This window comes from Sorex araneus, chromosome 1 (genome assembly GCF_027595985.1).
Source record: "Sorex araneus isolate mSorAra2 chromosome 1, mSorAra2.pri, whole genome shotgun sequence".
Classification (NCBI taxonomy): domain Eukaryota; kingdom Metazoa; phylum Chordata; class Mammalia; order Eulipotyphla; family Soricidae; genus Sorex; species Sorex araneus.
The window spans coordinates 2,521,529-2,794,318 of NC_073302.1; the positions used below are offsets into that span (position 1 = coordinate 2,521,529).

The 272,790-nt window shown below is 63.2% G+C and overlaps 9 protein-coding genes and 2 non-coding genes across 36 annotated transcripts in view; 3 read left to right on the forward strand and 8 right to left on the reverse strand.

The window, feature by feature from the left end:
- Window positions 1-2,601: 2,601 nt before the first annotated feature.
- On the reverse strand, window positions 2,602-3,601 carry LOC101559071 (protein Mis18-beta-like). Its single transcript, XM_055124073.1, is given in 2 exon segments — window positions 2,602-3,388; window positions 3,390-3,601. Coding segments are annotated over 2 exon segments (714 nt in total). The 3' UTR covers window positions 2,602-2,886.
- A 14,544-nt stretch (window positions 3,602-18,145) lies between these two features.
- On the forward strand, window positions 18,146-75,688 carry RAPGEF1 (Rap guanine nucleotide exchange factor 1). 14 transcript variants are annotated; one of them, XM_055140189.1, is made up of 26 exons: window positions 18,146-18,280; window positions 49,118-49,257; window positions 49,472-49,570; window positions 52,107-52,285; window positions 53,928-54,084; window positions 60,066-60,154; window positions 60,444-60,599; window positions 60,770-60,893; window positions 61,259-61,442; window positions 62,426-62,863; window positions 63,306-63,505; window positions 64,418-64,564; window positions 67,856-68,125; window positions 70,050-70,138; window positions 70,217-70,328; window positions 71,062-71,137; window positions 71,605-71,689; window positions 72,458-72,550; window positions 72,638-72,823; window positions 72,936-73,020; window positions 73,115-73,209; window positions 73,904-73,982; window positions 74,068-74,169; window positions 74,259-74,356; window positions 74,442-74,570; window positions 74,659-75,688. In XM_055140189.1, exons 1-26 carry the CDS (start codon window positions 18,256-18,258, stop codon window positions 74,807-74,809), a joined length of 3,588 nt encoding a protein of 1,195 aa, XP_054996164.1. In that variant the 5' UTR covers window positions 18,146-18,255; the 3' UTR covers window positions 74,810-75,688. The 14 variants fall into 14 exon arrangements, with proteins under 14 accessions (XP_054996164.1, XP_054996138.1, XP_054996200.1 ...); XM_055140163.1 differs by lacking the exon at window positions 18,146-18,280 and adding an exon at window positions 29,937-30,130; XM_055140225.1 differs by lacking the exon at window positions 18,146-18,280 and adding an exon at window positions 29,937-30,130 and having other exon boundaries at window positions 68,051-68,125.
- A 5,002-nt stretch (window positions 75,689-80,690) lies between these two features.
- PRRT1B (proline rich transmembrane protein 1B) lies at window positions 80,691-92,659 on the reverse strand. The gene is made up of 5 exons (XM_055140318.1): window positions 92,214-92,659; window positions 88,856-88,956; window positions 85,322-85,704; window positions 84,754-84,876; window positions 80,691-84,137 (listed from the first exon to the last, which is right to left on the reverse strand). The coding sequence occupies exons 2-5, from the start codon at window positions 88,863-88,865 to the stop codon at window positions 83,988-83,990; spliced, it is 666 nt and encodes a 221-aa protein (XP_054996293.1). The 5' UTR covers window positions 88,866-88,956; window positions 92,214-92,659; the 3' UTR covers window positions 80,691-83,987.
- A 122-nt stretch (window positions 92,660-92,781) lies between these two features.
- Window positions 92,782-95,604, forward strand: UCK1 (uridine-cytidine kinase 1). 2 transcript variants are annotated; one of them, XM_055140278.1, is made up of 7 exons: window positions 92,784-92,992; window positions 93,413-93,572; window positions 94,071-94,167; window positions 94,247-94,389; window positions 94,463-94,557; window positions 95,012-95,060; window positions 95,183-95,604. In XM_055140278.1, exons 1-7 carry the CDS (start codon window positions 92,888-92,890, stop codon window positions 95,362-95,364), a joined length of 831 nt encoding a protein of 276 aa, XP_054996253.1. In that variant the 5' UTR covers window positions 92,784-92,887; the 3' UTR covers window positions 95,365-95,604. The 2 variants fall into 2 exon arrangements, with proteins under 2 accessions (XP_054996260.1, XP_054996253.1); XM_055140285.1 differs by lacking the exon at window positions 94,463-94,557 and having other exon boundaries at window positions 92,782-92,992.
- On the reverse strand, window positions 95,592-106,024 carry POMT1 (protein O-mannosyltransferase 1). 4 transcript variants are annotated; one of them, XM_055140272.1, is made up of 20 exons: window positions 105,780-106,024; window positions 105,171-105,309; window positions 103,151-103,257; window positions 102,983-103,033; window positions 102,235-102,381; window positions 101,745-101,856; window positions 101,331-101,396; window positions 101,171-101,264; window positions 100,946-101,101; window positions 100,524-100,654; window positions 100,302-100,397; window positions 99,039-99,131; window positions 98,473-98,569; window positions 98,071-98,163; window positions 97,862-97,982; window positions 97,496-97,593; window positions 97,169-97,282; window positions 96,660-96,786; window positions 96,328-96,505; window positions 95,592-96,207 (listed from the first exon to the last, which is right to left on the reverse strand). In XM_055140272.1, exons 2-20 carry the CDS (start codon window positions 105,290-105,292, stop codon window positions 96,033-96,035), a joined length of 2,178 nt encoding a protein of 725 aa, XP_054996247.1. In that variant the 5' UTR covers window positions 105,293-105,309; window positions 105,780-106,024; the 3' UTR covers window positions 95,592-96,032. The 4 variants fall into 4 exon arrangements, with proteins under 4 accessions (XP_054996247.1, XP_054996236.1, XP_054996243.1 ...); XM_055140261.1 differs by having other exon boundaries at window positions 100,946-101,264; XM_055140268.1 differs by lacking the exons at window positions 105,171-105,309; window positions 105,780-106,024 and adding an exon at window positions 104,706-104,723.
- A 1,317-nt stretch (window positions 106,025-107,341) lies between these two features.
- Window positions 107,342-175,976, reverse strand: PRRC2B (proline rich coiled-coil 2B). Of its 8 annotated transcripts, none has more exons than XM_055140111.1 (32): window positions 175,681-175,976; window positions 150,811-150,980; window positions 149,803-149,980; window positions 147,232-147,334; window positions 145,016-145,088; window positions 143,017-143,160; window positions 140,889-141,130; window positions 140,327-140,448; window positions 139,716-139,858; window positions 134,540-134,630; window positions 132,728-132,920; window positions 129,415-129,709; window positions 127,379-127,566; window positions 125,802-125,997; window positions 121,776-121,992; window positions 119,178-121,229; window positions 118,499-118,698; window positions 117,830-117,975; window positions 117,577-117,721; window positions 116,716-116,798; window positions 116,253-116,438; window positions 115,963-116,160; window positions 115,531-115,617; window positions 114,934-115,038; window positions 114,661-114,850; window positions 114,161-114,258; window positions 113,178-113,302; window positions 112,849-113,089; window positions 111,297-111,476; window positions 111,125-111,216; window positions 109,830-109,911; window positions 107,342-109,052 (listed from the first exon to the last, which is right to left on the reverse strand). In XM_055140111.1, exons 2-32 carry the CDS (start codon window positions 150,923-150,925, stop codon window positions 108,927-108,929), a joined length of 6,636 nt encoding a protein of 2,211 aa, XP_054996086.1. In that variant the 5' UTR covers window positions 150,926-150,980; window positions 175,681-175,976; the 3' UTR covers window positions 107,342-108,926. The 8 variants fall into 8 exon arrangements, with proteins under 8 accessions (XP_054996086.1, XP_054996081.1, XP_054996101.1 ...); XM_055140106.1 differs by having other exon boundaries at window positions 116,253-116,441; XM_055140126.1 differs by having other exon boundaries at window positions 111,297-111,473; window positions 175,681-175,975.
- Window positions 114,348-114,433, reverse strand: LOC129401519 (small nucleolar RNA SNORD62). The gene has a single exon (XR_008628401.1). It is a non-coding gene; the product is annotated as a small nucleolar RNA SNORD62 (small nucleolar RNA).
- Window positions 115,372-115,457, reverse strand: LOC129401520 (small nucleolar RNA SNORD62). The gene has a single exon (XR_008628402.1). It is a non-coding gene; the product is annotated as a small nucleolar RNA SNORD62 (small nucleolar RNA).
- A 10,181-nt stretch (window positions 175,977-186,157) lies between the features above and the next one.
- Window positions 186,158-214,942, reverse strand: PLPP7 (phospholipid phosphatase 7 (inactive)). 2 transcript variants are annotated; one of them, XM_055140297.1, is made up of 4 exons: window positions 214,457-214,942; window positions 207,719-208,079; window positions 188,861-188,937; window positions 186,158-186,428 (listed from the first exon to the last, which is right to left on the reverse strand). In XM_055140297.1, the coding sequence occupies exons 1-4, from the start codon at window positions 214,890-214,892 to the stop codon at window positions 186,406-186,408; spliced, it is 897 nt and encodes a 298-aa protein (XP_054996272.1). In that variant the 5' UTR covers window positions 214,893-214,942; the 3' UTR covers window positions 186,158-186,405. The 2 variants fall into 2 exon arrangements, with proteins under 2 accessions (XP_054996272.1, XP_054996277.1); XM_055140302.1 differs by lacking the exon at window positions 188,861-188,937 and having other exon boundaries at window positions 186,161-186,428.
- A 9,754-nt stretch (window positions 214,943-224,696) lies between these two features.
- On the forward strand, window positions 224,697-236,115 carry FAM78A (family with sequence similarity 78 member A). Its single transcript, XM_055140308.1, has 3 exons — window positions 224,697-225,015; window positions 225,830-226,344; window positions 234,064-236,115. The coding sequence occupies exons 2-3, from the start codon at window positions 226,022-226,024 to the stop codon at window positions 234,590-234,592; spliced, it is 852 nt and encodes a 283-aa protein (XP_054996283.1). The 5' UTR covers window positions 224,697-225,015; window positions 225,830-226,021; the 3' UTR covers window positions 234,593-236,115.
- Window positions 236,116-247,226: 11,111 nt separating this feature from the next.
- Window positions 247,227-272,790, reverse strand: part of NUP214 (nucleoporin 214) — an 88,595-nt gene continuing 63,031 nt past the window's right edge. The window contains exons 28-36 of the mRNA XM_055140152.1: window positions 270,797-270,858; window positions 266,625-268,388; window positions 264,407-264,486; window positions 255,415-255,577; window positions 253,226-253,378; window positions 249,258-249,429; window positions 247,904-248,046; window positions 247,566-247,590; window positions 247,227-247,442 (exon numbers count right to left, since the gene is read on the reverse strand). Coding sequence (XP_054996127.1) covers window positions 247,409-247,442; window positions 247,566-247,590; window positions 247,904-248,046; window positions 249,258-249,429; window positions 253,226-253,378; window positions 255,415-255,577; window positions 264,407-264,486; window positions 266,625-268,388; window positions 270,797-270,858 — 2,596 coding nt within the window. The 3' untranslated portion in view covers window positions 247,227-247,408. The remainder of the gene's footprint in view (window positions 247,443-247,565; window positions 247,591-247,903; window positions 248,047-249,257; window positions 249,430-253,225; window positions 253,379-255,414; window positions 255,578-264,406; window positions 264,487-266,624; window positions 268,389-270,796; window positions 270,859-272,790) is intronic.

Genomic DNA, 272,790 nt, shown 5'->3' on the forward strand with positions numbered 1-272,790 from the left:
CAGCTTCGTCTGTCTAGGAGCTCACAGGCTCTGCCTCGGTGCCAATGCAAACACAGCAGCCATCTGTCCATGCCGTCCTAGACAGGCACCCGCCTGAGTGAGGGACGTCCCCTCTGGGAGCGCTGGGACAGTTTGGGAGGCTCCGCGGCTCTGAGACCAGGCAGGGGCTGGCCGGCCTGAAGCCCCTCCAGCACCTCCCGGCCGGTTCTCGGAGCCCCCGGTCAGGCCTGAGGAGTCTGAGCTTCCTTCCCCGCCAGGAGGCAGGAGGACACGGCTTGTTTCTTCAGCACGGCAAGACTGAGGAGCCAAAGGGCCTCAAGAAGGCTCCAGGGGGGCTGGATCGATAGCACAGCGGGGAGGGCATTTGCCTTGCACATGGCTGACCCGGGTTCTAATCCCGGCATCCCATATGGTCCCCTGAGCCCCGCCAGGGGTAATTCCTGAGTGCAGAGCCAGGAGTAACCCCTGAGCATCGCCAGGTATGACCCAAAAACCAAAAAAAAAAGAAGGCTCCAGGGAGGCTGAGCGGTACAACAGAGAGGGCGTTTGCCTCGCACCCGGCCACCAGGGTTTGATCCCCCACATCCCACAAGGTCCCCAAGCAACGCCATTGTGATTCCTGAGTGCAGAGACAGAAGTAACCCCTGAGCATCGCTGGGTGTGACCCAAAACAGAACAAACAGGGAAGGCCCCTGGGGCGGTGATCAAAGGGCAGTGACAGGGTGACAGCGGACTGGAAGGGCTGGATCTGTCTGTCTCCAGGACCATCACAGCGCCCCGCCTTGGGGAGGGGGAGAGACGTGAGGGGAGAGGAGGAGGCTGTGGCGGGAAGTGTCCCTCGACACCGGCTCTCCAGGGAAAACACAGCCAGGTGCGGCCCGGGGCACACATCCAGCTCTCCTGACTCTGAAATGTCACTTCCAGCGAAGGAAGCACAGAAGGCTGCCGCGAGGATGAGGCTTGGAAAGCTGGAAGCTAGGACTGCGGTAAACTAACAACTTGGCATCACATCAGTGCGCGATGGCGCGACCACCCTGTGAAACGTGGCAGGGCTCCGAGAATGCACAACTAACAAGCGATTCCTTCCCAGGCTCACGGGAAACCTACTTTTAATTGTCAAAATACTTCCGTGGTTTTTTGTTTTTTTTTCAGTTGTTGGACCACACTTCATGGTGCTCAGGGCTTACTCCCGGCTCTGTGCTCAGGGATCACTCCTGGTGATGCCCAGGGATTCCCCGTGGGATGGCAGGGATCGAACCAAGGTTGGCCATGCGCAAGGCAAGAGCCCTCCCCGCTGTACTATTGCTTCACAACCCCCCTTTTATTTTTTTTTTTGGCTTTTTGGGTCATACCTGCTGTACTATTGTTGCAGACTCATGTTTCCAGTCCCTTTTGTGACTTGTTAATAAATATATTTTATTTGGAGACACTATAGATTCATTTTCAGTTGTAAGCAATAATACAGATTGCTTATATTATGTTGCAATAATTCAGGGTGCGTTCTACCCAGCCTGGTATCTCAGGAAACTATAGACAGTGAATGTCATCCCGTTACTTATCGATTTGCTTGAGCAGACACCAGTAACATCTCCATTGTGAGACTTGTTGTGACTGTTTTTGGCATATTGAATACGCCACGGGTAGCTTGCCAGGCTCTGCCGTGCGGGCGGGATACTCTCGGTAGCTTGCCCGGCTCTCCGAGAGGGGCGGAGGAATCAAACCCGGGTTGGCCGAGTGGAAGGCGAATGTCCTCCCCTGTGTACTGTAGCTCCAGCCCAACAGTGAATGTACCAATGTTAGTATCTGGGTTGAAGTGTTGAACTAGAGTTGATACATAGTTTTTTTTTTTTTTGCAGTTTTTCAATGTTTTAACATTTCTTACATTATAAAATTCAATTTACATGTGGAAACTATATTATCTATGTTACACAAGAAACTATAGATTACCCAGTTGGCTAACTTAGTGACCATTGCCTACAGACTATATGTGTACCAGTATTTTACATTTAAGTTTCTCAATATTTACATAATTGCTTCCCACAAGAAAGGCTGGTCAGTATTCAATCCAGCTCACTTTTAGATTCATTATGGATCTTTAGGTCAAAGTACTCAAGGGCCATTTCTCTCAATCCCCAAATTTGCAACTAGCTTTTTCAGAAGTATTATGAAACTGACAAGAAGCTAGAGATAATATAATAAACCACATTTCTTATTTTGAAGGGGATCCTCTAGAAGAATCCAGCAGCACTGGTTCACTGACAGCATGTTCCTTTTTCTTTTTAACAAAATAGTCCAGGAGTCCTCTTATTTCCAAACAAACACTTCTCCTGCCATGAGTTCCTAGGGAATGGGCTTCAGCAGCTCAGGCTCCTTCCCACTGGTTCTTACAAAATGTGCTTCTCTGAATGGAGCAAGCTGGCGCTTCAGTTGAACCCATGTCTCTTTGGCTTCCTTGTTTTTCTGACCATTTTCCTTCACCCATTTCAGAAAGTCGTCTCAACTCTTAGAGTGCTTAATAAAGCACAATATGAATATTAATTCTCTTGGCAAGAATCTTGTTCTTGACTTGTTTGTTAACGACAATGCCAACAGCATGCTAGGTAACACTGTAGACCCTTCTAGCTCTGCCCTGCTACATCTGTGGGGCATTCTTTTTTGGACAGTGCCCATTCCCTTTATGTCTACGATATCACCATCCTTATATATCTGCATGAACTTTGCCAAAGGAACTCCATGCTTTCTAAAAGATTTAGAGAACGTGTAGCAGGTGCCCCTCTTCTTTCCCTTTGTGTTGGTCATTTTCACGATTTACTGGAAGATAGTGGTTCCAGCCAAAAGGACAGACAGCAGTGTCCTGACCCTCATACTCAAGCTCTTGATCCTGGGTCAGTTTTCTGTCTTGGACTTAGCAGGAGCCTTGTCTTTTGGAATCTTCATCAGTGAACTTAAGTGGACATGAGTTAACATTATCTTCTCTTTCAGCTCCAACACCTTCTGTTCGAGAGGGACATTGTGAATCTCCATCTTGGACGCAGGCACTGTGGCTTTTGTTGACAAGAGATAGCACATCATTTTGTCACTGGAAAGGCAAAAGTGGCCTCTTAAGGCAGCCATGGCAGCATGGGTTGAATATAGATGAAAGCCAACTGGAACTTCACAGGAACAACAGAATAAAAGGTTGTAAGTGCTGCCTTTGAGCAAGCCATCGATGCCCACTAAAAAGGGCTCTTCCAAAACCACGTTGTTGGTGACTCTGGAGAAGACCACAGCGCCCAGGGTGGCAGTCAGATTCCAGGCGAGGTGCACCGAGTCGGCGAGCACCGCGTGGCAGCGCGCGCACTGGAACACCGCGCTCCGCTCGGGCTGCAGCCACCACGGCAGCCGCGCCGGACGGCGGCTCCTCGGGCCTCAGCCCCGAGGGGCCGAGCAGCGACCATCCTTTCACCACCTGGGTGTCCCATTCCATGGAAGTCGTGAAAGAGGGTTCCTCCACCGCCTTCTGAGCGCCGCCACTCGAGCCACCCCGCGGCGGCGGCGACGCGGTCCGGCGAGAGCGCAGCTGCCGGGACGGGACCGCCGTCTTCCTGCCTCCCCGATACATACTATTGTCTATATGCATATTACATAATACTAATGTTTAGGTCTCCATGGGTCTCCCCAGGGATAACAATGTTGCAAGATCCCAGTTGGAATATCCACTAGAGTTGAAACATAGTATTAGTTATAACTATATTATATAACATTGACAGTTCAGTGTTTATTCCCCCCCCCTTTTTGGGTCACACCCAGCGATGCTCAGGGGTTCCTCCTGGCTCTGCACTCAGGAATCACTCCTGGCGGTGCTTGGGGGACTCTATGGGATGCCGGGGATCGAACCCGGGTTGGCCATGTGCAAGGCAAAAGCCCTACCTGTTGTGCTATCACTTTGTGTTTACTTTGATGCAATCAAGATGCAGGTACCCAGATGGAAAAACTGGTGGGTACCTGCTGATTTGCCTTTAAGTTTTGGTGAGGGTTTTTTTTTTTTTTTGGGGGGGGGACTGGGACCCACACCTTGCAGTACTCAGGGTTTATTCCTGGTGGTGCTCAGGGTACCCAAGGGGGTGCTGGGACTGAACCAGGTCAGCCAAGGGCAAGGCAGGCAGCGGCCCAGCTGTACTGACCCGCGGGCCCGCCGTGTCCTTAGACATACTTCCCTTCGACTTTGTCTTTTTGTTTTGGTTTGGGTTTTGGGCCACATCCGGCGATGCTCAGGACTTACTCCAGTCTCTGTGGTCAGGGATCACTCCTGACAGTGCTCAGGGGATCGGGCGAGGTGCTGGGGATCAAACCAGGGCCGGCTGCATGCAAGGCAAGCACCGTGCCCCCGGCATCACGCTCCGCCTCTGTTTGGTCTTTAGCTGCTGGCAACCCCGTGCACCTCCATAATGATTTGATTCTACAGATGCCGGACCTGGAGACCCCACAATACACAATTTTGACTTTGTTCACACAACTCAGCCCCAAGAGAGCCAGCAGGATGCTCAGTGGGTCAGTGCTCCGAGGGACTGAAGCTGGGGATCAGGTCTGAAGGGCTCCCTGACACTCGTGGGGACAGTGGTGGTCCCAAAATAGTGGGCTTGGGGCTGAGCTGGCCCTTTTTGTCTCCTTTCTAGTTTCTGTCGGCTGCAAAAGCGTGAGAGAGCAAACAGGTGCCTTCGTATAAGCCAAACCAGGGGACAAAAAATCTCAGGGGAGGGGCTGGAGCGATAGCACAGCGGGGAGGGCGTTTGCCTTGCATGCGGCCGACCTGGGTTCGATCCCCAGCATCCCATATGCTCCCCTGAGCACTGCCAGGAGTGATTCCTGAGTGCAGAGCCAGGAGTAACCCCTGTGCATCGCCTGGTGTGACCCAAAAAGCAAAAAAAAAAAAAAAAAATCTCAGGGGAGGGGGGGGGATAGTACAGTGGGTGAGCCACTTGCCTTGCACACGGCTGACCCAGGTTGGGTTGCTGGCTGTTTGGACCCATATGGCTCCCTGAGCACTGCCAGAAATGATTCCTGAATGCAGAGTCGGGAGTAACCCCTGAGCATCGCCGGGTGCGAGCTCCCCTAAGCAGTCTCAGTGGGGCTGGAGTGATAGTACAGCAGGGAGGGCGTTTGCCTTGCACAGGGACGACCCAGATTTGATCCCTGGCATCCCATATGGTACCCTGAGCACGGCCAGGAGTAATTACTGAGTTCAAAGACAGGAGGAACCCCTGAGCATCTCCTGGTGTGACCCAAAAAGACAAAAACAAACAAACAAACAACTTGGGGGCTGGAGTAATAGCACAGCGGGTAGGGTGTTTGCTTTGCACGTAGATGACCCAGATTCAATTCCCAGCATCCCATATGGTCCCCTGAGCACCGCCAGGGGTAATTCCTGAGTGCAGAGCCAGGTGTGACCTCCCCCCCAAAAAAAAAATACTTGGCATTGGACAAGGGTCCCTGGGTGACAACCAGGCTGTGCACTCTCTGTCGGGTTCGTCGAGAGGACCCAGGGGGCCATTTGCGTGGACTGGGGGACAGGGCGACTGCGGGACAGAACGGAAAAGAGTTGGTCAGCTGTCCAGAGTAGGCAGCTGCACACCCGGCGGGCACGCAGTCCTCCGAAAGCGGGAGAGACGGAGTGTGGTGGAAAATAGGGTGGGCCTGTGGAAACCCCTCCAAAGGGAAGAATTAGCCCCAGGGTCCGGCAAGTTCACGCTGAAAGCGGGACGCAGGCGCACGGCAGCTGCACTATTCCCGGCAGCCAGCAGGTGGCAGCAGCCCCCAGTGACATCAGCGCGGAACAGGGCACAAAGCAGGGTGTGGACTAACGGGGACACTCGCTGAGCGACGCTTCGGGAAGTGCTTTTGTCCTTGCGTGAATGTCACAGAGCAAACTGCACAATCAACATGGTGCCGCCGGCTACGCACTTAGGGCTTGTGCGTCAGAGATACGGTTCATCACGGACCAGAACGTCTGAGGGTCCACTCAGAGCATCACACCATCTTTTGTGGTTGTTGTTTTGGGGGGTCACACTAGCTGTGCTCAAGACTTACTCCTGGCTCTGCCGGGGCTTGGGGGACCATCTGGGGTGCCGGGGATCGAACTTAGGTCAGCCTCGTGCCAGGCAAGTGCCCTCCCTCCCTGTGGTACTGTTGGTCCAGCCCCGCATCACGCAATATTAAGAAAAATAAAGCAGGAGGTTCTGGAGTGATGGTACTGTGTGTAGGTGCTTGTCTTGCACGCTGCCCACCCAGGTTTAATCCCCAGCACCCCATATGATCCCCTGAGCCCACCAACAGTGATCCCTGAGGGCAGAGCCAGGAGTCAGCCAAGTGTGGGACAAAAAGGAACAAAGGAAGGAAGGAGGGAAGGACAGTGGGAAGGAAGGAAGGGAGGGAGGAAGGAAGATAGTATGTTTTGTTTTGTTTTGGCCACACTTGACTGTGCTCACGGAAAGCACAGCTTTGGCAGTAAACAGGGGTGAGGTGGCCACCAGGCTTCCGACCGGGGCCACACGAGCCAAGTGGCGCTATTCCTGGTTGGAAATTTGTGAAAAGAGGGTTAGGGTACAAAGATGGGTTTGGACACCTGAGTGTGAACTGCCAACCAGATGGCCGAGGATCAGAGGAGGGCATGGCAGCTGGAGACAGGGCAGGCCAGCAGATGGGCTGGAGCCTTGCACACGGGGGTCAGGCTCCTGCACATGCTCCTCCAATCGGCTTTCCTTCCACGTGGTCCGCTGTAGACAGCTTGGCCGGCCGCCACCAAGAGGCACCAAACACATCTGCAGGAAACATGTGGCCGCACTTGTTCCCAGTGCCATGATTTCTCCTTGACACATCGGCAAGAACCCACAAATGCAAAGAGACACACTTGTGGAATTACTGAGAGCATATCAGAGCTGAGTCATGCACAAGTCACTGCTTTATTATCTATGCCCCTCCACAACACACACACACACACACACACACACAACACACAGGAGAAAGAGGCCAGGTCTTTTTCCTACCCTTTGAATCTGGACGTTGTCTGCTTTGACCAATAGAATACAGGAATGAAAGGTTTGCAGGGTGCAGAATGGACAGTTTGACCAATAGAATGGCAGCGACTGATTGGCCAATAGGATGCAGGGCCGGAACATTTGGCCAATAGCACAGCAGGGACGGAAGGTTTGACCAGCGATGCAGGAGATGCAGCGGTGGAATGTCTGACCAATAGAAAGCTGAGATAGGAGGGTTTTTTTATTTTTAAGTGGGGCAGGGGAGCAAACCCACCGATGGGTTTGCTCAGGGGTTACGCCTGGCTCTGCTCTCTGGGATCACTCCTTAAGATGCTCAGGGGGGGCTGGAGCAATAGCACAGCAGGTGGGGCGTTTGCCTTGCATGTGGCTGACCCGGGTTCGAGTCCCAGCATCCCATATGGTCCCCTGAGCACCGCCAGGAGTAATTCCTGAGTGCAGAGCCAGGAGTAACCCCTGTGCATCGCTGGGTGTGACCCAAAAAGCAAAAAAAAAAAAAAAAAAAGATGCTCAGGGGGCCATATGGGATGCCGAGCATCGAACCCGGGTCGGCTGCGTGCAAGGCAAACACTCCAACCCCGGGACATGGAAGTTTTGACCAACAGGGCGTCGTGATGGAAGTTTCTCAGTAGTTCCAGGGGTGGCTTTGACCGGCCCGGTCGTGCCCTGCCTCGCGGTGACCAGGTGCCATGCGCGAAGGTTTCTTGCCCGGTGCTCCCCGTGAGAGAGGGAGGGCACGTGGAGCGGTCTGGAGCCCTGGGGAGAGCTGTGAGCCCCCCGGCCACCAGATAAGCCGTCCTGGCCCGCAAAGGCTGCTCTGAGCCCAGCCAGTAAGGCCTGCGGTCAGTCGTTTTGCAGCAACACGGATGAGCAGGGAGACAGCAGCGCATGGCCGGAGCGAGCCCAGCTCCAAGTGCCCAGTGCGGGGAGAGGGGCGCTTCCAGGGCGCATCCTGATTCCACATGAACCGAGGGAGCGGGCCTGCCGCCCTAGCCTCTCTGCCCCTGCACCCGGGCGGCTGCAGGTGTTGGAGGAAGTGGGCACGGTAACCACGCCCTTGAGGCCGCTTCCTCCGAGCAGGCAGCCAGGATGCACTCTGTCCCGCCCCCCGCGGTGAGGCTTACACAGGAGCCCCCCCAGTTCCTCCCCTGGGGCGATAGCCGGTGTCCCCAACTCTCAAGTGCAGCTCCTGGATGGGGAGGGGGCTCCCAGCACGGTGACCCAGTGGGTTTCACCAGGACAGCTGTGAGGCCCCTCCCTCAGGGCCCCGCAGGGTCACGAGCCGCCCCACCTCACTCCCCACCGCGGAGACTCTTATTCTTGTTTTTTTTTTTTGGTTTTTTTTTTTTTTGCTTTTTGGGTCACACCCGGCGATGCACAGGGGTCACTCCTGGCTCTGCACTCAGGAATCACCCCTGGTGGTGCTCAGGGGACCTTATGGGATGCTGGGAATCGAACCCAGGTCGGCCGCGTGCAAGGCAAATGCCCTCCCCGCTGTGCTGTCGCTGCAGCCCCTATTCTTGTGTTTTTCTGTTGCTGCTGCTTCACAGGAAAGGGAAAAGGTGTGTCGTGTCGCTGCCACGGCCCTCGGGGCGCCCGAAGCCGCTCGTTTCGCTGCTTTTCTAAAACGCGGGGCCCTGGGCACCGTCAGCTGGTGGGCGGAGAGAGGAGTCGCGGGCTGAGCGCAGGCTTTGCACGCAGGGGCCCGGGTTCCAGCCCCAGCTCCGCACGGCCCCCTGAGCACTGCCAGAAGCGACCCTCCCTATTCCTAAGGTGGGAGCCCCCCGCCCCCAAAGGAGCGGGCAATGGGAATTCTCGGGCAACGCAGTGTGCAGCTGGTGGGCGCGTGCCCAGCCGGGCGGGCCAGGGTCCTTTCCGCGGCAGCAGACACAAAAGTACCAGGTCGGCGCACGCACGTGTGTGGCGGGGGCTGGCAAAGGCGGCGTCCGTCTGCGCGTGTGAAAACGAGCCAGATGCAGTTACACACGCCCAGATGCTGCGGCCCGGTGTGCACTGCGGCCAGAGCTACGGCCAGCGGGACCCCCGCCTGTCGCCGATGTGGCGTGTCCTTATGTGTGTGTGTCCTGGTGTGTCCCTCCAGGAGGGACGCCGGGCGCAGTGGAGCGGCAAGTGCAGGCCGCGGGCAGCAGGGGGCGGCAGAGGCCGGCGCCCAGCGAGCTCGGCTTCTCGCCCAGAGGCGGGGCTTGAGGCTCAGGCAGCCAATCAGGGCGCGGGCGTCCCACCCGCCTCCCGGGCCGGCGCAGGAAGGAAGCGGGGCCGAGCTGGGGCTGGGAGGCGCCGGGGGGCCGGCCTGGAGGTGGCGGTCGCGATCAGCTACATCCTGTGGCCTGGGACCCGCACAGAGCCGCCGCCGGGAGGGCGTCCGCCACTGGGCGCCCGGCCAGAGCGTTCTGCGCCCTCCAGCCGGGACTGTGCGCGCGGGCGGGCTCGTGGGGACGGGGACCCCCTGGCGCGTGCCCTCGTGCCCCTGCGCATGGGTGAAAGGGGACATCCTCTGTGCATCTGTGCTGTGTGTGCATGTGAGAGTGTGTGCGTGCATGCGTGTGTGTGCGTGCGTGTGTGTGTGTGTGCGTGTGTGCGTGCGTGCATGTGTGCGTGCGTGCATGTGTGCGTGTGTGTGAGATGGCATGTATTGTCTGTGCTTGACAATACATGTAAACCGAGGGGCCGGAGCGATAGTGCAGTGCGGAGGGTGCCTTCCATGGCCCACCTGGTTCGAGCCCCGGCACCCGCTCCGGTCGCCTGATCACAGAGCCAGGAGTGAGCCCTGAGCACTGCTGGGTGTGGCCCCAATATGCAGCCCCCCCAAAAAAAAATCTGTTAAACCATGGTACGCTACTTTACAAAACATAAAATAACAAGAAACAACAGGCGAGGCGAGAGAGCAAGTTCAGCGTGCTGAGATCGGGGTTCAGCCCCCACACGGTCAGGGGTGAGTGACCCCCCCAAGTAAACAGCCTCTGAGCACCGCTGCTTCCGGGAGCCCGGCCGGCCGTCACGCCCATGAGCTGCCTCCAGGCCCAATAAGCTCATTAACCGGCCGGGATCCAGAGACTCATGAATAAATCTCCGAAGAAAGGGCTGCAGAGAGGCTTCCGGACTCCAAGGCTCCATCCAGTAAAAAATTTAACCCCGGCTGTATCACCCCATCAAAATTTCAGAGTTCCTGGAGCGTGCATCCTCTAAACCACTGATAGGCCAGGCGTAGCAAACCACATCGGACGGGGTGTAAAGTAGAAGGCACCCCGTCTCTACTAAGAAAATATAAGCACACGAGGCTTAACCTGCAGCAACATGTCAGCACTCTCTCATACCAGGGCTAATGGCTCCAGGGTGAGACACAAAAATCTTCACACACTCTCTTCGTTTTTTTTTTTTTTTTTTGCTTTTTGGGTCACACCAGGCGATGCTCAGGGGTTATTCCTGGCTCTGCACTCAGGAATTACTCCTGGCGGTGCTCAGGGGAGCATATGGGATGCTGGGGATCGAACCCGGGTCAGTCGAGTGCAAGGCAAACGCCCTCCCCGCTGTGCTGTCGCTCCAGCTCCCCCCCCTTTTATTTGAACACTCTTCTAAGGAAATCTTTTTTGCTCATTTTTAGCTAAGTAATCATAACAAGCAATATATATCATTTCGGGTCTGCTATTGGGGCAGGCTTGGGCAGTGGTTGGGAAAATAAGAAATAATGGAGGTGGGAAAGTGTAATGGTGGTGGGATTGCTGTTAGAATACTGAATGTAATAAATCGCTGTGAACAATTGTATAATAATAAAATTAAATTTAAAAATAGTTAAAAAACAGGGGCTGGAGCAATAGCCCAGAGGGTAGGGCATTTGCCTTGCATGCGGCTGACCCGGGTTCAATTCCCAGCATCCCATATGGTCCCCCGAGCACAGCCAGGAGTAATTCCTTAGTGCAGAGCCAGGAGTAACCCCTGTGCATCGCCGGGTGTGACCCAAAACAACAACAAAAAAGATAAAAAAAAAATAAAAAAAAAATATTTAAAAAACAAAAAAAGATTAACGGGGCCGGGTGGGGGCTCCAAGGGCGGGGGTCCATGCTCTGAGTGGGGGGCCCAAGACTTGATTCCCAGCACGACACAGTTCCCTGAGCACTGCTTGGAGACACCTGGAGCACCGAGTGCTCCCAGACAAACAAAACAGTGGAGCGAATGGCTCTGAGAATTCTAAACATTCACTAGGAACAAGAGGGAGGCAAGTGCATATGCGTGCACATGAGTGTGCATGTGTGTGCACGTGTGTGCGTGCATGTGTGTGCATGCACACGCTCATTGCTCACCACTCTGCCACAATTCTCGCACCCACCGCCTCCTCACTCAACAGGCTGCCTGCACGTGACCGGCTGGTTCGAGGAAACGCCCGCAAGAGGACCCCCGAGGCCGTGGCCACATTCTGTGACTCTCCAACAGGCCTGGGTGCCCAGCTCTGTGCACGAGACCCAGACCCCTGGGCAGAGCAGACCACCGCTGGCGGCCCCCCCCCCCCCCCCGGCTGCTGGGGAAGGGCCACCTCGGCACCGTGGCCGGGTGGCCCAAACGCCCGCCCCTACCTGTCGCAGCTGCCTGCAGCCGGAGCCCCCCTTTCCCGGCACTGGCGCCAGCTCAGAGCCCCGCCCTTCCCTGTGGGTCCTGGGCAAGGAGAGGACGAGGCAGCCCCCCGCGCTCAGTAAGATCTCAGGAAAAGGAAGTCGTGATGCCACTTAGAGTCCCCCATCTCGGGGGCGGAGCGACAGCACAGCGGGGAGGGCGTGTGCCTTGCGCGTGGCCGACCCGGGTTCAATCCCGGGCATCACATATGCACACATCCCCAAGCACCGCGGGAGTAACTCCTGAGTGCAGAGCCAGGAGGAACCCCTGAGCATCCCTGGGTGTGTCGCAAAAGAAAAAGAAAAGTCCCCCATCTCCCTTGCTAGGCCTTGGGCGGGGCGCCAGTGAACGGAGAATTGGCACCTGAGCAGGATGGGCCCCTGCTGGCAGCTTCCTCCTCACGGCCCCTTGGGGGGCTTAGCTGGGGTCTGAGAGCCCCCAGCCCCCAAGCACTGCCTGGGGAGCACTCAGGGTCCTCTTCTGTTCCCTCCACACCCACACCCAAGTCCAGATCAAGTGGGGGCGGACTGTGGGGCCCGTCCGGGACCAGGCGAGGGGGCGCAGCTGTAGACCGTGGTGGGGTAGGCGAGGGCGAAGGTGGGCGGGTGAGGGGCTGCCCCGGGATCCGGCCAGCGCCGCACCTTCTCCGGAGCACTGCGGGGGCGTCCTGGGTAATCCCCGGCACCGCGGGCTCGGGCTGGGCGGGCTGAGCTCTGCCGGGAAGCCCCCAAACCAACCCTGTGGGCCCGGAGCCCGCTGGCCACTTCCTCTTGGGGAACCTGGGGCTGCGCACTCAGGGAGTGGCTGAGAAGGCGACGCACAGGTGCAACAGGCCCATCTGTGCACCTCCCCACGCCCCCTGCAGCTAGCGCAATCACACCGTCTCCCCTGGCCGTCCCTGGAGCTGGCCCAATCATATCATCTCTCCTGGGCGGTCCCTGGAGCTGGCCCAATCACATTGACTCTCCTGGGCGGTCCCTGGAGCTGGCCCAATCACATCGACTCTCCTGGGCGGTCCCTGCAGCTGGCCCAATCACATCCATCGACTCTCCTGGGCGGTCCCTGCAGCTGGCCCAATCACATCGATCCTCCTGGGCGGTCCCTGGAGCTGGCCCAATCACATCCACTCTCCTGGAGCTCAGGTTTGGTCCAGAATCTTAGCGGGCTGTTCTGTGGATGGAAGAAGTGGCCCAGGTCGGTGGACCTGGGGGGTCAGGCCGTGGGGCGTCGTGTCTAGGGGAGACCCCTGTGCTCTTCACTTCTTGCCAAGCTGTAATGGTAACCCGGGACCAAGCCGACCTGGATCGCGAGCCCCAGCCCCCAGGATGACGGAGACAAAGCGGCCGTGGAGCACAGGGAGCCGGACATGCCCCGTGCCCACGACATGTCCCTCACGAGATCACCTCCTCTCCCGCTCCCGGGCGGCCACCGAGGACTGACCCACGCTGCGCCGAGCCCGCGAGCCCCAGCCTCAGAGAATTCCTGGGGTTCAGTCTCTGGATGATGTCTATAAGAGCGGGGGGAGGGGGGCTTGCACTGGCACCTTTTTTTTTTTTTTTTTTTTTTGCTTTTTGGGTCACACCTGGCGATGCACAGGGGTTACTCCTGGCTCTGCACTCAGGAATTACTCCTGGCGGTGCTCAGGGGACCCTATGGGATGCTGGGATTTGGACCCGGGTCGGCCGCATGCAAGGCAAATGTCCTACCCGCTGTGCTATTGCTCCAGCCCTGGCACCCTTTCTTTTAATTTTTATTATTTATTTATTTTGTAAGCCTCTCCTTTTGGCTTTTTTTTTTGGGGGGGTCACACCCAACGATGCACAGGGGTCACTCCTGGCTCTGCACTCAGGAATTACCCCTGGTGATGCTCAGGGGACCATATGGGATGCTGGGAATCGAACCTGGGTCAGCCGGGTGCAAGGCAAATGCACTATCCGCTGTGCTATCACTCCAGCCCCAGCCTCTCCTTTTGGTACTCGGGTTTGCTTCTAGCTCTGTGCTCGGTAATCACTCCTGGTGAGGCTTGGGGGGGGGCTATGCAATGCTGGGCATGGAACTAGGACCAGCTGTGTCAAAGCTTAACCCCTGCACACCTCTCTGGCCCTGGGACCTTTCAGGAAAGAACCCCACATCAAGAAGGCTCCAGCCCCCTCAAATCCCTCCCACACCCCTGGGCCATGTGGTGTATTCGGAGAACTAGAAAGAGCCTCTCCTCCCTTGCACCCCAAGCTCCTATCACCCCGCCCGGGCCTCCCCAGTGCCCCCCACAGGGTGCTGTGCCATCCCCTTTGGGAGACATAGTGCCTCTGCAGCATTCTTTATTTTTCTGCATCTTAGGACATTTTGACATCTTAAAAGCCTTGTTGACCCAGAGGGGTACAGCCTGCCTTGCACACAGTCTGCATGTGTTCGACGCCCAGCGCCATGCGGTTCCCCGAGCCCCGCCAGGAGTGAGCCCTGAGCAGAGTCAGGAATAAACCCTGAGCTCGGCAGGGTGTGGCTCCAAAGCACAAACAAAGACGTCTTGTGGGTCCCAGAGAACTGGCTTCCCAGGCCCAGCCAGCCGCGACACTAGGCCAGGGCCCTTCCCAGGCGCAGAGCCCAGCACCCACCTTGGAGCTCGAGACCCTCCAGCCCTTCCCGGGCCCACCAACCTGACAGCGCGAGGGCCTGAGCCCAGAGCCCGCGGGCACCACCCGTACTTGGCCGTCCCAAGTGTTCGCCACCTGCTTCTCCCGGAGAAGCCTGGCAAAAGCAGGGGCCCTTTGGGGCTGGAGCGATAGCACAGCGGGGAGGGTGTTTGCCTCGCACGCGGCCGACCCGGGTTCGATCCCCAGCATCCCATATGGTCCCCTGAGCACCGCCAGGGGTAATTCCTGAGTGCAGAGCCAGGAGTAACCCCTGAGCATCACCGGGTGTGACCCAAAAAGGAAAAAAAAAAAGGGCAAGGGCTCTGAATTTCATCCCTGACGGCCCTGGCGAGGCCTGCCCCCCTTAGGGATGACAGAGACGCATCCATCAACCTCGGCGTGAACTCCTCGGGGGCCCGGTGGGAGGTGTGCAGGGCTGGGCTGTTGGAGGTGGCGCCTTCCTGAATGGATGGAGGCGCGTGGCACGAGGCAGAAAAGGGAAGGTCTCGGGCTCTCTGCTGTCTGCAGCCAAGAGGGTTGAGCAACAGCTCCTGGTTGCTGGGCCAATGGCCTTCAGTGTTCTAGAACATTCTTGCAATTGGCACAGTTCCCAGGCCCGGCCCCCTTGTCTGCAGCACTGGCCCAGAGATAGGCATGCGCCCCAGACTTGCTTCATCAGAGTCTGCCATGCATCTTTTGGAGCCGGGGGGTGGGGGGTGGTGAAGCTGGCAGGAGGCCCGTCTGCGTTCAAGAGAGACCACAGGGGTCTCGGGCACAGGGGGGCAGTGCCCCTGTTTCAGTAAGTCCCTGAGGGACCCTCGGTTGCTGTTCCAGTCTCCATCAAATTCCTCTTTTTTTTTTTTTTTTTTTTGCTTTTTGGATCACACCCGGCGATGCACAGGGGTTACTCCTGGCTCTGCACTCAGGAATTACCCCTGGCAGTGCTCAGGGGAACATATGGGATGCTGGGAATCGAACCCGGGTCAGCCGCGTGCGAGGCAAATGCCCTCCCCGCTGTGCTGTTGCTCCAGCCCCCATCAAATTCCTCTTTTGTGTCAACCACCACTGAGATGTTTCTTCTGCCCCGGCTTCTTTAGGGAGCTGGCTCCAGGGGGCTGTTGGGTCCCCCCGAGAAATGCCAGTCTAATGAGGAGGTGACAGGTGTCTAGGAATCAGCCAGGAAGAGGGATGCTCTCAGGGCTGGAGTGATAGTACAGCGGGGAGGGCGTTTGCCTCACACGTGGCCAACCCAGGTTTGATCCGCAGAATCCCATATGGTCCCCTAAGCACCGCCAGGAGTGATTCCTGAGTGCAGAGCCAGGAGGAACCCCTGTGCATTGCCGGGTGTGACCCAGAAAGAAAAAAAAATGGGAAAGAGGGATGCTCTCCAGAGAGATTTTCCAGATGGGAAGAGCAAAACTCCAAGACATCGTCCCACTCTCGTGAGCTGGTTTGGTGGTTCCTAATCCCTTCCATCAGACGAGCTCCCGGACCAGTCCTGTGGGTCAGGGGCTTCACTGTTGGAATCCCTCATCGTTTTTATCTCGGGATTTTTTCACTGCGTTGGGTCTGTTCCCGGAGCCCCTAGCGGGGCCTACCATTTGTCCAGCCAGCTCTTACTTTGCATCCAGCGTGTGGGTCCAAAATGCTGCCTTCTGGGGCCAGAGCGATAGTGCGGCGGGTAGGGCACTTGTCTTGCATGTGGCTGACCCGGGTTCCATCCCCAGCAGCCACCAGGAGTGACCCCTGGGCACAGAGCCGCAGGTGTAACCCAGACACCCCTGCACCCCCAGATTAAAAGTAAAAAGCACCGTCTTCCTGCAGAGGCCTGGAGGCTGGAGGCGGTTGTGTCAGTGCTGGGGACAGGGTTTGGGGCCACGGGCCAGTTTTTCCTGGTGATGCAGCTTCCGGGAGGGCTGGGCAGCACCACTGGGATTCAGAGCGACTGACCGTCAGGAAGGCATTGGTTAGCTGTGGCTTTGCCTTTTCTGCTTGCGGGGGCGGGGGTGGGCGACCCTGGAGCTTGGGGGCCAGTGGTCAGTTGCAGAGCCAGTGGAGTGATGCCCGTAGAACTCTCTGGCAGTGCCCCCTGCCTCTCCTCTGCCTGTCGCATCTCTGCTTCCCCGGCTTGTCCCAGCATCAGGTTATTCAGCTTCCCCAGTCCAAGGAGGGGGAGGGTAGTTCTGTTACCCCTTCGCCGTCCCTCTCAGGCCGAGAGCAGTGGGCTGGGGCCAGGAAAGGGCAGAACATATGACTGACAGTGTCGGTAATTTGCATTCTGATTTAACCTCAACTCCCGTCTTTGGTGGGAAGGATTGATCACACATGTTTTCGCCAGACTGACACCTCCTCCTGGTGCCTGTGGGACCTTTTCACTTTTGTTTGTTTTTGTTCTTTTGTTTTCCTCCTGGTGTCTGGGACCTTTAACTCTTCTTTTTTTTTTTTTTTTTTTGCTTTTTGGGTCACACCTGGCTCTGCACTCAGGAATCACTCCTGGCGGTGCTCAGGGGACCACATGGGTTGCTGGGATTTGAACCCGGGTCAGCTGCGTGCAAGGCAAACGCCCTACCCGCTGTGCTATCACTCCAGCCCCTGGGACCTTTAACTCTTGTCTGTTTTTTTTTTCTTTTTTGGGGTCACATCCAGCGATGCTCAGGGGTTCCTCCTGTCTCTGCGCTCAGGAATCACTCCTGGTGGTGCTGGGGATTGAATCTGGTCAGCCACGTGCAAGGCCAATGCCCTACCTGCTGTGCTATTGTTCAGGCTCCATTGCCTGCTTTTTCTTTTTTTGCGGGGGGGGGGGGGGGGGGGAGTGGGCGGGGCCACACCCAGTGATGCTCAGAGGTCACTCCTGGCTCTGCACTCAGGAATTACTCCTGATGGCGCTCAGGGGTCCATAGGTGTTGCCAGGATCAAACCCGGGTCAACAGGGCAAGCGCCCATCCACTGAACTGTCACCCCAGCCCCAGGACCTTTAGCTCTTACGTCTAGGACTTTGGGCAGTAACTGGCTCTGCTCAGGGATTACTCCTGGCAGGCATATGGGGTGTCAGGGATGGAACCTGGGTAGGCCTGTGTGCAAGGCAAGTGACTTACCCTCTGTACTATCCAGTCCCCAGCCTCTAGGACTTTGGGGCTGAGAGATGGCTTAAAGGACTGGGGTGCATGCTTTGCATGTTAGAGACCTGGGTTCAAATCCCCAGGGCGCCGCCAGGAGCGAGCCCTGAGCAGTGAGTGTAAGTAGCTCCACCCCCCCCGCCGGGGCTGGCCCCCCAAACAGGCACACAAAACCCACGACTGTCCCTGAACCCGGACCCGTGCCCGTGCTAGAAAGGCGCCCCTCCCCCTCGCCTCTGCCCTCACTCCGGGCTGGAGGACTGGATCCTCACGGGGTCACTGTGCTCTCGCGGGCAGGCTCAGACCTTGGCACGGAGCGCCTGGGCCTGCCTGCTGGGACCCGAGTCCCGGCCAGATGGGTCCCTGCCACCGGGGTGCTGAGTGTAGGCGGGGGAGGGGCGGGGTGGGGTGTGTGTGTGGGGGAGGCCCGGGGTCCTTCCTCGGCCGGCGCGTCCGCGAGGTCAGGCAGCGCCGGTTCCGGGTGGGTCCAGCCCCGCCTTGCCCTGGGCCGGCGCGGGCAGGGAGGCCGGGGTCTGGGGGCGGCCACCCCCTCCCTGCGCGGCGAGAGGCCGCGGGGCTCGGGGCGGGCAGGTGCGCGGGCGGGGCGGGGCGGGGGCGGGGGCGGGGCGGGGCGCGGCGGGCGGGGCGGCGCGGGGACTCCGGGCCGCCAGGGGGCGCCGCTCGCGGGCGCGGGCCGGCGGGGCGCGCGGGCGGGCGGGCCCGGCGGGGGGCGCTGTGGCGCGGCGGCGGCGGCGGCGGCGGCCGGGCGCGCGGCGGGCCATGGCGGCGCGGGCGTGAGCGCAGCAGGCCGGGGCGGGGGCGGGCGGCGGCCTCGGCCTCCGCGGCCCGGAGATGTCCGGCCGGCTGGAGAAAGCAGGTGAGCGGCGGGCGGGGCGCGTCTTTGTGCGCGGCGGGCGGGCGGGCGGGGGCGCCGGGACCCTCGGGGGGGGCGCCGGGCCGGGCCCGCGGGGGGCGCCGTGTCCGCGCCGGGCGGGGCGGGCCGGGGGGCGGCCGGGCCGGGGCGCAGGAAGCGGGCGCGGGCCCCGCGGGAGGGGTCGGCGCTTCCGGGCCGGGCCGGGCCGGGCCGGCGCCCCCGGGCCCCGCGCGCCGCCCCGCCGCGCCCGCACTCGGCCTCGGGCCCGGGCCCGGGAGGCGGAACCGGGCCGCCGGGAAACTTGGACCGCCGGGGAATAACGTCCGGGGCTGCGGACCGGCGCAACAGGCCGGTCACGTGCCCCGGCCTGCCTGGCGCGGCCCCCCGGACGCCACGGTGCCCCGGGCTCCGGCTGCTGCTCGGACCCGGACCCGGACCCGGACCGGGCGCGGCGCGCGGGGCGCGGGGCGCGGGAGCAGCCCCCAGCGCGGCCCCCGCCCCCGGCTCGGGAGGAGGGCACCTCTCCGCCGCCGTTCTTGACTACCCGGCGGCAGGAGGCCGGGGGTCTTCGTGCCAGCCTCGGCCCCGCTGCACCTGCTCCGGCGCCCCCCGCCCCGCCGTGCCCGGTGCAGAGCCCAGCACGTGTCGGCCCCGGAGAGCCAGGCCTGACCCCGGCCTGGACGTCCAGGCCCTGGCCGGGGCGCAGGTGGGGGGGAGTGTCGGGGTCCCTGGCCGTGGGGCCAGCAGGCGGGCAGGAGCAGAGGGACAGGGCATCTGGGAGTGACGGCCGGGGGACCCCCTGAGTGGGACCCGCCTTCCCCGGGCTGCTCTGTGCTGGATTTGCGCACCCCGGGGACGCGCTCCTTAGGTGAGCGCTTATCCGAGTGGACAGTGCGCCCGGCCCGCTGGCTGCGGGCCACGTGTCCTCTCCCGGCTCTCTGGAACTGGGGCCAGTGCTCTCTCTTCCCGCGGCCTGGGTCCCAGCTGCGGGGTGCTTGCAGGAGCAGGTCCCCGATCCTCTCCCCATGCTCCCCGGGGGGCTGCTCGCGTGCCCACCGCCTCTGTCTGCAGTCCCTGTGCCAAGGGTGATGGCGCTGAGCTGGTCCTGGAGCAGGTGGGAGCTGGGGGCCAGTGGGGCAGCTCTGGGGTCCAGGCTCGTCCTGGGGGGCCCAGCAGGACTGTGGGAACCCGCGTGGGCAAGGGTATCTCCCCGCCTGGGCCTGGGGAGCCAGCCTGGCTCTCTGCTTCTGCAGGGGCGTCTCGTCTGCCCCCGGGCTGTCCTGTCCACCTACCGAGTGGACCGAGGGGGTGCCGCAGCCCGGAAGTGGACAGCTGGGCCGTGTCCGCCCATGGGATGGTGTGTAGGAGCCTCACCCCCCTTCGGTCCGGGGGAGCATTGGGATCATCTGTGCAAGCAGGAGCTCACGCACAAATCTCTCGGGGGCCTCGGGACCCGAGTCCAGCGCCTCTGGGGCCGCTGTCCCCCCTGTACTCGCGTGAGCGTGCGGTCGACCCCCGCGCGCCCACTGTTCTCCGCTTCTCCCGTCCCTCTGAGGCGGCACCGGGGCCAGCGGGCAGCTTGCAGGTGTCCCAGCCCTGGCCAGGGCTCGGCTAGTGTGTGGGGCACTGGGATGGGGGGTGCACACGGGCGTGGTGGGCGGGCCAGGGGGGCCTGGGGGACCTGGGGGCGGCGAGGGGGCTCGTTGCACAGGCGCTGGACGGGGCGCCTCGTCGGCCAGCTGCCGGCTCGGCCTCCCGCGTGGCCTGCTGCCTGCGCCCGAGTTTACCCTGCAGTTGTCCCTGTCTGTCCACGCCACGCCCCTTGCACCCTGCGGACTGTGGAGAGTGGCCGCGCGGTGACTCCGCCTGAGCCCAGGGCCCTGGGGTTGGGGTTCTGGCGCTGTTAGGGGGAAGGAGCTGTGGACGTGCCCTGCAGGCGCAGGGCAGGGCCATGACTGGGCAGGCGACCTCACCTCCGCTCTGACCCCGGGTGACAGCCCTCCAGGCCAGCGCTGAGCCCCGCGGGGCGTCTCCCCGCCCCTGGGGTGTCGGTCCTGGTGACAGTCTCGCGCTGCCCTGCCGCTGGCCGCCGGAGTCGCAGTGCCTCCGTGTTGGCCAACACCGGGCAGCCCAGGGCGGGTCCCCTGGGTCAGAGTCCAGCGCGGACGACTGGGCGTCTCGGGCTTCAACATGTGCCGAGGGCAGCCGGGGCCAAGGGTGCAGGTGACCCGCGGGTCACTGCCCCGGGCTCTGCCCAGCCTGTGCTCCCGGCCGGGCCCGGCGCCTGTTCCCTTTAAGGCTGGGCGCCTCGGCGCAGCCTGCGCCCCGGTTCCTGCTTCTCCGTCTCCGTCTGACCCGGCAGAGAGGAACCGAGACGGTTTCGGAATGAGTGCCACCGCGGCTGTCACCTCCGCCAGGGGTGGCTGTGATGGCCACGCCAGGAGCCGCGCGCCGTGGCCGTGGTGTCCTGGTCGCGGGGGCCCTGGGAGGAGGCTGGAGGGGCCGGGCACCTGGGAGCGTGCGGAGAAATGACCCCAAGTACGCCACAGGGCCCGGCTGTCCCGTTGTCGTGGTCTCGGGATGGCGCAGGGCCGAGGGGGGCACCAGCGGCAGGGTCAGAGCCGGCGAGAGTTTCCGGGAATACCGGGGCACAGTTCGGAGCCCGCCGGGGCCCCTTTGCTGGACCTGCCCCCCCTCTGCCGTCTGCACCCGCTTCCTCCGCGGGCAGGGGGTCCCCGTGGGCCTGACCCGCACATGGGTTGGCTCAGAAGCCCGTTCTCGCTGCCCCCTGCCGCCGAGGAGTGGACAGTGTCCGGGGCCAGCGCCCAGACCCAGCTCCAGCTCACGGGCCCCGGCAGGACGAGGGTTTCTGACCACAGACACGGCGGCTGCTGGGCGCTCACGGTGTCCAGACAGTGTCCAGGCCTCTGCTGGGCCCTGAGGAGGGCCACGTGCCTGGGCCGGGCCCCCCTGCAGCGCCAGGCCCAGCCAGGCGTCCTGCGCGTGTGGAGGGGCCAGGCTGGGGGCTGCTGGGGGCCTTGGGTCCCTGTTCTGGCGAGTTCATCCCTTGCCCCTGGCGCCTCGGCTGAGCTGGGAGGGTGGGCACTGGGCCCTGAGGCCCCGGCCCTGCTGGGAGGGACGGCGTCCTGCCTTGGTGCCGGCAGCCCCACGCCCCTGGTTTCTTGGTGGGGTGAGTCCTGGGTCAGGAACCTGCCCTGTGTTGGCCGTGGAGCAGATCCTGGGCGCTGGCCCCGGGCGGCGGAGCCTTCACTGGCTGCGGAGGGCTGGCGGGGCGGGGGGCCGGGGCCAGGCGGGGGTGTCGGCTCTCACTCCAGGGCAGGGCTGTGTGAGAGACGGGCTGGGGTGGGCGCTGCAGGTGGCCCCGGGCATTCAGGCCCCGCTGTGAAGAATGGGCGCATTCACGACCCGCCGGGCGGTGAGTGGACGGCCGGTCGTGCACGGGCACGGCTGGCCTCTCCCCTCCGGGGACAGACGTGCGGTGGCCTCAGACCCGCGTGTGCTGGTGCCAGGCGCTGGCCTGCCCCCGGCACGTGGGCTCCGCGGCCATCTCCGGGCGGTCCCTGGCAGGGCTGGTGGGCCTGGCTGCCCTGACTGGGGGTATGTTGGTGTGCCCGCCAGGGGGCCCGAGTGTGGCGCCCTCTGCCCACGGTCTGGAGCCTGGGCTGCAGCGGCGCCTGGTCCGGTGGCCTTCGGGGCGTCGTCGGCGTCACGGTGGAACCTCCACGGTCCCCCAACGCTGATGGGAGCGTCCCGTTTCCTGCCGCGCTCCTGTCGCGCTCGGCGGGTTCCCGAGAGTGTTGGTGTGTCCCGGGCGTTCCTGGGCTCCACGGGCTGCTGGCCCGAGGAAAGTGACCCCCGGGCAGGGCAGCAGGGGGAGGTCGCGGGGGTGGGGCACAGGGTCGCTCTCGCCGCCTTCCCCCCTCCCCTCTCCACGTCTCGGCCCCGCGCTCGGCCGTGCCGGGGCTCGTGGTCCCCTGCTGGCCCGTCGGGAATCCCCCTGGGCCCCCCCAGCCTCTGCGGGCGCCCGTGGCCGGAGCTGGCCTGCAGATGGGCCAGCCGCTCCCGCTCCTCACGGAGAGCCGGTGGCCCGGCCGGGTCTCTGCTCCAGACGAGGGCTCGGGGGAGCCCTGAGCAGGTGCCGCCCGCCCTCCCCCGTCCATCTGCTGAGTCCACCCCCCACTCCCTCATCCCCCACCCACCCATCGCCTCCCCTGTCCCCTCCCCTGGTGCAGCCCTGACCCAGTGCTCGCCGGGTGCCGGGCCCCTTCCCGGGCTGGGGCTGCGGTCAGCGGTGCTGGGCCCTGGGGAGCCGCCGTCCATCCCGCCGACTGCCCGGCCCTGCCTGTGCTCCCGCCATGCCGGTCTGCCCTGCAGGGGAGAGGTGGCCCAGCCTCCAGTGGGCAGTACGGGAGCGCGGGCCCTGGATTTGGGCCTAGGACCCTGGGCCGGCCGAAGCCTCAGTTCCTCGTGTGTGTGATGGAGCGCGTCTGCCCGGCGGCCCCCAGCGAGCCCTGTCCCTCCGCCCCTGCTGCCCGCCCGCCCGCACCCTTGACGCTGACCAGCTCCTCCTCTCGAGAGCCGTGTTGCCGCACGCTCGTGCCGTGGACGAGCTGCCCAGAAGCAGGGGTCCTGGCGGACGCCCTTCCCTCGTGCATGGGGTTTCCCTCCAAGAAAGCCGAGTTCCAGGGGCCAGGCCGGTCCGGGTCGGCCCCCGGGAGCAGGTTCCCGGCAGGAGCCGACGGCGCCTCATTTCAGCTCCATGCCGCCGGCAGGAGCCGGGGCCGGGCCGGCCACGCCCAGAGGCCCTCGGCACTGTGCGGTGCTGGGTTGGGAGCTGGGCCCAGGGACTGTGCTGCACCCAGGCACCGTGTGCAGGGGGCCTGGGCCTGTGGGCGGGGACCGCCCCTCAGCGACTCCCCCGGCCTCCCTCAGGGCCCGCACAGGTGAAGCTGCGTCTGCCGGTGTCGTGTCACACGGCAGTGGCCGGGCCCGAGCCGGGTGGCGGGGAGGGCGCGCGCCTCACGGTCGCTGACCTGAGTGTGGTCCGGGCCGTCCCTGAGTGCAGGCCCAGGAGTCAGCCCTGAGCACTGCCGGGCGTGGCCCCGGCCACAGCGGCCACTTGGGGCTGGCCCAGGCCCCCTCCCGGGTGAGATGGACGCGCGTGCAGGGCTGCTGGCCATGGAGTCCCGAGCCTCCGCCCTCAGTCTCGCAGGTGAAGTCAGGGCTCAGATAAGGCGACTCAGAAATACTGTCCCAGTGACCTTGGGCTGGGCCCGCCCCCTTCCCCGGGGTGATGTGAGGGGGGGGCGCCCCCCCCCCCCCCCCGTCGGAGCCGCTGGCACGGGAGTCACCAGCCCCCCTTTTCACTTTCGTTCCTCGCCCCGCCCTGGAGCCGCAGGCCATTAGCATAACCGCACCAATTTGTCCTCCTGCCTCGGCTTGCCCGTGGCACCGGGCGCATACTCACGCCCTGAGCTCATCTCGCACAGCGCCTCTGCCCCCCGCAGAACCCCGGTCCCTGAGCCAGGCCCGTGGTCCCCACCGCGCTGCCCACAGCCCGGGCAGACCCTGTCCCGCTCAGGCCAAGGCCAGCATGTGGACGTGGGGGTGGAAGGAGCCGCCCGGGGCCGTATCTGGGTCCCTGTGGTTCTCTGACGTCACGGGCAGTGCCGCTCTCGCAGCTGTGGAGCCGTTGGGAGAATGGGACACATTGGTGGGGGGGTTATGAGCACCCCCCCATAAAGTAAAAGTGAAGGGGCTGGAGAGATAGAAGCGGTCGGGTGCTTGTCGGGCCCGTGGCCATCTGGGTTTGGTCCCCAGCACTGCAGGGGCCCCCTGAGTTCCTGCCGGGAGTGGCCCCCGGGCACTGCCGGTGTGGCCCCTAACAGAACAGGGCAGTAAGACAGCGCGGCCTCACTTCAGAAGCTCCGCGGCAAAGAGGAGCGCGTGTCAGCCAGGGGGGCCACGGAGCCTTGCTCTCGCTGGCAGCTGGGGTCCCGCACCCCGGCTGTCTGCAGTCTGGGGGGCGGGCGGGGGCATCATAAACCAGCCCAGACCCCCCATGAGCTTGGGGGTGGGGGCGGCATCCCCCAGTTGCCGGGAGTGGGGCCGGCGTGTGGTGGACGGCGGTCGGGGCAGGGAGGGCGTGTGGGTGGGGGAGTCGTCACGGGCGGTCAGACGGTCAGCACCGTCCACTGAGCCTGGCGGGGCCACCGTCGCTCCTCCAGGGCTGGTCTGAAGGGCGGACACCAGGGGGGCTCGGCTGAGCACTGCAGGAGTCCCTGCAGAAGCAGCTCGCGGAGCCGGCAGCGGGCTTGGCCAGGGCTGCCCTCTCGCCCGGGCTGGGCCGCGCGTCCACGGCGAGGCGAGCCCCGGAGCTGTGCCACCTCTGGCCTGCGTGCGGGGGACGTGGTGGCAGGACGGGCGGGCTGGGCTGGGCTGGCCGAGACCCCGTGCCCCGTTGCCGTAGGAAGGACTGAGGCTGCGAGGAGCCTGGCTCCATCCAGGTGGACGGCCCAGAGGCGGTGCCGGGACTGAGATCCTGTGTGCCGCACACTCTGGTCGGGCACCGCCAGGGCTCCCTGCGAGCACAGAGCCAGGAGTATGGGCACTGCGGGTGTGGCCCCAGCACCCCTGCCCCCCGCAGAAAGGTGGGAGGGACGGAGGCCGTACACCGTGAGGGGCGACCGCGTGGTGGACCTGGCTGGCCTGTGGGGAGTGGTCAGGGTCACGGTGGGGAGCGGGGTCACGGATAGGGGGCGGGGTCTCGGGGGACCGGGGTCACGGCTGCTGCCTGGTGCCCGTGATCCCAGAAACAGCGTGAACAACTTTACAAAAACGAAAAAAAAATCCTGTCTACAGAGACCAGTGGAAGGTTCTGTAACGATAGAAACAGACACGAAACAAAGTGACTCGGGGGGAGGGGGGAGGCGGGGCGGGAGGGGTGGGGGAGCAGCCCCCAGCCGGGGGGAGCCCGGGGCCACGCAGGGCTGCTGCCCCCTTACTCTCGCCACACAGACCCGGAAAGCAGCATCTGCGCTGGGACTCGGGTCCGTGCAAAACACCCAGCTGTGCTCAGCCGGACTCCTGACTCTGTGCTCAGGGATCATTACAGGCAGTGCTCGGGGACCAGGGGCCGACTGCGTGTAGGGCAGACTCCTCTGCCCTCCGCTCCCGCCCCTGACCTGGCACCCGAGCCCGCCTGCCCCGGCCTGAGACTCTGCGGAGGTGCCACTTGGCCCGTCCTCCCCACACGCCCTAGTTCCAGAGCACCTTTGAGCTGGGCACTGCGCCCCCTGCCCTCCTCCCCACACCCCTGCCTCAGTCCATGATCTGTACCCCACTTCCCTCCCTGAGTCTCCTGCTTGCCCCAGCCCTCCCTTCCCTGCCCTGCAGAGGAGAGGAGATGCCGAAGGGGAAGGGACCCCTGCTGTGAACGGGGCGGGGGGCCTCCCTCTGCCCGAGTCAGTTTTGTTGGCGACCCTCTCGGCGCCCCTGGCCCTGGTGAGTGCCTGCACGGTGTCCTGGCGGGGCGACGCCTCCCGTGGGCGGCTGCCCTGGGGCGGCCCGAGGTTCCCGAGGGGGGCAGGTTGGGGGGGGGAGGCCCAGGGCCGGTTCTCAGGCTGCCCTTTGTGTGCTCGAGCGCCGAACTCCCTCTGGAACCTTCTCCAGGGCCAGGCTTCCTCGTATTGTCTCTGCTCGGAGCGGAAGTGGCCACTTCGGGCCTTCCTCCCCGCGTCCCCCCACCCCTGCCGGCTCCCCACACCCGCCAGCGCCAAGTGTGGCCTGGGGACGCCGTGGCCGGGGATGGCCCAGCGCTGCCCTGGGCCCCGTGGGTGGGCTGAGGGGGGCGCTGGTGGCTGTGCCCGCGGGGTTCCTGCCTGCTCTCCTTCCCTGCGCTGTGGCCGCCTGGAGGGGGGTCCCACGGGCCGGCGGGGGGCTCACCTGGCCGGGGGGACAAAGCTCCCATACAGGGGGCAGGGGGGAGGCTGGCGCATGGGGGTCCTGCACCCCGCAAGGCCGCTCTGGCCTGTGTGCTGCAGAGGGCCGGTGGCCTGGGTGTGCCCATACGCGTCCAGGGCTCCCCGTTTTTCAGGGGTTCCCGGAGAAGGTGGGCTCCCCAGCCTGCCTGCAGGGGCGCAGGCGCTGGTGTCAGATACACCCTCTCCGGAGTGTCTGACACCAGCCCCCGTCCCAGCCTCTCGTGGTCAACCGCTGTCCACAGGCGTGACATACAGTGACGGTCGTGGGACAGACACGTGGACGTGGCTCTGTGCGTCTCTGCCCTGACACTGGGGTCTCTCGGCGGCAGTAGGGGATGTGCAGGGCACCCCCAAGTGGTGCGGCGGGGCTCGGTCCCCTCCCGCTGATTCTTGGCCACCCCAGTCACAGTTATGTGCTCTGCCCCAGGGACGTGGTGCTGCCGGGACCATCAGGACCACCTGGCTGTGCTCGCGTCTCTGGGCTGAACGTGGCAGTGCTCAGCATGCCCTGAGGCGCCGGGAACAAACCTGGTCTCTGCCCCACTTCTGCCGCATCATCTGTCATCATTGGTCTTTCGCTGGCCCTGATGTGCAGAACCACCCCGAGGCCCGTGCGCTTGTGGCCCGATATAGAATCCCCCCCGACACTCGTGGCCTGATGTAAGAATCCCCCCCAACACTCGTGGCCTGATGTAAGAATCCCCCCCAACACTCGTGGCCTGATGTAAGAATCCCCCCCGACACTCGTGGCCTGATGTAAGAATCCCCCCCGACACTCGTGGCCTGATGTAAGAATCCCCCCCGACACTCGTGGCCTGATGTAAGAATCCCCCCCGACACTCGTGGCCTGATGTAAGAATCCCCCTCGACACTCGTGGCCTGATGTAAGAATCCCCCCCGACACTCGTGGCCTGATGTATGATCCAACCCCAACGCTCATGGCTTGATGTATGAATCCACCCCGAGGCCTGTGAGCTCATGGCTGGTATATGAATCCACCCCGACACTCGTGGCCTGGTGTATGATCCAACCCCGACCTCATGGCCTGGTGTATGATCCAACCCCGACCCTCGTGGCCTGATGTATGATCCAACCCCGACCTCATGGCCTGGTGTATGATCCAACCCCGATCCTCGTGGCCTGATGTATGATCCAACCCCGACCCTCGTGGCCTGATGTATGATCCAACCCCGACCTCGTGGCCTGGTGTATGATCCAACCCCAACCCTCGTGGCCTGATGTATGAATCCACCCCGACCTCGTGGCCTGGTGTATGAATCCACCCCGAGGCCTGTGAGCTCATGGCTGGTGTGTGAATCCACCCCGACACTCGTGGCCTGGTGTATGATCCAACCCCGACCTCATGGCCTGGTGTATGATCCAACCCCGACCCTCGTGGCCTGATGTATGATCCAACCCCGACCTCATGGCCTGGTGTATGATCCAACCCCGATCCTCGTGGCCTGATGTATGATCCAACCCTGACCCTCGTGGCCTGATGTATGATCCAACCCCAACACTCGTGGCCTGATGTATGATCCAACCCCAACGCTCATGGCTTGATGTATGAATCCACCTCGAGGCCCGTGAGCTCATGGCTGGTGTGTGAATCCACCCCGACACCCGTGGCCTGATGTACAGACCCTGAGGCCCGCGCATGCTCGTTTGTGCCGAGGGTGAGGCACGTGGCATGGCCTTTGCTGCCCCTTCGGCTGTGCCGCTGGCAGCCCCTCCCCCAGGCTGGTCTCTGGGGCTCTCCGAGGAGGTGGGTCCGCTTCTCTAGGCTCCGAGCCCGTCCACACTGGCACCCTCCCGCGCGGCAGCGACTGAACGACTGACCTAGACCAAGGGCCTGGCTGGTGTGGGGCAGTCAGGTCTTGGGCACTGCACGTTGTCATGGGAACCCGTCGGGGTGCGTCGACCCTTAGGTAGGAGGTGGCTGTGCTGAGCCGGGCCAAGCCCACCTGCCTGCCGGGGGCCCTGACTCCGGCTCCGTGGGGGGGGTTGCAGCCTGGCGGGGGGCTGGCCTGCAGGAAGCTCATTCATGGCCCAGACCCTGTTCCCGACCCCGGGCCTGAGGGGCCGTGGCTTTGCGCCTGCCCTGCGTTTGCCTGTAACTGTCCCTCTAGCTTGCTGCCCCCCGGTTACACGGCGCCCCTGGGGGCAGGCTCTTGTGCCGGGCACTCCGCACCTGCCGCGTCTGGCCACCCGCTCGCCGCAGCGAGAGCTGCCTTAGGTGGGCGGAGCCAGTGAGGTGCAGCCATGGGGGTCTCTGCTCCTGGGGAGATGCTTCTCGTGGAAGGACGCGGTCCCAGCTCAGTCGCTCAGACGCTGACCCCGTGGGGGCAGCTGGGGGCTGGGCAAGGCGCTTACCTTGTGTGGTGGCCCGGGTGCCATGTCCAGTACCGCATTGGGTCCCCCCGAGCACCACCAGCAGTGCTCCCAGAGTGCAGAGCCAGGCGTGAGCCCCGACATCGCCGGGTGTGGCCCCCAAAGAGAAGTCCTGTCTAGATGGTCAGGTCAGAATCTGAGGCCCTGGGGTTGTGCCGATATCTGGGCTGCAGGCCCTGCCAGGCTGAGGTCTCTGGGGGGCGAGGGGCCGGCCTGGCACGCCTCACACTCACAGGCACGGCCGTGCACCAAACGCGCGGCTGTGTCCGGCTCTGAGGGCCTCCTGCTGGCGAGCTGCCTGCCATCGTGCTCGGGGGGTCCCGGGCCCCTGGACCCCACGACCAGAGTCCACTAAGACCGATGTCACCGTCGAAGATGACAAAAGTGTAACGGCTAAATCCGCACCAAGGTCCTGCCGGCGTCGGGCAGAGCCTGATCCCGCCCAGGCCCCTCTGCCGGGCTGGCAGAGGGTCCCCAGGTGGGCGGGAACACTGAGGCAGGAGCCCTGTTTGCAGGAGTGGCAGAAGGCGTCGGAGGGGAGCCAGCAGCTCTGCCCATCTCGGGGCTGTTTCCCCCGCGGGCTCCTGGCCCGGGCCGACCCCGTGCCCACCTCCTCTCCGAGAGACGCGGGGCTCAGTGCTCTGTGCAGAAGGTACTTTGTGGGGGCTGGAGGACGTTTGCCTTGCATGCGGCCGACCCGGGTTCGATTCCCAGCATCCCATAGGACCCCCTGAGCACCGCCAGGAGTGATTGCTGAGTGCAGAGCCAGGAGTGACCCCTGTGCATCGCCAGGTGTGACCCAAAAAGCTGAGAAAAAGGCACTTTGCAGCCTCAGTGAGGCGGGGCTTGGGGGGCTGTGGCCCCGAGGCTGCACCGGGCACCTCCATCCCGCACCCCCTTTCTCTCCCGGCACCCCTGAGTGCGTCCTTCCCCCTCCTCCCGACAGGACACGGGGCTGCAGGGGTGTTTTGATGCTGTTTCATTTGGGAACTCGGCGTCAGAGGAGTCGGTGGTTTGCTTGGACGAATTGGGTTCCCGTGACTCCCGGGGTCTGAGCAGGAGGGCCCTGAGAAAGGGTTTCCCGAGGGTCCCGGCCCGGCCCGGCTCTGCCCGTTCTTACCCGGCTTTTGTCCCTGGAGGCCCCGCCCGAGGAAGCAGTGTTCAGAGGCTCCGGCTTTCCCGTGCGTAAGAGCCCGGCCTCCTGCCCCCCCCCCCCCCCCGCAGGCGGGCAGGAAGCAGCGCGGCCCAGAGGCGGCCGTGGGGAGGAGAGCGGGTCTGCGGGGCTCCCGCGGGCGCCTGGGGATGTCCGCGAGATGACGCCCCTTCCAGCGGGGACGCGGCCCTCGGGTGCGGTTCCGAGAGGGCCCTGGGCCCCTGGGACGGGCCGGCCCTAGGATGGGCAATGCCGCCGAGGCCCAGACGCCCGCCAGGCAGAGCCCCGGCAGCCCCTGGAGGCAAGGTGAGGAGGGCCAGGGGCAGTGGGCCCGGGGGCAGGACGGGCTGTCCGGAACACGCCAGCCCTCCAGGCGGCCTGGGCCCAGGAGCTGGAGGCTTCCGGGACAGCTTGGGCTCGAGCTGCTGCCCCCGGGCAGGGAGTGGAAGCCAGCAGGGGCCGGGCCGGGCACGGGAAGCAGGTGCTCGTGGGCGAGGGTCTGCGGGCGGGGAGGCGGGGCCGAGACGCTGGGGCCCGGGGGCCAGGCTGGATGGCAGTGGACGGCGTGTAGGGCTGTGACCGTCCCCTGGCGGGGGCAGTGAGTGGCGGGGAAGCCCGTGTTGGTGTCACGCCGACCCCGAGGCTTGTGTGAGTGGACGTCCGCCAGCACCCGCCTGCCCGCGTCACGGAGCAGGAATAGGCTGATGTGCTGCTGCTTCTGTGGGGGGCAAACCCAGCGGTGCTCGGGGTTTATTCCCGGTCTGCGCGCAGGGGTCGGGCCTGGCGGGCCCTGGGGACCCCTTGGGGTGCAAGGGATCGAGCCTGGGTCAGCCTCTTTCCAGTCAGTGCTTTACCCTTGTCCTGTTCCTCCATCCCTGAGGATTTTTATTACTCAGTTTTTCTTCTTTCTGTCTCTTGAGCCACACCCGGCGGTGCTCGGGGGTCCCTCCGGCAGGCGTTAGGGGACGGTACGGGGCGCTGTGTGCGGGGCAGGCGCCCTCCCGCTGGACTGTCTCTCGGACCCCCACAGTGGGCAGGCTCAGAGCCCCTGGCTGCAGGGCGGAGTGTGAGCCGGTCACTCGGGCCCGCGTCCACTTCACCTGCTGACTGGAACATGAAAGTCCAGCTGCAGGTCACGACCCCCTGGACGGCCAGGACGCTCCCTGTCGGTGACACAGGTCAGGATCCAGCCCTTCCTCGGTGCCACTGCGGGGTCTCCGGCCCCCAGGGAGCCCCTGGCGCTGGTCAGCACCTCGGGCACCGCCTCGTGGGGAGAGGCAGTGCGTGTCCCCGTGGGGCGCCCAGCCCACCTTGGGAGGCGCGTGAGAGCAGGAGCCAGCAGAGCACACGTATGGGGGGGCGCAGCGGCGAGTCTGAGGGTCCCGACCAGGGTCCAGAGCGTGCCCGGGTCCTGCTCTCTGTGGAGCCGTGGCTGGTGACTCGGGGAGCTGCGGGGCCCCTGTCGGTGGTAGGAGTGTCGGGGCCGCAGTAAGTTGGGGGCGAAGAGCAGGGCCCTGGCTCCCAGCCCTGACCCCTCGAGGTCAGCAGCACTGTTGGCCCGTGGGGGCGGGGGGCTCCCCCCTTTGTCTCTCACGGTGGTTGAAGTTGGGGGACCTGGTTTTTTTTTTAAATTTAAATTAAATTTTTTAAGTTTTTATTTTATTGAATCACCGTGAAAAAAATTACAAAGCTTTCAGGTTTAAGTCTCAGTCATATACTGATTGAACCCCCATCCCTTCACCAGTGCACCTGTTCCCCCACCAAGAACCCCGATATACCCCCCACCTAAGTAGCTAATGATCTTCACTTTATTCTCTCTATACTTTGAATGCATTCAATATTTCAATAGAGAACTCACTATTATTGTTTGGAATTTTTCCCCCAACAGTCAGGCCTGCTGAAAGGCATCATTTACTAATTTCTCTTCATTGCTGAGAGTGAAGACTCTGAGTTTGCGTGGCCGCTGTTGCGGCCGCGTGGTTTTGGGTTTCTGATAGTTTAGCCCAGTTCACAGTCTGGGTGCATTTCTGCAAGAAGCCGCTCTGGGTGCCAAGATGGGTTAGAAGACCTCTCGGTCACAGTCTTTAGGGGCAGAGGGTCCGTTTGTCGCGCTGCAGCTCCGGATCTTACCTGGGCGGAAGGCGTGCCGGTAGCCCCCCCTCCCGGGACCACCTACAGGCTGCGTCACTAAAAAGTCCGACCTCTGGGTTTGGGGGACCTGGGCTTTAGAGGCGTGTTTGCGACGGGGTTTACCGACTCCTGCACGGGTGGTTCCACCGTCCACGTGGCAGCGAGGCACGCGGGTGTGGGCGGGGTTGGGGGAACCCGGTGAGTCTCTCGACGGTGGGCACTGACGAGGCCGGGAGGCCCGGACCCCCTGCGGGCAGGCGGAGACGGCGCCCTCCGTCCCGGGGATCGTGGCGTTTCTGCCTCGGGGCCGTGGCCGGTGCTCGCCCTGTTACTGCGTCTGGGCGCCTGCCCCCTTCCGTCTCAGACACGCGCCCTCCTGGGCCTGGGGGCGGTGTGGGGCGCCCTGGGCCCAGACCCCTCCTCCTGGCCCTGCTCAGGGCTCACTCCCGGGCCCGGAGCCTGCAGGGCAGCGCCCTCCCCGCTGTGCCTGCCCTTCTCACATTTTGGTTCCTTTTTGCCACCCTTAGACCCCAAACGGGGGAAACCCAGAGCTGCCCCGGGGCTCGAGGCCGGGCTCCTGCCAGCCGGTCAGTGTGGGGCGTTCATGGTGCCAGCGCGAGCGGGCGGAGGCGGCACCGCCCGGCCCTCAGCAACCTGCTCTCTGCCCTCGCGGCCTCGCGTGACTGTTGTTATCGTGGCATCTCCTTCCTTACGCCTCCCCGGCCTGTGTTTATTGATGTGTTTACTGCTGGGCCTGCCGGGACCCTGCGCCCTCCCTCCGCCTCCTGCAGGACCCGCCCCCGTGTGCCCTGTGCCCGCCGTGCAGGCCCAGGCGGGCTCTGGAGCCGAGTGGGCGCTCGGGCGCGGGGGGCTGGGGCTCTAGCAGGCTGGAACCCCAGGGTGTGCCCGCGCCCGAGCACCGAGCCTCGAGCACCTGCCAGGGTCTGGGCAGCCACCCAGGGAAGCCGGGTCCCGGACACTGGCTCCCGCGGCCCCCGCTGGCCCTGCCCTCCGGGTCTCCTGAGGGAGTCGAGGTCATTCCAGCCTGGACAGAAGTCTCCCGGGCAATAAGAACGGCCCCAGTCATGGCGTGTGGCCCTGTGACCCCTGGGAACTGCAGCCTGGGGCTGGGGTGTGCCCGCAGGCGTCTGGTCGGGGGCACCTCGAGGGCCGACTCCTGCGCCTGCTTCCGGCTCCAGGCGCTGTGGGAGACTCCGGGAAGGCTCCGGGCTTGGGCACACCGCACACGGCGGGGAGGGAGGCCTCGCTGAGGCCGGGCGGAGTTTCATGTTGATCGGAAGGTTGTTATGCTGGTGGGGGGGGGGGGTGTCGAGCATCTCCGTCCTCGGCCGCGCTGGCTGCTGGCTCCCTCAGGCCGCGCCTGCTCGCACTGGGCCTCTGCTCGCCTGTGTCGGCCCTTGGCCACGCCGGGCGTCCTCACGGCTGCTGGCCGCGGGGCCGGCCACGCTCTCTCTGCCGTGCGGGGCAGCATCGTTCCCTGGATGGCGACTGGGTGGGCGCCGCCAGCTTTGCGCATGGCTGTGGCTCTGCCGGGCGGTTTCCGGGGCCTGAGGCCCTGCCCGGGCCTTGCCCTGGCCGGCAGCTGTCACACTCAGGGGTGACGCACCCGCTCCCCGTGAGCGCGGCACAGCAGCCTGGAGTGTTTCCATTCTGGAATTGTTTCCCATAAAACTCCGGTTCTGTTTACTGGTGTCGTAGTGATGAGCTCGTGAGGGCGGAGGGCACGGGCAGGTGAGGCCGGGAGCCGCGCTGGGGACCCGTCTGTCTCCCGGGGGCGCGGCTCCCCTCCACGGCTCCTCTCAGGCCATCCGCTCCCCACCTGGGCGCTGGGCTCCCTCCGGGAGGGGGACGGGGCAGAGGGAGCAGGTGGGGGGACGCCAGCCCTGTCCGAGCACACCGTGCAGAGGCCGCGGGCAGCAGCGAGACCCCGCAGGCCAAGGGCTCAGCCAGCCCCAGCCCCTGGGCGCCCTCTCACTGCCAGAATGTTCCGGCGGCGTTTCCCGGGGTTGTGCCTGTGTGAGGCGCCAAGGTCGCTCTGCCGCGGGGGCTCGTGTCGCTTAGGAGCCAGACGCTCGGGAGAGCGAGAGCCACAACGGCGTCCGGCCGCGGCCATGGCCCCACAGCGCGGTTTCTGGCTCTGACTTGGCGTTGTTTGACGGTGGCTGCCAACCCCAAGGGCCACCAGGGGCCACGGACTAGCGCGTGGAGAGCGCCATGGAGTGCGGGCCCGGGAGGGGCCCCGGTGACGCCTCCTACGCCCTGCGAGGCAGCGGGTCGCCCGCGTCCCCCGCTCCCCTGAGCCGGGGTCTGTGCTCTGAGCGCTCAGATGTAGGAAGGGGAAGACCTAAGCGTAGAGGAATCTTTCTCACGAGAAGCGGAGGGCGTTGCTGTGGGTGTGGGCAAGAAAAGGGAAGGAAACTCTGCTTGGTCATCAGATATTTCCAAATTTAGAACAATATCTCGCCCAGCCTTTGGCTTTGGGGCACGTTTACCCTGGGAACATGCGGAAAACACATTTCCGTGTTGGCTGTCCCTCTCCCAGCTGCAGAAGGGTGTCGCCGTGGTCTCAGGCCCCGCAGCGTCCCGTGGCCACTCCGCAGCAGGGGCTGGCGGACGGACGCGCCAGCCGGAAGCCGCTTCCTGACGAAGTGTCCCGATTACCTTCTGGGGACGCCTGGGCCCTGCCGGCGCCTCCGTGCCAGGGTGGCCGGAGGGCAGAGGTCACGGGTTCGCAGGCTAGGGGCACAGCGAGGTCCAGTTGGCAGAGCCGTGTGGCATACGAGGTGACCTTGGCTGCGGGCCCCAGGGGAGCCGCCCGCACGGCCTTGCTCCCGGGCCGCCGTCCCCTGGGCGCTGGCGGCTCAGTGCCCCTGGGGTCCTTCCGCCTCACGCCCCCGGGGCTGGCTGAGCAGAGGGCAGGGGGGCTGAGCCACGCGGCCTCGTGCCTGAGACGGGGCTCCCACCCGCGCCCGTGTGCCCAGGTCTGCCGAAGGGTTGGGGCAGGGTGCCTGCGGGATGCCGGGTTCCGCTTCTGCCACCGCCGGGTCCCCGAGCACTGTAGGAGGGGCCCCTGAGCCCTGCCAGGCCCCCAAGCCAGGGGAGGTCAGACGCGCCCTCGGCCTGCGGGGGGACGGCTGCAGGAGGCTGGACACAGCTGGTGGGCACTCCCGGTCCTCCGCCCCGTGCAGTGGGCACGGCAGGAGAGTGAGCCCTGGCGGGGTGGCCGGGCCGGACGCTCCCCAGGGACCGGGGTGGCCTCAGGGGAGGGGCAGGCCGGCCCCCCTCTTGGGACGATGGTGCCGGCCACAGCCTCGAGGCTCATCTGGCCGCCCTGCCCAGAGTCCCACGGCGCTGCCCGGCTCGGGCCTTGCTCGAGAGCGGGGGCTGCTCTCGGGGGCGCTTGCTGCCACCCGCTTCAGGGAAGACGGAAGCTGCCCGGGGGACCCCTGGGCCTTTTTCCTGAACACAGGGTGGCAGGCCACGAAGTTTGGGAGCCTCTGGGGTGCACAGACCCCCCCCCGGGGGAGCCCGTGGCCAGAGGTGTGGACGGCCGCCGGCCTGACCCTCGCAGGGGCTCTGCTTGCCCGCACACGCCGCCCTGCTCCTGGGGAGGTACCAGACCTCCGTGTCCAGCCTGGGTGGCCGGGCAGGGCCCTGCCCGCTGCAGGTGTCCTGCTCCCTCAGGCCCTGGCAGCACGCTGGCGTGTCAGGCCGCTCGGTCAGGAGGTCACAGTGGGGTCAGCAGTGGGGGGCTCCTTAAACTGAACTGGGGGCCGAGCAGTAGCACAGTTGGAAGGTGCCTGCCCTGCACGCGGCCCACCCAGGGTCTGTCCCCAGCACCCCACATGGTCCCCGAGCACCAGGAGTCAGCCCTGAGCACAGTGCCGGGAGTCAGCCCTGAGCACCGCCGGGCATGGCCCTAGAGCCGTGTCCCGGGCTCCCCCCTAAGCCACCGGCCCAGCGCGGGGTGGCAAGGACGCCCGGGTCTCCTGAGCACCCCCCGCCCCAGACGAAGGGGGATGTGGACCATCCCGAGTCAGACTCTGGACTAAAGGGAAAATACCAGCAGGAGAGCGCCTGGCCGCTCGGCGAGACAAACAGCCCCATAAAACAGTACAGGTTGGCACGGAGGTTGGCGCAGCTGCGCCCGGAGGCCGTATGGGGCTCGCAGGCACGGGAGAGCCGGCGCCCCACGATTAGGGACGCGCAGATGAAAGCCCCGAGACAGGGCTCGCCTGCGGGTGTAGGTCACAGCGGGGAGCGTGGGGGAGGGGAGCGGCGGGGCAGGGGCAGGGCTGCTCTGGGACCCGCAGCCACGGGGACCTTCTGGGGGGCCTTTTTCCCATAAAGATACTTTATTTGGTCCCCAAGATACCAGGAGCGTCACCGGCTATCCAGGCTCCTGCATGAGAACGTGACAGCGGGGCCCGGGGAGGCCTCAGGGCGTCGGGCCGGGGCTTGCCCGGGGCCCCCCGGGACCCCCCAGCAGTGCCAGGAGTGATCCCCGTCCTCGAGCCAGGGGTCCGCCCTGAGCACCACCAGGGGACAGGCCGCCCCTGTTTCTGCGGCGTTACTCAGCCACGTGCCCTGGGCACCCTGCTGGACCCAGCCTTAGGGGACGGCGGGACATGGCCGCTTGCGCCAGATCGGCCAGTGCTCGGTGGATGGCGCAGGGCGGCGGCCGGACGGGGAGGGGACAGCTGCGGGCGGGTTCCTCACGAGTGTGGCCCAGACAGAGCCGAGGGGACGGACACGGACGGGCCGGCCGGCGGGGCCGGAGGTGGGCTGCGGGGGTGTGTGTTTGGGGTCACAGGAGCATGTGACGGGCTTCGGGCTGAGTCAGCCTGTTGGCCCCAAGTGTCCGTGCGCCCGTCCGGCTCAGGCCCGTGCGGGAGGCCCTGCCACTGGCCCAGGGCGCCGGGCCGTGAGTCTCCAGGACGAGGTGGGCTTCGGGCTGAGGAGGGCCCACCCCAGCCGCGCGCCTGTGCCTGGGTGAGCGGGGAGCACGTGGGAAGGTGCCAGTGCCCGGGGCTGCCGACTCCCAGGGAGGGGCAGGGAAGGCCCGACCTGGCCAGCGCCCGAGCCGGTGCCTCGATGGCGGCCGAGGAGGAGGAGGAGGAGGAGGAGGAAGAAGAGGAGGAAGCTCTCAGGGCTGGGGGGCAGGCCTGCGCCGTGGACAGGCCAGGACGGGGTGGGGGCGGCTAGAGCGAGTGAGAGGGGGGCTGGCTCTCGGGCCTCCCTCGCCGCCTGGGTCTGCGGGGCCGGCAGGGGTGGGTGGGGCGGGGGCTTTGCCCGGGGCCCCCACTCCCACGGGAGCTCTGTGCTCGGGGCAGGGCTGTGGCCCCCTTCAGTTGGGATCTCGGCGTTGGCCCTGGGGGTGCTCGGGGACCCCCCGGCCACACCGTGAGTCGCCGGCCCGCCGGTCACTCCTGACCGTCCCCGAGCGGCAGGGCTGGTGCTCCCCGTGGTGGCATCCACCCCGGTGGCCAGTCGCGCGGCCTCTGCGTGAAGAAGGGGGCCCGGGGGTCCGGGTGGGGTCAGGCCTGAGGTGGCGTCCCCGCCGGTGGTCCCTGTGCCCACCCTGCATCGGCCTCAGCCCCCGGCCCCCAGAGCCGCCCTCGTGCTGCTGGGGGGGCCATGCCGGCCGCAGGGGGAGACCCCAGGGAGTCTGTGGCCCGGGTCCCTCGTGGCTGCGCTGGGCGCCTGTGCCATGGGGTGGAGGAGCAGGGGCCGCTCTGCGGTGACCCGTCCGCCCCGCGGCCCAGAGCCCAGAGCTGGGGCTCGCTCAGGACCCCGCGCGGCCGTACGCGTCCTCAGGCAGCTGCTCTGAGCTCCCGGGCCCGCGTCTGCCCCGCGTCTGCCGCGCGTCACTCTGGGCGTCCTCGCGGAGGGCTGTGGTGGGCGCAGGCCGGGCCTGTGTGTCCCCCCGCCCCTCCCGCACCCAGGGCCGGGCTGAGCCGGGCGCCGGGCGGGGAGGGGCTCCCCTGCGTTCCCCTCCCTGCTCGGGGCGCTGCTCCAGGTGTCCCCCACGGGCCGGTGTGGCTGGGTGCTGCCCGCGCCCTGGAGGGGCCTCGCCCGTCAGCGCGTCTCAGCCCTTGTTTTGCTCCTGCGCTTCCTGTGTCCCTCCCGGACGTGTCACTTGTGTTTGTGCTGGGCAGGAAGACAGCAGGGAGGGAGCTGTGCTCCTCCGCCCCCCTCTGCGCGGCCTCTCCAGACGGGACGGGGAGCAGAGTGTGTGCGTGGGGCGTGGGGCGCGCGGGTCGGGACCGGGCGGCAGTGCCGGGCAGCGACTGGGCCCGCAGAGGCGGTTCCAGGTGCTGCAGGGCGGCCGCGGGGGAGGGTGGTTTGGGGGCGAGTGCGGGGTGACCGGGCTGCAGTGGCTCGGGGCTGGGGCCCACCTGTCCGCAGGAGCCCTGAGCGTCCGCCTGTCTCACCCCCTCTGGTTGCGGGGGGCCGGCGGCCTTCCGGGCCTGGCTTCCTCTTGCCGGCCCGCCCGAGCCGCTCTGGGGCTGTGTGTGAGATTGTGTGTACATGTGTTTGAGTGACTGTGAGTGTGAGTGTATGACTGTGTGACTTGTGACCGAGAGTGTGTGTGGCTGTGTAAAGTGTGAAAGTGTGACTGTGTGTGACTGAGTCTGTGTGTGTGGCTGTGGCTGTGAGTCTGTGACTGTGTGACTGTGATCGTGTCAGTGTGTGGCTGTGTGTGTGATTGTGACTGTGAGTGTGTGGTTGTGACTGTGGCTTAGTGTTGTGAGTGTGACTGTGTGGCTGTGTGTGTGGCTGTGGCTGTGAGTCTGTGTGTGACTGTGAGTAGGTGTGTGTGGCTGTGAGTCTGTGTGACTGTGTGAGTAGGTGTGTGTGGCTGTGAGTCTGTGTGACTGTGTGAGTAGGTGTGTGTGGCTGTGCCCGGGCCCTGGCTGGGGCTGGTTCTCTGCCTTCTGCTCCCCAGAGGCTCCCCGGGCCCCTCTCCCGCCCGGCCTGAGGGGCCCCCTGAGGAAGGCCAGAGTGAGCGGGTCAGAGGTGACGGCCCCACATCATTGCTCCTCTGCTCCTGTGTCTGGCTGAGCTCGGACGGGAGGTGTGGAGGGGCCCATTTTGAGGTGTCCTTCACGGGGGGGGGGGGGCGCCCCCTTCTGGCTCCCAGGTAGGGCCCTCGGACATGGGGATCCCCTTTAGCCCTAGCCCTGGGCCCTTGGCCCTGGTTTTCAGATGCCTCCTCCAGGCAGACCTCGGGCCCTGCCCGTGGTGGTCTCCGCCCCCCCCCCCCGCCCAGCCCCCTCCCCGCCTTCGGCAGCCCCTGCAGATTGCACCCCGCCCTTCCGGCTCAAGGAGGGGCCGTGGGCCACAGAGCCCGGGGTAGGCGGGCGGGATGGGGACCGGTGCTGGTGCCCGCTCTGCACACGGCACGCCGCAGGCCGGACGGCGCCAGGCCCCGGGCCATAGTGCCAGCGAGACGGGGGCAGCTGACCCTGCTGCCGGAGCTCCGGTTCCCGAGGCCGCGTGGCCGCCCGCCGCGTGTCCGTGACGCTGCCACGAGGGCCTGTGGTCACGGGCGGCCCGAGGCCCCTCTGCCCCGGCCCGCGCTCGGTCCCCCTCTGGCCCCGGCAGGCCACCCCAGCACGTCTCTTCCTTGAGCCGGGCCCGCTGCTGGGCCGCCAGCGGGGCTGTCTCGGCACCCGGCACGGCTCCTTCCTGTGTGCTCGCTCGCCGCGCGGTGGATGTGGCCTGCGGTCGGCTGCTTGGCTTCCCCGCCTCGGGTGGCCGCCCGAGCCGGGCCCTGTCCCGTCCCCGCCCCCCCTGCTTTCTCCCCTGCTGCCCCCCAGCCCTGAGCTGAGCGTCCTGGTTAGGTTTTGGTGTTGGGGGCCCACGGCCCAGTGCTCGTGGACACTCTCCGTGGGGTGCTCAGACCCGGGCCCGGCGTGCCCTCTGCCTTTTGGCCGCCCCCAGTGCCCGAACCCGGGGCCTTTGGATTCCGAGCGAGCCCACCCCACCCCCACGCAGGGCTGGGCACACCCAGGGCTGGGCCTCCCCCACGGCTTCCGGCGACGTCAGGGCCGCAGGGAACCTGCTGCGAGCACTGCAGGGCGGAGCGGAGCGGGTGGGTCTCTCCTGAGGGCGCGGCGGGTTCCGGAGAGTTCTGAGGAGCAGTGCGGAGGGGGCGGCAGGAATGTTGTTTGGCTCAGGCCCAGGCCCAGCACGGGGACGGCTCACTGCCGGGAACCGTCCCGACTGAGAGGCGACAGCGCACAGCAGGTTGGCAGCCTCTTGCTCCAGCTGTGTGTGCGTGTGTGTGCGTGTGTGTGCATGTGTGTGTGTTTGTGTGTGTGCGTGTGTGTGCGTGTGTGTGTGCGTGTTTGTGTGTTTGTGTGCGCGCGTGTGTGCGTGTGTGTGTTTGTGTGTGTGCATGTGTGTGTGTGCATACGTGTGTGCGCGCGTGTGTGTGTGTGTGCGTGTGTGTGTTGGGGCCGCGGGCTGCTGTCTGAGGCAGGCCCCCCAGACCACCTGCCGGTCTGTGGAGGGACGCGGCCGCGGGGGACCTGTCTGCCGGGGCCTGGTGCAGGTGGTGGGCGCCCGGGCAGCTGCAGCCTCACCCGCTGGCCAGACGCTGGCAGTGGGTGCGGGCGGTGTCCCGCTTGGCCACACCCCTGACCGCATGTGCCTTGGGGACGCCCGTCCCAGAGCTGCCCCCCGTGGGGTGCTGGGAGTGGTCTGCCCGGGAGACGCCAGTGCCCGCGTCCTCCTCCCCCCTGCCGGTGGGCAGGCCCCGGGTGCCCCTGTCCAGTGCTCAGCCCTGCTTGCAGGCCGGCCTGCCCAGCGTCCCCGTCCAGGCTGCGGGAACGCGGCTGTCCACTCCCAGGACAGACCTGACGGGGGAGTCTCGTGGCACCCAGCCAAGAGCAGGGAGCGGCCGTAGGCTGGGGTCCCTGCGCGGCGGCCGCCCACCTGTCCCGGCCGCCTTCCTGGTGACGGTGCTGGGGTGAGGGGCCTGAGGCGCCTGTCCACGGCCACCAGCCCTCCCTGCAGCTCCACCCAGGGGACAGGCCGGGCGGGACCCACTTCCTGTGTGGCTGGGAGGAGGGGCGGCCGCCCTCCCCACACGTGGGTCTCAGTCGGGCCAGCCCAGGCGGGTGGACAGAGAGGCCAAGGAGGCTGTTGCCCAGCTCTCCGGCCCGCCTTGAGAGACCGTCTTGTGTGCCGGGGCTGCTGGCAGCCACACCTGTGGGTGAGCAGCACCGAGTAGGTCTGCACCGGGGATGTGGGTGCCACATAGTAGGGCCCAAACTGGACATTGCCAAGTGACGCACTGGCCTCATCAGAGGACTGTGGGTGCCACATAGTAGGACCGCACTGGCCTTATCAGAGGGCTGTGGGTGCCAGCCTTGTAAGAGAGGGCTGCGCGACCTTGTAAGAGAGGTGTGAGCACCCAGTAGGGCTGCGTGGTCTGGTCTGTGGGGTGTGAGCACCCAGTAGGGCTGCGTGGTCTGGTCTGTGGGATGTGAGCGCCCAGTAGGGCTGCATAGTCTCGTCTGTGGGTTGTAAGCGCCCAGTAGGGCTGCGTGGTCTGGTCTGTGGGATGTGAGCGCCCAGTAGGGCTGCATAGTCTCGTCTGTGGGTTGTAAGCGCCCAGTAGGGCTGTGTAGTCTGGTCTGTGGGCTGTGAGCACCCAGTAGGGCTGCATGGTCTCGTCTGTGGGTGTGAGCTCCCAGTAGGGCTGTGTAGTCTCGTCAGTGGGTTGGCAGGAGCGGACGGAGGATCTTTGACTCGGAGAGGAGTGCTCCGCCAGGCTGCTTTCCGCCCGCCCGCGAGCCCAGGACTATTTTTAGCTCTCGCCTTATTAAGCGTTGGCAGAGCCTGGCCGTGTTATCAGATGGCAGTAACGCTGCCGCTAGCCAGCCTCGGCCTTGGCGACTCGCCTCACACGGGCAGCCGGGAGCGCCCCGCGCCTGCTCAGGAGCCTGGGCTGCCAGGGGGCCAGGGGGCCAGGGGGCCTGACCCCGCCGCTGCCCGTGCCCACAGCCCGGGCAGACGCCCCTGTGTTCACAGCGCCCTGGGGGCTCCCGGGTTCCCTTTCTGGGCTGGAGGGGTCCAGACGCCTGGGGGGCGGGAACGGCCGGCCCGGGTGTTCCTCTCGGTCCCCCGTTCGGGAGACTTTGGGCTGTTTGGCCTCCCCGGCCCGGGGCAGGATTCGGCCCTGACAGGAGCCGCGGCTAAGTTGGGCTCTAAGTTGGGCTCGCAGCTGCCGCCGGGGCGTGGGGGGCAGCTGGCCCGACAGTTGTCCTCGGCAGCAGAGGCGGTGGAGGCCCGGCGACGCGGGGCGGGGAGGGTGGGCCGGCTCTGGCGCGGCCTGCAGGGGTGCGACCCCCGGGACCGTCCCGCGTGGGTGGCCGGGGAAGCCACACGCGCCGCGGGCTCTCCTTGCCGTCCCGGCACAGGCACCGCAGCGGGTCCTGCCCCGGCTGCCGAGCCCACCGGCCACCGGGAAGCTCCCCAGAGCCCAGCAGGAGGCGCAGCTGAGGCAGGCCTGGGAGCGGCTCTGGTCTCCCTTGTCCCTGCGTGGGAGCTGGCCGGGGCCCCTCGGAAGTGGCCCTGGAGGGCTGGACAGCCGCGGGCGGCCCCTCAGTCATGTCCATAGCACGCAGCACGGTGAGGTCGCCACGGCCCAGGCCGACAGGACGGCAGGTGTTCTCAGGGGGCTGTGAAAGCAGAAAAGTGGCTCGCAGTGCAGTGCTCCCAGCTGGAGGGCCCTCCCGGGGGTGTCACAGATGAGGGGTTTCATGGCACTGAAACGGAAGCATTAGAGCCCTGCGCCCAGAGAACACCAGGCCCGCTCCTGCAGCAGAGCCCGGCGGGACCCTGTCGCATCCCCCCGGAGGAAACGCTGTCCTCGGACACCCAGAAGGAAAGGGGCGGCAGACAGCGCAGCCGTGGTCTCTGCGGGGAGAGAGGCTGACAGGCACCGGCGGGGCGGCAGGCTCCGTCTCTGCAGGGCCAGACCTGCGCAGCCGCAGCCGTGTAGGGCCGCGTCCTCCCGTCACGGTACACACACGCGCGGGGCCTCAGTCACACATGCGCGGGGCCTCAGTCACACACACGCGCGGGGCCTCAGTCACACACACTCTCAGGGCTTCAGTCACACACGCCCGGGGCCTCAGTCACACACACGCTCAGGGCCTCAGTCACACACGCGGGGCCTCAGTCACACACGCCTGGGGCCTCAGTCACACACGCCCGGGGCCTCAGTCACACACACGGGGCCTCAGTCACACACGCCAGGGGCCTCAGTCACACACACGCCCGGGGCCTCAGTCACACACACGCTCGGGGCCTCAGTCACACACGCGGGGCCTCAGTCACACACGCCCGGGGCCTCAGTCACACACACCCGGGGCCTCAGTCACACACGCCAGGGGCCTCAGTCACACACACGCTCGGGGCCTCAGTCACACACGCGGGGCCTCAGTCACACACACGCTCAGGGCCTCAATCGCACACGCGGGGCCTCAGTCACACACGCCTGGGGCCTCAGTCACAGACGCCTGGGGCCTCAGTCACACACGCCCGGGGCCTCAGTCACACACGCCTGGGGCCTCAGTCATACACACCCGGGGCCTCAGTCACACGTGGGGCCTCAGTCACACACATGCCCGGGGCCTCAGTCACACACACGCTCAGGGCCTCAGTCACACACGCAGGGCCTCAGTCACACACACGCTCAGGGCCTCAGTCACACACGCGGGGCCTCAGTCACACACGCACGGGGTGTCAGTCACACACACGCTCTGGCCTCAGACACACACGCCCGGGGCCTCAGTCACACACGCGCGGGGCCTCCGTCACACACGCCCGGGGCCTCAGTCACACACACGCTCAGGGCCTCAGACACACACGCCCGGGGCCTCAGTCACACACGCCCGGGGCCTCAGTCACACACGCGCGGGGCCTCAGTCACACACGCCCGGGGCCTCAGTCACACACGCCCGGGGCCTCAGTCACACACGCCCGGGGCCTCAGTCACACACGCCCGGGGCCTCAGTCACACACACCCGGGGCCTCAGTCACACACGCGCGGGGCCTCAGTCACACACACGCCCGGGGCCTCAGTCACACACGCCTGGGCCCTCAGTCACACACGCCCGGGGCCTCAGTCACACACACGCCCGGGGCCTCAGTCACACACACGCTCGGGGCCTCAGTCACACACGCGGGGCCTCAGTCACACACGCACGGGGCCTCAGTCACACACACCCGGGGCCTCAGTCACACGTGGGGCCTCAGTCACACACGCGCGGGGCCTCAGTCACACACACGCTCAGGGCCTCAGTCGCACACGCGGGGCCTCAGTCACACCCGCCTGGGGCCTCAGTCACACACGCCCGGGGCCTCAGTCACACACACCCGGGGCCTCAGTCACACGTGGTGCCTCAGTCACATACACACCCGGGGCCTCAGTCACACACGCGCGGTGCCTCAGTCACACATGCCCGGGGCCTCAGTCACACACGCCCGGGGCCTCAGTCACACACATGCTCAGGGCCTCAGTCACACACGCCCGGGGCGTCAGTCACACAACGCTCTGGCCTCAGACACACACGCCCGGGGCCTCAGTCACACACGCGCGGGGCCTCCGTCACACACGCCCGGGGCCTCAGTCACACACACGCTCAGGGCCTCAGACACACACGCCCGGGGCCTCAGTCACACACGCGCGGGGCCTCAGTCACACACGCCCGGGGCCTCAGTCACACACGCCCGGGGCCTCAGTCACACACTCAGCCGCACAGCACAGGTGGCTCCCAGGCTGGGTTGTGAGTGTCCCCTCCTGGCTGAAGGCTGTGTGTGGGGACTTGGTTGGCCTCAGCCTACGGAGGTTGCGTGTGGCCTCCCAGCCTCTCTGAATGCAGTTCTCGGGGTCTCTGCAAACAGGCGGGAGCACCGCCCTTCGAGAGGAAGGCAGGGGGCCTCACGCGCTGACACCAGCCCGCCGCAGCGCCTTCTGCGGCGGACGAGCGCGTGGGGGGGCGTTGTCTGAGTATCTTTAGGCGGTTAGACTCGGTCTATATATCTGTCTCATGGGGTGTGGTCTGTGGGGTGTGTGCGGTGTGTATTTTGTGTGCTTCATGTGTGTCTGCTTGGTGTTTGCGTGGAGTTTGTCTTGATGCATCTGTGTGAGTCTGTGGTGCATGCGTACATGTGCTGTACGCAGTGCATGTCTTTGTGTACAGTGTTTGTGGTACAGGTGTGTATTATGTGTGTTCTGTGTGTGGTATGTGTATCTGTGTTGTGTGTCTCTGTGGGTCTGTGTGTATCTGAGGTGTGTGTGTGAGGTGCAAGTCTGTGTGCGTGCATGTCTGTGTGTGCATGCATGTCTCTGTATGTGTTTGTCTCTGTGTGCGTGCATGTCTCTGTGTCTGTGTGTGCGTGCATGTGTCTGTGTGTGCGTGCATGTCTCTGTGTGTGTGTTTGTCTCTGTGTGTGCATGTCTCTGTGTGCGTGCATGTCTCTGTGTCTGTGTGTGCATGTCTGTGTGTTTGTCTCTGTGTGCGCATGTCTCTGTGTGTGTGCGTGCATGTGTCTGTGTGCGTGCATGTCTCTGTCTGTGTGTGTGTTTGTCTCTGTGTGTGCATGCATGTCTGTGTGTGTGTGTGCATGTCTCTGTGTGTGCGTGCATGTGTCTGGGCATGTGTGTGTGGTGCTGCCGACCCTCCTTGGTGCTTTGTCACTTCCTGGCCCTGCCCTGGCCCTCCCTGTCGTGTTCTCCCGCCCGTGTCCATAGTCCGTGTGACCTTGCAGGTCCGCTGAGCCGTGCTGCTCGGGCTTGTCTCTGGCTGGTGGTGTGTGACCCCGCACTCGGCTGTCCGGTCCGTGCCGTCGTGGCTTTCTGGAGTTGCTGTGCTTCCTCGTTTCTCGGCTGGGCTTATCTCCCAGCCTCTTCCTGCTCAGAGGAGGGAGTTTCAGTGGGGGCGAGGCGGGGGGGGGGGGGGCGGGGGGGTGGAGACTCTGGGCCCTGGACCGGGGGCTCCCGTCGACTGACCTGTGCATTTTGGAGGAGTGTTCACCGAGCACCTTCTCCGCGCACAGTCCAGGCGCCCGCGAGGGCCACTGCGGAGACCGAGCCCCGGCCCGCCCTCTCCCTGCCGGCCCTGTCCAGGCCTGCGAGCACTTGGTGGTGGCGCGGGATTTCCGAGTCGCCACGGGACAGTGCGTGGGGCGGCTGCTGGGGGCCATTCCAGGGGGCTTGGTCAGCACTGGGGTGTGAGGTGCAGGCTGAGTCCTGATGTGAGAGCGCTGCCCACCCCCGGCCCCTCCCCCCAGAAGCCTCTTCCTCCCGGCCCCCCCAGCCCCCCAGCCTCAGGCAGCCGCTGCTTGACTTTCAGCCCCGTAGTTTGCTTGTTCTGGACCTTTCACAGACAGAATTGTGCAATGTGGCCGCTAGCCGCCCGCGTCGCGCCTGTTTTCAAGGGTCACCCATGTGATTGCCCAGGGGATTTTTCCCTCCTCTCTCTTGCAAAATTATACTTCCTCCTCTGGCTGCGTGGGCCTGGCTGGGGCCCCTGCGGTGATGCGCCTGGTTGGGGGCCCTGCGGTGATGGGCCTGGTTCTCCTGGGCCCTGCCTGGGGCTGTCCCGAGCAGTGCTCCGTTTCTCCGTGCTTCCTGCGGGCCTCGCAGTGCTGCCCTCTGCCCCTTTCCGCTCGAGCACTGGCTGTGAGGTCGTGTCCAGACGGCGTCCGTCCCCTCCGCTCACCACTTCCCCTGCACCTGGGCCCCGCCTGCTTTGCTTGGGGTGGCCCCCCTGAGTGCCCTGGGACCCTGTGCCAAGGATGGCCCCTGCCTCCCTGCTCGAGCCCAGCGCGTGGCGCCCCCCTGTGGCCCTCTGGCCCTTGCTTAGCAGGTGATGTTTGGCTGCTGGAGTGCCAAGCGCTCAGTTTCGAAATTGAAATGCATCAATGCATCGTCCAACTCTTGTTCTCTCTCTCTCTCTCTCTCTCTCTCTCTCGGGTTTTGGGCCACACCTGGCGGTGCTCAAGGAACGCCAGGGATCGGAGCCCGGCTGACTGTGGCAAGACAGACGCCTTTGCCGCTGCCCCCCTGCTCTGGCCCCCCAGCCCCGTTCCTTCCGCACGCTGTTTTTCGGGGTCCCTTCCATTCCGGTTCTAACTGCAGGCTCTCGCCAGCCATTTTTGCATGCCGGCTTCTGGCCTTGGTGTGCAGGCACTTTCTCCCGCTCTCACTTCTCTTTTCACCGGCTCGAAGGTGTCGCTCTGGGGCACGGTGTGTTTATTTTGGAGGAAGTGCAGCTGAACGGGCCCCCTGGGAGTCACGTGGCCGTCCGAGCTGGGGCTGGAGAGCAGGCCCCGGGGCTGACCGCTGTGTTTTCGTCTCCAGCTTCACGGCTGTGACTCCTGCGCGTAGCCTGGGTCCGCCAGGGTTGGCCTGTGTGTCCGAGTGAGCCCAGAGGCGGCTTCGTGCCCTGGCGTCGGCCCGAGTGGTTCGAGAGTGCCCGGCCCGGCTCGCCCTCCCGGCACACGGCCCTCGCTTGTTTCTGCTCGGGAGAAGCCCCGGTTCCCCTCTCAGACATGCGTCTCGGTCTAAGTGTGTCTTAATAAATAAACTTCCTGGTTTCAGGGCCAGAGCGTTAGTCCGGAGGGGAGGGCGTTTGCCTTGCACGCCCTCGGACCCGCGTTTGATCGATCGCTGTGTCCGGTGCGGTTCCCCAATGCTGCAGGGGTTAATTCCTGAGTGTAGAGCCAGGGTGACCCCTGAGCACTGCTGGGTGTGGCCCAAAGCAAAATCAAAAATCCTTCTTGTTTCAGGGGGCTGGAGCGACAACACAGCGGGGAGGGAGTTTGCCTTGCACGCGGCCGACCCAGGTTCAAATCCCAGCATCCCATATGGTCCCTGAGCACCGCCAGGAGTGGTTCCTGAGCACAGAGCCAGGAGTAACCCCTGTGCATCGCCAGGTGTGACCCAAAAAGCAAAAAAAAAAAAAGAAAGAAAGAAAGAAAAAATCCTTCTTGTTTCACACGTGCAAAAAAAAAAAAAAAGTCCCAGCACACCTGGCCGTCCTGAATCAGCTGCTCCCGGGCGCTGGGTCCCGTGCCGGGTCCCGCTTCCGCCTTCTCCTCCTCAGGTGCTGCTGGGAGTTTTTTTTTTTTTCTTTTTGGGTCACTCCTGGCTCTGCACTCAGGAATTACCTCTGCCAGTGCTCAGGGGACCCTATAGGATGCTGGGAATCGAACCCAGGTCAGCCGCGTGCAAGGCAAATGCCCTCCCCGCTGTGCTGTCGCTCCAGCCCCTCCGCCGTGATTATTGGGGCTTAACTTTGTGGCCGGAAGTTCTGAAATTGAGAAGTATGTTCTTTAGCTTTGTTCTTTTCCCATCTCTTTGTAGGCATTTTGGGAGGGTCTCCTGTGTTTCTGGTCTAATTTTAGGATCTCATTCGCCATTTCTGCAAAAAAAAAAGTCAGTTGGGGGTCTCGGAGGTGTCGGGTGTCGCCTGCTTGAGGGGTGCGTCGTTTCAGCTGTCCTGAGTCTTCTCAGCCCTCGAGACGCCCTCTGTGGCCTGCTCAGGAGCACCCGGTGGCTCTGAGGAGAGTCGCCGTCCAGGTGTGGGTTGTGACGTCGCTTCATCCTTCCTGCCTTTGCAGCCGACGCCTCCTTCGGGCCCACTGCGGGTTGTTCATTTCCGCTTACGGAAATACGCTGACTTTGTGCTTACGCGTGTTTGGGGCCCAGCAGTGCTGACTCCTGGCTTGGGGATTTGGGGGGCCTGGGGGGCTTCTGGGTTGTACTTGGCTGCACTCGAGAGACCATTTGTGGCCGTGGGACCGTGAACCGAGCCCGGCAGGGCGCACGGTGAGCCCCTCGCCCCGTGGCCCCCTCCCTGGGTGCTGCTCGGGCGCAGACCCTGGGGCCGTGGGTCCCCGGCCCTCGTGGGAACACGTGGCCAAGTGGGGCAGGCGCCGGACTCGGCCGCGGCGGAAGGTCTCTCGGTGCATCGGGGCCAGGCGCCCGGGGTCCGGAGTGCTTGTGCCTTCGGGGCGGCCCCCAGAAGGCCTGGTGCGGTCCGGCACGCAGGCCCGGGGGCGCCCGGCTCGCTGCACCCCTCCCGCCCGACCTCACGGTGGCCCCTTTGCTTCCAGACTCCCAGCGTTCCCACCTCTCGTCCTTCACCATGAAGCTCATGGACAAGTTCCACTCGCCCAAGATCAAGCGGACGCCGTCCAAGAAGGGGAAGCCCGCCGAGGTGTCGGTGAAGATCCCCGACAAGCCGGTAAACAAAGTACGACGGGGTTCCGGCCCGCGGGGGCAGGCGGCCCACCGCCCCGCTCCCGGGGGGGAGTCCAGGGGTCCGGGGGGCGTCTTGGGCTTCTCAGGCAGCTTAGAGGGAGCCAGGGCCGTCCCGCTCGGGGTCCCACCGCTCAGCCCCTCCCCTGCGGCGTCCCTGAGGCCCGGCGACGCCAGCGCTGTAGGAATCCAGGTTTCCTCTCTTCCAGGAGGCGGCAGCCAGACCCCTCCCCGAGCGCTGCGCCCCCCCCCTGGACCTGGAGCCGCAGGCAGTAGAGTTTATGTCCGCCAGTGATCAGAGGCAGAAGGTCAGTGCCACGCCCAGAACCGCGGGGTTTCGCCTTCACGCGGCGCCAGAGCCCGGCCCCGGCCGGGCGGGGGGGCGGAAAATGCCCTTCGCAGGACCGCTGTGTGCAGCGGGCCCGGGGCAGGAGTAGGAGCCCCGCCCGTGCCGGGGCTGGTGGCCGCCGGGCAGCTCTTAGCTCAGCCGGTCCCAGTTGCTGAGAGGAGCTGGACACAGGAGGAGGAAGGGCCGTCAGTGTCAGCCGCGGTGATGCCCCAAGGCAGCCCCCAGCGAGCCCCCGGGCCAGTGCCAGGTGCTCTGCACCCTCCTGTCCTTCCCTGCAGCCCCCAGAAGGGGAGACTGAGGCACGGGGAGGCAGCCGCGTGCGCCCGTGTCCCCGATCTTGCAGCTTCTCTCCCCTCTGCTGCTCAGATAGAACCTTCCCCACTGCACCCCGCTACGCAGGCAAGCAAATGACGTCGGCTGCAGGTGACGGGCCCCACAGCCCCCGGCCCTCGGGGAGGCCACGCCGCAGCTGCACACCCGCCCTGCACCCGGCTCTGTTTCCGTGTCGACTCTGACATATCACAGAGAGAAAGCAAACCGCAGCCCTCGCCCTCTCGTCCAGTCTCGGTCCCGGGCACTCGGCCCGCGGTGCTCAGGGCTGCCTCCTGGCAGGGCCTTGGGGTCCCATCGGGGGTTCCGGGGCTTGAACCCCAGCCGGCCACATGCAAGGCAAACGCCCTCCTGCCGTACTGTCCCTCGGGCCCAAGACAGGTTTCATTGATGGAATTTACTTAGGTGTGACGGGACAGAGAGAGGAAGTACATGTTCCGGGGAGAGAGAGAGCAGGGGCTTCTCCAGAGCAGGGGGGAAGGGCAGAGAGAGGGAGAGAGGGAGTGGAAGGGCGGGAGGGGGCGGGGAGGTGTCCAGGGGTGTTGGCCGGCGGTTCCCCGGCCCCGTCTGTTGGGCCCTTGGCGCTTGGCTCCGGGGCGACAGGAGGGTGTCGTGACCCCGTCACTCCAGGCTGGTCTCGCCAGGACCCTTGCAGCCCCACGGCTCCGGAACTTTCCATCTCATCCCCCCCAGCCGCCGTGGGGGTGTCCTGGTGCTGGGCCCCCTCCCTCCGCCCGGCCCAGCCCGCAGGACGGCCCGGTGCTCTGTCGGAAGCCGACACCCGTGCGGGGGCCGGGGCCGGGAGGGAGGTGCCCCCACCCACGCCCCTTGCCGCCCCCGGAGCGTGCGCTCGCCCAGTGGGTGTGAGGGCTGTGAACTGGCGGGTCTCGACCCGGGGGCCTGCCGCCCCGTCCCCCCGTCCCGCTAGACGCGGCCTGTTCTGATGCTCCTCCCTGCAGCGAAGCCCCTCCCCTGCGCCCACCCACTGCACGTTCTCTGGCCTCTCTGGGTGCCCGCAGGCCTGCGCTTCCCGCACCCCGCCGGCGGTCTCTGTCCCGAGGGGCTGCGGGAGCAGCAGGAGTGCTCCTGGCTCTGTGCTCCGGCGGAGCTTGGGGACCACACGTGGTGCCAGGGACGGCCAGGCCGGGCTGCCGCGAGCAGGCGCGGGCCCCTCCACCGTCTCCCCAGCCCCCACTGCCGGGCTTTAGTTGGTCCGTTTGTTGTTCGGGGCTCCGCTTGGCGGTGCTTAGGGCTTACTCCCGGCTCTGTGCTCGGGGGTCTCTTCTGGCTGGTGACGGGGATGGCACCCAGGCTGGCACACGTGAGCGCCCTCTCCGCTGTCCGGCGCTCCAGCCCACTCGGGTATTTTATTTCGCTCCTGGCGCCCGTCCTCCGGGGCCCCGAGGAGCTGCAGCTGAGAGCCGTCACCCGCTTAGGAGTCATGTTTGCGTACCCGAGGACGTTTCTCGGCCGGCCGTGTCTAGAGAGCCTCCTCCTCGATGGCTGGCTTTGGACTGTTTCCTGCGTTCCCAGGAACCGGAAGGCGCTTCCCCCCCTCCCCCCCGCTCCCCCTGGGCTGGCCCTGGACTGAGGCCACTCGAGTAGATGGCCTAGTTCCGAATCTGCCCATGTTACAGGTCATTATTGATCTCCCTTCCTGGCCAGCCAGCTGGGCCCTGGGCTAAGGGGGCGGGGCCCCGCCGGGCCGCTGACCTGCCGCCCACATGGGTGTCCCCGAGGGCCGAGGGGCCCCGGCTGCGGCCAGCTGACCCACCTCACCAGGATGGTCAGCCCCTGCCACCTCCATGGCCTCCTGGTCTGTGCCCGCTGCTCCCCAGGCCTGAGGAGATGCAGGTCATTGTCCCGAGGTCGCCTGGGTGGGTCCACGAGAGGCGGGGACTGTGGGCCGGGGGCGCTGGTCCCTCCCCCCAGCCGCCAGCTCACGCAGCCTCACTGTGCCCGGGGGCTGGTGTCCAGTTGCTGTCCTGTGGGGGGACTCCGGGGACTTCCCTGGGCCCGAGTACACGTGGCGGTCTTGGCCCTGGGGAGATGGCCCCGGGCTCAGTTTCCACACGCCGAACCCTGAGCTGACGGACGGAGTCGGGTCTTACCGTCCTCCGAGCCGCGCCGTGTGATCTCGCCCTCACGCCTGGACTCCCTTTCAGAACCAGAGCTGGCTGGGAGAGAAGGAGAAGGAGGTGGTCAGTGCCTTGCGCTACTTTAAGACCATCGTGGACAAGATGGCCATCGACAAGAAGGTCCTGGAGATGCTGCCCGGCTCGGCCAGCAAGGTGCTGGAGGCCATCCTGCCCCTGGTGCAGACTGACCCCCGCATCCAGCACAGGTGAGGCCGCCCGCCCCAGACGCCCCTCGCTCGCGCCCCCCCCTGCCCCCCCATGCCACGGGGCCCGGGCACTGACCCCCAGAACCCGGCGCCACCCCAGAAGCCGCGCCAGGGCGGGGCGTTTCCTCCCCAGGCCTGTGTGCGAGGCCGGAAAGGAAAGCAGTGGCCGGGGGCCTGGCCAGCCCAGCCCAGCGGGGGCCTTGCTTGAGTCCCTCCGCGGCCCGCTGGCTCCCGCCCTCCCGGCTCCGGGGACAAACGTCTCTCTGTGCCACTGCAGCCAGGCCTTAGGAAGTGCCCCGGCTCTTGGCGGGGAAGCGCAGTTTGTTTATTCTGGGAGAGAGAGTAAACAGTGTTGATTTCCAGGAAGCTCGCGCCCCCACCCGGCCCCGCCAGCTGCCCCCGGCCAGAGCTCGGCCCAGTCATGGGCACCACCCAGGCTCCGTCTCAGGGCCGGCTCCCGGCCGGATCTTTTCCCCTCTGTGTCTGGGAGCAGCAAGTGGCCTGGCCGTAGGGCTCCGGGGCATCAGAGAAGGTCACCGTCCGGGGGCTGCACAGGGGGGAGGGCGTCTGCCCTGTACGCGGCTGACCAGGGTTCGATTCCTGGCATCCCATATGGTGCCTGAGCACCACCAGGAGTAATTCCTGAGCACAGAGCCAGGAGTAATTCCTGAGCACAGAGCCAGAGGGAGTCGCCGTCCTGTGCAGGTGGACACCGAGAGCAACATACAGACCCACACGCAGATCCTGGAGCTCGGAGTGTGGTTTGTGGGGTACCGTGGGGACCCGCACTGACGGTTCCCCCGCAGCAGCTGTGCCCCCGCGACCGGCCCAGCCCTCCAGGCCGCCTCTGGTTCTTGTGTGTCTGTTGTTGTTTTGGTGCCACACCTGGCAGTGCTCAGGGCCACTCCCGGCGGCGCCCTCGGGGCTCTGGGGTCTCCCGGAAGAGCCTGTCCTTCTTCCCTGCTTCCGAAATGCTCCCGCCCGGCATCCTGTGGCTCGGCGTTTTGCTCCAAAGGCGTAACTTCCAGCTCGGTTTCACCGTAGCTTACCGTGTTTGTCTTGAAACCGTGTCTTGCTGGGGCCGCTCAGAGCTGCTCGGGCCTCTCCTGCTGGTGCTCGAGGCCACCACCTGGGGAAATTACACCTTCGGGCTCCGTGCCCGCCACGTTCTCTCTCTCTGTCTCCAGCACGACACAGGGAATGACTCGGCACTGGGGAGACAGGACAGTGGGGAGGGCACTTACCCCACGGGACTGACCTGGACTCAGTCCCCTGCACCCCCCAGGAGTGACCCCTGAGCACAGAACCAGGAGTCAAACCCGAGCACTGCTGGGTGTTCCCTACCCCACCCCCACCCCACCCCTAAGAAAATCTTGATTAGAATGGGAGAGCGGCCCGAGCCATAGTCAGCGGGGCAGGGGGGGGGCATTTGCCTTGCACCCGGTCGGCTGGGTTCGAGCCCTGGCATCCCACAGGGTCCCCTGAGCACCGCCAGGAGTGAGTCTTGAGTGCAGAATCGGGAGTGACCCCTGAGTGTCACCACCCCCCTCGGAGCGGGGGGGGGCAGGCGGCTCCCTGGCTGTGGCCCCCGCGCTGACCCCCGCGCCCAGGCGTGCTCACGCGCCTCTCGCCTCTCCCGCAGCTCGGCCCTGTCCTCCTGCTACAGCCGCGTGTACCAGAGCCTCGCCAACCTCATCCGCTGGTCCGACCAGGTCATGCTGGAGGGCGTGGACTCGGACGACAAGGACATGGTGACCAGCGTGAAGGGGGTCATCAAGGCAGTGCTGGACGGAGTGAAGGTACGCTGGGCTTTTGCCCGTGCCTCGGTCTCCCGGGCAGGGCGGGCTGCGTCTGTGTGTGCGCCTTCCTCTGGCCTGGCGGGACCGCGGCGTCGTGGGGGGAGCGCCGGTGAGCGGGCGAGAGCTGGCGGGGGGGGTCACAGCGGCGGGCTGAGTCCACCGGCACGGACCAAACCGCCGGGTTCCGACCCCCTCGGTGGTTAGTGTGCCCAGGGTCCGGGTTGGGAGGCGCCTTGTTCCCGTGGGGCCCTGTCCCCCGTGAGCCCGAGGGCCCCTGTGCTGGACGCGTGTCCTGGGCTGGGCACTGCAGGAGCTCTGGGAGGGAGCCGGGACCCCGCAGGGTCAGTGTCCAGCGGAGGTCGAGGCGCGGCCCATGTGGCCACGTCGCTGCCGGACCAGCTGTCCTCAGCGGAGGCTGCGCGGCAGCCCCTGCCCTCTGGGGGCCCCGCTGCTCTGCCCAGCCCCCACGGCTGCGCTGACCCGGGCTGGGGCCTGACCGCACCCGCTGCCCTGCGTCCAGCAGCTCGTCAGGTCCAGGGGCCTCTCTGGTCTGTGCGAGGACCAGGGTCGCTGCCCTGCTCTCTGTGCCCAGGGCGCCCGCCCTGTGGCCAGCAGGGGTGGGGCCGGGCGGCACCCGTCCCCGGGAGCGTGGCGGGCGGGCCCTTCTCTGGTGGTCAGCGGCGTGACGGCAGGAGTGAGGCCTGGGCTGTGTGTGGACACGGAGGGCAGCGGGGGGCAGGGCCGGGGTGGGACACTCAGCCCCCACTCACGCCTCACGCCCTTACCCGTGCCGGCCACGGGCAGACGGGCCGGCTGGGCCCGGACCCCAGGCACCCCGTCCCCCCCACGGCTCCCGCCCCCCAGGGGCCCAGCGGGGTCGGGACATTGTTCAAGCCAGTGCGTGTGAGTGTGAGTGTGGGGAGGGAGTGTGGCGGTGTGTGTGTGTGTGTGTGTGTGTGTGTGTGTGTGTGTGTGTGTGTGTGACTATGTAACTGTGTAGGGGTGGGAGTACGTGTGAGGTAAATGTGGGCGTATGTGGGTGTGTGTGTGTGGGAGTGTGTGTGTGAATCTGTGTGGGAGTGTGATGCGTGTGGCGTGGTGTACGAGTGCGTGTGGCGTGTGTGTGTATGAGACTGGGGGTGTACGAGTGCGTGTGGCGTGTGTATGTATGAGACTGGGTGTGGTGAGAGTGTAATTCCGGGAGCCCCAGAGCCGGGGGGCAGGGCACGACCTGCCGGGCAGGTTGTCCAGCACCAGGCGCCCGATGTGACCCCAGCAGGGTCTGGGGCCTCTGCCCCGTTCCTCTGAGCCCACCGCAGCTCGGACCCGGCTGTGTGGCACACAGAGGCCGCGCTCTGCCTCCACGCCCACACCTCTGCCCTGCCTTCCTCCCGCTGCACACATGCTCAGACACACGTGTGCGTGCACACAGTCTCACACACACATGCGTTAGCCCTTTGACAGTCATACGCATGACATCACACACATACATATGCTCATGTATACACACATGCATTGCACATGGCATCATACATACATGCACACACGGCATTACACACATGCATACACACATACGTCACACACATGCACACGCACCCAACACTCCTGGGGCATCCACTGCCGACCTGGGGAGGCTCCGCTCTCGGTGCTCGCCGCCCACCGCCCACTCAGAAGGGCTCGTCTCACAGACTCGGCTGAGTCCAGGAGCCCCTGGCTGCCCTGACCCAGTGCTCAGAGCCTGGGGGTGACGCGTGGGCCCGTGTCTGCCACAGGGCCGGGAGGCCAGATTCTCCCTTTGCACACCGTCAGCCCGGGGCTGTCCTGCTAGGGACGGTCCTGATCAAGGGCCGGGGGTGGCCCCGGGGCTGTCCCAGGCATGTGGCAGTGACAGTTGTGTCCCTTGGGGCCCCGCCCCTGCTGAAAGACTGACCCGGAAGATCAGGCCAGAGGAACATCAGAGAGTTGCTGGAGGACAGCACAGCGGGGAGGGCCTTTGCCTTGCACGCGGCCGACCCGGGTTCTAGTCCCAGCCTCCCATAGGGTCCCCCGAGCACCAGGAGTGATTCCCGAGTGCAGAGCCAGGAGTAACCCCTGAGCATCGCCGGGCGACCCAAAAAGAAAAAAAAAATCAGAATAGGAAGTCTACTGCTTCGCTCTGGCCTGACCTGGGTTCGACCCCCAGCGCCTCACATAGTCAGCCCCCTGAGCACAGCCAGGTGTGGCCCAAACATGTTTTTAATAAAAGGAAAGAAATAATTATAAAAGGGAAAAATAATTCTGCGTTTTAAAAAGGACTGGGGGTGAGTGGGATGGTCCAGTGGGCAGGGTGCTGCTTTGCTCACGGTGAGCCTGGACCTGGTCCCAGCACCCGTGTGTTTCCCTTGGCACCGTCATCATCCTCATCATCCCGTTGATCGTCGAATTTCTCGAGCGGTCTCAGTAACGTCTCCATTTGCCCTAGCCCTGAGATGTTAGCAGCCCGCTTTCCTCATCCTTCCCAACGGTGCTGCATTGGAGGCTCTTTCAGGGTCAGGGGAATGAGACCCAGCTTGTCACTGGTTTTGGCATATGAATACGCCACGGGGAGTTTGCCAGGCTCTCCCATGTGGGCAGGAAGCTCCCGGTAGCTTGCCAGGTTCTCCCAGAGGGAGAGCTAGGCTGTAAGATGTGGCACAGCTGCAAAGTGGCCGTGCGCTTCTGGGAGCTTGGTTTTGTAGTCTCTGGGTGTTGGCCGTTGGTGGGATTACACGGCGCCAGGGGCGGTCCCTGGGTGTGACCGCCTAGCTACTGGAAAATGGGGAATCTGGGTGGAAGAGGCCCAGTCCTGATCCGAGCAGGCTTGGAGGTCTCAGCCCTGGGTCCCGCACACCTGGGTTCCTCTGCAGTTCCTTCATGCGTGAGGCTCGTCCAAACGTGTGCAGAGGGGCCTTGAGCATGGCTGTGGCTGAGCTCCAGAGGTCTTTGGCCGCGGGAGTCTGCTGGGGCGGAGAGGGAAACTGAAGCCCACCCCCTCCGAGGGGCCCCGGGGAAGACAGCCAGGCGCGGGAGAAGAGACTCTCTTAGCACCATCAGGAGGGAGTAATCCCCGAGCACAGAGCCCGGAGTCGGCCCTGAGCCGGGCTTCGGAGGCAGTGCAGGAAGTAAGTGCTTGCCCTGCCTCGGGTGACCGTTTGTTCCCTGGCTCTGCGCGGGGTCCCTCGCCCGTGGCTGGAGTGATCCCTGAACCCTGAACCCCTGAGCTCGGCCACTCGTGGCCCCCGGGGCTGTCCCTCGAGATGAACGTAGAGGCTCAGCAGGAATTCTTCCTCAGGGCCCAGACGGTTGCTGAGTCTCCGTCCCTCACGGCTGCCTCCCAGCAGGCCACGCAAGCCTCCCGCAGCCCCTGCGTCCGCTTTGCTGGTCAGACGTGGCTGAGCCCCCACCCCCCGGGGCTGGCACGGAAGAGCCTGGGCGGCCGTCTGCACCCCGACACTCGCAGCCCCGTCCTCCTTCCTGGCAACCCTCGAGCCGCCTCAGACGTTGGCTGAGCTCGGCAGCGATCTTACGCCCCTGCTTGCAAAGGCCCCCGGGCAGGACCGGGCGGAGGGCAGGGGACGCTGCGGCCTCCCGTCCCCACAGGCTCCCGCCTGTCACTGGGGTTTTGTTTGGCTTCTTTAAGAACGAGCCTTGCTCTAGCCCTGAGGTCTCCACAGCCCACCCGGGGGTTGCTGGGCCCACCCAGCCCTCGGCGCACAGCGGGGGGCTCAAGCCCGGTCCCCACGCGGGGTTCCTTCACTCGGTCGCCCCCGTGTGTGCTGTGGCGCCAAGGGGGTCCCGCAGGTCCCGGGGCTGGTGGGGAGTGCTGGCGGCGGTGCCCGGGGCTGGACGGGCTGCGGCGGGCCCGGCAGGGGGCACTCGGTGCCTGTCTGGGCGGGCCCACAGCTGCCTCTGCGGGAGGAGTCCTAATTATAGCCCCGCGCCTTCTCGGAGAATCCCTGGAATCCTCCGGTCAGCAGCGTGGCTCCTCCCCCGTCCTCCGTCCCCCCCCCCCGCTGTCCCCTCACAGTGACAGGGCACAGAGCACAGAGACACCGGCCTGTGCAGACGGGCTCGGGCGGGCTGCTGTCTTTGTTTCGTGTTTGGTGGAAAAGATTGTTTATTGGCTCACACGTGCTTAGGGACCCGCGAGGGGAGCGAGAACATGCGGGCAGAGCCACAGCACAGCGGGGGCGTGGCTGACCCGGGTTCAGTCCCGGCACCCCATATGGCCCCCGAGCACCCGAGGAGGAGCCCCTGAGCACCACCGGGTGTGGCTTCCAGACATCCCCCAAAGAAGGAGAGAACATGGACTTCCCGAGACACGAGACGAGGGAGATGCGTGTTCGAGGGAGACAGGCTTGAAGAGACCGGCCGTGAGGCGTCTGCCTGGCCGCAGCCCGCCCACCTCAGTCCCCGCACGCCAGGAGTCACGTCCGAGCCCACCCCGTGGGAGCTGGTGTCACTCGCCCAGTAAAGAATCGCTGCTGTTCCACGGCGAGCACTGAGAGGCGGGCCTCGTTCAGAGCCGCCTTTGGTCTGCGGCTGTCGGCGCCGGGCCTGTCCCACCCTGAGGCGTCTCTCCTGGGTGCTGCTGGCCTTCACGCAAGCTTGTCATCATTGTCCCGGGCAGGGCCATTGTGCGGCACTGTCAGGGGCTCCGTGACCACGTGTGTGTGTGCGTGTGCGTGTGCGTGTATGTGTGTGTGTGTGCGTGGCTTCTTGGAGGACTGCTGTTACGTAGTGTTGTATTCTGTAGCTCGGGGCCCCAGCGCCCGTCCATGACACCATCCTCAGGTTCAGTCCTCATAGAAGAGCATGGGCGTCGGGGGCCCGGGCTGCGTTCTGGTGAGCCATCCTTGGAGAGGCTCAGTGTCGCTTGTGTCTCATGTGCGCATGTGTGTGTACTTGTGTATGCATGTGTGTACAAAAGTGCGTGTGTGTATGCATGATTGTGCGTGTATGTATGTGTGTGAGAGTGCTTATGTGAGTGTATGTGTGCATGCATGATTGTGTGTGTATGTGTGTGAGTGTGTGCATGTGTATGTGTATTGTGTGCGCACATGCACGTGTATGTGTGCATGTGCTTGTGTGTGTGCATGCATGTGTGTGCGTGGCTTCTTGGCGTTCTGTTCCGGAGTGTTGTGTTCCGTAGCTTGGGGGCCTGGTGCTCAGTCTTGCTCGGGGCCTGGGGTTCGGTGCTCTGAGTCCGGGTCGCTGTTGGCCCTGGGCGCTTCCTTCATGACCTCCGGAACAGACACTGGGCGCCGGGGGCATGCGGGGGCCTGGGGGAGACGGCCCCCACTGCTGGGCCTGACCCTGAAGCACAGACCGGAGACGGCCCCACAGGGAAAGAGTTGGCCCCAGTGCCCCCCCCACCCCGCATGCCCCTCAGCGGGAGGCTGGTGCCCCGGGGAGGAGCACTCGGGCTCCCGTGTGCAGGGCAGGAGCCTGCGTGCAGACGTGTGGGTGTCCCCGCGTGCCCGGCCTGCGGACTGGCTGAGACCACTGTTCCCCTGTCGGGGCGGGCGTGCGGGCCTCCAGGGCCGCGGCCACCCGGCCGGCCGGAGGGCAGGGCGGTGCGTGTCCGGCTCCCTCGGCCCCGCAGCAGGAGTGCCGTGGGCAGGGCCGGGGCTCGTCTCTCGCCCTGCCCCCGCCCCTGCCCCGCTGCCTCTCAGGAGGAGATTTCCGAAGCCATTTCTCTGCTGTGCGTTAGCCAGGCCCCCGGCCAGCCGTTCTGGCTGTGCCCCACCGACCTGGCCGTCCCCAAGGCCAGCCCGGGCCGCGTCCTTCCTTCTGGACCGTCTCTCTCGGCCCCAGAGTGCGTCTCTGCGGGGCGGTGGGCACTGGGGCTGGTGGCCGCTGCCCCTCCCTGCCGTGTGCCCCGGGACGCTGCTGCTCGTGTCGGTGGAGTGGGCGCGGGGAGGAGCGGGCACGGCTCTCACAGCCCTTCTCGTCGTGGGCAGGAGCTGGTCAAGCTGACCATCGAGAAGCAGGGGCACCCGTCCCCCACCAGCCCGGCGAAGCCCAGCCCCCCGGCCTGCAGGTCTGAAGGGTGAGTGCTGCCCGCTCCCCGGTGCTGGTCAGCGCGGCGGGCGCGGGGTCCACTGCTCGCGGCCCCTCTCGGGTGGAAAGTGGCTTAGCCCGGAGCACTGACTCCGAGGTCCCGTGGACACTGCAGCCACGGCCAGCGCCTGCTGTCAGGTGGGACGTCCACGTCCCAGGACCTCTGCCCCTCTGGGCTGAGGGCCCCCGTGGGGTGGCTGCGTGGATGGTGTCCGCGAGCAGCCAGAGGGGCCCCGGCCTTGCGCCCGCCTTGACGTGCTCTCGCCCTGGGCGCCCAGCAGCCAGCCCGAGCTGCCGCTGACTGACCGGGAGATGGAGATCCTGAACAAGACGGCCAGCCTGTCCCCGCCCCCCGAGCTGCTCCCCGACGCCGTGGACGGGGAGGCCGCGCCCCCCAAGCCCCCCTTACCCGGCATCCGCGTGGTGGATAACAGGTACCTGCACTCGCCCGCGCCTATGCCTGTTCGGGCCCCAGCTGGGCAGCGGGGGACGGGCGGGGAGGCCCAGGGGCGGCCACTCGCTCCCGCCCGATCCCCCCGCCTGCACTGTCTCTCCCTCCGGCCCTCCTCCTGGGGGTGGCCGACACGTGCTCCGTCTGCCGCAGCCCCCCGCCCGCACTGCCGCCCAAGAAGCGCCAGTCGGCCCCGTCCCCAACACGCGTGGCCGTCGTGGCCCCCATGAGCCGGGCCACCAGCGGCTCCAGTTTGCCGGCCGGCATCAACAGGCAGGTAATGCCGCGCACAGAGACCCCACCGGGCAGGGCCCGAGGCTGCAGTGCCCAGCAAGGGGCCAGTTGGGCGGGGGGGGGGCAGGGGCTCGGCGCCCAGAGAGGGGGGCTGCCAGGGGGGTGGGGCGGGGCGGGGCGAAGCGCCCGGAGAGACAGAATGCGAGGGGCGGGGTGGGGGAGCTCGGCGCCCGGAGACAGGCTGCGGGGGGGGGGGGCGGGGTCGGGGGGGCGCGGCGCCCAGAGAGGGGGGCTGCGAGGGGGGTGGGGCGGGGGGCGCCCAGAGAGGAGGGCTGCGAGGGAGGCTGCGAGGGGGGCGGGGCAGGGGGCGCCCCTCGGCCCTGCCCCCAGTGGCGTCTCGGCCCGCAGGACTTCGACGTGGACTGCTACGCGCAGCGGCGGCTGTCGGGCGGCAGCCACTCGTACGGGGGCGAGTCCCCGCGCCTCTCCCCCTGCAGCAGCATGGGCAAGCTCAGCAAGTCGGACGAGCAGCTGTCCTCGCTGGACCGGGACAGCGGGCAGGGCTCCCGGAACACCAGCTGTGAGACGCTCGGTGAGCGGGGCGGGGCAGGGGGCCTGTGCCGCTGGGTCGGACCCTGGGGCCTTTGCTCACATCAGAGCAGGGGTGCGGGGGCGGGGTGGAGGCTGGGGACCCCTGGGCGGGGCCCTGTGCCCAACTCAGCAGTTGGCAGGAGGCTGAGCACAGAGGGGCCGGAGCGACAGCACAGCAGGGAGGGCCTTGCCTTTCCTGGGGCCGGCCCGGGTTATATCCCCGGCACCCCAGAGGGTCCTTAAGCACAGCGCCGGGAGTCAGCCCTGAGCACAGAGCTGGGAGTGAGCCCTGAGCACAGCACCGGGAGTGAGCCCTGAGCACAGAGCTGGGAGTGAGCCCCGAGCACAGAGCCGGGAGTGAGCCCTGAGCACAGAGCTGGGAGTGAGCCCCGAGCACAGTGCCGGGAGTGAGCCCTGAGCACAGAGCTGGGAGTGAGCCCCGACCACAGATCCGGGAGTCAGCCCCGACCACAGATCCGGGAGTCAGTCCTGAGCACAGAGCCAGGAGTCAGTCCTGAGCACAGAGCCGGGAGTGAGCCCCGAGCACAGAGCCGGGAGTGAACCCTGAGCACAGAGCCAGGAGTCAGCCCTGAGTACCACTGCGTGTGGCCCCAAATCCAGTGAGAGCCCAGAGGCCAAGGAGCACTGTTGTTTGGGCTCACCTGGGGACGCAGTCAGAGATTTGAGCGGATTCTCACCAGTGCACCAACCTCGGGACATTCAGAGCCTGACCCACAGGCTGGGCCACGGGCTGGGCCCCTGGAAAGAGCGGGGGGTGGGGGTGGGGGGGCATCAGTGCCCGGCAGAGGCTCGCAGGAATGGCCGGTCGCCCACCGGTCCTGGGCCTGCGAGTGGGACGCGCTTTCCCTTTTCCGTGTTTAAGCGAGAACGTGGGCGGGAGGGGCCGAGTGATGCCCCCCAGAGCCCCCCGGGGGGAGCGGCCGGCCGGGCCCCCCACCCACTCACCCGCCCGCCCGCCCGCAGATCACTACGACCCCGACTACGAGTTCCTGCAGCAGGACCTCTCCGACGCCGACCAGCTGCCCCCGCAGGCGGCCTGCGGCCTCAGCCCGCTGCCCGAGTCCTCGGGGGAGGCCGGCCCGCCCTGCCCCGGGCCCCGCGTCCCGCTGCCCCCCGACCTGCCCCCGGCCCTGCCCCAGAAGAAGCGCCGGAGCGCGGCCTCGCAGACGTCGGAGGGCTCGGGGGGCCGCGCGGCCTGCGAGCGCCACCCGTCCCAGTACGACAACGTCCCCGAGGCCGAGCTGCACAGCCCCGGCGCCTTCCCGCCCTTCGCCGCCGTGGCCCCCTTCCAGCAGGGCGCGGCCCCCAGCCCCGCCGAGTTCGTGGGCGACTTCACGGTGCTGGAGCCCACGGGCGACCCCGAGAAGCCGCCGCCCCTCCCGGAGAAGAAGAACAAGCACAGTTAGTCGGGGCCGGGGCCGGGCGGCCTGGCCTGGGCACGGGGGCGGCGGGGCGGGGCGTGGAGGGGGCGGGGCGTGGGCGGGGCGTGGGCGGGGCCTGACCTGGGCACAGGATGGCGGGGCGGGGCTGGAGAGGCGGGGCCGGGGGCGGGGCCTGGCCGGGCTGGAGGCAGCCAGGGCCACGCTGGGGCATGAGCAGGACTAAGCGCCTTTTCAGGCGCCTGCCGGGCCATGGGGGGTGTGGGTGGGCCCGGGCCGTTGTGGGCGGGCTGGGCGGGGTCCCCTCGTCCTCCTAGGGCACCCCTGCAGGCTCTCGGGGGGATTGTGCGCCCCCGAGTCAGCCCCGCAGGGCACGACGCCCCGGGGAGGGCTCCCGAGGCTGCCCGGGTCCTGCCGCGGGGCCAACCCCACGCCCCCGCGTGCTGACTGCCCCGTGCCCGCAGTGCTCGCCTACATGCAGCTGCTGGAGGACTACTCGGAGCCGCAGCCGTCCGTGTTCTACCAGACGCCGCAGAGCGAGCACGTGTACCAGCAGAAGAACCGGCACCTCATGGAGGTCTATGGCTTCAACGACTCCTTCAGCGGCGACGGCCCCCAGGAGCTGGCCCCGCCCCCCGCCCTGCCCCCCAAGCAGCGGCAGCTGGTAAGGGTCCTCCCCGGGGTCCATCCTCCCCCCCCTTCCCCCCCCCGCCCCTCGGCAGACCCCTGCGGGGGTTCAGGCCCGTCAGCGTGGGGAGCAGCCGCCGCCCGGGCACCGCGACCGTCTGGGGGCACCAGGCAGCGCCCCTGTGCCCGCTGCCGCCTCGTCGCTCCTTGCACTCTGCGCGGGGTCACTCACCGGCCCTCGCACCCACACGCGGCCAGGGTCTGGCTTCAGAGCACGTGAAGGCTTCACCCAGCAGTGGCCAGTCCAGAGCGTTTGCTCTGGGGACCCCGCGTGAGGCTGGACGGGAGGGGACCCACACGTGCCCTGGCCACGCTGGGGGCCCCGGACACCCCCCCGTCGCCCCAGCCTTCCTCCACGGGGGCCGGCAGGCAGCGTGGCGCCGTCGGGGCTGAGGCGGGGCTGTTGGCCGGGGGAGCCTCACAGGACCCCGGGCCTCGGCCCTCACCGCCCTGTCCCCCACAAGCACCCCGGCCTGCGCCCAGCTCTTCCGGGGACCCCCGGAGGGACTCGCCGAGGTTGGGGCCGCTCTGCACCCACCTGCTCCTGCAGCTGGGGGACCCCGGCAGTGCTGCAGACCCGGGAGGGGGCGTGTCCGGACATTTCCAGGCGGGCTGTGCTGAGGGCGTCTGGGCCACCGACCCCTCTCCGGAGGCTCCGGGCGAGGGCCCCGCTGTGTCTACTCCGCTTGTTCTCTCGCGCCCTCCGGCCGAGTCCAGCTGCCCCCGGCCAGCAGCGTCTGTGAGCCTGGAGCACCGCGAGGGCCTCCGGCACCTGGGCCGCCCGCGCCCGCCTGACTCTGCTCTGCTCTCCCCTCCTCCCCTCCTCCCTCTGTGCTCCCTCTGTGCTCCCTCTGTCCTCCCTCTGTGCTCCCTCTGTCCTTCTGTCCAGCAGGCCTCCTATGCTGCCTCTTCCTTCTCCTCTGTCTCCTACACAACAGTGGCCTTCAGCCCCGAGGACGGCAGTGCCGCTCCGGGCCTCAGTGCGTCCGTCTCTAACTCCTTTCTCAGCCGGCATGGCGCCCTGGCCGTGCCCTCGGTGAGTTCCGCCGCCGCCGCCACCGGCTGGTGCTCGGGGGCCGGGGAGGGTGGAGCGTGCCGCCACTGCCGCCTCGCTGTGGCCACTCTCCCTGGGTGGACAGCGGCGGCTGGGCGCCCTGCAGTGGGTGTGCCTCACTGTCCCCGCAGGCCCGGCCTGTCCATCCGGGCTGGGAGTGGATGCCTCGCACTCCCCGTCATGACCCGGCCCGGGGTCCGTCCACACGCCTGTCACTCGGTCCCCCCGGCCTCTCCCTCTGGCCTTCAGGATTGTTCCTGGGCACCGGGGCAGCCTCCGTCCCCCCGCACCCCCACCTAGGCCCCCCACCGCAGCGCCACCCTGAGCCGGCCACCGTGTGCTCCGCCCAGGACCCTCCGCCCTGCGGGCACTGAGACCCTCGTTCCCGGGACCTGGGCTTCTCCCGGCTGCCCAAACCCCCGCTCTGCCTCCCTCGCCTCACCCTCTGTCAGAGCCCAGGGGACTTGTGTCCAGCAGGGGGCGCCGTGCAGTGCGAGCAGCACTCCAGCGCCTGGGCACCCTCAAAACCTTGAGTGGAGCCGGGCCCCCCATCACCTCCCTCTGCTCCCACCAACACCCCCCCAGTCACACGCATCTGTCCATGACCCCGCAACCCACCTTCCTTGTCTGCCATCTGCACGAGCCAGGAGTCTGGCTGCCCGCTCTCCACCCCTGCCCTACTGTCCACCCCCACCCCTGCCCTCCTGCCCACCGTCCACCCCTCCCTCCTGCCCACCGTCCACCCCTCCCTCCTGCCCACCGTCCACTTCCTCACTCCCGACGTGCTTGGGCTCCCCGGCTCAGAAGACGCAGGGGCTGGGGGCCAGCGCCCTTGGGGGTGAGTGGCCGCCCACGGGCACTGAAGCGTGTTCCCGGGGCCCCTGACTGGCCCCCGACAGCCCCGAGGAGCGGGAGCCCAGCCACTCGCCTCCACGGGGGCCGCGGAGTGGTGGGCGTGAGCGTGTCCATCACGTCTCCCAGACTCGAGGCTGAGGGCCGCCGTGCCCCACCCAGACACGGGCCAGGCCGGAGGGTCAGTCTGGGGTCTGGGTCTGGACCGACCCTCTCCACAGAGCCCGTGTGATGGAGGCGGGGCTGTGATGTGCAGAATTTTCTAGAATGTATCAGGCTTTGCAAGAGGAGGATCAGCCAGGAACCGGTGGCCGAGGAAAGTCGTGTTTTCAGTTATTTAAAATTTTTTTTTCAATTATTTTAAAACATTTTTTTTCCTCTGGGTCATACCCAGTGATCTCAGGGTTTACTCCTGGCTCTCCTGGCGGTGCTTGGTGGACCCTGTGGGGTGCCGGGGATTGAACCTGGGTCAGCCGCGTGCGAGGGAAATGCCCTCCCCAACGCTGTGCTGTCGCTCCAGCCCCGAAAGTTGTTTCCAACAAAAACCTTGTGGTTCTGGGTGCGGAGCTGCCTGAGGAGACGTTTCTTCCCCAACCCCAACCTGCGACCTAGAATTCGCCCTCGCTGAAGGTAGAATTCCCCAGGGGCTTCCAGAAGTGGCTCTCCGGGAGGGGCCCCTGAGAGACAAACGGCCCCCCTGACGCCCCCGGAGGACGGCTGCTGACAGCCTTTCCTTCCCGCTCGGCAGCACACGAGCCCAGGAGTGTTCCAGAAGGAAGTTCTGGAATATTCCGGAAGGCAGTTGCCTCTGGGCCTCCCTTGCACCTGGTCCCCCGGGCGCCGGGAGGGGAGAGGCAATGCCGGCGGAGTGAAGAATGTGTCCCGGCGGCCATGCCCCTGAGCTCGGGCCTGACAGGTCTGGGCGCCAGATCCCGCCAAACTCAAGCCCTGCGCCCGGCCGAGTGTCCCGTGGTTCCCGGGAGACGGAAGCGCGGGCAGGGGCAGGGGCAGGGGCCCGGCCTGAGCGTCGTCCCTCCCCGTGTGACTCAGCACCCGGCCTGCTGACCGGCTGTCCCGGAGGCCTGAGGGCCCGGCCCGGCGGGGTCCGGCTCCGCTGGGTGACCACGGTGTCCAGGACCCCTGCGCTCCTCGATAGCCCCATTGAGTGGAATGTCCGTCGGACTGAGAGGCCGGAACTTTCCATCTGAGGCTCTGCTTTCCAGGGGCCCGAATCGTGCCTCAGTTTCCCTAGAGAGTCTCCGTGCACCGTGGGCGGGCACAGCTCGGCCTGGCCCCCTCCCTGCGTCTCCCCGCTCACCACAGGGGTCACCCACCCCTGCCTGTCCAGGGAAGGATCTGCGTGGCCCCTGCTCTGGTCTCGCCCCCCCCCCAGTGAGGGGCTTCCTGCCGCGTCCCCCCAGCCCCTCGGTGGCCGCTGGCCGGGCTTGCTCCTTCCGTGCTGGCCGGCGTGGGGCCCAGCAGCAGCTCTCCCAGCCGCCCCAGCCCCCCGGGGAGAGCCACTGCCCCCCGAGGCCCTCGCCCAGTGGCCTGGCCCTGGCCGTGAGTAACCGCTGTGGGCAGCCGCGGCCCCTCCGACACGCAGGCGGCACCTGCCAGCCCCTAAAATACACTCCGGGCTGTGACTAGTCGGCGTCCCCCTCCCAGGGGGCAGCTGGGTCTGGGGGCTCGGGGGAGACCAGGCTTGTTGGAAGGAGCCTGACCGCGAGCCCGAATCCTTAGGGCAGGGGCGCCCAGGCCGTGGCCTGGACACTTCCCCCGCCCCCCGCCCCAGTGCTGGAGCCCAGGACGCCCTGCGTCCACCCGCTGCCCACAGGCCTGTGCCTGCAGGGGCTCAGCCCCGCGGACACAAACCCCCCCTCCGGCTGCCGGGCCCCCCCGCTCGAGTGTGGAGCGTGTTTCTCCCCCCAGCCGGCAGCCCGCAGGAGAGCTCTGGTGGAGCCCGGGCCCGAGCCAGCAGCATCGGGGCGCTGCCCCCTCAGGCTCAGCCCGCCCCACGTTCCGGGGGCACTTGGCGTGACTTGCTGTCGTGTGCCCTGGCCCTTGCTCCTTCCTCCTGGGCTCTGGGGGGTCTCGGGCGCGTCCACCCACAAGACGAGACGCGGCCCAGCTGGCCAGGAGCCCGGGACTCGCTGCCCCGGGGCAGTGGGGGCTTCCGAGGGGGAGGGAGACTCGGGTGACCCCTGGCATCGGGGCACAGCGACGCCTCCTCGTTCCGCGGGAAGCTGTGAGCCGGCCCGGCACGCGGCCTGGCGGAGGCCGGGGCGGGAGGGGCGTCGGCCGGGCCCCTGCTGGACGACTGCGAGCTGCTGGCGCCTCTCTAACGGCTCTTTCTCTTGTCTGTGTCCCCGCCTGCCCGCCCGCCCCTCTGTGTCTCTCCCGCCCGCCCCCCTGCCGCCGCAGCACAAGTCCGTGCTCAGGTCCTACTCGCAGGGCTTCGTGCCGCCCCGCCGGGCGCCCGGGCAGCCCTGCCTGCCGCACGCCTCCTCCTCCTCTCCGCACTTCCCCGCTGTCCTCCCGTCTCGCAGCTCTGACCTGGCGGGGCCCGCGGCCGGCCTGCCCGCCAGCACCGCCGACGGGCCCCTCTCGGCTTCTCAGGAGAGCACCGTTCGCGGGAACGCTGTCTGCCTCCCCTCCGAAACCTCTCTCTCTGCCGCGCCCCCGACGCCTCCGGTGAGAACGCAACGCTGCCCTCCCCGCGGGCGCCCTCGGGAGCGCCGGCCGGGGCCGCGCCACCCGGCCTGGACCTTGTGTTCGAGCGCCTCACCCAGGAGTGCTTGGCCACGGCGGCACACCGGGATCGCGGGCCGCGTCGGTGGCTGAGGTAGAAAGTGCTCTGTGAGTCTCCCTGTGTGGATTGTTGGCCACGTCGCTGGCTGAGGTGGAAAGTGCTCTGTGAGTCTCCCTGTGTGGATTGTTGGCCACGTCGCTGGCTGAGGTGGAAAGTGCTCTGTGAGTGTCCCCGTGGATTGTCAGCCGCGTCACTGGCTGAGGTGGAAAGTGCTCTGTGAGTGTCCCCTGTGGGCTGTCGGCCACGTCACTGGCTAACGTGGAAAGTGCTCTGTGAGTCTCCCCGTGTGGATTGTTGGCCACATCACTGGCTGAGGTGGAAAGTGCTCCATGAGTGTCCCGTGTGGATTGTTGGCCACGTCGCTAGCTGAGGTGGAAAGTGCTCTGTGAGTGTCCCCGTGGATTGTCGGCCCGTCGCTGGCTGAGGTGGAAAGTGCTGTGCGCTTGCTGTGGCCTGTCCACGCCTCGGCGGAGGGGCGTGTTAGCGGAGGGAGAACATGCCGAGTGTCGTCTCTGTGAGTGGTCGCTGTGGTGCCAACAGGCCAAGGCCCACGGGGTCAGCTGAGGCAGGAGGTGGCGAGTGTCCTCGGAGTCCGCCGCCCGCCCTGGGTGGACGCGCCGTGTGTGTCCCTGTGCTCCTGTCGTCCTCCCTGGTGCTCCCGTGGCCCTGTGGGCGTCAGGCAGCTGCTCCCGTCCCGTGGGCACGGCGCGGCATGGACGGAGCCCAGGGTGGCGCGGCCACTGCTCCAGCCTGCCCCGACGTCCCCACGTGACGTCTTCCTGCAAAGCAGACCCGCGGCCCCCCTGCAGCAGCTGGGGGCGTCCACCTCCCCCGCCCCCGGGAGAGGTGCCCGGGGCCAGCTGGGCTCTGCGGGCAGCTGCCCGTCTCTCGGTGCTCCGCGCTGGGCTGTCCACCCCAGGCTGGCCCGGGGCAGGCAGCTCTGGGGCTGAGGGGCCTCCCCGCAGTGCGCGCCCCTCCCCTGCGCCCCCCGCCCCGCATGCCCGTGTCCGCCCGCCCTCTCTCCAGGGCAGGTCACAGGGACTTGGTCCTCCCTGGCGTCACCCGGTGGCCCGTGGAAAGGGTGGTCACCGCCACTGGGGTGACCTCGGAGGTCAGGCTGGGGCGGACCCGGGCCCCATCCCCAGCACCGTGCACCGAGCAGACGAGGGCCAGAGCGGGCACAGCGGGCACCGGCCTTGCATGTCACCGGCCCAGGCTCCATCCCCAGGTGCTCCCTCGCGAGCACCTCCAGGAGCCACCCCGAGCATTGCAGGCGCAGCCCCGACAAACCAGGCTCCCCAGGGACCCCCAGGGCACGGCACGGCGTCCTGCGTCGCAGGACAAGTGCTCAGTGGGCCCCGCCCCCGCTGCGCCCCTGCCCGCGGCCACCCCATTCTCAGCAGCCCCGGGGCCTCTCGGGGCCTCCCCGCTTGGCCCCGCGCAAGGTCCCCGCCGAGGCGAGGCTGTGGGTGGGCGTGGCATGGGCTGGCGCGTCGGGCTGCCAGCCGTGAGGTAGGAGCGGGCCCTTGGCGCCCGCTGGCGCGTGGCCGTGCGTGTGGCCGTGCCTGGTGACGCCGGCCAGTGGGCGCAGCCGGGCAGGCGCCCTCAGGGCCCGGAGATGTTCCACCCGAAAGAGGCGTTGGGGTCACCACGGGGGCATAGGGGGCAGCACCGGCCCTTCGCTGTGGGCAGGGCAGGGCTGGGCCCCTCCACGCCTCCCCCAGCCAGACCCCCGCCCCGGGGGCCCGCCTGGCCTCACTCCTGCCCCGCGGGGCCCGTCACCCACCAGCCCTGGTGTCCTTTCAGGAGTCCCCAGCTGCGAGGGACGGACACCCCCGAGGGCCCGCGTCGGCTGGCGGTGCGGCCGGGACGGAAGGCAGAGACGGCGGGGAGAGGTAAGGGGGCCGGGCTCCCCGCGGTGGGCGGGTGCGCGGCTGCCGGCACACAGGGGCCCACGCGAGCCTTCCTCGCAGGCTGCCTTCGTCCCCGGACGCCGGGGAGTCCGCGCAGTCGGAGGAGGAGGTGGACGAGCTGTCCCTCATCGACCACAGCGAGATCATGGCCAGGCTGACGCTCAAGCAGGAGGTGAGCCCCGCCCCGGCGGGCGGCACGAGGGCGGAGCATCTCAGAGAGCGGGGACCGCAGGGTCCTGGGGAGCAGGTGACTTCCAGGCACGCTTGAGCCCCAGCTGACGGGACGGCAGTGCCAGAGGAGAAGCCCACGTGGCCCTCAGCACACTCGGCCTCACACGCGTCTCCCTGCGTGTTAGCACGTGTTTGCACGTGCCTCAGAGCACTGTGCGTGAGCGGAGGTGCCCGTGTGTGCCTGTGTTCAAGCTTGCAGGCGTGTCTGCTGTGGCACTCACGCGTGGGCCTTTGCGCATGCCCCTGAGCCTGTGTCCCCGGGTGACTCGGAGCAGGGCGGGCAGCGCTGGGGCCCCGGGCGGGCGCCTGTCTCAGGCCCCGGAGCAGGGCGGTGGTGCCCTGTGCAGAGAAAGGCCTTTGCTGCCACACCTGGAATTCCTTCTGGAACAGCAGGCGGTGGGCACGGCGGCCCCGCCCCACGCTGGCTCCAGGAGGCAGGACACGGCCGGGACTCACAGGACCCCCCGGGTAGCCCCCGCCACGCCCGGTCAGCGCCTTGCTTCTGGGCGCCGAGGGGCTCTGGGCACCTGTGGCCTTGCCCATGCCCTGTCCCCCCCAGCAGGCCTGGGCGTTGTCGGCAGAGCGCCCATGGGGAAGCCCAGGCCACGGGGACGTGTGTCACAGCCGAGCCCCTCCCACAGCAGCACCCGCCTCACACCCAGCTGTCCCCGCAGGGTGACGACGGGCCGGACGTGCGAGGGGGCTCGGGGGACATCCTGCTGGTGCACGCTACCGAGACGGACAGGAAAGGTGGGTGGACACGAGGCCAGTGTGGGCACCTCCGGGGACGCTGAGGCAGTTGGGCCCCGTGCCAGCGCCCCATCCCCCGCAGCCCCTGAGCCTGCAGGCCCCACCCGTTCGCCCCGCCCCTGCAGTGGGGCCCCGAGGGTGTCACCCAGGGCCAGCTGGGAATGTCAGTCTCACAGGAAGCGCGAGAGCAGTAGCCAGTCTCGCTGAACTTGGGGAAGACGGGGGACAGTTCCCGGCGGGCGGGCACTCTGAGCCCCCGAGACTCCCCTCAGCCCTCCCGCCGTCTGGAAGTTTCCTCGCCAGTGAAGGCCCCACACCTGTGCCCACACCTCTGCCAGGCCCTCCCCTCCCTCCTCCCCCACCTGCCCTGACGGTGCCCAGATCAGGGGGTTGGTGTGGAGCTGCCCTGGGCTCAGGGGCTCCGGCCGGGCACAGCCAGGCCTGGGCTGACACCCGCCCCCCTGCAGACCTGGTGCTGTACTGCGAGGCCTTCCTGACCACCTACAGAACCTTCATTACCCCCGAGGAGCTCATCAAGAAGCTGCAGTATCGATATCCTTCCCTGCTCAGCCCTCCACGGAACCTTCCAGAACCCTCCAGAACTTTCCCCGCCTGATGCGGAGCCATGTGGTCCTGCAGTGCTCAGCCGTCCCGGCTGGGCCCCTGGCGTGGGGTGCCCAACTGCCACAGCTCAGCAGCAGGAGGGGGCTCGTGCGAGGGACGGGCGGGGCACGGGGCTGAGGTGGCCCAGCCCGAGGCAGGGCGGAGCCCACAGTGGACAGAGCAGCCTCTGCAGCCAACACGTCACTCCCCCAGGGGCGGCCGAGGGCACCAGTTCCCTCTTCCCGGGTCAGCGGGAGCCTCTGCTCCTCGGCCCGTGGCTGCCACCTGCTGGCCGGCGGCTGGCACTGGACAGCAGAACAGAGCCCGGCCCCTGGACTGCAAGGACAGTCCCCAGGGCAGACACTCGAACCCGCGCAGGTGCCTGTGGCAGACACAGGACCAGGTGGACGGGATCCCTGGTGGCAGCACGCGGGCTCCCGGGGGTGAACCGCTGGCCTCGACCCTGTAGCCGGCTGAGCTCGCGTCCCCGGGGGGTGACCCCGTGTCCCCCGTGACAGCCTCTCGCTGGCCCCGAGGAGGCAGTGACCCTGCGGCTCTGGTGGAGAGAGCAGACGGTGCCGGCCACCCGGCATCCCTGCAGTGGCTGCGGCAGGGCACTGAGGGGCCCGAGGCCGCGGGGCCGAGGCCCGGGGGCCAGGTCGGTGGGGCTGGGTCGGCGCCCACCCTCCAGGTGACGGTTCCTTAACCGCCCCCCACCTACGAGAAATTCTCGGCTTTCGCCGACACCTTCAAGAAGCGCGTGAGCAAGAACACCTTCTTCGTGCTGGTGCGGGTGGTGGACGAGCTCTGGTGAGCGGCCGGGCTTGGGGGGAGCGAGACCTTCCAGAAGGTTCCGCCCTCCGCGGCCAGGCCCCTCATGCGCCCCTGGGCCCGCAGCCTCGTGGAGCTGACGGAGGAGATCCTGCGGCTGCTGATGGAGCTGGTCTTCCGCCTGGTGTGCAGCGGCGAGCTCAGCCTGGCCCGCGTGCTCCGCCGGAACATCCTGGACAAGGTGGAGCAGAGGCGGCGGCTGCGCTGCGGCCACTCCGACCAGCCGCTGGCGGCCAGGGGCGTGGCGGCCAGGTGAGCGCGGCGGGCAGGGGCGCGGGGGGCTCCGGGAGGCAGGCCCGGGGTCGCCCCGCAGTGCCCGGTGGGCCTGGCGGCCGCGTGCTCAGGCTCCCCCCGGGTCCCGCAGGCCGGGGACCCTGCACGACTTCCACAGCCACGAGATCGCCGAGCAGCTCACCCTGCTGGACGCCGAGCTCTTCTACAAGATCGAGGTGGGACCCTGTCTGCGGGCGGGCCCGGCCCTGTCTACGGGGCACCCCGCGGGCGGCCCCGCCAGCAGCCCTGTCGCTTGGCTCCCTTGCCCAGATCCCCGAGGTCCTGCTGTGGGCGAAGGAGCAGAATGAGGAGAAGAGCCCCAACCTCACGCAGTTCACGGAGCACTTCAACAACATGTCCTACTGGTGAGGCAGGGCTGAGGCGCGGCGGGGCGGGGGGCTGGCCCTGGGGCCGGGAGACAGTGCAGGGGTGAGGCTCAGCAGGGCGGGGGGGGGGCTGGCCCTGGGGCCAGGAGACAGTGCAGGGGTGAGGCTCAGTGGGGCAGGGTGGGGGGGCTGGCCCTGGGGCCGGGAGACAGTGCAGGGGTGAGACACTGCTTGGCACACACCGACCCCAGCTTGGTCCTGGCTCCATTTGGGCACGAGGCCCCGCCAGGAGGGGTCTCGGCACCGAGGTCTAAATGACACCCGAAGCCCCAGAGTGAAGATGCGCCTCGGGGCAGTTGAGGGGCCCGTGGTGGAGCCCGGCTGGCACGTGTGAGGCCCTGGGCTGGGTCTCTGGCCCCGCGGGCACGGCCGCACAGGGCGGTGGTGGGCATTGCCAGGCGTGAGGCCCTGGTTTCAGGCTCCGCGCCACGGGACAGAGAAAAGGGAAATGGGTGTGTGGGCTACCCTCTGCCACGCTCCCCTGCCCACCCGTCCCTGTGCCCGTCAGCAGGCGGGGAGCAGCTCAGGCCAGGGGTCACCTCCCCAGAGAAGGCCCTGTGCCCGGCCCTGTTTCGGGCCACCCCGGGCTCCTGGCCCGGCAAAGCCCTTCTCTCCCCGCTGGCCCCTGCGTGCCCGGGCCGGCCCGGGCCGGACTCAGCCTGTCCACCCGCAGGGTCCGCTCCATCATCATGCTGCAGGAGAAGGCCCAGGACCGGGAGCGGCTGCTGCTCAAGTTCATCAAGATCATGAAGGTCAGCATGGCCCCCCGCCCCTCCCCACCCCCCTCCTCCACACCCCCCCGCCCCCCGCCCCTCACCACGCCTGCTCGTGCCGCAGCACTTACGGAAGCTGAACAACTTCAACTCGTACCTGGCCATCCTCTCGGCGCTGGACTCGGCGCCCATCCGCAGGCTGGAGTGGCAGAAGCAGACGTCGGAGGTGGGCGGGGAGCAGAGGGCGGGCGCGGGGCAAGGGCAGGGGCAGGGCTGGCGTGGGCGCCTGACCCGGGCTCCGGCCCCCCCCCCCAGGGCCTGGCCGAGTACTGCACGCTGATCGACAGCTCGTCGTCCTTCCGCGCCTACCGGGCCGCCCTGTCCGAGGTGGAGCCGCCCTGCATCCCTTACCTGTGAGTCCGGCCCTCCCCCCCACTCCGCGGGAGACCCCCCATGCCCCGCTGCGGGCCTGTGGGCTGAGCCGGCGCCTCCCCGCAGGGGCCTCATCCTGCAGGACCTGACCTTCGTGCACCTGGGCAACCCCGACTACATCGACGGCAAAGTGAACTTCTCCAAGCGCTGGCAGCAGTTCAACATCCTGGACAGCATGCGCTGCTTCCAGCAGGCGTGAGTGCCCGGGCGGCGGGTGGGCAGGCCGGGCGGGGCCAGGCCGGGCAGGGGCCACTGACCCCCGCCCCGCCCCCGCCACCCCCAGGCACTACGACATCCGGAGGAACGACGACGTCATCAGCTTCTTCAACGACTTCAGCGACCACCTGGCGGAGGAGGCGCTGTGGGAGCTGTCGCTGAAGATCAAGCCCCGGAACATCGCCCGCAGGAAGACAGACCGCGAGGAGAAGACCTAGGCGGGCAGGGCGCGGCCCCGGCCCTCGGACGGTGGTTTGGTTTTGGTTTGTTTCCGCTTCCACATCCTCCTCTCCCCTCCCCAAGCTGCTGAAAGGACGCGCCCCCGGGCACCGGACGGGGGGCCGGGGTCCCTCAGGAAGGCGCTGGGCACCCCGGCTGGCGTCACCGTCCCCCCCCCAACACCGAGAGGGCACCCGAGGGCCGCGGGCCCCTGCTTGCTGTGTGCCTTAAACGCCAGCTCGGCCCCGCCCTGCCCGGACCCCCGAGCCCTCCCCGCCAAGGCTGACAATCGGAGATGGGCCACGGGGGCTGGGCTGCGCGTGCCCCCTCGGCCCCGGGGCCAGGACAGAGAGGCCAGCAGCAGCCCCAGAGCCTCCGGGCGCCCTTCGCTGGCCGCGAGCAGCGTGGCCCGGCCAGGGGGCAGGGGCCGGGGGGCGGCCCGCCTGGCCGCGCGTCACTTTATTATTTAATGAGCGTGTGTAGCGTCTGGGGTGTTGGCCGTGTTTGTGTGGTTAGTTGGATCTGCTTTCGGAAGTCCTCCCATTTCAAGCTCCCTCCTCCCCACCCGGGCCCCGCCAGGCCCAGCCGCGCTGACCGCTGCTCCGGGGGTCCCAGGCGGTGCCTTTCCCGCACCCCTGGGGGGGCCGGCCCCGCGCAACGACGCCACGGGCCGCGTATCTTTAACTTATTGCTGACCACGTCCGTCCCCCGCCCCCACCCCACGCCTCCTGGCTGCCCGGGGCCAGTAGGCCCCGTGGCCCGTGGCCGGTTCCGCCCAGGTTCCGTTGTAATATACCCCACCCACCTGGCCGGGAGCGAATGCAGACATTTCAGACGTGTGACTTTTATACAGATGGCGAATAAACGGTTACTCAGCACTGGCCCCGTGTCCACCCACCTGCTCCCCCACGCTCGGGGCCCCGACTCCAGACCACCCTGCACGGCGCAGGGGAGGGCTGGCCTCGCACGTGGACACCCGTGTGGCCCCCATGAGCCCCTCCAGCAGGGAGCCCTGAGCGACTGAGGTGCCCCCGCGAGTCCCGGCCGCTCCCCTCACCCGCCCCCTACGCTAAACTCCGGGGGGCCGGAGCAGCAGCACAGCGGGAGGGCACGTGCCTTGCACCTGGCCCCTGGGTCAGCGCCCAGCACTCTGTCGGATCCCCGGAGCACCTCCAGGAGTGAGCGCTGACTGTGCCAACGGAAACAGCACGAGGCTGTCTGGGGCCCAGGGCGGCAGGGTGCCGGGCGGCGTCCCCGTCACGGAGAAGCTGCCCCGTGCGCCCTGAGTGCCTGGTCTCGGGCCCCGCCATCACACGGGGCACTGACCCCGTCTGCTTTCTCATTCACTGGTCATGGGCGTGCCTCAGTTTACCCTTGTCTGCAATTGTCCCGTTTGGCCAAAGAGCAGCCTGGGACCCGGCCGGGCAGAACCCTGACCCTGGTGCCCGAGCTCCCGGCCCCCGCATCCTCCAGCTGCATGTGGGTGAGGCTTGAGGTCAGGGGTCCCCCGCAGAGGGCAGACTCCTGCCCGAGTGCTCCATCCCAGGAGCCCTCACGAGGGGAGCCCCAGGTAGGGGGCTCGGGCCTGGAGCCCATGCACCAGGCGGTCTCGGCGGGCCAGTATGCCAGAGCGGGGGACAGAGCCTGGACAGTGCCCAGTGGCCCAAGGCAGGAGTGGATGGGAACCAGGACCCGGCCGAACAGGGCTTCCTCGCGCCCAGAGGCCACAGACGGGGGCTCCTCCTCCCCCCCACCCCGACGGCACAGAGACCCAGGGGAGAGCGACACCCCATGGGCCACACTAGACACAGGACTCGGCAAACGCACGTGCGCTGGTCACCACCTCACTGAGGCTCCCGCTTTACTCCGGGCCCAGTGCTCCCCACTGCGGGTAACGGAAGGCACCGGGACAGGCAGCAGAGGACGTGGGGAGGGCACGACCGACCAGGTTAGTCCCCGGCACCCCGTGTGGCCCCCCAGCCCTGCCCCAATCCCTGAGCACTGCTGGGTGCGGCCCCAGAACAAGTTGAGAAGGGGGGGGTCACCGCGTGGATTCACTGTGCTGGGACCTGTCAGAGCGGCGAGGCCTGAGTTCAAATCTCATTTTCTTTTTGTGGGTCACACCTGGTGTGTATTCACAAAGGACAGCGGCGCTCTCCCCCGCCACCCGAGTTCGGTAGTCTCACGCCGCTTCCCCCACCCCGGGGAGGCCGATGGCGACAGGCGGGGGAAGGAAGGAAGGAAGGAAGGAGGGCCAGGGTGGTCGGCCTCAATTGGTTTATTCCAGTCTCTGTTCCCTCCTGCTTCTCTCTCAAGTCACCCTTCTCGCTCTCACTTCTGACTCTCACTCTCTGTGCTCTTTCTTTCCCCTGCTTCTGGCTCCGATGACTCCCTGATTCTTTTTCGCCTTGTGCTCTGCTTCTGTGTCTTCTCCCCTACTTCCCTTACAGTCTTAGTTTATATACAGCAATCAGACAGGGTAGTGACACAAAGGTGGGTTGAACATTAACAAATCAACAAAGAGGGGGGCTGGAGCGATAGCACAGCGGGGAAGGCGTTTGCCTTGCACGAGGCCAACCCAGGTTCGAATCTCAGCATCCCATATGGTCCCCTGAGCACTGCTAAGGGTAATTCCTGAGTGCAGAGTCAGGAGTAACCCCTGTGCATTGCTGGGTGTGACCCAAAAAGCAAAAAAAAAAAAAAAATCAACAAAGAGGGGTAAGACCACTCCTCCAGGAGATTAACAAAATCTCATCTAAGGAGATTACTCCAGATTACTAGGAGATCCGCTCAAGGGCGGGATCCCATCCAGGGTGTGTCGCTTTCTTCCTTCCCCAGCTAGTAACCCACTTAAATAGTTGTAGTAGATCTGCTTCTAATATTTCTAGCAATGCCATTCTGTATGAACACAGTTAAGAGATATATCCTGAGGACATTCACTACATATTCCAGACCACAGTCCTCAGGCCAGGTTAGTCTTCCCAACCCCAGCAGGGTCCTAGTCTCTTTTGGATCATGACAGCATTTGTCCATGACCATGCTCTCAACTTACAGTTGAGTATTGTGGCGCTTTAGCCTGGCCCATTTCAATGCCTGGGTAGCTCACAGCTTGCCCTGAGTCCATTCCGTCCCTCGTCGGGACGCTGCTTTTGGGGTGCTAGGAACTAAGGACACCTAGCACCTAGGGGAATGATGGGTCTCATTCCCCTGACCCTGAAAGAGCCTCCAGTGCAGCACCATTGGGAAGGACGAGTAGAGAGAGGCTTTTAAAATCTCAGGGCTAGGACGAACGGAGACGTTACTAAGACTGCTCGAGAAATTCGACGATCAACGGGATGATGATGAGGAGGAACTAAAAGCAACTGAGTTGTGGAGGCCGGAGCGATAGCACAGCGGGTAGGGCGTTTGCCTTGCACGCGGCCGACCCGGGTTCAATCCCCGGCATCCCATATGGTCCCCCAAGCACCGACAGGAGTAATTCCTGAGTGCAAAGCCAGGAGTAACCCCTGAGCATCGCTGGGTGTGACCCAAAAACCAAAAAAAAAAAAAAGCAACTGAGTTGAGAAAGCAGATGCCCAGGAGTAAATATTATTCGGAGTCAGTCAACTCCCAAGTTACAAGAGCATAACATTAACTGTCTTCCTGTGTCCACACAGACAGGACTTGCTTTAAGGTGAAACTATGCAAAAGACACAACTTACAATACAAGTCCAGGGTCCTTAGAAGGATCTGATCTCACAAGCTAACAGAATCTGATTAGGGAAAAGGTGGTTGGGGAGGAGGGTGCAGGGGAGAGTTTACAGATAACAAAGGACTGGGAGTGACTCGGGAGCACTGTGATGGGTGTAACCTGATAAACCTAAGTTCCCTGAAGGACAAATCCCGTGTTCTCCTACAACCCGGCGATGCTCAGGGGTCACTCCTGGAATTACCCCTGGTGGTGCTCAGGGGACCCTATGGGATGTGGGAGACTGAACCCAGGTCGGGCGCGTGCAGGGCAAACGCCCTCCCCGCTGTCCTACCGCTCCAGCCCTCAAATCTTATTTTTAAAAACGAGTCTTAAAAAAAAAAACAAAAAGTCCTGAGTGGAAAGCAAACCTCGTCTGCTCGGCTGCCCTGCAGGCAGGCAGGCGTGCGGGTGCGGGAGTCCGCAGCGCCCCCTTCCGATTAGAATGAGGGCGCGAAGGGCTGGAGAACAGCACGGCGGGGACGGCGCTTGCCCTGCGTGCAGCCGGCCAGGGTTCAAGCCCAGCACTCCACATGAACCAGGTGTGCCCCCCGACCCTCACCCTCGAGCCCCAAGAAAGCCACTGGCCACGGCCTGTCGCTGTCCTGGGGCTCCACAGGGCTGGGCCGGGGGTCCACGCTCTGCACGACCAGGTCTCCTGAGCCCCTCCCGGAGGCTCCACCCCCCCAGAACCAAACCCACTGGGCTGGAAGCCCCCGAGCACTGCTCAGAGAGCCTGGAACAAGTCGGCAAGGCAGAGGCCAGGAGGAGCACTGCAGGTGGGGTGCTTGCCCTGGCCCCGGCCCACCAGGAGGAAGCCCTGAGCACCGTCGGGCTCTGGCAGCTCTGGGATCCCCGAGCACCCACAGTACCGCATCCTCCAACCCTCCCAGGAAGCCGCGGACCCAGCTGGCCAGGACTCGCTGGCAGGGGTCCCTGCTTAGGAGGCCTCATTCCCCCCAGATTAAACCTGCTGGGCCAGGGATGCTGCCCAGTGGTTAGCGCTCTGCCGTGCTGCGTGAGGCCCTGGGCTGGATCCCCGGAACTGCAGAGGGAAGAAAGTGCGTGTGGCTGGGTGGTGCAGCAGCGCACGCGGACTCACAGTGACGCCGCGGAAAAATGATCTTTTTTCTGTTTTCAGGAGAAGGGGGTGCAGCTCCCTGGGTGCCGACCGGGGGTTACGCAGAGCCGCGGGCTGAGGGGACGGGGAAGGGCCGGAGCAGGCGGCTGGCTGGGTGAAGCTTCTGAGTTCCGTCCCCAACCCCCCCCTGCCCACGCTCCCCCACACTGCGGGCCAGCACCCCGGAAGGTGCCACAACACGGCCCGGCACGCATGGGCACCCAGCGCCAAGCACCCTCTGCAGAGGCCGCAGACAGCTCAGGGCTTAGGGGACGCCTCGTGTCCTGCCGGCCACAGCCCCCTCGCAGGGGCGGCCGGACAGGGGGTGTCGCTTACCTCATCACGCAGAGACCACCCCCGCACCCCAGATGGACCCTAAGCACAACCAGAATGGCCTCTGAGTACCAACAGGCATGGCCCGAAAAACACAGGAAAAGTGGAAATACATATTCACACTCTCCGGAAATACGGCCCCCACACGAGCACTGTCGGGGCCCAGGTAGCATCGGGGCCAGAGCAAGCAGGAAGGGCCCGCATCACACAAGGTCCCGGGGCCGCCAGGAGTGGGCCCTGCGCAGAGCCAGGAGTTGGCCCTGAGGAGAGCTGGGCGTGGCCACAGAAACAGAAGAGGACGAGGACGAGGAGGAGGAGGAGGAGGAGAGGAGGAAACGGCTGGATCTCTTGGTCAATGCACTTTCTGTATCTTCTTTTAAAAGTGGGGGCAGCGGGAAGGGGTCCCCGGAGCCGTGCCAGGAGTCGGCCCTGAGCACTGCGGGGTGTGGCCCCCAAACAAAACAAAACTGATGAGGGAAATAGGGGCCGCACCCAGTGTTGCGAATGGTCAGTCCCAGGGACACCAGCGTGGCCGTGAGGGCCCGACTGTTCAGTGCTGCGGGTGGGGGCGCACTTGACGCCAGGCCCGGCGGGGCCTGACCCACGGGCGTCCCTGGCTTGTCTTGGTTGCTCTGGAGAGACTTTCTTAATTGGGTTTTGTTTTGTTTGGGGGGCACACCCAGCAGTGCTCAGGGCTGACTCCCGGCTCTGTGCTCAGGCTCACTCCCGGCTCTGTGCTCAGGCTCACTCCCGGCTCTGTGCTCAGGCTCACTCCCGGCTCTGTGCTCAGGGGGCCACATGGGATGCTGGGATTGAACCTTGCCAGCTGCCCGCAAGGCAAATGCCCGTCCCGCTGTCCTGTACTCCAGCCCAGACTCTGCCATCTCTGATCTTACATCCTTGGTCCAAAACGCCTCAGGAAAGCCGGTGGAACTGCCAGCGGGTCTGGCCAGCCCCAGGCCTGGCGGGTGCCGGAGTCCTGACACGCGGAGGCCCGCAGGACCCAACACAGACCAACCGCAGCCATGACTGCGCGAGCTCAGTAACAGTGAAAAGAAAAAGACACACAAAGGGGCCGGGACGCGGCACAGCGGGGAGGGCGCCGGCCTGCCTCCATCCCCCGCGCCCCCTCGGCCCCCCAGCTGCAGTCAGAGACGAGTCCTGGGTGTGACCCCAAAGCCAGAAGGAAATAAAGATGCACAAGATGCCGACCTCTCCACACGCAGCCCCAGCCAGCCTCCCGCCCGGCCCCTGAGCACGAGGGAGCGAGTCCCGCAGGACCCGTCAGGAAGCCGGGCCAGGAGGGTTCAGTTCCATGCACTTGGGGCTTGCCTTGTGCACGAGACCGCAGCACCATACACAGTGCTCGCCAGTGCTCAGGGCACCCTTGGGGCCTGGGCACTGCAGGTTTTCAGCCGGGCTCCGTGTGCAAGCCCACGCAGGAGCCCGTGTGCCGTCGCCCCGGCCCTCGGAGGCTCTATTCAGGAGTGAGTGTCCCGTTCACAGAGCGGGAGCAGTTAATCCAGCAGACAGGCGCTTGTCTTGCATGTGGCCAACCCGGGTTGGATCCCCGGCACCCCATAAGGCGGGGCGTCCCCTGAAAGCGTCACGCGTGATCCCTGGGTGCAGAGCCAAGAGGAAGCCCTGAGCACCGCTGGGCGTGGCTCAAAAAGGCAGGAAAGGGGCTGGAGCGATAGCACATCGGGGAGGGCGTTTGCCTTGCACGTGGCCGACCCGGGTTCGATTCCCAGCATCCCATATGGTCCCCTGAGCACTGCCAGGAGTAATTCCTGAGTGCAGAGCCAGGAGTAACCCCTGTGCATTGCTGGGTGTGACCCAAAAAAGAAAACAACGTTCTCTATGGATAAAAGAAGGTAATCAATAAACTTTAACATCCAGGCATAGCGAAAAGGAAACTCCCGATGGGGGCCGGCGGGGTGTGGAGGAGACATGTTTCCGCGTTTCCGCGTTTCCCTCCATGTGAGCTCAGGGTCCTCCACCCGCCACTGCCCCAGCCCACAGGTGAGGGAAGCAGGAGAGAACACAGAGGGTCTTAGAGAAAGACAAATCAGCCCGAATAAGGTTGATAGCACAGAGCGAGTAGAAAGTTCTACAGGCATGAACAGAGTTAGGAAATGAATTTTGAAACATTGCCAGGGGGGCCGGAAGGATGGCATAGTGGTTAGGGCACTTGCCTTGCACATGGTCATACCTAGTTCAGTCCCCGGCACCTGATCCCTGCCAGGAGTGCTCCCAGAGCACAGAGGCAGGAGGAAGTCCTGAACCCTGCCAGGTACGGCTCCCCCCTCCCCCCCAAAATGAGCTGAAGACAAAGTCAATGAGCAAAGTCAACAAACCAAGTGTATTTACCAGCAGGCTGACACGAACACATTCCAGCTGTCCAACACAGAGCACATAGAAATCACATACCAGCACAGCGGGGAAGGCACTTTGCCTTGCAGAAGGCATCACGGATCCGATCCCTGCAGCACAGGAACCCCCAGCCCTGAGCATCGCTGGGTGGGGCTCCCCTTCCCCAAGAATAAAAGGAAGCACCAGGGATACTAAGAAAATGTCTCAATCATTTCTTCGTAAGAAACTGGGAAGCTGAGGCTGGAGTGAGGGCACGGGGCGGGGGGGCGTTGCCTTCCCACAGCTGACCCGAGCTCGATCCCCGGAGCCGCCAGGAGTGGCCCCAACGTCACTGTCCTCACCAAGGGTTCTCGAAGGGGAGCTGTCACCTGCCCCCGGGCGTCCGCAGCCCCCTGAGAGGGGATCTCCCATGCCTGCTCTCTCGACGCCCTGAGACTCAGCCACTCTCCCGGCCAGCCAGCGCTGCAGTGCTCAGGCTACTCCTGACTCTGTGCTCGGGCCCCGGCACCAGACACTGTGCCCGGGACTGGCCAGAGGCAGCGTCGTGCAAGGCCAGCGTGCTGCCGTCTAACCACACCCGACCTCCTTCCACGCTCATGTCTTGTTCAGTTTGGGGGCACGTCCAGGGGGGCTCGAGGGGGGCCGGGCCAGCCGCGTGCGAGACGAGTGCCACCGACCTTCTCTCTGGTCCCCGTCATAATTTTTGTGAATTTGTTTGTTCGTTCTTTGGGGCCGCAGCTGGCAGTGTGCTCAGTTTACTTCCGGTTCTGTGTTCCGGGATCCTCCCGACAGTGCTCCAGGGAACACAGGAGGTGCCTGGGGTCAACTATGGGGCAGCCACGTGCAAGGCAAGTGCCCGACCCACTGGGCTAGCACTCTGGCCCTTCACTGTTTTCTTCTTTTCGGGTCACACCCAGAGATGCTCAGGGGTTACTCCTGGCGGTGCTCGGGGACCGTGTGGAAAGCGGGGATTGGACCCGGGTCAGGTGCACGCGAGGCAAACGCCCTCCCTGCTCTGCTATCTTGGGTCCCAGTGGTCCTTAACTTTCAGAAATATTTTTACCCCCACTTTATTTTTTGTTTTTTTGGGGGGTCACACCCGGCGATGCTCAGGGCTTCCTCCTAGCTCTGCACTCAGGAATCACTCCTGGCAGTGCTTGAGGGACCATACGGGATGCGGACTCGAACCCGGGTCGGCCGTGTGCCAGGCAAACGCCCTCCCCGCTGTGCTGCCGCCTCGGCCCCTCTACCCCCCTTTAAAAGCTAAGCTGTCCTGTTAGAATTTCAGTGAGTCTGGGCCAGATGTGCAGACAGCTGACCCGTGTCGGGTCAGGTTTGAGCCCCAGGCCCCTAGGGTCTGCCCTGGGCACAGCCCGGCGTGGCCCCTGGGTCTGAGGAAGGGGCCACATCCAGGCTCTGCCCAGTCGAGGGGCCGCAGCCAGACCCGACCACGGCCGAGCACAGGCCCAGAGGGGGGAGTCGGGGCCAGTGTGGCGGGGGCGGTCAGGAACCCTGGGGGGGCCCAGACCCTGCCTGCCGCTCCAGGGGCTGGAGGGCGGGCGCCGGGGTCACCGTGTCGGGGCACGGGCAGCGAGGCGTGGCGCCCAGGGCGGGGCCGGGCGGCTCAGGGGAGGTAGAGGGCCACCATCACGTAGACCACCCAGCTGGCGGACACGAAGACCCCGAAGAGCAGGCTGAAGAGCACCAGGCCACGAGCCTTGCGGGACGCCTCCTCGGCCTGGCCCATGTCCCCCCGGCTCAGCGCCGCGCGGGTCTGCAACGAGACGGCCGGGGTGTGAGCGGGCGGGCGGGTGGGCGGGCGGGCCACAGCCTCCCCCACAGAGAGGCGAGGTGAGTGGTCAGGGGCCACGCAGCCCTCGCTGGGGTCAGAGCTCACAGACAGGCCGAGGTCTCAGGGGCTTCCTGAGAGTGGCCCCTTCCCCGCTACCCTCGCCAATGCGGGCGTCAGGGCTGCGGCCCCACCTGACCCTTCGGGAGGAAGGACAGACGGATGCAGGCCACGAGATACGGAGGGGGGCTGGTGTGTGGGCGGACGGACAAACGGACAGACGGACGGATGGTGGAGGGAGGATGATGGATGATGATGAACACATGGGTGGTGGGTGGGTGGGTGGTGGGTAGTGGAGGGGTGGATGAACAGTCGGGGGTGGACGGCTGGCAGAGGAGTGGACAGAGGGAAGGCGGGCAGGCGGGATTCGAACCCTGCACCAACACTCAGAGGCCTGCGAGGGCGGGGCCGTTCCCAGCAGGCATCACCTTCGCAGCAAGGGGAGCACGAGCACACCTGGGCCCCCCCTTCCCGGGCCCTCCCTCCTGGGTGCGGGCGGCAGAGACCCCGCAAGGGGGAGGGGTGCTCCCCACCCACCCACCTCGTGGGAGTAGACGACGGCCAGGAGCCCGGTGATCAGGCAGCAGAAGAGCGTCACCAGCACCGACTCCACCATGTAGTCCTTGGGCAGGGGCCTGTGCTCCGCCGGGCCGGGGCCGCCGTACTGCGGGGCAGAGCCAGGCGGGTGAGGGGCACCCCACCCCCAGGACCCCGCCAGGAAGGCACCCCTCGCCCCGGCCTCTGCCCGCCCCGGACCCCATGAATCCTTTGGCCTAGGGTCACCATCTGTCCCCAGGCCCCCCTCCCCGCTGCCTCGGGCCCTGGGCCCTGCCTGGGGTGGTCTGGAAGCTCCCCAGGGGCACCCAGGGGCTTGGGGTTTGCTTGTTTGTTTTTCACCAAGTCACTGCCCACCTAGAGGCCCGGGCCGTGTGTGGATGCCCCCTGCCTGGCACTCCCCATGCCCTGCACACACAGGCAGCGGGTCCCCTGCCGTGCTGGAAAACTCCTCTCCATCCCTCAGAACCCCGCTCGAATGTCCCCACTCCTAGGAAGCCAAGGACCCGAGCGGGGGGCTGTGCGGGCGGGGGGCTCGGCGTGGCCTCACTCACCACCGGGAAGGGCGTGAAGAGCGGCGGCGGCGGCGCGGGGTAGAGGGTCGCGGGGGCGGGCGGGTACAGGGCCTGGGGGGTCGCAGCCGGCGGGAAGAGCACCGGGGCCGGCGGGAAGGGCGGGTAGAGCAGCTGCACGGCCTTGGGGTCGGGGGGCGCGTAGGGCGGGGGCTCCCCCACCCAGCCGAGGGGGGCCCCGCCGACAGCCCCCTTGGGCGCCGGCCCGGCCCCGCCCGCCGCCTGGGCGGAGGGTCCCTCGGCCGCGGGCTCGGGGGGGTCCCCGCGCTCGTCCAGGAGCTGCGGGCGGCGCGGCAGCTGCGGGAGCTCGGGGCCCGCTGCGTCCCGGGGGGCCTCGGGGCTGCCGCCCCCTTGGGCGTCGGCGCCTGCGGAGACACGGAAGGGGCGGGTGAGCCGGGGCCGCCCCCGGCCCGCCCCGCGGCCCGTCCCCGCCGCTGATTGGGCCGGGGAAGGAGCACTGGCCCAGAGCAGCCCCCGATAGGCTCTCCGGAGAGCCCGTCACGGGGCCGAGCCAATCGGGAGCCGGCGCGGCGGGATGCTCGAAGGGGCGGGAACAGCCGCTGCATCCCACCGCGGCAGGGAGAACAGAAGCCGCGAAGCCCCCGCCCTGGGGCAGGGACAGACCCAGCCCCCAGCACCCAGACGCCGACGGTCCGGCCGAGACCGCGAATGCCGCTCCCGGCGGGCTGGCACCGGTGGCCCCGAACCAGCCGCAGATGCCGGAAAAGCCAACACCCCCAGGAGCACTGCCCGGCCTCTCACCCCGCAAGGAGCCACGGGCAGCCGGACAGCCGGGTGCTGCAACCAACTGCAACCAACTGCGGCGGGAGGGAGAACAGAGAAGGCCTGGAGGCAGGATCCCTGCCGGGAGTGAGGCAGGCGGGGCGGTGCTCAGGGCTGACTCCTGGCTCGGTGCTCAGGGCTGACTGCTGGCTCGGTGCTCAGGGCTGACTGCTGGCTCGGCCCTCAGGGATCACTCCGGGAGGGGCTCGGGGGACCTTACGGGATGCTGGGGATCAGAGATCCAACCCGGGTTGACTGTGGGCCAAGCCGGCACCTTACCCACTGGCCTGTCTCACCAGTGCCCGAGTGAGGCCTTTTTTTTAAAAAAAAATTTTTTTTTTTTGCTTTTTGGGTCACACCTGGCGATGCACAGGGGTTACTCCTGGCTCTGCACTCAGGAATTACCCCTGGCGGTGCTCAGGGGACCATATGGGATGCTGGGAATTGAACCTGGGTCGGCCTGGGTCGGCTGTGTGCAAGGCAAGCGCCCTACCCGCTGTGCTATTGCTCCAGCCCCCCGAGTGAGGCCTTTTCAAAGAAACCAAACAGGACCCGATGGACAGGCCGGGGGCATCGTCCCGCACTCAGCTCACCCCAGCCCCAGCCCCAGATGCTCCCTTGAGCACCTACCTCCAAGAGTGATCCCTGAGCACAGAGCCAGGAGGAAGCCCTGAGCACTGCCGAGGGTGGCCCCCAAACTCACAACAAAATAAAAGGAACCAGGACTGAAGAGAAAGCACAGCGGGGAGGCCGCTGGCCTTGCACAAGGCTGAAGAGGGTTCGACCCTTGGCACCCCATATGGTCCCCGAACACTGAGAGCCGAGCCAGGCGTAAGCCCTGAGTATCCTGGGGCACGGCACCAACATTATTTTTTTAATTACAAAAATAAAAGAGGGGGGGCTGGAGCGATAGCACAGCAGGTAGGGCGTTTGCCTTGCACGCGGCCAACCCGGGTTCAAATCCCAGCATCCCATATGGTCCCCTGAGCACTGCCAGGGGTAATTCCTGAGTGCAGAGCCAGGAGTAACCCCTAAGCATCGCTGGGTGTGACCCCAAAAGCAATAATAAATAAATAAATAATAAAAAAAAGAATAAAAGAAAAGGAATGAAGTCGTTTTTGGTGGGGGAGTCGGGGCCACACCCAGCAGTGCTCAGGGGTCACTCCTGGCTCTGCACGCAGGAATCACTCCTGTGGAGCTCAGGAGACCCTGTGGGGTGCCGGGGTACACCTGAGCTGGCCGTGTGCAAACGCTGTACTCTCGCTCTGGCCACACCCCAGTCAGCAACACTGGGTGACTCCTAGCCCCGTGCTCAGCACATGTCCCAGCCGCGCTGGAGGCAGAGCCGGGCCAGTGGCATGTGAAGGGGCCCCGGAGCCCGTGCAGCCCTCTCCAGCCCCACGTGGAGTCTTCCAACTAAGACACATAGTATCTGAGTGGGGGAGGCTGGAGCGACAGCACAGCGGGGAGGGCGTTTGCCTTGCACACCGCCGACCCGGGTCTGATTCCCAGCACCCCACAGGGTCCCCCAAGCACCCCCAGGATTGATTCCTGAGTGCAGAGCCAGGAGCAACCCCTGAGCATCCCCGGGTGTGACCCAAAAAGCAAAAAAACACCAAAAACGAAAAATGTAATATCTAAATGGGCCTCACAGTGTCAGCGGCAAAACAGAAGACAGGAAACACGGGCAGGAAGCCAAGTGCGGGCAACGAGAGACGTCAGAGGGGTCAGCCGGCCGGCCTCGAGGCCCTGGGCAGCTGCGGGCGCTGCCAGCGGCCAGGGCCAGGGCGTCCCAGGAGAGCCACGCGGAGCTGGTGACGGACCCACAGGCGCCAACCCAGAAGCCCCCAAGCAGGGAGTATGGGACCCCCGGGGCTCAGGGGGGGAGAGTCCAAGGCCACAGGCGGCGCTGGCCCGGGCAGCCCCAGGGCAGTACCAAGGGTGGCAGGGAGGCCCCGAGAGACAGCACAGCGGGCAGGGCACCTCCTTCCTGCCCCGACTGGGGTTCGATCCCGGGCACCCCTGACGGTCTCTAGAGCCCGCCAGGAGTGACCCTGTGGCCCCAAAAGCAAGAAAAAGCAGGGTCACTTAAAAGGGGCCTTCCAGGGGTGCCCTGGGGTCTCGGGGGCTAAGTACCCTCGGAGTGAGCGGGCTCTGGGGAGGGGACACAGCACAGAGGCCGCGGAGCCCTGGGGGGCCACCACACAGCACTCAGCCTTCGCCCCGACACTGGGGCTCACGGGGTCCCTCCACCAGCCCCGCGCGCGGACACTGTCGCCAGCTGTCCCCGCCGCGGTCCCGCCCCAGAGTCAACAAACCAGGCACCTGAGCCTCAGGGACACCTGAGCCGGGACATTCCAGCCAGGAAAGGGGGGAGGGCGAGGGCGGGGGTGTTTTTTGGGGGGAGGGATTGAGGGCGTGGGGGCGTGGGGGCGGGGAGCCGGCTGCAAAAACCCAGATGCAACCCCCCAGGTTTGGGGAAGCCCCGGTGTCCCCCCCCCCCCGCCCGCCCCGCCTCCTCCTCCTCCTCGGGCCTGGGGGGCTGGCTGGGGACAGGGGGCGCCGCCCCCGGCAGAGGGGCGCGGGAGGCCGCCCCCCACAGCGGGGAGGGGGCGCGGTGGGTGGGACGACGCTGCCCGAAGTTCGCACCTGGCTGCGCCTCCCGGGCCGCCCGGCTGCAGGGGGGCGGGAGGGGGTACCCCGGGGGGCGCGGGGGTCCCGCCGCGCGCTCACCTAGCTCCATGGGGTCCCGCGGGCCTGGGGCGGCGGCGGCGGCGGCGCGGGCGGCCCGAGTTCGCACCCGCGCCCGCGGCGCGTCCTACCTGGTCGGCGTCCTGGAAAAACAGAGTTGGTAGAATTTCACCCCGCCCTGCCCGCCAGCACCTGGACCGCGGATGGCCCAGAGCCGCCGCCAGGAAGCCGCCCTGCACGCGGGAGACCCGGGTTCCATCCCCGCATCCCATAGCGGCCCCCCAAGCACCGCCAGGAGTAATTCCCGAGAGCGGAACCAGGAGGAACCCCTGGGCATCGCCGGGTGCGACCCAAAAAGCAAAAAAAAAAAAAAAAAGACAGTAGGGGGGCGGGGGGGAGGCGCTTGCCGGGCATGCAACCAGCTCCGTTGGCTCCCAGCACCCCATACCGCCCCTCCCAGCCCCTAGGGTCCCTGGCACAGTCAGGAGTAAGCCCCGAGCGTCGCTGGGGGTGACCCCCAAATAAAAAGGCAGGTTCTCTTGGGGGTGGAGGGAGGTTGGCGGGGGCTCTGGACACTGCCCCCAGCCGGGTTCTAGGTAAGCGCCTTCTCTGCTGCATGACCCACCTCCCGGCCAGGGTCCGGCCGCTCCTGGGGTACCGCAGCTCAGTGGTCCTTAGGACCCTGCAGGGCCCCGAAGCTGCCCCCAACACCCCTTAGGTAGAGTCACACCTGGCTGGGGCCCACGCCGAGGGCTTCTCTCCCGCCCCTTACACGCTCTTTTCTTTGTGTGTGAATTGACTGATACGATTCTAGCTTGATTTTCTTTTTTTTGCTTTTTGGGTCACACTTGGCAATGCACAGGGGTTACTCCTGGCTTTGCACTCAGGAATTACTCCTGGTCATGCTCAGGGGTCCATATGGGATGCTGGGATTTGAACCCGGGTCGGCTGCTTGCAAGGCAAACGCCCTACCTGCTGTGCTATCTCTCCAGCCCCTTGATTTTCTTTTTTTTTTTTTTTTTTTGCGGGGGGCGGGGGGAGGGGCTGGGAGGTAAGCCTGGGAGGTAAGCACACCCGGTGGTGCTCAGGGCTGGCTCCTGGCGACCGTCAGGGGACCATACAGCGTGCTGGGACTGACTCCGAGCAGCTGCGGGGTCTGCCTGAACTGGGCGGGTAGACAGGGTAGCCCTGGACGATGAAACGGCAGCAAAACTTCTGGGAGGGGGGGGCTGGAGCGATAGCACAGCGGGGAGGGCGTTTGCCTTGCACGCGGCCGACCCGGGTTCAAATCCCAGCATCCCATATGGTCCCCTGAGCACCGCCGGGGTGATTCCTGAATGCAGAGCCAGGAGTGACCCCTGTGCATTGCTGGGTGTGACCCAAAATGCAAAAATAAAAAACAAAAAAAACCCTTCTGGGAGGAAAATTCCAAGGCTGATCCACTTTGTGGATACGGAGAAGACCTTGAGCAGCGGACACTGAGGAGACTGGACCCTCCCCATGAAGGAAATTCCTCGAATTCCCTGGGACCTTTCCCTCAATCTGATTAACTTCAGTGATTCAGCCCAGAATCACTAAAGTTTTATAGCCTACATCTCCCTCTGGGAGAACCTGGCAAGCTACCGAGTTTCCTGCCCACATGGGAGAGCCTCGCAAGGTCCCCAAGGCGTATTCATATGCCAAAACCAGTAACAAGTTGGGTCTCATTCCCCTGACCCTGAAAGACCTCCAATGCAGCACCGTTGGGAAGGACGAGGAAAGAGAGGCTGCTAACATCTCAGGGGTAGGACGAATGGAGACGTTACTGAGACTGCTAGAGAAATTCGATGATCAACGGGATGATGATGATGATGATGATGATGATGATGATGATGATGATGATTTAGCCCAAATCTGGGTGGGCCTCCTCCACCCAGACCCCCCCATTTTCCAGTAGCTTGGCAGTGACACCCACAAATCCCATCAACGGCCAAGATCCAGAGACTATATAAAACAAAGCTCCCGGGAGCATGCAGCCTCGAAGCAGCCACGCAACATCTTATAGTGTAGCCCGCTGATGTGCCTAAAGCAGCACACACGTGTTTGGTTTTAGCATACTTGCTTGTATTCTCTGATGTACCACTGGGAAGGACGAGTAAAGAGAGGCTGCTAAAATCTCAGGGCTGGGATGAATGGAAACGTTACTGGGCCCGCTCGAGCAGACTGACGATCAATGGGATGACAGTGATACAGTGATTTTCCATCCCTCGTGGAGAGCCGGGCAAGCTACCACGAGTATCCCGCCCATACAGAAGAGCCTGGGCAAGCTCCCCATGGTTTATTCGATATGCCAAATACAGTAACAATAACAGGTCTCATTCCCCTGACGCTGAAAGAGCCTCCAATCGTTGGGAAAGACAAGTAAAGAGAGACTGCTAAAATCTCAGGGCTGGGACGAATGGAGACGTTACTGGCACCCGCTCGAATAAACCGATGAACAACGGGATGACAGTGACAGTGACAGTGACAGTGATGCAGCCCAAAGAAGACCATCAGCACTCCCAAACTCCCTGGTAGCCTCCTTAGCAACGGACCCTTACCTGGGAAGAAGCCCCACGTGGGGGCAGGTTGGAGAAACCCTATCAAGGCCACCTTGAACAGAGGAAGGGCGCGCATACTCTGCCCGAGCCCATGTGCTGCTGGCGCCCATGTGGCCGAGCACATGTGGCGCTGGAGCACATGTGTTGCCCGTACCTCCCTCTTGAGATGTGAACTTTCATGCCTAATGCTGGGATGTGTGCAGGGCTCTCTCCGCCCTTGGAGAAGCCGGTGTTGCTCTCTCTTGAGTGCGGCGCTCGCTCTCGCTCTCTCTCTCTCTCTCTCTCTCTCTCTCTCTCTCTCTCTCTCTCTCCACCTTAAAAAAACCTCCAAATAAAATCTATTTGCTTCACTGCTTGCCTACTCCTGAAATACTCCTTTCCGCCACCCTGCATCCCGGGTGGCAGTGGCGGCTGGGGAGACAGGGCCCGTCGTTCTCTTCCCGACTCACATACGCCACCCGTGGGGCCCACCAACATCATCCTGGGCTAGAACCGCCAAAACCCCGCGCCGGCGAGCCCGGGCCCAGCCAGAACACAGGACCCGGAACACAGGCTCCCGGCCTCAGGCAGGCGGGCTGCGTCCTCGGACCCCGGCTGGGACGGCCACCAAGGGCTGACCCTCCCGAGCCGGCGCCTCGCCCCGCACGGGCCTCCCGGTGCCCAGTCCACGCGCCTGGGCTCTGCCCTGCACCTCCTCCCTCTGCTGACCCGGGGCACCCCCGGGCCCCGGCTCTGGGCTCCGCGCACGCACACCCGTGGGCACCGCGGGACCGGGCGGCCCGTGTGCGTGATCAGGCCCTGGGAAACGGCCCCTCACCTACCCTCCGTGGGGGCCTGAAGTCAGGAGTGACACCTGCCCAGGGGCCGGGGCAGCCACCGAGGGCTCGTGGGGTGAGGGGTCAGCGCCACGACGACCCGGCGGCCACGCGGAGGGCAGAGCGCGCGAGGCCGGGGAGGCGGGGCAGAGGAGCGCACCGGTCCGCGGCTCATGCCGGTCACGTGGCCGGGGTCTCACGTGCCAGCTCGGCCTGACCTTTGTCCGCTCCCCGACCCCGCAGTCTGGGGGCAGGGGCGACGGTGGGGGGCAGGGCGTGTCCCAGGCACCGGAGAGGCGGGAGCGGGGAACCTTCGAGGGCATCCGCCTCTGCTGGGGAAAAGCGCCCAGTGCCCGGAGACCCCTGCACCCGGGTGTCACCCTGAGTGGCCTTTGTCCTTTGCAGCCCAGGTGCAGAACCCGCGACGGAACAGCGGCCCGGCCCCTGGCTGCGCGACGCCCGCGGACTACAACTCCCGCCCCGCCCCGCGCGAGCCCGCGGACTACAACTCCCGCCCCGCCCCGCGCGAGCCCGCGGACTACAACTCCCGCCGTGCCCCGCGCGCCCGCCGCGCGCTTCCCGGAAGTGGTGCTGGGGGGGCGTCTCCGACTCGGCGCGGCTGCGGGCCGGGGGGCGCGGCGGGAGCGGGGCGCGCCCCATGCGGACGAGCGGGGCTGGACATGGCTTCGGGCAGCGGTGACGGCGAGCCCGCGGCGCCCGAGGAGGACCGGCCTCACCAGCGGCCCTTCCTGATCGGGGTGAGCGGCGGCACCGCCAGCGGCAAGGTGAGGGCCGGGGGGCGGGGGGACCGGGCGCCGCACCCCCGCCCGCCAAGACCCCCGCCGCGCGCCCCCGCCCGCCAAGACCCCCGCCCGAGCGCTCCAGCCCGCCAAGACACCCGCCCGCAAGCCCCCGCCCGCCGCGCCCCCGCCCGCCAAGACCCCCGCCCGCCGCGCACCCCCCCGCGCCCGCGCGACCCCGCCCGCCGCGACCCTCTCCCGCGCGCCCCCGCCCGCTGCGACCCTGCACCCCCGACCGCCGCGACCCCCGCCCGCGCGCCCCCCCCAGTCTCCCGCGACCCCCGCCCGCGAGTCCCCGTCCCCCGCGACCCCCTCACTCCTGCCCGCCGCGACCCTCTCCCGCGCGCCCCCGCCCGCCGCGACCCCCGCGCCCCGCCCGCCTGCCCAGCCTCTCTGCCCGCCCAGTCCACGGTGTGCGAGAAGATCATGGAGCTGCTGGGCCAGAACGAGGTGGACCACCGGCAGCGCAAGCTGGTCATCCTGAGCCAGGACCGCTTCTATAAGGTGCTGACGGCCGAGCAGAAGGCCAAGGCTCTCAAGGGCCAGTACAACTTCGACCACCCAGGTAGGCGCGGCGGGAGGGGTGGGGGGCTCGGGGATGCCTCTTGCTGGGGCCCGCAGGGGCCCCGTGACTGACCTGCGCGACCAGCGCCCTGCCCGCCCGCCGCCTTATCTCTCCAGGCCAGCGACAAGTATCCCTGAGGCTGTCTAGAGCGCCTCTGGCATGGCTCCTGTGGGGCTTAATGGGGCTTTCCAGAACGTTCTGGGCACAGGCGAGCCCTTGGGTGAGCCCTCCAAGGGCGGGGCAGGGTCTCGGGAACACTGGGCCCCGCTGTGATCTGGACAGCCCCACCCCGAGAGCCCTTGCTGGCGCCACTGCCAGGCACAGGTGTTTCCTGGCGGGGCCCTCCCGCCTCTGCTGCGTGTTTCCGCTGTGCCCCCCGTGCGGGCACGGCCCTGAGACTCGGGGCGGGTTTGCTGCCCGGCAGAGGGCCCTGTCTTCAGGCCGGGGGCCCCGGCGCTGTGGCTGGTGCCCGCATCGCGCCTTCCCGCCGCCCTGCAGATGCTTTTGATAACGACCTGATGCTCCGGACGCTGAAGAGCATCGTGGAGGGCAAAACCGTCGAAGTTCCCACGTACGACTTTGTGACCCACTCGAGGTAAGCGGGGCAGGGTCCGCTAGTGCCCCCCACCCCCCAGCGCGGTGCCCGCCCGGCCACGTCTTGGCCCGCCACACAGGTTGCCGGAGACCACCGTGGTGTACCCCGCTGACGTGGTGCTGTTCGAGGGCATCCTGGTGTTCTACAGCCACGAGATCCGGGACATGTTCCGGCTGCGCCTGTTCGTGGACACGGACTCGGACGTCCGGCTGTCGAGGAGAGGTGAGGCGGGCGGGGAGCAGGGGGGCGGGCGCCGGGCTCCCCGTGCCTGACGGCCCCTGCGTGCCCCGCGCAGTGCTCCGGGACGTGCAGCGCGGCCGGGACCTGGAGCAGATCCTCACGCAGTACACCACCTTCGTGAAGCCAGCCTTCGAGGAGTTCTGCCTGCCGGTGCGTCCGCGGGCCCCGGGCGGTCACTCCCCTGCCCGGCCTGCTGGGGCCCCTCTGCCCGCTCCGCCAGCCCCCCAAGGCCGAGCTGGGTCCTGGCCTCCCCCCGCCGTGCGTGCCTGGGGAGGTGGAGGCAGGCGCGGGATGGATCTGGCGCCGCCCCAGAAGGTCACTTGTTTTCAATCCCCAACATCCACTCCCTCGCGTTCCGTTTGTGTCGAGCAGTGGACGGGTGGTTCCCGCCTCCCACTCCGGGACCCTCGGCAGGGCTGGTGGTGACTGCTGTGCTGGGCCTCGGCGCTGAGTGAGGCCTGAGCGGCCTGGCCTGGGCCCTCCCACCCCGGGGGGACACCACGGCTGGGATGGGGGTGGCTGCCCAGGGAGAGGAGCTGCCAGTGCGAGGGGGAGGCTGGGGTGCCCTGTCTGCACTGCCCGACGCCGCGTCCTTGCCTTGCAGACCAAGAAGTACGCAGACGTGATCATCCCTCGAGGGGTGGACAACATGGGTAAGGCAGGCAGGGAGGGGCTAGCCAGGGTCAGACCAAGAACATGGCCCTCCCCTGCAGCCCGCCCCCGGGCCCAGCTCCCCTCCCGAGGCCTGCTCACCGCCTCACGCTGTCCCGTGCAGTGGCCATCAACCTCATCGTGCAGCACATCCAGGACATCCTCAGTGGGGATCTCTGCAAGTGGCACCGGGGAGGCGCCAACGGGCGGAACTGCAAGCGGACGTTTCCCGAGCCCGGAGAGCACCCCGGCGTGCTGGCCTCTGGCAAACGGTCACACCTGGAGTCAAGCAGCCGGCCGCACTGAGCCGCGGGCCCGGCCTGGCCTGAAGACAGCGGCACCGGGCTGTGGGACCAAGCACACACGCCGCCACCTGCAGGAAGCCCTCCCTGCGTACACGCTCTCACCGCAACACTCGGGAGTCCTGTGGCCCGCTGTGCGGGCACCAGGCTGTTGTCACGGCGCCTGTGCACACCGCGAACAGGCGTGTCCGACCTCGTGCTCTCCGAGGAGAGAATAAATGACACCACACGTGGGAACAACTTACTCCGTTTTTAATTGTTTTTTTTTTTTTTTTAAAAAAAAAGCCAGTTTGGACAGGAGATGCGGATGGCTGGCCTCTGCCTCGACAGAACCTTCTGGAAGGGCTGTGCAGGTGGTCACCGTGCGGAGGCCCCAAGTTCCAAGTGCACCCCGTCAGACACTGGTCTCTCGGTAGCTTATCTGACGCGGGGCCGGTGCAGAAAGCAGGGACTGTCCCTGGGGCCTCGGGGCCCCGCCCAGCTTCCCAGCCCCGGCCCCCGCGTGCCCAGCACAGGTCCTGGTGCAGGGGACCTGCTGGCGAGTGCCCCGCACGCGGTGCTCCTCGCGGCCGGCCAGGCCACAGCCGCCACGGGCGTCCTGCTGCGCCTCGGCGCCCCTTGGCCTGCTGCAGACAGACCGACTCCTCGGCCTCGTGCGCAGGCGGGGCCCAGCTAGTGCTTCCGGATCAGGATGTCCCAGCTCTCTCTCCAGCGCAGCGCCCGCAGCTCGCTGGCCGACAGCGGCGTGTCCCCGTAGGTCAGGGGGCGCAGAGCAATGAACACGTGGCAGGCGGCGGAGTACCAGGCGGCCACGAGGGCGGTGAAGAGCGTCCTCTGCCTGCGGGACCTGCAGACCACCAGGGCCGTCTGAGGGCGCCAGGGCCCGCCCGGGGCACCCCCGCCCTCCGGCGTCCCAGGCCAGCGCCGCTGGGAGCGCCCGCCGTGCCCGTGCCGGGGCGGGGGGTACCTGCACAGGTGCTGGCAGACGTGCTCCAGGACCAGCGGGAGCAGAAGGATCTGGAAGGTGAGCGCAGGCAGGTAGTGGTAGAGGAAGAGCGTCTTGTCCATCAGGAAGAAGGGGAGATAGTTCACCGCCCAGCCCCCGGCGCACAGAGCCCCGGCCAGCACCCACTGCAGCCAGGCATCTGTGGGCGAGCAGGGCCGTGAGCGGGGCCGCGCAGGCCACGGTCACCCTCTGCGGCCAGGGCCCTGGCCGGCAGGGGAAGGAACCCGACATCCTGTCCCTGGGGAGACCCGAGCCCCCCGCCCCCACCCCTCGGGGCACAGCGTCGCGCTCACCCTCCGAGAGGTCGTGGATGTGTCTCCGGCGGCGCAGCAGGTACCAGCAGAAGAGCAGGGCGTACACCAGCGTGGCCAGGCTGGCCGAGGCCCAGATCACGATGTTCCCCAGCAGGTGGATCTGTGCCTGTGAGCGGCGCGGGGAAAACGGGTCCCACGCGGCCCCCCAAGCGCCTGTTCCCGGGCACACCCTTCACAGAGCGCGTGGGGCCCCTTCTGGCAATGAGGCCGTCGGGGCGGGCAGCTGGGCCGCGGAGGGGGCCCTCGCTGAGGACGGGCGCCCCGTGCCCTCCAAACCCACATGACGCGCAGAGGGACAGGCACTGAGGTGCCACAGGCCCCGTCACGGGGTTCCCGACAACACGCCGGCTTGCTGGGAACCCAGGCACAAGGCAGGGTCAACCCCGCGGCACCGCTGGGCGCGGCAGGAAGGACTGTGAGCCCTGGGGTGGCCACGCCAGGGCCCCCGGGCCGTCAGCTGGCTGCAGGCGCCCTGAGGCGTCACTTACGCTGCTCTTGGGGTGGACCCAGTACGCGATGTTGGTGTCCAGCGTGACCCAGTCGAGCGGTGTGGAGCTGTACTTGTGCTCCGAGTCGTCACTCCTCACCGTCAGCATCCGCCACTGCAACCAGGACCGCACTCAGACGGCACGTGCGCACGGACGCGCAGGCACGCGCACAGCACGGATGGACACGCGCACACTGGCACGCGCACGCACAGCACGGACAGAGGCGGGCACCGACGCAGAGCACGTCGGGCACGCGCGCAGACACACCGCGGGTCCAGCGCGCCCTCACGGGGGGACCCACACACGCGAGCCGAGCCCTGCGGCCACCTGCAGCTCCGAGAAGCGGGCCATGAAGCTCAGGTTCCGGCTGATGTCCGTCTGCGTGGGCGTGTGCAGCTCCAGCTCCCGCTCCCGCTGCTCCTGGCCTGGGATACACAAGCGGGGCGGCTCAGGGGCGCCCGCGGGCGCGCGCACAGACCCCTCGGGGGCACGCACAGACCCCGCGGGCCCGCGCACAGACCCGCGGCCCGGCGCACAGACCCCGCGCGCACAGACCCCTCGGCCTGTCGCACAGACCCCGCGCGCACAGACCCCTCGGCCCGGCACACAGACCCGCGGCCCGGCGCACAGACCCCGCGCGCACAGACCCCTCGGCCCGGCGCACAGACCCCGCGGGCGCGCGCTTGCGCTCACTCTGGCCGTAGCGGTGCTCCTCCACCGTCCACACCATGCTCTCGTGGAAGGCGCGCTGCAGCTTCTCCCCGACCACCTCCAGCTGCCGGAAGCCCCAGTCCGGCAGGTTCGCGCCGCTCAGCTGGCGAGACAGGGTAAGGCGGGAGTCCACGCGCGGGCCCGGGGGGGGGGGGGGGCGGGGCGCGGCGGGGGCCGGCGCGAGCGCCCACCTTGAGCACCGCCGACGTGTTCACGTGCACCAGGCGCACCTCCGACAGGATGTTCTTCCAGATCTCCGCGTCCGAGTCCCGGTTCACGATGTCCTGGGGGCGGGGCTGGCCTCAGAGGGGGCCGGCCCTGCAGAGGCCTGCGGTGTCCCCCCGACCGAGGTCCTGGGGAGAGGCTCCCCCGCGCCAAGGGGTGAGGATCGCGCACCCCAGTCCGCCCGTGGCCTCTGCACCCCAGAAGCTGCGGAGCAGTGTGAGGTGGGGAGCCCCGGAGCAGCCGAGCTAGGACGGGGTGACTCGGGTGGCCCAGGGGTGGGCGCCCCCCTCCCGCCGCCGCCCCCCAGGACGCCCCGCCCCAGGGAGATGAGGCCGGCCGGGCCTGGTGCGGGGGCCCCGCCGGCTCACCAGTCTCCAGAGGTTCTGCGCAGGCATGGAGATGTTGTAGTCCACGTAGCAGGACACCTCCTGCGCGTGCGGGGTCAGGGGCGCCGCCACGTCGTGCCTGCAAAGGGGGAGGAGCTGGAGGCGGCCCCGGCCAGCCAGCTTCACCTCCCCCAGTGGCCACGTGGCGGCGGGGGCAGTCACGTGACAGCAGGGACCAGACTCGGGCCGCGTACACGCGCGGAAGGAGGTGCCAGGGGTCAGACCAGCCTCACGGGCGGGGCAAACGCCGCGCCACTGTCCCGGACCCTGGTTCCGCGTACTTTTATGCTCCCCTCCCCACGCTGGACTCCCTGGCTTTCCTTCCCCCTGCTTTCTGGGTCCCACCCAGCGGCGCTCCGGGGTCACTCTCGGCAGAGCCCTCCCCGCGGGACTGCCGCTCGGGCCCACCCGGCACAGCTTCCTTGAGGAAGATGAGGAGGGACAGTACGGGGGTGGGGGTTTTTGGACCCCTGGCCCGGCATGGACCCCCGAGCCCCCACAGGAGCGGGCACCGCTGGGGGGCCCCATCCCCCCGCCCCCCGGCTCACGTGTTGAGGAAGCGCGTGGTCATGCCGTGCACCAGCTGGATGATGTCGCCGTGCCGCACGGGTCTCGGGGGGCTGTCCACCACCAGCTGATGCCTGCCGGACAGCGGGCGCCCTCAGACCCACACTCCGGGCCGGCCCCTCGCAAGGGTCCGACACTTGCATTTAGCACTTCCGGGAAGCGGGGTCACTCTCCCGGCGGCCAAACGGGGTGGCTGCCCGCCCGCACGGACCGTGAGGGCACAGCCCACAGCCGCGGCCACCAACACGGCCATGGGAAAGCGGAGGGGGCAGGGGGCGTGGTCCACCGCGGGAGGGCGGGGCGATGGGGGGCGGGGCGGGGGCGGGGGGCGGGGCGGGAGACTGGGGAGTCTGGGGGCAGGGCGAGAGACTGGGGAGTGGGGGGGGTGGGCGGGGGACTGGGGAGTCGGGGGGGGGGGCGGGAGACTGGGGAGTCGGGGGGGCGGGAGACTGGGGAGTCGGGGCGGGGTGAGAGACTGGGGAGTGGGGGGGCGGGGCGAGAGACTGGGAAGTGAGGGTTGGGCGGGGGACTGGGGAGTGGGGGGGCGGGGGGCGGGAGACTGGGGAGTCGGGGGAGGGGCGAGACTGGGGAGTGGGGGGCAGGGGCGGGGCGGGAGACTGGGGAGTCGGGGCGGGGTGAGAGACTGGGGAGTGGGGGGGCGGGGTGAGAGACTGGGGAGTGGGGGGGCGGGGCGAGAGACTGGGGAGTGGGGGGGCGGGGCGAGAGACTGGGGAGTCTGGGGGCGGGGCGAGAGACTGGGGAGTGAGGGTTGGGCGGGGGACTGGGGAGTGGGGGCGCGGGGCGGGGCTGGAGACTGGGGGGCGGAGGGCGGGAGACTGTGGAGTCGGGGGCGGGGCGAGACTGGGGAGTGGGGGGACGGGGCGAGAGACTGGGGAGTGGGGGGTCGGGGGGCGGGAGACTGGGGAGTCGGGGGCGGGGTGAGACTGGGGAGTGGGGGGCAGGGGTGGGGCGGGAGACTGGGGAGTCTGGGGGCGGGGCGAGAGACTGGGGAGTGAGGGTTGCGCGGGGGACTGGGGAGTGGGGGCGCGGGGCGGGGCTGGAGACTGGGGGGCGGGGCTGGAGACTGGGAGGCGGGGGGCGGGAGACTGGGGAGTCTGGGGGCGGGGCGAGAGACTGGGGAGTGGGGGGGCGGGGGGCGGGAGACTGGGGAGTCGGGGGCGGGGCGAGACTGGGGAGTGGGGGGGCGGGGCGGGGCGGGAGACTGGCGGGGCGGGGGGCCGCACCTGCCGGGGTCCTTCACTATCCACCAGTTGTTCACGTCCTTGAAGGGGTAGCAGGTGACCTGCTGCTGGTGTGAGCTGCCGCGGCCGCTCTCGTAGCTGTGGGCAGCGTCCGCGGGGTCAGCACGGCCCCGCGCCCTCCCGGGTCCGGGTCCCCACACATGCAAGGCGAGGGCAGCGCCGCGAGCACGGGTGGGGTGCCCCGGGGCGGCGCGGGCGGCTTACATCACGGGGTAGGTGTTCTGGTGCGAGTGCAGCCAGCAGGGCAGCGGCTTGCCCGAGAGGCTCCTCAGAGTGACCTGCGAGCCAAAGGCCACCTCCAGGGGCTGGCCCTGGGTGATGCGCGCCAGGCCTCCCTGCGAGCAGAGGCAGGCCGGTGAGGGGGAGGGGAAGGGGAGGAGGAGGGGGAGAGGGGAGGAGGGAGGGGGGAAGGGGAGGGAGGAGGGGGAGGGGGGAGGGAGGCTGGGGGGGAGGCGGAGAGCAGGAAGACGGAGAGAGGGATGCGCAGCGGGGCTGGGACCCGGGACCCGTGGGGGCCTGACTGTGGGTGGTCGCTGACACCGTCACCTACATTCCTCGGAGCCCCCGAGGTTCCCCGCCCGCCCCCCGTGGCCCCAGGGCGCTGCCCGCGGCCGGGGCGCCCTCACCTCCAGGCTGGCCTGGAAGGCGCTGGACATGACCTGGTCGTGGGGCCCCGAGCGGTACAGCAGCCGGAGGTGCACGTAGAAGAAGAGCACGTAGGTGAGCAGCGGGAGCAGCAGCAGGGCGGCCGCCCGGGCCAGCATGTGGCACAGCACCCGGACCTGCGGGCGGGCAGGTGGGGTCAGTCCCGGCCCCTGCGGGCCCCCCGCCGCCCGCCCGCCCGCACCTACGTGAGACAGGCTGCGGTCCCCGAGCAGGTGCCAGGCCTGGACGCCGGCCACGCTGAGCACGAGCAGGTACGTGAAGACGCCCGAGTACTTGATGCTGGGGGACACGACCGTCAGGGGCCCGGCCCGGCGGGCAGGGGCCGCCTCCCCCCAGGCCACTCACCCCACGGCGCAGGCGCAGGCCACGCCCGTCAGGATCAGCCAGAGCCACCAGCTCAGAGAGAAGGACCTGGGGGCAGAGAGAGGAGGACACTGGGCGCCGGCGCCAAGCCCGCCCCGGCCCGCCCGCGTGTGTCCTGCTCGGTGGGGCTGCACCGGGCGGCACTGAGGGCCGACCCCTGGGCTGCTCTCAGGGGTCACTGCCGGGGGTCTTGGGGACCATACCGGGGGGCCGGGGAGCAACCCCAGGTCGGCCACTGGCAAGGCCGAGCCCATTGCAGAAAAGCAAATCTGAGCGTACCAAGCTACCCGCCCAGGGGCAAGCCGGGGGCGAGAGGAATTTAGCGAGCGGAGCCCTGCAGGGAAGGGCCAGGCCACTCCGCGCCCACCCGCGCGGCAGGACCGGCCCCCTCCCTACCTGTGCTTCTGGGAGCTGGAGAACTTCAGGTAGGACAGCACGGCCAGGAGGTTGAAGAATATCAGCACCGACTCCAGCAGCATGAGCCGCGACTGCGTGATCAGCGTGTTCTCTGCGGGGCGGGGGGGGGGGGGGGGCGGGGTGAGCCGGCCAGGCCCCGAGACAAGGCCCGCGCACACGCCCACCAGGCCCCACCCGACCCCCACACCAGACACCACGCCCGCCAGGGCCCCCCAGTGGAGGCCACGCCCACCAGACCACACACACACACACACACACACACACGAGGGATGGCAGCGTGCCCGCCCGGGGGGCCGGGGAGACTGGCTGCCCGCTGCTGGGTTCCACCGCAGACCCCACCAAGCATCTTCCCGAGGGGCCCCGCAAACTCCCGCGCCCCTCACCTGCCCGAGGCTGGGAGGGCCGGCACCGGCCCGCCGCCCCCACCCCTCCACGGGCTCCCGGAGACGCGAGCACGCTCGGGCCTCACCGATGAGCAGCAGCAGGGCGGCGCCCGTGGCGGCCAGGTGCGAGAAGCGCAGCTCCCACACGATCTGGTAGGCCATGGGCACCGCCAGGGCCCCCGCCAGCGCGGGCAGCAGGCGCAGCGACCACACGGGCACGTTGCTGCTGTACTCTGGGGAGAGATGCAGCCCTGAGCGCTGGCACCCGCCCGTCCGGCGGCACCCCCGCGGGAGCCCGAGACTGGGCACTCGGGAGCACTCAGGAAAGGGGACCGCAGCGCGAGGGCGGCGCCCCTGGTGCCAGGCCTCCTCGGGGCCTCAGTGAGTGAACCTGCCGTGTCACCTCACAAGGCTTGGGGGCAACATCCGCGGCTGCTCTTTTGTTTTGTTCTGGCGATGCTCAGGCTTACTCCTGGCTTTGTGCTCAGGAATCACTGCTGGCAGGCTCGGGGGGTATCGGGCATCGAACCCGGGTCGGCCATGAGGAAGGCAAGAGCCCTCCCCGCTGTCCTATCGCTCTGGCTCGACACATACAACCCACACGACAGAAGCTAACGGTGACGGGGTGGCGCGGGACGGGACTCTGTCCCAGAGCTAGGGAGGACGTCACCGCCAGAGACACGGGCTTATCAGACTTCTCAGGGGCCTTCTGCTCGCGGCCAGCACAGGCACAAGGTGAGTCACCGCAGACGCTCTCCCTTCAGTCCCGCCCCCATCACGGATTCTCCCCTCCACCGCACGCCAGCGGAAAGGGCCAAGAACAGGACTGTTCACCTGCTCCAATGCGGTTCCACAGGAAGTTGCCGTCGAATCCTCCTAAGTAACCTAAAACAGAAGAGAACCGAGACGGTGCCCCGCGTCCGCAGGCACAGAAGGAACTGACGGCGGCTACCGCGCGCGCGGCCCGCCCTCAGCCTGCGCACGGGCCACTTGTCTCCCTACCTCCCAAGGCCAGCAGCATGTGGCCAAACGGTGGGCCGCTGGCATCGAGGAAGAAGATGCGCTTCATGTAGAAGGAGATGTACTGCCCGTAGTAGACTTCGTCAAAGCTGCGGAGACACGCCCAGTCAGCTGCGGGAGAGCGGGCGGCGAATGCTCCCCAGTGCTGCTAAAGGACTTTCCCCCCCTTTTTTGGGTCACACTCAGGGCTGACTCTGGCTCCCGGCCGTGTTCGGGGGACCATAGGGGATGCCGGGGACCGAATCTGGGTTGGCTGCGTGCAAGGCAGACGCCCTCCTCACTGGACTGTCGCTCCGGCCCCGCTGCTAAGTGACTTTGGCGCCTGCACAGGACGTCATCTCCGTGCCCAGCCTGTCCCCAGACACGGAAGCGCTGAAGAGCATTATTCATCCCCAAGGAGAGCATGGCCGCCGGAGGCTGGGGCTACTCTCTGCCTGGCTCTAACGCAGGGCTGGGCCACCAGCCACTGTCCCCAAGGGCTGCACGAGGCCGGATGCCAACCCCCTGACCCAAAGGAAGTCACAGGTATAAAAGGGAGTCGGCAGGAACTGCCTACAGTCAAACGCTTTCGAGCGAGCACTGTGGCTGAGCTGCGGCGGTCACCGTCTGAGAGCGAGTCAGGAGAGGTGGTTTCCGGGCCACTCGGCAGTGCCCAGGACCGACTCCTTACACTGTGATCAGAGATCGCTCCTGTAAGTGCTCGGGGGAGCCTAGGCAGTGCCGGGATGGAAGCCGGGGCCCCGGCGCGCAGGGCAAGGGCCGTAACGCCTGCACCACCTCTCACCACCTTTTTCGGCATAACAAAATTCTGGGCGTACGACTTTGAAGGAATCTCGATCTCGGGGCTGGAGTGATAGAACAGCAGGTAAGGCACTTGCCTTGCACGCAGCCGATATGGTCCCCCGAGCCCTGTCAGGAGTGATGCCTGAGCACTGCTGGTATGACGCCCCAAAGCCCAAAAAATAAAAAAAAATGTTGTGTCCCCACACTGCTTAACAAATTCATGAGTAAGAGGGTGTGGCTCTGAGCTGGTCACTATCCTGTGGACGGTGAAGAGGGTCACTCCCCTTTTCAGCTGTGTCTGCTGTTGTGCTCATCAAAGATGGAGATACGTTCCCGTCTGTTTCAAGCAGAGAAGCTACGGCTCTGTGGGCTGGAGTGATACAGCAGCAGGCAGGGTGTTTGCCTTGTACTGGGCTGGCCCGGGTTCAATCCCCGGGACCCTATATGGTCCCTTGCGTGGACTAGGAGTGATCTCTGAGCACAGAGCCAGGAGTAAGTCTGAGCACCATCAGGCGTGGCCCCAAAACCAAATAAACAAGAAAAGCCAGCTCTTTCTCTTCCCTCATTTCCGAGGTGACAAAGAACGCACTGGGGCTGGAGCGATAGCACAGTGGGTAGGGGGTCTGCCTTGCACGCGGCCCACCGGGGTTCAATTCCCAACACCCCATAGGGTCCCCCAGCAAAGCAACGCCGGGAGAAGTTAAAAAAAAAAAAGAACCGACACTAGTGTTAATACCCCACCCCAGGTACTTGCAGGCCAGCCCCTGCTCTGACACTCCCTTTCAGATCCATCCATCTGGGGCTGGAGCGACAGCACAGCGGGGAGGGCGTTTGCCTTGCACGCGGCCGACCGGGTTCGATTCCCAGCATCCCATAGGGTCCCCTGAGCACCGCCAGGGGTGATTCCTGAGTGCAGAGCCAGGAGTGAGCCCTGAGCATCGCCGGGTGTGACCCAAAAAGCAAAACAAACAAAAAACCAGATTCATCCGCCTTCCTCCTCCTAGGTTTTTGTTTTGGAGTTGCGGGGTGCTGCGGGGTTGGTCACTCTGGGCGGGGGGGGGCAGGAGGACCAAACCCAGGCCTCAGCCCATGGACTCCGCCTGGCGGGTCTGCGGGACGGCCAGGCTACCCGGCCCCGGCCCCGCCGCCCGCGCTCCCTCCTTCCGCCCGCGCGGGACCAAGGCCGGGCAGGGTCGGGCACGCGCCCCCGGGCCCTTACACGACGGCGCGCGGGTGGGCGAGGCCCCACAGGCGGCTCAGCAGCCCCAGCGCCGTCAGCGCCACCACGTGCAGGTTGATGTCGGCCGAGACGGTGAGCGGGCGCTGCAGGAGGCCCCACATGCTGGCGGCCGCGGGGTCTGCAACGGCAGGGGCGCGGCTGCGGGACCCGCGGGCCCAGAGCCTCCCTCCGGCCGCCTGCTGCCCCCAGGCCCCGCGGCCCCTCACTCGGGGGCCCCTGCCCAGGACTCCGCGCCGCTCCCTCCCCCGTCCCCGCCCGGGTACCCGCAGGCCCGCCCCCGCTCCTGGGGGTCCCCGACACCCCCCGCCCAGGTACCCGCAGGCCCCGCACCCGCTCCTGGGGGGGGGTCCCCGACACCCCCGCCCAGGTCCCCGCAGGCCCCGCCCCCGCCCCGGGGGGTCCCCGACACCCCCGCCCAGGTCCCCGCAGGCCCCGCCCCGGCCCCTGGGGGTCCCCAACACCCCCCGCCCAGGTCCCCGCAGGCCCCGCCCCCGCCCCTGGGGGGTCCCCGACACCCCCCCGCCCAGGTACCCGCAAGCCCCGCCCCCGCCCCTGGGGGGATCCCCGACACCCCCCCCGCCCAGGTACCCGCAGGCCCCGCCCCGTCGGCGGACCCGGATGCCCCGACGGCCGCGCACGCGCGTGGCGCACCGGCCCGCTCGGGTCCGGAGAGGGCGCTCCTCCCGGCGCCCCGAGGCGGAGAGACTGGGCTCCCTGGGCCCCGCCGCGCCGCTGCCCCTCGCCGCTGCCCCTCGCCGCGCCGGAGCCCGGCCGCCCGTTGAGGCGCCGCGCGCGCTGCCGAGGCCGCTCGGAGCTCGACTCGCCGCGCCTGGCCCGCCACGGCGCATGCGCCGAGCTGCGCGTGCGCACCAGGCCCCGCCCCGCCCCCGGGCTCGGTGCCCCCACGGGCGCCCGCCTGCTCGCGCCCACCCTGGCCCTGAGCTCCTCCTGCCCCTGCGGCCGCGGGCGCCAGCCGGCGCCAGAAACACCGAGAAAGCAGGCTCGGCTCGGCGTGTTTTTTTATTTAAATAGGGAGGAGTCTTCCCTGGGGAAAGGGCTAGTACAGTCACGCACCTGGGCGGAGAAACAGGAGGGAGGCGGGGCGCCTCCCCGCGCCCGCCCCCCCGAAGCCCAGCGAGCTGCACCGTCCCGTCGGCCACCGGCTGCCCTCCGGGGCCGGGTCCAGAGGCGGGGCCGGGAGCAAGACCCACCCCGCGCCCGCCCCGCCCCTCCCGGCGCAGGCCCAGGAGCTCCCGCGGCGTCAGCCGTCCACCCGGGCCTCCGGAAACGGCCGCTGCAGCTGGCGGCCGCGCAGGGCACTGGCCAGCGCGGCCCTGGCCCCCGGTCCCCGCAGGACGCGGCACTGCGCGCTCCCGCGCGCGTGGGCTCGAGGCCCGGCGCCGGGAGGACTTCACCCCTGGCCGCCCGCTGCCTCGGGGGTCCGGATCGAGCCCGTCTTCCGTGGCTCTGAGCAGCAGTCACAAAGCTTCTCCCGAAACATCCAGAAGACGGGCGAGGGCAGTGACGGGCGCGCGGCACGGAGGACAGGGACGCCGCGTCCTGCCGGTGGCTCCAAGAACGCCAGCCGTTTGCGGGGAGTGGGCATCACCTTTAGGAGACGTAGAGCCAGAAGGGTAGGGGTCCCACCCGGAAACAGAAATCATGTAGGAGAGGGAACAAGTGGCGGACAGAGCCTAAGCCGCTGGGGCTGGCCGGACACGCCCTGGCCCCGCGAGGCCGCACTCCGGGAGTTCACCCCGCTGGAGAGGGTCCTGAGACCTCACGGGGGCCTGGTTCCAAAGCCACGGGGCAGCGAGCAGCTCTGCCGCTTCCCAGCACTGCTGCTCACTTCCGACCCAAGGTCCCAGGACATCCTGCTGGAGCTCGCGGCCCAGTGACCCTAAGACCTCTTACCTTGAGCCACCCCGAAACCACAGGTAAAGGAGATACTGCACCTTGAAACAGCTCAGCCTAAAACTGCATGGGACCAGACCCAGGGAAAGCCGGGCTGCCCTTCTGCCCAGTCACAATGTCCATCTGTAGCTTAGCGGGAAAGACCGCAGTTGGGCACAAGAGGCGAACGCACTGAACTTCACATGCAACTTTTCCTGGCCTATCCTGCACAGAATAATTCAGACATTATATATAAATAGAGCAGTGAAACATTTACTTCTTTTTCACCTAGACCTACAACATCAATACATATAAATAAATTCTAGTGTTTTCTGTTTTTATTGGGAGGGAGAGGGAAGAAATACAGGGAAAGGGAGGGCTGGAGAAGGTGACCCTTTTGTTTCCTCATTCTCAAACAGGAAGTACTGTCCCGGGGTCCCGAGCGGCTGGTCCACTGACGGGAGCCCGGGCCGGGAACATCCAGGATAGTTCCATTGGTTTCACTCAAGCAAACCCTTTTCCACTGGACAGAATGTGCACCAGGATGGGGCGGGGGGGGGGGGGGGGCACGCAGGTACTTCATCTGTGGACAGCCCTGGCTGAAGGACCTCAGAACAATGAGTGGGGGGACAAAAGGGGGGGAAAAAAAAGCTGGTGAGAAGTGAGGCCCAAGGGTGCAGGACAAGGGGTGCCGGAAGAGAAGGGGCGGGAGGGCCTCTTTCTGGGAGAGCCCTGGAGGAGGGAGGGGGAAGGTCACAACAGAGGTCACTCCAAGGTCCCAAGGTGCTTCCCCCAGGTCAGGCACAAGCAGTGCGGGGACGCTGGAGAAGCCCAGGTGCCATCCCTCAGTTTGTTCTAAAATACACGCAAAGCCCAGCCTGCCGGCCCCGCAGAAACCCTGCCTGGGCCCCTGTCAGGCCGGGGGACCCCAGAGAGGACTGCAGCCCCCACACCCAAGGAAGGAGTTGAAGCCCAGGCTCCTTGGTCCCAACAAGCTGGTGGCCCGGGTGGCTGCTGGAGCTCTGGAGGGGCGGAGGCGGCCCCTGGAGTGCCTGGCGGGGAGAGGGCCCGGCTTCCCAGCGACAGGCTGCCTAAGAGGCAGAGGGGAGAAGGAAGGAAGGAGCAGGGTGCAACTGAGAGGGCTTCTCAGAGAAGGTGTGAGCCTGGCACCCCTGGGGCGCCGCGGGTCCCAGAGCTGAGAGGCTGCAGGGAGCCAGGGGTGCAGACCAGATAGGGAACACCAGCATGTGAGCCCTCCGTGACGCACAGCGGGGACCTAGGGCCGCGGGCGTGTCATCACGTGTGTCGAGTGCATGAGCTCCTGGGCTCCGTCAGGCCGGGGTGAAGGCCCACGGCTGCCTCCACTTCTCTCTGCAAGTCAGGGCCGAGGCCGACCAATGGGGAGGGGTGCGGGCGCGGGCACGGTGCTTCCTCTGGAAGGATCCAGGATGGCAGCCACACAGCCAAGGGGGGGAGAGACGGACAGAGGCGGGAGGGAACGTACAAAAGTTAAGCTATTCACACGCAGCTTGTGAGTTGTTTTCCTTCTCCTTTGTAAAATCCTTAGCTGCTTTTGAAAACAAAACGCCTCGAACTGCATGGGTGTGTGCCCGGGGCGGGCTGGCAGGCGGGAGGAGGCTACGGGCGGGCGCTGGCCCCAGATGCCGCCCTGCAGAGGCTTGAGCCACGCCACAGTCACGGCAGAAGGAGAGGACGGACGGGCCGTTGCTCGTTTGTTTCGTGTTTAAGCAAGCAGGTCGATGCCACGGATGCACGGGGCAAGCTGGCTGGACAACGGGCGCTCAGGAGTGGCTGGAGCAGGCTGGGGGCGCGGGGGCCACCTCAGGCCTTGCTCTCCTCCACCTTCACCGCCCGAGGCTTGATGGTGCCGGTTCGCTTCAGCTGGGAGGGGGCCTCGGGCAGCTTCACAGCTCCCAGGCCGGGCTTCTCATCCACTCGGGGCTTTGCCTTGGGACCGACGAGGGAGAAGAGTCACGTGGGGGCAGGAGCTGCGCCCCGGCACACGGCACCCGCCCCCCTCACGCGCCACGGCTCCTCCCTGCTGCGGGAGGGACCAGGGTGCAGGGAGGCCCGGGCCCCTGCAGAAACGGGCCAACAGGGCCCACAGGAAGAACCCGCTGCGACGCCCCCCCCGCCCCCCGTGCACGCAGAGCCCACGTGTTTGAGCCGACCCGGCTCTCCTGATGCCTGACCACCCCCAGCTCCCTCTATGGGGAGCTTCCCTCCGATCTGAGTGCACGGTGCGGGCACCCGGTGTCACCTGCCCTGAGAGAGCAAAGGGCAGGGCAGGGCAGGGGGACGCTGTGGCCCCGACTCAAGAGGACGATGTGAAGGACGTGAAGCAGAGACGAGGAAGGCCCTGCCCACGCTGCTGCCAAGAGCAGATGCAGCAGAGCAGCACACGCACACGCACCTCACGCACTCACACACACGCCTCCTACACGCGCATGCACACACACACACCATACACATGTATGCGCGCGCACGTGCACCCACACACACGTGCAGTCAGAGCACACCTAAGCGATGCCCACGGCTCTGCAGCCCCTGTGTGCCAGGGACCACCCGCCTCTGCCTCACTGCTCGAGGAGCCCCATCCTCCCTTCTCTACGGGACGAGGCAGGGATCAGAGGCCCGTGCGCGCCGGGCTCAGGTGCCCAGTGGGGGCTGGCCTCTGCCTCTGGGCCCTGGGAGACTGCTGGGGGCGGGAGAGCCGTCTTCTACCTGTTGGCTGCAGTGTCCCTGCACAGGGCCCATGTTAAGTGCTGATCCAGAGGGCTTCCCACTGGGGCTAGCAGAGCTAGGCCTGGAAAAACCAAAGGCAGGGTGAGAACACACACGCGCCACGGTCACCACGGGGCACGCTGAGGCCCCCAGCACGGAAAACAAAGGCCTGGCCCAGGGGTGCAAGGAAGCCCCCTGGGGCACAAGGTCAGACAGAACCCTCCTCTGGACAGAGGCAGCTCTTTCCACCTGGATCCCCGCATGCCTGTGCGACCACCCGTGGGTGCGGACCCTCCCGGGACAGGTCTGGAGCAGGGCGCTGGAAGGCCGAGGCCAAGCACTGCTGTTTTCCTCAGGGACCGGCCCCAACAGTGCCCTCAGGCTTTTACGGGCCTTCCAGGGAGAGCCAGGAGATCCCCAGGGTGCAAACTGGAGCACTGTGCAAAGAGGACGGGGAACCTGGAGGGGGCTGGAGCTCGGGGCTCCCAGTCCTGCCTGTGCCCAGCCCCCAGCAAGCAGGCCAGGGAGGCCAGAGAAGCCACCATCTCCACCAAACAGAACCTCAGAGACACACTATGGGACCCCGCGACCTAAGCAGGCGCCCAGGAGACATGACTCCCGGTGCCGCGCAGCCAGCCCGAGGGCCGGGGGTGCCGTGGGCACCGTCTCCAGCTCCACCGCCGTGTCTGCCTCCCTGCACGGCTGCTGCTGGAGCCCAAGGGAACATGCGGCCGGAGAACAAAATTAAGCCACGAGAGGGGGAGAGCAGAGAAGAAACTCCTCCTGGAAAATCGGCCGAAGCACGAGGGACACAGAGGCCTCGGCCTCAAACACGGCAGAGCACGGCCCGGAGGGCAGCGGCGGGCTCTGCCGGGCCTTCTCCGGGGTCAGGAGTCAGCCCGGCTGAGGGCAGGGGGGCGGCTCACACCCCGCTCACCCAGGACACCAGCAGACCCAGAGGCACAGCCGCACCCGAACTCCGCATCACAGGGACTGGCCCGCTGAGTAGCAGGGACAGAGACAGAGGCGGGGCCTGGGGGCAGAGGCCAGCTCAGGGGCCGCGCTGGGAAAGGCCTTTAGCGTCCTTGGCGAGAAGGCTGTGGGCGGGCACCCCAACCCGACCCCATTTGAACGCCCCCTTCTCCAGTCCTGACAAGTGAAGACAAACCCGTTCTCTCCCAGCTTCTCCTTTCCCACGGGGCGGACTGAAACACGTGCTGCCCCGTACCGAGCCTAGGGGGGGACCCGCCTCGGGGTCCCAGGCCGGCGACCCGGGGCCCGGGCTGCCTCCTTACCTGTAGGCCTGCGCCGAGGGCCCTGGGCCTCCGGGGGGAACATTCTGTTTACTGTCGGCAAAGTGGAAGCCCTTCATCTCCACCTGGGAGGACTAAGGACAGGGCGGGCTCAGGGCGGGGCAGGGCCCTACCCGGGAAGCAGCTGTACCCAGACTCTGACCCGCGTCCTCACCTCTCTGCTGGTGTTCAGGACTGAAGGCTGCGACCCAGGGGGGAGGATTCTTCGGGGGGCCCCGACAGAGAGGCTCTGTCCTTGCGGCAGCTGGATGGACTGTGGCAGGATCAGGGGCTGCTGGCCGGAGCCGTAGCGAGGCAGAGGCAGCTGGGAGCCTGGCATCGGCATCGTCAGCTGCTGGAGGACAGGGGCAATCAGGGAAGGAAGCCCGGCCACTGCGGGGCTGGACAGTAGGGCCTCAGCCGGGTCAGTCCAGCAGCAGCGACCCTGAGTTTCAGGCTGGCAGGGAGCCGGGGGGGGGCAGGGGGGCTGGCGCGGGGGCCAGAGGACACACTGCAGGGGCCCATGCAGGCCCTGACTCAGCTCTGGGACTTGGTTCTGGGCCCAGCGGAGGGCCTCTGGGAGGATTAGAACAGCTCAGCGGGGAGGGTGTTTGCCTTGCTTGCAACTGGCCCGGGTCCAATCTGCAGTGTCCTCCCCAAAGCCCACCAGGAGCAACCCCAAGTGCAGAGCCCTGAGCACCACCGGGTGTGGTGCAAAATCTAGACACATAAAAATAAAAGCAAGTAAGGAGAGGAAAACGGGCACAGGGGCCTTGGGAGCCTTCAGCCAGGCAGGGGGAGGGAGCGGCTCTCCCTCACCAGCTTCCGCACGGGCCCAAGGGGACAGTGTTTCTGGATGGCCGGGTCAGGGCATGCAATGGTCTGATGGCCTTAAAGGGGGCCGCTGCTGCCTCCAGCCCTCGGGGGGCCTGCAGGGGGAGAAGCAGGGCGGGGAGCGTGGCCAGAGTGAGGCTGAGAGGCCCGGCGCGCAGGGGCACGGTGGCTGCGCCAGAGCACAAACACGTGCGTGGGTCCCAGGAACAGCTAAAGGTGCACCATCGAGACGTGTGGATGGATACAGAGCAGGGCAAGGACCGCAGAGGCCCGGGGGCACACTGGCCAACAGACGGGGGCAGGGGCGGGCCTCCAGGAGTGAACGGAGCATGCGATGTGGAAAGGTGAGGTCGGCACAGCCACAAACAAGCTGGTGGACCGGTCAGGGGCGAGAGTCCCGGTGGGTGGGAAGGTGAGAAGGGGTGTCAGCACGAATGCCGCACAGGTGAGAAACAGGGGGGCAAGGAGCCGGCACGAGCGAAAGCCCTTGATGCACCACAAGGAACAGGGCAGCAGCCCCATGGCTCCACCTGCAGAGAGGGGTAGGGATGAGCAGGACAGCAAGGGGGGAGGGGAGTGGGCGGGAGCTAAGACCGGCAGCACATGCCTGATACAAACAAGGTTCAAGCAGGGTCCCCGCCAGGCACTGCAGCCGGCTAGTGGCCCTGGAGCTCAGGAGGGCCCACAGTGCCGGGAGGCCAGACCCCGCACAGGAGCCATGCTGAGAGTGGCCGGGGGAGAAGGGCAACAGCCTCCTCACTGCAGACGGGGCCCTGGGCGCTGGGACGCAGACTGCAGGCACGCACAGCTGGGCCGGGACTTGGGGCGGGGGGCCGGTGGGGGAAGGGAGGGGTGTGTGGTGGGCCCTGGGGCGCCATGTCTGCGTGTCTGACCTGCGGGAGTGGGGAGTCCAGCATCTGGGAGGCGCCCAGCCCCGCGGCCTGGCCGAGCTGGCTCTCGTACACCAGGGCTTGGCTCCCGCTCAGGGGCTGGTAGGGCGCGCCGGACTGGGGCTTCACCATCTCCAGGGGCTGCAGGCCCGGGAATGCCGAGTAGGGGGGTTTCAAGGCAGTGCCCCCCGAGAGGATCATGGTGCTGGGCGGTGACAGGCTGGGGTGCATGTACACCTGAGACCTGCAACGACACGACACGGGGCCCAGGTGAGGAGGGGAGGGAGGGAGGGCCACAGGGCAGAGCTGGGGCCAGCGCCGAGACGGCTCACCTGAAGGGCTGCAGGGAGCTGAAGATCTCCTGCGACTGGGAGGCGGGGAGGCCCCCCCGCAGGCCCAGCTGGGCCTGCGCCTGCAGCGACGTGTGCAGGGAGATGGGGATCTGCTGGGCGGCGGCCTGCGGGCGGGAGAGGGAGCAGGTGACCGAGCTGCCCGCCGAGGCCCCCACTCCTCTGGACAACTGTCAGGAGCCAACTCCAGCACTTCCTTCAGGCTGGTGACCCCCTGACCCAGGGGCTGTGCGCAGCAGGAAGGACGGTCCTGGCCCCGGGCAGACAGAGGCTGAGCTCAGGGCCCAGGGGTGGGGCTCAAGGGGCAGAGCGCATGGCCAGCACGTGGAGGCCCTGAGTCTGATGCCCAAGAACCCCAGGGCAGTCCGCATAAAACACTCGAGCCAACAAGGTGGACTGCAGGCGCAGGATGGTGGGCCAGAGCTACGGAGGGCACTCGGGCGGCAGGGGCGGCTCCGGGAGGGTCAGCACCGCGCCCTCGGAGCAACAGGAACCATTGGGGAGTGGCTGGATGAAGGAGCCCGTGCGCTCTGTCCCCAGACCTGCACGGGGAGCCCCACGGCCTGGCCTGAGCAGCGGAGCAGGCACAGGGCCGGAGTGGCCGCGCCAGCTGCGGAGGGCGGCTCCCCTCAGGGCCCTGCGCGGCCCAGGAGTCTGGCAGGCCCGCACTACAAGCACGTGCTCGCTCTAAAACTACCTCTTTCTAACGCAGCCGAGACTGGGGCTAGGGCTCTCTTCTCTTCATCAGAAGGACACCTGATCACCAGAGAGAATTCCGTTTCAGCTAACACCCCCGCTGGGGCTGGGGGAGGAGACTGGAGTGGCCACTGCACCTCTGCCCCTGGTCTCGGGCGGGGAGACGCTGCCAGGGACGTGGACTGCTGCCGCGCGTGCTGGGCCAGGGCGTAAGGAAGGACCCCGGGGCCCTGGCTGCCCCCTCCGGCCGCACGGCGTGCTGACGTCACCTGTTGGTAACTCTGCTGCTGAGGTATCGTCGGAGGAACCAGGCGGGGCTGACTTGCAAACACGTGGCCGTCCAGGTAGAGTGGCGGCAGGTGGCTGCCTGGAGGAGCGGGAGAGGAGCACCCGCGTCAGTGGAGGGACGCGTCACCTGCCGCTGTGCCCACCCCCCCACCCCCAGGGCTGCCGTGGTCTCTCAGTCACTTTCCTCCTCATCTCCCTGCTTTTGAGTCCACAGTGGAGGGTCAGAAGGATCTATTGGAACCGCATCACTGAGACGCTGGCAGCGGGCCACCAACGGGGACTCCCCAGAGACCCCGCCACACCTGCCTTCGAGACAGGGACTAGACAGCGGCCCAGGGAGGGCGAGGCGCCCACGGGCACGGGGACCCCAACTGAGCAGGGACACAGGAAGTACAGATGACCTGCAGCGGGAGAGCCACCGCACAGGTGCACAGGGCTTGGTGCCCGGGGCTGCCACTCGAGAGGGGGGCAGGGGAGATACCTGGAAGGGAAGAAGGCGCGACGGAGGCCACGGGCATGGGTGGCATGGACACGCCCCCGAAGGAGCTGTAGCTGACCCCGCTGGAGGCGCCCACAGAGGCCGGCGGCTGGAGGCCCGAGCCCGCACCTCCGGGAGAGCTCTGCTCGGGCAGACTGGGCGAGTTCTCCCACGCCTTCCGCGCAGACTCCATCTTCAGAAGCAAGGGGCAGGCGTGAGGGCCGCTGCCGGGGGCAGTGGTGGGCGCACAGGGGAGGCAGCCAGGGCCCGGCTTACCTTCAGCGTGAGGTCGGCGGTGGGGAAGGACATCGGGGACAGGCCAATGGCCCTGTGGATGTGGTGGTCCCGCCGGAGCATGGGGATGCTCTGCGCCAGCCCGGCCTGCAGGGGCCACAGGGCAGACACACCTTCCCATCTGGCCGCCGAGGCACCCACACCCCAGCACCCACCCGCACCCACTCCCTGAGCAGGAGACCCTCGGGCCCTCGCAGCAGCCCTGGCACTGTGGCCTCTGGCAGCCCCGGTCAGTAGAGACCCAGGCCAGAGCACAGTGTGAGTGTGTCCAGCCACGACCCAGACCCGGACACGGGGACAACTGCTGGAGACTGAGCCCAGAGCCTGACTCCTCCTCCAGAGAAGCCCACAGCCACGGCCAGTACCGGGGGACGCGTCACCTGCAGCTGTGTGGGCCTCCCCCCCCCAGGGCAGCCGTGGTCTCTCAGTCACTTTCCTCCTCATTTCCCTGCTTTTGAGTCCACAGTGGAGGGTCAGAAGGATCTATTGGAACCGCATCATTGAGACACTGGCAACGGGCCACCCGGGGGCACCAGCAGAGTGGCGGGCAGTGAGCGGTGGCCAGTACCACGCACTTACGTTACTGGCCAGGGCATCCTGCAGTTTCACGACTGGGTTTCCAGCAGGCCCAGCAACAGAGCCCGGGGGCAGGCTGAAATCGGAGTCCTGGAAGTGGAACGGGAAGCCACTGAGTCCCCACTCACTGCTGGCAAAGCACGTTGGGACCCAGACTCTGCAGCTCCACGGCCAGAGGCGGGGGGAGGTGTGCAGGCCAGGGGCCAGGCTTGTGCACAGCTGACCCCAGGTTGATCCCTGGCAACCAAGAAGCGCCAGGAGTCCCTCCTGAGCACAGAGCCAGGAGTCCCCCCTGAGCACCACTGGGTGTGGCCCACGACCACCCCTCCCCCAGCCCTTGACAGCACGGGTCTGGCCCAGAGTGCAGAAGGCAGAGGCGCGGCAGAGAGGAGGCGTGGGGGCGGGAGTGCTGGCAGGGGACGGACAAAGCCCCACCTTGGGGTTGACTCCAAACTCGATGGGCGGCACAGGCAGTACCGAGTCCACGTGGATCTCGACCCCGTTCACGGGCGGGACACCGGCCCCTGGCAGCCGCTCAGCGCCCTCGGAGCCCTTCCTGTTTCTCAGGGAGCGCTCGTTCCCGATGGGGCCTGGCCTGTGCTCCTTGCTCTGTCCCGAGCCTTGTTCTGGATCCTTGACAGAGAGCAGAGGCGGAGACGCGCGCAGTGAGCGGCCGCTCCTCCGGGACCAAGGGCCTGGGGCTGGGGGGCGCGAGGCCTGCTCACCTGCGGCTCGGGCGGCTTCTGGGCCTGCTCCTTGTGGCCGTCGGCCTTGGGCTCCAGCCCCGGCGTGCTCATCTCCTCGGGCTTCAGGGTGCCGTACGGGGAGCTGCGCTGCGAGGAGGTGGCAGACGACTCCCGGGACTCGGCGCTCAGGTCCACGCCGCTGTCTCCCTGGCTGCTCTTGAAGGCCTGCTGCGGAGAGGCCGGGCGCTCAGGGCCTACCCGCCGGCACAGGACACGGGGGCGCAGCTCTAGCCTGCCCTGCCCCGAGCCCCCTGCGCTGAGAGGCCCCCCGGGAGATCCTCCTTCACGTCCTCCCTCTCACCGGCCCGCCTGTGCCACGACTGAAGCCAGCAACGAGCCAGGGCCAGCACAGCCTCTGGTCTAGGGGCGACCACTAAGCGCCAAGGCAGAGGCCCAGTAGGGGTGGGAGGCACGGGGGAGCCAGCGGGCCGGGCGGCCTCACCTCGGCAGATGTGGACTCGGTGCTGTTGAAGGCGGTGGCGGCCTTAGTCCAGGCGTCACTGGCCGTGGCCTGAACGGGGAGGGCTGTGGGGAGGGAGAAGAGTGAGCGTCCCAGAGGGAACAGGGGCTCGCGTGCGAGACCCCCACCCTCCACCGTGGTGCAGCTTTTCTTCCCATCCACTCCCGGGACTTCTGGAAAGTCAATCAAAGAACCAGGTCACGTCACACAACCTCTGGTGACTACAGAACCCCAAGACCCTGAGTGCCGAAAACGGGGCTTCTCTGCTAGGTCGGCCTTAGGGTGAGTGCCCCCGGGGACACCAGCCCTGGCGTGCTCGCGAGGGCACTGACACCGATTCTAGTTCATTCCACATGTCCCGGCAGTACCTCTGGACACAAAGACCTGCAAGAACTGACAATACGCATGTACATGCACACACATGCACACACGCACACTGACCGATCCAGAGCTGCCCAGTACTAAGACGGTGTCGTCTCCCAACTGCTCTCCAAGGCTACTCTGCTAGTCTGTGAGAAAGAAGGTCTGACCCCGAGGCCCTGGGTGGGGACGTGGTAGAGGGCAAGAACCAAGGCCGAGACCAGAGCTCAGGTCACGGGGTCAGGCCCCTCGGTCCGGGAGCACCCGAGCATTGCTGGGTGTGGCCCACAAGCCAAAGGCCAAAACTCAAGAAATGGACCGTTTCCACAAGTGCTCCTGAAGCTGCGGGGAGACGGCCTTCCCAGCGAGGCCGGGACCTCTGCGCTCCCACCTCGGAGGCGCCACGGCAGCACCGTGCCCAGCCCCTGTGAGCTCCCTTCATGCTGGGCACACTGCCCTGCTCGCCCGCGGGTGCCAGCCTACCTTGGCTACTGCTCTCCCAGATCTCCGTGCCCAGGCTGCTGCCAGGCACAGCCACCTCGCCTTGCTCCAAGCACAGGTTGTTCTGCTTCTTGGCAAACCGAGGAGGAATCCGGGAGGAGAGAGCTCGGCCTTTGACCGGCGGCACCTACAGGGAGAAGCTGTCAGGGGCTGGCCCTGCGCGGGAGCCCCTCCCGGCACCTCTCAGGGCCCGGACCATGGGGACTGCGGGGCCCCGACTCCCCCAGCCTCTCACCGGCACAGCCTGCTCCTTCTTCCGCCGCTCCTCCTCCAGTAGGCGGCGCTGCTTTTTGGTGAGGACCTCGATGAAGCCTTCGCCCCCCACGGGGCCCACCTCACTCTCCTCTCCAGGGCTTGGCCCACGGTTCTCCAGGATGGCAGCTGCATGGGATCCCATCGAGAAGGAGGGACAGCGTGTGAGCCATTGGAAGCCAAGAGCCCGGCGGCCAGACTCAGCTCAGAATAAGGTGCGCAGGGCTCTGGCCCTCCAGCCCACCTTCCCCAGCCAGAGGCGAGTCCAGCGCAACCAAGAGGTGAAAGTCACGCCTGGCCTCTATGAGGCCTTAGGTTTGATCCCTGGCACCACCACCATAGAAACTAACAAGTCTTTAGACACAGATGCTCTGGGTTTTGCCTGTTTAGGGACCACACCCCACAGGGATCACTCCTGGTGGGGCCCTGTGATCACGGGGGCTAGGCGGGGAGGGGTGCTGGGGATCAAACTTGTATCGCCTCATGCGAGGCGAATGCCCCCCGGACCCCCCACTGTGCTGTCCTCCGGCCCAGACGCTTTGCTCTTAAGCTGCCTCACGGGCCTAGACAAGTCACTCTGGGCCTCAGCTCCCTCCCCCCGCCCAGAGCTGGGGTGCCATCAGGGCCAGAGCTCGTGGCTCGGGGGACTCACTCCCATAGCTCAGGTCAAACTGCTGCGGGGCCTCTCCCTGTGAGCCTGGTCTCTGAACCACCAGCGTCGCGTCGGTCTCCGCCTTGTCACACACAGCTTCGGGCAGCTCCGAGGGGCCAGGGCCTGGCCGCTCGAGGGTGTAATGGCTGCTCCCACCGCCCCGGCCACCAAGACCTGCAGGCAAGGCCTCGTCTGGGGACCTGGAAAGGAAAGGAACACCGTCAGTGGGCTCAGAAAGGAGCGGGCGCCAGAGAAGGCGCGAGAACACGGTGTCTGCACACAGCACACACACAGACGGCCCCTCTGGCTCGGCAGAAGCCACGCTGGTGGCGGCTTCCTGTGGAACAGCCCGGGTGGAGAGCCACAGCCGCCCAGGGGCGGCTCCCCCTGGCACTGTCCAACCCCCTGGCTCAGGCCTCCTGCCCTGTCCTCCCCCTCCGGGCCGACACTCCAGACCACACGGCCGCCTGCTCCCGCTGACTGCACCAGAGCACCTGCAGCTCCGCCTCGGCGGGGCGGGGGGTGTCTGCTCTGGTGAGGACGGGCCCCGGGCTGGTTCCTCAGCCACACCACCACCACCGCAGCAGCAGCAGCACAGGAGAAGCGGACGACGGTGCGAGGGCCGAGGCATGCGGGAGCGCGGGGAGGACCGGGCCCTGGGGCCGCGCTCGGGCTTTACCTTTTGGCTCTCAAGGGCGTCCCACTCTGCTGGCTCTCAAAGCGGGGCGCCGTCTCACCGCCGCCTGGCCTGCCAGCCTTCTCCCCAAACCCCCCCGGCTCCAGCTTCCGGCTCTGCCTGTCCGCCAGGGGTCTCTGGCTGGAGAAGCTCCGCTTGGCCAGCTCCTTCTTCTCGGCCACGCCGGCCCCGGGGGGGCTCCCGTCCAGCCGGGGCTCAGCCTCGGCCCCCGGGCCCTCCCGCCGCCCGCGCCGCTCGCTGAAGTCGCTGCTCTCCGAGGCCGTCTCCCACTCCTCGTTGGCGTGGTCGGACGAGTTCTGGCACGCGAGCTCCGGGGACCTGCGGCCCGCAGCGCCACTCTTGCTGCCCAGACACACTTTGGGCTGGCCCGGCCACGGGCCGGCCAGCAGCGTGGACTCTTCCTCGGGCCCCCACAGTCCTGAGGATTCTCGCTCCTGCCGCAGGCGCCTGAAGCGGGGGGGCTTGTCCTGGCGCGGGGGTCGGCGTCTCCTGAAGGGCCGATTCTCGGCGCTCTCTGCATCGGGCCCGGGCTCCTCGGGGAAGAAGGCCCGCCGCTCGTCCAGGCGGCTGTCCTCCGGCGCCCGGGCCCCAAACGAGTCCAGGTGTCGGTATGAGTCTGCGGGGTGGTCCCTGTCGGCGGGTCGCCGGGGCCCGCCCGGGTCAGGGCTGCCGTACTCCTGCCAGGAGGTGCCTGTGCTCTTGCTCTGCCAGTGCAGGGACTCCCTGGACACGAAGGTCCTGCGCGTGTAGCCGCAGTGGCTCAGCCGGGGCGGGAGCGCGCGCCCGAAGGCCCGGGGGCCGCGGCTCTTGGCGTCCAGGCCGCAGGGCTCCTCGGGGCAGGCCTTGCTGGAGCGCCAGGACTCGCGGGAGTCGCCCTTGCGGGCACTGCCATCCTCCCGCTCCAGCAGCGAGCCCTCGTGCCCGGCCTCGGTGCCCCTCTGCCGCCGCCGCTTCGGGAGCTCCTCGTACTCGGAGCCCTCGCTGTGTGTCTCGCTGGCCACCCGGCGCCGGGGCTTGGCTCGGGGGAAGTCTTCGGGCTGGCTGGCCTCCCGCAGCGCTCGGCCGCGGCTGCTCCTCGGGCTGCTGCTGTAGAGGGGTCGCGCCCCGAGGACGCCCCCGTTGCAGAGGCCCCCTCCGGCGGGCCGGCCCCGGAAGGTGAACTCTCGGAGGCCCCGGCCGCGGCCGCGGGGCTGCCCTCGGCCTCCAAAGGCCTGCTCCTCGTCGATGAAGATCCAGTTGTTCCTCTTGGTCGGGGGCACCTCGCCGGGCTCCCGGGATGGCCGGGGCTCCCAGCCCCGAGCAGGCTTCTCCTCCTCAGAGTCCAGACAGGCTCGGGCAGCACCTGGCTCCTCCGCGGGGGACGACGGGGTGTTGGCCAGAGAGGGGTCGTTCTCCTGGTCATCGTCCGACTCGCCCAGGCCCGCGCCCTTCTCCTTGGCCGGGCGGGTGCTCTCCTCCCCAGCCTCCGGCTTGGCCCGCTCCAGCTCCCTCTCCTTGTCTTCCACCTTGAGAGCCTTGAGCACAGGCTTCTTGGCGGGGCCCGACCTCCGCGGGCGGCTGGGCTGCTCCTGCTGCTGGCTGCTGGCGCCCCCGGCTTCGGGAGTCCATGCGGGCTCCAGGGCTGGCTGTTTGGGGGTGCCCCCCTCCTTCCCCCAGGAGGAGAGAGCAAAGGGCGGCTCCTCCTGGGGCGCCTCCTTCTCCACGCCGGCGGCTGTGTCAGTGGCCTTGGGCTGGCGGCTAACATCCCAACTGCTATACTCTGGCTTTTTCTCAGTGGGGGGAAAGTCAGGCTCCAGGGGGGAACACCTGAGGTCTGGGCTGAGAGCCCCAGGAGCACCTGCTTCCTGAACATTCTCTTGGGGTGGAAACAAAAGCTCCTGGCCTATTCTTTGAGAAGAGACACAGCTGTCAAAGTCTGCGGGGGCCTTCTTGGCAAAAGCGCTCAAGTACTCCTCCCCTCTGTCCTCAAGGAGATCGCGCCGGGCACTTACGCCCCCGGACCTTCCGGGTGAGGCAGAGTAAGAGCTTTCATTCCTGAAAAGGAACCAGAAAAAGCAGTCAATGGGATTGGAGCCTGGTTCCTGGTTTCCATGCTGAACACAGAGCTCAGTTCTTAAAAAGAAAAAAAAAAAAAGAAAAAATTCCAAAGAAAAAGAAAAAACACCTAAGCACCAACACTGGCTCTATCTTTGAGCAGGTCTCAGAGCTGCAGGGCCACGGGCTGGTCGGCGGCCCCTGGAGTCCAGAGCGAAGACGGCAGCGCTGGGCTGCTGGGGGCCTCAGCTGGCCCCCCGGAGACAGAGAGCAGCTGGGCATCCTCGGGAGCCGAGAGCATGCTGGAGCTGGGCGTCGGCGGAGAGGCTGGGGCTGGGCCGGCAGGGCCAGCTGGCTTCACGGTCACGGGAAGGGACCCCCTGCCCTGCGTGGCCGCCCGCCCCTGCGCCTGCCCCTGCAGTCCTGCAGCAGGGAAGAGCCTCTCACACAAGCACTCACGCCATCCTGCGCGCACGCTCACCCCGGGGCCCGCAGGACGGGCACGTTCTTCCTGCGGGTGTGCATCCGCGGGCCGAGCCGTCTCACCTGACATGCATGTCCATAGCCAAGGCGTCGCCGGGCTTCGGGTGGGGCAGCGAGTAGCCCTCGCCCTGCAGAGCCATGTAGGCCTCAGGGCTCCACACGGGGCCGGGGTCGAGGGAGGCCACTTTTCTGTCTTGGAGAGGGGGCCCACAGCTCTGCTCCTCAGAGCAGCAGCCAGAGCCGCCCAGGGGGTCTTGGGGCATCATGGGCTTCATCAGTCCTGGGGACAGCAAAGAAGGCCTCGCTGTCACCCCGCTCGGAGGGCAGCAACCCCCGCCCACACACAGCGCGCTATCCTGCCTCCCCTCAAGGGTGCTCCAGCATGGGTGGGGGCGCATGGGACCCGTGGTTTGGGTTAGGAGGGGAGCACCCCCGCCCACAGCGGTGTTGGCGAGGCCATGACAAGGACCTGCAGAGAAAGGTACCCGGTTCTACTGGCTATTTGACCTGGGCACCCCACCTCTGTGCTAACAGCCACTGGGGGGTCAGGCGGTGACGGTCTGGCGGGCCTCCGTCTATGTGGGTGGAGGGTTTGGCGCTGGAACCCACTCTGCGCCCGGCGGCCAGAGCACACCCTGGGCAGGCAGTGCCCTCTCTCACGAGACCGCGGACAGCTGCCACAGCTGCACGGCTCCCTGGACACCGCTGCAGACTCGCCAGAGGCCACGCAGCAGCTGCCCAGGGGGGTGGTGTCGCTCCAGAGACCTGGGGGAGGCCCCGGGGAGCTGGGACCATAGCTCTGACCTGGGTGCTCAACCCTGGACAAGGGACAAAACCCTCTCCAAAACTCACGGCCTTGGGCTGCGTGCATGCTTTCAAGGCCCTCCAGGTTTGACCCCTGCTACTAGACGGCCACAGGCACCACCAGGAGAGTGACCCCTGAGCACAGAGAGGCGTAAGAAAAGGAAAGCCCCAAACAAATCCACAACAAAAACACACTATGAGGGGACTGTAGTAACACAGTCACTAGAGGACTGGAGAGAAGGCACGGGGTACGGCACTTGCCCTTCACAAGGTGACACAGGTGTGCTCCCCTGCACCATGTGTGGCCCCCAAGGGGCCCCTGAGCACAGAGCCAGGAACAGCCCAAGCTCCTCCCCCACACATCTACGTAGGGGTGTCTCGGCACTGAAACCTAAACTCACTGGCCAGGAAGATGAAGCAGAGTCGATGAAACACAGCTAGACAGAAAGAAGGGAGGAACAGCCGTGGTCGGCTCATTCCCGAAACTGCCAGACACGCTCACTGGCATGGCTGAGAGAGCAGAGGCCAGCAGAGCTCCCCGCTGGTGAGGGGTCGCAGGGAGGGAAGTGTGGGGCGGGAGGCATGGCCGGCGGGCAAGAGACGCAGCTTCCACACCTGTCCTGGCAGGGCCTCACCAAGGAGGGGAAGCAGCCGGGTGGGAAAAGATGCAGAGCCCGCAGAAGCGGGTCAGACAAGGGCAGTGGCAGTGACTGACGGGGTCGGCGGGCATGAGAAGGGGCAGTGTGCAGAAGGAAGGCCGGAGCAGGGGCCGGGCATGGATGGCCTTGGTTCCAGCCGCGCACCAGGACCAAGGATATGGTTAAGGCCAGGTCGAAGATACTGATTAGCCTCAGGTCAAGGGTGCAAATTAGAAATGAGTGTGGCCAAGGCCAGAGAGAGAGCCCCAGGCTCTGTTTTTCTCTCTGCGTGTCTCGCCAGCAAGAAGACTGGTTCAATCCCTACACTCATATGGTTGATCCCCGAGCACTGCTGGGACTGGCCCCAGAGCACTGAGGAAGGAAGGGCCAGGACCACTGCTTGGTGTGGCCTGAACACCAGATAAAAACACATGAGCACAAAAGAAGATAAAGAACAAAATGCTGCATTTCGTACATTAGAAGTAGAAATAAACAGGAAAATCTGGATCCAAAATGAGGGAGAAAAGTACAGAGAAGAAAAAACTAGGGCCTGGGCGATTCTCAGAGGGTGGGGCACACGCCAGAGCCGCCCCGGGGGTCTTGGGCACCACTGGCTTCATCAGTCCTGGGGACACATGCGAAAGCAGAAGCCCCAGCTTGGTCGCCACAGTGATGAGAAGTGGCCCCCAGCACTGAGCTGGGCCTTGGCCCCAAACACCTCACGTGACTCAAAAGACAACAGGAGAGCAGAAGGCCGGGACTACAGCCACACTCAGTGGAGCCAGGGTCTCCAGAGCAGGGAAAGGCAGTCCAACGGGATGAACGCCCCAGAGAAGAGCACAGAGAGGCAGGCAGGAATAGGCTGGGGGCGAGGGGGCGGGGAAGGTATTGGAGAGACAAACGGAAGAAAGCGGACCCAGCAACCAAGAGCACAGAGAATGCCACAGGAAGCTCATTGGTTCCAAACCTGTTGGTTCCAGATAAAGCAAAACATGGCAATTAGATCCAACAAAGCCATGAGCAGAGACTGATTCTAACACATCTGGTAAATGGTTGAGTGGAAAAACAATCATGATACAGAAATCTGAGTAACTCGATTAGCAAGCTAAATTTACCTAACAGCCTCTATCTGGAAAATACATCACCTCTTCAAGTGACCTTAAGGTTGACAAAAAGCAACGGGGTGTCTAAAGAACAAAAACCAAAACCAGGGCCGGGGACGCAGCTCAGCAGAAGAGCGCCTGCCTGACATGTGTGAGGCCCTGGGTTAGATCCCTGTCACTGCCAAGAAAGGAAGAAAAGCACAGACCCCAGGACCACAGAGCAGCCTTCCCAGAGAGTCTCACGGACACCCAGAACCCTGAGTGGGGCCATCAACAGAGCGGCCAGGGAGACCCGCTGGGGCGAGTGGCTCTTCCTGCCTGAAAACCCCGGCATGCCTGGAGCTGTCACACGCAGGAAGCGCTGGCTGAGCCCTGAGCTGCGGTCCACACACCGCAGGATCTGTCTGCAAAGCAGCTGCAGCAGAAACGAGAGCCACGCCAGAAGCCTTACTGGATGCTTTCAACGTGGTCCTCAAAAACGATCAAAGGGCCCGGGAGGCAGCGCCAGGGGCTGGAGCCCGGCAGGTGGGCTCAAGCCTGCCAGCACTCGGCCCCCTGTACTGCAGACCACATCACCCTCCTGAGCACTACTGAGACACCAGGCTCAGGATCCCTGAGAATGGTGAAGGGTCTTCCCCAGCTCTGCTTCGGGGGACCCCTTAAAGACCGGCTTCTCCTCACGTGCACTCTCTCGAGAATATGTATCTCGATGCTTGTTTCTGCACCTCTCTCTCTACTCCACGTGTTCTCTCTTGAGCACACACTTCCTCTCTCCCCCCTCACATGTCCTAAGTCTCAATGAAAATCTTATCACTTGCCCCAAACTGGGGGCCGGCGAGACAGAAACAGGGGCTAAGGCACTTGCCCAGCTTAGTCCCCCACTCCATATATGGCCCCTGTGCACTGCCAGGAGGGACCCCTGAGCACCTCTGGGTTTGTCCCAAATATCCCCAAAGGGGGGAAAAACAAAGGCAGATAAATATTTAGAATTGTGCAATATTAAAACAAAGTGGTATCAGGGCTGAAGCGATAGTATAGTGGGGAGGGCGTTTGCCTTGCATGTGGCCGACCCAGGTTCGATCCCCAGCATCCCTTATGGTCCCCCAAGCACCGCCAGGAGTAATTCCTGAGCACCAAGCCAGGCAGGAGTCATCCCTGAGCATCCCTGAGTGTGACCCAAATAAAAAAAAAAAAAAAAAAAGTGGTATATTCAAACATGTAGAAGCCACAGGGCTGGAGTGGGTAAGAGTCAATCCCATAGGATCCCTGAACACCCCCAGGAATAATTTGAGTGCAGAGCCAGGGGTAACCCTTAAGCATCACACATCATGGTGTGGTCCCCAAACAAAACAAAAACAGCAAAAAGTGGCTTTTTAAAAAGGACAGCGAACTTGGGAGAGACTGACGGAGGAGGAGGAAGGGACGACCCAAACAGCAGGAGGCAGCCACGGCAGATGTGCCTGGCGCAGAAGCTGTGGGTCCCGCTGCTCACATCCAAAAGGGTAGAGTTCTGTCAGAGGCGGGACTGGCACCCAGGTGCTTACCTGAAGGGTGCAAGGCCGAGGGGTAGAAATCCACGGGGGTGCGCGCGGGGGGGATGCGTGGGTCCATGTAGGAGGGCATCATCATCCAGCGGGGGTCGAAGCCCAACATCTGCGGGTGGTGCGGGTAGAAGGGGCGCTGCGGGTGGGAGGGCGGCGGGTACATGGGCTGCCAGTGCTGCATCTTGTACAGTTGCTCCTGGGGGAACAGCAGACAGGGACATCAGGGCACAGGCCCGAGACCTGCCCGGGGGAGACACGGCCCCCGGGGGCCAGCTCCACGGTGACCCCCGGAGGGCTGGCAGCCCCCGCCAGGACACTGCAGGTCGCCCCTTCTCAGAGACAGGCATGGTCTGCCCACTGCCGCCCTCTTCGCCCAGCACCCAGGCATGCTGGACTCGCCCGGAATCGTCTGAACATGTACCCACAGCACATGGGTCCCAGCATTCTCCAAAGCTCTGGGCTCACAAGGTCACATACGCCCTGGGGACCTGGCACCAGGCACAACTGCCCCAGGCCTTCCCACTGCTGGGCCACCCGGCTCCATCCCCAAAACTGGGACTCTGGGCCGCCTCCACGCTCGCTCCTGAGTTACAGCAGCGAAACACATGTTCCTTGTGTGTACTGCACCTCCGTGCTCCCCGCAACCCTCTGCCCTGCTCCCCACACACTGAGATCCTCTGTGAGCTAAGGGGGTTGCTGTGAACGATGGCTGACTCTAACTTACCCAAACACATCACACGCCAGGCTCCAGGGTAGCCTTGCCACAGTCTACCAGGCAAGGTACATGCCAACGGCTGCGTCCCTAACCCACACACAGAGCACACAGAATAAGAGTCTATGTGACTGGGCTCAAGGCAGGTGCCACAACCTTGGGCCCCCTGAGGACAAAAGGAGGAGCCCCACAGCCTCCCTGGAAGAGCACCCCAGGCCCGCTGAGGGGCACTGCAGCCCTCCCAGCCCAAGCAGCCTGGGCCGGACACCTGCTGCTGTCCGTACTCCCCGGACGGTGGCCACTGTGGGCCTCCAGCTCTGGAGTAAGTCTCACACCCAAGACAGCCACAGGGCAGGAAACACTAGGGACAGGAACGTCTGCTGGGACGAGGGTACGGGGCGTGCTGACAGCTCCCAGGATGCTACCCAGGGCCTCTGCCCAAAAACAAGGCTGGGAAGGCTCAAGAGTCCGGGACGAGAGGCGGAGCCCTGTGTCGGCCCCCCAGCCAGGGGGAACATCTGTGACCCATTGGACTGTGGGGTCCACGTGCCTCATCCATCCCAGCAGTAGACACTTTCTGCTGCCCAAGGCCGCCCCAGACCATCTCCAGGGCTGCTAAGATGGACGAGGCCTCTGACCTCAACAGAGATGGGACAAAGGTGGCAGTACAGTGGGGTCGGGAAACCACATCCCAATTGACTCGTCCTCGTTACACGTGATGGGGTCCTGGATCAGAGGGAGCAGTTCGGAGTGGACACACTCTTCCCTTGCCATGGCCAGAGGTGCCAGGAAAGCCCATCAGAGGGTGCCAGGGTGAGGGGGCTCCCCTGGGAGGGGGCAGGCGCGAGAGGGTCCCCACCCTTACCTGCTGCTGCTGCTGGCGCTGGAAGCGGGGCGGAAGGGACTTCTGGTACTTGCTGGGCTCCTGGGCAGGCGAGCCTGCCTCCCGGGGGCCGGCCTCCCCGCTGCCGCTCTGAGCCACAGCTGGAGGCGCTGCAGGGGCTTCTTCAGAAAGTGCGCTGGGGACATCCTGGGCAGGGGACTCGGGGGGGCCTGGGGGGCACATGAGCAGAGAAAGGGCCCAGTAAGCTCACAGCATTCCCGCATCACGGCAAACACTTCTCTGCTGACAGTTGGCCCTCGCAGCTGGCGTGCAGGCCCTGGCACGGCCTGCGAGATCCCGGCACCCCCATCGCCATCATCACCTTGGGCTGACCCCCAGTGGACACTCCGCCGCCCGAAGGACAGAGCAAATGTGGCGGTGCCCTAGTGCACCCTGGAGGGCCTCTTGAGAAATGAGATTCCCAGGGCCCTGTTTATGCCGCAGGCGTGCCCGGCAGTGCAAAATGCCAGGCAGGGTGTGGGTGCCAATGGCAGACAAGGCTGTATTCAGGGTCACTCCTGGTGTTTTTTTGGGGGGCCACGGTGTCCTAGGGGTCAGCCTTGTGCAAAGCAAGTGTCTTACCTCACGCATAAGTGCCTGCCCTAGAAAGCCATACTGACTATGGCTCATTAGTCAGTATCAGATTAAATGCCTGACACGATCACTAACCAATACTGGACTGAATGCCTGACATAATCACTAGCCAGTATCAGACTGGTCACTTGGCACAATCACTGACCAATACCAGACAGGTGCTGAATGCCTGATATAATCATTAGCCAATATCAGACAGATACTGAATGCCAACACAATCATTAACCACTATCAGACTAACACCTGACACTGTCATTAGCCAATATCAGACTGCACGCCTGACATAATCATTAACCAGTACCAGACAGCTAGCTTGCTTGCTTGCTTCCTTCCTTGCTCAGTCCAACTTTTTAATTGTTTTAGTTTTGATTGTTTGATTACATGCGGCAGAGCTCAGGGGACCATGCAGTGCCCAGGGCTGAACATGGGCCTCCGACATGCAAATGCCACATTTTAAGTGTTGAGCTCTGTCTGTTTTGTTTTTGTTTTTTTCTTTTTGGGTCACACCTGTCGATGCTCAGGGGTTACTCCTGGCTGTGCATTCAGAAATCACTCCTGGCGGTGCTCAGGGATGCTGGAAATCGAACCCAGGTCGGCCGCGTGCAAGGCAAACGCCCTCCCCACTGTGCCATCGCTCCAGCCCCCTCTGTCTGTTCAGAGCCTCTCCAGCAGTGCTTGGACGACCAGGGCTACACTGGGTGGTGCCCAGGAAGCCAGGCAGTGCCAGGCCCCCTGATCTTTCTCACCCCCGAGTGTAACCAAGGTGGATTTGCCACCCACAATCTCAACTGCCGCACGGGGCAAAGCAGTCGCATGGCGGCCATGAGTGGAGGCTGCAGGCAGGTCACGCCAGGCCCGGGCAGAGGCCAGGGTCCACCCAGCACACCACCCAGCAGCCCCCAGCCTCCACTTGGAGACTGGAGCACCACAGGTCAGCAGGTGCTGACGACCCTCACAGCCCCAGGAGAACCCCAGGGGAGCAAAGCTAACATCAGCTAACATCAATCCTGTTTCTGCCCAGGGCAGGTTCCTGACGCAAGGAAATGCCAGGAGCTGGCGCCATCTTTCAGACAGCCCACTGCTCTTACATGGCGCCAGCACATGCGTCCCAACAAGCAGCTGGCCCTCACAGGGAGGAGTCTGGCCCTTGTCTGGCACCTTCAGAAACAGCGACAGTGATGCCATCACTGGCAGGTACGCCTGCTGCAACAAGAAGCTGCCCAGTGCCTGAGAGCCTGGTCACGCCAGAGAAGCGTGCGGACAGGAACAGAGTGAGGTCTGCACGGTCAGGCCTGCCGCTGAGACAGGCAGTGAGCACACGACTGGCTGGGCTGGTGCTGTGACCATGCTGCCTGTCCACGCACTAAGAGCGGGGAGACCCCAGTGCGCAGAGCAGACCTGCCTGGGCTGACCCTAGCACCCACCTTTGTGGACAGCTGGGCCGTTCTCCTGCGGGGCCGCCTTCTCCTCCTTCTCCGCCTGCCTCTGGGTCTCGCTTGCCTTCTGGGCCTGCCGGCACTTCTGGTCCAGCTGCTTGAGCTTGGCAGCACAGGCGGCCAGCCTCTCCTCGCGTGCGCGCCGCTCCTCCTCCTCCCGGCGCCGGCGGGCCCGGCCCACGGCCTCGGACATCTCAGACTGGATGAACTTCTGCCGGGGGGGCGGCTTGTCCTCCTTGTCCTCGGCAGACTGCTGCCGGAACATGCTGCCCGCAGAGGGCTTCTGCCAGGAGGGAGAGCTGGTCACCAACCCACCGTCAGAGCAAGGACCTGGGGCCACCCGGGGCAGCCCAGCAGAGGCAGCAGGACCAGGTGGGCTCTGCTTCACTCTCCACTGCACTGGGCCAGCACCCCCGGGGCTGCTGATGCTCGGAAGCAGTGCTCACACTGCTGAAATGCCAATGACACAGGACTGCGAGAGAATGAAATCAGAGCTGGCGGTCCCTCAGAGTGTACTGCCGGGGTTGGTCCCCGAACACTGCTGGACAACCTTTAGCCACGGCCCAGAGCAGCCCTGAGCAGGACCAACCGGGGTCCAAAACTAGACAAGGAAGTTTCAGGGCCTCGATTTGGGGCCACGTCCAGCAGTGCTCAGGGCTCATGCCTGGCCTCTATGTTCAGCGATTGCTCCTGGCCAGGGCTCGGGGGACCCTACTGGGTGCCGGGGATCAAACTCGGTGGGCTGTGTGCAAGGACAGCGCCGTCCCCACTGGATTCTGACTCCAGCCCTGCCTCTGGTTGCTCAGGTGCACGGGCGCCTCTGCCTGTGAGTCCACAGACCGACGGGCGCCACGTGCCCTGAGCAACGCGCTTCTCCCAGAGCCTCTCCTCAGCCCTCACAGGGCGGGGATACAGGAAGGGCCTTTGACCTTGCAGGGCTGCGGGCTCCTCGTGTTTCTGCCACTAGTGTCGGTGCCATCTCACAGCTGGCATGTACGCGGTCCTTGTACCCCGGTGTCCCTTGCTACCTGGCAGAGGAACCTGAATTTCACACTTCCCCAGGTGAGGACCAGCAGAATCAGGGCCAACACACGAGAGAGCACTTTGGCCGGAGCCCTGCACTGCCGGTCCTCCCGGCAAGCACCGATGGAGACAGCCCTGCCTAGGAGGAGAGCAGAGCCAAAGGGTCTGGGCCTTGTGAGGACAGTTGTCCCCCTACTAACCTGCCTGAGTTAGCTGCACCTCACAGAGGAACTGCTCACAGATCTGCAGGGCAACAGTCTCTGCAGAAATTTGGGGGCTGGAGCGATAGCACAGCAGGTAGGGCGTTTGCCTTGCACGCGGCCGACCCGGGTTCGATTCCCAGCATCTTATGGTCCCCCGAGCACCACCAGGAGTGATTCCTGAGTGCAGAGCCAGGAGTAACCCCTGAGTATCGCCAGGTGTGACCCAAAAAGCCAAAAAAAAAAAATGCACACAATTAAAAAGATTTTATCTCTGTGAACTAAAGACAGTTAACTTGCGACGCTGCTATCAGCAGATGCTGCTATCAGCAGATCAGAGGAAAACCTCCTGAATACAAGTAACCCGGACACAGGATGACAATCTGAGTTAATTGCAGGGTAATTTCCAGGAGTAGCATTATCTCAATTTTGTTCCATTTGTGCCTCCTCACTCTAGTTCCACACTTGGCGCATGATTTGGATCCAGTAAAAGCTTGAACATAAAGGGCCTTTTCATCTGAGAAGACGCAACGTGGGGGGTGTCTCTGGAAAGTGCAGGGCACTGCAAGTGGCCAGTGGTGGCACAAGTCTGCAGACTAACAACTTTCCTGCCCCAGTCTCTGCCCCACAAGGCGAGTCTCGAAGGAGACAATTCAAGGGAGACCTGAGCCCCACACGGGGCAGGCAGGTTGTGTGCCCACGGTGGGGTTGTCCCAACCAACACCTCAGAGCAGAGATGGCTCAACCAAGAGGTGCGGGTCCTCCCGGGTAGGTGTGTGGGGGCCTGTCCCAGACAGGGGACTGCCCCAGTGAGTGGGGATACTAGAGTCACCAGGGGGCAATACTCAATATCCAGCAGGTCAGGGAAGACAGGAGACAGCTTCTGTGGGCCTGGAGCTGGGCCGTGCAGGAACACACAGACATCTCAGAATGGTAAGGCGGGGTGCGTGTGTAGCCACAGTATCCCCCACCTCTCCCACAGCACACGTGACCAGAACATCCTAAGAGGTGATTTGGGGGCCAAAGTGGTCTAAGCTTCCAACAACAATTGACAACTCGGGGCTGGAGCGACAGCACAGCGAGTAGGGTGTTTGCCTTGCACGCGGCCGACCCGGGTTCGATTCCCAATATTCCATATGGTCCCCCGAGCACCGCCAGGAGTAATTCCTGAGTGAGCCAGGAGTAACCCCTGTGCATCGCTGGGTGTGACCCAAAGCAAAAAGAAAAAAAAACTGACAACTCACTGATAGAGAAATCAGTAAGCAGTCAGATAAAAAAAGGATATTCAGGGCTAGAACAACAGCACAGCGGGAAGGCCGTTTGCCTTGCATGTGGCCGACCCGGGTTTGATTCCCAATATCCCATATGGTCCCCCGAGCACCGCCAGGAGTAATTCCTGAGTGCATGAGCCAGGAATAACCCCTGAGCAATGCCAGGTGTGACCCCCCCCAAAAAAAAAAGCAAAAAAAAAAAAAAAACCAACAAAAAAAAAACAAAACAAACAGGATATTTAAAGCTCAAGGCCACCTTCCCGCCACACGGCTCCACCCGTCCCACCAGGGAGCACACACGCAGGCGCCCAGGGGCTGCAGAGAGCAGAGCAGAGCCCCGGCCTGTAGGGTCAGGGAGCACTTCCCAGAACTCCGGCCAGAAAGCAAGCCCTGAACCTGATCACGGACAAGCACTGGGCCAAGCTGATCTGAAGCACATTCCACAAGGTCACGGGACTCTTTCCCACCCTCAGTATCAGGCTAACAGGAACAGGACAGACAGCAGAGCTGGGCAGCAGGAGGCAGCCACAACCCGGATGCAGAGACACCTGGGAGCCTGTGGAAAGACGAGCACTTGGGCTGGGAGCAGGAGTGCCGCCTCTGTGGGGAGAGGCCCGCGGGCTCAGGACAGACTCTTCATACCTGCCCCAGGCTGCGACTCTCCCACTCCTTACAAGAAGGGCCCTGAAGCTGGCTCGGTTGCTATGAGCTCTAAGAGCTTCTGCCCTGGCCACGCACGCGAGGCCACCCTAAGCCCAGTGCCCATGTGTGCCTCGGTCCACCCTCCCACCCCCCGTGCGTGAGTACCTGGCAGTCAGGGCCCGACGCCCAGCCATGAAGCTTCCTAGAAGGTGGCTGAGGCTCTGGCATCTTCCGGATGAGCCGGGTCACACCTGCAGCATCGCCCCAGTCCTTCCCATCCTCGTGGGCACGCTTGGTGTCAGCACTGTCCGCAGAGCTCATGGACAGCTGCCGCTGCCGTCCAGGCTCCCAGCCGTCCCTAGGAGAAATGGACTGCTATCAGTGTCCCCGCAGCACACAAGTGAGGGGCCACCCAGCCGCTGCTCCTACGGAGGGCCCGGGATGGACGTGGCAGGGAAGTCCAATGGCCAAGCGCCAGTGCCAGTGGCCAGGCCACCCCTGAAGGCACTGTGCTGGGGGAGGGGGGGGCTGTCTCGCCTCCACTCCTCCTCCTGCTTCCCGCCGTGGGAAGCGCACCAGGGCGAGGCTGGGGAGCGGCTCCGGGATCCGTCCCAGCACTCCCACACCAGGGGCCCCTCCTGACATCAGCTCTGCTCTGTGCTCAATTCAGTCTCCTCAAAATAGCAAAGGCTGCCTCACCAGAGGGCTGGAATGGAGCACAAGGCGCAGAATGGAGAGTGGGACTCCGACACGCGCCGGGAGGGCTCCGTGCGCACAAGGGCTGGGCTGTGCTCCTCTGCACACCCCCTGGCAAGGCCCGGGGGTCTCAGACGGGCAGGTGCCCCGCAGGCAGAGCCACGCCTGAGTCTGCATCACGAGACTGTGCAAAGGTCTGACGCACGCTGAGTACTGCACATGGGCAGCCCCACCGGCCCCAGGAGTCAGCACAGGCAGGGAAGGGCGAGCCGCAGTCCCTGGCATCATGGAAAAGAGATGGTCGAGCTACACGGGGGCTTGTGAGAGAATGAGTCTCCCAGACAGACAGAAAAGGAGCCAGGGAGACAGTACAGAGGGCAGGGAGCTCGCTTTGCACTCGGTGGACCTGGATTCAATTCCTGGGATCCAATATGGTATCCTGAAATTCCTGAGTGCAGAGCCAGGAGTAATTACCCCTGAGCACTGCGGGTGTGGCCCCCAAAACAAACAAAATCCAGAGAGGGCCAAAGCGATAGTACAGCAGGGAGAGCACTTGCCTTGCATTAAGCTGACCCAGGGTTTGATCCCTGACATCCCATAGGGTCCCCTGAACACTGTTAGGAGTGATCCTTGAGCACAGAGCCAGGAGTCAGCCCTAAGCATTGCTGGTTGTGTCCGAAAAATCAAAAACAAAAAAAACAAATAAGGGCTGGAGTGATAGCACAGCGGGTAGGACATTTGCCTTGCACGTGGCCGACCCAGGTTCGATTCCCAGCATCCCATATGGTTCCCTGAGCACCGCCAGGAGTAATTCCTGAGTGCAGAGCCAGGAGTAACCCCTGTGCATCGCCGGGTGTGACCCCAAAAGCAAAACAAAAACAAAAAAAGCCAAACCTGATAAACCCAGTGCCCCCCCACGGAGGATGCTCTGGGCCCAGCACTCATGCTGAGTGTGCCACCCCCAAGCACAGGCTGTCCTCTCACATGTCCTGTCCCAGTGACCTTGAAGCACAAGGGCAAGCGGCACCCGAGGATACAATCACGCTTGGCTCCTGGGCCATCTGGCAACGACCCCGGGAAGCAATCCGCAGGACGGGCAGCCGACACCCACTGGGGGGCAAGCGGGGCACAGAGGCAGCGCCAGGCCTGCAGGAAGACCTGGCATAGCTCCTTGCTCTCCTCGTCGCCATGGAATAGACCTGCCAGGGCACCTCGGAGATGCACAGGCCCGGGCGCTCGGACAGCCCAAGTGTGCGGCTCTGCAGCTCCCCGGCTCCTTACCATTTTGGCCGTCCATCCTTCACCACCTCCTCCTCCTCTTCATCATCGCTGAACTTCAGCTTCTCAGAATAGTCCACTTCCTCGTGCAGGCCTAGAGCGGGAGCGAGGCAGAAGGAAGATGAGACCGCCACCTGTGCCACGAGCGCCAGGCCCCACTACAGCGAGCAGAGAGTTTCTCCAGGGGCTCGGACACGCTGTCCCCCTGCCCAGAACACTCCCAGGACAGTGTCCTAAAGCCTGGCAGACAGTGCACAATGACACAGTGCTCCAATCCTGCCGGACCACAGAAAAGAATGAGTACTGGGCCAGAGCAGCAACATAGCAGGGAGGGCGCGGGCCTTGCCCGAGCACATCAGGGTCTGACCCCCAGCCTGCCACACGGTCCCCCGAGCACTACTAGGAATGATTCCTGAGTGCAGAGCCAGGAGTAACCCCTGAGCACCAAAAATCAAAATGTGTGTGTGTGTGTGTGTGTGTGTGTGTGTGTGTGTGTGTGTGTGTGTGTGAGAGAGAGAGAGAGAGAGAGAGAGAGAACGAACACTCTCGGTCACCCTTATGTGACCTGTCCGAGGCCATCAGTATGGTGGCAGCACCAACGAGCACGACCACAAACGGAAACAGGGTCTGTCTGTGAGTGACAGGGTAGAAAGCTGGGTACCAACGATGGCTGAAAATACTACAGAATATACTAAAGCCAACAAATTTTAGATTGTTTTTTTCTTTTTGGGTCACACCCGGCGATGCTCAGGGGTCACTCCTGGCTCTGCACTCAGGAATTACTCTTGGTGGTGCTCGGGGGACCATGAGATGCTGGGACTCGAACCTGGGTCGGCCGGTGCAAGGCAAATGCCCTCCCCGCTGTGCTATTGCTCCAGCCCCACAAACTGTAGATTTTTTAAAGGGGTGAATTTTGTGTCATAGAAATTTCTTAATGCAGTATCAAGAAATTGAAGCCGTGGCCGGGGAGATAGCAACAAGGTCGGCACAGACCAGGTTCAGTCTCCGGCACCAAGCGAGGCCTGAGCTCTGCTTTGGATCCCTCCTCACCCTGCCAAAGAACAGAAACTGCAACAGAAAGGCCAATCCCACTGCCAAGGTCAGCGCTGCTGTCCGCTGCCCATCTGACGAGCACCAAAACACACGCACAAGGGGCCGGAGCGAGAGGACCCTGGGGAAGGGGCTGGCCTAGCGCGCGGCTGACCCAGGTTTGATCCCTGGCACCCCAGAGTCCCCAAGTCCCACCAGGTGTGATCCCTGAGCTCATAGTCGGGAGTGAACCTTGAGCACCACAGGTGGGCTCAACACCCGCATCCCCCACCCCGCCCCCAACAAAACACAAGTACAGACACAGACGACTGGAAAAACCAGACAAGCTGTGAAAACATAAAATGAAATAAAGTGAGAAGCAGAAACAACAGTATGGGAATACACACACACACACACACACACACACACACCACCACCACCACCCCTTATATAATATAGGCCCGGGGGTATAGGCCGAGCACTTTTCTTGCATGTTTGAGGTTGAGGTCCTGGGTTCAAACCTTACATTCAAAATAAATGAAAAAAGAAATGGAAGGTTCTTTGGGGCCAGAGAAATACTGGGGAGGGGTTTTGTCTTGTATGCAGCCAACCTGAGCTCAACCCCAGCACCCCAAATGGTCCCCTGAGCCTGCCAGAAGTGATCCCTGAGTGCAGAGGCAGGAATAATGCTCAAGTATCACCAAGTCTGGCCCCAAAGCAAAAACAAGCAAAAAAACGCTGCTTTATCCAGGCCAGAAAGATGGGACAGGGGAGAAGGCTCTGTCCTCATTATTATACAGCCTGGTTTGCCCCGTGGCACCGCATACATTCCCTTGAGCACTGCCAGGAGTGAGCCTAAGCACAGAGGGAGCAGAAAGGCCTGAGCACAAACAAGGGTGTCTGCAGCACAAGGAAGGGTCAGAAAGACAGGACAGCAAGGGAGGGCACACACCACGCACACAGCCAACCGGGGAGCTCAATCCCCAGCATCCCATATGGTCCTCTGAGCCCAACAGGAGTGACTCCTGAGCATCACCAGGTGTGCCCCCTCACACACACACACACAAAAGGGACACAAAACCCCGGATGAAAGAGAAATGCCAATCCCGAGTTGGAGTGGGAGTCAGCACCCCACCTTCCAGTGAGCGGTTGACAGCTCACATGAGTGCCCACAGGGGGCTCTTACGGCCCCCTCACCACAGGAAGGCCTGCAGACCCAACAACCCCTGTCACTGCAGGACACACACCCAGGGGACAGCACCCAGGCTGACCATATCCTGGACACAAAGCAAATATCACAAGATCAAAGGACTTATCAAAACAATGGAGTTGAAAAGAACAGGAGTATGTGTCCAGCAATAATGAAGGCAAGTCAGAAATCTAAAAGCCCCAACAATTAAGAGGCATGGAACAATGAAATAGAAAACAAACCACAAGAGACACAAATATTGGCTCTCCGTGCAGGTAAACAGAAATGAACAAACCTCTGTCAGAAGCAAAAGAAGAAAGTAACGACTAATTACCAGCTTCACAGACGTGAAGAAGGCTCACTACAGACCCCAAAATATACAGAGGACAGAGAGGGTCACACAAGCAAGCCCACACAACCAACAGATTTTTTGGTTTTCTTTGGCCGTGCCGGGGACTGAACCCAGGCCTCACACACTTTTATTTTATTTTATTTTATTTTTTTCCTTTTTTGGGTCACACCTGGCGATGCACAGGGGTTACTCCTGGCTCTGCACTCAGGAATTACCCCTGGCTGTGCTCAGGGGACCATATGGGATGCTGGGATTTGAACCCGGGTCGGCCGCGTGCAAGGCAAATGCCCTACCCGCTGTGCTATCGCTCCAGCCCCTCACACACTTTTAGCCATCTCTCCAGCCAAGGGACATCAGATCTACTGTCCGTGTCTCCCTCCACAAAGGAAATTCCAGTGCCAAACTGCTTTGAAAGAACAAACATCAATCTTATTGAAATGCTTTTAGGAATTAGAGAAGGAATATTTTCCAACTCATCAAATGAGCCCAGTATAACCTGATACGAAACCTCAAAAGATATTAACAGAAAATTTACAGACCGGTGTAGTGTCATCATCACCGTTGCGAAAGGACATTAATAGCAGCACACTGAACTGGAGCAGCTAGAAAGGTAAAGGTTTATCCAAGGATGCAAATTCACATTTGGAAAAAAAACCTTCAGGATCAGAAAGATGGCAGAAGGCTTAAAGCACTTGCTGTGCTCACAACCGACTCCGATTCAACCCTCGCGCCACAAACGGTCTAGAGCACTGCTAGGGGAGCCAGAGTGACAGTGGAGAGGGCATTTGCCTGGCCCACAGACGATGTGGGTTCAGTCTCCAGCATCCCACAGGATCCCCCGAGTCCCACCGTGAGTGTTGCCTGAGCGCAGAGCCAGGAGTAACCCTGAGCGCTGCTGGGTGTGGCCCCAAAACAAAACAAAGTCCCCAAATACCAGGTCCTTCCACCCACTTCATGTAGGGGCTCTGATGTCCCCCTTGAATCAGGGATGCAGAAACTGAACACACTTCAACCCTCTGAAGGCCACCCACGGCAGGAAGGGCAGGGGAGCTGCGAGGTGGTGGGGAGCTTATGGGATCCCAGCTCAATCCTGAGCACTGAGCAGAGAACAGCCCCTGCACACAACTGGGAACGACCCCACCCCCACCCCCACAGCTGAGAAACAAAGGACGTCACCCAGAGTCAGAAGGGAACCGGCACAGGTGCCTGGACAGAGGCCGGTCCATGGAAGGAACAGCGGCGCCCCCGGCCTCAGCGCAGCCCCGCAGGACGCCGTCAGAGGAGCCCTGCTCCCGCCTGACAGCCACGGGCTGAATGGGAGCCAGAGACCCCAAATGATTAGAGAAAACAATAAAAGACAAGCAACCAGCTTTACCACCAGGGGAAAGACAAGGGATTTTAGATGGGACACGGAAACAAAAACCAGAAAATGCAGGCTCATGAGTTTGATTTACTAATCTAGTCAACCGAACATCATCAGAAATAAAAGCTTAACAAACCCAACACTGAAAAAGTGGTAACAGGAAGAAACGCTTCCGAAATACCCGCAGCAAATGGGTTGCTTCCTGCCACCCAACTGAAAACAAAGCAGGGGCCGGAGCCACGGCGCAGCAGGGAAGGTATCTGCCTGGCACATGGCTGACACGGGTTCGATCTCCGGCACCCCATATGGGTCCCCAAGCCTGCCAGGCATGATCCCTGCGCCGAGTCAGGAGTAAGCCTCGGAGAGGCTGACGTGGTCCCCTCCCCCTGCTAAGCAAATCAGGCGTCGGAGGCGCCAGAGAGCAGCAGGCAGAGGTGCTGAGCGTTAGTCATCGGCAGAAGGCACACAGGAGCACCGAGCTCCCCCCACACCCACCACAACGGCTAAAATTAAAAAACTAACATGAAAACGTGGCCCTTCTCACACACCCTGCAGGCAGCCGAGCAAGCGGCACAGGCGCAGGAACGAGACTGGGGCGGCTGCTCAGAGCACAGCCCCCTCGGCACCCGCACAGGAGGGAGGCAACTGTGCCCAGCGGAAGCTTCGTGCTGGCAGATCAGGGCAGCTCGGCACTGGAGAGAGCCCCTCAGAGGGGGGACGCGTCTGCTGCTCTGTCCCTCAGGCAAAGCGGCCAGGGGCAGCGGGGGGGTGGGGGGGGCAGGCACTTCCTGGAAAGTGATGGGGAGGGAGTTCTCCGATTTGAAGGGCAGGGGACATGAGTGTCCCTTCGCCGGGACTGAGGGCTGCTTGCACACAGCAGGCCTGGGTTCAGACCCCGGCACCTCACGGTCCCCGGAGGACTCCCGGGAGTGACCCCAAGCACTGAGCTGGGGATGGCTCCTGAGCACCACTGGGTGTGGCCAGATGCCTACCGGAACCGACCCAACACTGCGGCCCAGGAAGTGAGCGCCTTTCCCCTCCCTGGGGCCCAGGCTCAGCGGAAGCGCGCCCCCTGCGGCTGGGGAGCTTTCCGCGAGAAACTGTCCTCCGGGAAGCCCTAACGTCAAGACCAGACGCGCAGGCTGCACACCGGGCAGGGAGGGGGGCGCCCTGCTGCCAGGCATCAGGGACACAGCAGGCTGGGGGTCTCCCAGCCTGCGCGCCCCAGAACCGTGGGCTCACCCACCTGCCCAGCCGTCATCGGCATCCGTGTCCAGGTCATCGAGGCCCTTCAGGTTCTCGGCGTTGATGATGGTGGGCCGGGGTGCACGCTCGACCAGCTGCCGCAGCGGGCGCACCGGCCGGGTCAGCCCCGGTCGGCCTTCCTTCCTGGGGGCACACAGAGGGGCGGGCTCAGTGCCAGACACGAGCAGGAGCAGATCCCAGCCCTGTTCCAGAACCAGGTCCCCAGCACCGGCCCAGCTGTGCCGCCTGTGGTTTGGGGTTTTTGTCTGATGGCGCTTAGAGGCACTGTCTGTGCCTGGTGGTCACTCCCGGCGGAACGAGGGACCCCGCAGTGTCCAGCACTGAGCCTGAATCTCCGACTGAGCGAGCGCTCTAAGGGCTCCACTGTCTCGGTTTACAGTGAAGCCATCACGGGGGGCTCCTCCTCTGCAGGGGGTGTGCTCAGTGCCAGGCCCCCGGGACAGACACAGGGATCACCCGGGCCAGGACTAGGGATGCGGAAGCATGGTGCCCGCCCGGCCCAGCCCGCCCGGGATGAGGCTCTGGCTGCTGTGCTCTCCACAGCCTGCAGCTGGTTCAGCACTGCGTGTGCCCGGGAAGCAGGGGCCTTACCCATCTTGGTCATTCATCTGGAACTGTCTAAAAGGAACACGGGGTTCAAGGCGGAGTTGAGGAAGGGGGAAAGATCCTCGTTCCACTGTACCCTGGTTCTCTGATGGCTGTGGCGAGCACATCTGAAACACAGCATCAATGAACAGGGTTTTCTGGCAATGGGCCATCTTGAAGCACCAGTCACATTAGAATTTGTTTCCGAAGTGGAAAAAAAAAAAGTTAAAGTCTTAGGGTTCCCCCAATTAATCCTGCCACCAAATCCCCCACTTTCTTCCCGCTGTCTGTGAGAAAATATGAGAATACTAGGGCACTCATGTCAGGGCGGGTGGGGAGTGGGGCTGCCTGCCTTTCCTTTGCCTAAAGAGTAAGAATAAAATAATAGCCACATCACAGGGAAGGAAATCAGGGGGCCTTAAAATCTGAAGAGGGGGAGAGAAAATGCAAAATTCACGGGCCCCTCCACATGAGGGTATCAGGGCCGGGAGGGAGACCCCACAGTGGGCACTCGACCCTGGAGCAGGCCAGGCTGGACGTGACAGAAATGCACACTCCGGAGACTTACAAAGGCAGGAAGCATGTCATGGTATGTAGGTGGGTGGTACACATTCCCCGTGAACAGTGAAGCCCCTCTGCGGACAGGCTGAGCCGGGCGGAGAGAGGGGTCCTTAGAACCGCTGGTGCATGCCGAGGAGGGGGCTCCGTCTCCCGCACTCGAGTTCCTGATGCCCAGCTCAGTGGGGGAGGCGCTCAGAGACGTGGCAGAGACTATGTTTCGCCCACCGCCCTCCCTCCAGCTTGTCACATCTGGAAATTGAAAGGGGGCAAAGGGGAGAGGAAAGAGGGGTGGGGGAGGAATCACATGAGGTTCTGAAGGTCAAGGGACTCCCTCACTCACCAAAAATAGAAAACAATGTGAGAAGTGAAGGGGCCAGGGCTAATCAAGGCTGCTGGGCAAGGGACAGGCCCGGGGCAGGGAGCGGGGGCCTGCTGGGGGCTCGGGCCGGGGAGAGGCGGAACAAGGCCCTGGAGTAGGCGGGACAGCAAGGTATGGTCTCCGTGGGCTCACAAGATCCGGTTCCTGAGATATCCAGAGGCCCCTGGAAACAGCTGGGACTATGGGACCATCCCCTGGGGGAACACCGAGCAGCCCTCACAGTCAGCACTTGTACTCTGCACCCAGGGTGCATGGGGGGGGGGGGGTTTAACACAGAGAGGGGACCCTGCAGCTCTCAGAGCAGCGGGGCTGGGGAAACCAGTCCATGTGCCTCTGCAAGACAATTACTGGCCAACGTGAAATGAGGGACACCGGACTCCTCTCACACTCCGGTAACGATGCTGAAGCCAGGCGGTCCCGGCTCATCCCCAAAGAAAAAGGGACCCACAGAGGAGCTACCAAATCAAGGTCTCACACCATAACTCAGTCCCCTGCGCATGGTGTCTAGCCGCCCCGCCTAGGGACACCCCGGGCCCTTCCTGTCTTCTCAAATGAGATGGAGCCGACTTCTCTAAGGCCGAGTTCCTCCAGGCCCGCTAGGAAACCTCACCCCGGCCGCGGCCCTGGGGCTCTTGGTCTGGAGGGCACAAGGCAGCCACAGTGGCTCTCGGGACACGTGTGTGCAGCTACTGGGAACGCACCTGCAGCTAGCAGGAGCGGGTGTGTGCGTGCAGAGTCTGTGAGTGCCCTCACTGCTGGGACAGCGCCCTAGCTTTGGCCCCCGCCAGGGACCCATTAAGACAGGCAAGGGAGCCCCTTCTATCTCAAGACTGATTCAAGTCGGCCCCCAAATGCATATGCCAAGTGAGAATCCCTGAGTGGGACAAGAGGCAGAAATCTCATCTTCAAACTCACCTCACCTGTTGTTTGCTTTTGGTTTTGATTTTGGGGCCACAGCCAGCAGTACTCAACACTCAACACTGACTCCCGACTCTGAGCTCAGGGATCATTCTAGACAGTGTGGCGGGGGGGAGGGGGGACATGGAGGGGGGTCCAGGAATCAGCTCCCAGCCCTCACCTGATTCTCAGCCCACTAGGGCCTCCAACAAAAACCAACTCCACCGAGTACAGCAGCATGGTCCTGCTGACCACAGGCTCACTGTCCGGCCTGACCATCAAGGCCATACGCCACCCCTAGGTGGAGCACAGGTGGATTAAGGGGCCATGGCTCAGGGTGAGACTGTGGAGAGGTGCCTGTGGCTCTGTCCCCAGCCCTCACTGAATGAGGGATCACAGCAGCCCCAGCACCAGGGTGCCAGCACCTAATCGAGGGAGCAAGCCCAGATACCCCGACACGGAGAGGGGGAACAGAGACTCCCTTGGCTGGAAGGGTCAGGAGTCGGGCGTCAAAGCTCCCGGTGAGTAGCCAGGATGGGGCTAGATGGGCACAGCTGACTAATGAGACACCTCCTGAATTTCGACAAGGCCAGTGGCCCTTGCTCCGTCACTGTCAGTCCATCCATCCATCCTGTCTAACTCCCTGGACGCAGCAAAGCCACCGGGAGGAAGGCTGGACGGGCAGGCACAGAGAAGCAGGGTCACTCCTCTCCAGCAGGACTCAGCAGAGAAGAGAGATCAGGGCAGTGGCACTGCCCGGCCCGCAGCGCTGAGTGCCTGGACAGCGAGCAGCCCACTCTAGCAGAAGGACGGGGGCCACTCTGCTGGCGGGGTCCCGGGCAGGGCCTAGTGCACTTACTCTGCGGGCGGAGGCTTGGTCCTGGCCCATACGACGGATCGAAGACGCCCTTTTCTTTGCCAGCCTTGTCCTGCCCGCCAGCTGCTTTCAGCGTCGGAAATTCCTCGGGAGAGAAGGATAACAGTCGGCTTGAGCCCCTTAAACCTGCCAAGAAAATAGAAAACCATGAATATGATGGGCAGGACCTGTGCCAGCAGAGAGACCCCGGGTGCTGCAGGGCGCATCTTGGCATCCAGTGCTGCCCAGGGGCTCAGAAGAGCAGGACCCCCACAGCTGACCTGCAGGGAACACGGGAAGGGCTGAGAGTCGCTGTTTCTGGAAGGACAGAACAAAGGGCTGTCCTGCCCATGTGGGGGCCACATCTGCAGGGTCCCTCTGACCTCTGTGCTGTCTCCCCACCCAGGAAGCCCGCTCGTCCGTCCCCTGTACTGGCGCACTCCCCACATTTCCCCCAGTGCCCCTTTATTCCTGTAATCTGGGCATGAGTCCTTCCCAGCATGACCTTCCGTGACTGCGCTCCCACAGTTCAGGAGCCAGCAGCTGCCGTCTGATGCGTGGGTGACAATTAGTCGCGCATTCTCAGGGCCAGCACGGGAGCAGGAGCCCCACTCTGGCCAAGAACAGTGCCAGTGCCCAGCAGGAAGGACCCAGAAGGTTCACACACAGCCCCCGAGTTCCCAGGGTTCCCATCGCTGTGCTCTGAATGGCAGCCGAGGTCCGGGATCACTGAACAATTCCTGCTCCTGCTCTTGTTTGTGCCCCGCCTCTGCCCCCGACACCCTCAAAGAAAATGCTCCTGGAGCCTGGTTAGATCCTGGGCACCTGGTTTTGTGTGTCCCTGGTGCCAACACCATCAAGTCAAGCCCAGGGTGGCCCAGGTGAGACCCGGAAACACTGGCACCCGGTCAGGCTGGCTGGGAAACACTAGGCGGGTTAGCCCCGAAGGGGTCTTTCCAACAAGTGAGAGAGAGGGGCTCTCAGCCGCCCCTCCCCACTCGCCCACACCTCCTCCTTCCCAGCGTTGTTTCTATTTGGCATCTGGACTGGGGGACCACACCCAACAGTGCTCCTGGTGCTGCTGGGATTGGACCCCGGCCTCCTGCCCCTCCACAGACGGAGTTGATGCCTTCACAACACTTGGAGACATGCACTGTCTTCACCCGATTCTCTGGACAGATGGCAACATACTTCGCACTATTTCAGGCCCTTAAGAATACATCTCAGGGGACTGGGAGATGGCCAAAAGGGTCAGAGGCCCTGCTCACCTCCGGCACCACCAGGGTGGCCCTTGTTTCCCCAGCACTGCTGACCCCAACAGGACCAGGCAGTCTGGCTGGGAATGGCCCGTAAGCACCTCCAGGGCCACTGGGAGGTTATCCGTGGCCCCAGGTAACACAGATCCCAGAAACCTGGCCAGAATAGTATCAAAGATGCCTTTTACCCCATAAAATGAGCATTTTGTTCCAGAACCATAACTGGCGCGAGAGAGAAGTTTCTTGGCAGGGGTGAGGCTGCGTGGCTATTTGGAAAACATCCCTCGTGGTGTCTGGGATATAACCAGACAGGCCAAGATGAGCAGCGGGTGGCTGCCCCGCCACGGACCAGGGCCTGGCCATACACCTATGGGTCCCACATGGCCTTTGTGCCAGATATTCGCACGCTCCCTTAAGGGCTGGAGTGTGTGCAAAGACTGACAATACCAGGCACAGCCTGGTCCTGGTCCTGGTCCTGGTCCTGGTCCTGGTCCTGGTCAGCAGCGGAGCCCCCATATCAGTTCATGGAGGAAAACGTGGAGGTAAGACCCCTGCATCGAAACGTGCACCCCAAGGCCCTGCACCAGAGGATAGACGGGCCGGCACACAGCTGAGCAGCGCTGACCCCAGTGTGCCCCTCCAAGTCTCCTCTGCACCTCGGAGAGTCTCCGTCCCCCTCAGCATGCCCGGCCCTGAGCTTCCAGCTGACATGCAAGGGGCACCACTGCCCGTACCCCCACACTTACCACCTTCGTGTCCTGCTGGCTTTCCATTCAGCTGTGCCCATGACTTTGGTCCACCTGGCGCTGAACTTGTACTCTGAAAGGAGACAAGCACAGGAGGGGGCTCCATCACCGAGGGTGCCAGATCCGTGGGAACGAGCGACAGGCACTGCGCTCTCGTTCAGCTCCCAGCCCAAGGCCGGTACCCCAGAGCCCCTGCCAGCTGCAGCCCAGCGGCACCCTTCAGCCACCTCTGCTCTGGGCTCCAGAACAACAGCACTGCCTGGCCTGGCTCTGCAGAGAGCCCAAACCCTGATTCGGAACACCTGAGGAGCCGTGCCAGCGCCACTGGAAGCAGCACCCCGCCGTGGCACCATCACCACATGGCCCCAGCACTCCCCCACGCACACCCCATTTGCAAACCCTCCTCCCGTTCTGGGGAGGTCCTCCCAATAGTGGCAAGGTTCAGCAAGAAAGGCAGAGCCAGGACTGTCCCCACACTCACTGCCTCTGTGCGAAACGCTTGCTGCCAGCCCTGCCCACTGAGTTCCAGTGTCCCCCCAACAATACCCTGTACCAGTTTCTCAAGACAGTGCCGAGGCGGCCTGAAGCTCCAGGGCCATCCTGCAGAGGCCAGGGGAGTCGGCCACTCCCTCCAGCCACCCTGAAGGACCAGGGCAGACCAGCAGAGACCAGGTCTTTGTCTCCACACAAAGACCACCTGAGGGAGACGCTGCTCCCCTCCTCCTGCCCGCCCGCAGGCGCTGGACTGGAGAGAATGAGGACAGGATGGGCAGCACACAGAGGGAGACTAATACCTCTGCCCTGAAGGTGCCCTGGCCAGTTTCTGCCCACTCCACATCGAGAGCAGAGGAGGCCACCTGCACCGCGCTGCCACCAGACGACTCTCTCGGTGACGGACACCCAGGTCAAGCTGCCCCAGTCAGGAGCTACGCGAAGTTTTGCAGCTCCGGTTCTTTGCCCTTTCGTTTCTTCACTGCACTTTTTGGATCACACCCCACAGTGGCCTCCTGGCCAGGGGCCCTCTGGGCTCCACGTACACAGCACGTGCTTGTGCCCTGGCATGTTCAGCCCCCCGTTTCTGTCTGCACTCCCCAGTGGAGGCCGCTCTCGCAGTGCTCGGGCCCTTGGCTGCTCGGTGTAGGCGCATGCTGCTCCCGGACGGCTCGTGGACAGGCCCAGTCTGAAATCATGGCTCCAGAGAGCTCGAGAGCACAAGCTTTGCCTGCTCCAGCCCTGGCACTGCATGGTCCCCTGAGCACTGGAAGAGTCAGGGGCTGGAGCGATAGCACAGCGGGTAGGGCGTTTGCCTTGCACTCGGCCGACCCGGGTTCGATTCCCAGCATCCCATATGGTCCCCTGAGCACTGCCAGGTGGTAATTCCTGAGTGCAGAGCCAGGAGTAACCCCTGAGCACCACAGGGTGTGACCCAAAAAAGCAAAAAAAAAAAAAAGAGTCAGGCCCCAAGTACCGCCAGTTGTGCCCCCAAACCAAAAAAAACAAGCAAACCACGGTCCCAACGTCTCACTTAGTTTACAATTCCAGAAACCAGACACAAGTGCAACTCTTATGCTCCGCTGGTCAGGGGCCCTGGGGAGCAGGCAGGGCTGTGAGTGCGGCATCCTCTCTGCCTTTACTTCCCAGAGCACAGCTGGAGGGGTGAGTCACAAACTCCCTGCAGACAGGGAGGCCAAGGCGCAGGTGAATACAAGGCACGGCACCCGGCACTAAGAAAGCCTTCCTTCTTTTTCTTTTTTTTTTTAAACTTGGTTTGTGGGTTATAGCCAGCAGTGCTCAGGGATTACTCCTGGATCAGTGCTCAGGAGTCACTCCTGGAGGTCACTCAGGAACTACAGGCAGCATTAAAGCTCAAACCCAGTGTGCATGGCAGCCCTGCCTACTATAACGTCTCTCGGTCCCATTCCAATCACAATGACAGCACGGAGCTCAGTCCCCACAGAGGTCTTCTCAGAGCGGTGGCCAAGTCTGGCTCCCAGGGAAGGCGGGCCACTGACTGCACTGAGACGGCCAAGCAGCAGACACACTCCCCAGTGGCTCCATCCTCTGGGGCTCTCCTGGACACCAACCTCCACGGAGCAAACACAGGGTCACGGGCCTGAGCAGGCTCACTGCGAGGCAGCGGGACCAGGACTTGGGTTGGGCCCCAGATGGAAACACTCCCCAGGCCCCCAGCCCGGGCTGCCCGTGTGCGCGCCTACCTCCTGACTGGTCGACTGCGTCGGCTTCTGTAAACTGGAGACAGATTTCTGCAAAGCCGGCTGCGGCAGCGACTCCGGCGGCTGAGAGGCCGTCACACTGGAACTGGGAACAGGCAGGACACAGGCGTCAGCGGCACACCCACACGCTCCCGAGTCTGCTCATACAGGGGACCGCAGCCCCGGGGCCAGCACGGTCTGGGCCAGGAGAAGATTCCATCCCTCCCTGGGGGGCGGGGGAGGGGAGCACAGCACCGGGGATAGCCCCAGGCACACCTGCTGGCAGACACTGAAGCACCCACCATCTGTGTCTCTTCAGACAGGATAGGCCTCCATGGTGCGGCACAGCACCAGCCCAGTGCCACACTTTCAAAAGAACATTCCGGATCACGCTGAACCTTCCCAGGTACACTGGCTGAGAACTCTGGGGCCTGCTCAGAATGGGGACGGGCGGATGCCCGAAGCCACACCCGATACCCTCTGACACAACTGAGTCACACCCAGCTGCCGAGCCACCGAAGTGTCTCAGCTCCTGGATACCTCCAACTTTCCCAGTGCTGTCAGAAATCTAGATGGGGAAGTCGCACAGAAGCCCACCGGGTTCAGAGCCTAAACAATAACAAGGACGCTCAGCTGGCACCAACCAGCACAGCAGACGCTCAGATAATGACTTCAGTAGCACCACCGAGATACGACAACTATCACAAATTGACTACTACCGATCTAAGGCTTGATCATTCCATTTTCCTGTGTTGTAACAAACCATATGAAACATCTATTTGCACCTGCAAGGGGGCAGTCTAGGGTGCTGGGTGGGAAACTGGGGACATCAGTGGACAGAAGGAAGGTGACACGGGTGGTAGGACTGGTGTTGGAATACTGCAGGCCTGTATTATGAACAACTTGGTAAATCACAGGGTTATAGCTAACACTTTTTTTAAAAGACGGGTCAGACCTCCCACTCCTCTGAACTGGAAAGCCCTTCAAACAACCAAGTGACAGGGAGCACACCAGTGGGGTCACTGCCAGACACGGGCTGCTCCCTGGAGCCCCTGACCTACAGCTCAAGGCCACCAGAGGCTGCTTGGAAACTCATGTGTCCTCCTATCTCTCACCTGTGAAGGTCCGTGCAGGCTCCTGGCCTCGGCATGGCCACCCTCCTGCAAGCCGCCTGCCATGGCCTCCCTCCCCAGAGAACCACCCGGCAAGCACCCCCCGACACTGCAGGCTCGACTCGGATTCCATTTTGGTCAGATGCACTGAGAAACCTTTTACTGCTGCCAAACTTCCTGCAACCCCCACACTCAGCACTGTGACCCCACCTAAGAGGTGGGGAAGGTGTGGGATTCTCTGTCTGTGGGAGAGCACAGGGGGCAGAGCCCCTCCCTGCACCAGGGCCAACCCGAATCAGTGCCCAGAACTCTCCCGGCCATGGATCAAACCGCAATGAGCCCCATCCAGATAACTCCCTAACTGATGCACAGCCAAGGTCCCCAGCGGGCGCCCTGGCTGCCTCTGACACCTCTGGGCCACTGCTGCCGGGCAGGCAGTGAGCTACTCGGCCAGGGTCTAGCCAACAGCACCGGGCACTCTGCTGTAGGCTGAAAACCCAGCCTGACACCTTCCCCAGCCTCCACGACTCGGCACACAGCAGCAGGCTCCGGGCCACTCTTGCATTCCCCACGCCCGGGCACTACACCTCATACTTTGTGGGAGGGGGTGGCCGAGGGCCTCTGCCTGGAGCTCAGGGAGTCTCCTGGGAGTAGTCTCTGCTGGAAGGGGGGGCGGGGACGCGGTACCTTCAGGTACAGCTGCCCAGGTGTGATCCTGCCGTCACCAGCTCCTGCACCAGCCCTGGAGCTACATCCCAGCCCTCTTTCGCAGAAGCAAAACTGCTCCCGGACTCCGAGCTCCCAAACGGAAATCACACATCCGACCATTAGATCCCAGCAGCCACTCTCAGCAACCCGCCAGGAGACCCTGTGGCTGTCCCGGACGAGCAGGGTGGGTCCCTCCTTGACCCTGTGACCCTGTCTGCATGGAGGGAACCGGCAATCAGGGAAGTTGTGCTGCTGTCTCCAGTGGAGGAGGAACTGAGCTCCAGGGTCGCTAGCTAGAGCTCAAGGGACAGGGGAAGACGGCCAGACGGGCTCTGTGCAGGTAAGGTCGGCCGTCCTTGAGGCCTTCGGGAAGACTTCCGGTTTGGTTTCCCGACCCTCTGGCCTGGCTGACACCGACTGGCGGGTGCCAGGATGGGTGCCAGACCTCTGCACCAGGCCACCACACAGCAGGCTCGAGACGCCGTGTCTTGAATGAGCAAGTGCCCAGAAGCCCGCAGGCCTCCACCACAGTAAGCCAGGCGCTGGGGCGCAGCCCTGTGCGGGGTGCTCTGGGCCCAGGGACGGAGTTCTTGGACCCCAGCTCGGACCACACTGCTGCTCCTGGAACTGCTCGGAGCCTCTGACCAGCCCTGGGTGAGGCGGCCCTCCCTGATGAGGCCACGGAGCAGGCGGCACCGGGCAGAGGGGCCGACGCGCCCAGGGATCCCCCGGGAGCCCCCCGCCATGAGCTCACCTCTTTGGGTCTTGCTGATCCTGCTTGTTTGCCCATCCCGTTCCGTCCTTGGGTACTATCACGATGTTGGGGTCGTTTCCTTTGTTCTCAGACTTCAAGCTTGGCAGGTTCGCAGGCGGTGGCATCCGCCGGGCTGTGGCAACTTTCCCAAGACTCTGTAAGCCATGTCGAGGAATGACTGCACGAGAGAGGGGCAGAGAGGCAGTGCCCACGTCACAGAGGCAGGAGCTGCCCACGCAGCGGCACCCCAGCCCTCAGTGTAACAAAGAGGCAGAGCTGGGGCCACCCTGGACCCAAGACAAGGGCTGCTGAGAGCTCACAGAGCTCCGGTACCAGCCGGGGTGCAGGCCCAGGGAGTCGGCAGTACGGCGGAGCCGGGCAGCCCTCCCTCCCGAGGGCTGGAGCGATGGCACAGCAGGGAGGGCGTTTGCCTTACATGTGGCCGACAGGGTACAATCCCTGTCAGTCCAAAAGGTGCCCTGAGCACCACCAGGAGTGATTCATGAGTGCAGAGCCAGGAGCAACCCCTGAGCACCACCAGGTGTGGCCCAAAAAACAAAACCAAATACAAACAGAAACAAAACCCCATCCCAGGGGCTGGAGCAATAGCACAGCGGGGAGGGCGTTTGCCTTGCACGCGGTCAACCCGAGTTCGATTCCCAGCATCCCATATGGTCCCCTGAGCACAGCCAGGAGTAATTCCTGAGTGCAGAGCCAGGAGTAACCCTGTGCATCGCCGGGTGTGACCCAAAAATTAAAAAAAAAAAACCCATCCCACATGCTCCCCGCCACTGACCGTGCAGCTGTGGCCTTGGTATACAGGAACAACCACTGCCTGGAGCCATCGCAGGCACAGAACACTAAAGCTTGCCCAGCTGCTCAGGCAGCTTCCCCATGAGGGTACAGAACAGCGAACCCATGGAACCCCGAAAGAAATGCTCATGTAAATTAAGTTCCACCCCCAACATTTCCCAGGTGCCCCCCACCCCCTGTCCCGTCCTTCCTTACCTGAGGATCTGATCGCGTCTACTGATTTTCCTTTATACTTATCAAACAGGCTGAGCGTCGAATACTTGCTTTTCCCATCCTTGCCCTTGGTTATTTGCCCCAAACGATCGGACATTGCGATGAAATGTCATCTAGTAAGGAAATTTTTCTTGGCACCGCTCCCGATCTGCCTTAAATATAGAAAAAGAAAAACACATTAAACCCCCAATGCCCCAACCTGGTGGACTGAGCCCCTCAGGGTGTCGGGCACCCTGGCCGCTGCCCCCAGGACACCTCTGTTCACAGCCCGAGCATTCTCGAGGGCCCCACCATGGTCCGGGACTCTCCCCGCGGGAACCAGCCCCAGCTCCATGGAAATGTAAACCTGTGAGACCTCACCAGGCCAGCGAGGGAGGCACAGGTCTCATGGGACAGGCACCACTGGGCAGGGAGGACAAATCACCAGGGCCATACAACCCACTCCGGGGCGGCGAGCCCTTAGGGCAGTGGGCCATGCAGCTGGCCACACGCATGCGCTCAGGACCGGCGGGGTGAGGTTGGGGGGGGTCAGTATGATCACGGAACAAGAGCCTCCAGACAGGACAGGCAATGTTCAGGGGGGCAGCTCCAGACACTGAGGGTCTCATATGCCCCCACACAGCAACAGAACCTGAGATAACCAGAAAGCAGCGCCTTCCCCCTGCCACATGCGACTGTCCACAGGCACCGACAGTAGGTGGACTCAGCCTACATTCAACTTGGCGGTGAGGAGCCGATCTGGAGGCCATGGTGCCCAATCGCTGAGGCACGGCCAGAGCGGCTACAGTGCTGGAGAGCCCCGGCACAAGCCTCCCACCTACTCCAAAGCGCACAGGCCACAGGAACCCTGGGGAAGCACTCTGTACCCGAGAGACATTTTTAAGCAGGAATATTCTGTCTACCCCAGACTATAAGGCACAAGTTAAGAACTGGGACCCAAGAAAGTCGATGAGAGGCATCAGGTGAGACCAAGTCCAAGCCAGGGGGATGCTCCTTCCCCTGACCCCCCCACCCCCTGCTCAGGGGCACAACGGCTGCCAGCAGGAAACGGGTCACCCACAGCTGGGCAAGATGGGACAGCTGCAGGGATGACCCTTCTCCACATGCTTGCAGCCCCCCTGGCTGAAAACCTTCCCCCAAACCACGAGAATCGCACAAGCGCCTGCTACCCCACTTGGGGCCTCCCCACCCCGGGCCAGGAGCAGAGATCAGCCAAGAGCAGGATGGGCCCAGCCACAAGGCACTTGTTTTTTGGTTTTGGTGTTTAAACCACACCAGCAGTGCTCAGGGTTTACTCCTCACTGCACTAACGAACTACTCCTGGCAGTGCTCAGGGACCCTGTGGGTTGCCAAGAATTGAGCCCAGGTAAGCAGTGAGCAAGGCAAGTGCCCTCCCCGCTGTCCTATCCCTTGGGCCCACCAAAAAGTCACTGGGACACAGATGCCCAAGGGCTCCCTGGCATGTCCTTTTATCTAGGATCTCTTTCTAACCACCAGCATTCTCCTCCAGGAGGAATGAGCCTCAAGAACAGGGAATGGGGCTGGACCGACAGGATAGTGGGGAAGGCATTTGCCTTGCACACAGCTCACTCAGGGTGAGCCCCTGGCACCCCACACTGTCCCCCGCGCACTGCCAGGAGTAATTCCTGAGTGCAGAGCCAGGAGTAAGACCTGAGCATTGCTGAGTATGACCCCCAAACAAACAAAAAACAAGCAAAAGGAAAAAGAACAGGGACTAGGTCCTTTCTATTTGACATGGATGTGCAGACACATTCCTTTGGTTTATTAATTTCAACTTCTGGGCCAAACATGGCGGCGCTCAACAGCTATCCCTGGCTGTTGGGGGGGGGAGGTCATTCCCGGCAGTGCTCAGGTGACCATGAGGTGCTGGGGATCAAACCCAGGCCGACTGCATGAAACCCTCGTGCTCCAGCCCTGTGGGCTACCTCCTCAGCCCTTTCGCTCAGGCTCTCCTAGCACGGCTGGGGCCCAGGACTAGCCCTGGTATTCTGGAAGAGGGTGGCACACCTGTGCCACGTCTCCTGGCCCCAGGGTTCGGGTCAGACAATGAGTATTTAGAAAACTGTCAAACGAAATCCACCTGGAATTCTCCATCCCGGTATCTGAATCCGGGTTGGGAGGCGGCTCAGGGTTAGGGACTTGTCTTGCCCGCGGCAGACTCCTGGCTCACTCCCTGGCACTCCCTTCAGAGCACCACCAGGGGTCACTCCTGAGCACAGGGCCAGGACCAGCCTGCCCCACCCCCACCTCCAAGTATGGCCCAAAACAAAACGGAAAGGACACGGCGGGGAGCGGGGGGGGGGGGGGGGGGGGGGGGGCAACCCAGGCTACCGTGCCCACACGAACCCACACAATGAACACGGTCCCTGAGACACCACACAGTGACCGTGACACCCATCCGGCTAGCCCACAGACAGACCGGCCTGGGGTCAGAGCATTACCAGGAGACTGCACAGGCGTGGTGTGGCTGCCCCCAGCCCCTGTAACACTGCAGCGCCTGAGCATCGGAGACGCACACAGGCTGCCACGCCGGCCTCCAGAGACTCCCAATGGCAAAGGGGTGATTCAAAAGGGTGAAAAACTGTGAGTCAATCAGGGCCGAGAGACAAGCCGGATGCTCCCGGCAGACCCACTGCAAAACACCAGGGGTCCTGAGAAGAGGCGTGGGCAGGGCCTCGTGCGACGGGAGCCCAGAGGCAGGAGCTGTCCCTGGCAGATGGCCAGGGCCTGAGCAGAGGACGGCGGGTGGCCTTGCTCCAGCCTGCAGTTCCGTGGAGCCCTCACAAGCCAGCCTGTAAGACCCAGCACGGCCGCCTGGCCCCAGACCAGAAGAGGCGGTCTGTGCAGGATGCTCTGTGGCAGCAGGGAACGGAAGGACTGAAGGGGAGGCGCCGATCTGGGCCCAGCACCGCCGGGAGCAGCCCAGCGCGCAGTCAGGGGAGTCCCCGAGCTCCCTCAGACCAACAGAATGAAAACAAAAGGGCTTTGACCGCTGCGGCTGCACTGGAGAAGATCTGTTTCTCCGGAGAGACAGACACACAGTCTGCACAGGTCCTCCTGAGACTGACCAGTGCCCCCCTCCACTCCCAGGAAGCTCTGGGTGACCCGAAAGTGACCACACCCAACTCCTGGCACAGGAAAGCCCTGGACAAACAAGAGCCAGAAGTCGTGGCAGAGAGGGCAGCTCACCTTCCCTCTGTGCGTGGCCATGTCCTGCCCACAACGTGAGCCCCTGTGCGCAGGTGAGAGGCGTTCAACACCATGAGCGGGGGCGCTGGACAGGCGAGGCCAGCCCAACTCTCCGTGCTGCGGAGGCACTGCTCCACCCCTTCTCAACCACGAGGCACACCTGCATGCAGACGACTGGCCTCTGGGGCCACAGTGCCCCCGCCACAGTGCGAGACCGAGGCCAGGTGTGTCTAGTAGCAGCTGGCTCGCTGCCACACACGGACCAACCAGCAGCTCCCGTGGAAGTGGTGTCTCGTCAACACACCCGGGGACCTGGGATGCGGCCAGACAAGGCTGCCCTGGAAACAGCCCGGGGTGGGGGGCCTCCAGTCCCTGCTATCTCCCCAGCAGGAGTCAGCCAGGCCCAGCAACCCTGACCCACAGGAGCACGCCCAAGGTGGCCCAGCGGCCAAGTACACGCCTCACATAGAAGTTCCTATGTCCCACCCCAGCCTGGAAAAAAAAGAAATTAATTACAAGGCCGGAGAGATAGTTCAACAGGCAGGGCACTTGCCTTGCAGAGGGCTGACCGGCTTCAATCCCTGGTCCCCGAGCTCACTGCAAGTGATTCCTGAGCACAGAGCCAGGAGTAAACCCTAAAAACCATGGGGTGTGGCCCAAAATCCAGAAAAAAGGGAGGGGGAAAGTAAAGAAAGAGCCACTACTCGGCTTGGTCCTTCACAAAGCAAGATACGGACAGCTGCCCTTCCGCGCCGAGGGGTGGAGGCAGGTCTCACTGGACACAGCCCACACGCTGCAGAACCATGCGGGAGTGCCCAGCGGCTGCCCGTCATGAAGCAGCTCTGCCCCGGGCCCGCCAGCTGCTCTCACACCCCAGGTCACTGAGCTTCACCTGGGGTGCGGCAGAAGCAGGAGCCGGCCCCTGGCCCCCGGCCGTCTCGGCGAGTCAAAGGGACGGGCACCCAGCCTGGCTCAGGCCCACACCAGGCAGGCCCAGAGCCTCGGCTCGAGAATGCAGCGATCACGCTGGGGGATCATGCTGCTCCCTCCCACTAACGGCAGAAGCTGACCTGGCGCCCAGGACTGGCTCACTGGTGGCGCCAATTCCATTCCAATCCCAAGTACTGCATGTGATCCCCAGAGGCACACAACGTGCATACATGTGGGCGCGAGCACGAGTGTGTGTGTGTGCACGAGTGACAGAGAGACAGAACTTGAACACCACAGGCAAGTTTGTGCTCCCATCACAGGAACAGCAATAACAGGGGAAAGGAAGGGGGAAATGAATCAAACCAGTTTTAACAAATACTAATCTGGGTCCTCAAGACTGCATGTTAAAGAAGATACTAACCTCTCGGGGTGCCCAAAACCCCTCCTCCTCCTGCCAGGCTGTCTGGGCCTGGGGCCAGAGTAACAGTACTTTGACAGGATGCTTTCCTTGAACACAGCTGACCCAGGTTCAATCCCCGGCACTCTAGAGGGTCCCTGAGCCTGCCAGGAATAATTCTCAGGTGCAGAGCCAGCAGGAACCCCTGAGCATCGCCAGGTGTGGCCCAGTAACAAAAACAAACCAACAATACCCAAAGACAATGGAAACCAGGGCCAAGAGGACTGGTCCTTGGCAGGAAGCTTGCCACAAGGGGGGCAGGACAGAGTGCAGTCAGGACAGAAAAGGAACCACGTGACAATGAGAGTCGGCAGTGATCACTCTGGACAAGGACTGAGTGCTGAGAGGAGGTAAAGTGATACGCATGATATCCTTTCAGTAATAATATCGCAGACCACAGTGCCTGAAAGGAAAAAAGCGGGGGGGAAGGAGAGAAGTGTCTGCCAGAGAGGCAGGTGGGGGTGTGGGTGTGGAGGGGAACTGGGGACACTGGTGCCAGAGACCGCACTGGGGAAGGGACAGGTGCTGGGACAATGTATGACTGAAACTCAAGCATGAGCAACTCTGTAATTGTGTGTATTATGGTCTCTCTCTCTTTTTTTTTTTTAAAGGAAAAAAAAAACTGGGTCCTGGGACAGTTTCAGAAGAAAGCACTCCAGTCACACAGACAGCAAGAGCAAGGACCCTCTACAACGGCGAACTGTGCAGGTGGAGGAAGAGCAGAGGCTGGTCAGCAGGGGGCGCTCTGCTCTGGGAGGCCCACGTTTGGCCAAACCAGCAGGAAGACAGGCCCCACGTGGCTAGTGGCTGGCCCCACCGGTCAGACAGGTTCCCAGGCTATAGCCCTACTTTAAGAAGGGATCTCTCTCTCTCTCTCCTCTCTCTCTCTCTCTCTCTCTCCTCCCTCTCTCTCTCTCTCTCTCTCTCTCTCTCTCTCTCTCTCTCTCTCTCTCTCCCCCCACACTGACAGTCAAGGCAAGTCCAGGGCCTTGATGTGCTCCCCAGTGCCAGCAAGTTGGGGTCATCCTCTGCTTCCCCAGAACTCAACCCAAGGACCTGTGCTGTGTGCCCCCAACCCAGATCCACAGAAACCAGGAGCTCAGGTTAAGGATCCCCCCCCCAGACACAAGCGGGAGCCCCCCACATCACTATAGGACAAAACCTGCCCCAAAGTCTGAGGGCAGAGGAAGGACAAGGGTCAAGAGGCAGCAAACCAAAACCACAGCACAAACCCACGCAGAAGTCAGGCCTCCCTCTCCAACATGCCTGCTGGGCGCTGGGCGCAGGCTGGGCTGAGGAGGGGCACATGCCCTGCACAAGTGACTCCCAGTCCTGCCCAGAGCACTGCAGGAGCAGGCCCGGCAAGCCCCCGGCCGGAGGGCCCCGGCAACGATGAACAGTGTTTTATAAGAGCCAGAACCCGGAACGGGAGTAGCAGGACAGCAGGTAGAGTCTGTCTGGCACAAGGCCGACCCCGGTTTGACCCCCCCACCAGCACCCCGATAGCACCCACCAACCCACAGGAATCAGCCCTGAGCACTGCTGTGGCCAGAGAACCAAAAACCAATAAATAATAAACAAAAGATGCAAATCTGAAGAAGGTGACCGCTCACCAGCCCCGCCCCCTCTGCCCAACACCCGCCCAGACAGAAACAAAGGGCAACACAGCACTGTCCACACCTCTGGCCGTCACATGCTCCCGAGGCTTCCCAGAAGCAGAGCCACGTGCCTCTGGCCAAACTGCAGGGCTAGAGCCGGCTCCTCCCCAGAGCAGCTCGGGAAGGCAGGCGGGCCCCAGCACTGCCCACAGGCCGCAGGGGTAGCGGGCCAGAAAGGCCCTGCTCCACCGCAGCTGCAGCAAGGGGCAGTGCGCTGGAGGGCACCCAGGCCTGCCAATAACCAGCTGTGTGAAAAGAAAGGGGGGGACCCCAGGGGGAGCGTCCACTACAGGAGACACAAGCCAGAAGAGGGTGGGGCCCAAGGCCAGGCCCGGGGGAAACACACCCACCCACACTCCAGAAAGCCAGACCAAGGCAGACAGAGCTGAAGGCCCGCCCTGCCCTGCGCAGCCAAGCCCGAACCCACCTGTCGCCCACTCAGCTGTCCCCGCTCAGACACCTCAGCTGCTCCCCCACCCCAACCCCCAAAGTGACCTCAGCCAGTGCTCAGGAATGAGAGCTGACCCACTGCTCCCTCTCAGGGGTCTCTGGGGAGCGGACACAAGGACAAGGACACCAGGAAGCGCTGGCAGGCCGACAGCCTCTGGGCCGCCGACACCCCCCGCGGTGTCTGGGGCCAGCCCCTACTCTGACATGCTGACAACTGAGGGAGGGACACAGCTCGGAACCGTGGCTGACACCTGCGGGAGGAGCTCGGGTTTGTCCCTGGAGACAGACACACATGGTCCCCCTCACAGTGCTCCCCAGAGGCACGTTCTGTCTGGGGGGGGGTCTCGTCTTTCTCAACAAACCCCTGATCCATGTCAAGGTCCCCCCTCGGGCGGCGAGCACAGCTGCACTGCTGTCTGCCGGCCCGGCCTCTGCCAAGTCTGTCGTGGTTCCCAGTCCCATTCAGCTCCCACTCTGCAGATGTGGCACCTCAGGTCAGCAAACGTTAGGGACCAGATCCAAGCAGGACAACTGGTTTCACCCTCGGACAGCCCGGCACAGCTGCCCTAGCTGGCCCTGCCGCCCAGCCTGGGCGCAGAGACTGTTTACACCCAAGTCTCTGGGACTGACGTCACCTCTGTGTAGCGGGCTGGGATCTGGGCACGCGGCGACGTATATCAAGCGGTGGCCTCTGGCAGGAAGGACATTCCTCTCTGCCGAGGAAAAGGGTTCCTTCCCCTCCCCCAGCCTCAAGTCCTCACAGATGCCCTGGTGAGATGCAAGGAGGGGGAGGAGGAGGTCAGCAGGCCACGGGGGCCCCAGGGACGGCACGAAGGCCAACCAGGGAGGCTGCCGGAGGACTGGAGCTTCCAGAGCTCCCGCTACACGGTGGCACGGAGGACTCGGCAAACACAGTCACTGTGCCTGTGGCCTTCCGGGCTCCACCCCTCTGCCACCGCCAGAAGGGCAAGACAGGGCGTCCACTCGCCGAACGTGTATCGAGCTGGTGACAAATGACAGGCAGACCAACTGCCCCGTCCCTAGGCCTCACGTTACCCTGAAGCCACTGCAGCAAGTGACTGCTCCAGACAGAGACTGGTCACGTGACAAAGGCAGCAGGGGAGGTGGTGGACAGAGGCTGAGTGCCCAGCTATTCAGAGGCAGACACCCAATGGCTCCGTGCCCCTCCCCGCCAAGGAGCCAAGCCCAAGGACAGCACATCCGACAAGACAGGAGCCGGTGGCCAGGCCCGGCCAGGCCCTCACTGGCACGCTATGCTGAGGGGGGCGAGGGCAGGCCCCACACCCCACCAACGCCAGGGCCTCCCGCGCCCCCTTGGGGAGTCAGCAAGCTCAGCCGAGACGTGGGAACACCAGGTCAAGAGTGGGGCTGAGGGGAGGAACTAAGAGGGAAGCCCCCTGCCCCCAGACCCCGGGAGAGCCACAACATGCTGGCAGAGACATCTCTGAAGGCTCTAGCTCCTGCCACCCCACCCTGCCCAGGGATGGCTCACTGAGCCCCCCTACCACCTCATCCCAGGGGTGCCCAGACTAGTCAGGGGCCAGAGCGATAATACAGCAAGTAGGACACTTGTCTTGCACACAGCTGACCTGGGTTCGAGCCTCAGCATCTGATACGGTCCCCCAGACACTGCCAGAAGTAATTGCTGAGTGCAGAGTCAGGAGTAAGCCCTGAGCACTGCCGGGTGTAGTCCAAATCCCAAAACAAAACAAACAAGTATAAAAAGGGTCGGTGAAACCCACAGGCTGAAGGACTAGAGGAAACCCAGAGCACAGGCCCAGGTGGCACAGAACTGCAGAACTGCCCTTACAAAGTTAAAATTCAGGGTCGGACCGTACAGCAGTTAGGGCCCTTGCTTTGCACATGGCCTACCTGGGTTCGATCCCTGGCACCCCATGCGGTCCCCTGAGCACTGCAAGGAGTCATTCCTGAGTGCAGAGCCAGGAGCAATTCCTGAGCATCATCAGGTGTGATCCAAAACCAAAACAACAAGAAAAAAACTAAAATCACAGAGCGAGCCAGAGAGACAGTACAGAGGGCAGGGCGCTTGGCCTTGTCCAGCAGACCTAAATTCATGCCTGAACCCCACCAGGAGTGACCTCTGAGCACTCCTGGTAGATGTGACTCAAACAGCAAACAACAACATCCAAGAGCGGGCTGGAGAGAGCAGAGCCCAGGCTCAGCCCTCCCACAGCACGGCGCCCCGAGCAGGACGCCGAGCAGCAAGCAGGCCCTGAGCACCCTGCCGGGCTCAAACAACCAAAGAAAACCCTAGATCTGAATATCTGAAGCCCAACAATCCAAGACCCGGTAAGAGTCCAGAGAACAGACGTGAAAATAACACAAGGAATAAGACTCTAGGATGGAACAGTGCAGTCAGGCCCACGGGCGACCCGGTCCCAGCACCGCACATGACCCCGAGGGTCACAGTAGCGTTCTGGAGACCCCCCCCAAGCACCAGCACGGTGCAGGGAGACAGACCCAGATGGCCCCTGGCCCAGCAGGGTCCTTCAGGGCAGCCTTGGCCCTCACACTGAGAGGCCAGGAGGGACAAGACGAGAGCCCAGGAGCTTTTCAAGGTGCTCCCCACCAAAGCAAAAAGACAGCTCAAGGAGCGAGGGAGGCCATTCAAAGGCTGCATGTTGGAGGCCCAGCCTCAATCCCAGCACTGCATGAGCACCGTGCCAGGAGTACCTCCCAAACTGTGATGTGACGCAAAAACAGGAAAAAAAGTAATACACATAGCATTTTGCTGGAGCATTCGTGAAAGGCAGAAGATACCAGTTTAAATACGGTTCAGCTCAACGTGTCAATCTGCTACTCTGGTAGTACTTTCTGTCTCACTGAAGGCACTTTGCTTTCTCTGAGATGATCGATATTCTCCAGTGTTTTCTTCCAGTTTTGTTACTTTATCACATCATTCACATCTTCAGCTGTTTTCTTTTTCCCCTATCATAAGCTCATAAACTTAGTGACTGTGGCAGGGAGGGGGAGGCGTGGAGGGGAGACCACATGAAAACGCAAAGGAACAAAGCGTCTATAGGCCCTGCATGTGGGGGCTCCGGCATGGCACCCTCCAAGCTGTCAGCAGTGGCACCTGAGCACTCCAGAATTTGGTCCTCCCCACTGCCCCCCCCACACCCGACATTCTCGGGTATATAAACAGCCTGGCTGAGCCGCTGAGTCGCCCAGCCTCCTGGAGTGTGTATTTGGATGCCTCGAAACTCCACGGTCCTGACAGTCCCGCAGGAGCACAGCACGTGACGGGGAAGCTGCGGAGGAGCCACTCGGCTCAGTGAGCGGAAACTAGCGGGGCAGCTGGGCCAGCACGACCAGCTTGGCGAGCTCGGGGATCTCGGCGCCTCCATCATCAGACAGATACTATCTTTCTTTGGGTAAGTTTTTTGATACTTCCATTTGCCATTTTGTTATAACAATCAAGTAAATTATTTTGTGCCTGCTAAGGTGGTGGGGAGGAGACCCTGAGGACAACGGTGAAGGGAAGGTCACACTGACGGTGGGACTGTAGTGGAACAACTGAATGCCTGGAACTGCATTGTGAGCAACTCTGTGAACCACAGCGTTTAAATAGAGTTCCAAACAGAAACAAAGAATTTTTAAGAAAAACAATTTGGTTCCAAAATCAAACAGATAAGAAATTATGGGTCTCCCTACATGCGACGGTCAAGATCTGGGGCCTGCCACAGCCCGGCTTGGAGTCCACAATCTGCCAGAGCTGTGGGAAACGCAGTCTGTGTGGGGTTTTTAGTTTGTCCGGGGGTGGGGGGCACACCCAGCAGTGCTCAGGGATCACTCCTGGAGGGCTTGAGGGACCATGTGGGGTGCCGGGGACCAAACGCAGGTCAGGTGCACAAGACAAATGCCCTCCCCACTGTGCTGCAGCTCCTGAAAACAACTCTGGGCAGAAGCCCTCCTGTTCTTTCGGTGATTTATTCCTGCCCTGAGCATTTCCTATCAAGTTCAGAACCCGAGGTCAATTTCCGAACAGAACAATGAGAAAAGCTGCTCGGATTGTTGCCCGGATCGAATGAGATCCAGAGCTCAGCCTGGGGAGAGCGGACATCTGCCCTGCACCAGTGGACCAGGCCCGGCTCTCGCGCAGGCGGGCGGCCTGCTGGCAAAGCACAGGACCAGACCGGCGGCCAGCCCTGAAAACGAGCCGAAGTTCACCACCAGCAGAGTGAGTGTCATTCCCAGAGAAGATGCCTGTGCTAGGGCGAGAAGCTCAGAGCTGACGGACAGAAGCCATCGACGCAGGCTGGCTGGAAGAACCCAGACAGGAGAGAACTGTTTGATAAGGGTCAGGAAACAGTAAGAAATCCCCAGCACGTCCGGGGGTCACTCCCGAGACTAGAGCCAGGAAAATCCCCCCCAGCACCACTAGGCGTGGCTCCAAAACCTCAAAAAGCAAAATTAAGAAAACAACTTAAGAAAACAACTTCTTTGGTGGCAGTGGTGGTGGGTTCTCAGGGCTCAGGTGGCCACTCCGGGGTCCCTCTCGGCAATGCTCAGCCTCATTCTCTGGGCCTGCCCACTCGCTGCTTGGGCCAGCAGTGCTGGGGAGAACGACAGGACAACTGAAGGGGACTCAAGCTCCTGACCTCCAGCACGCAGGGCATAAGACCCAGCCCTTGTGGGGCGGGAGGGCATTTGCCTTGCACACGGCCAACCCGGGTTCGATTCCCAGCATCCCATAGGGTCCCCCGAGCACCGCCAGGAGTGATTCCTGAGTGCAGAGCCAGGAGTGACCCCTGAGCATCATCAGGTGTGACCCAAAAAGGAAAAAAAAAACTTTGAAACAAGAAACAAAGCCCACAAGCCACTAGTGAAGATGTGTCCCCCTCATTCTCAGGTAGCACACGGTGGCTCACGGGGGTCACCACTGCCCAATCAGGGCATCAACTCTGAGCCCAGGTCAGGAGGTCAGCCAGCCAGGTGTGCTCTGAGCATCTTGTGGTTGGCACTCAAGGCACAATGAAACTGTTTGAGGCCAGGCTGTGGGTCCAGAGACCTAGGAAAAAAATGCTCTCAGTGGTTCTGCCAGTCCCCCGAGACCTGGTGACCCTACAGTGTGGGCCCGAGGGGTGAGGAGGGGCGGACATGGAACATCTCTGACTCAGGGCCCCAGGGCCTGTGCAAGTTTCAGCTTCCTCATCCACAAGGTTCTCTGACACTCCCCAAGCCATGTCACTAGCTAGGCTAGATCGGGTGACCCTGCATCCCTCCGGTCAATGGGCTTGCCTACCCAGGCACGCTGGGCTGCAGCCAGCAGGACACTGGCGGGAAATCCATTTGCAGTCTGCAGCAAGGGAGTGGCCCCCTCGCCTTTTGAATGCACAGTTAACTGAGCAAGTGGAAAAGCCAAGCCGTGCCAGGAGACGGCGAGAGAGCTGGCATGCACGCACTGCCTGCAGAGCCCAGGCGCCAGGCCCAGCACCGCATACATCAGGCATAGCTCAAGGGCTGAAGTGACAGTATAGCATGGAGGGCACTTGCTGCACATGTGGCAGACCCGGGTTCGATACCCGGCACCACATATGGCTCCCTGAGCCCACCGGGAGTGATCCCTGAGCACAGAACCAAGAGTAAGCCCTCGGTAACGCTGGGTGTAGCCCAACAACAATCAAACAGAAAACACAGCTCTCAGGGGCTGGAGCGACAGCACAGCGGGGAGGGCATTTGCCTTGCACGCGGCCGACCCGGATTCGATTCCCAGCATCCCGTAGTGTCTCCCAAGCACCTCCAGGGGTAATTCCTGAGTACAGAGCCAGGAGTAACCCCTGTGCACCACCGGGTGTGACCCAAAAAGCAAAAAATAAAAAAATAAGCCATAGCTCTCAGCTTCATCTTCCTTTTTCCACCTCCAAACTCTGGTCAATATCAACAAGTAGGCTGCAAATCTACAATCCGTGCGGTGAAACCGGAGCAGAGGACAGAGATCAGAGCCGGCACCTGGACCACATGATTCCTTCTAAGAGATCAACGAAGCCGTTCCCTGGGCCTGACACAGACACAGAGACGGATGGTTGGCTGGGTGAGTGCATGAGAACCACAGGCCCCTGGCACAAGAGCCAGGGCAATAGGCAGAGTCCTGCAAGCCAAAGCACCTGAACGGAGCCCGTGTGAGGAGAGTCCACAAGCACCAGCTCCCAGCCCTGGACAAACCCCTCCCTGCCCAGCACGCCTGCTTTAAACTCCTAGGGGGAAGGGCACGAGGAGATAGCACAGGGTTCATGCGCTTCCCTTGCCAACTCAGTTTCGGTCCCCACATGCAGTCCCCTAAGACCCACCAGGAGTGCTCCCTGAGCACAGAGCCAGGCATAAGCCTGAGTACTGCTGAGTGAGGCCTTCACCGAAATATTAAAGTAAATCAGATATAGGGAACAAGATGGGAAGGAAATGGTAGATCACATGCCTTGCAGACGCCGGGCCCTTGTTTAAAATTCCCAGCATCATATGCTACTCCCACACAGATGGACATGGTTCTGGTGGTCTCCAGCACCACCAGTCCAAGGGCGACACAAGGGCCACCCCCAGCAAAATGTAAAATGCATGGGGGCTAGGCTAGGGACTCAGCTCAGCATCAGAGCACTTGCTTTCATGGGAGACCCTCATCAAGCCCCGGCACCACACCCACCCTCTCATACACACACTTGTGACATGGAGGTGGAGTGGTGTGGTCTGAGGGAAGTGTCCCCCTGCAAGTTCTCTGCCAGTGCCAGTGTCCACCCACTAGCGGGTCCAAGAGGCTCTGCTGCTTGTGTCCCCGTCCCTCACACCTCCCCGTGCCAGACCCGCTCCATCTCCAGAGCACTGCGACCAGTCCCCAACCCCCTGAGGAGCCGCACTGGAGCCCCGGAACAGCACTAAAGCCAAATGAATGTGCCCACAACTCACCGTGAGCACCACAACCAGACACACAGCCCTCAGCGAGCAACACAACCAAAATGCACAACCAAACGCACGGCCCAGTCATCCAACAACACAAACACTGGGAAGGGGGAACTCATGCACACCGTCCTCTCCGCTATCATCACCGCTGCGACTGAGAGCGGCTACTAACAATATGCCTACAGCACAACAAGTCCAAACGCAGAGAGGAAACCCACCCCGCCACAAGGTCAGGGGCAGCCTCGGCACCTTCCTTACCAGAAACCTGTCAGCCACTGGTCCCCGCCAAGCCTCATACCACCAGTGTGACAAGCTGGAACTAGAGTGACAGTCAAACAACAGGGGGTTTGTGCCCAGTGAGCTGAAATGCAGGGAGTTGAGTGTAACAGCCACAGAAACAGTCCCACAGCCTCCGGCACTCAAAGCCCAAATGACTCTGCCCTCCTCACAGCTCAGAAACTGCCTCCCCGCCCAGCCCTGCCTGAGCCTACGGTGGCAGCAAGCACGAACACCAGCCCCAAGAAGGGCCAAGCTCCCTTCTACGGCCCTTTCCTCCCTGTGAGGCAGAGGCTGTTCCTGCAGCTGAAGCCGGGAGAAGCCAGGGCAGGCCACTCTGCTTCTCAGCCCTGGGCCGCCGAGAGCAGGGCCACCTGCAGGAGGTGGGTTACCAATACTGCCCCGCCTCCCCCCACCCACACACATACACAATTCAGCTGCGCTTCATGAGAACCAACCAACCCAAGCTGCCGAGAGGTGGGCAACTGAAGCGCAGTTTTTCATGCATCCGAGCCTCAGCACTACAGGAGGGGACCCTGGGCACCCCCAGGAGTGACCCCAAGCACCAGTGGGCCTGTAATAGCCCTGAGCACCACCAGGTGTGGTCCCAACAAAAAAAAAAAAAAAAGAAGAAAAAGAGAAGAGAATATGGGCTGGAGAGACACAGGAGGCAAGAAGCTTGCCTGTGACTACCCTGGCTAGTGCCCCAAGCACGGCCAGGGCTCAGCTGAGCAGAGCCAGGAAGGGCCCCGGAGCACTGCAAGGAGGTCCAAAACCACTACCCCTGCCAGAGAAAGAAAAGGGAACAAATCCGGGCTGGGAGAGCTCAGAGAGCTGAGGTCACTCTGCATGTGAGCTCCGTCCACCGCAGCACACAGCCGCACACGGTCCCCTGAGCACCGTCGGGAATCACTCTAAGCACAGACCCGCTGGCCCCAAAAGGGCAGGGCGCAGCCAAAAAAAGAAAAGAAACAAATCCAAAGGTAGGGGCCAGAGAGGTAGTCCAGCAGGCAGGGGTTTGCTGAGCACACACCCAACCAGGATTGATCCAGGCATCATCCAGGGTCCCCAAGCCCCCTGGGAGTGACCCCTGAGCACAGAACCAGAAGTGCCCTGAGCACTGCCAGGTGTGGCAAATAATAATAATAATAATAACAATAATAATAATAATAATAATAATAATAATAATAATAATAATAAAGGAGGCCAAGGAGTGGGTTGAAAGGACTCAGTTTATTGTTTGGTTTTTTTTTTTTTGCTTTTTGGGTCACACCTGGCGATGCACAGGGGTTACTCCTGGCTCTGCACTCAGGAATCACCCCTGGCCGTGCTCAGGGGACCATATGGGATGCTGGGATTTGAACCCGGGTCGGCCGCGTGCAAGGCAAACGCCCTACCCGCTGTGCTATCTCTCCAGCCCCGAAAGGACTCAGTTTAAATGTTTACCATTTAAACCTGCAGAGAGCACAGCAGGCCGAGTGCCTGCCCTGCATGTGGCCGATACTGGCCCGTTCAGTCCCTTAAGCCCCATCAGGAGGATCCCTGAGTGAAAAGTCAGCAGGCAGCCCTAAGCACTGCTGGGTATGTCCCCAGAGAGAGAGAGAGAGAGAGAGAGAGAGAGAGAGAGAGAGAGAGAGAGAGAAGAAAGAAAAGAAAAGAAAGAAAGAAAGAAAGAAAGAAAGAAAGAAAGAAAGAAAGAAAGAAAGAAAGAAAGAGAGAGAGGAGAGAAAGAAAGATAGAGCCAGTGCGATAGAGGTAGGGTGTTTGCCTTGCACAAGGCCAACCCGGGTTCGATCCCCAGCATCCCATGTGGTCTCCCAACCACTGCTAGGAGTGATTCCTGAGTGAAGATCCAGGAGTAACCCATGGGTATTGCCAGGTGTGGCCCCCAAACAAAATTAGAAAAGGGAGAAACCCCCACAATGACCCCAGTATCCCCCCAGGGGGCTTTACAGCAATGCCAACCTGTCGCTTTAGCAAGGAAGCAGAAGACTGCCTCCCGGATCTGAGTCACTGCACAAAGGCCCGAGGCCCAGTCACAGGATTCGCCCCACCTGCCCAGCCCTGAAACTGTCTCCGACTATCCTTACCCTGTGACAAGTTATGGTTTTTGGAGACCAGCAACCTTTGCTGCTGCTAAACATTACCAACACAATGCTGCGGTTCAAGGGTTCAAGAAAGGAAGAACCAGGGGCCGGAGCGATAGCATAGCGGGTAGGGCGTTTGCCTTGCACGCGGCCGACCCGGGTTCGATCCCTGGCATCCCATATGGTCCCCCAAGCACCGCCAGGAGTAATTTCTGAGTGCAAAGCCAGGAATAACCTCTGAGCATCGCTGGGTGTGACCCAAAAAGAAAAAAAAAAAAAAAAAAGGAAGAACCAACATAACAGAGTGGGCACGCGTGTGCACACGGACCCCATGTCCTGACCTTTCCATCTCCTCAGTGACACCAAGGCACACCCACGCCACACATCTGCTGCACTGTGCCCACTCAGTTCAGAGTGCCTGTGGGCCACACGCTCTCTAGCTGGGAAGCAGAGAAGCACCGGGTGCCCTAGAGTGGGGGGAGGCGACCCTCTTCCTCTAGGGGTCACACCTAAGCAGGTTTGTCCTGGACCTGCAGTCAGCCAGAGCAGGGAGCACTCGCCTTGCACACGCCTACCTGAGATGGATCCCCGACGGCACACAGGGTGCACCCCCGTCGCAGCACTGCCGGGAGTGATCCCTGAGCACAGAGCTAAAAGCTCTGAGCACCGACGGGTGTGACTCAGAAACAAACTCAGTTGGAGCAACAGTATAGCTTGCCTTACTGGCACTCCATGCGATCCCCCCAACCCCTGGCCCTGCCAGGAGCGATTCCTGAGCACAGCAACGTGTGGCCTCCCCCCAAAAACAAACTCAGCCATCTAGATTCAAACCACCTGTAAGCCAGTCGGCAGCCCCACACCCAGCCGCAGCCCAGCAAGCAGGTCATGGGATTAGGCCCCTCATCCCGCAAGGAAGGGCCCAGGCCCTATCAAGCGCAGAAAGGTGACTCACTGGAATTTGCTCGCTTCACCATCACCCCCCCACCACACACACACACACACACACACACTCTTACCTGGCGACCTACCCAGTAACGGTGACTGACCAAACACTCCTCCTTACAGAGATGTACAGAGAAAGAGAGCCCAAGGTTCCTGGCCCACAAGGAGGCCCTTGCTAAGGTGCCCGAGTGCCCACGGGGAGCGCACAGGCCCGGCCAGCTGACTTGGAGCTAACACTCTGCACCTCCAACAGGTGAGCACACAATTAGAAACACAACACCCAGTAAACAAAGGAGCCCCAAGTGTATACCTACTCCTAACCCCCAGGCTGGGGCTGGATCCAGAAACCATTAATAGTGGCTGTTCACTGAGAGCCGGTAAACACTCGGGCACAGCGCGAGGACGCCCCCAGTTCTAGAAAAGAGGTGACCCTCCGTGACATCTGACAAGAATGGGGCCTCCAGGAGGCCCCCGGCCAGCAGCGCCCACACCTCTGGGAGGCCCTCGGGCCCTCCACTGCATCCCCCGGAGGGAGGCGACCAGCCCCACCCTCCCCGAGAATTGATTCTCTCCAGGTACCAGCTGGCAGTAACGAGGGGCAGGGCAGAGCTGTGCAATTCCAAACCCACCTCCTCTGGGCACCTGTCTCAGGGGGGACGGGGCCTCCCGTGCCGGCACTGATGAAACCGCCCAGGCTGTCCGGGGGCCTCGTTCTGTAGCCAGGGCCCATGCAGCAGAGCTGCGCCTTCAGGATGAGGAACCGCAACCGGGCTCCACCGTGTCACATCCACGCCACAGGAAGGATCAATACAACTGCCAAGCGCCCCAAGGCAGAGCCCCGGCGTCTCTGGGCACAGGCCGCAAGAAAACCCCAACCAGGGAGGGGCTCTCCCAACTACCCTTTCCAGGCTCCCACGTATCCAGACAGGCCGGGCGGGGGGGGGGGGGGGGGCTTGGGGTTAATTTATCACATAGGCTTGGCTTCATACATGATGGCTGAGTGCACATGTGGTTAGGGTGTGATGGCCCGGGTGAGGGTGCGACTGTCTAGTGATCAAATGCAGTGTCTTGCACTGACACTCAAGCCAGAAACCATGTCGGGGATCATAATGGGGGGACCATATGGGATGCTGGGGATCGAACCTGGGCCCACCACAGGCAAGGCAAGCACCCTACTCGCTGGACTATTGCTCCAGCCCCTCCAAGAGGAATTTAAGAATAGTTTAAATTGTGCAAATTCTCTCTCACTTGAGATTATATACAAGTTATGGTCTTAAAGAGAACTTGGGCAGAATATTATTCTATGTAGCAACTAAAAATTAGAAATAAGGGTGCCAGAAGAATAGTACAACAGGTAGGGAATTTGCCTTGCACGTGGCCAATACAGTTTGGATCCCTAGCACCCCATCTGGTCCCCCAAGTCCACCAGGAGTGATCTCTGAGTGCAGAGTCAGGAGTAAGCCCTGAGCACCACCAAGTGTGGCCCCAAAACTAAAAAGAGAGTAAAACTTAGAAATAGGGATCAAGGTACCGGAACACGTTTACCTCACATTCAGCCTACCCGGGTTTGATCACCAGCATCCCATATGGTTCCCCAAGCACACCTAGGAGTGGTTTCTGAGTTCAGGGCCAGGAGTAACCCCTGAGCATCGCTGGCTGTGGCCCAAAAAGGAAAAAAGTGGGGGATCAAGGCGATCGTTCAAGGGCTAAGTGACTCTCCAGCAGAGCACATGGTTCCCACGTAGCATAAGGAGTAAGCCCCAGCACTGCCAGGCCCCCAAAACAGCACAAATATCACCAATAAGAAACAGGTTAAACAGGGGCCAGAGAGGACAGAAGGCAGGGCATCTGCCTACATGCAGCCCGTGTGAGTTCAATACTGCCCCAGGACGCTCTGAGGTCCCCCAGCACCACCAAGAGTGGTCCCTGAAAGGAGAACCAAGAGTAAGCCCTGAGCATCGCTGGATGTGGCACCAAAACAAACAAATCAAGTACATCCACAACATACTCTGCTAGATGACATCATGCCTCTGAAGCGGCTTCGCAGAGGAGGGCAAACATTTGATTTCTTGAGTAAAAGGGCAGCAGGTTTCAGAATGCCAAAACAAGCGGGGATGATTTTCCTGGGTGGAATCCCAAGTAACTAATTGCCCCAGAGCCCTACAGCCTTCAATACATCTTGAATTTTCTTTTCTTTCTTTTTTTTTTTTTAAGTCAGCTGGGAATATTAGGGCCATGGGATTATGAACTATTTTTGTTTTCTTCTTCATACACTTATTTTTTTTTAAATGCTAATAATTATTCTTTAAACGTCAAAGTGAGTAAGGGCTGTAGCTGAGAGCCAGGGCACTTGCTTTGCATATATGAGATCCTGAGTTTAATCCCTGAATCCCGAGCATGCATGTTTACATACAACATATACATCTGTATAAATTCATATGGAAAAACATTCATTCTGTTGTTCTGCTTTTCGGTGCCTAGATGAGCTCAGGGCCTCACACAGGCAGCGCCCTACTGCCAGCCTCCTCACAGCCCCTTAGGAGTCTGAAGACGCTGCGCTGGAAGAACAGATGATCCCGTGTTCTGCCTGAAAAACCTGCCTGCAACGGGCCTACACATGTGTGCAGAGTCCAGACAAAAACACCAGAAAGAAATCTCCCCCCACACAGAGTATATACACTCTGTAATTAAATTTTAATCATAAGGAAATGTGTACTCTGCCTGAAGACAAGGCTCCTCTCTCCCTGCCCGGAACACTCGGCCCATTCAGCACCCCTGGGCCAGGCAGAGGTGAGGCGGAGCCACGCCCAGGCCCCCGATTTCTCGATGCATGGCATAGTTAGGCTCTGAACTGCATGTAAACAGCACCTGCCCAAGAAAGCTCTGGAGACACAAACCAAGCAGAGGGCAGAGAAGATGGTGCTCGGCGGTTCCTGCAGCCACAGGGAGTCATCCTCTGTCACGGAGGCGCGCTCAGCGGGCTAGCACAGACCCAGCTCCATTTCATAGCCGATGCCTGGAGCAGAGCGACCCACAGGCTCTCTCTGGGGCCCAAACAATTCTGGGTTCAGCTCAGCCAAGTCTGCAGTGTTCCAAGGCTTGCAACTTATTTCAATTTGCTACATTTGGGGCTGGGGGGAAGAGGGCGGTGAGCTTAGAAAGTCTCTTTTTTGGGGGGCAGAGGGGTTGGTCTGTGGCTTCAGAAGGCCTGGGGAACCCCTCTCAGAAATCCTCAGCCAACAAGGGCGTGAGGAGCTGGAGCTGCCTGGGGATGACCCAGGCCACCCTGGCAGTGCTGGGGACAATGTGGTGTGGGGATGAGCCAGGCCACCCAGGGGTGCTGGGGGCCCATGTGGTGCCAGGGATGGAAGCTGGACGAGCCACTGCAAGATCTGTCTCCTAAGTGCCATGCTGTCTCCATTCTCCAAGAGGCTGTCCCTGACACGGCCCGAGACTGAGTGGGCTACGACCTCCCTGGAGCCCTGACCATGCCCTCCGGGTCGGACACAGGGTACAGAGCAACAGAACTTCTGGGCGTTCCGGCTCCATGGGGGGGCAAGATGATTCAATAATTAAAAACAAAACTCAACCTTCAGAACTTGCCAAGTGAAAATAAGTCAGACACAAAAGGACAAACACTGGAACATTCTACTACTCCAAGGTATCTCGAGAAGCAAACTCAGAGACAGGGAAGTAGGATGAGGGCTGCCAGGCGCTGGGGAGGGCGAGTGTGGAGTCAATGCTTAGCCAGTAGTTTCAGTTCTTGGGCGCCAGAGCAGTCGTACAGAGGGTAAGGAGCTTGCCTTGCACGCGCTGGCACCCCGTAAGACCCCCTGACTAGCTCCCCGTAAGACCCCCGACTAGCACCCCCTAAGACCCTCTGAACACCACCAGGACCAAGTCCTGAGCACCACAGGTGTGGCCCAACACAAACAAAAAACCCAGTTTCAGTTCTCGACAAAGAGCATGTTCTGGAAAGGACCGGTAGTACCGAGTGTACTAAATGCCATTGAACTGTACACAAGAAAATGATACATTTTTGTTACACAAGCCTCTTCAACAATCTGCTAAAAAAAAAAAAAAACCTATTTAAAGTTACAAAGTTAAGCACCAGGGCCCAAAAAGGAGGGGGAGGGCTGTGAAGTCAGTGGAAAGGTCCCTCAGGCCTCTCTAAGGAGACCTCGCCTTCTCCCCACTGGATGACTGAAATCCCAACACACACAAGAGGGGCATACACTTCTGTGTGCCCAAAATAATAATGAAGATGCTTGTCCAGACCTACGCATAACCAGAGCCTGGCTGGGATGAGGCCCTGGCCCCGGAGTCCACACTGGGGAGAGGAGTAAGGGAAGGTTCCTTCTGCCAAAGCACCCAGAAATCCCATGGCGGGGAAAGCCATGGATTTCGCACAAGGATCCTCCTCAGGTGTTGCTTATTTGTAGCAAGAGGGAATGGGCGCCAGAGTGACAGTACAGCAGGGAGGGCAGGGATTTGTCTTGTGCACGGCTGACTGGGTTTGATCTCCAGCATCTCATATGGTCCCCTGAGCACCGCCAGGAGAATTCCTGAGTGTAGACGAGGAGAAACCCCAGAGCATCGCTGGGAGTGACAAAAGAAAAAAAAAGAAAAAGAAAGAAAGAAGAGGAAATGGGTAACAATGTAAACCTCTCACGCTAAAGAAACATATCCCCTCCTGGTAATGAAGGCAATTATGCAATTATATTAAACTTGTTTCAAGGAACAGAGAAATACACTGTAACACTGAGAAAAACAAACTACAAATTACACACAATGTCCCAATTCTGAAACAACCAACAGTCTCAGAGGCGGCAGAGGCCAGAGCGCCTCTTGCCTGTCCTGGCGCCGGAAATCAGGGCCCACCTTGCCCTCTTCAGTGGTCTCCATGCTCTTGGAGTGCAAACATCTGTTCATGAATGGGATGGGGATGTCCTCATAGCCCCCACAAGGCCTTGCCACAGGAGCTGCTCCTGGGCGTGATGGATCCAGAGCACTAAATCCGAGCCTGCAACACGCAACACTGACCCCCCAGCCTGGCAGCTTTCTCGGGAGGAAGGAGAGGGGAGTGCAGCTAACTAAAGTAGGGGTGTGGCAGGAGCAGGAGGGCCCTCAACTCCAAGGGGCTTCCTGTGCCCAGACACCACCTACCAAACGCAAAATTTCCTCCCCACCTTGCTGCCAGTGTGGGAGCACAAGCTCTCAGCTGAAGCCACAGGGAAGTCGGCGAGTCGGGCCAAACCTTCCTGCGCAGGCACAGGCCACCTCCACCCCGGCCCCACTGCCAGGAGCCAAGCCCACGCCCACAGGCTGCCAGCTGGGCGGCCCGACCCCCACAACAGACCCTCGCAGGCCCAAGCAATGGTACGGCAGGCGGGCGTCTGCCTTGCAAGCAGCCACAGGATGCCCCAGCACCGCCGGGGACAGGAGGAACCTCTGAGCACTGCTGGGTGTGGCCAAAACACACGGAAAAGAGAAAACAAAAGAGCAACCCCTCTCGCCCCAAAGCCCCAGCAGAGGCGCCCCGGCGCACACCAAAGGTGGGGAGGGCCCGCCTGCCGGCAAGTGAAAGGCCCAGCAGAGGCTCCTGACAGACCCCAGCTCCGACCTGAAGGCGATCTTGTAGGCAGACCTGACTGAAACGGAAGCCTGGGACAAGACAAAGGCCCGCAGCTCCCTGCTGGAAACTTTCTCTCTTAGGGGGAAAGGCACCCCACTCTCAGGCCTGCCTGCCGGCCCATCCATAACAAGATCCCTTACGCTTGACCGTGGCCAAGCCTCATTATCAAGTTCAGAAATACATGCACTGGCCTATCGGGGCCTGAAATAGAAACGGCCTTAGAGGCCCCGCACCTTCCCCAGCACAATGAGACAGAGCCGGCCCGCTGCCATTAGCGACGTGAGTCAGTACTCGGTGTGAGGCAGAAGAAAACCCGAAAGCACCATAAAACAACCCTCCGAAAATAAGAACGAGAGCTAAAGGCGGTGGGGGAGGGCGGCCGGGCCGAGCAAAGGCAGCAACAAAGCTCCCAGGGCCAAGCGCCCAGCTGCTAGCAAGCTGGGACGAGTTGGGACTTGCCATTCCTGAAATTCCACTCTCTGGGCCCTTCTCTCTCCAGGCTCCAAACGAGCCGAGGCCCCGACAGCCAGCGCGGGGAGCTGGTGGACACAGGCCGCCACAGGTAAGCCAAGCAGGGGAGGGGGCCTGCCCTCCCCTAGACCGACGACGCCTGCTCCACAGGCAGAGAGAAATCTCTGGAAGGAGAGGAAGCCGAGGAGCCTGCCGTGCTAAGGAGCGCCCGGTCCACAGCGACGCGGGCTATGGGAAGGAGGGCTGTGTCCGGGGTCGGCAGCACGCACTGGGTCACCTGCAGATGCATGCCAAGGTGGGGGCGAGCAGTGCCTGCCCGTCCTCACCTGTGACTCAACTGAGCCCCCAGGACCCCCATGAGGCTCAGACCCACCTCCAGCCTCCAGAACAGAGCCAGCCCCAGGCAGGCCTTTCCCGGGGCAGGCTCCAGAGGCAGGTAACGTTACTGAGAACAGAACTGGACGGGGGTGGGGTTCACAATTTCAAATTCCATCAACCAGAATAGGCAAGGAAAGGGAAAAAAAATATAAAACAGTCAAGGTAGGAATCAAAAACAAGAAAGGAAGCCGAAAAGCAGACAAGCATCACAAACCAGCCCAGGCTCACAGGCCTCTCTCTCTGCACACCAGTCAGATGTGCAGACTCGGACCCAGACTCCCCGCTCCGGAGCCCCGGCAGCCGTCCGTCCACCGCCACGGGTCAGCATGCCCATTTCAGAGACGCGGGAGCCGAGGCAGGAGGCTCACAGACGGCCACCGGACCGCGCAGCAGCGCCGGGGAGCGACCACCCTCCCAAGCAGGCGCCCAGGGGCCGCTGCTGTTCGTGCCGTGTGCGGGAACCGGGGCTGGGCAGCAGCTGGGGGGCAGCCGTCCTAATCCAGGGGAGGTGACCACCACTCGCACCTGGCCCCCCGCAGCTCAGGGCCCGCCCACTCCTGCGGCCCCCGCCCCCACCCCCAGCAGCCGGGGCACCCCTGGGCCCCGCGGGTGGCACCACAGGTGACTAAACTTGCATCCTCGGCCTCCCAAGAACGGCAGAAACGCGCCGACTGCGTCCCAGGCCTGGCTGGGCCCCGGCCCCCGGCCCCGCAGGCTGCAATGGGCAGTTTCCGGGCCAGGGGTCGCCGCCAGGAGCGGAGTCTCCCCCGCACCCCACCCGCCGAGCCCGGGCGCCCGGTGTCCCCTCGGCCCGGCACAGGCCGCTCCCAGGCCCCCGGCGGACGCCCAGGCGACGGCGGCCGCGGCGGGGGCGATGGGGGCGGGGGGACAGACCCGCGGGGGCCGCGGGCCCGGCGCGACCACCCACCCCGCACGCCGGCCGGCCGCGCCCCTCGCGCTCAGCCCGCCGGGCCGACCCCCACCGCCGGGGCAGCGCCGCGCGCGGGGGCGGCCGGGGGCGGCCGGGGGCGGGGGGCCGCGAGCCCCCGGCCCTGCGCGCCGCGACCCGCCCGCCCCGCCCGCCAGGCCGCGCGGCGCCGCCACAACAATGGCGAGAGGCCGCGGCCCCGGGGGCGCGCGGGGGGACCCCGGGCCGGGGGGGGGGGAGCCCGCGGGGACCCGCGCCCCCGCCCCGCCGCCCGCCCCGCCGCGCGGCCCGGCCCGGCCCGGAGGCCCCGCGAGGCCCGGAGGCCGCGGGCGGGGGCGGCGGACAAAGGTCGGGCCGGGCCGGGCGCTCGCGCTGTCAGTCAGGCGGCGGCGCCTCAGACAAAGCCGGGCCGGGCCGCGGCGCCTCCATCTTAGCGGCCGCCGCCGCCGCCCGCCCGCGCCCCCGCCCGCGCCCGCCCGCCCGCGCCCCGGGCCCACCTGGTGTGTGCGGCGGGCGCGGCGGGCCGGGCGGCGGCGGGGGCGCGGGCGGGCGCGGGGCCGGCGGATGGCGGCGGATTGCGCGGGCGGCGCGGCTGCTGCTCGCGGGCGCGCGGCGTCGTCGCTCGCTCCCTCCGCCTCCCTCCCGGGCTCAGCTGCGCCGCGTCGCTCGCTCGTCGCTCGCCGGAGCCTCCGCGCCTGTGTCTCGCCGCCGCCGCCGCCGCCGCCGCCTCCCGCTCGCGCGCGCCTCCCCGCCCCCCGCGGCCGCCGCCCCCGCCTCCTCCGGCCTCCGCCTCGCGCCGCGCCGCGCCGCCGCCGCCGCCGCCGCCGCCGCCGCCGCCCGGGCCCCGCGCGCAGCGCCCCCTGCCGCGCCGCCCCGGGACTGCCGCCGCCGCCGCCGCCGCCGCCCGCGCCCGGCCACAGCGCCCCCTGCCGCGCCGCGCCGGAACCGCAGCCGCCGCCGCCCGGGCCCGCGGCTGGGGGGAGGGGCCGAGACGCGCCCCGCACCCACGCGGGGCTGGAGCGGGGCGCCGGGGCGGGGGTGGGACGCGGAGAGGGGAGCCCGCCGGACGCGAGGAAGCCGAGAAGCGCCGCCCTGCAGGAGGGGGGCGGGGAGGGGGCGGAGGCAGGGTGGGAAAGGGGGGGGACGGGAGAGCCCGGACTCAGCGCCCCCTCCTCCGCCCCGGGAGCTGCAGCGCTCCTCACCGGGAGCCCGGAGAGGGGGATCCGCTGTGCCGGGGTGTGAGGAGTGCTGGGGGGCGGGGAGGAGGACGCGAGGGGCTACATTGTTTCCACAAACGCAAGCTTGTTGCACGCGCGCCGGGCGTCCCTACTCCGCGCCTGGTAAGCAGAAACGGAATTAAGCTACCCCCGCCTCCAGAGTAGGGGTGTTTGGACTCCCACCGAACCCGACCGAGGTGCGAGGGGCGGCCGGAGCGCCCCAGCCCCTGCCCTAGCTGCCTCTAGGTTAGGGAACCCCCGGAGAAGACCCCGCCGGGAGAGCGCCAGGCACCGCAGACACCCACACCATGCCAAGGGGGGTGGGGTGGAGGGGTCGGCTGTACCGAACCCCAACTTGGGGGAGATGCTGTGCACCACGGCCAGAGGAAACTCAGAGGCCGAAAGAGTCAGGGCCAAGGGACTCAGCCCCGCTGTGGAGCGGTGATTGCTGGACCGCAGGAGCGCGGCCCCGGGCCTGGCCGGTTGGGCCTTACTGCTTGGAACTCAAGGCCTGGCCAGCTCCGGAAGTTCCTTTTTCTTTTTCCTTTTTTTTTTTCTGTTTTTTGGGCCACACCCAGCGGTGCTCCGGGTTACTCTGGTTCAGGACTCTCTCCTGATGGAGTCGGGGGACCAAAGGGGTGCCAGATATGGAACCTGGGTCCACCGACCTCTCATGGAAAGAGCCCTCCCCGCTGTCCTAAAGCTCCGCCCCCTTAATTTTTTTTTTTAATGAGACAACAAAGACATAGACGCTGAAGTGCTTAGAGGCCCTGGAGTGCCAGAGACCCGAGCTGTGGTGTCAGGCGGGATGAACCATGCGGAAGGGAAGTGACGCCCTCTAGAGCCCAGGGGCTGCAGCTCTGGGGCCCTGGGTGTCCTGGGGGGCAGCTGCCCCTCTGGTCAACAGGGGGCCTGAGAGAGGCAGACTGGGTCTGAGCGCCAGACAGTTGCAGACTCCAGAAACTCCTTTTCTCTCTTTCCTTCCTTCCTTCTGTTTTTTTTTAAAGCACATCTGGCAGTGCTCAGGGCTGAGTCCTGGCTCTGCACTCAGGGATCACTCCTGGCGGGGCTTGGGAAACACAGGATGCAAGAATTGAATTTGGCTTGACGGCAAGCAAGGCCAGCCATAGCCACCGTCCCATCTCTCCAGGGCTTCTGAGGGGCCTGTCTTGTCGTCACATCCTCTGAAGGGAAAGAACAGGGGAGGCGCCTGCTGGTGCGGACTCAGACACAGCCATGCCCCCACCTGCGACTGAGATGGCATCTTTTATTTTGTTTTTGTTTGTTCTTGGGCCACACCTGGCTCTCACTCAGGAATTACTCCTGGGAGTGCTCAGGGGACCGTATGGGATGCCGGAGACGGAACCTGGTTGGGCCATGTGCAAGGCAAATGCCCTACCTGTTGCACTATCTCTCTGGCCCCAGTGACATTTGTGTGTGGAGAGGCCTCAGGAGACCGGGGGCCCCGTGGTGGTCCTTTGATGACCAGGCTGCTGGAGATTCACAGCAGAGCCTGAGCTGCCAAGGACTTCCCCAGAATGATAGCCTAGCGGGGAGGGCATTGCCTTGCATGCAACTACCCTACCCGCTATAGGTTTGATCCCCAGCACCCCGTTCACTTCACTTGTATCACTTGTCATCCTGTTGATCTTTGATTTGCTTGAGCGGGTGCCAGTAATGTCTCCATCTGTCCCTGTTGCGTGTTAGTGCAGCTCAATGATATCTGCTTGCTCCAGGAACAGGAAGAGCCTCAAATCGTTCATTCAGGGATTTGATGAAGAAATCTGACCATCTAGTTGGTGTGCAGCCACGCAGTATTCTGACGTCCTGTGGAATTCAGTCGGTAACAGCTCTAGTCCAGCGGTCGTCTCTGAATCGCATTACATGACTGGCCCATCTGATTTTTTTTTTTTTTTTGCTTTTTGGGTCACACCCAGCAATGCACAGGGGTCACTCCTGGCTCATGCACTCAGGAATCACCCCTGGCGGTGCTCAGGGGACCATATGGGATGCTGGGATTTGAACCCGGGTCGGCTGCGTGCAAGGCAAACACCCTACCCGCTGTGCTATCACTCCAGCCCCACGGCCCATCTGATTTTTGATGCCTTGGCAAATGAAACAGCGTCCCTGATTCTCGACCATCAACAGAGGTCAGAACTCCAGGTTCCTTCTCTCACTTGAGTGAGATGTGATACTCCTCGCATAGCTCTTTCGATTCCTCTTTGGGAGACCCAAATAGCGTTCTCATCCTGTTTGCGTAGGGCCCAGGTCTCTGAGGCACCCCACTGGGTTCCCTAAAGACTGCCAAGAGTTATCTCTAAGCACACAGCCAGAGTAAGTCCTCAGCTCTGCGGGTGTGACCCCAAAAAACAAATTTAAAAAATTAAAAAGTGGGGGCTGGAGCGATAGCACAGCGGGTAGGGCGTTTGCCTTGCACGCGGCCGACCTGGGTTCGATCCCTGGCATCCCATATGGTCCCCCAGGCACTGCCAGGAGTAATTCCTGAGTGCAAAGCCAGGAGTAACCCCTGAGCATCGCTGGGTGTGACCCAAAAAGCAAAAAAAATAAAATAAAAAACAAAATAAAAAATTAAAAAGTGTAAGAGGAAATTTTCACAACAATAACCTTTGATGTTGGTTGAGATTGTCCAACAGACACCCAAGTGTGGACCACCAGTGGCACGCACCAGCCATGCGACATCTGAGTGTGGACACCTGTGGTATGCACCATCCATAAGACATCTGAGCCTGTGCCACCGATGGTACGTGCCAGTGCCAAGGCAGTCAGCTCTTTAATACTTCTAAAACCTTTTTTAAATTTTAATTTTGTATTTATAAAGTTGTTCACAAAGATTTATTACATTCAACATTCCAACACCAATGCCACCACCATTACACCTTCTGAGCACCATTATTTCAAAATTTCCCCTCTACCACCCAAGCCTGCCCCAATAGCAGGCCTTAAATAATTTATTTTGTATTGCTTATTATGACTAATTCCCTAAAAACGATCAAAAAAGGTTTCCCTACAAGAAAGGGTATGAAGATTTCTGTATCTCTTTCTGGAGCCATTAAGCCCTTGTATGAGAGATTACTAGCATGCTGTTACAGTTGAGCCTTGTGTGCTAATGTTTTGTTAATTGAGATTGGGCGCCTTCTACTTTACATCCCATCCAATGTGGTGTGCTACTCCTGGTATATCAGTGATGTAGAGCATGAGATGTCACGTGGCTGCAAATGTGGCCGCATGCTCCAGGAATTCTAAAATTTTAAATAGGCTGAGACAGCTGCAGTTAATTTTTTTACTGGATGATGACCTTGGGGTTCGGAGTCAACTCTACAGCTTGTTGATCTCTTCCAAGAATCTAAAACCTTTTGAGGGACTGGAGCAATAATACAGTCAGGGGGATGCTTGCTCGTGGCCAACCCAGGTTTGATCCCTGACACCCCATATGGTTCCCTGAACCCCACCAGTAGCAATCCCTGTACACAGCCAGGAGTCAGCCCTGAGCACTGCTAGATGTGCCCACCCCCCAAAGAAATAAAACAAAACTTTTTGCTATCAGAATTCCTTTTCAGGGACCAGAGCGATAATACAGCCAGTAGGTCATTTACCTTCCATGTGGCCATCCTGAGTTTCATCTCTGGCACTTCATATGGCCCCCAGGCACTGTCAGGAGTGATCCCTGGGCACTGCCAGGTAGCACTGTATGACTGTCATCCCGTTGCTTGTCAATTTACTCGAGCGGGCACCAGTAACGTCTCTATTCCTTCCAGCCCTGAGATTTTAGCAGCCTCTCCTTACTCGTCTTTCCCAATGATTGGAGGCTCTTTCAGGGTCGGGGGGATGAGACCTATCATGTGTTTTTGGCATTTCAAATACGCCATGAGTAGCTTGCCAGGCTCTGCCCATGTGGGTGGGATACTCTCGGTAGCTCGCCGGGCTATCTGAGAGGTATGTGTATGTGTGTGTATATGACTTGTTGCCTACTGTTTGAACTCCATCAAATATGCTGTGGTAATTATGAAAAATGGGTAGGAAGTGTCTTATAATGTGTCGAGGCCGCACAGTCCAGAAAGCGGCCTGGAGCGTGGTGGCGATTGGGTAGTGGAGGCCAGCTGCCAGGGCTGAGTCCCTTGGGGCAGAGAGTGTTCTCACCCGCCCCCTCTGGGGCACCCCAAGTGGAAACAGCCTGGCACGGAGTCTAGTGGCATGGCCATGGGGGTCTCACTTTATACTCCAGTCTGGGAGGAGCAGCAGCCATTGAGATCTGGAGGGTGGCCATGAGGAGGCAGGGTGTGGCAGGGTGAGGCTCATGGGTCCCCGGAGATTGGGGGATAACAGGGTCTCTACCTCCGGGTCCCATTGAGTCTAGAGTCCAAGGTCACAAAGTTCTGCATTATCAGAGTTCTGTGGGACTTCATTAATGCCTGAGGCTCGGCCGGAGTGTGGCAGCAGTTGGGTAGTGGAGGCCGGCTGCCGGGGCTGGGTCCCTTGGGGCGGGGAGGGTTCTCACTGGGCACTGCCAGGTATGGTCCAAAAACAATCCCAAAGCAATTTTATCTGGATTACATACCTCTATATTTACCACTGTGACACTTAAAACCAGAAAAACTGGGAAGGGAGAAGACTGGGACATAACTCAGGGGCTATTCCTGGCTCTGTGCTCAGGATGACCCCTGGCAATGCTTGGGGGACTATAAATGGTATTGGGCATTGAACAAGGGCCGGCTGCGTGCAAGGCCAGCACCTAACCCCTGTACTAGCCCTCAGACATTGTTTCATGGATCCTAACACCCTCATCTTAAAAAATTTCTATTTGTTTGGATTGGGTCACACCTGGAGGTGCCCAGGGCTTACCCTGGCTCTGTGCCTAGGGGTCACTCCTGGTGGCGGGGACCAACTCTGTGCTCTCCCCACAGTACTATCCCTGCTGTCCTGGAACTTCCTTTCACAGGTGAGAGAAGCCCACTACGGAGCAGGGAAGTCACCACCCCAGACAACAGAAACGAGCGGGTTCCCGAGTTGAGTCTTTCGGTCTGATCCCAAAGGAGCATGTCACGCGGAAGGCAGGACCTGAGGTCCCAGGGTAAGGACAGACAAAGGAAGTGGGCGCCGGGGACAGTACAACAGCTCGGGCACTGGCCTTGCAGCTGCTGACCTGGGTTCAATCTCCAGCTTTCCATACGAGGGTCCCTCGAGCACCGCCAGGAGTGATGACTGAGTGCAGAGCCAGGAGTGACCCCTGAGCATTGCTGGGTGTGACCCAAAAAGCCAAAAAAAATCAAAATTCAACTCAGTTTTGAAACGACAGAGGAAACCACCGAAGGGAAACCTAGGGGGACCTGCAAACCAACTCTCTAATGGCTCTTTCTTTCAGGGGTGCCGCGCCTGGCGGTGCTCAGGGATTCCTCCGGGCAGGGCTCGAGGGACCCAACGGGGTGCTGGAATCAACTCGGGTCAGCTGCATGCGCCCTACCGGCTATGCCATCTCCAGGGTAGTAAACGAGAGGTCCTCGAGGTCCCGTCCCAGCAAAGCAGACGAAGACTTCCTGCCCCTTGCCTGGGACCTTGGAGAGCTGCAGCTGAGTGCAGGAAGCGAGTAGGCCAGTGAAGGGACCAGACACAGATTTTCCTCTGGGAGTGGGTGGACACGAGGGCCAGAGGGCTGCCACAAACTGCAGAGGGCGCTGGGGGGGCACTGAAAATGCTGGGAGAATAATAAAGCAATGGGGATCCCCGAGGCGGGGAGGGGGGCATGTAGGCAGGCTCAGGGCCACAGTGCATAACCCTTTCCCCAGCCTCTGTGCCCTGCCCCTGGGCTGGATCATGCCTAGGGATTTTCTTTTCTCTCCTTGGGGAGAAAACTATTTCTTTTTCTTTTTTTTTAAGTAAATAGATTTTATTTGGAGGTTTCTGAGGGAAGGAGGAAGGGATAAGCGGAAAAGAAAAAAACAGCAGGAGTAATGCGCTCAAGAAAGAACACAGAGGGGCTGGAGTGATAGCACAGCGGGTAGGGCGTTTGCCTTGCACGCGGCCGACCCGGGTTCGAATCCCAGCATCCCATATGGTCCCCTGAGCACCGCCAGGGGTGATTCCTGAGTGCAGAGCCAGGAGTGACCCCTGTGCATCGCCAGGTGTGACCCAAAAAAAAGCAAAAAAAAAAAAAGAAAGAAAGAAAGAAAGAACACGGAGGGGCTGGAGTGATAGCACAGCAGGTAGGGCGTTTGTCTTGCACGCGGCCGACCTGGGTTCGAATCCCAGCATCCCATATGGTCCTCTGAGCACCACCAGGGAAAATTCCTGAGTGCATGAGTCAGGAGTGACCCCTGTGCATTGCCAGGTGTGACCCAAAAAGCAAAAAAAAAAAAAAAAAAAGGAAAGAGCGCTGGCTCCTCCGAGGATGGAGAGAGCTCTACACACATCCTAGCACTGGACATGAAAGTATGAGAGTACACATCTCAAGAGGGGAGATGGGTGACACATGTGCTCAGGCACCGCATGTGCTTGGCCACGTGGGCGCAAGCAGCACATGGGTTCAGGCAGCATATGCTCCGAGAAGGCTATTTCTTTAGCCCAGCCCCAGGCCTCAGTCAGGCTCCTTTCTGAGTAGGATCTGGCCTCTCCCCTCACCTCCCGGCGTTCCAAAGCCCGTGCTTTCTTTTACCTTCATACTTGGTGTTTGCTGATCCCTCTGCCCGGGGTAAATCTCTCTCTCACACACACACACCCTCCCCCCCAACTTCCTGTGCTGGGGAATCCCATGGCCCTCAGAACTCCGCTTGGATGTTACCCCTTTAAGAATCATTCTCTGGGGCTGCAGCAGTAGCACAGTGGGGAGAGTGTTTGCCTTGCACACGGCTGACCCAGGTTCAATCCCCAGCATCCCAAATGGTCCCCCAAGCACCACCAGGAGTAACTCCTGAGTGCAGAGCCAGGAGCAACCCCTAAGCATCACCAGGTGTGACCCAAAAAGCAAATAAAATAAAATTAAATTAAAAAGATAATTGTGGGAACTTAAGAGATTGCTTGCCTTCAAGCGGCTGACGCAGGCGCAGTCCTGACTCCCCATAGGCCCCTGAACCTATCAGGCGTGATCCCTGACTGCAGAGCCTGGAGTAAGCCCTGAGCACTGCCAGGTGTGGCTCGAACAGCGACCAAAAATAGATGAATCGCATAGGGAGGCGGAAGGCTTGCCTGATTTCGTCCGGCAAATACAAGGCAGGCACCGGCAGTTTGTCTCCAGAGCCTGTCTCCACCTTTGCTCTGCTCCTCCTTTGAAGACAGCCCAGGGAAGAGTTCGAAGGGAGAATCTTCAAACCTTCGGGAGTATGCAAGCAGATCAAGGGTACAGAGGGAAGTGCAACCCACCCTTAGCCTTTAAAACAACATGGATCATTATTAACTTTTACTGACCTGGGGCTGGAGAGACGGCTCAGGAGTTAGGGCATTTGGCTGGCTCACGGACATCTCTGGTTGGACGGAGGCCCCATTGCCAGCATCCCACAGAGTGCTCCAAACACAGGGAGGCGTGACCCCTAAGCACAGAGCCAGGATGAACCCTGAGCACCTTGGGTGTGACCCACAAAAACAAAATTGAAAAATAAACTGAAAGGGGCTGGAGCGATAGCACATCGGGGAGGACATTTGCCTTGCACGTGACGGACCTGGGTTCAATTCCCAGCATCCCATGTGGTCCCCTGAGCACCGCCAGGAGTAATTCCTGAGTGCATGAGCCAGGAATAACCCCTGTGCATCGCCGGGTGTGATCCAAAAATTAAAAAAATAAAATAAAATAAAATAAAAACCTTTACTCATCTGTATAGTACACAGTGACCCTGGCACCCTCCCTCAGGTGAGCAATCTGTATATAATACATATTATACAATGTAGGGACGGGACCGGTAGTACAGCGGGTAGGGCATTTGCTTTTCACGCAGATGACCCGGGTTTCGGTCCTGGGCAGCCCTGTCAGGAGTGATCCCTGGGCACTGCCAGGAGTAATTCCTGAGTGCAGATCCAAGGGTAACTCCTGAGCATCGTCAGGTCTGACCCCAAATTTAAAAAAAAAAAATTAACATCAGTACTTTTAGTGCTTGTATCAGTGGACCAGTGTGGTATGTTTAGCTTTTCTTGTTTCAGGTTTGGCACCACATCCTGCGGTGCTCAGGGATCACTCCTGGCGGGGCCCGGGGTACGGGAGATGGAGCCTGGGTCAGTCGTGTACAAGGCAAGCATCCTTGTTGCTGGACCCGCTATGCTGTCTCTCCAGAACGGGTCTGTCTAGTTTTTAAATAAATACTCACAGAGTGGGTGAGTGGTTTGCGTTCACACCAAGCATGAATGACTGGACACACCCATGGAAGGTCTCGTCTGCGCCCTTAAAGCCCCCTTCACGCATGCCCAGAACCGCCGCTTCTCAGCGTGGTCACAACCTTCCTTTCCCCGCCCTCCCTGTGCCTCCTTGGGGTTCTATTGGCTGTTTCGCCCGTCAATAGTTGTTGGAGGAATACGATTGGGTAAAGTCACCGTCTCCTGCCTCCGATTGGCCGAAGCGCTGCAGGAATTTACCAACTCGGTACGTGGACCAGGCTGCGACAGACCGGCCGGGGGCAGCCCTGGGCGAGCGGGGGGGGGGCGTCGGGACCGCCCCAGGAGGGCGGCCGGAGGGCGGAGCGGGGCCGGGGCTGCAGGCGAGACCCCGGCCGCAGCTCCGGCCCGCGCGGCCGTGGGACCTGGCGGGGGAGCGACCGCGCTGCGACTCCTAGCGCGGCGCCGGCGGCCGCCCCGCGTGGGGAAACCCTCCCGGGTCGCGTGTCAGGGCGAGGGGCGTCTGCTGACTCCTCAGGGCGCCTTGGAGGGGGCGCTTCTTCGGCCCGGGCACGCTGACGGGTGCCTGCAGAGCTCTCGGGCCGCGCTCGTTGCACCCGGCGGGCCCTTGCCTTAGGGGCGAGGGCGCGGGGAGACCGGCCCTTCTGCAGGAAGGGTGCGAGAGGGAGGCCCAGGGGCCCGGCCAGCGCCTGCGGGCGTGTCCCGCGCGCCGGCGAGCCCTGACCCCAGCCTCACTCCGTGTAGAATTAGGGGCGTCCGCTGTGCGCGTGAGCATCTCCGCAGAGACTGCGGGGTTGAGGTTGTCGGACTTGCGGTCCCGCACCGCGAAAAGCCCCGAAGATGTTGCGCCGAGATGCACTTCCCGAAAGGTTTCCTGCAGGTCTCGCTGACTCCCGGTGACAAAGATGACACTGTCCAGTGGCGAAACTGGCAGCGGAGTCTGAAAGTGAGGCGCAATGTCCAGCCGAGGCAGAGCCAAGAAGAGGGAAACGGGGGCTGGAGCGATGGCTCAGCGGGGAGGGCTTTTGCCTTGCACCTGGCGCCCCCAGGTTCGATCCCCAGCATTCCATATGGTCCCTGAGCAACACCAGGCGTGATTATTCCTTAGTGCAAAGCCAGGAGTGACCCCTGAGCATCACTGGGTGGGACCCAAAAAGTGACCCCCCCCAAAAAAAAAAAAGGAAAGGAAATGATCTATCAGGGGTCTTGCTTTATTACAATTTTGTCAATTGAAACTGACTCTTGGGGCCGGAGCGATAGCACAGCGGGTAGGGCGTTTGCCTTGCACGCGGCCGACCCGGGTTCGATCCCCGGCATCCCATATGGTCCCCCAAGCACTGCCAGGAGTAATTCCTGAGTGCAAAGCCAGGAGTAACCCCTGAGCATTGCTGGGTGTGACCCAAAAACGCAAAAAAAAAAAAAAAAGAAAAAAAAAAAGAAACTGACTCTTGTGGCTCATGGCCTGTGTTTGCTGTTGCGCCAGGGTGATATGCCAGCCAGAGGACTCGGTGGCGTCCACAAGGTGAGGTCCGTTAAGCCAGCCAGATGCCTTTGGGACTATTCACACAGGAGCCATGGGGACAGTGAGGCCGATACCTCCAGACGCCCTTGCTGTAAGGTTTGGGAGAAGGAGACCCGGGTCGAAGTCTGGAGTAAAAAATACTCCACATCCTGTCACGCCACATCCTTACAATTACCTAGGGGGAGAGAGACAAACGAGAAAGAGACCTTAGCACGCGGTTGGGCGTTCGCCTTTCACGCGGCCGGCCCGTGTTCGATTCCTCTGCCCCTCTCGGAGAGCCCAGCAAGCTACAGAGAGTATTGAGCCTGCGCGGCTGAGCCTGGAAAGCTACCCGTGGCGTATTTGATATGCCAAAAACAGTAACAATAAGTCTCTCAATGAGAGACGTTACTGGTGCCCGCTCGAACAAATCGATGAGCAACGGGATGACAGTGACAGTGACAAGTTAGAATGCAGGACCTGAGAGCGACCTTTCACTTAGGTAGCCAGAGTCGATGAATAGAAAGCCCATTGCTCATAAGAACCAGCAGGGGGCAGCAGAGTGGTAGCAGGTCCGGTAGGACACTTCCATTGCAAGCATAAGACTGGGGTTCAATTCCTGACACCCCATATGGTTCCTTGAGCCTGCCAGGACTCATCCCTGAGCACAAAGCCAGAAGTAAACCCTGAGCACTGTGATGGGGAAAAGAAAGAAAGAAAGAACCAGCAGGGGCATCAAGGCTGAAGCAATAATAGTAATGACAGTACAAAAGTAAAGGTTATTATCACCCTTACTATCTTTTATCTTATTTTGGTTTTGGAGTCACAACCAGCATTGCTCAGGGGTGACTCCTGGCTCTGCACTCAGGGATCACTCCTAGAGGGCTCAGGGCACCATATGCAGTAGCGGGGATTGAACCTGGGCCAGCCCCCCCACGGCAAGCACTCTTCCTGCTATACTCTATCTCCTACCCACCACCCGTTTTATTGCTTTGTTTTCTTTCTTCGATGCTGGGGAACAATGCAGGGCCTCCATGTGCGTGGTGCCAACCAGCCACTTCCCCAACCACTTCCACTTCAGAGATGAGGAAAGCAAAGCTTAGAGAAATGAAGAGCTTATAGCACAGCAGGGAGGGCACTTGCCTCGCATGCAGCTGACCGGGGTTCGATCCCCAGCATCCCATATGGTTCTCTGAGCCCCACCAGGAGGGATCCCTGAGTGCAGAGGCAGAAGTAAATCCTGAGTATCATCGGATGTGTTAATCCGATGGAAAAGCTTGCCCAGCCAGTAACCATAGTTAGAGAATGTGCCTAGTAACTGGCCAAGATGCTCTTTCTTTTTCTTTTCCTTTTTTTTTTTTTTTTTTACAAACAGTATTAGCACAGCGGGTAGGGCATTTGCCTTGCATGTGGCCGATCCAGGTTCAATTTCTCTATCCCTCTCGGAGAGCCTGTCAAGCTACCAAGATTACCCGCCTGCAAGGCAGAGCCTGGCAAGCTATGTGGCGTATTCAATATGCCAAAAACAGTAACAACACGTCTCACCATGGAGATGTTACTGGTGCCCGCTCGAGCAAATCGATGAACAACGGGATGACAGTGCAACAGTGCAACAAGCAGTATTCAGGAGGCTGAAGAACCCCCTCCAGCAATGCTCGCCAACTGGGCCAGTGGTTCAAAGTTAGAGGAAGTGGTGCTGCTGGTGCCCTGCAGTACCAGGGATCCCGTGGACATCATCCCTGGCATCGCGTGGGAGCCTCAGGACTGTACCCAGTCATGCTCAGTTTACCCAGTGATGACATGGATCGAACCCAATTCAGCTGCGTGCAAGGCATGTGCCTTCATTCCTGTACTATCACTCCAGCCCCACGATTTTGACCTTTATTTTTTATATGGGGGAGGGGAGAGGCACAGCCAGTGCTGCCTTACTTCAGCCTCTCTGCTCAGGGATCACTCCTGGTGGGCCCAGCGGAGCCCTGTGGGAATGCTGTACTTTCCTTTTTCCTTTTTCTTTCTTTCCTGGTGGTTCTCAGGGATGACTCCCGGCAGAGTTCAGGGGACTATATGTGGTGCCGGGAATTGAATCTAGGTCGGCCACGCGTAAGACAAGTAGCCAACCTGCTGTCCTATTGCTCTGGCCCCTAGAATTTTTGCTTTCAATCACTAAGTGATAGAACCCCCTAAGAAGGAACACGGAACACAGGGGCACATCTGGGAAAGAAAGAGATTTGGGGAGGGGGGGAGAGGGGCCACCACACTTACTCCTGGCTCAGCATTTAGGGGTCACTCCTAGAGGACTTGAGGAACTGTATAAGGTACCAAGGATCAAACTCACATTGGCAAGGCAAGTGCCCCCCTCCCAGCCGGACCTTCCCTGCTGGGCCCTCCCTGCCCATTCCTCCAGCCCCCAGTTCGTCTTTTTTGAGGGAACCTCCCTGCAAGCGTGGCTTAGCCTGGAGGCTGGGTGAGACCGTGGCTAGGAAGCGCCCCAGGCAGCCTGCAGCCTCTCCCTCTCCGCCCGGGCACCGCCCTCCATCCTGCCCCTTCCCAGATCACTTTCAACTTAATGAGAAATCTTTTGAAGTCTTCTGTGAGGTTTCTCAGTTGCAAGAGCAGAAACTTAATTACCACTGGGAATCATTTGTTCTTCCGCTGCGTTGAGAATGTCCGTAGTAGAAGTGGTAACGAAATTGGAAAGTGGGGTGCTGGGGAGAAAATACAGGGGCTAGAGCTCCATCCCGCACGTGTCTGACCCACTCGGCACCACGTGACCCTCTGAGCATTTCCAGGTGTGACCCTGGAGGTCCCTAAGCACCAGCGGGGCGACCCTGCCGGTCCCTGGCACACAGTCCCTCATCCAGGGACCCCCGCAGTGACCCACACTTCAGATCGACTGAGAATCATCGGGAGTGGCTCTGACCACTGCTTGGGAGTCCAGTTCCCTGCCCACCGTCAAAAGAACGGCTGGCAAAAATCTGACACATTCGGCAGATGCAGGAATGAAGGTGGGGGGCAGGGCTAATGGTGGGGTGCAGGGTCAAAGGTGGGCACAGGGTTGGAGGTGGGGTGTAGGGCTACAGGCAGCAGGGGAGGGCACTGTGCCTCCACACAGAGGGAAGGGCCTTTACAGTTCCAAAGAAGTTCTTTTTTTTTTGGGGGGGGGCGCATTGGGAGGCCCACAGCCAGCAGTGCTCGGGACTTAGTCCTGGTGGATTCAAGAAACTGTGTTGTGCCGGGAATCGAGTCCAGCTGGCTGCTGCAAGGTAAGCACTCTGCGGCACTTCCTCTCCAATCCCCAAACTAGTACTTACAAACTAATTTCTTCTGGGCTGACTTGGGGGTCAAACCCAGGGCCTGAGGCTTGCCAGGAAAGTGCTCTGCAGCGGAGCTACATCCACGGGCCTGAAACAAAGTCAGTTTTTCCTGGCAGCGTTGGGGACTGAACCTGGGCCCTCACCCACAGACGGCCTGTGAGCTGTCCCTGAATCACGGCCTGGGCTCTGCTCGTCAGTATTGCTAGTGCAGAGGCTGGGGGGAGCGAGGGCCGCCCTGGGGGTGTTCAGGAACCATGCGGTGCCGGGGCGGGGCCCAGAGCCTCCCCAGAGGGGCCCCTGTTCCGCCACGTATGCCACGTCTCCAGCTGCACTTGCAAGTGAGTCCCCAAGGCTGAGGAGAGCTGGTGAGGACGGCACCCCGGCACCAAGTGACTCACACATCTAATAAAAACGACGAATCACCAAGAATAATAACAGCCACCCGGCGTGAGTTACTGCTGGAGCGGCTGCTCCGGGCCGCAGGCGCACGGCCCCTGGGAGGGGAAACGGGCACAGCCACAGGACGAAGCCCGATCGCGTCCCGGTGACCTTCCCGACACGAAAAGCCAGAGAGCACGGGGCACGCTGCGAGGCTAGAACCTCCCGCCCGCTTTCCACCAGGAGGAGAGTGTGGCAGAATCTTTACCCCATCGGAATTTTTTTTTGCTTTTGAGGTCACACCCGGCAATGCTCAGGGGTTCCTCCTGGTTTATACACTCAGGATTTACTCCCGGCAGTGCTCCAGGGACCATATGGGATGCTGGGAATCGAACCCGGGTTGGCCGCATGCAAGGCAAATGCCCTCCCAGCTGTGCTATCGCTCCATCCCCCCCATCCGAATTTTGCTTTGCACACGCCCAACCCAGCTTCCCCAGCACCCCACATGGTTCCACTAACTCACCTGGAGTGATCCCTCAGTGCGGAGCCAGGAGTAAGCCCGAGCATGGCTGGTTGTGGCCCCAAAACCAAAATGAACAAACAAAAAAACGTATAGTTGTATACCTTTTTTTTTTCTTTTTGGGTCACACCCAGCAATGCACAGGGGTCACTCCTGGCTCATGCACTCAGGAATCACCCCTGGCGGTGCTCAGGGGACAATATGGGATGCTGGGATTTGAACCCGGGTCGACCTCGTGCAAGGCAAATGCCCTACCCGCTGTGCTATCACTCCAGCCCCCTATAGTTGTATACCTTTGTAAAAAAATTAATTAGCAGAGGGGCTAGAGTGATAGCACAGTGGATAGGGCATTTGCCTTGCGCGTGGCGGACCCGGGTTTGATTCCCAGCATCCCATATGGTCCCCTGAGCACCACCAAGAGTAATTCCTGAGTGCAGAGCCAGGAGTAACTCTTGTGTGTCACCGAGTGTGACCTAAAAAGCAAAAAAAAAAAAAAAAAGTTAGCAGAGGGGCCAGAGCCATAGGACAGCAAGGAGGACATTTGCCTTGCATGCGGCTAACCCAGCTATGATCCCCGGCATCTCATATGGCCCCCCAAGTACCCTCAGGAGTGATCCGTCAGGAGTGATCCCTGAGTGCAGAGCCAGGGGTGACCACTGAGCATCGCTGGGTATGACCCAAAAAAAGCAAAAAATAATAAGTTAGCAGAAAGGAGTTTTGTTTTGGGGCCACATTCAGTTGTGCTCAGGGCTGACTCCTGGCTCTGTACTCAGGATCACTCCTGGAAGCCCTGGGGACTGTACGGGATGCCCGGGAGTGAAGTGGGGTCAGCCACATGCAAGATTAGCTCCCTACCAGCTGTGCTCCTGGAAATGAGTTTTGCCAAAGCAGATGCCCTGGATTGGAAATAAACCTCGAGTTCAATTCACTTCACTCTGCAGTCAGTAGGGGTCCTGCTCTACTCAAAGGCTGTTCACGAACCCCCCCAAACTGGGGTGCTCACAGTCTGAGTCTGCTCTCTCAGGTCCCCAGGACACGCCCCCTGGCACCCAGCTGCTTCCTTGCTGCCTTACTATTCTGCCTAACCACGAAATACTGTCTGGCAGAGGCAGAGAGGACGGTACCCCTGGGGCCGCTGAGCACATGGCCAGCTGTTGAAGGACACGGTGGTCAGTCTGGGGGGGGGCAGGGGGTTCTGGGAGGCAGGGAGAGTTCACTCAGGGCTGCTCCAGGCAAATGTTCAGCAATCTCATGCAGGGACCCCCGGGGCCCACGCCAGCCTCGCTCACTCCAAGTCCGTCTCCAGCAGCTCTGGCTAGAGAAACACCAAGCACCCCAAAGGGCTGGCGTGCAGGACCCTGGCCCCCTCCTCTCACGCTCTGGTGACCTTCCCAGCAGGGCTCAGGGGCCATACTGTGGAGGGCATCAAATCCATAGCATGCTCTGAGCCTCTCTCTGCCCCTGACCCCTCCAGACCTCTTCCCCTTCTTGAGGCCCACCGCCTTGCCTTACTTGGCCTCAGGGGCCGTGCAGCAGAGGACGTTCCGCCAATTCAGGACAGTGTGGCTGGTCCGGGAGCATCCAAGACCCCGGGCAGGAAGGCTGTTCTGTCCTGCGTGCTCAGAAGGGAAAGCCCTCTCCCTTTGCACCCACCTGTCCTGCCGTCATGGGGACCATGGACTCAGCCCATCGGGTCAGACAGACCCCTTCCAGGGTTCTTTGGGGGTCAGAAGCTCTGAAACCCTAACGACTCGGGGAGGGAAGCTCCGCAGCCCACACGTTTGTCCGCTAGAGGGCACTGTGGGACAGAAGCGCCACTGGGGCAGCTGAGACGGGTGGGTTTGGGGGAACGTGGGGATTCGCAGGAGGACCCCAGACTAAATCTTGGTGACCTCTACGCACTCACTGGGTCCTCACCGCAAGAACCTAGGGCTGTGAGGACCCCCAAGACAGCGCTTTGGTCTGTCACCTAGAGTGGAGAGCTAGAGGTCCCCCCGCCCCGCCAAGCCCCCACTATGGGCACGCGACCCCTCCCGGCCCCTCCGCGGAGCTTGACTCTTTCCTCCTGGGTCCCTCAGTGGCAACGAGGGGGTCTCCTCCATGCGAATTACAAATACACCCAGGAGAGGCTGGAGGGGGGCTGCTGGGGAAGGGGCTGGAGGGGGGCTGCTGGGGAAGGGGCTGGGGCCCGCGGGGCCGGCCGGACTTGTTAGTGACCTGCCGAGCAGGGGCGCTGGAGTCCCCACATCACGGGATTCGGAGCCGAGCCCGCAGAACAGGCTCCCGGGGGCGCACCTGCAGCGCCAAGCCTGCGGGTCTGTGTGCCAGGCCGCCTGCAGGGGTGGGGTTGCCCGCCGGCCCCGCCCACCACAGGCCCCGCCCATAAGCATGCCCCGCCCCTCATCTGCATAGGGACGCCCCGCAACACGTCCACGCTTCCAGAAGATGCTATTTGTGGGGCGCGTTGCGTGCTTCAGGGCTGGCTGCAGATGGAGGTCCTTCTGCGGGGCAGGAGTGGACCGGCAGAGTCTGGGGTCACACAGGGGAGACCTCAGACTCGCCTGGGGGACCCTGGCACCCCATTGGGTCCCATGGGGTGGGCAGTATCCGGAGAGGGGACCCCTGTGCTCAGACATGGGGCGAGGGGGCTCACTGCGGGGTGGCTGTGGGGGCCAGGCTGCGGAGACCAAAGGAAGATGGACCCACGGGGGAGGCCAAGAGAGAGGGCACTGCTTCCGGCTCTCAGCGCTCCGGTCCCCGCCCCCGGGCTCCAGGGCGCAGCCCTGCCTCCAGCATCCCCCACCTGGGGACACCCCTGTTGGCTTGAGACCAGGAGTGAGAGCCGCGCACCGTGTCTGTCTGCCCCATTTCAGATGGGGCGACCCAGGCCCTCCTGGTATGCTCCCTGTCACCCCATCCCCAAGCCCTCCCACCCTTTGCTTTGGGGCCACGGCGGCAGTGCTCAGGGCTTACTCCAGGCTCTGCACTCAGGGATCACGTGGGATGCCGGGATCGAACCTGGGTCGGCTGCATGCTAGGCAAGCGCCCTCCCCCCGTCCAATCTCTCCAGTCCTCAGCCCCCCACCCTTACTCTCAGGATCTGCTGTTCAGGTCCACAGTGAGCAGCGACTGAGAGAATGAATGGATGGACTCAGAGATGGACAGGGAAGGGCTCACTGGTCTACCACAGGCCTGGCCTATGCAAGGCCTTGGGTCTGCTCCCCAAACTCTGCACATCCCCGAGCACCCCTCACTCTCTGTAGGGGTGTCCCCAGGCCCCCGGGATCGTTGACAGTGGTCCCCACAACAACAGCCAGAAAGGGAAGAAAGAGAATGAATGAATGAACAAAGAACTGCCGTTTCCTCTCCTGCATTTCCTTCACATCACAGGCTGGGGGGAGCCCCAGGACCAAGCCCTGTGCACACGCTGAGGGCCCCCAGAACCCTTATCAGCCAGCCCCACACGCCTGAAGCTCCCTATCAGGGGACACATTCCAACTGGTCAGTGGGGGGCAGATAAGAGCCTCCTCTTTCCGGCCCCTCCGCCTCTCTTCCGAGGCTGGCGCTGGGGAAGGAGCGGGGATGGGAGGGGGCTCTCGTCGTCCCAGGGAGATAAGCCAGTTTGTGACCTCTCAGGAAGGTCACGGCCTCCGCAGAGCCTGGGTGCAGTGGCGAAGGGGGCTGGGCTGGCCTCTCTTTTCCGGCGCCCACCTGCCTGTCCAGCAGACACTTGGCCCCCCAGAGGAACCCTGAGCTCCCCAAGGGCCTGTCCTACACGGCTGACCTGGGTTTGATCCCCAGCATCACATAAGGCCCCCCTGAGCGCTGCCAGGGGTGATCCCTGAGCACAAAGCCAGGAGAAAGGTCTGAGCACCCACCCCCACAGAAATAAATAAAGCATGAAACACAATGTTGCTTTCCCCAAGAGCAAGGCAGGGGAACAGGAAGAGCAGAGGCTGAAGGGCAGGCTTCTAGCCGCCAGGGGAGGGCCAGAGAGACTGGACGGCGGGAATGGTGCCAGGCCAGGTTCCATCCCCGCATGGTCCCCTGAGACCACCAGGAATGATTCCCGAGTGCAGAGCCAGGAGTCAGCCCTGAAACCACCGGGTGCCACTTCCCTTTTTTTTTTTTTTTTTGCTTTTTGGGTCACACCTGGCTGGCGGTGCACAAGGGTTACTCCTGGCTCTGCACTCAGGCAGTACTCAGGGGACCATATGGGATGCTGGGAATTGAACCCAGGTCGGCTGCGTGCAAGGCACGCAGTGCTAGCGCTCCAGCTGTGCTAGCGCTCCAGCCCCAACCCCTCCCTTTTTTTTTAAAAAAAAAAAAAGGAGAAATGAAAGGGAGATAAACCCAAGTAAATAGATTCGTCAACCCAAGTGAAGTGAAAATGAGGAAGACAGAGGGGAGTTTTTCCTCTGGGTGAAGTGAAAAAGGAGAATTAGGGAAGTCAGAGAGGCCTGAGAGAGGCTGGGAACGGGACAGGCCAGCCCCCACGGCTTGTGGGTGGGCAAGAGACACGACATCCAGCACAGATGCTTCACGGTGGCTGGACAGCGGTCAACCAGACCAAGGCCGTCGGTGGTGTTGGGAGGAAGTCCAGCACTTGCTAGAGTTAGACTAAGTGGCTGTTTCTGACGGTCACAAAACCGGAGAGCAAAAAAACCCCAAAAATGTCTGTGTCAAACCAGCAGGGAGAGAAAAGTCAAAAGGAAAAACACCAAAAACTAACTTTAAAAGAGGATATGAGGACTAGAGTGATAGCACAGTGGGCAGGACGTTTGCCTTGCACGCAGCCAACCCAGGTTCGATTCCCAGCATCCCATATGGTCCCCCGAGCACCGTCAGGAGTGATTCCTGAATGAATGAGCCAAGAGTAACCTCTGTGTATCACCAGGTGTGACCCAAAAAGCAAAAAAAAAAAAAAAAAAAAAATTTAAATAATAAAATAATAAAAGAGGGCACGAAAGGTTGAAAAAATGAAGAGGAAATGGGGATAAAAGGAGCCCAGATCTGTCATATAGACACAGATGACACACATAACACACTCCACACTCTGCTCCCCACTGCACACGCGTGCACACACACACACATACACACATACACACAAAATGCATAGACACTTCACCTACTCACTCCAGTCCAAATCCCTGCTTCTTTTTTTTTAATTGAATCACTGTTGGAGACAGTGGGGTCCTGGATGTCCATGAACACTATGGCAAGATGGAGGCTCAATCCACTACCCTTGACTCTATTTTTTTTTTTAATTGAATCACTGTTGGAGACACAGTTACAAAGTTCATGGCTGAGTTCAGTGACACAATGTTCCCACACCCTTGTCTTCACCAGTTGAGTTTCCCTGGCTAATGTAACTTTTTTTTTCCTTTTTTGGGTCACACCCTATGATGCACAGGGGTCACTCCTGGCTCTGCACTCAGGAATTACTCCTGGCAGTGCTCGGGGGACCCTATGGGATGCTGGGAATCGAGTCCAGGTTGGCTGCGTGCAAGGCAAACGCCCTCCCCGCTGTGCTATCGCTCCAGCCCTCAGTGTAACTTCCTTTTAAGACTGCTTCTCCAGCAGCCAGGACCATAGGGCGGATGCTAAGGCACTTGCCTTGCACAGCTTTGATTCGGTCCCTAGAACCACATATGGTCCCCCAACCACCAACAGGAGTGACTCCTGAGCACAGAGCCAGGATTAAGCCGTGAGCTCTGCCCGTGTGTTGTGGCCAACCCTTGCCCCCGGAAGAGTACTTCTTTAATATCAGTGATGGTCCTGCTGTTGATATGTCAGTTACATTTCAATACAGAGGAACAGCTAGAAAAATATTATCTTTCATTATTTTGTTTGTTCATGTTGGGGGACCCTCTGCTCAGGGCTTACCCTTGACTCTGTGCTCACGACTCGCTCCCGCTGGTGCGTGGGCACCACAGGGGATGGCAGAGATTGAGGCCTGGTCGAACACACGCAAGCCAAGCATGCTACCTGCTGTACCCTGTAGTCATATGTTTGCTTTGGGGGCAACACCTGCGGGTGCTTAGGCCTTACTCCTAGCTCAGTGCTCAGAGATCACTTCTGGCGGGGCTCAGTGGACCATATGTGGTGCTGGGGATTGAATCCCGGTCAGCCTAGTGCCTTATCTCCACAGTCCCTGAAAAAAAAATTTTTTTTAAAGACACCGCTGGGGGCCAGAGAGGTAGGGTACTGGCCTTGCATGCGGCTCACCTGGGTTGAGTACCCAGCAGTACTTGGGGGACCATGTGGGATGCTGGGAATCGAATCTGGGTCGGCAGTGTGCAAGGCAAACACCCTATCCACTGTACTATCTCTCCAGCGCCCCCTAGTTTTATTCTAGCTGTAGCACTGTAGCACTGTCGTCCAGTCCCGCTGTTCATAGATTTTCTCGAGTGGGCACCAGTAACGTCTCCATTATGAGGCTTGTTGTGACTGTTTTTGGCATATCGAATACACCACGGGTAGCTTGCCAGGCTCTGCCGTGCGGGCGGGATACTCTCGATAGCTTGCCAGGCTCTCCGAGAGGGTGGAGGAATCGAACCCAGGTCGGCTGCATGCAAGGCAAATGCCCTACCCGCTGTGCTGTGCTCCAGTCCAGCTGTACGGCAGGAAAGGATGTGGTAAGTAAGAGCAAGCTCCGTTAGGCTGCACCAAGGACTAAGAATCAAACAGAGTTCCTGGTTTCATCTACAACACTGCACCCACACAAAACACCAAGACAAGAGAAATCCTACAGAGACGCTGTACCCAGGGGCTCTCGGCTCCTGCTGGGCACATCCCCCCAGCAATCGACACTGTGAAAAGTGACAGGGCACGGGCCAGAGAGATAGCACAGTGGTTAGAACGCTCACTCTGCACGTGGCCGACCTGGGTCCACCCCGGCACCACATTATGGTCCCTGAGCCCTGCTAGGAGTGATCCCTGCATGCAGAGCCAAGGAGTAAGCCCTGAGCATTGCTGGGTGTGGTCCCCCTCACACACACACACACACACACACACACACACACACACACACACACACGAGAAAAGGCAGCAGGCTCAAACCAAAGACTAGGGATCATTCTGTTTGGGATCCTGGATGTTCATCAACACTAACCAAGATGGAAAGTCTGAGACTCAGAAACATTGTTCTGGAACCTTCTCTCTGTGACCCAAGCAGGGCAGGCCTGGATATGTGTAGCATGAGGGGCCCTGACCACAGGTGTTTGGGGACCTGCCCACGGGCCCGTGTTCCCGACTCAGGCTCGGAAGTGTGTGGAACAGGGAACCTTTTCCTGGGAGGGGCCTTGGGGCGGGACGGCAGCACCCACTGGCGCACCCCCTCATCCCCAGGGCTGTCTCCAGACGCCCCCGCCCGTGCTCAGCTCTGCGGACTGCAGCAGAGACCCCGTGCCCACCCGCGGTTTCAGGGGCTCGCAACCCACTCCCCGCACCAAGACGCCTGTGCGGAGACCCCCAAGCCAGGTGCCTGCCCAGGTGCGAGACTGGCCACAGCCCCATCCCACTCACGCCAAGGCCAGCTGGGCTGCGTCCGGAGGCCGGCCCACCGCGGGGAGCACAGGCGAGCTCCCCTCTTCCCGGCCTGCCTGGGTCCCGGTACAGGCCCTCGTCTCTCGGGCGGGGGCGCTGGGGGGCTCCCTGGCAGCTCAGGTCACACCAGCTGGGGAGCCCGACAGGCGTCACCTGCCTCAGAGCCCTCCCCACTGCTGGCCATTCATTCCACAGGGGCCACGCCTGGCAGTGTGTGTGTGTGTGTGTGTGTGTGTGTGTGTGTGTGTGTGTGTGTGTATGGGGGCTTCTCTATGCCATACCTGGCAGTGTGTGTGGGGGGAGGGCTCATGTATGTGTAGGGGGTCCTCTAGGCCACACCTGGCAGTGCGTGTGTGTGTGTGTGTGTGTGTGTGTGCGCGTGTGTAGGGGGTCTTCTAGGCCACACCTGGCAGTGTGTGTGTGTGTTGTGTGCGTCCTCTAGGCCACACCTGGCAGTGCGTGTGTGTGTGCATGTGTGTGTGCGCGTGTGTGTAGGGGGTCCTCTAGGCCACACCTGGCAGTGTGTGTGTGTGTTGTGTGTGTGCGTGTGTAGGGGGTCCTCTAGGCCACACCTGGCAGTGTGTGTGTGTGTTGTGTGTGTGCGTGTGTAGGGGGTCCTCTAGGCCACACCTGGCAGTGCGTGTGTGTGTGTGTGTGTGTGCATGTGTGTGTGCGCGTGTGTGTAGGGGGTCCTCTAGGCCTCACCTGGTAGTGTGTGTGCACGCATGTGTGTGTGTGTGCGCGTGTGTGCATGTCTGTGTAGGGGGTTCTCGAGGACACACCATGCCATGCTGGGGGCCAAACCCGGGGCTCCCACACCAGCCCCTACTCAGCCTTTGAGCGGCCCAGGGCCCCTCCTCAGAGAGGGAAGAGTCTGGGGCCACACCTGGTGGTGCCTGGGGGTGGTTCCCAGCCCCGAGTCTGGGGTCACCCCTGGTGATTCCTGGGGAACCGTGCAGTGCCGGGCAGGGAACCCGGGGCTCCCATCATCCCGCGAGCCGTGCCCTGGGTCCCTGTCTCTTCAGAGGCACGGAGCAGAGGCGCCCCTCTTCACCCCGACAGCACCAGCTCGGCGGGGCCCGGACACGCTGTGTCCCCACAGCCACTGCTGGGATTCCTGAGGAAGCCGCGCGCTCGGGGCGGGGGGCTGGCTGCCGGGGCCCTGCTCTCCCAGGCAGGCGGGAAGTCCAAGGTGACACCAGGGCGAGGGTGTCGTGGGTCTGTGTCTCCAAGGCTGTGTCCCCCCGTGTCCTCCCCTGGCCTTTGGTGGGGCTGGGGGTGTCATGCCCCCGACTCTCCCGGGCTCCAGATTTCCTCCTTGGCCCTTCCTCCCTACACCCAGCCCTGCGCGGCGTCTCCTGCTCCAGGCTCCGAACTGCGTCCTACTAAGGCCCGAGCAATGAGACACGCAGGGCGTTTGCCTTGACTGCAGCCACCCGGCGATGCACAGGGGTTACTCCTGGCTCATGCACTCAGGAATTACTCCTGGCGGGGCTCGGGGGAACATATGGGATGCTGGGAATCGAACCCGGGTTGGCCGCGTGCAAGGCAAACGCCTTCCCCGCTGTGCTATTGCTCCAGCCCCTCCTCTTGTAATATTTTCTTGCTGTTTGTTTTGTTTTTTTGAGCCCCACTCAGCAATGCTCAGGGGTTATTCCTGGCTCTGCACTCAGCAATTACTCCTGGGAGTGCTCTGAGGATTATATACACATAGGGTGCTGGGGATCAAGCCAGATTGGCCGTGTGCAAGGCAAGTACCCTATCTGCTGTGCAATCTCTCTGGGCCATTATATTTATGCTAATCATTCCTCGCGTTTACAGGAAAACTATGAGAACGAAGCCCACTGAGGGACCTGCGCGCTCTCTAACAGAACAGCAACTACTTCAGACGGATAAAGCTCCCCGTGCCGCCAATGTGCTAAAGCCACAGTACTGGATATTTTATTTTATTTTATATTACTTTATTTTGGGGCTTGGAGCCACACGTGCTGGTGCTCAGGGCTCACTCCTGGCTCTGTACTCGGGGATCATTCCTGGCAGGGTCGGGGGGACCCTATGGAGTGCTGGGAGTGACCTAGTTGGGCTACGAGCAAGGCAAGCACCCTCCCCGCTGTACGATCTCTCGAGTCCAGCTCTGTGTGCTGTGAAGGTTTCAAGAGATAGTCCAGTAGGTTGCACATTTGCCTTGCATGCGGCTCACTGGGTTCGATCCCCAGCACCCCGGAAGGCCCCCATAGCGCTGCAGAAGAGTTCCCCGAGCACAGAGCCAGGAGGAAGCCCTGAGCACTGCTGGGTGTGACCAAGAAACAAAACGAAATAAAACAACAACAAAAAAATGGTCTCAGTTATGTGAACTTCCCTTCAGTTATAAACAAACTGAAGACAACCTTGCAAAAAAAACAGAAGGAAGTGGAGGAGGAGGTGGAGGAGGAGGCTCCCCCCACACCCCCAAGGCTCCAGGGAGGCTACTAGTTCTCAGAATGTAGCTGCTTAATAATTGACGCAGAGAAGTCAACCGTGAGAACTGGGCTGGCGAGGGGATTCCTGGCCTTGCATCCTGCCAGCGTGCCTGAGCCTCTGGGAGTGCGTGCAGCATGGGAAAGAGATGACCAGGGAAACGTCTACTTTTGAATATCCTATGTGTGCTAATTATTTTTAAAAGTTTTTGTTTAGGGGGCTGGAGCGATAGCACAGCGGGGAGGGTGTTTGCCTAGCTTGCGGCCGACCCGGGTTCGATTCCCAGCATCCCATAGGGTCCCCTGAGCACCGCCAGGAGTAATTCCTGAGTGCAGAGCCAGGAGTAACCCCTGAGCATCGCCAGTTGTGACCCAAAAAGAAAAAAAAAAAAAGTTTTTGTTTAGGGGCTAGAGCGATAGCACAGTGGGTAGGGCATTTGCCTTGCACGTGGTCAACCCGGGTTCGATTCCCAGCATCCCATATGGTCCCCTGAGCACTGCCAGGGGTAATTCCTGAGTGCAGAGCCAGGAGTAACCCCTGTGCATCGCCAGGTGTGACCCAAAAAGCAAAAAAAAAAAAAAAGTTTTTGTTTTGTTTTGGGGACTCACCTGGCTGTGCTCAGCGCTTACTCCTGGCTTGGTGCTCAGAGGTCACTCCTGGTGGGCTCAGCTCAGAAGACCATATGGGGTGTGGGGGACTGAACCCAGAATGGCCACGAGCGAGGCCAGCGCCCGCCCGCTGTACTATCGCTCTAGCCCCTGAGATTTTTAAGAATGAAAATGCATTCTTATGTAACGAAATCAAAACAGAACAAAAAGCCCCAAAGAACACCCCCTCCCCCCTTCACCGCACTCATGACATCCAGGGAAATAAAACTTCCTTCAGAAATCCACCCTGTTCTCTGCCGGCTTCCCCAGGGACGCACCATCCCGGGCCGGGGCCTCCCTCCGGGGGCTGGGGGAGGTGCCACGGGGCCTTTTCTCCCACGATGGACCGTCAGTCCCCAGCACAGGCCAGGCCCCTCCCCACTGCCCCTCCCTCGAGGCTGAGGGTCCAGGGCTGGGCCTGGCGGGGCGACCTGGGTCCCTGCAGCTGCACCACAGCAGGAGCCAGACGCCAGGCAGGCCGGCTGGCCTCTGGCTGCACCCCAGGCCGCGCCCAGGCGGGGCTCCCAGGCCTGTGCTCGCAGCTGGACCGTGGCAGGGAGTGTCCCTGGGTCCCCGCAGGCCACACACTCCGGGATGGGCCGGGCCTTGCCTTTCCCACCGGCCAGCCCTCGCCGGCTGGAGCTGACGGGGCCTAAGGACCAGCCCCAGACCTGGGGCGAGGCTGGGCATCCCCCGGGGGGGGGGTGCTGGCACGGCCGGGCACCAGAGCTCCGTGAGCACCCACGAGGCCACCCGGTCAGAGCTGCGCTCCACACGGGACCAGAGACTCGAGTGCGCGTACCCCAGAGTTGGCTTCTGTATTTGCTTAGTTTTGTTCTGGGGCCACACCCGGCGGCGCTCAGGGCTCCCTCCTGGTGGGGCTGGGGGTCACGTGGGGTGCTGGGGTCCCACTGGCGTCAGCTGCTGGTGAGCACACGGCCGCGTGGCACGGAGAGAGCTCAGCGGGCCAAGTGCCCGCCTGGGGGAGGCTCAGGCTGTCCCAGCACCCTGGCCGTGACCGCTGACCAGAGCTGGAGGTTTGCCGCCAGCCCGGTCACTGGACACAGCCTCAACCACGGAGCAATAGCACCGTGGACTGTTATTACAAGACGTCCTGCTTGTGACTTTACATGTGTGAACACTGACGTCAGCCTAACCATGTTTTTTATGTGTATGCATGTATACACGTGTTCACACATGCATGTGTGTATTGTGTCTGTGTGGAAAAAGCACACATACACACGTGTTGCAATTTGGGCAATATGTATGTACATGTATGTACCACATGTGTAAGCATAAAGGTATTCTACGTGGTGTGCATAAATGTGCATGTGTATACAAAATGTATGCATGTTTACACATACGCATATATGTATGTCTAAACAGTCATGTATAGGTACACATGTTCAGGTGTTAATATATGTGCGAGCACATGTGTGCACATATGTGTACAGGGGCCTTACATGACTGAGCATACATGTGTGTGGCTATGTGGATGTACATGTGCACCACACGTGTGCCCACCACAAGGAGCCCCCCTTGTTGGACCCACTGCGTACCCAGCAGGGGCCATGGGTAGGATCACAGGACCAGTGCGGGCACATGTGGTTCTGAGAACTCTGGGCCAGATGTGGGGTCCCGGGGGCTGGGGGTGGCACCGGCCCACTTCCTGCCCTTCCGGCCCAGGGCCCAGAATGAGCGGGCCTCCTCCTGTTTTTTTTTTTTTTTTTTTTGGGGGTCACACCTGGCGATGCACTCAGGAATTACTCCTGGCAGTGCTCAGGGGGACCATATGGGATGCTGGGATTTGAACCCGGGTCGGGCGCGTGCAAGGCAAACGATCTACCCGCTATGCTATCACTCCAGCCCGCGGGCCTCCTCCTGGGCAGGCCTGGACACAACTCCAGGGGCCGCTCACCCCAGCGCCCCACCCCTCCCCCTCCTCCCAGGGCGTGCTGACCCCATCACCCCATCCCTGCCCCTCCCCTCTCAGTGTGCTGACACTCCCATCTGTCCACTCCAGGGGGCTCCCTGCCCGTGACCTCCCGCACTCCCCGGCCTGCCCCCTCACAGGGCGCACCCCACTCTCCTCACGCCTCGCTCTCCCTGTGGGACAGGCGGGCTGAGCCCCCGGATCAGCTGCAGTCCCAGGGCTACCCGCGGTCCATGCCGGCCACGTGTCTCCTCAGGGATGGGGGGGTCCTGTCTCCCCGCTGTCTCTCTCCGGGGGAGCTGGCCCTCCTCAGCGTCTGCCCATCAGCCCTCGCCCCGGGCCCCTCCTGGCCGACAGCTGTCGGGGTCCCCAGAACTCCCCCCAACCACTAGGTTTGGAAAACAAGAACCTTCCCGAGCCTCGGGGCTGCAAAGGTTGCGCTGACTGTGTGGTCCTGCAGCCCTGGGGGCTTCGGGGCCAGAACCGCCTCCCCCCTGCCAGTCTCTGCCTCCCCCCTGCCAGTTCCTGCCTCCCCCCTGCCAGTCCCTGCCTCCCCCCTGCCAGTCCCTGCCTCCCCCTGCCAGTCCCTGCCTCCCCCTGCCAGTCTCTGCCTCCCCCTGCCAGTCCCTGCCTCCCCCCTGCCAGTCCCTGCCTCCCCCTGCCAGTCCCTGCCTCCCCCCTGCCAGTCCCTGCCTCCCCGCTGCCAGTCCCTGCCTCCCCCTGCCAGTCCCTGACTCCCCCCTGCCAGTCTCCGCCTCCCCCTGCCAGTCCCTGCCTCCCCCATGCCAGTCCCTGCCTCCCCCTGCCAGTCTCCGCCTCTCCATCCGGGCCCCCCACAGGGTGAAGGCAGAGAGCCAGGTGTGGTCTGAGGGGTGGGGGACACCACTGCCCACCAATAGCCTGGGAACAACCTGTCGACCATTTATCACCTCCCAGGCGCGGGGTCAGGGGTCAGCCCCTGTGCCTGTCTGGGAGAGGGGTCCTGCCTTTCCCTGCCTCCTGGCCTCAACGCTGGCCCCTCACTTCCTCCTCCTGGAGGGAGTCTGTGCCCCATGGGGGACCCAGGCCCCTTTCCCCACTCGGGGTTCACCATCAGGAACCCCAACTGCTGGTTCTGCCCTGGGCGAGGGCTAGGGAGTAGGGGGCACTGTTCTGGCCATAGGGCTGCGGCGTGGGGGCTTTCAGGATCCCCTGCCCACGTGGGACCCAGTCTCTCCCCTTTCCCAGGCAGCAGGGGCAGGGCGGGGCTGCAGGCACCCAGGGACCCCGGATCAATCCTGGCAACCCCCCCCAAGGGATCAGACTGGGGGGGGCAAACAGCAATGGTAGGAGAGAGGACCCCGCCCCCCACACTGAAGTCCCCCCAGGGGCCTGGGGAGGTGGGAGGCATTGTCCCGCGGGACAGAGCTGCCAGGACAGAGCTGCCAGGACAGTGTGGGACGCGTGGGACCCGCTGGGCAAACAGGGGCCTGTGTCCACTATGGCAGCTCCTTGGTGGTGTGGCGGGTTCAGGGGACGCAAACTGCTCCTTAGCCCAGGTTCTCGCGTGGGGGGACCATGACAAGGCTGCTGAGTACGTGTACACACACTACCTGCATGTATGCACACATGCACACACGCACACATGCATGCACTCACACACGCATGTACACACATGCATGCACACAATCACATACGCGCACACATGCGCACACACATGCACACACGTGCGCGTGCATGCCCCCACCCCCACCCTGCGTGGTCCCTAGGGCGGGCAGGACTGGGCGGGGATCATCACTCCCTGGCTGGGCCCCGCCCCTCCCCCCAGGCTGCCTGTCCCTGTGCAGGCCTCAGGGTGGGGACAAGCCCCAGGTCCCCGCTGCTGTGAGTCCAAGCCCTGCGGTTGCCATGGAGACGGAGCCTGTCTCTGTGCGGATGCACCAAGGACTACGTGTCTGGGATGTGGGGAGGATGGCGGTGGCTGGGGGGCCACACCCGGTGGCGGGCCGCTCGCTTGGGGCCCACACAAGCTGCCAAGGAGCACACCTGGGCTGGCTGCTGCAGAGGGAGGGAAGCCCGGAGACCTGCTGGCCCTCGTCTTCCTTTGCTACCTGCTGTGTGCAGGCCCCGGGCCGTGCTCTCTGCAACCACCGCCCCCGCCAGGGCACACACTCCCCCCATCTTACAGAGGGGGACACTGAGGCACAAAGCATTCGGCGACCTGTTAGGTGCAGAATTTGTTTGGGTGTGTGTGACAGTGTGTGAGTGTGAGAGGGTATGATTCTGAGTGTGAGACCACGTGAGAGTGTGTGGATAAGAGTGTGAGTGTGAATGAGTGTGTGAGTGTGTTAGAATGCGTGTCTGTGAATGTGTGAGTGTGAGTCTGTGTGACTGTGTGTGCCTGAGAAAATGTGTGTAATATGTGAGTGGGTGTGTGTGAATGAGTGTGTGAGTGTATTATGAACGTGTGAGTGTGTGAGTAGGAGTCTGTGTGTCTGAGTGTGTCTGGCCATCACATCCACAGGTGCTGGGAGCTGGCTCACTCCCCAGTGCTCAGGGTACGTGTGGTCCCGGGGATCCAGTCCAGGCCTCCTGCACACACAACCTGGGCTCAGCCAACCCCAGGCCCAGGCCCGGTGAGCCTGCCTCCAGGCAGCCCCCCTGAGGCCCCTCGGGCTCCCCACCCCAGGGCCTCTGCCTGGAGACCCGGCAGGGGGGGCCGTGGGGCGACCCCAGGGGGGTCCCAGGCTCAGAGCTCGGCTGGCCGAGCAGCGCAGAGCCAGGAGTGAGCCCTGAGCACTGTCGGGCGGGCTCAGACACCCAAGGCGAGTAAGTAAAGGAAGGAGCCCTGAGGCCGGGGCCAGAGGAAGGGCACCGAGACCGGCGTTTCCGGCCCTCGAGGGGCGACACGGCGCAGGCCGGGAGGGGCCAGTGTGGCCCGTCTGTGTGGTCCCTGGCCAGGGCGCGCAGACCCTCCTCCCCACACATGGACACCCACCTGCAGGAGCTCCGAGGGGGCATGTCGGGGACCCCCGAACCCCGGGGCTCACAGCGCCCCGACCCCCCGGAACCCGACGGCGAGTCCTGCTGGCTTCCGCCTCCCCTCCAGCCCCACCTTAGGGGGCCAGGCTGCACAAACTTGGTGCCAAGGGGGTGCCAAGGGCACGGCCCGGGGGGCGGGGGAGCCTGCCGAGGCTTATCTCCCCAGGGCCCCTCCTCTCCCTGGAGCCTGCTGGGGGCACAGCCCCCCACCTGACTCAGCCTGGGGCCTCGCCTGTGCCCAGCCCACCTGGAGCGCTGGGGGGGGGCGGGAGCAGGCGAGAGGAAGATGCCCCCACCCCTGTGCTCCACCCCGCCTGTGGGAACGTGTGCAAGGTACCTCAGGCTCCGGCACCAGCCGAGGTTGGAGGTGGGAGGTGGCCGTGGGGGTTGACCGTGGTGGCCCAGCTGGGTCCGACACCCCAAGCTCCTTCAGTGCCAAGTCAAGGGCTTGTCTGGGCCCCCAGAGGGTGGCGGGGGGGGCGTTTTGGAGACTGTGTATAGGGACCACGCGTGTCTGCAGCAGCCCGGTTCGGGGGTCCCCGCCGTGCGGGCCGGAGGGAGGCGTGCTGGGTGGATCACGTCTTTCCTGAAGGCGCACGCCAGCCCGGCCCCCACAAACACGCCCACGCGGGCCCCTGCCAGTAGGTGGCCGAGTCTGTCCATGGAGGTGATGGACAGAGCCCCATGGCCACAGTCAAGAAGTTCCAGGGTGTCCGGACGCCTGGAAGTTGCCCCCAGAGGCCCCCGACCCTGCTGGGACTTGGGTCTTCAGCCTCCTTGGGGCCCTGGGCCCTGGGACTCGGTGGGAGCAAGCAGAGAGGACAGGCAGCAAGACCCCTGCGGTGGGCCCTGGGGGACACGAGGCGGGATCAGGGGCGGAGCTGGCTTTCTCTGGGGGCTGGGGTCGGTCCCTGTGGTCAGCATGAGCTCCGGGTGTGGAGGGCTACAGAGAGGGGCTCCCGCCCCCCAGCCCCCAGCAAGAGTGCTGGGCGCAGCCATCTCTGGCCCTGCTGCCTCCCCTCCCCCCATCCCCAGCGCCTCCACGTACCCCCCCTGGGGCAGGGACCCACTGTGAGAGCCAGCCGGGGGGTGCCCTGGAGCCAGGAGATGTCAGGCAGCGTCACGGCGGAGGGTCCCACGGCCCAGGGGTCTCTGGGCAGAGCACCATCGGCTTGGAAAGGTCTGGAAGCCCCCAGCCGGAGCAGGAGAGGCACACTCGAAGACGCACAGGGCCAGGCTTCTGCATGTCTGTATTGTACATGAAACGCTTCCAGGACACGGGAACAACCTACAAGGTCCCATGAGTCCGGCCCCGACGGTGGGGCCCAAGGTCAGGGCCAGCGGGTCCCGGGGGCTCAGAGCTGTGCCCCCAAACAGGGTCCCCCGGCCACTAGCGGGCACAGTGGGGGTGGGCCCGCCCGGCCAGCCGCTGCCCTCCCCAGGGCGGAAGCACTTTCCGAAACGAGTGGACCTCAAGGTCCTTGCTCTGCCGGAAGCGTCTGGCTGGCATTGGGCGTGGGCACCCCCGGCCCCATGGCCGCTGCTGAAGGGGCCTCCGGGGGGTGAACCAGGAGCCTCCTGGGGGAGGAGAGGCCGGGGAGGCTGTCCCGCGGCCATCCACCCGCCTCCAGGTGACCCTTGGGCCCTGCCGGGGCGCCGGGCGCTCACCAGGCGGAGATGAGCATCTGGCAGGTGTTGGACGACATCCAGACCAGCTCCACGAGGCGGAACTGGAAGTAGCCGATGAGGAAGCCCGAGAGGACGTCGGTGATGTGGTGGCGGCCGATCATGACGCGTGACAGCCCCACGCAGAAGGCCCAGAGCACCAGCAGCACCCGCAGGGGCACGGCCAGCACCAGGTGGCTCAGGAAGAACTTGGACAGCATGGCGGCGCGGCTGGCATGGCCGGCGGGGAAGGCGTACACGTCCATGGTCAGGTGGTCCAGCAGGCTGGGGCTCGTCTCGAACGGGCCTCGCCGCTTGATGAGCTTCTGCACGCCGGCCACCGTCATGATGTCCAGGAGGAGGGCTGCAGAGAGCAGTGGACACGGCGGGGTTGGCGTCGCCGGCACGACTCGCCTGGGCCCCCCCGCCCCAGGCCCGGCTGTAGGTCCTCGAGGGGTCGGGCAGGTGGAGGGGTCGGGCCCAGGTCTCAGGTGTCCTCACCTGCCCCCTGAAGGAGCCGAGGAAGGGCCAAGGGCAGCAGTGACCACCACAGCCCCGGCAGCTCCCGGGAGCTGAGCATGCCCCGAGAATGAGTGATAAACCCGACATCCCAGGCTTGAGCACAAGAGAACGAGGACCCCGGAGGGAGAAGCAGCCCCAGGCCAGACTGGGCGTGTCTGGGGCCCAGAGAGGCCCTGAGGCCTGTGTGCAGGGAAGGAAAAGCCCCCTTGGGCCTCAGGGAGCCAGGCCATGCTCCCCCGCCCAGGCCTGCCCTCTGACCCCGGGCCCCGCGGGCACCCTGTCATGGCCGTGGGGGAGGGATGCGTGGAGCTCGCAGTCTCCCCTCACACAGACCCGGGGTGACGTAGGAGCTGCAGGGGCGCGGCTGCGGGGGCCCGGGGGTCTGCTCCTGCAGCAGCAGCCGGCCCTGCTGGGCCCGGGCCCCGGACGCCACCAACGTGGGACCGGAATCAACACCGGCGTCATCCCAAGGCCCCCGAAGCCCACTCATGTGACCGGCCGAGTTCTCTGACCCACATTCCTGCCTGGACTCGGAGGCAGCCAGAGGCGCCCCCGGGAAAGGCTCAGTGGACGCGGGCCGAGGTCAGGAGTGGGGCGGAACCCCCCAAGGGCTCTTGGCTTCAAGGTCAGCGGCCGGAAGGAGGGGTCCGTCCCCTCTTGGCCTTACTGATACTGATACCCTGGGCCGTGTGCTCTCAGGGTCCGAGCGGCCAGTGGCCCCGACGCCCGAGTCCCTCTGTCCCTCAGCCCCTCCCTAGAGGGGTGGGGATGGCTGCACTCCGGCAGGGGGCTCCCCTTTCCCCGAGTCGTGGGGGCCTGCGGCTTCCTGCTCGGGGCTCACTGTCCACCTCAGAGCCCCTCGGTCAGGGCAGGCTACGCACCTGGGCCCGGGGACCTGCTTGTAGCTGTGTGTGCACGTGTGTGGTACATGTAAACAGCGTGGGCATACGCCTGTATGCACATCGGTACATACAGATATACAAGTATGTCCGTGCACGTGGACACGTGGACAGTGCATGTATGTGCATTCACATGTGGGGGCATGTCAAAGTACACGCATATGCAGCCTGCAGGCTGGGGGTCCCGCTGCCCCTTCCTGCCCCTGTGAGACTGGCCACTTGCCTGAGGCCATGCAGGGCTGGGCACGGGGCACGGGGGGGGGGCAGAGACAGGCTTCTGGGGGCCAGTTTTAGTGCCCTTGGGGGGGCTGTCCCCGGCGGGGCTGAGTGCCCACCTAGCTGTGCTGGCAGGTAAGGACCAGCCACACCCTCAGGAACAGTCGGGGCAGATTGGAGGCGTGTGTGTGTGTGTGTGTGTGTGTGAGCACGCGTGTGCACATGCACATGTATACACACATGCAGAATTTTTTTGTAGTACTGGGGTCAAACCTAGGACATCTGACCTCACACATGTCAGTCAAATGCTCATTACATCTCCAGCCCTATTTTTTCTGTTCTTTGTTCTGGGTCACACCCGGCAATGCTCAGGGGTCATTCCTGGCTCTACACTCAGGAACCACCCCTGGCGGTGCTCAGGGGACCATATGGGATGCTGGGAATCGAACCCGGGTTGGCCGAGTGCAAGGCAAACGCCTTACCCGCTGTGCTATCGCTCCAGCCCCCCCGGCTGGCAATTCTTAGCCAACAGGCTGGAGGCTCAAGGCTGGGGCCAGGGGAGGCAGTGCTGGGGTCCCGGGCTGCTGAACTAGACGGGGCAGCTGGACAGGGCGTAAACGTAACTGGACAGTCCAGACTGGGGGTGCTGCAAGACTGAGGAAGCTGGTTCCGGTTCCTGACCCCAACGGCCAGCCGTGAAGGACCTTGGGAGGCCAAGACCACGGTGCCCCGCAGCCCTCGGGACCCGGAGCCAAGGCGGCAGACATGGACGGACCCAGGAAACAGGACGTGGAGGTCTGGGCACAGCAAGGCTGGGCACAGGCGACTGTCTGGATGCAGGGGGATGCCGGTCCCAGCCCCGACTGGACACGCACGGGGAGACACCGGTCCTGGGCCCCGAGTGGACAGACACGGGGAGACGCTGGTCCCAGCCCTGAGTGGACCCACATGGGGGGACACCTGTGCCTGGCCAGGAGTGATCACTCAGCACAAAGTCAGAACTAAGTCCTGAGCACCACAGGGTACGGCCTCACAACAAAAACAAAATGCTATGGGGCTGGGGGGCTGGAGCGGTGGCACGGCAGGGAGGGTGCCTGCCTTACATGCTGCCAACTGGGTTTGATCCCCGGCGTCCCACAGGTCCCCTGAGCACCGCCAGGGCTGATCCCTGGGTGTGGACCAGGAGTCCCCCCTGAGCACTGAAACACACAAACTGTCCAGGGTGCAGGGTGCTGGCCGGCCGGATCTGGGTCCGACCCGCGGTCCAGCGGGCTCCTGGGCCTGCAGGAGTGATTCTGAGCAGAGCCCGGGGTGGCCGAAACAAAATCAAGAAGCCACCAGAGAACCCCACTGAGGTGCCCGCACCGCCGGGACGCCCCCAGGACGGCCACTACCCAGGGCAGAGCGGGCAGGGGCACGCGGGCACGGCACGAGGGTCCTCTGGGGAGCAGCTCGCGCAGCAGCTGCTGGGCACACGGCCGGTGTCCTCGGGGAGCTAAGGGAACCCTCTGGGACCCGGCAGCCCCCAGAGAGGCAGGGGGTGGCAGCGTCACCCACTCCCAGGGAAGCCGCTATAGGCCACGGACAGAGGCCTGGGGGGGCGATGGAGCAGCACCCGGCTGTGCATAGCGCTGCAGCCGGCTTCACGCCCCGCAGGCCGCACCTCTGCGAGGGACTGACGGAGAGATGGGGGCGAGGGGCGTGAGGTACTGGGCACAGTGACAGAGCGTCCTGGCGGAGCTCGGGCCAGGGCTGCAGGCCATGCTCAGCAGGGGCTAAAACTGGGCCGAGGAGATATTTCTAAAGAAAAGCGTGTGTCAAGAGTACGAGGTCCGGGGGCTGGAGCGATAGCACAGCGGGGAGGTCATTTGCCTTGCACGAGGCCGACCCGGGTTCGATTCCCAGCATCCCATATGGTCCCCTGAGCACGGCCAGGAGTAATTCCTGAGTGCAGAGCCAGGAGTGCCCCCTGTGCATCCCTGGGTGTGACCCAAAAAGAAAGAAAAAAAAAAAAGAGTACGAGGTCCTCAGTTTGGCTCCCAGCACTAAACGGCCACTGGGCATCACCTGAAGTGTGTCCCCTACAGACAGACACAAATAAGGTCAAAAACGGTTGGAGTTACATGCACCAGTTTACTGCCAAAAATAAACAATACGGGGCTGGAGCAATAGCACAGCGGGGAGGGCGTTTGCCTTGCACGCGGCCGACCCGGGTTCAATTCCCAGCATCCCATAGGGTCCCCTGAGCACTGCCAGGAGTAATTCCTGAGTGCAGAGCCAGGAGTGACCTCTGTGCATCGCTGGGTGTGACCCAAAAAGAAAAAAGTAAAAAAATAAACAATAAGACCCAGGAAAAGAAGAAGGCGTGGTTCTCATCACCAGGAACACCCCAGTGAAGGCCACTCAGCAACTCAGTCACAACAGCAAGAGCCAACGGCCACGGCCACCGCGTGGCAGACCAGGGACACACGGGGCCAGGAGGCGCCTGGCTGCCTCAGCGGGGAATCGCCCAACCAGGTGCCAGCTGGGAGGGTCAGGAGCAGGGGCGGGGGGAGAGAGCTGGCAGGGCAGCCACGCCACACCAGGCCTGCTCGGGGGACGGTATTGGTGATGGCGGCGGTGATGCTAAAGGGGGAGTCAGAGATCATGGTGAGAATATAAAGGTGGTGACGGTGACGGTGACGGTGGTGGTGATGACGGTGATGGTGGTGATGGTGACGGTGGTGGTGGTGGTGGGAATGATAGTGATGGTGGTGACGGTGGGGATGATGTGATGGTAGTGACAATGATGGTGGTGATGACAATGACGGTGGTGATGAGAGTGATGGTGGTGGTGACGGTGATGGTGGTGATATGATGGTGGGGATGGAGATGACAGTGATGGTGCTGATGATAGTGATGGTGATGACAGTGATGGTGCTGATGATGGTGATGACGGTGATGGTGCTGATGATGGTGATGACAGTGATGGTGCTGATGATGGTGATGACGGTGATGGTGCTGATGATGGTGATGACGGTGATGGTGCTGATGATGGTGATGACGGTGATGGTGCTGATGGTGATGATGGTGATGGTGGTGATGGTGATGATGGTGGGGTGATGGTCATGGCGGTGATGACAGTGATGGTAATGATGGCGGGGATGGTGGTGATGGTGGAGATGGTGGTGATGGTGATGATGGTGGGGTGATGGTGATGGCGGTGATGACAGTGATGGTAATGATGGCGGGGATGGTGGTGATGGTGGAGATGATCGTGATGGTGGTAATGATGGCGATGACAGTGATGGTGATGATCGTGGTGATGGCGACGATAGTGATGGTGATGGTGACAATAGTGATGGTGGTGGTGGCACAGCTGGTGACAACTGTGGTGATGAGGAGGAGGAGGATGAAATCAGCACCTTCCTCAGGCACGAACTGGCCCTTTGTCTGTGGCTCTGAGGGAAGCAGCTCAACAGCCCATTTGGCAGATGAGAAAAATAAGACTCAATGAAGTGAATCCCTCTCCAAAGCTCCACGGGAGGCTGGGACTGTCCCCAGGTCAGGCCAGCCCTGGGCTCCAGACGCTGAGATGTCCCCTGCTTTTGTCTGGGCAGGCATGGCGGGGCAGGGGCAACGTGGAGGCTCCCTCTGGCCCCCCTGGGGCCCCGCCCGGTGGTTTAGCCCAAGGCGTCCACTCCCAGCCTGGACGCCTCCGAGCCTGGGGAGCCTGGAGCTGGTCTCGGGCCCTGCGGTCCCCACCTTGGAGGCGTCACCACCCACCGTGCCAGGCACCTTCCCCGTGAGCCCACAGGCCGTGGGCAGGGAAGGCTCCTCCCAGTGTGCCCAAACGCACGCTCCGGCCCCAGAGACACAGGGACGGACTCCTGCTGTGTGTGCTCCGCGGAGGGGCCCACAGCCCCTTCTCTGGAGGGCTGGGTGTCCAGCAGGCCCGCAGGCCGGGCCCCGTGTCCCCGCAGGCCGATGCTGAGTGGCCTTCAGTGCACTCTGCCCTCTCGGGACACCAAGGCACTGGCCACGGAAACCTCCTCCCGGACTTTTGCCCTTATTTTGGGGCGAGGGCACACCCCGTGGTGCTCAGGGCTGTCTCCGGGCTCTGCACTCAGGGGTCAGTCCTGACGGGCCCGGGGGGCCATGTGGGGCACCGGGGATTGAACCTGGGTAAGACCCGTGAATTGCCAGTGTCCTCCCTGCCGCCCTGTTACCGCTCTGGCCCTGCAGGCCTGCCCCGACTGAGCCTGGCCCTCACTGACTCAGGGCACAGCCGAGGTCACTGCCCTATGCCTCGGTTTCCCTCTCTACACGTGAAGGAGGCGAGGCTTCTCCTTCATGGGGCTGTGCTGTGGTTTCTGCCCTTTTTGGGGGGTCTGGGGGGGTAGTTTGGGCTGTACCCGGGGCTCCTAGTTCTCTCCTGGCTCTGCACTCCGGAGTCACTCCTGATGGGACCTGGGGGACCCTATGTGGTACCGCGGACGAACCTGGGGTGTGTGTATGCGGGGCAGGCGCCTGCCCGTGTGAACTCCCAGGTCCCCCTGACTTTCTCAGGGACCACAGTCCCCTCACACGCACTCGCTGGTTACAGGGACCCTTTGCAGTGCTGGCATTGCCGGAGACCTCGGCAGGGTCTCAGCATGGTCCCCAAGGGTGGGGGAGCGGCGGGGACCCCAGAGCGGGAGGCTGGGCAGGAGGCGGGGACAGGGCGCACTGTGCTGCAGGCAGAGTTCAGGAAAAACAGCAAAGATCCGCTCCCTGGCAGGGGGGCCAGTGACTCAGCTGGGGAGGCGGCAGGAGGGCACCGGCGCGTGTGGGGGACCCCCAGACGGAGTGAGCCTCCTTGCGCACCTCAACTCCCGCCACAGGAAAACCCTGTGGCAGACTGCAGGGTCCCTGAGTGGAGTGGGGGGGCGGGGGCCAGGGCACGGGGCAGAGTCCTGCCCTAGCGTGGGCCGTGAACCCCCCACCTGTGCCAGGCTGGGCTCGGGGGTGAAGAGCCCCCGGCTGGACCCGCTGACCCCGCGGGTGGCTTCTGGGCCGGGCCATGCCTGGTCTCCTTCCCGGGGGGCCACCCGCGTGTCCGGGGCGGGGCGGGGCGGGCACTCACCCAGGAGCAGGTTCATGAGCACCTCCTGGCCGGCCAGCGTGCTGCTCTTGACCAGGCACAGGATGGTGCCCCCGATCCACGGGACGCCGTGGCCCGTGACGCCGATGAGCTTGACCACGGAGCGGGCGCCGGCCCAGGACGCGGCGCGGCCGGCGCACACGCCCAGGCGCTTGGACAGGCAGATGTCGATGGCCAGCAGCGAGCTGAAGGCGATGCCCTTGAAGGACGGGTTCAGCTGCATGCAGTCCTCCTCGGGCAGCGGCTGCGACTGGCGCCGCTCGCGGGCCGCGTCCCCGGGCGCGGGGGGCGTTGGCGCGGGCCCCGCCGCCCTCCGGCCCCCCGCGGCCCCCGCGCCCGGCGGCTGGCTCAGGGACAGGAACTCGGCGCGGAGCGGCGCGTGGCCGCGGGCCCGGGCCCGGCCCTGCGAGGCGGGCATGTCGCCGCCGCTGCCCGCCGAGCGCCGCCGCCGCGTCCCCGCGTCCCCGCGTCCCCGCGCACGTGGCCGGGGGCCGGGGGCAGCGGCGGGGGGCGCGTGCGGCGGGGCAGCCAATGGCACCGCCCGGGGGGCGGGGGACCCGGGTCGCGGCTATTTAAAGCCCCCCCCCCCGAGGGCGCCCGCCCGGCCCGGGGCACGCTGGGGAATGTAGTTCGGCGCGGCCGCGGCCAGGCCCGGCGGGGACCCCGCGGCCACCGGCTCCCGCGTCCCCCGCACCCCGCCGGCGGCCGGGCCCGGCCAGCAGACCCCGCGGGGGGCCGTGGGCACAGTTGAAGTGACTTGGGGGGGTCCCCGCTGAGCCCCCCGCTGAGGCCAGGGCCCGGCCACCCCCCTGCCGAGGTGTCACTGAGCTGGCAGGCTGGAGCTCCGTTTTTTTTTTTTTTTAAGTACTTTTGATTGATTGATTGATTGATTGATTGACTGACTGATTTGGGGTCACACCCAGCGATGCTCAGGCGTTACTCCTGGCTCAGCACTCAGGAATCACTCCTGGCGGTGCTCAGGGGACCCTATGGGATGCCGGGGACAAAACCCAGTCAGCTGGTGCAAGGCAAACGCCCTCCCCTCTGTGCTGTCGCTTGGCCCCAGGCTGGGTCTTTTTTTTTTTTTTCTGTTTGGGTCACACCAGCGATGCTCAGGGGTTACTCCTGGCTCTGCACTCAGGAATTACCCCTGGCGGTGCTCAGGGATCCATATGGAATGCTGGGAATCGAACCCGGGTTGACCGCATGCAAGGCAAACGCCCTACCCGCTGTGCTATCGCTCCAGCTCCTGGGTCTTCTTTATTGTTTTTCTCTATATATTTTATTTTATTATTTTTTTTTGGTGGGGGGCTACACCCAACGATGTCCAGGGTTGACTCCTGGCTCTCTGCTCAGGCATCACTCCTGACGGTGCTTGGGGGACCCTATGGGGTACCGGGGATCAAGCCCAAGTCCAAGCACGCGAGGCAGATGCTCTGGCCGCTGCGCTGTACCTCTCGCCCCCTTTTCTCTCCGCGTCTCCTTGTTCCCTTTAGAATCAGCCTTGGACCAAGCTTCGGGGCGTCTCACCGGGTCAGACCATCCCTAAGCTTCAGTGTGCCTTGAGCCTCCGTTCCCCCTGGGATGCCGTGGGCAGGGCTGGCCCGCCGACAGGTGCAGCTCCCGGCAGCCCAGAAATAGTCCCTGAGCACCTGTCACTGGGGGTGCCGCTGGGACGGTGCCAGGCGTGGCCCTGGATGCCCGTGTTGGGTGGGGCGACCATGTAGCACATGTCAACACCTGCAGGGGTGTGGGTCTGAGGGCTGGGCTCCCGGGCTGGCTGGGGGTCCAGACGGTAGCACTGGCCCCACGTGAGGCCTGTCTGTGGGTGAAGGCAGACCCCAGGGTGCGGGCATGAGACTGAGGTCAGCCTCCCTGTGCAACTCTGGGTGATTTCGGGGGCCCCGTCCTGAATGGGTCGGTTCAGCGTTGCCCAGACAGGTCTGCCGACTCAGGGCAGGGGTGGGGGGTGGGAAGCCACGCCCCCCCCCCGCAGAGAGCAGGACCCCCAGCTAAGTTTACTGCGTCTGAAATAACTGTGCTTCCCCCAGGCACACGGGGAGAGGCCTACAGCCAGGGGCAAAAGGGGGTCCCCGGGAGAGGGTCCTGCAGGGCTGAGGGGCTTCGATGCCTCTGGCCACAGGGCCGGTGGCTGGTCACAGTCCACCCTCTGGGGGCCCATGGCCGGCGCTGACCCTGTCGCCCAGAGGAGCCGCCCGAGAGGGGCTATTAATACCAGAGGCCTGAGTCAGCGTCTCGGTGTCACAGGGCTGCCTGCAGATGCTGTTTTTCTTAATTTTTTGGGCTACATCCAGCAGTGCTCGGGGACCGTGCGGTGCCAGGGACGGGCCCCGGGCCTCCTGTGTGCCCATTGCTCAGCTCTCCAGCCCTACCTTCGAGTCCTGAGATGACAGTGACCCCGTCCCTGGGGCCGAGAGGGCGAGAATGCTCCTGCCTCAGCCCAGCATGGGCCCTGAGAGCAGAGCCACCCCGGGACGCTCCTGGCCTGCGTCCCCCACTCCCAGGGGCCCAGGAAGGGCGTCCGACGGGGCCATGCAGGCGGCTGAGTTGCTGAGGCGTCCCCTTTGTGGGTACCTGCGCTCGGAGAGTCCCACGGAGGGTCTAGGACTCATGCATTTGGCCCCACGTGCTCGTCTGGTGGGTGGGGGGCTGCCTTGCACACGGCCCACCCTGGGTCCCTCCCCGGTACCAGCTGTGGCCCCTCGAGCATTTCCAGAAGTCACACCTGAGGCCACAAAACCAAAAAACAAAAACAGACTTGGGGCTGGAGCAACAGCACAGCGGGGAGGGCGTTTACCTTGCACGTGGCCAACCCGGGTTCGATTCCCAGCGTCCCGTCCCATAGGGTCCCCTGAGCACCGCCAGGAGTGATTCCTGAGTGCAGAGCCAGGAGTAACCCCTGTGCATTGCCAAGTGTGACCAAAAAGAAAAAAAAAAGACTTCATGCATTCATTGAATCCGCATCCTCACTGATGTCCTTCTGCACTCGGGGACACGGGGCCCAGCCCTCAGGATCGCCTGCCGGCTCATGAGACCCTCTCACTGGCTCCACCGCCCCCCCCCCCCCCAACGTCCTTCTGCCCAAGCTTGCTGCCGTCCACCCACGCGCTTGGCGACAGCGGCCTGATCCCACTGCCCAGAGTCAGGCCACGAGACGGCTGCCCTGCCTCGATTCCAGTGATGGAAACATGCGACTTGACTTTGTCTGTTCAAGCGGCACGGCGGGGATCAAATCCAGGGCCTCACACACCAAGGCAGACGCCCTCGAGCTGAGCTGCTCCCCGGGCCCCACCCCGCGGCCCCTGGGGGCTATAACACCGCCACGTCCTGCTGCAGCCCTCAGGGAAACAGAAGCGGGGCAGGGGCGACCGTCCAGCGGGCAGGGCACTGGCCTTGCAAGGGCTCAGCCCAGGTTTGATGCCTGGCACAAAGGAGTGTGGTTCCCTGAGCCCACCAGGAGGGACCCCTGAGCACCACTGGCTGTGCCCAGGGACCACCCCTCAAAAGAAGACCGAGAGACCTAATAAACTCTATCAATGCATGTCATATCGACGCAAAATGTGGTTTAAAATATGATCCCGTCACATGCCCTTTAGGAAAAATCTCGCCTTTCCCGCACCATAAAGCTGACCATGTTTCCATGGCAACCCACCCTTTCCGCCAGCTGCCTGGCGTTCGCTGGGTGCCTGGGCTCTGTGTGTGTGTGAGTGTGTGTGTGTGTGTGTGTGTGTGTGTGTGTGTGTGTCTAGCCCCAGCAAGAGTCCAGCCAGCGGGGAGGGCGTCTGCCTTGCATAAGGCTGACCTGACACGGGTTCGATCCCTGGCGTCCCATAGGGTCCTCCGAGCACTGCCAGGAGTGATTTCTGAGTACAGGGCCAAGAGGAAGCCCTGAGTATCGCCGAGTGTGACCTCAAAAGCAAAAAAAAAAAAGAAAAAGAAAACTCAACTTCTGGATGGTCTTACATCCCCCCCCCCCCGAGGGGACTTCTGGCTGGACTCATAAGGCCCCGGGTCCCGGGGTTTGGATACACCGGAGACCCAGCAGCCACCGGAGTCTCCCGTGGCTAGTGCCCAGGAGGGCAGGTCGCGTTTGCACCCCCTTCTTGCTGCAGGCCCTAGTTCTGGGGGCGCGACCGTGGGACCACACCACGGGTCCCCTGCCCGCCCTCCGCCGTGTCTCAGGCAGGAAACCTTGGGGGGTCTGCGGCAGACAGACGCGGGGATTCGGGGTGCTGGGGGCACACCAGCTCACGTCTGCCCAGCCCCTGCGGCCCACCTAATCTCTGACCTGGCAGTGCCAGCGGCTGGAGGGGTGAAGCAGTGAGAGGTCAGGGTCCAGGGTGGGGAGATTCAGCCTGATGGGAAGGTTGCTCACGGCCCTGCTGGAGGCGGGGACAGGGAAGTGTCTGCAGGCAGCTGGGCACCTGGCTGGTGTCTTCTCCCTGCTGCCCTCCCTCCTCCCTCCCCGTCTTTCTTCCTTCCCTTCTTTTTTTTTTTTTTTTTTTTTTTGCTTTATGGTGATGCTCAGGGGTTACTCCTGGCTCTACACTCAGGAAGTACTCCTGGAAGTTTTGGGGGGACCATATGGGATGCCGGGGATTGAACCTGTGCAAGGCAAATGCCCTCCCCACTGTACTATCGCTCCGGCCCTGTCGTGCTTTCTTTTTCTTTCTTCTTTCTTTCTTTCTTTCTTTCTTTCTTTCTTTCTTTCTTTCTTTCTTTCTTTCTTTCTTTCTTTCTTTCTTTCATCTTCTTTTATTTCTCTTTCTTTTCTTTCTCTTTTTTTTTTTTTTGGCTTTTTTGGTCACCTGGTGATGCTCAGGGGTTACTCCTGGCTCTGCACTCAGGAATCACTCCTGATGGTGCTCAGGGGACCATATGGGATGCTGGAAATGGAACCCGAGTTGGCCATGTGCAAGGCAAATGCCCTACCCGCTATTGCTCTAGCCCGCTTTCTTTCTTTCTTTCTTTCTTTCTTTCTTTCTTTCTTTCTTTCTTTCTTTCTTTCTTTCTTTCTTTCTTTCTTTCTTTCTTTCTTTCTTTCTTTCTTTCTTTCTTTCTTTCTTTCTTTCTTTCTTTCTTTCTTTCTTTCTTTCTCTCTTCCTTTCCTTTTTTTTTCCCTTTTTGGGTCACACCCAGTGATGCACAGGGGTTGCTCCTGGCTCTGTGCTTAGGAATTACTCCTGGCGGTGCTCAGGGGACCACATGGGATGCTGGGAATCGAACCCGGGTCAGCCACATGCAAGGCAAACACCCTACCCGCTGTGCTATTGCTCCAGCCCCTCTGTTTTCTTTTCTTCTTTCTTCTTACCACAATCAGGAGCACTCTTAGTGATGCTCATATGTGGTTCTCATGTGTGGTGTCAGGCATCAAACCCAGCTCAGCCAATTGCAAGCTCCCTACCCACTGCACTATCTTCCTGGCCCCCATGATTGTCAACATCCAAGACAGGTTTGGCCACATGTACCTTCAGTGTCCCTGGCCCGATGCTTGCTCCGGGCCACCCTGGGGGCCAAGCACAGGTGCCCGAACCCCTGACACTGTAGCCACTCCACAACCAGGCTCATGGCCCCCACAGCCCTCAGGAGGACCCCGAGGCAGAGGCCGCCGGGGGTCCAAGGAGGTCCTCGGCTTTCCGTGGACTTAGAAGCAGCGGGCACTGACCTAGCCCGTGTCTCCTGCCTGTGACTGTCCCGCTGACCAGGCAGGGCGGTGGTCAGTGCCACAGAGATGGGGTGCGAACAGGTGCCCGAGGGCAAGAGCGGCCCCAGGAAGTGCCCGCTGGAGGGTGGGGCACCTTCTGCAGCCTAGACTGCTCCAGGACCAAGCGCCCAGCCCGAGCCTGACCGTCCAGAGAAGCTGCTATGGGGCCCCTCCCCCGCGCGCTCTCCAGGATCGGGTTCCCAGGTCGCGTTTCTGAGCGGCTCCGGGGTTATTTCGGTCAGAAACCTGATCCTTCGCGGGTTTATTTTAGCACCTTGGAGAACTCCCAGTGACCCGCCCAGCAGGCAGAAGCCTCCTTCCCCGCCGGGCGGGCGTGGTGGGGTGGGGGGTGGGGGGCTTGCTGCACCCACCCCTGTCTCAGGCGAGTGGGCGCCAGGTGTTCGGGGGCCGGGCGGACCCCAGGCTCACAGGCCGCTGTGGGGGAAGGTGGATTGTGCCTCGCAGGGGAGGGGCTGGCGGGGGGGGGGCAGGGGCTCCCTTCAGCTCTGAACAGTTATGGGGCAAGAAATCGCCGGGGGCTCGGGGGCACCCCAAATGGGTAGGCTGCCCCAGTGAGCGCTCGGGAAAGGCCTCTCGCCACCCCAGTGGCCGGGGCCTCCTGGTTAGACCCACCCCGCCCACCCCCCACCCACTACACCCTCCGGCTAGGAGTCATGCACCCCACCCCTGGCAAACCCCCCAAACCCCCGGGGGTACTCTCCTCCCCCCGTGATAGCCAGGCAGGCCAGGACGGACCCCACGACCCCCCCCACACGCCGCACAGCAGCCCCCAGCCCCGGCCCCCCCGCACCAGCCTCCTCCCCCCGCACACTCCCAGCCTCGCCCGATGCCCGGCACCCCGACACCCTGGCACCCCGGCAGCGCACCCCGTCCGGCTCCGTCCTGGACTCTCAAGTCCCCCTCCTCCTCCCGACCTCCCGCGACAGCCATCAGCGATCAATACTGACGCGTAGCCGGCCCAGGGTGGACGCACCCATTTATTATTGATGCTAATTAATATCTCCTGCATCCTTCCCGGGGCGAGCCCTGGACTGGCCTCCTGGGGCCAGTGGGAGGTGAGTGGGGGGGGCATCACCGCTGTTCCTGCTGACCCCGCTTCCCAGGGCAGGGCGAGCCAGAGCCAAGGGCCATGGGGGGGCCCAGGGAGCCCCAGGGAGCCCCGGGGCTGGAGGGGACGGGGCTCGCCTACAGCTTGGAGGTGACATAGCTTGTGCCCTGCCTGCTGCCCGCCCCTCCCAGACAGATGTTCGACATCTGCAGGGCAGGCTGGGGGCCCAGCTCACCCGGCCAGGCTGAGCCCACGCCCCGGCCCCCGCCCCTCGGCCTGGGGGCCCGCAGCCCGGCCGCCCTCTTGCCTCTGGAAGTCCTGCCCAGTCCTGCCCGGGCCCCTTCCCTCCCAGGTGGACACAGCTCGCAGTAGCTCCCGGCCCTGCCGGTCCAGGCAGAAGCCCGTCTCCCAGGCAACGGGATGCTCAGGCTCCGCCCCCTGGGAAATGCCTCTGGGGAGTCCTGCAGGCCCCGCCCAGTGGGCCACAGGACACAGAAGCAAGGGGCACAACGGCCGGGCACCCTGGGGCACGCCTCCCGCCTGTCGCCCCACCTCCTCCCCCTGGTATCAGGAGCCCCCAAAGGTACCAGGTTGCGTCCGGCTCTTTCCACACCTTGGGGCTCTGGCTACAGCTGGGTTGTGTTTTATTTGTTTATTTTTGCCTTTTTTTTTTCTTTGCTTTTTGGGTCACACCTGGCAGTACACAGGGGTTACTCCTGGCTCTGTGCTCAGGAATCACTCCTGGCGGTGCTCGGGGGACCATATGAGACGCTGGGAATCAAACCCAGGTCAGCTGCATGCAAGGCAAACATCCTACCCACTGTGCTATTGCTCCAGCCCTTTATTTTTGGTTTTTGTGTCACACCAAGCAATGCACAGGGGTTACTCCTGGCTCTGCACTCAGGAATTACCCCTGGCGGTGCTGGGGGACCCTATGGGATGCTGGGAATCGAACCTGGGTTGGCCTCGGGCAAGGCAAACACCCTCCCCGCTGTGCTGTAGCACCAGCCCCGTGTCTTATTTTTTAAAAAGTTCCTTTTCCCTTTGGGGGTCACAACTGGTGGTGCTCAGGGGATGCTCCCAGTAACTCATGGGGGTTATCCCCGTGGTGCTGGCTGTGAGTCCCCGCGCTTGCACTCTCTCCTTGGGGGCACTCGGCGCCTCCTCAGCCTCTCTGAGCCGTGGTGCAGGGGCTGTGTGCCCACGGATGCTGCTTCGAGCCCCCTGCTGACCCCAAGGTCACCACCTCCATGCACTTGGGCACTGTGCCCCAAGTCCACCGCCTCCCCAACGCGGGCGGCTCCTCAGCAGGCAGGCGTGGGGGACGCCTCCCCCAGAGGGTCCTTGTTCTGCTGTGATTTCTGGGTGCCTCAAGCCTGCATGGAGGGCTGTGAGGGCCCTGGGGGTACCCCAACCCCACAGTGCCACAAGGGGCCGGCCCAGGGCTGGGGAGCCAGCAGGGGGAGCCCCAGGGGTGCCGGGAGAGCTCCCGATCCTCACCTTCTTCTGGTCCCTGGGAGCTGCCCCCAGCTCTCTCCCCCCGGAGGACCCCGCTCCCACTGGGAGCAGACGGAGCTGAGGTCTGGGGACAGCAGGCCTGGGCCTCTCGGGGGCACTTACATCGGGCTCGGAGCGCCTGGCCCATGGAGAGGGCAGTTTGGGGCCCCCTGAAGCCCGAGGGTCAGCTCGGGGGTGCAGCTGTGCGGTGGGGCACCTGAGCACTCCAGGCGGAGCCTGCTCTGGGGGTGAGGGGGCCGGGGGCAGAGAACCCTAAGTTATGAACGCCCCCAAGAAACTAGAGTTTGATTCTCTGTTGCTGACCAAAGCGGCCCCGGGGTCCCCGAACCTCTGGGCCCGGCAGCTCCACGCCCCCAGGCCATGTCTGTCCGGGGTGCCGGAGTCTGAGGGAGGGACCCCGGTTCCCTGAGCGCCTCAGGGGTTAGGCCCGGGAAGGTGTGTTTGGGGTGGAGACCCGTGCCCAGCAGTGCGCAGGCTCACTCGGGCCCTGTGCTTAGGGGCACTGCCCGTGGGTGCCCGGGGACCCTACGCAGGGTGGGTGGCTCTGCCTTGTGTGTGTGCGTGTGTGTGCGCATGCGTGTGCACGCGCACTGGGCCACAGCCTTCTGCTGGGCTTGCTCTCTCTCTTTCTTTCTTTCTTTCTTTCTTTCTCCCTCCCTTCCTTCCCTCCCCCTCCCTTTCTCTTTCTTTCTTTCTTTCTTTCTTTCTTTCTTTCTTTCTTTCTTTCTTTCTTTCTTTCTTTCTTTCTTTCTTTCTTTCTTCCTCCCTTCCCTCTTATTTCTTTCTCTCTCTCTCTCTTTCTTTCTTTCTTTCTTTCTTTCTTTCTTTCTTTCTTTCTTTCTTTCTTTCTTTCTTTCTTTCTTTCTTTTTCTTTCTTTCTTTCTTTCCTTTTCTTTCTTCAATTATGGGCCACACCCGGTGATGCTCTAGGGTTAACTCCTGGCTCTGAACTCAGGGGTCACACCTGCTGGTTCTCGGTGCGCCCTATGGGATGCCGGGGATAAAACCCAGGTTGGCTGCGTGAAGGCAAACGTCCTCCCATCTGTGCTGTGTGTGTGTGCTTTTTTTTTTTTTTTGCTTTTTGGGTCACACCCAGCGATGCTCAGGGGTTACTCCTGGCTCTGCACTCAGGAATTACTCCTGGAGGTGCTTGGGGGACCCTATGGGATGCTGAGGATCGAACCCGGGTCGGCCGCGTGCAAGGCAAAGGCCCTACCTGCTGTGCTGTCGCTCCGGCCCCTGCTGTGTGCTTTCTGATACCACAGAACAAGCGGTAGATGGAGGTGGGGGTGGAGGGGGGTGTGGGGGCAGTCGGGGCGGGGATGGGGGTTGGGGGGGCTGCCGTCCTCACCCTGGGGCCTAGGGCATGCCTGGTTCCCCCTGAGGTCATTCCTCCTCCTGGTGCGATACACCAGGGGGGGTCCTGGGGGGTGGGAACGGAGCCCCTGTGTGGCCCCTCACGGCAGAGCGTCCCTAGAGCCCCCCCAGGAGGGATCTGGGAGCGGCGGCTCTTCTGGAAAGGCCCCTGGGCTCACAGGGCAGGGCAGGGCCCACAGCACGGTGGGGAGGGTGTTGGCCTGGCGCGCAGCTGGCCTGGGTTCGACCCCCGCCCCGCCAGTGACCCCGGAGCTCGGAGCCAGGACTAAGCCCTGAGCACCGCCGGGTGTGGCCCCCGGACAAACCCACAAAAACCCAAACACCGGAGCGCAGAGGACAGGCCCCCCCGCCCCCCCGGACCGAGCCCGAGGCCGAACTACAGTACCCAGAATCCCCGGGGCCGGCCGAGGAGGAAATGTCGTTGGCGCAGGGGGGGGGGGCTCGGCGCCCCCGGCAGCTGCGGCGGGCGCGGGCCGCGGGGGGAGCGGGGGCGGGCGCGAGGGTGGAGAGCGGGGCGGGCGGCGGGGAGGAGGCGGCACCCGCCGCCGCGCCCGCCGCCGGCGAGCCTGCATCCCGCGGGGCGAGCGCGCGCGGGCGCGGGCGGGCGCGGGCGGGCGCGGGGCCGAGTTTCTGCAAAGTTTGACCTGGTTGCCTTTCGGATGCTGCGGCAGCGCGGGCCGGCGCGGGGCTGCGGCGCGGCGCGCTCGCCATGGCCGTGAAATAGGGCGGCGCGCGGGCTGGGGGCGAGCCGGCCCCGAGCGTCCCCGCGCCGCCGCGACCCCCGGCCCGGGGCAGGGGCGCCCCCGGCCGTGCCCGCGCGGGGCCGGGGCGCCGGAGCGGCCCGAGGGGCAGGTGAGTGGCCGGGGGCCCCGCCCGGCCGGGGGCGCGCGCCCAAGTTGCCGGGTCGGCGCGGGGCCGCGGCGGGTGCGGGACCCGGGGGGCTCGGCGCGCGCGGGGGCGGCCCGGCCTGGGGCGCGCGCGGGGGGCCCCCGCTGCGGAGCCCCCGGCCGCGCGGGTGTCAGCGGAGATGTCACGGGCGGCGATTATTCGCTGGTGCGCGCCGCGGTGCGGCCGCCGCTGACGGGGCGGGCTGGGTGGGGGGCGCCGCCTCCGGGGAGACCGCCCAGAGCCGCGCGCCCGGCCCCGCAGCCCGCGCCCCCCGCAGCAAAGTTGCGCTCAACTTCGGGCGGGCCGTGACCGCGCCGCGTCCCTCCCGCCTCCCACCGGGTCCTCGTGGCCGCCGCGACAGCGGCCGGGGGACGCAGCGCGCCCGCCAGTGGGCGCCGTCGGGGACCCGCAACGCCGCGCTCCCCCGGGACCCCGCGGGCGGCCCGCGCCGGGCTCGCGGCCCCGGGCAGCGGCGGGTGGGCACCGGACCCTGCGCCCCCCGGGCGGGAGCCTCGCGCCCGTTGACTGCGCCGGGCGCGGGGCCGGGGCGCAGCGGCGGGTGCCCGCAGCGAGGTGGCGGCCCCGCGCGCCGCACCGGGCGCCCCCGACTGCCGCGTGCCGGGACCCCCGCGGACCCCCGCGGACCCCCGGGCTGCAGCCAGCGGCTCCCAGCTGCGGTCCCCGAGCGGCGCGCAGCAGGCACGGAGCGGCGGGACGTCGGCGAACATGATCCTCCACTGACCTCCAAACTTTTGCCTTTTTTTTTTTAAACCCAAAGAATATCGGTGATTTTTAGCCACTGCGAGCGGCCGCGGAGAACAGCCCGGGCTCCGGGGATGCAGCGGCGGAACCCTTATTTCTGAGCAGGCCCGCTGCGCCCAGAGCCGCCGCCTCCGTCCCGCCCTCCAGGCCCGAGCGAGCGAGCGAGCGGAGCCCCGCGGCGCTGGGTCCCGCAGCCTCCACCCTGTCAATGCCCAGTCTGCCCTGGGACTGGGGCCCGTCGCTGGAGATCAGAGCCGTGCTGCTGGCCATGGGCTGTATCCAGAGCATCGGGGACAAGGCCAGGGTCTTCCGGGAGGGCATCACCGTGACGGATGTGAAGGCGTCCATCGACCCCGTCCCCACCAGCATCGACGAATCCTCCAGCGTGGTGCTCCGCTACCGGACTCCCCACTTCCGGGCCTCGGCCCAGGTCGTCATGCCGCCCATCCCCAGGAAGGAGACGTGGGTCGTGGGCTGGATCCAGGCCTGCAGCCACATGGAGTTCTACAACCACTATGGGGACCAGGGCATGTGAGTACGGCTCGGGAGGGGCCTTCCGGCAGGGGCTCCCACCGCCCGACCCTCCTTCCCGCTCTGCCTCTGGGCCCCGGGCCCCGAGGGCTGTGCTGCCCCCCCTTGCTGTGCCCGGGGCCACCACACACACCTGGTGGGCACGGCACGTTGCAGAGACCCCGGGGGTGCCCAAAGTTGTTGGCGTCCCGCTTGTGCTGGGTCTGGACTGTCTCTGGCATTTGGGGCGTACCGCGGGGGGGAGGGGCGCGTGCAGGGTGCTTTGGGAGCCAGGGCCACGCGCCGTGGCCGCCCCCACCAGCCCGGGTGGGCCTGGCCCAGGAGATCCCACAGGCCTCCCTCCGGAATGTTCCTGGGTCACATCGAGGTTTCCGTGATGGAGCCTGGAACTCTGGGCGGTTCCCGCCAGGTCTCCTGGCCCTAGAGGTGGCCCCTGGAGGGGTGACGCGGCCAGTGTGGTCAGCCCCAGCCCAGCCAGCAGCGGGGACGGGGGTGGAGGGTTGGAGCGGCTGGAGGCCCCAGTTCTTCCAGCGCCCCCTGAGGCTGGTTCGGGCGAGCCCCCAACACCCCCCTCACTTCCTGCTTCCGGGGCTGCCTGAGAGGCCCCCGAGGGCTGCAGAATGGGGTCACCGTGCCCAGAGTGCCTGCCCACGGGGACACCCCCACTCCCAGCCTGGCTGCTGCCCGCCTGGGTCCAGCCGCGTGGGCGTGCATCCTTCCGTGCGGGGAGAGCCGGGACCCTCCGTTGGCGGGGGCAGCGGCTCCCCCCGGAGCAGGGCAGAGGAGACGGTCGGTGGGCACCTGCATGGGTGCGGGGGGGCCGGAAGCTGGGGGCACACCCGTGGGGGCACCGCGCTGGCTGAGGTGACGGGAACGGTGCGGATGGCACAGGCCTGGCTGCAGCTCCACGTCCCCCCGGGCCGGGGCCTGCCGGGGCATCCGAGGCCCCCAGACGACCTTTCCTCTCCGTTCCTGGTGGGAGGAAGCGCCGAGCTCCACGGCCACCGGCGAGCGGGGCTGGCGCGAGGCCAGGCGCTGCCACCGGCCGGACATCGCTGTGGCCACTCTGACCCGCTGCCCCCTCGCTCGCACCCTGGGGCTTCCTGGGAGGATCCGGGGCTGGCGCGGTGCCAGGACCTCGGGCCCGCGAGCCAAGGGCCGAGGTGAGACTGGACGCGGCCCGGCGTGTGGGGCAGGAGGGGAAACTGCAGCCTCGGCCGGCGCGCCGCTTCCTCCTCTGCCGGGACCCACTTCCGGGCGCTGCGGAGGGGGCGGGCGCCCTCAGGCTGCCCCCAGGCCTTGGAGCCGCTTCCCTTCCCTTGCTCTTCGTCCCCTCCAGGAAGAGGCCCCTCTTCCTGCTCTCCCTGGGGGCGGGGGGGGGGCAGGGGAGGGTCTGCGGGCAGCTGCCCCGAGGGAGGGTCGAGGTTTGGGAGCAGCTGGGGGTGTGGGATGCAAGCAGGGGGGGGGGGGGTCTGGGGAGAGGGTCAGAGGTCAGAGATCTCGGGGAAGTGTTCAAGGCCTGAGAGAGGGTCAGAGGTCACCGAGGGCCAGGGCTGCAGGGGTGAGTCACCGGCCCCCGAAGGGCGTGGGGCAGTGCCGGCTCCCAGCGCCCCGGGAGTGGGTGGGAGCACTAGAGAGGCTGCCTGCCCGGCACCCCCGGGCCCGAGACCTTGTCACTTGGTGTGACCCCAGGATCCCGCCCCACCCCCAGGGCAGGCTTTTCCAGTCCTTGCGCCCCCTTTGCAGGGCACGTGGGCCCAGGGCCGGGCCTCGGGCCTCTCGGGGGCAGAGGGGCCGTGAGGTGCCAGTTCAGACGCAGGGTGTGGGGTCCGCTGGGCATCGCGGGGCCACTCAAGCCACGCCCTAGTTCTTTGTCCACGTTTCCATTTGCTCGGAGGCGCCCGTGCCTGTTCTGGGGGCGGCTCCTGGGTCGGGGGCCGCGGGGTGCAGTGCCAAGCGCCTGCCAGCCGCGTGGACGTCCCACGCCGCCCTCACTCCCGGCCTGTTCTGTTTTTTTTTTTTTTTTTTTTTTTTGCTTTTTGGGTCACACCCGGCAATGCACAGGGGTCATTCCTGGCTCATGCACTCAGGAATTACCCCTGGTGGTGCTTAGGGGACCCTATGGGATGCTGGGATTCGAACCCGGGTTAGCTGTGTGCAAGGCAAACGCCCTCCCCGCTGTGCTATCGCTCCAGCCCCTGTTCTGTTTTTTTTGTTCTGTTCTGTTTTCTGGGCCAGCCCAGGGCTGACCCCCAGCTCTGCACTCGGGGGTCCCCATGTGGTGCCGGGGATCAGACCCGGGTCGGCCGTGGGTAAGACGAGAGCTTTGCCTGCTCTGCCCTCCCTCCAGCACTTCTGATATTTTTGTTTTTGTTCTTGGGCCACACGTGGCGAGGCTCAGGGGTCACTCCTGGCTCTGTGCTCAGGAATTACTCCTGGCAGTGCTCCAGGTTCTGCATGGGATGCGGGGGGTTGAGCCCGGGTGGGTCTCGATGCGTGGCGGGCGCCCTACCCACTGTGCTATCACTCTGGCCCCCAGCTCTTCTGGGGGCCACACCTGGCAGTGCTCAGGGCTGAATCCTGGCTCTGTGCTCAGGGCTGGCTCCTGGCTCTGTGCTCAGGGCTGGCTCCTGGCGGTGCTCTGGGGATCATATGGGATTGAACCCGGGTCAGCCGCGTGCAGTCAGGTGCCCTCTCTGGTGTACTATTGCTCTGCCGCAGGCGGAGGTATAGAGAGGAGTGGGAGGCCGGAGGGGGCGGGCGGGAGGGGCGAGGGCGCAGCCGTTGTGCAGAGCAGATGCCAGTTTCTGGGGCACCGTGCGAGGAGCCGCCCGGCCGACTGCCCTGGGGGGGTGCGGCCACCCCTGGCTGAGAACCGCTGGGCAGATGGCTCGGAGGGTCTGACCTCCCCGAACGCCGCTGGTCCCGCGGCCAGGCGGTGCGGCTCTGAGGGCCGTGGGCTTGGATTAAAATATTAATCCCTGATGCTTAGTCCAGATCCCGAATATCCCCAGCACGACTCCGGTCCGAGATTGTCCCTGGGAGGGGGCCCGCCCGCAGGGCCCTTTGGTCCGGGCCCCCCCTGTGGGCCACATAGCCAGCCCCGCGCCCTGTCTGTGGTTGTCCCCGCTCCCCTGCCCCAGGGACAGGGACAGCAGCTTGTCACCGGCGTGGGGGACGTTTCGCGTGTCCCCAGCTCACCTCTGCGAGGGCCCGGGAACCAGGACAAGGCCACTCTGGGGCTCGGGGGTGGGCTGCTGACGCAGGCAGGTGTGACCCCAGCCCCTCTGTGGTCTTGAGCCCTGCCTGGGGGATCCCTGAGCACCCCCCCCCGGGGGTGGCCCTGAAACTAAAATCCAAAAGTCTAAAAAGGAAGCGGAGAGAGAGGCCTCGAGAGCCCCCGCTCATGGCACGGGCTCCGCCCTGGGCCTCAGTGTCCCCTCCGTGAAAGGGGGCCGAGGCTGAGGGTCTGTCCCCGCAAGCTCACTGTGGGCTGCAGGGGGGAGTCAAGACCCCTCGCTGTGGCCACCTCCTCCCGGCGTGTCCGTGCTGCGGCGTGGGGGTCACCCTGGGTGGGCTGTGCTGTCACAGCAGGCCGGGCCGGGGTGTAGGCACCAGCCCCAGGGACACCACCTCCACGCTGGCCTCCGCTAGGGAGCCGCTGGCCGGGGAGGCAGGTGACTCCCGAGGGCCCGGGAACAGGCCGGGGACCACGTGGCTGCTTCCTGTGCCGGCCGCGTCCACGCAGAACAATTGAGGAGTAGCTTCCTGTCCCTTCCTGTCCCGATGCTGGGCCCCGGGGGTGGCCGCGGGAAGGGGTGAGGAAGTGAGGGCGGGCAGCCTCACCACAGCCCCTCCCGCAGCCGCAGCCGCCTTCCACCATCCGCCTTCCAGGGCCCAGACAAAAGGTGGAAGGCGCGGCCGGAGCCAGGGAAGCGGGCAGCGGGCGTGAGTCTCGGGAACCGTTTCCTCGCGCTCTGGCTGGGGAGGGGCAGAGGTCAGCGGTGCAGGGCAGGGCCTGGCCGGGAGGGGGTTTGGCCGGTGCTGGCCTCAGTGTGGGGGACGCTTGCCCCGCCACGTGGCGTGTGGCCACTGGGCATTCCCGACGCGGTGCCCGGCACACCAGGCCCGCAGAGGGCGGAGGGAAGAAACGAAGGGAGGGGGCAGAGCGAGGGTTGAGGGATGACAGGCTGGGCCTCAGCGGGGGCTGCCCCTTGTCTGCCCGGGACGTGTTCTCCTGGCCGGGGCAGCAGGTGCGCGCCAGGCCACGGCCACACGCAGGCCCCCTGTGGCGTGTTTCTCCAAGAGTCACGAGTCCACAGTGCGAGAGACGACCTGCGCGGTGCCGGAGACGCTCTCAGCCAGCACCTGGGGCTTCTCTGCGCCGCGGCGGGGCCGGGGGGCCCTGCTCTGCCCCTCAAACCCGCCTCGCGGCTGCTGCAGAGACAGAACAGACGCCGCAGCGCTGCTTTCTTGGCCGGGCCTTGCGGCCGGGGTGCAGAGGGCGGAAGAGGGGTCACCGGAAGCCAAGTGGTTGGTTGTTTGGCCAGGAGGGGACACCACCAGCCCCTCCCTGAGGCTTTGTGACTCACGTGTGGGTTGGGGCCACTGGGGCATGGGGCATGGACTGGGACCCTGACCCCGGCTCTTCTCTTGCCTTTTTTATTTTTTTTCTTTTGAGGGGTCACACCCAGCGACTCGCAGGGGACACTCCTGGCTCTGCACTCAGGAATCACTCCTGGTAGGGCTCGGGGGACCGTGCGGGATGCCGGGGATTGAACCCAGCTGCTTGCAAGGCAGACGCCTCCCCGCCGTCCCTTCCGCCCAATACCTGATGTGCGCGGGGCTTTTTGGTTTTGTTTTTGTTTTTGGGTCACACCAGCAGTGCTCAGGGCTTACTCGTGGCTCTGCACTCAGGGATCACTCCTGGCAGTGCTCAGGGATGCCGGGGATCGAACCCGGGTTGGCTGCATGCAAGGCAAATACCCTCCCCACGCTGCTGTCGCTCTGGCCTCTTGTGTTATGTAAAAGGAAAGGATTTTCCAGAATCCCAACTTTCTGTGAAATCTAAGTGGGAAGGTCTAAACCTGGAGCCAGGTGCAGCGTCGACGTGCCAGCTGCCCAGGGGTCGTGGGCGTGTCACGGGGCAGCGGGCGGTGGCGAGAGACCGTCTCAGCCTCCAGCTGACCCGCATGTGCCCGGGCTCCCCCAGGGCTGAGGAATGGCATCTCCTGAGCACGTGCAGGCTGCAGGCCACGTGGCTTTATTTACTCGGTATTTGGGCTGCACCCAGCAGTGCTCAGGGCTGACTCCGGCCCTGTGCTCTGGGAGCACTCCTGGCGGGGCTCGGGGGACCGTATATGGTTGCGGGATTGGAACTGGCCCGGCCGTGTGTGTAGCAAGTGGTTGACCCAGTGCACCCGACCCCCAGGGAAGCATCGTTTCCCGGTGCCAGGGAAGCACCTGTGTTACCTGGTACCTCGTACCTGCCCTCTTATGGGCTTTGGGGGGCACAGCTGGTGAGGCTTGGGTTGCTCCTGGCTCAGGAGTCACTCCTGGTGGTGCTCAGGGCTGCTGGGGGTGGGGCCTGGGCCGGCCACCTGCAAGGCACAGGCCCTCCCGCTGCACAGTCCCCCAGCCCCGCTCACACAGAGCCTTAAGGAAAACCCAGCAGGGGGCTGGAGTGACAGCACAGCAGGGAGGACATTTGCCTTGCACGCGGCCGACCCGGGTTCGATTCCCAGCATCCCATAGGGTCCCCTGAGCACCGCCAGGAGTGATTCCTGAGTGCAGAGCCAGGAGGAACCCCTGAGCATCGCCGGGTGTGACCCAAAGAGAAAAAAAAGGAAAAAAAAACCCAGCGGAGGGTCTGGGGCCATTCTGCAGTGGGGGGAGCTGGCCTTGCACGCGGCCGACCCAGGTTCGATCCCCCGCATCCCATATGGAACCCCAGTGCCTCTGGGAGTAACTCGAGGGCGGAGCCGGGAGTAAGCCCAGAGCACTGCCAGGAAAAAGAAAGAAAAACTCAGTGGAGTGAGGTTTTACACTAAGGGCAGGGGCGGGTGGTGGACGCTGGCGTGTGGGTGACGCTGTGAGGGTGCTGATGTGCACCCTTGGGGTTGTTGGGGGCCCAGCCTCCGGCCTGCTACTCTGCTTCCGGGCCCTCGAGGGCGGGGGAAGTATGGGTGGGCTTGGGCTGAGCCCTTCCCTGAGGACCGCCCCCCTCCTCTCCCCATCTTGAAACCCTTGCCTGGGAGCAGACGGCCTCGGCTTTGGGCCACGCAGGGACCCACGTCCTGTGGCTGGTCATGCCCCGAAGGCCAGTGAACAGTGTGGGCGGAGCCTTCGGGGGCCGAGAAGGCGGCAGGCGCAGTGGAGCCTGGGGCCATGGGTGTGTGTCTGAGCCTGGCAGAGGGTCTCACACCAGTGATGTGGCCAAAGACCTGTGTGTGTGTGTGTGTGTGTGTGTGTGTGTGTGTGTGTGTGTGTGTGTGTGTGTCTGTCTGTCCCCACTAAGGCAGCCTGGAACCTGGCAGAGGGTCTCACAGCAGGACAAAGCCAGGGGAGCATTTTCCCAGAGGTGGGGGGCCATCCCACGGGGGCCCCGCAGTCCTGCTCTGCAGACATGCACAAGCTCTGCACAGACACACACGCTCAGCCAGCGCACACGCTCCGCACACACACATGCTCCGCAGACACACATGCTCTGCAGACATACACACATGCCTCAGACATGCACATGCTCTGCACACACACACATGCTCCACACACACACATGCCTCAGACATGCACACGCTCCGCAGACACGCATGTGCCTGGCAGGCATGCAGTCCTGGAGTCAGATAAAGAAGTGGGGGGCGCAGGGAGGAGAGGAAAGGGCCCCCCATCCCCCCTCCTCTGAGTTGCTGCCTTAGCCCGGGGCGGGGGAGGCTGGACCCCTTCTCAGGTGAGCCTGAGACATGGCCGGGGCGTGCCGGAAGCCCTCAGCGGGGTGCTCGGGCCCTGGAGGCCCCGGGAGCAGGGCCCACTCACCTGTCTCCCACCCGCACACTGGTGCCCCCACAGCGGGGAGGGCACGGGGAGGGCGCCCCATTCCTGCCCTCGGGCACGTGCACTGGGGACCCGGCGGATCAAAACTGGGAGTTGAGGGTCAGAGCAATGGTACAGCGGGTAGGGCATCTGTCTTGCAGGTGGCCGACTGGGGTTCGAGCCCCGGCATCCCGTAGGGTCCCCCGAGCACCGCCAGGAGTGAGCCCTACGCGCAGAGGCAGGAGTAACCCCTGAGCACTAACGGGTGTGGTCCCCCCCCCCGAAACAAGCAAAATAAAGCGCGAGGAAAGTGGCGTTGGATTGATGTAGCGAGAGGGCCGGAGCCATAGCACAGCGGGGAGGGCGATTGCCCTGCACGCGGCCGACCTGGGTTTGATCCCCGACATCCCATAGGGTCCCCCGAGCACCGCCAGGAGCAACCCCTGAGCATCGCTGGGTGTGGCCCCCAAAGCAAAATAAATAAATAAATAAACTTTTAAACGGGTGCCTAAGAGGAAAAGTGGAAACAGGAGCAGAAAGTAAACGAAACGGGGGCGGAGATGAAGGGGCCAGTGGCCGCGGCTCCCCAGGGAGTCCCTGCTGGGGGCACCCACAGGACACTGGGGGGGGCCGTGGGGACGCAGAAGAGCTTTCCGGGGTGGCTGAGTGCAGGTGGCCCTCCGCCCGCAGGTCCAGCTGGGAGCTCCCGGACCTGCAGGAGGGCAGGATCGAGGCCATCAGCGACTCGGACGGCGTGAACTACCCCTGGTACGGCAACACCACAGAGACGTGCACCATCGTGGGCCCCACCCGGAGGGACTCCAAGTTCATCATCAGCATGAACGACAACTTCTACCCCAGCGTCACGTGGGCCGTGCCCGTCAGCGAGAGCAACGTGGCCCGGCTGACCAAGATCTACCGCAACCAGAGCTTCACCACGTGGCTGGTGGCCACCAACACGGCCACCAACGACATGCTGGTCCTTCAGACGCTGCACTGGCGCATGCAGCTCAACATCGAGGTGAACCCGAGCCGGCCCCTGGGCCAGCGCGCGCGCCTGCGGGAGCCCATCGCCCAGGACCAGCCCAAGATCCTGAGCACCAACGAGCCCATCCCGCCCAGCGCGCTGGTCAAGCCCAACGCCAACGACGCGCAGGTCCTCATGTGGCGGCCCAAGTACGGGCAGCCCATGGTGGTGATCCCGCCCAAGCACCGGTGACGCCGCGCGCCCCCCGGACCCCAGCCCTCCGGCCGAACACAACCATTCTACCTGGCGTGGGCCGCGAGAGCCCCCCGCCCCGCCCCCGCAGCGCCCCGCGCCCCGCCCCTGCCCGCGCCCCCGGAACAACGGCTTTTCCACCCCTGGTTGTTGGTTCCGAGCCCCTCCCTCACGCGGCCTTAGTAACTCGCTTTGCCAAACTTCTGCCTTAAGCCGGATTTCAAGGAGGAACCACCCACCCGCCCGGACAGAGGGACAGGCCAGCTGGGCCCCCCTCCCCCGGCCCTGCCCGCCGTCGCCGCAGGGATGGGGCTGGGGGAGCCGGTCCGGCTGGGGAGGTGCTGGGTCCCCCCCAAACCAGCCGCTTTAGTCTCAGCTGTGAGTCCAGACTCGGACGCGCCCTCTCTCGCTTTGACACGGCCCCCCCGCCCCGCGCCCCCTCCCCACGAGAAGGGCTGAGCTCCGGCAGGGGCACCTCCGCCAGGGAGCCCCCTCCCCAGCAGCCTTAACTTGCCTGGGTGGGCCTGGGGGCTGGGGGTCCGGACCGCCTGCCTGCGTGCACCTGCCGGCCCGCGTGGGCTGGCGGGGGTTACAGGGCAGCCGCCGCCGGAAGTGAGGGTCGGGGGCTGGCCCCCAGAGGAGGCCTTGTTGGAGACCCCCGCCCCGCCCCGTACTCGCCTCCAGGGACAGATCTCCGAGGCCCGGAGCGGGGCCGGGGGCCGGGGGCGCCCAGCTTTGCCACCTGGAGCTTTAAGGGACCCCCTGCCCGTGTCCGCCCCCTGCTCGCCCCCGGAACCGCTGTCCCCCTCAGAAGCCGCGAAGGTGCCCCTGCCCCTCGCTTGTGGGTGGGGGGAGGCGGTCGCGGCTCCTCCCCCCACGTGGTAGTGGACGCCTTAAAGGGTGCTCGGCGCAGCCCCCCTCTGGCCCCCGCCTCATCCTGGGTTCCTGGGTGGGCGCTGGGCCCGAGGCCCCCCATGGGTGCCTGGTGCTTGGGGGAGCCCCTCCGCCTGGCCAGGACACTGCCGGCCCTGGGCGAGTGCCGGGGGCGGGGGGAGCCAGGGGGCCCCACTCCCCCTGGGCTCCCCGGGCGGGGGGTCTTCTCTGCACTCAGGTCTTTCACGCGCTGGAAAAAGGGGGCTCAGGAGGTCAGGGAGATTGGGGCGGGGGTGGCGGTGCTGAAGGACAGACAGTGGGTGACCCTGCGCTCCGGGGGGCAGGCCGGCTTGAGTCCCCCTGGGGACGTGCTGCTCTGACTGCCCCGCCCCCAGGCCGCAGGCCCCGCCCCCAGGCCGCAGGCCCCGCCCCTCCCCGGGCCCCGCCCTCTCCAAGGAACCTGGGGGCTCCCCCGGCTGGGGTCCCCGTCCCTGGCCTGCAGCCTCCAGCAATAAGGACCGCCCCGGCCTGGAAACTACTGTGAAACGAGCCGCCGATCCTACCGCCGGACTCTCGAAAACGTGCAAAACGAATTGTTGATTTTTTAAAAAAGCATTCAGAAAAAGAAATAAAATATAATTTTAAAGTAGGCCTGGCTCGGGACTGGCAGTTTCTGAATGTCGGTTCTCTGGGGGTTGGAGGGCAGCAGCTCCGGGGGCGGGGATGGGCGGAGGGGGAGAGGAAGGGGGGAAGGCGGGGGTGGGGGTGCCTCACTGAGTCCTGGGGATCCCTGGGGCGGCCTCGGGCAACAGCCCTGGCAGAACCTTTCTGGGAAGGCAGGAGGTGGGGCCCTGCGTGGACCCAGGGTTGAGGCCCCTGGTGTGTGTGTGGGGACTGTGAGGCCCCCCTCCCCCGGGAGAGGGTCCCCGGGCGCCCCAGCTGACTTGGCCTGTTTCAGTCCCGGGAGCTCCATCTTGCAGAAGGGCAAACTGAGGGCGCGAGCCAGGCCCCAAGCTCCACCGCGCAAGCCGGGCACAGGGCACCCGGGTCTGTCCCAGGACCCCTCCTCCTGCCTGCGGGCGGGGCACAGGCCACAGGCAGTCCTGGGGGACCCCGGGGCCTCGGGATCCGTTCCTGGGCTGGCCCAACAGTCGCCCACATCCTGTGTGCCGGCCGGGACCGGCAGGAAATTGCATAAGAGGCTGCAGCCCACTGGCTGCCAGGCCCGGGCGGCTCGGGGGGCGCTGGCCAGCAGGAGACCACAGCGGGGCTGGGGTGCGTGTGTGGGTGTGAGCTCGGATCCCGGGACAGGGCTGCGTCTCCAGGCCGGGTTCAGGCCTGAGCAGGCCGGGGCTGGGGGCCGCAGGGTGAGGACGGGGGAAGATGAAGGGAGCACGGAGGAGCAGAGAGGGAGGTTGGTGCGGGGGGGGGGGAGGAGGGTGCAGGGTGGCTCCCTACTGGCACGGTGCCCCCGTGGAAGCCCTCTGGCAGGCTCGGCTGACAGCAGGTTAAATTTAGACGCCCCACACGAGCTGAGACATGCCACACTGGGCGCGGCCGCAGGCCCCGCTGGACACGGGCCCGCTGGGGTCCAGCAAGGAGCTGGCCCAGGTGCTCCCGCAGGGCAGAGCTTCTCTCAGCCTCAGTTTCTCCTGCCTGGGGGCCCAGAGAAGCTGCTTCCCACACATGGGGGGGGCAGGACATTAAGGCACAAGCTGCATGCACTCACGCACACATGCAGACACGCACACACATGCACACACATGCACACATGCACACACATATGCACACACGCACAAATGTACACCACGGGCACACAAGTGCACGCACATGCACACATACAGACACAACCATGCACAAACACACACATGCACATGTACACATGCGCATACATGCACCCATGCACCCCCAATCTGCATATACATACTTGTATGTGGGTATACAATCTGCATATACAGAACATGCACACACACGCCCAGTGACTCGGGGGAAACACGAGCTGCACACGGCCACAGTGGCCGCGCTGCCCCCCACCTGAGGGAGGGAAGCACGCCTATGCCTGCCCCCCCCCCCCCCCGCATCCACCAGCACGTGCCAACAGGCCTGGCGCTGGGCTCAGCCGAGAGGGAAGGCGTCCACCTGTGCCCCGCGGCCAGCGAGGGCCCGGCTCCTGTCCAGCCAGGGCCCTCCCAGGGTCCCTGCAGGCTGGACCGCACCGGGTCCCCTGCTGGCCTGAGCCCGCTTAGGAGTCCTTCTCGGTGACACAGATACGGGGCACTCGGAGGCACAGCGGGCCGGGGGAGTCCAGGTCCCCAGAGTCCTGGCCCGAGGGTCACTAAGCCCCACGCCAGCCTGGTTGCTGGGTCCAGGGTGCGGGTGGGGGAGGAGAGAGCTCAGGTCAGGGTGCTAGGACGACCCCGATGCCTTGTCCCCTGCACCCCAGACACGGGGCGGCCACGGGGCTCCTCAGCAGCCAGAGGTCAGACAGCTGGGTCTCATGCAGTTCAGGGGAGGAGAGGACGAAGGGAGGGAGGGAGGGAGGGAGGGGTACAAAGAGAGAGAGGGAGGGAGAGGGAGAGAGAGGGAAGGAGGGGGAGAGAGAGAGGAAGAGAGAGAGGGAAAAAGAGGAGAGAGAGAGAGAGAGAGAGAGAGAGAGAGAGAGAGGGAGGGAGAGGGAGAGAGAGCTACAGCGGGGAGGGGGGGAGGTGCTAGCCTGCCTGGCCCTTGGCTGACCCGGGTTCAATCCCTGGTGTCCCACCGGGTCCCCCAGACCCACCGGGAGTGACTGCTGAGAGCTGAGCCCTGAGTACTGCTGGGTGTGGCCCCAGGCAGACAGCACAATCCAGGGGACAAAGCGCTGTTCCTCGCCAGGCCGCACCTCCAGCTGCCTGGAGCTCAGGTGGGGACGGCAGGTGGGGCTGGACCCCAGGGGACTGGGGGAGGGCGGGTGCTGCAGGCTGCAGGGGGAGGCGCTGAGCGCGGGCAGCTTCCTGTCCCCGGGAAGTGTGGCAGCTCTGACACAGGACAAGTGCCACAGCCCCCCGGCCACCTCCCTGGGCAGGGACACGGAGGAGGAGGAGCGCGTGGCCGGAGCCTGCTCCAGGCTGCAAAGGAGGGGGAGAAAGCCAGGGTGGGGACCCTCAGCCACACCCCTGCGTCCTGGGGCGCCTTGACCTCCCCCAGTGCCCCCTGCGACCCAGGCACTGCTCCCCACCTGCCGCCCGGGGGGGGCCCCTCAGTGACGTCCATGTTTGACGCCCACCTGACGAGGGAGCACTTCGGGGGATGAAGAGCAGGGGCTGCGGTGGAGACCCCCGCCATGCCCACCACCTCGCACGCCTCAGCTCCCACTTCCTGTCTCTCTCCTCCTTGGGGTCGCCCAGTCTCAGGGGACTCGGCCCTTAAGGGTCCGTCTCAGGAGATTCTCTCGGACGGGGCCTTCGCCTCTTCCTGGGCAGGCCCCGGGCCCTGGATCTTGGCACCTGGACACGTGTTAGCTGAGACATGGTGGGGACACGACGGGGGGGGCGGTGCAGAAGGCCGAGCCACGCCCCCTCCCTGCCCGCCTGGTGTCCCGTGGGCCCTGGGGGGCGGCTGTCAGCTCCCGGGGCGCCCGCGGGGATCTGTGCAGTGCACCCTCTCCCCGGAGGGCTCGGCACGGCTCTCGGGGCTGCTCCACACGGAGAGGCGGAGGGGCCCCTAGAAACGCACCCCGCTTCCGTAAGGGGAGGGGGTGCCGGGCCCCCACTGGCCAGCACTGAGCCGGGAGGCTGCGGGACGGCTTTCCCAGGGCCCAGCATGAGGTGACAGACCCCCCACCCCGCTCACTCCCCCCCCCGCTGCAGAGTGGCAGGGAACCGAACCCCTGTAGCCCCCGCCGGGCGGCCTGGCGGACAGGTGGGCAGACAGGTGCCCCCGCCTAGCTGGGGTGGCCGCTGTGCCCAGAGGAGGGAGCGCCACCTGCTCTGTGTGAGGCCACGCCTGGCGGGGCCCAGGGGTCAGGGGTATGTGGGGCCCAGGCGGGGGCCGGAGACAAACCCTGCTGGGCTGCTGGGAAGGCCAGCGCGTCCCTGCCGTCCCTCCGAGGGACGCTTCATCACTCAGTCGCCACCTAGAGCGCGCGCCCGCCCCGGGACTGCTCGTGGCTCCTTCTCTGTCCGCACAGCCCGGGGGCTCGGACTCGCTTCACAGGCCTGGGAAGGACCCGCCTCCCGGCTCCCTGGGCGGACGCTGGTCACGCGCTGGCGTCCGGGACCTGCTAAGACACAAGCTTCCTCGGGCGGCCGGGCCAGTCCTCCCCGAGAGGAAGTGTCCGGCTCCGCCGCTGCCCGCTGCTGTCACGCGCTCTCCCGACACCCCGCCGTACCTGGTGACCGCCGCGGGCTGTCCCTCGTGACTGCTGACGCTCGGCATTCTCCCGCGGGTCCTCGCTCGCTCCTGTGTCTCTGGGAATGTGACGCGGAAACCTTCGCCCATCTCAGAAGCGTGTTTTTTTTTTTCTTTTTGGGTCACACCCGGCAATGCACAGGGGTTACTCCTGGCTCATGCACTCAGGAATCACCCCTGGCGGTGCTCAGGGGACCATATGGGATGCTGGGATTCGAACCCGGGTCGGCCGCGTGCAAGGCAAACGCCCTCCCCGCTGTGCTATCGCTCCAGCCCCAGAAGTGTGTTTTCTGACGGTTTATGGGGCCCACCTGAGTGCTCAGGGCTCACTCCTGGCCGTACTTGCGGTAAATTTGGAGCCAGGGATAAACTGGGGGTGGCCACGTGGGAGCAAGTGCCCACCCCCTGAGTGATTTCCCCAGCACCTCGTTTTTTTGGGGAGGGGTTTGGAACAACACTGGCGATGTTGCTACTCCTGGCTCTGCACTCAGGAATTGCTCCTGGCAGTGCTTGGGGGACCATGTGGGATGCCGGGGATAGAACACGAGTTGGCCACATGTGAGGCAAATGCTCTCCCCACTGGACTACGGCTCCAGCAGCTCACATTTTATGGGGGGGGGATAACACCGGTGATGCTCAGGGGTTCCTCCCGGCTCTGCCCTCGGGAATCACGGCTGGTGGTGCTTGGGATGGGGGATAAAACCAGGTTGCGTGTCAAGGCAAACGCCCTCCCCACCGGACTACCGCTCCCGATACACACCTTCAGTCCTTAAGTGGGCTTTGACATTCTTGTGTCAGTTAAGAATTTATTAAAACTGGTTTTTGGGGTGGGACGCACCCAGTGGTGCTTGGAGATCACTCCCGGCTGTGCTCAGGGACTGCGGTGTTGAAGGTGGAGCCAGGCCAGCCCAGGCCAGGCGAGCGCCCTGACCCCGTCCCGTCGCTCCACGCCCACGGCTCTTCTCATGGGCACTGTTGGCATAGAAGCAGCCCGCTGGACCCAAGGCCACGCAGATTTCCTGTTTTCTTCTAGGACTTTTATAGTTTTTTTTTTTTTTTGAGGGGTCACATCTAGCAATGCTCAGGGGTTACTCCTGGCTCTGCACTCAGGAACCCTGGTGGTGCTCGGGGGACCCTATGGAATGCTGGGAATTGAACCCGGGTTGGCTGCGTGCAAGGCAAACTCCCTACCCACTGTGCTATCGCTCCAGCCCTGAACTTTTATAGTTTTTATGTTTATATCTATGATTCATTTCTTTTTTCCAAATTAAAAACTCTTTTGGGGGTGTGGAGGCACACCTGGTGGTGCTCTGGGCTTATACCTGGCTCTGTGCTCGGGGCTGGCTCCCAGTTCTGTGCTCGGGGCTGGCTCCCAGTTCTGTGCTCGGGGCTGGCTCCCGGTTCTGTGCTCGGGGCTGGCTCCCGGCTCTGTGCTCGGGGCTGGCTCCCGGCTCTGTGCTCGGGGCTCACTCCTGAGGTGGGTTCAGGAGACTACAAGCAATACTGGGACAGAACCTGGGTCGGTGGCATGCAAGGCACATTCCGCACCCACGTCCCACTTCTCTCCCTCCCCGTCCTCCCAGCCCCGCACTTTCACATTGTAGCATCATCCATGGACCCTGCCAGGACAATTACTTCTGCAGCTTTCCAGGCTTTCAACCCCACCACCATGGCCACTCAGCAGACCCCTCACTGCCGATCCGGGGTCCTCCAGGGTCTGATTTCCACTTCTCATCCCCCGCAAGGGGAACCGGGCAGCGCTGAGCTTTGTTAAGTTTTATTTTTAGCCACTGTGAGCCGGCAGTTACTCACGGTTGGGTTTCCAGCATACACTGTTTCAACACCATCTCCCCCCCCGCCCCCCCCGCGGTGCCCCTCCCCCACACTGGCACAGGCCTCCCGCCCACGGTCCGCCCCTCCAGGGGCACTTTATAACTCTGTGAGTTTTGGCGCTGTGGTTTGTAGCCCCGCTGCTGACAGGGGTTCATAGTAACACTTGCTGCCTTTCAGCAGCTCCTCCCCCTCCCCTCCCCCCACCCCTCCCCTCCTCCCGTCCAGCCCCTGGCCCCTGGCGCACTGTTTCCTGTGAGCACCGCTTGTTTCCACTGTCTTGGGACACTCACTATCCCCGTGTCTCCTTACACCCGCAGGAGTTCACCGAGTCACCGTCTCTCCCTCTCCCTCCACCCAGACACCCTCCCGCCCCACCACGCAGCCGCAAACCGCAGCCCTGTCTTTTCTGATGGCCGAGTAATATTCCATGGTGTAGCCGGGCCGAGTGTCTCCAGCCGGGGGTCTGTTCTCGGACACTGGCGCGAGTGGGAGCCGAGCAAGGAGCACAGGGGCGCCCGTGTCTTTCTCCATTTTGTCTCGGGGCCCTGGGGTGTATTTGAGAAGTGGGCTGCTGACTCAAACGGCGAGTGCTTTCATGTCTAGCTCACTTCCTCCTCGGCCCACCCGCGAGCCGGCTGTCGGGCCCGATTCCCTCCCTCCGGCATCCCCCTGCGTGGAGGGCCCGCCTCGGGCTCGAGGCTGCGTGGCTGCTCCCGCGTGCCCGCAGATCCCGCTCCCCACCCCCTCGGCCCTCCCAGGCCCGGCTCAGGACAGCATTCCTGCCTCGGGCGCGCAGAACAGCCGGGCGAGTTTCCCACAGCAGCTGAGCCGTGTGACACCCCCACCAACAGGGCTCCGACCCCTCTACATGCCACCAACACTGTCATCACACGCAACCAGGTGGCCTCTCCCCCTCGCGGTGCTGAAGCCTCTCCCCGAGCCGCACCTCCCCACTGGCCCGGCTCCTTTCAGCGCCCAAAGGACCGGCTGGTTGTTTCCTTTCAAGAGTTTTGTACTCTGGGCACTAACTCACAACGAAATGGCGTGCAAACACGTCCTCGTTCTGTGGGCCGCCCTTCGACCCTCGGGACTCTGATTTTTTTTTTCTTTTTGGGTCACACCCGGCGATGCACAAGGGTCAGTCCTGGCTCATGCACTCAGGAATTACTCCTGGCGGTGCCTGGGATTCAAACCCGGGTCGGCCGCGTGCAAGGCAAAGGCCCTACCCGCTGTGCTATCACTCCAGCCCCGGGACTCTGATTTTCAAGGAATCTCATCCGCCTGCCTTAGTCTGGGCTTCTGATTATCCAAGAAGTCACTGCCACGTCCGCAGTCACAGGCCTTATAGTTTCAGATCTCACAGATAAGCCTGCGACTTCCCTGGCGTAAGGCAGTAAGTGAAGTGTGTGTTTTTCCCCCAACGTGGGTCTACGACTGTTCAGCACCGTTTGTTGAAGACTTTCTCAACTGAATTGTTTCTTTACCTCTGTCAAAAATCAATTAATAATAAATGTGTGGATCTATTTCCGGACTTTCTATTCTGTACAATTGACCTATTTCTCTTGACACCAATATCACACGGTAGAATACTGTAGCCTTACATTAATTTCTGAAGCAAAATAGTTTTAAGTTTTCCAACATTTTGACTCACTTCTCCTTTTCGTTTTCTGGGGGAAGCCCTGGGCAATGCTGGGGGCTACTCCTTGCTTGCTCTTTGCTGTTGGGGGGGCCCTGTTACCTGACATCAAACCTAGAATCTGTGTGCAAAAACACAAAAAAAAGAGATTAACTGGGAGGGGCGGAGCAACAGAGTAGCAGGTGGGACTGAGCCCTGAGCACCACTGGGTGTGGCCCCAAACAAAACAAAACAAAAAGAATACGCAGGGCGGCCACAGACATGCACAGTGAGCTGCACTAGCTCTCATCTTGGAGGCCGGCTCCACGACCACCCCACGTGGGCTACGGCAGTGCTGGGCGGATGACCGGCAGTTAGGGTTTGGTTTTGTTTTTGAGGGCAGCTGTGCTCAGAGCCAACTCCTGGTCTGTATCTGTGTCTGGTGGTGTTTGGGGTGAAACCTGGGCGCCCTCCCCACCGGCTAACTTCGCGGTGAGATGACAGTGACTGTCTCTCTACTTGGTGACTGGCACGGTGTCCCCTCCAGCTGTGAGCGGGGCCGGACAGGGCCGAGCCCTCGGGTCCCCGTCCTGAGCTGGAGAAGGGGCTGAGACGAGCAGCCGGGGCTGGGGGCGTCGGGAAGGCGCTCTCCTCGGCAGCGCCGACCAGAAGGCCCTTCTTGGCCGGCCTTGGTTCCGGGCCTGGTGGGTTCTGGTCTCAGCGGACCCGCCAGGACACGATGGCCACGGGCACGGCCCCGGACAGCTCCTTAGGGCGGCCGTCTCCTGCCCGGGGCACAAGCAGCACAGCGAGCCACTCACACGGACTCCACCTCCCCTGAGCACTCTGGAAACGCACTCGAGCGAGTCACTGAGCAGTGGGGTGGGGGGACAGGCCAGGAAGGAGCCCTGGGGCTTCTAGTCGCTGACACGTTGTCACGAACTGTCAACCTCGCACACTGCAAATCTTGCTCAGTCCCCAACACACCTGGACGGCTGTCTGTTCAGATAACAGAACTGGGGCTCAGAGAGGGAAAGTGCATCTCCTGACGTCACACAGCATGGCGGGGATCTGCACCCAGGCACACCAAGGAGCTCAGAGCTCTGAGTCCCTTCCTGCCCCGCTGGGTCTCAGCTCCCCACAGCATCCAAGGCACGGGCGGCCTCAGCCCCGAGCAGGGCCCGCTCCTACCCCTGCGGGGAGCAACCTTCCCCAGCAACGCGCGGGACGTCAGACTGGCCAGCCCACACCCGCCAGGCAGGCGGCAGGCGGCACACAGGAAGTCGGGGTCAGCGGTTAGCTGCTGTTGGATGGCCACCAGGCCCACCCACCATCTGGGTGCCGACAGCTACCACTTGGCCGGGATGCCTCAGAGATGATGTTTCTTCCTGTTTCCAGAGGCCCAGGAGACAGGAGCCAGCAGGCGGCCAGTCCCACGCCAGCCGGACTCCGGCGGGGCGGGGCAGCTCGACAGGCAGGCGCGTGGGCCTGGGCAGGAGGCGCGTGCGTGCGTGCGTGCGTGTGTGTGCGTGTATGTGGCATGTGTGTATGTGTGTGTGTGTGCGCTCACACGCGCTGTCACAAGGGAGAAATTTGTGACAGTGTTACGGCCCTTTCCCTTCCTGCGTTCCCGGTTTTGACGGCGAGCGCCCAACTGCTCCCGCCAGCGCTGGCTGCAGACGGGCAAGCTGCTCGTCCCGCCGTCAGCTGGGCCGGGCGGTGGCACCTGCCCGGGCGGAGGGCGGGGGGTTGGGACTCTGTCGCCTCCTCCCTGGGGCCGGCCAGAAGCTCCTCAGCCACCAGGCTGGGGCCGCCCTGCTCCGGCCCGCGTCCCCTCCGGAGCCCGCCTCGGCCAGGCCCTCTGCGTAGCTGGTGTCCTGTGCCGCGGCGTCTGCACCAGCCCCAGGCTGGCACCTCCCCGGGCCCACGGGCAGAGCAGTGTGATCACTGTCCCCGGAGCCCCCGCCGTCCCTGCTGCGCCCTGGCTTCCTGGGCGGCACGACCCGCTTCCTGCTGGCTGCCTGCCGCGGGCACGGCTCGAGGACAGGCACGGCCTCCGCGGGCCACGGGCACGCCGCTGACCCTGGGGGAAGGGGCTGAACTTGATAATCAAATCAACCACCAGCTACAGGAATAGCCGTAATTGCAGGGCTGGCGTCTGGGGCACGGAGGCGCCGTGACCGAGGGCACGAGCTGGCGGGGCACAGTGGACAGCGGGGCAGAGGCCCAGCCCCGGGGGCCGAGGAAGGAGGGAGGGTCCTGCGTGTCAGACGCTGCCCACTGCCCCCCTCACCGCCCCTCTGGGCAACTGGGGCCCGAGGGCCGAAAACAATGTGGAGAATCTCCGGGCAGGCTGTAGGCGGGCCGGGCGCTATTTATAGTCCCGAGGGGCTCAACACCGGCAGCTGAGCCTGGGGTCCGGGCGCGACCTGGGGGCTCCCGTGACCACAGGAAGGAGGGCGCTGGGTGCGAGAGCGTGGGCCAGCTGCTTCCTCCAGGCTCCTGCCACCTGCACAGGAAAGGGGCCGGGGGCAGGGGGTGCGGTGGGAGCCAAGCCCACACGCCCCCTCCCCCCTCCCCCCCAGCAGCTGCATCCCTGCCCCAGGCTGCAGCCAGCAGGGCGGACATGGGCGGCTCAGCCCGCCCCGGGCAGGCATGTGCCAGAGACTGCCTTGGGGAGCGGATGCAACAGGGCCTGCATGGGGCAGGGGTGTGGGCAGCCTGGGGACACACCAGCGCCCCCCCCCACCTCGCGGTCAGGCCGACGGCTTGCTCTCGAGCCTCAGTCCCTCGCCCGATGGCGCCCGCCTGCAGGGGGGCTGCGGTGAGCCGACTCCAAGCGTGCGGAAGGGGCAGACTTCTCTGACTCGCAGGGGCAGGCGCCAGGACCCGCGTCCTCCACAGGGACGCTCCGGCCTGGCCGTCCTCTCGTCTGGGGGAGAGTCCCCAGGGTTCAGGGGCGCAGGGCCCGGGGGCGCAGGGCCTTGGCAGGACGCGCCCCCCATGGGAAGCGACTCCCAAGACAACCATCGTCTGAGTGCCGCTTGCCGGCAGGTGACAGGAGCACCGAGGGGCCGGGTCAGCCCTGCAGGGGTGACGGAAGCGAGGACGGGGAGAGAAGACTGAGCCCCCTGCCCCCGAGCCGTGAGGGGCCGCGGGAGTGTCTGGAAAGGCGCCAGCCTCCGCCAGGGGCCTGGGGGACCCTCGCAGTCACTGGGCCGCGAGGAGCCAGCCCGCGGACCCAGGCACAGGTGTGCCCGTCGGCCTGCGGCTGAGGGGCGGGGCAGAGCGAGGCCCCGCGTGCCCGGCAGCACACCCGGCCCAGCTGCCCCTGCCCCGAGCTGGGCTCCTTCGATGACCCCGGGACCCGAGCGTGGGTCCCACCCGCAGCCGCACCTTCCCGGCGCCGCCCCCTCGTGCCGCCACGGTATCTGGTGGCGCCCGCCGCCCCTCGGGGATGAATGCGGAGAATCTGGGGTCAAGGCTGCGGGCCAAACCTGCTGCTATTTTTAAAAGCCGCCACCAGGCAACTTGGACGGGCCGGGGCGTGTGCGGGAGCCGGTCCCCAGGCCCTTGGCACGTGCAGTGACAACCAGGCCCTGCACGTTGCCAGGACGGGGGGGAAGTCTGGCTCTGGGGCGCCCACGGGGGCCGGACAGCACCCACCCTGCGGGTACCCCGACACTTCCTGTGTGTGCAGGGTGAGCGTCCGCCCCCAAGACTGCACCCCCCCATGCTGCCCGCGGTGGGTCTGAACACAGACCCACAACCGGCTACTTGGTTTGTTTTTGTTTTTGCGGGGGTGGGGGAGTGTGGACCCACCCGGCTGCAGCCAGAGGCCGAGCTGAGCCGGTCAGCCCAGAAGAGGCCAGGGCGACACTGGGGTCAGGCCCCCTCGGGAGTCCCCGACAGACCACAGCCACTCTGTACGGAAACAGCAGAGTTTAATGCAGGGGAGGGCGCTGGCCCGGGGTGCGTCCGGGGCGCCGGGCCTGCTGTCCTCCCCGGCCCGGTCTCTGCGGACGTCCCTGCGGCGTGTCTCCGGGAGGGGGCGCTGACACCGACTCGGTGGCTGGTCACAGGAACCCGAGGGGCACAGGGACCCCCTCTCAGCTTCTCCAGCCACCAAAGCCCTGGACGGACCTGCGGGGAAGGGCCGGAGAGACGCATCAGCGGCCCCTTCTGGGGGCTCCAGCCCTGCCCTCCGCCCGGGTCCCCTGTCAGAGAGAACGGCCCAGGGCATGGCCGCCAGAGGGAGGCACTTACGAGCTGGATGATCCGAAGCTGAAGCCTGCAGAGGGTGAGAAAGGTCAAAGGTCAAAGGCCAGGCCGCTGCCAGCTGTGGGCCGAGGGTGTCCCACGGGCCTCTCATGCGCCCCCCTTACCCGACGCACTTCCTCAGGAAGATGCTTTCCCTTCGCCCTCCCCCACCCCCGGCCCCCGGGTGACGCCCGGGCACAGGCCTCTGCTCGGCAGCAAACCGAGGCCTTTGTGGACAGTCTCTGTCCAGTCCGCAGGCTGGGCACTGACTCGGCCCTGTGGCAGGGCAGGGCTCGCACCCGAGCCCCCGCACCTCTCCGGCCCCGCGGGAAGTGCTCGCCTACCTCCGCCGCTGCCGGCGCCGAAGCCCGAGAAGGCCCCGCCCTGCGAGCCGAAGCCGGCCGTCTGCTGCGACAGGGAGCCGAAGGTCGGGGCGTTCTGGCTGGCGAGGGTCCCGAACGAGGCGGTGCTGCTGCTGCTGCCAAACCTGGGGCGGAGCACGGCGGTGAGCCCGGCCGAGACCCCGCAGCACCGACAGGGCCCAGGCCACAGCCGGAGTCTGGCTGTCCTCGACCCTCCCCCTCTCGCCTCTGCGCCCGGAGGCATGTGACCTGCCCGCTCCCGGACGACACGGGGTGGTCAGGGGCCGACCCAGGCCACAGTCTGCCTCAGGCCTGCCGCCGAGGGCCGCGTGCCGGGCTAGTCCCGGGCTTATGGCCGGGCGCGTGAGCACTGCCAACTGGGCCTTGAGTCCCACTGCAGGTGGGGGGCGGGTGGGTGGGATAGGTGCCCCTGGGCGGGACCCGTTACTCCCCTGCAAGCCTACCAGACAGCTGCGCTCAGGAAAGAAGTAAACCCTGAAGGTGCCCGGCCAGCCACAGCTGGGAGCCCCAGCCCCCTGCCAGCATGAGCTGCCTCCGAACCCGCCACCCCTCCCCCCGCGGGCTTCACCCCTGGGTGCACCTGGCGCCCACGGGTCCCTGAAGCCTCTGCAGCGCGGCCACGGCTGGTTCCCAGGGAGTCCCGGCGCGTTGCTGCCTCCTGCCCAGAGTCCAGGCTCCACCCCCCAGACACCAGCCTGCCCCGGGCCAGTCGGGACACCGGGCTGGGGGCTGTGAAGGCTGCTCTCGCCTTGGGGCTTTGGCCACCAGATGGGATTTCTTTTTTTATTTTAATTTGTATATTTTAAAAAAATTTTTAGCTTTTTGGGTCACACCCAGGATGCTCAGGGGTTACTCCTGGCTCTGCACTTAGGAATTACCCCTGGCGGTGCTCGGGACCATATGGGATGCTGGGATTCGAACCCGGGTCGGCTGCGTGCAAGGCAAATGCACCTCCCCTCTGTGCTATGGCTTCAGTTCCCAGACGGATTTCTGGGGCTCTTAAAAGCAAATCCCGAATATGGCATTTTGGGGGGACGGCGAGCGGTGGGGGGGGTGGCGTGGCGCCGAGGGGGGCTGCCAGCTCACGTGCAGGGAACGGAGCCCAGCTGGGCCAAGGTGGCTGTCCCCCGCCAGCCCCTCCTGAGGGCCACTGACGGGCTCGAGGCCCGCCCCGCACCCGGGGGGGCACGCGTGGAAGAGACGGAGCGTCTGTCGGGGCAGCAGGCGCCCAGGAGGGGCTGGGTCCCGAGGGGGGCTGCAGGGAAACGGACAGACAAGGGCCTGCGCCTCCGGCTGGCCGGTCGGGGGGCCTTACCCGAATCCTCCCGCGCTGGCGGCCGCCGTGCCCTCTCCGAACACTTTGCCTCCCGTCGAGCCCAGAGGGCTTGTAAAGGCTGGGGCTGAACCGAATGCCGGCACCCCTCCAAACCCAGGGGACCCCCCGAAAGTGGGAGGGCTGCCGAACACTGGAGCAGCACCGAAGCCACCTGAGCAAAACAGAGGCAAACAGACAGGGAGAGAGGAGGGAAGAGACAGTGAGTGTCGGCGGGCAGGGAGGGGAGGCCGGCAGCCGGCAGGGCACACGCACAGCCAGGCCTGGCGTCCACGCAGCGGGGCCCTGGGGGCGCTGAGAAGCCAGCAGGGCCCCCCGGCCAGGGTCAGAGCGTGGCCTCGGGGGACCGAAAGGCCCAGTCCTTCTCAGGGAGACCCCGGGGCCCGCGCCGTCTCCTCTGTGCATGGCAGAGGGGAGCCCCACACACCGGGGGTGCCCCAGGCACACAGACCCGTCCCTGGACCCACCGCGTGCAGGTCGGGGAGCTGTGGACGGGCGGGGCCAGGCTGTGCCGAGCCTTTCCCTGCTGAAGGGAAAAAGGAGGTGGGACGGGTCAGAGGAAGGAGCGGGACAGAGGCCCCGGGTGCGGGCAGAGGTCAGTGGCCGCCTCCAGTGAAGGAGCTCTGAGGCCTGATCGCTTGCCCTGTCAACAGCGGGCGCACACCCGAGAGACGCCTTCGGCTCCGTCTGGTTTCATGTTGTGTATTTCAAACCCTTCAGTGAAACTCCAAGCCGTGGTAACGGAGCTGGGCCGCAAACACAACAACGGGCTGGAAAAAGCAAATGCTCGAGGCCCGGGAGGTGAATTATTGAAGGCCGGGGCGGATCTCGTTTCTCCTCCCGGAGACCCAGGCCGGCCCGGCGCCCACGGCACCAAGGTCTCGGGACGGAGTGAGAAGGAGGAGACGCCCCGATGGCTCCAGACTCTCCCCCTCCCGCCCCCCCAACACGAGCCTGGGCCACAGCTAAAGGACAGGAAGCGAAGGCCGCCTGGAAACCCCCCGTTCATCGGAGGCGGCCGCTGACCCGTCCCACGTCCGGGTGTGTGTCCCAAGGGTGGGCTTTTGCCCACAAGGCCACTCCTTCCTGACCCCCGATGGGAGTCAGGGGGAGCCCGTTCCTGTCCTGCCTCCCCCCCGCACCACCCTGCGAAGGCGAGACCCCACTGGGATGTCCGGAGACTCAGAGGCACTGAGCGAACATCACAGATTCCTCCACGCGCCACCCCAGGGTCGGCTGCCCAGGCAGTGGTCGCCCCTTCCCCACACGCACGGGGCAGCTCCGTGAGGCCGCCCCCAGAGAAGAGACTCAGCTCGGGGGCAGCGGGGCCTCCCCGCCTCCTGCTGGCTTATCTGTTCTGTCACAGGACTGGGGCAATTCACACAGCCCGAGACTTGGGAAAGTGTGTGTGTGGGTGCATGTGCTCCAAGATGAACACCCGGGTCTCAAATCAGCTGGGACCGGATTCCTACGTAAGAAACATCACTGTATCACTGTCATCCCGTTGCTCATTGATTTACTCGAGTGGGCGCCAGTAACGTCTCCATTCGTCCCAGCTCTGAGATTTTAGCAGCCTCTCCTTACTCGTCTTTCCTAACGCTGCTGTATTAGAGGCTCTTTCAGGGTCAAGGGAATGAGATCCGTTATTGTTACTGTTTTTGGCATATCGAATATGCCATGGGGAGCTTGCCAGGCTCTGCTGTGCAGGCAGGATACTCTCAGTAGCTTCCCCCTCTGTGATTTGCTGCCTACTGTCTAAACTCCATCAAATACGGTGGCCTGGTAATTATGGAAAATGGGTAGGGAGTGTCTTATGATGTGTCGCGTGGCTGCTTTTCGGCCGCGCGGTCCAGGAATATGTTTACTCATATGTGAGGCTCGGCCTGAGCGTGCGGAAAGCGGCCTGGAGCGTGGCGGCGGTCGGGCAGTGGAGGTTGGCTGCCGGGGCTGGGAGTTAGATCAACAGTACTTGTCAGATCAACAGTAGCAATCAAGAATAGGCGAGGACAGTTTCTTAAAGAAGCAATAAAACGGTTCATCTCTAACTGTCAGAAATACAGAAATCCAGGGCACGGGAGATAGCTCAGAGGAGCAGAGCAAATGCTTTGTAAGAAACAGCTCCTGAAAAAGATAGAAATTCTTGACTAATTTTGCAGAATTCTTCAGTTGCAAACCATCTGCTCGAGCACCTGGGCCAAGGGTGCTGTGACCCTTCCTGCAGGCCGCGCTGAGGCGAGAGGCGCCACGCGACAGCACGGTGGTGGGAGAGCAGACCCTGAAGACGAGCCCGAGCTCCCGCCCCTGGCCCGACGCACACAACCGCAAGCATGGACCCTCTGCAGGCACATGACCCCCTCAGCAGCCCCCCACATGGACACACATCCCGTGCTGTCCCTGGGGAGCTCAAGGCCCCCTCACTGCAGGGGCGCCAGCTTCAAGGAGTTTCTCAAACGCCATCTGTGCAGCTGGCCTGTCCTCTCAGATCACAGAAGGGCCTGACTCTTCCACTGGGGTGACTGTCTGTAGTGTGGGCTGGGGGCTGTGATGAGGAGGCTGTAGTAAGCTTAGGTATGGCTGTGGTGTGGCTGCAGTGAGCTGAAGTGAGGGCTGTGGTGAGGACTGAGGTGTGGCTGTGGTGAGGGCTATGGTGAGTCTGTGGTGAGGGCTGAGGTGAGGGCTGAAGTGTGGCTGTGGTGAGGGCTGAGGTGAGGGCTGTGGTGAGGGCTGAGGTGTGGCTGTGGTGAGGGCTGTGGTGAGGACTGTGGTGAGGGCTGAGGTGAGGGCTGAGGTGTGGCTGTGGTGAGGGCTGTGGTGAGGGCTGAGGTGAGGGCTGTGGTGAGGGCTGAGGTATGGCTGTGGTGAGGGCTGTGGTGAGAGCTGAAGTGTGGCTGAGGTGAGGGCTGAGGTGAGAGCTGAGGTGAGGGCTGAGGTGAGGGCTGTGGTGAGGGCTGAGGTGAGGGCTGAGGTGTGGCTGTGGTGAGGGCTGAAGTGTGGCTGAGGTGAGGGCTGAGGTGAGAGCTGAGGTGAGGGCTGAGGTGAGCTCAGGCTGAGGTGTGGTTGTGGTGAGGGCTGAAGTGTGGCTGTGGTGAGGGCTGAGGTGAGCTCAGGCTGAGGTGTGGCTGAGGTGAGGGCTGAGGTGTGGCTGTGGTGAGGGCTGAGGTGAGGGCTGAGGTGTGGCTGTGGTGAGGGCTGAAGTGTGGCTGTGGTGAGGGCTGAAGTGTGGCTGTGGTGAGGGCTGAGGTGAGGGCTGAGGTGAGGGCTGAGGTGAGGGCTGAGGTGAGGGCTGTGGTGAGGGCTGAGGGGTGGCTGCGGTGAGGGCTGTGGGCCAGCCTGGAGCGTGGTTTGAGCGCTCAGCGTGGGTTCCTGCCCTGTGCCCTGAGCTTCCCAGAGAGCTCTGCTCTGGGTTAGACAGCAGGAAATGAATAAACACAAGTGAGTGGTTACTACTCAAAGCTTTGGCCGGGGTCCCGGCTGGAGCCTAACCAAGTGGCAGAGAGCGCCTTGAGTGTGGACAAGGCCCTGGGGCTGAGCCCGGGCAGCAGCCACGGGCCGCGTTCTCCTTCCCGGATCACGGAGATGTCTCCTCGGGCAGAAGGACAAGGCTGACGTGGGAGCAGGACACAGTGGTGGCCCATAAGAGCTGGACAGAGCCCTGCTGTACCCCGGGAACAGGACGCCCGGGGTCCCTTCCTGGGCGGGCGGCGGTTGCTAGCCCGTGGCCGTGCTAAGACAACCTGACTTCTAGGAAGTCTCAGGACACGCGTTCCGTGCTCCCGGCTCTGTCTAGAACAGAGGTTGGGGTGTCAGGAACCGGCTAACGCTCCTCACAGAGTAAGCCGGAGGGTGAACTACCGGTCCGCACGCCACTCTTCTTCTCCTCTGGGCCCCCAGCTCCCCCACACCCCTGCCTGCGAAGCCTCCTTCTGGGCCCTGCACACAGGGTCGCCTACCTGTTTTGTTGGGCGTGGAGAAGCCGAAGCCTTGGGACGCGACGCTGCCGCCCCCGGAGCTGAAGGTGCCGGCGGGCTTCTGCTCGCCGAACGACGAGCTGGCGAAGCTGCCGAAGGTCTTGGCGCCACTGTTCCCGAACAGGTTTGAGGGATCTGAGGAGGAGAGCACTCGTGAGGAGGCCTGTTCTGGGGGAGGAGGAAGTAGCCCGCTCGGCGGGGCCTGGTCAGGTGGTGGCGATGGGGCCCAGCCACACGCCTATGGTGTCACTCTGTGACAACGCTCGGCACCTGGTCCCAGGCCGCCAGGCACAATGTGCCGCACCCCCCAGAGGCCTCAGCGGGGTGTCCTCTGCCCCCGGGGCATCTGTGTCCCCAGAAGGCAGCTGTGACAAGATGCTCCAGTGAGCGAGGGAGAGATGAGGGTGTCACCTCTGCCAAGCGCCACCATCGGCTCTGGCAAAGCCCAGGTGACAGGGCCCTTGCTGCAGCGTCACTGCCCCGGCCTCCTCAGGGCCCCATCTCCCCAGGTGCGAGGCCACCATGAGCACCTCAGGCACAACCCTGAGGAAGCAGCCTGACCTCAGGCCACCACTGCCTCAGTGACCCCAGCTGGGGACTGTGGGGCCGGCCTGCGCTCCAGCCAGAGTCCTTCCACGCCGCCACAGCTGACCCTGACACAACGCCAGGATCCCGCATGTTGTGGGCTGGGGGGCTCAGATCTGGCTTGATCAGCGCCGGGGACGCAGAGACAAACCCAAGTGCCGGGTCCGGGGCCCGGCTGCTGAAGAAGCCCAGAGCAGGGGGAGGGCCTTCCTGCGTGGCTGCCGCGGGCACCTGCAGGCGCTGGCTCCGCGCGGTCAACCTGGGTTCAAGCCCTGGCGCCCGCGATGGCCTCTGAGCAGTGCCAGGAGTGACCCCCGAGCACAGAGCCGGGAACAGCCCCTGAGCACTGCCGGGTGTGGCTCCAAAACTAACAAAAACCAAAACCAGAGCAGAGCAAACAACAAGAACTCTGCCTCTAGATGCACAGAGCACTCTGCCGGGGAGGGTGCGCCCGCCCAGCGGGGCCCCGGGCAGCCGTGCAAGTAGAATGAGAGACGCACATGAGCCCTGAGCCCGGCACATGGTCACGGCCCTGCTCGTGCCGCGGCCCTGCTGGCCGGTGCCCGGTGTGTGACCAGGTCCCAGCCTGTGCCGAAGGCTGCATCTGCACAGCACGCAGGAGCCCGGCGGGTTCTAGATCTGCGCTTTCTGGCTCAGACGCCCGCTCACGCAGTCATGACCACTCCGGGCCGGCTTCCCCTGGGAAACGCACCGCCACGGGGCCGCTGCTCAGAGCGTGTCCCGGAGGCCTGCGGCTGGGCGCTGCGCGAGAGCTCTCTGCAGGAAGGCCCAGGCTCGCTTTCCGAGACCTCCCCCTGAACTCGGGCAGACTGAGGGCTCCAGAGGAGCCGACAGTGCCCTTCCACATCACTGGTCAGCTGGCGACGGCGGCACGGCAGCGACGGGACAGGCCACCGCAGCCTCCAGCTAACGGTGCAGAACACCGGCGCCTGAGTCACTGAGACAGACCAGGCCGGACGCGCCTGCACAGCCAGGGAAGGGAGGAAGGCGAGGCTGAAGGGGAGACGCTCCCGAGTGTCCCCGCAGCCTCCGGGCCGCGGGCCGTGTGCTGCCTGATCACGCAGCTCTTCGGGTCTGACCGCGGAGAGGCAGGACGGAGAAGAAAGCGCCAGTGGGAAGTTTCAGATGAGACAGACTAAGACAAAGATGTAGAAGAGATGAAGGCGTCAACTCTGGGGTGACACTTTCCACCCGGAACTGCACCTAAAGAAAAGGAGGAGCCCCGCGTATACGAAAGCCCAGCTGCTCCCTCTCGCGCAAGGCCCAGCCCGCGCAGCTCGCGTCATGCCCGTCTGCCGGAGTCACTCGTGCTGCTAATCAGAGCTCGAGCTCGGGGCCGAGAGACAAGGGGAAGAACCAAGACCCGGCTCCTCTCCCGTCGGGCTGCCGCCTCCCGGAATTACAGAGAACACGGAGTTAAAAAATAAAATCAAACAAAATCGACACTGAGCCGGAGCGCTCTGCCCCGGGTGGCTGCTTCCTTCCTGCCCTCTCCCTGTTTCCGAGCCCAGGACAGCGGGAGGTGACACGGGGCACGGGGGGCTGGGGAGCCGGTCTGCGCTCACTCGAGGTGGCTGTCGCTCCAAAGGCCCCGCTGGCCGAGCCGAAGGGGTTTTTGTTGGCTGCTTCCTGGCTGGGTTTCCCTCCGAGGCCACTGAAGAAACCTCCTCCTCGTCCGGTGCTCCCGGACCCAAACACGCTGCTGCTGGAAGACGAGGTGGCGGCAGGCTGCAAGACAGAAGGGGCAGGAAGTGAGCCGGGGTGAGAGGTCACCGGGAAACGGCCAGCGCCTTTGCACGGCCGGGCCGACGGAAGCCGCGAGAGAACTCAGCCGAGCGCTGGCATAGATGTGCGCTCCCCGCACGCCGGCCCTTCTCCAGCGAAGCCCACGCTGGCAGACCCCCGAAAGCATGGTTTGGGGCGGCAGGAGCTTCTAAATGCTGATCTGCCCCACTGCCAGCTCTGCTGGCCGCGATTCCCGGGGCAGGAAGACCAAGCTCGGGAGGATAACTTGGCCCCTCCCCCCCACGAAAGCGTGGAGGCGCCTCTAGCCGACTGTGAGCACCACTTAGTTTGATTACCCTCGTTATTTGGCTGAACTCATCAGCAGCGGATGATAAGTGATTTACGCGGTCTTTTCTCCCAATTTTGCACTTTTATTTCGTAACGACTTTCCCAGGGCTGCAGAAAGCAGCTTAAATTAGCTCCATTGTTGAAATGATGACCACAGCTGAATTCTGTCCAAGTTTGCAAATCTCAAGCCTGGGGGAGGGTGCGAGCGGCGACGCGTGCGGCTCCGGGCTGCGGCAGGCCCCAGACACTCCATCTCTGTCTGCGAGTCGTCCCCAGGAGCGCTGGCGCAGGCTTGAGGGACCACGACTACTAGGTAAATGTGACATCTCCTTGGCTGACATTGGAGGGAAGACGGGCTCTGGAAATGGGTCACCGGGCACGGGGACTCCACCGGGGCCACTTCAAAGATGGGGGCAGGGGGGTGACGGGGGGGAGGCAGAGCGTTTGAAGAAGTAAGACGGAGATAAATAAAACAACCCACCTCAAAAGGAGGAGAGTGTTAAACGAGTGAGAAACATCACGCAGTTCAGATGGCCCCGAGCCAGCCCCGCTGACGGCGCCCGTGTGCTCTGACTCCCTAAAAGCGTTTCCCTGCACTCCTGTCCCCACCGCTGCACCCCACCCCCCACCCGTTCCAGTCACACTGGCCTCCTGGGTCTTGACCGTAAGACACGAACTTTCTTTTCTTTCGGGCCATACCCAGTGGTGTCAGGGTTACTCTTGGCTCCGCCTCAGGAATCACGCGTTCAGTACTCGGCGGCCAGGTGGGTGCCGGGGATCAAACCCGGGCCAGTCGCCTGCAAGGCAAGTGTCCTACTCACTGCACACAGACTTCTTTCTGATTTTTCTACCCGAGAGCAATACGCTTGCTAGTTTCTCTTGCTCCTTCCTCTGTTTCTCCCTTAAACTTTTGGGGAAAACAACAGTAATTACTACAACTATTTGATGATGAAAAAAAATTTTTTTTTGTTTAGCCAAAATAAAAATACGGGGGTTGGAGCGACAGCACAGCGGGCAGAGCTTTCACCCTGCACACAGCCAACCTGGGTTAAATCCCCGGCATCCCATATGGGCCCCTAAGCACTGAGTGCAGAGCCAGGAGTGACCCCTGAGCATAGCTGGGTGTGACGCCACAGGAAAGGACTGCTTCACAGATGTGCAGGGGTCCTGCCGATCTCTGTATTGGTCTGATTTTAGTGTGTGTGCTTCCTAAAGAGTATGTGGAAAAAAGCTTCAAACACCTGGTAGCCAGGAGCCCGGAGAGACAGCACAGTGGTCGGTGTGCTCCCCTTGAACGCGGCTGACCCAGGGTTTGATCCCGGCACCAATCTGGACCCCTGAGCCCAGCAAGGCGCAGCCTGGAGTGCAGAGTCGGGCCCAATCCCAGGATGAAAGCTGAGGCTCCGCAGAAATGCCTCCAGACCCTGCGCCAGGCTGAGTCTCATCCGGGGCACCCTGCAGGGGGGTGGGTGAGCCCACCATCACCAGCCCAAACAGAGCCCCAGCAGCCGAAAACCTCCATAGTCCAATCGCCGCCAAGGCTCACAGTCAGACCCCACAGGCTCAAAATGAGCCTCTTCCAGGAATGAATCTGCTGGAAAACTCAGGGATGCAGGTTTTGTGAACGAAATCTCCAGGTTCTCATGGAGCCAGGGATGGGCGAGCTCCCCCAACCCCCCGTTCTTCCAGGAGCCTGGCAGTCATGCCCATGAACTGCCTTTGGCATCATATAAGCTCATTAACCAGCCATGATCCAGAGATTTATAAATAAATCCTGAACGAGATCAACAAGCTGCAGAGGTGCTTCAGGGGCCCAAAGTCACCATCCAGTTAAAAATTTAACTCCAGCTACCACCTCATTCAAAATTTCAGAATTCCTGGAGCATGCAGCCACATTTGTGGCCATGCAACATCTCATACTCTACACCACTGATATACCACGAGTAGCAGGATGGGAGTAAAGTAGAAGGCAACCAACCTCGATTAAGAAAATATTAACACATAAGACTCAACTGGTAACAACATGTTAGTAATCTCTTAAACAAGGGTTTAATAGCTCCAGGGTGAGATACAACACTTTTCACATGCTTTCTTCTAAGGAAATCTTTTTTGATCATTTTTAGTCAACTATTCATAACAAGCAATACAAAGTAAATTAATTACGGCCTGCTACTGGGGCAGGCTTGGGCGTTGGTTGGGAAAATGGGAAATAATGGTGGTAGGAAGGTGTAATGGTGGTGGGATCGGTGTTTTGGAATACTGAATGTGATAATCATGTGAACAACTTTCTGTAACACTGTATCACTGTCATCCTGTTGCTCATCAATTTGCTTGAGCGGGCTCCAGTAACACCTCCATTGTGAGACTTGTTGTTACTGTTTTTAGCATATCGAATACACCACGAAGGAGCTTGCCAGGCCCTGCTGTGCAGGCGAGATACTCTCGGTAGCTTGCTGGGCACTCTGAGAGGGACGGAGGAATTGAACCCGGGTTGGCTGCGTGCAAGGCAAACGCCCTACCTGCTGCACTATCGCTCCAGCCCTGCTTTGTTTTATAATATCATCAAATTCTTTTTATTTTTCTTTAGAGTTTTTGGTTCACAGCCAGTGACACTCAGGGGTTACTCAGGATTACCTTGAATTACTCTTGAGGGACCTTATGGGATGTCAGGGATCAAACCTGGGTTGGCTGTGTGCAAGGCAAATGCCCTCCCTGCTGTACTATTGCTCCGGTCCCAGCAAATTCTTGCATTACAATTAATTTGGATGAACTCTGGGTTCAGTCCTAGCTACTATTCTTGTCTTCCCATCTTGAAAAGTTTTCTCGAGGTTGGAGAGACAGTACAGCTCTTCTTTGAACAAGGTCAACACAAATTTGATCCCTGGCACCCCCCAGGTCCCCTGAGCCCACCACGAGTGATCTCTGAGTTCAGAGCCAGGAGAAAGCCCTGGGCACTGCTTGGTGTGGCCCGAATACAAAGGAGGCTTCCTTAGATTTTTGTTTGTCACCAAATTTGGAACACCTTGGCCACTTCCTCTTTATCCTTTCCTAGCCCAGCACCCAGTCTGATGACACTTAGGCGGGGACGCACAGTGCCAGCACTTGCATCAGAGGCTAATTCTCTGGTAGTTGAATCTCTGAGATTTATTTTAGCTAATCTGCAATGATACAGCTCAACACCCAGTTTTTCTGTAAAACTCCTGCTGTTACTAAAGTAAGCCATGCCCACCCTTTTTACCCACAGACTTTGGAAAGGGATCACAACTGTTTTTCGGATTTCCAGTTCTATGTTCAGATTCCTTATTTTATTCAGTGTTTATTTTCCTGTACATCCTCGTACGCGATGGTTTTTGCCCAACATCTGGGTCATCTGGATTGTTCTTCCTTCATCTCTCAAGTGTCTGGGGGACCCTGTTTGTTTCTGCATCTTCCCAGGTCTACTGCGTCTACTCTCTGTTATTTACTTTTGGCTTTTTGGGTCACACCCGGTGATGCTCAGGGGACCCTATGGGATGCCGGGCACCGAACCTAGGTTGGCTGCGTGCAAGGCAAACACCCTCCCCACTGGACTCTCGTCTGGCCCCTATACTGTCTGTTTTATACAGAAGAATCACTGTGTGGTGATGTATGGACACTAATGTTCTCTTTGGAAAGCAGGAATACTCTGATTTGCATGCTGAATCAAGGAAAAAATTATCCAGCGCTTACAGAGTAGGAAGTTGGAGACCACAGTCACAGATTTCAGGGCCCACTCAGGATCCACTCACCTCTGGGCAGCCTGGTATGCCTCTGCTTTGGGCCTAGGTCAGCGGCTCTGACCTTTGCGCCTACAGACAGGCAGCAGCAGGAACCGCTGACTAGAAGCATGCACGGATTTAGAGGATTTGTCTTTGTCTAGCTGTTTGCTTTTGGGGCCACAACGGGCGATGCTCGGGGCTAACTCCTGGCTCTGCACTCAGGAATCACTCCCAGCGGGCCAGGGGGACCTTATGGGATGCTTGGGATGAAAACCAAGTCGGCTGTGTGCACGGCCAGTGCCCTCCCCACTGGACCATCTCGGCAGCTTAGACGGTTGGTTTCGCAATGAAGCTGAGTTAAGCATCACCACTGGAACGAGCTTCAGGGAACACAAGGCAGTTGTCTGTATTCTATTCCCCATGCCTGTCCTTAGCTCCCTTCTCTTATCAAAAGTAACAGAGGATTTAAAAGAAGATCGTTTGACTTGTTGGGGGTGGGGAGAACCACCCCCAGTGGTGCTCAGGGGCTGTTCCCGGCGGTGCTCAGGAGTGACTTCTGGTGGTACTTGGACTTAAGTAGGGTAGCAAGGCAAGTTCCTTCCAGGCTCTACGGTCTCTCTCACCGCCAAAGGGGGAATTATTTCTGAGATTAATTTTCTTGTGGGAACATGCTTTATAGCAGTGATCAAATAGATTTTTGGTTTTGAAACCACATCCAGGGAAGATCAGGGATTACTTCTAGCAGGGGTCCTGGGACCGAATGATGCAGGGGGCCAAACCCAGGTTAGCCGCGTGTTAGGCAATACAGACCCCCTGCCTTGGTTCCACAGTGCTCAATTCTGGATCATGCTTTGTCCGAGCTGCTGAGCACTCGGGCTCCTCCTCACAGCCCTCATTACGCTCGTGTCCGTGTTTCCTGGCCACTGAGGCCCTCGTTTCTGTGGCGCCAGCCCCAGAAGCAGATCTGCTGGGTCAGGCGGGATTCTGAGCATCCACTTTTGACAGTGCCAGATGGTTTTGCAAAGGGGTCATATGAATTTATACCCCCGCCAGCCCATGAGGAATGTTCGGTTATTTCTAGCTGCTCCACCTCCTCCCGGCCGAGTCCTGTCAGCTGTTTCCGTCCCCGCCACCTGGGTGGGGTATACCGTGGTCTTCTTCCTCCCGTTCCCACCGTCCGTATCTTCTGAACTCAGCTGCTCTGCTGCAGACAGTCCACACTTCCCTCACTCCAAGGCTATTTCACCCTAAACTCAAGAAAGCTGTTATTTTGGTGAGATCAATTTTTTCTCTCAGGGCTGGAGTGCCAGTACAATGGGTAGCTCATTTACCTTGCACGCGGTCGACCTGGGTTCAATTCCCGGCATCCCATAATACACGAGGAGTAATTCCTGAGCATCACCGGATGTGACCCTCCCTCCATTTTTTTTCTTTCTTCTTTAAAACCCTTTAGAATTTCTTTTGGAAACTCACTGATTGGAAAACAATGTGGACTCAAAAAAAACTAACAATCGAGCTTCCATATGATCCACCGATTCCACTTCTGGGCGTCTAGCACAAAAGCCAAAAACCTCTAATCATTCTGAGCTCCTGTGTTCACTGCACCATCTTAAAGGCCAAAATCTGCAAACAACCTGAGTGTCCAAAAACAGAGGACTGGAGAGAAAAAGCACAGGAAAGACAGAATCATGCAATCTGCCACCCCGGGGACGGAACCCGAGGGGACCATGCTGGGCGCAGTCTGCGTGGAGCGGAGGGACAGTGGCAGAACCGTCTCCCTCACACGTGGCATAGAAGAAGCAGAGCAGGGGAGGAGCAAGAGGCTGAGAGCCGCAGAATCTAAGAACTGAGCAGTGAGCTCACCATGGCAGTGAGATGTGGGGGGCGGGGAGGAGGGGGTGCAGAGGTGGGGATCGGGGTGGCGGGGTAAGGAGGGACCCCGAGTCAACGGTGGCGGGAAACAAACACTCTCTGGTGTGGGGTGTGGTACTGAAATGTATTCATGAATCCCTCGCATCGACTGTTCTGTTAAGAACTGTAAACTGCCATGACTTAAAATAATTCTCTCATACTTGTCTGGAAAATGTCTTTTTTTCCCCCTTTTGGGTCACAACTGGTGATGCTCAGGGGTTCCTCCTGACTCTGCATTCAGGAATCACTCCTGGCGGTGCTTGGGAGACCATAGGGATGCCGGGGATTGAACCCAGGTCGGCCGCGTGCAAGACAAATGCCCTCCCTGCTGTACTACCGCTCGGCCCCTGGAAAAATGGCTTGATTTAATTCCTATATACCCCTTCCCTCCGCTGCTGCTGCTGATCTGGCCATGGTGGCTCTGGGTCACACGCTGGGAGTGGCCAGGTTCATTCCTGGCACATGTGGGCCTCTCGGGATTTGAACTTGGAAAGCAGGAATTCTAAAGGCCCGTGATCTTCCTAACACAGCACTCTTTCACCAGTTGGGTTTTACGCTGAGCTTTAGCTTTTAGCTTTCTCAGGAAGTTCTATTCGGCTCTTTTCCAAACCTGAAAGGACACCTCTTCTGAGTCCCCCAGGGTCTCCCCCGCCTGCTCTCTCTACAGACGCGCGCCGCACAGCTGCATACAGCCCAGAAGCCTTCCTAAGTGTGGCCCAAGACTCCCCCTTGCTCGTGGTTCCCTCTCCTCACGCGGAATTCGGGGTGGCTTTCTACGCTCCTTCCTTCCCTCCTTCCCTCCCTTCCTTCCGTGCTGCTGTTGGGGACATCTGGCCGCTGCTACCCAGCCCCCTCCCAATTTTGTGCATCGTCTTCTTAGTGCTTGGTCCTCTGGGGTTCATCTTCTTTGTAAACTGGCTTAGTAAAACACCTTATTAACTTCTCAGTGCTTTTTTAAAAAATTGTGCTTTAGTGTTTTTAATCTAGCTTTTTAGTTTTTTTTAACACGGGAACTTTAAGTGACCGAATCTGTCAGTATCAGAGAGCAGAAACGGGAAGTTTCATCTCTCTGTGCTAAGTACCGTTGATTAAGGTACAGTCCCTCTTCAAAGGAAAATCGACCCAAGATGTATAAGAAACATACTACGTCGGGGGCTGGAGTAATAGCACAGCGGGGAGGGTGTTAGCCTTGGACATGGCCAACCCGGGTTCGATTCCCAGCATCCCATATGGTCCCCTGAGCACCGCCAGGGGTAATTCCTGAGTGCAGAGCCAGGAGTGACCCCTGAGCATCGCCGGGAGTGACCCAAAAAGAAAAAAACCAAACAAACATACTACGTCTATTTCCCTGGTAACTGCTGAACTAATCCTGGGTTCCACCTTCGAAAAGTTACAGTCATTACTAATACAGCACAGAAGCCTCTTCAGGACGTGAGGGCTCACGGCGGCTGAGACGCAGCAAGCCTGTGACGGAGTAAGAGCTCTGTCACGCCCGGGCCTCCAGTGCCCTCATCTGACCCGTGGGGACAGCAGCACCCTACCTAGGTACCAACGATGGCAGGAGCCAGTGTGTAGAAAGCGCCTGAAACGATGCCCAGCGCCTGGAGAACCGCCAGCCGCAGACTCAAACAGCTCACGTCACCGGGAAGAGCTCGGGCTGCGGGAGCCTGACCTCTGGCTGCACTGACCCTTCGCAAACAACCAGTCTAAGGCGTACAAACCACTTTTAAGGCAAGGGCATTTATTTTTTATTTTATTTTATTTTTTGCTTTTTGGGTCACATCCGGCAATGCTCAGGGGTTACTCCTGGCTCTGCACTCAGGAATTACTCCTGGCGGTGCTCAGGGGACCTATGGAATGCCGGGGATTGAACCCAGGTTGGATGCAAGCAAGGCAAATGCCCTAACCACTGTGCTATCGCTCCGGCCCCAAAGGAAGGGCATTTAAAAGAAAGATGTAAAAACCACTTTTAGAGGGGCTGGAGTGATAGCACAGCGGGGAGGGCGTTTGCCTTGCACGCGGCCGACCCGGGTTCGAATCCCAGCATCCCATATGGTCCACTGAGCACCGCCAGGGGTGATTCCTGAGTGCATGAGCCAGGAGTGACCCCTGTGCATCGCCGGGTGTGACCCAAAAAGCAAAAAAAACAACAACAAAAAAAAAACAACAAAAAAAAAACCACTTTTAGAGCAGGGATTCTTTCTGGGGGCCATATCTGGTGATGCCCAGTGGTTCCTCCTGGCCCTGCACTCAGGAATCACCCTGGCGGCACTCAGGAGACCATATGGGATGCCCGGACGGAACCTGGAAAACCATTTTTATTTTTTATTTATTTTTGCTTTTTGAGTCACACCCGGCGATGCACAGGGGTTACTCCTGGCTTTGCACTCAGGAATTACTCCTGGCGGTGCTCAGGGGACCGTATGGGATGCCGGGGATCGAATCCAGGTCGGCCGCGTGCAAGGCAAACGCCCTACCCGCTGTGCTATCGCTCCGGCCCCTGGAAAACCATTTTTAGAGCAAGGACATTTTACGATAAAGCTGCCGAGCAGTCTTAGCTTAGGGGGACACGCCTGCCAAGCTGTAGCCTGCGCGGCAGGCAGAAAAATCACTGGAACTCATAGTCATGAGATTCGAATGTACTTCCTAGAGAATTTTAAAAACTTTACTCTATGAGGCAACTAAGCTTTCGGCATCCCCGGAAGATAAAAAGAGACAGAACTGAAGAACCACAAAGGCCATCTGCTAGGTCATACAACACAAACTCATTAGACAGGAACATCGTAGACAGATTTGCAATAAACCGGCATGAATGAAACTAAGGCCATGTACTTACCTGGCCAAAGAATCCAGACCCAGTTCCACCAGGACTGGCTGCCTGACCAAACAGCGAAGTTGTATTACTAGATCCGAAACCTGTAAAATTCAAACAAACAAACAAACAAACAAATTAAACTTGGATGAGTGTTAAAGTTTTTTTTTTCCCTTTTCTTTTTGGGTCACACCCAGCGATGCACAGGGGTTACTCCTGGCTCATACACTTAAGAATTACTCCTGGCAGTGCTTGGGTGACCATATGGGATGCTGGGAATCGAACCCGGGTCAGCTGCGTGCAAGGCAAACGCCCTACCCGCTATGCTATCTCTCCAGCCCCAATAAAGTGTTTTATAACAGCCAAGTATTTACCAACATGAAAGGTTCAGGTAAAATACTTGCTAATAAATTAAATCATGAATAAAATATATTTCCCTATATACAAAGGAGAGAAAATTATGACTGACTTAAAGACCCCTTTTCATTGTAAATAAATACACTTTAAAATTTATTTTTTTGTGGGGGTCACACTCGGTGATGCTCAGGGATTACTCCTGGTTCTGTGCTCAGGAATTACTCCTGGCGAGTTCAGGGGCCCATATGCTGGGGATCAAACCCAGGCCGGCCATGTGCAAGGCAAACACCCTATCCGCTGTATTACTGCTCTGGCCCCAATTGCAAATACTTTAAAACAGCGATGTCCCAAGCACTGAACTCTTGTCTTACACCACACCCAGGTATGTGGGGACTGATCAGATGGTATATTCTCAGGCTGGGGAGACAGCCGAGGAGTGAAGGGGCTTACCTTGCGTGTGACCAACCCTGTTTGACCCCCGGCACTATACACGGTCCCCTGAACCCACCAGGGGTTAGATCTAAGCACGGCCAGTCGTAGTTTCTGAGCACCACGAGTGAGGCCCAGAAAAATCCCCCTCAGTGTACTCTCAGTGTAGCTCCCCCACAATTTTCAGAAAACAACAACAACGAAACGAAAAAAAAAAACAGCAGAAAAGAAAATGGCAGGTAAGGGAAACTCTGACGTGCCCCGTAACCTGCTGGTGACAGCTTTTAAGTAAAAGCAGCTGCGGCTCACACTGGACACACAGGAGTCTCACTTTCTAAAAGGAACATTTCGGGGGCTGGAGCGATAGCACAGCGGTAGGGCATTTGCCTTGCACGCAGCCAACCCAGGTTCAAATCCCAGCATCCCATATGGTCCCCTGAGCACTGCCAGGAGTAATTCCTGAGTGCAGAGCCAGGAGTAACCCCTGTGCATCGCTGGGTGTGACCCAAAAAGCAAAAAAAAGAGAACATTTCTACTCGCTTTCTGGGCCACCCCCAGCAGTGCCCAGGGCTTCCCCGGGGCTCTCCACTCAGGCGTCCCCCTGGGTGGGCTCAGGGACCAGCTGGGGTGCCAGAGACAGAACCTGCAGCTGTGTGAGGCAGTCGCCCTCCCTGCTACCTGATCACTCCAACCCAGTGATTTCTATTCTAGGGGCGGGACGGGGGGTGGGGCACACCTGGGGGTGCTCAGGGGACCATACGTGGGTCCAGGGATCGAACCCAGGTCAGTCGTGTACAAGGCACATGCCCAACTAGCTGCACTCTTGCCGCCGCCCCTAAACCCAACATTTATAAGGGCAGGAAAGCAGACTGTGGCCAAGGGGAGGAGAGCCCTGCTGGCTGCCCCGAGGCAGGGGAGGACGGAGTTGGGGCCCCGGCCCCGGGGGACACCAGTCCTCGGATAGGACCTTGAAATGTCCATGTGAAGAGCCCCCCCCCCCACCTTTTTGTTTCTGGGCCACCCCTGATGGTGCTGAGGGGACCATAAGGATGCCGGGGATCAAATCAGACTGGCTACGGCTCCAGCCCCCAGCCCCATATTTCTTCCCCCCCCCTTTTTTTTTTTTGCTTTTCATGCACAGGGGTTCCTCCTGGCCCTGTACTCAGGAGTTACTCCTGATGGTGCTTGGGGGACCATATGGGATGCCGGGGACCTGGGGATTGAACCTGGGTTGGCCGTGTACAAGGCGAACGCCCTCCCCACTGCGCTACGGCTCCAGCCCCCCGGCCCCCATACTCCTGCCGGTGCTGGGAGTGTGGCGGCCGTCAGCGGCAAAGGCTGCCAAGCAGCAGGCCGGCGCCAGTGACCGAGCAAAGGCGTCCTGCGCCCTCCAGTGCCACTTCCCTCCTCACCACCAGACACGGCTGAGAGACCAGTCCTGGTGCTCCGGCCTTACCTGACGCCTGGCAGAAACTGAACCCCGAGGGGGACGCTGTGGTGGTAGTGGCTGAGGAGCTGCCAAACACGGAGCCTCCCTGGCCAAAGCCAGGGCTCTGGCCGAAAGCGGGCACGCTGCTCTGGCCGAACAGGCCCGCGCCTGTGCCGGCGGAAGACTGTCCGAAGGAAAAGGAGAGGGAGCTGCTGGTGCTCGAGGCCGCCCCGAACACGCTCCCGCTGGTCGAGGACGGCGTGGAGGTGGTGGCCTGGCCGAAGGCTGGCACGGAGCTGAATGCTGGCTGGGTGAAGGAAAAGCCACTCGCTGGGCTGCTGGTCGCCTGCCCGAAGGTCGGGGCCTGCCCGAAGGTCTGCCCGAAGACGCCTGTGCCCGCCGTGCCGAAGGCGGGGCTGCCGAAGCCCGAGCTACTGACCGGGGGCGCGGTGGTCGCTGTGCTGGCGATGCTGCTCGTCTGCGGCCCGAACAGGCTGGGCGCCGTGCTGGCCGCCACCTGTCCAAAGGCGGGGGCCGCCGAGGGGGCCGTGGCCGTGCTGCAGGTGAGCTGGCTGAAAGCTGAGCTGGAACTGGCGGCGGGTGGCTGAGAAAAGACGGAAGCACCGGAAGAGACCGTCCCGAACACCGTGGTCTCTGCGGCGGGGCTGGGAGCTGCTGCGGAAGCTGCGGTGGAGGTGGAGGGGGCGCTGGATGTTTCTGCGGCCGCCGGGCCTGCGCTCGAGACAGCGGTCACCGCGGGAGCGGGGGGCTCGAGCCCGGAGTGGCTGGCAGGAGAGGCTGGCTCTGCCTTGACGTCGGGAACACCAGGGGTGGCTGCGGGGGCCTCGGCAGTGGGTGCCGCGAGGCTGGGGCTGGGCGCCCGGGGGCTGCCGTCCAGCGGGGGCGCGAGAGCAGGCTCCTTCCTGTCCGGGGCCTGCTGCTGCCCTAGGGGCGAGGCTGTGGGGGCCACGACCTCGCTGGCGCCTGGTTTCTCGGGCAGTGCCGAGGACGGGGCCTCTTCTGTGGTTCTGCCGGAGGCCACGGGCAGGGACGGGGCAGCTGCTGAGCTCAGGAGGCCGCTGAATGACAAGGTGGGGAAGGAAGCGGGCAGGGGTGCGGCAGTGGTGGCTGCCGGCGGCGTGGACGCGGGCGCTGGACTGTTGGCCTGCTGGCTCCCAAACGCAAAGCCTGTCTTGCTGCCACCTGTGGCGATCCCTCCGAAACTGACCATCCCTGCGGGGCCCGCGCTGACCGGGGCCAGACTCCCAAACACCCCGGCAGGGGAGCTGCTTATGCTGGCGCCGGCGGCCGCTGCGGATGCCGCTGGTGTGCTGGACACAGCAGTCGCTGGGGGCTCTGCAGGCTTCTCTGGCACCGGGGGGCCCGTGAAACTGAACCCCACGGGCCCGGCGGATGTCTTGGTGGGTTGGACACTTGCTAGACTTGTGGTTGACATTTTACCGGCCGGCTTGGCCGAGTCCTCTGCCTGGCCGACCCGCAGGCCCGAGAAGCTCCCCAGCGTCTCCCCGGCGAGAGGGCCGGGGAACAGCTCGCCCGGCCTGCACAGCGGGCTCTCTGCCTTGCCGACCACAGAGCAGAGGGGCACCAGGGAAGGAGCCGTGGGCCGGCTCATCGGCGGAGCCATCTCTCCTGGGGCGGCTGCGGCAGCAGCGTCTGAGGTGAGCCCCGCGGGGGCCGCGCCGTCGGGAGTGCTCTCGTAGAAAGCCTTGCCTGCCCCGCCCAGGGAGAAGGCGTCCAGCGGGCTGGCATCTTTGGTGGAGGCAGTCGGACCTAGCACACAAAGAAATCCAGAGAGACTGGGTTTGGCCAAGCGCGACCTGAGCACGTTTCTCTGACTCCGAGCCCAAGCCCCTCCTCCCGCGCCGCTTCTCCTTGGGGACGGAGCACCGAGGGCTCTCCACGGGGGCCCGGCGCTGCGAGAACTCATCAAGGACAATCTTATACAGATCAGATCACAACAAATATGCCCCAGCTAGAAAGTGCGGAAGTAACACATCGTCCCCAAGACCTAAAAAGGTGTCTGCCCTCACTGTTCCCGCCCGTCAGCTTGGTCAGACGGGCCAGGACTGACACAGCAGACCTTCCTTTGGCTTTAATGGGCAAACAAAGCACCAACCCACAATCATTTTAATTTTGTTATTGTTTTTGGGTTCGTCCTGGCTCTGCACTCAGGAATCACTCCTGGTGGAGCTTGGGGGACAACACAGGACGCGGGGATCAAACTTGATTCGTCACCGGATTCTAACCCCTACCTGATGTGCTATTGCTCCAGCCCCCCACAATTATTTTTACATACAATTAAGGGCTACTCCCCAGCGCTCGCCCCAAGTAAGGGACTGGAGTGCTTTTTGTGGGGGAGGGGCTAGAGGCCACAGCTGGTGGTACCCAGGGGACCAGGAAGTGATGGGATTTAAACCCGGGCCACCTGCCAGCAAAGCCGCGGCTCTCGGTAAGTAATGTTCGAGTGACCAGGACCCCACCCTGGCGCTGGGCGCTCTGTCCCCTGTGGCTGTGCCCCTCTGGGAAGTTACAGATTTGAACAGTCCATTCCCGTGGAGTCAACGCAAAGCTTAAAGGAAAACTATAAAGTCTGGTTAAATGAAGTAGAAACTAAAGCTCGATACTTAGAAACTTAACGGAGCTGGGCGCGAGAGTGGCCTGGCGGGGACTCGGGCGTGTGGGGGCTGGGGGCCACCCTCAGACTTTGGCCCTGTGAGGGCGGGGGCTGGTCTGCTGCTATTTACAGCGTCTCTGGGAAATCCACGAGTTATTTATGACTGGAGACAATGACTTTTCTTCTCATCTTGGAGTTGTTTTTTCCTCTAGGAAGTGAGGCAGGAGAGGAGGTGGGCCTCAAGGGCATTTTGCCGCCTCCGAGCGGGCAGAGCTCGAGAGCAGTTCAAGACTCACGGTCCAGAGAAAGGAACGACTCCACCCGCCCAGGAAATGCCACACTGAGACCGATTTAGGACATCCGCATCCGCTCTGTGCTCCGCTCCCCCGTCCCTGGCTGGGAGACGCTAGGAAATGCCCTTTGTCTGAAGGAACCTACGACTCCGGGCTGCACATAAAGTCTTCCGCCCAAAATGTATATTGGATGATTCAGTGAAAGACCGTCACTGTGTTCTTCATCACGGGGAAAACCCAGAAATAACCGATGTCCAGCGGGTGAATGGCTAACCAAATTATGGCATATTCACAATGAAAAAAAATGATGTAGCCATTAAAATACGACACTGACGAGATCTTCAGCGGGAAATACAGCACAGTTCACAGCGACAGTGCTCAGTGGACTCAAGGCAGCAAAACTGCCAGCAGGAAATAGAGCAGAACCGCAGCCGTGGCGCTGGGAGGGGCCGCTCAATGTGTGAGTCTACAAACACAGCTCTTCTGAGACGCTCAGGGCTTACTCTCAACTCCGTGCTCAGGGATCTCTCCTGGGGGAACTAGCTGAAGCATATGGGGTGCCGGGGACCGAACCTGGGTCGCGCCCATCTAAGGTAAGCACCCTACCCGCCGTGCTCTTGCTCCAGCTCAGAATCACATCATTATTGTTATCTTTAAAAAGCTTCCTAAATTAAAAGGAAAAAGGACTTCCTTATCCTGTAAGCTAGTCTGCTGATTCACTGGGGGAAAGGCGGGTTGGGCTTTTACTGCCGGTTCTGAGTCTAGCTCACTCTTGGCGGAGGAGGGAGACGTCACTTCCCAGTGAACTACACAGAGAGGAATGACTCCCCCGGTAACTGCACGGAAAGCAGCGCCCGCTACTCTAGAAGTGCACCTTTCCCTGTCTGTCACGATGAACAGGGCCAGCTCGCACCACCACCACACACACACACACACACACACACACACACACACACACACACACACACACACCAGCTCGCACCACCACCACACACACACACACACACACACACCAGCTCGCACCACACACACACACACACACACACACACACACACACACACACACACACACACACACACACACACACACACACACACACACACACACACACACACACACACACACACCCCTCAAGCACAGTAATGCCAGACTTGCTGCACACATGTTGAGCCAAGCTCAGCAACAAGGAGAAGGCGAAAGTGCCCATTAAAAAGAGCCACGTTGGAGTACGGGGAACAGTGGCAGTGACACCCAGCCGTTCAGACGGTACCTTGTGCACCAAGGAGATTCGAAGATGGCGCTGGTGTGAGTTTCCCAAGATTAAAGCCGGTCCTGCGGAGTGGAGGAAGAGAGTTAAAGGCACAACGGAAGCACAAGATCGCCGTTTACCGTGAAATTTTAGTATGAAAATTCACACTGACCTCACTTCGGAATTACAATCTAGAAGGGAACAACAACAAAGTGAAAGCAACGGCAGCTCAGAAGCAGGCCAGAGCTGGGAGGCCCTGGGGGACGGGAAAGCGGGGTCTCAGGGCAGAGGCTGAGCGGGGGCCGGGGGGTGGCTCACGGGGAATGTGGCGGGAGCTGGTCAGTCGAGGGCAGGGGACAAGACAGGATGGGGCAAGACAGAGAGCTGGTCAGGCGGGGCCGGAGGGACAGCACAGTGAGTAGGGAGTCTGCCCTGCACTCCGCCGACCGGGCTCCCCCCGGTACCACATATGGTCGCCAAGCCCCCGGGAGAGATCCCTGAGTTCAGAGCCAGAAGCAAGACCTGGGCACTGCCGGGTGTGGCCACCCCCCCCCCCAAGAAAAAAGGAGAAAGAGAAAGGGCCTGTGAGGAGTCCCACAGGGTGTGGCAGACAGAGCTGCTGCTTGTACAGGCGTTACTGCGGCCGCTCGACAGAAGACTTAGCCCAAGTCTTGGGAAAATGTGGTCAAAAGCCCGAATCCTAGGGGACTGGATCGACAGCACAGCGGGGAGGGCATTTGCCTTGCACGCGGCCGACCCGGGTTCGATTCCCAGCATCCCATAGGGTCCCCTGAGCACTGCCAGGAATAATTCCTGAGTGCAGAGCCAGGAGTAACCCCTGTGCATCGCCAGGTGTGACCCTAAAAGCCGAAGAAAAAAAAAAAAGCCCGAGTCCTTTTCCACATATTTTCTTTCCATGAGCGTGCCCCAGAACTGACCACCCACTGTGGGAAAAAGCGTGGACGGCAGGTGGGGAGGACCCGGGGACACCGGTGGCGGGCGTGGTGCTGGCGCACAGTCTGCCTCCAGCTCAGCTGTGAGTAACTTTGCTGATGCCAGTGTCTGAGGGGAAGAACGAAAGCCAAGGGAGCAGGTCTGACACGGTGGCGTCCAGGTCACGTGACAAAGCAGCACTACACACGGCCTGCGGTACTGCCAGGGATGGCCCCAACACAAAGCCAACAGGCAGGGCTGGGGACGAGGCCCGGCACCTGGACGCAAGTGCCCCGGCCTGGGTCTGATCCCCACCAGCACAAGGAGAGAGAAAGAAGGCTTTGCTACCGCAGCTTTCACGCACAGTCCCGAGTGACAAAAACTCCCGTGGACAGGCTGTGAGCTCGGCCAGTCTGCCCTCAGCTCTGCAGGGAGAGCAAGCCCCCTCCGAGGCAGCACAGGGAGAAGACCCTCCCCCCAACAGGGTCATAAAAAAGCTCCCCCAGAATGAACGCTACAAGGTCTTTTGTTTTTTTGAAATGACTCAACTTTACAAGTACAGCTACTGTTACTTAAAAACCAAAATAGAGGGGCCGGAGCGATAGCACAGCAGGTAGGGTGTTTGCCTTGCATGCGGCCGACCCGGGTTCGATCCCCGGCATCCCATATGGTCCCCCAAGCAGCGCCAGGAGTATTTCCTGAGTGCAAAGCCAGGAGTAACCCCTGAGCACCGCTGGGTGTGACCCAAAAAGAAAAAAAAAAAAAAAAAAAAAAACCAAAACAGAGGAAGAAGGTGCCTCATATCTGAACATCCCGATGTTCAGATGGCTGCTGTCTGCCGTTCCCGTCTCCTGAAACTCAGTACTTAGCCCCAGGGCACTGAAGTCACCCAAGTGTCACATCGAGACCCCAGATGGGCTGGAAGTACTGAGTGAGATTAACTAGAGAACCGTACATAGGCCCAGGCCGCACACATGAAGGAGGCATGTCTTAGAGACCAGAACCAAACAAACGCACGGGCAATGGCGTGTAAGAATCCTGCTGGGAAAACAGAAACCCGGGCTGTCAAACCATGGCCGCTC

Excerpts from the sequence above, each read along its gene's own strand:
- RAPGEF1 (XM_055140163.1), top strand. The coding sequence starts at position 30,067 with ATGGGCAATGCCGCCGAGGCCCAGACGCCCGCCAGGCAGAGCCCCGGC. Across the intron at positions 61,443-62,425 it reads CACCAGCTGTGAGACGCTCG|ATCACTACGACCCCGACTAC; the intron begins GTGAGCGGGGCG and ends GCCCGCCCGCAG. Across the intron at positions 71,138-71,604 it reads TACCGAGACGGACAGGAAAG|ACCTGGTGCTGTACTGCGAG; the intron begins GTGGGTGGACAC and ends GCCCCCCTGCAG.
- PRRT1B (XM_055140318.1), bottom strand. Across the intron at positions 84,877-85,321 it reads TCTTCACGCCCTTCCCGGTG|TACGGCGGCCCCGGCCCGGC; the intron begins GTGAGTGAGGCC and ends TCTGCCCCGCAG. Across the intron at positions 84,138-84,753 it reads CCGTCGTCTACTCCCACGAG|ACCCGCGCGGCGCTGAGCCG; the intron begins GTGGGTGGGTGG and ends GTCTCGTTGCAG.
- UCK1 (XM_055140278.1), top strand. The coding sequence starts at position 92,888 with ATGGCTTCGGGCAGCGGTGACGGCGAGCCCGCGGCGCCCGAGGAGGAC. Across the intron at positions 92,993-93,412 it reads GCGGCACCGCCAGCGGCAAG|TCCACGGTGTGCGAGAAGAT; the intron begins GTGAGGGCCGGG and ends CTGCCCGCCCAG. Across the intron at positions 95,061-95,182 it reads TCGAGGGGTGGACAACATGG|TGGCCATCAACCTCATCGTG; the intron begins GTAAGGCAGGCA and ends TGTCCCGTGCAG.
- POMT1 (XM_055140261.1), bottom strand. The coding sequence starts at position 105,292 with ATGTGGGGCCTCCTGCAGCGCCCGCTCACCGTCTCGGCCGACATCAAC. Across the intron at positions 101,397-101,744 it reads TCCAGCTCCCAGAAGCACAG|GTCCTTCTCTCTGAGCTGGT; the intron begins GTAGGGAGGGGG and ends CTCTGCCCCCAG. Across the intron at positions 97,594-97,861 it reads GGAGCACCGCTACGGCCAGA|GCCAGGAGCAGCGGGAGCGG; the intron begins GTGAGCGCAAGC and ends TGTGTATCCCAG.
- PRRC2B (XM_055140106.1), bottom strand. The coding sequence starts at position 150,925 with ATGTCCGATCGTTTGGGGCAAATAACCAAGGGCAAGGATGGGAAAAGC. Across the intron at positions 129,710-132,727 it reads CGTCGGGCCCTGACTGCCAG|AAGCCCTCTGCGGGCAGCAT; the intron begins GTACTCACGCAC and ends CCCTCCTGGCAG. Across the intron at positions 127,567-129,414 it reads CGGCCCAGCTGTCCACAAAG|GCCCCCCCGAGTCCCCTGCC; the intron begins GTGGGTGCTAGG and ends TGTGCCCCCCAG.
- PLPP7 (XM_055140297.1), bottom strand. The coding sequence starts at position 214,892 with ATGCCCGCCTCGCAGGGCCGGGCCCGGGCCCGCGGCCACGCGCCGCTC. Across the intron at positions 208,080-214,456 it reads GCTCATGAACCTGCTCCTGG|CCCTCCTCCTGGACATCATG; the intron begins GTGAGTGCCCGC and ends TGCTCTCTGCAG. Across the intron at positions 188,938-207,718 it reads CAGATGCTCATCTCCGCCTG|CACCCCACTTTCCAATTTCG; the intron begins GTGAGCGCCCGG and ends TTTTCTCCCCAG.
- FAM78A (XM_055140308.1), top strand. The coding sequence starts at position 226,022 with ATGCCCAGTCTGCCCTGGGACTGGGGCCCGTCGCTGGAGATCAGAGCC. Across the intron at positions 226,345-234,063 it reads CACTATGGGGACCAGGGCAT|GTCCAGCTGGGAGCTCCCGG; the intron begins GTGAGTACGGCT and ends CTCCGCCCGCAG.